The following is a 288358-nucleotide window of genomic DNA, read 5'->3' on the forward strand; positions in this document are numbered from 1 at the left end:
TTTATGATGTGAGACAAAATATTGCTGGCTCAGCTATACTTGCTAAATGCTAAAACATTTTAATCAAGTGGACTAATTGAGTAAAATTGAGATGCAGGGGAAATGAGATGAGTTATAATTGGTATATTTGTTATACTAGAAGAACTAGAAAGCCAAATCCTGTTTTATTGAAGGGAGAAAAAGACAGGGAGGGAGGGAGTGAAAATCACCCTGCATCTCCCTCCTTTAAAAGGCCCAAGGATTCCTAGTAAAAGTCTGATGCTCATCTGATGTCAAGGAGTGAACTCTGGCTTGAAGTTTCACCTAGAATTTGTAACCTCTGATCTCAGCACCTGTAACTATGGGCAATGAAACCAGTTGTATCCTTCATTTTACCAAATACACCTTTATTATATTTTACTCAGAAAACCTGCCTGGCCATAGAGAACAAACTGACCCTGTGTAATTTGAATGTATTTTCTACTCTGCTGCAGGTGTGAAGTGGGTAGGGGGGAAAGGTGGAGAGGACCTGCATCCTGGTGGACAGAGGTGGCATGAGGCTTTCTCTGTGAAGTGTGCTTCCAGTTTACAAAAGGTCTGGGATTTCTGCTGTTAGTGGGGAATTTCTCTCTAGCATGCACGAGTGTGTATCTCTCCTGGAAAAAGTAGAAACAAGCCCAGTATTTGGGCAAACCTCTTGGTGCATTAAGATTAACAGACTACATATGATAGTGGCTTTATAAACATAAAGCCATCCATGGATATAGAACCAAACCAAAACTGCCTCTTTTTTTTGTGTGAAATATCAGGTGTTTTTTCTTGTCCTCCTACAAAGATAAGTATTTTAATAATAAGTCACCAGTCACCATCACTTACTATCAAAAGTCAAGGCTTAGGTTTCATTTTCTTAGCATGTTCCAGTTTGAGTCAGGGCTTCAGTCATTTTCACAGTGTTTAAATTTAACATCAAATTTATTTTTTTATTTACCTTCACACATTTTTTTCAATTTCTGAATGTACATTTCTAAGACTGTTATGCTAGATTTCTAAGAAATTTACTGCTTTGTTGCATTAAAGCAGGGGAAACCAATACAAGACAAAACTGGACAAAAGTATTTAAATTCTTTAACCTGAGATTCTCATATATTTATGTTTTCTTAATTTTGAGATAACTCTGCTTGAGGTGGGCTTATGGAAATCCACTAGACCTGGAATTCAAATGATATATTTTGAACCCTCAAAGTAAATGGGCGGCATTCATACAATTCCATTTTCAAATTAACGCAGTGTTTGTGAAATTAGCAAATACTCTGCAATGAATAGAGTTGATTTAATGTACACAAATATAAACAAACCCAGACATTTTACAGAAAGTGCAGTGCTGTATTACAAGTCAGATGGTTTCCCACGAGCAGCTGGTGCAAGTAAATGGTGTGTGTTACATTCATTGCTCTAAATTTTTATTTGCATTTTGATTTCATTTTGATCTTTAGTTTTCTTAAATGAAATATAAGCCAAGTAATCCTGCAATTCCATTAGAAATTTCTGACCACGTTTTCCCCAACATCTCATGAACCAGAAACATCTATTCATTGCTGATAATTATTAAAGCACACTGAAATCAATTTACACTATTAGAGCATGGCTGAATTTTGTCGTACATCATTAATTACGCTGCTTGAGAGCGAAGTCAGTAAAACATTCATTGAATTTTGTGCTTTTTGCCATAAAACCTACTTCCTAAAGCCAAGGGCTGAGCGGAATTTGTCGCAGGAGATCAGCGTGTTTCTCTGCTGCCATCTTCTGGCATAAGAGACAGTTCTACAGTTTCCCAATTGTTTTTTAAACACTTAATAGCTTTTTCTCTTGAACAGCATTTTTGTTCTTTTTGGCCTTACATAATTTATCTGTAAGTTTTGCAATGTTCTGTCTCTTAGCCACTTATAATTTATCTGCACGAAAAAGATTTTAGGAGATTTGAGAATATACAGATTAGTATTATAAAACAAATGTCCTTTGTATTACTAAACATTGTATTTCTACAAAAGATAATACATATATTATTAAATTTAGCTGTTTAATAAATATTTTTGCCAATATTTACGCTTTTCATACTTTACTTTCAGACAACAAATGAACTGTCCAGATCCAGGCCTGATTCTGTCTTTAAGTTCTTATTTACTACATCTTCCCATTTCATATTTTAACAAATAGAATAAAATATTTTCATTATTTTTTAAGCTCCTACATTTGTGGTCAAATAACCCAGTGACATTCTCTTGACGATCCTTCATCACTAAATAAACAGTATTTGAAACCTACATAAAAAAATCTTCCTTTTTCTCCTGAAACTCTGGCTCATAGCACTAAAGTCCATGGAGGCTGAGGTACCCCAATATCCATCTGAGCACATTTTGAACACTCTTGGACCCAATCAGTGCTGCAGATTAAGAGAAGACAGCTGTTCCAGGAGGCAGAAGTGGTGTTGGGTCCTCTGTGGGCAGCAGAAGTCCAAGGCAAGACTTGACCCATGATTTACTATCTTCAAAGTAAGGATAATATGGCAGGATTTATGGAAAACATGAAATCTGTTTAAACATCCTGCTTAAATTCAGCTATTAGGTGAGTTCACTGATGTACTAATATGCCTAAAGTTACCAAACACTTGTAAGGCCTTGGGTCTTGCAACCTTGGGAGTACACAGCCACCATGAGATCGTGCTGCAAGCTAGTAACCTTCCTAAATGAAAACACTATTAGCTGAGAACAGCAGCAGGAGAGGAGGAAAAGATGGTTGCAGAGCAAAAGCCATGCCTGAATATCACATTCTTTCCTTAAAGTTGTTTGTAGCTTCCAAGCCACTGAGCTGAGGCTTCCCTTGAGACAGGCGCAGGGGCTCCTGTGGCTCGTCTGACACAACCACTTCAGAGTCTCTAATACATATATTTTTGCCCCCTCCCCTGGGAAATCAGACAGTGGTCAATCTGATTTTTTTTTTTTATTTTACTCTCTTTTGCAAAGAGTACTCCCATTCACTGATCCATCCTTGACTGAGTATCTGTGTCAGAGGGAATGGTAGCCAAGTATTCCTGAGGTCTGGAGTGAGTCCAGAGAAAGGGAGTGGAGCTGGGAAGGGATCCGTGTGATGAGGAGAAGCTGAGGGAGCTACGGGTGTTTGGAGAAAAGGAGGCTCAGGGGTGACCTTATTGCTCTATATAACTCCCTGACAGGAGGGCATAGCCAGGTGCGAATCCACCTCTTCTCCCAAGCAACTACTGACAGATCAAGAGGAAGGTCTTCAGCTGCGTCATGGGAGCTTTAGGCTGGACATCGGGAGGAATTTCTCCACAGAAAGGGTGATTCCACACTGGAACGGCTGCCACTGGAACAGAGCCGTGGTGGAGTCACCGTCCCTGGAGGTGCTCAAGCAAAGACTGGACGTAGCACTTATCGCCGTGGTCTACTTGACAAGGTAGCGTTCGCTCACAGGTCGGACCCGATTCCAACTTAATTCGCTCTGCGATTCTTCCCGCAACACCAAGCAGAGCCCCAGACTGCTCCTTACGAGAGCGGGCAGAGCGTGAGCCACTCCTACCCCTCACAGCCCGTCACGGACCGCCTTCCCCTGCACCACCCCAGGGCGGGCCCGAACAGCCCCACGGCCCGCTCGGCTCCGCTGTCGGCGCTGCGGTCGCCCCGGTTGCATCAGCCGCGGGCCGAGCGGCGCCTGCGCCGGGCCGCGCCCGCCCCTTCCCGGGCGGCTCCGCGCGGCCATGGCGGGCACTGACAGCCAGGTGGGCCCGCGGCGCCGCAGCCCTGTCAGGGGCCGGGGGGAGCTCGGCCTCTTCCCGAGGATTCCCCCAGCTCCGGGGGGCGTTGGGATGTGCCCCAGGGAAAAGGAGGAGGGAGGTGGGGGTGCGTAGGCTTTGCGGGACGAGGCGATCGGGTCTTTTCCGCGGTGTATGGAGCCAAGGGGAAGGCAAAGTGCCTTAGGTGTGAGGGACTGCTGGAACATGACTGAATGGTGCTCGCCCTCCGCAGGTGGGCCCTGGAGAAGAGAAGAAAACAGACTGCGGGAAGAAGAAGATGAAGGAAGGGGCTGGCGATGGAGGGCGGTCGGAGGTGAGCAGCCCCTCGGCCGCGGGGGGAAGAGGATGCGGAGGCCTCGTTGCTGCCCTGCGCTCTGCTGGCATTGCTACAGTTTGTCTTTCCGAAGTATTTTATCAGGCGTTACAGTTACGCCTCCGATGGTGTGCCTTGAAGTGCCATTGTTTTGTTTTTTTACATTAAGTTGCATGGGTATAATAGAACAGGTCAGATTCCCATAGCTGGGCTAGGTGATGCTATTCCCTGTGCCTCTTTGCAGCGGGAAGCAGGCAGCAGATCTCTGAGGGGAAGAAAGCCTGTTTAAGGTGCTCTGGTCGTTTTCGTCTTCGTGGTGGGTGAGCACAGGTCCCTCTGACCCCACGGAGGGCCAGCTGCTAGTCAGCAGTGGTCCTGAGCCAAGTGCCTGGCTGTGCCCAGGCGGATAGTCCTGACGTCATTACACGTGTTTAAACTGGAGCCAGTTCCTGTCTGGGTGGCTCAGACTAGACTGTTCCCTCCGTTTTTTGACCTAATAAGAAGTATCTTGTTTTACAAGATACTTCTTGTAAAGTATCTTGTAACTTCGAACTTACACAGTCTTTTCTAGCTGGCTTTTGTCCGTGTATAGTTTATTAGGTGGTGTAGCTGTTTGGTAATATATGTGGTTTAGTGAACAGGTATACAGTGGTACAGATTTCATTAAGCTGTAGCCTTGTGGTATTATGGCATAATTAATAATACATAAACTGAAACAATGGTGATTATTTGTTACATATAATATAGATATTATCACATAGCTACTTATGAAAAGTATATCCGTTGCATTAGCATTCTTGACATGATGTGCTATCAGATTAATAATCAGATGAATCATTTTCCTTTGTCTTTATTATATCCAGCTGAATCCCTGGCCTGCATTTATCAATGAGCGTTTAGAGATGTACAATAAACTTAAGGCTGAACACGATGCACTCCTTGCAGAAAGAGCTGCAAATGACAGTAAACCCATTAAAGTTACATTACCTGATGGCAAGCAGGTTGATGCTGAATCTTGGAAGACTACTCCTTATCAAATCGCTTGTGGGATCAGGTATGTTTGTATTCTGTGATAGTACACACTCCTTTTCAGACAATGAGTTCAAGGGGATGAGTAATGTATAATTTCTTTGTCATTTATCTCAGGTCTTCTCAAAGTATCTTGTATACAATAAACTGAAGGTAACCTGTAGGGTTTTAGTTTGGGTGTGCAATTTTCTTTTGCCTTGTAAAGATGCAGCTTCTAAAATTAAATAATTATAAAACTGAGGTATTTTACACACATTCTAACAGCGTGTTTTTCCATCCAAGTACTGCTGTTGCATTAAGAACTGGTTTGCTAATAAACTACCTAATGGAATGTTAGCACTGCAAACCAATTTACACTGACCTGAGGAAGATGACTTTTGGGTGATGTTTCAATTGATTACAGAGAAATTTAACAGTATGAGTATTCTTCACTTTTATTTGCATGGGAGATATCTGTTAAAAGGAGTGTTACACATCTCCAGAATACACAGTGAACACCCTGACAGCTAAAATTGCCAAGATTGGGTGATTCCTAAAGGTGAAAAATATGGGGTTTTGGGGTTTTTTTTGTCTGTTTTTTTCATTGCTTTTTTTGGTTTGTTTGTTTGTCTAATTTTTTTATTTATTTTTTTTCTTCCTGTCCATAATAAGGTGCCATATCATCAAAACCTTCTTTGCTTCTGTGATTTGGCATCATGAAAAGGGTATTTTGTCTAGTGGGTACAAACAGTAAAGCTAGTATATCAAAAAGGGTATTTGATAACTTTTATGAAAGTGGTATTGCAGTAGGGTTGTGAAGTCAGGTTTATACTTGGAGGACACTGTTTCTAAGTCAAATGTGGGTGAAGGTTAAGCACAGTTTTCTTCCCATATGTGTAGAATATAAGTGGGATTTTTAATGAATGTTCAGGCTAAACTGGTTCTTTATTTAGAATTTATTCATGACATTATGTTCACTCTGAGGACTTCTAAAGTCTTATTCAAACTGGAGGGCAAACAGGAACTTCTGCTTGCTGATTTCAAAATACAATATCCCTTCTTATAATTGTACTTCTGTGTTTATTCTGTAGTCAGGGATTAGCTGACAACACGGTTATTGCCAAAGTGAACAAGGTGGTTTGGGATCTGGACCGTCCTTTGGAAGAGGACTGTTCCTTGGAGCTGCTTAAATTTGAAGATGAAGAGGCTCAAGCAGTGAGTATCTTTCACCAAAACGATTTTTGTGTCAGGTTTACATTTAACTCAGGCTCTTGGAGTTATTTAAATATTTACTGTGTTCAGAAAATTAAGAGAATGAGTTTGTGTTTTAGGTACATCTGCATTTTCTCTTAGTTCCTTACCAGAGGGGTTGTGGTACTATAGATAATGTACATTCTGCTGTGTACTTGTAGGCAAGTCTGCTTGCTGTTGCTGTAGTTCTTGTTAAAAATTTGTATTTTCAGCCTTCATATTAAAGTAAAGTAGGTCTTTTGAACTGACATCTTCAGCACTGATTTTGGGGACAAAACAGAGTACATAAATGCTTTCTATGGAGAACCATAAAAGTATTTAGTAGACTGCTCTTTTTCTTTGTGTATGCAAAAGCAATTACTTTCTTATTTTGGCTACTCAATCAGATAAATGTGCACAGCCAGTAAATTTGTGAATAGTCTCTGGAGAAAAAAAAAAATCAGTTGGTAGAAGAAGTTGTCAGTCAAACTTAACACAGAAGTCTTACATTCAAACTTAGGGTTTTCCTAAATAAATTGGACAGCTTCCAATTTATGATTTCAATTTGTGCTAACCAAGACAGACTTAACTTCTTGAAGTTAAGAGATTTGGTTTTGTCAAAACCTCAGATGTTCTACAAGATGGAGTGTGGAGGATTTCTCATGCATAAGATTCCAAGATTAGAACAACAGCCTTATGTTGAAGCACATCTTTTGATCATTATGCAGATCTAATTGATTAAAGTTTGTAGAAATAAAGGTTTCTGAATTTAGCTTCTTGACAATAGTTACATAATGTTAGCAATAGTTGAAAGTATTGTTTGCTACCAGAATATAAGTTTTTCATTTCCAGTTTTCTGGTGGAAATGCTGCTTTTTGGAAACATTGATGCTGAGGATGAGAGTGCTGCTGGGCAGGTCACTCCTGTTCTGCACACTGCTCTAATGTGGGACATGCTTCAAACATCCTTGGAAGCAAGTGTTTCAGAAAAGGTTTTAAATAAAAAAATCGGAAATGTATTGTGTGTATTCAGACTGATCCCTTCTTTTTTTACATCTGTTAGGTCTACTGGCACTCAAGTGCTCACATAATGGGTGAAGCTATGGAACGAATCTATGGTGGCTGTTTGTGCTATGGCCCACCAATAGAAAATGGATTTTATTATGACATGTTTCTCGAGGAAGGGTAGGTTTTGTATTTTTCTTTATTTAGGAGCTGGGAGTGGGTGGCAGTCACAGCAAAATTTCTGCTGTGTGCTTGTTCCTAGAACAAAGTCATATGTGCTGCTGCAGATGGCTTTGGTTTTTTGCAGGATGTCCCAACCACAAGTTTGTGCATTGCACCTGGATCACAAATTGCAAATGAAAGCAAAAATTACTCACTTCTCTGTGTGTGTTTATTTTAGGGGTGTATCAAGCAATGACTTCTCTGCTTTGGAAACATTATGCAAAAAGATAATGAAGGAAAAGCAAGCCTTTGAAAGACTGGAAGTTAAGAAGGAAACACTGCTTGAAATGTTTAAGGTGGGCTGTTACTAAAGGTTGTTTCTACCGTCAGGCAATCAGTCTTTTAAGTATTTGTAATTTCAGGGCATGTTTTTTTAGTGGTAGAAGAAAGTGTATCAAATTAAATTTTTAAGATTATTAAATTTATAGATAAATATATAAATTTATAAATATATCTAAATTTTTAAGATTATATGTGAATATATATTAAGAAACTCACTTGTGATATTTAAAAAGAAAAAGAAAAAGGAAGTAGTTCGTAGGTTCTTGGAAGTAGGCATTCTGATTTTCTAAAACTGTGAGAATGCTCATTCTTCCCTGGGGTGATCTAACTAAGTTCTGTGAAGCCATATTCTTTATTTACTTCCCAGAAATGTAAATCTGCAGCATATTGTGTATGCAGTTATGTTGGGTTATCTTGTCTGTGGTGATACTGGGACTGCATATGTTACTGCTGCATTCAGAAAGCTTCATAAAGCAATTTTTAGAATAAGGACTTCTATTCTACGAGAGGCCAAGCAACACTAAAACCTAACCCTTTCTCTCTAGTATCTAACTGCAAGTAATTATTTGGCATTCCCAAGATACACGTCTATGAGTTTTCACTATTAGGACATCCAGAGAATCATAGCATCATTCAGGTTGGAAGGTGCCTCCATAGGTTTCCAGTCCAGACCCCAGGAGATGGGGTCAGACATGGAGACACTGAGGTCAGACCAGGTTTCCTGTGTTTGTCCAGTTGGGCCTTCAAAACCTGTGAGGACAGAGAGGGCACAGCCTGCTCTCTGGGCACCTTGCTTCACTACTGTCTGCCCTCCTGTCAGTCTCTTTCACAGGCCTGTTCTGATGCAACATGGCATCATGTTTGCAAATAATTTAAACTGTTGGCCACTTCCCTTTTTTTAACAAGGAATTAACAAGTACATGTGCTGCTTTTCTTCTCAGTATAATAAATTCAAGTGTCGCATTCTGAATGAGAAGGTCAATACCCCAACTACTACAGTATACAGGTAATTATGTATGGATCATAATATTGCTGGATTTATGGTTCTAGGATTAAATATACCAAATAAATGCTTTCCTTTTCTTAGGTGTGGTCCCCTGATAGATTTATGCAGAGGTCCTCATGTCAGACATACTGGCAAGATAAAGACCATAAAAATTCATAAGGTAAGTGCTGCCTTAGAGAAATGTTTTCACTGCCACACTTCAGCTGCTTTGCAGTCTTTGGGCTTAGTCAGGAATGTACTGTGAAGTGGGTAACCTGGCCAAAAACTTGGTGTTACAGACTGAAAATGTTGTATGCTACAATGGTACTCACATGTGAAGCCCATTTAGGTGTCCAGGACCTGCACAGGAGTGTGAGTTCTGTTTAAGGTTTGCCTGAACTGTGTCAATTAGAGTTGATAGTTTTTGCTAAGCTGATGGTTACAGCTATTAGTGAATAAACAGTTGGAACAGGGTAGCTACAAGGCAGATAGGCTTTTAAAAAAGACAAGACCTGAAACCATTTCTACTTACTGTATTTACCTTTAAGGATTTTTCCAGTTTGTGCTCTGAATTTCACATTAAATTTCTCCTCATGCCTTCGTTGTTCCACAGTAATGATTTATTAGTAATTGCATGCCTTTTCATGGCCAGTAGAAATAGTAAAATGTGGAGGCTTCTCCCTTTCTTCAATGTTTCATTTCTTTTTGCATGCAGAATTCTTCTACCTATTGGGAAGGCAAGGCTGATATGGAATCCCTCCAGAGGATCTATGGAATTTCATTTCCAGATACAAAAATGCTGAAGGAGTGGGAAAAATTCCAGGAGGAGGCTAAAAGCAGAGATCACAGAAAAATTGGGCGGGTGAGACAGCTTTTCTGGTAGTGTATTTCAGAAACACTGTATGAATATTAAATTGAAAGCATCTTAAAGACATCCTATACTTGCTGCCACAACCAAGGTGTGACACAATTTTATTTTCAATTGGATTGTGAAGTCAACTGCTTTTCTCACAATTATCAAAGTCCTAAAATAAATAACTTTTTAATGCTGTAAACACAGTGACCACCTTATTGTACACATTGGTCAGAACAGAATATAAAGACTTCAGTCTGCAGCCCATGAACCCTCCAGTCCGGAATGCTCATTCCTACAGTTTGCTGCAGCCTGTTCATGCAGTTATTTCCTTCTGCATGACTTCAGAATCTGCAGTATACAGCTGTGTTTTTCAGTTGGCTGGTTTTTGGATTTGTTTTTTCAGATGGAAACCCCTGTCAGATAAGTAACTGGTAGTTCTGGATAGGGTTAAAGTGCGGGTCGTACATCATGACAAAATACTGAAGAATTCCCCGTATGAAGACCTTAGGTGTGTGCACAGTTTGTAACAACATTAACCAGCTGTAGTTCACACATTCAGTTCAAGTGCAGATAATTAGAGAGCTGTAGAAGCAGAACAAAACATTTTCTTGTCAGTGTGCAGAGGGAGCTGTGGGGGCACAGTTAGGAGTTTAGTGCAGAGTTTTGGGACATCAGTAATGATTTCCTTCTCCTGTAACTGCTGACAGACATAAAAATACTAGTGAAAATGCATCTGGAGTATTGGATATTGCTTTTTTCCCATGTTTTTCTTTTTGAAACTCTGATTAGTGATGCCCAGTCAGTAGCAATTCATTTGAGAATGTTAAGTGAAAAAGTTAGGGTGCAAAGACTATGTTTTTAAAGTAATATTTTCCTGCAGGACCAAGAACTGTTTTTCTTCCATGAGCTCAGCCCTGGTAGCTGTTTTTTCATGCCGAAAGGAGCTTATATTTATAACACATTAATTGAATTTATACGGGTAAGTGATATCTTTTGGAAATTTTGTAGGAGAAATTGGGTAATTTAAAAAAAAATACTTAACAGCATGCTACATTTAACAGTATTAACAGCCCTTCATTATAAGTCATTTTCTAGTTGTGTCAGCCATGGAACTAAAGAAATGTTTCTTTGTTTCTTTGAGTTGGTCTTATCACAATCTCTGCAAAATTATGTTTTATCAGTACTTTATACCTGTAGTTAAAGTTGTGATAAAGGTGCTTTGTCACAGGAATTCTTTAGTACCTAATAGCAGGGCTAAGCTCACACCACTGCTGTTCCATTGATTCATATTGATTTGTTTTAATAAATATACATAATTTGATGTTGTAGACCTATTTGTTTTGAAAATACACACAGGAAAATAATTCTGATCTTCCTGTGGTAATATTTGAAGTCTCATTATTTGAAGTGTCATTACTGTATATTTGGGTTGCAGTGTAACACATCAAGGATCCTTGAGTAATTAGAGACTGCTGCATTGCTTGCAGGGAGGAGACTTGTTCTTGGAAGAAACTGTTTGGGGGAAGGGTGGTGGAAGGGGATGTATGCTGGCACACCCAATTTGAAGTTTTGTCTTCCTTTCTCCCTTTCATATGGCATCATTTTTATATTTCTATGGTAGTAGATCAGAGCCTGTGCTTACCTTTGCTTTCTTTATTACTTATTTTATGTACTGTGCCCACTTCTAGAGTGAGTATCGAAAACGTGGATTCCAGGAAGTTGTCACTCCAAATGTTTTCAACAGCAAACTGTGGATGACTTCAGGGCACTGGCAGCATTACAGTGAGAATATGTTTTCCTTTGAAGTGGAGAAAGAAATCTTTGCTCTGAAGCCTATGAACTGCCCAGGACACTGGTAAATAGATAGCAAATTCAGTTTACCAGAGATTGTGCTAACTGAAAAAAAACAAAAAAACCAAACAAATCCACTCTGCTTCCTCTGCCTGTGTAAATATAAAGAAGGCTATCTTCAGCCTTATTCATTTTGTCAGGAATGATGTAATTACATGTCTTGCTGTCTACATGCTTTCTTCACTTGAGACACTGAGTGACCCCATCATTACAGGGGCATTGCCAGTTTTGTGGCAGTTCAAGCATTCAGGTACTAATGCTCAGTTTTGGGAGTTGTTTAACTCCTCTCTATGAGGAGGGGAAGGCCCTCCAGCTGTATCCAGCTGTATCCCAGCTGTAAAGTGAGATTGTTTTCCTGACAAATGTAGATAAGACTGAAGGCTCTGTCAGTCAGATTACACTGACTGCCTTAGGGGCATGTGCTTCATCACTGGCTGCTTCTCCCTGGCTATTCTTTGCAAATTTTAAGTTCTCAATGAGCTTTAAGTAACAAACTTTTCTTTCAGCCTTATGTTTGACCACCGCCCGAGGTCGTGGCGTGAGCTGCCTTTGCGGTTGGCAGATTTTGGTGTCCTGCATCGCAACGAACTGTCGGGAGCTCTCACAGGACTCACCCGAGTACGCCGGTTCCAGCAGGACGATGCTCACATCTTCTGTGCTATGGAGCAGGTGGGGGCTGCTGATAAATGAAACTGGGTATTATAATCAAGTAAACTGAAATTTCAGTATTTGAGACATGATTTCTATTGTCATCAAGATTGAAGAGGAGATAAAAAGCTGTCTGGAGTTCTTGCGTACTGTGTATGATGTCTTTGGATTTTCATTTAAACTGAATCTCTCCACTCGTCCTGAAAAGTACCTGGGAGATATTGAAGTGTGGAATCAAGCTGAAAAGGTAAAACAATAGTCTTGTTCTTTTCAATGATGTAAGGCTGTCTCTTCTGTAAGAACTTACTGCCTTCTGGGAGGTATAGTGAAGTTGGGCTGGGCATGAGCAATGTTGCTTGGATAACTGCCTTCAGTTCACTCTAGCTGCTATAAATAGTTTGCTCTCAGTATAGAGGCAGTCTCCATGTAGGCATCAAATTAAATCTTTCTCCCTGTCTCCTTTCGATAATTAAAAAGGAGGAACAGAATAAAATCTGGCAGCCCCTGTAATAGACTTAAAGCCATCTTCCAAAAGTGAGGCTGAAAGGGATGGAGTTGGTTACTGCAGGTGTAGTGCTGGGGAGAAGATAGGGCAGGAATAGATATTTGGTGTATCAGGGGAGATTTCGTCTCAGCATTAACTACAAACTTTGAATTTTGTTTAAAAAGTTCTTGTATCTCGGCTGGTGCTTGTTTGGCCTCTTCCAAAATGAGTGCGTTAATTTTGTGTGTTTAAATTTGGACACAATTTTTTTGTTTGTTTTTTGCTGGTCCTCTTCCAGAAGGTCTTTGGTGGTTCCTCTTCCCTTTTTCAAAAAATAAATGTGTTTCAGCAGTAATTGAGAAGTAGTGGGAATTTGGAATCACCTATTTGTAGTAGCTGGCTGTCCTGAAACTATAATGTGTAATGAAATACTGCGTGTGTCCTTTATCTCCAGCAACTTGAAAACAGCCTCAATGCCTTTGGTGAGAAGTGGGAGTTAAACCCTGGTGATGGAGCTTTCTATGGACCTAAGGTTAGTGTGGGTTGCTAACCCCTAGCTGGATTTGGCTTTCAATTCTGTTTGCAAGGCAAAAGGCTGGGAAGAGGAAGAAATGAATTTTGTTGTTGTTGTCCCATTTTAATATGCTGTCTGACTGAAATTCTAGGTTTTTCCAGATACGTAAACTCTAACATACTTGAGAGAGAAATAATCTTCTGTGATCCTGGTTTCCACATAGTTTTAACTGTTTTAACACTCTTTTAGTTAATTTAACATGAATAAAATATTTGACTACTGCTTAAACAGCTGGCTGGTTTAGTGGGTGTAATGAACACAAGGTGGCACTGTAAGACCTGTTCTAGCAGAGCAACTTCTGCTTTGGAAATAATCCTTCCACCAGTAACTGAATTCTAAGTCGGGAGAAAACCAAAAGTAAACTGATTGGTTAAACAAATTTTTATTCTTTTACACGGTTCCAAGTTGCATTGAGTTTTACTGGTGGGTTTTGGAAATTCAAAAATCTCCATGCATTGATTGTGAAAATTTGTTCGGTTTCCTAAGAACAGTCTCCTCAGTTTGGACAGATTAAGTAGGGCTTTTTAGAAATGTCATTGTTATCTTTGCATGCAAGGACACAGAGCATTATGAAGTGGCTTTTAAATCTTTCCCTAATACACCTACGTTACATTTATATTTGTGTTCTCATCTAGTAAAAGTTCACCTCATTTGTGTTACCATCTAGTAAGCTGGTTCTGATTTCTCTATTTGTATGCCACTTGAATCAGTTTTGGTTTGTGTCTTGTAGGTTAAATGTGTTATAGCAGGTGGTATTTAGTAATTTCTGTATTTGATTGAATGAAGACAAATATACAGGATCCTTTATTAACATTAATCTTACACTTACTCTTCATACAGTCTGGATTTGAAATTAAGTTGTAAATAATTTATTTTTATTAGCAGCTCTTTGGTGACAAGCTGAATTCCAATTAAGTGAATTCTGGATGCAAGATTAAAAGACATCTAGATCTTGAGTTGTTAAAACACTGATCTGTTTGTTTATTAAATAAATTAAAGTAAGGTATACTGCCTCAATATATAGCCTGATATATGCTGGTAAAATGATAAGTAAGTGAGCAACTTAAGGTCAGGAGCAAAAAATAAGGTCAGGACACTATAAGTCTGTTCTTTTTTATAAGCCTTCTCTGTCTAAGTTGTATCACAAGTGTACTAGGGATTTAAGTGTTAGATACAAAAGAAAAGGCTTGACTTGTAGGTCAGAGCAAGTGTTACTGATCCATAGGAGTTCCTGCTGGTAAGTGGGCTGTTTAACAGATTCTTGTCCCATGTTCATGCCCTGACTTTCTAACACAAACTACAAAGTCTTCAAATATTGCATCATAAAGAAATGTAAATTTTCCACTTTGAGGCTGAAGAAATTGCATTTGTGGGGAGGCATGTTCAGTCCTGCATTTACCTTCTGCTGTATTCACTCAGTGAAAAGGCTCATACAAGTTCCAGACTGAAACTCACGAAATATAGTCTGAGACATTAAATGTAGTTGTCCCCTGATATATTATCTCTCTAGTTACTCATCCTGTTTTAGCTCTAGCATCTTTTGCATCGGAACCTGCAAATCACTTAAACCCTAATGAAGACTGAAGTAAAACTATGATGTTTAAAATTGCATAGAATTCCTCTGCATTGAGTGAAACTTTCCATCTCAAAACAATGAATTTGCTTTCAGAGACAATGAATTTTCTTGTCCCTTAACTGTAAAAGTTTTATGTCTTTTTGTTCCTCAGATTGACATTCAGATTAAGGATGCCATTGGCCGCTACCACCAATGTGCTACAATTCAGCTTGACTTCCAGTTGCCAGTCAGATTTAACCTCACCTTTGTCAGGTAAGCATCAGGGCTGGGAGTTTCAGTTTCTGTGTAATCTAACTTCAGTGGCACTTATAGGCATAAGAAAAAGAAACAAGAAAAAAAACTTTACAGAAGTTTTTCTTTACAGCCACGATGGCAATGACAAGACAAGACCAGTTATCATTCACCGGGCTATCTTGGGATCTGTGGAGAGAATGATTGCCATTCTAACTGAGAACTATGGAGGCAAATGGTAATGTTGAAAAGTTATTATTCCAGTTCAAGCAAATTCTTCATGTAGGAGAGAAATTATCCCCAAGTATTGGAGAGTCATTGTGGTTTGTTTGTTCCCTGTGTTTGCTAGGGTGACATGCCTGGGAACAGCACAGGGCAATTTTTTCTTAACTGCCTTCCTTACAGATGAAATTATTCAAGATATGGTAGATTGTACATCCATACTGCCAATGCAGGTGCAGTAGGATAACTTTTGCAGCAGGACGGTGTTGTAAAGTCATTTATGTAGATGATCTACTTTACTTGTGTTAATAACTCAGTGGGAGTGACCCCTCTGATTATGACAAGACTCAAAAGTAAAGGTTTTCCTGTACTTAGTTAGGAATGAGCTCAATCAATTAGGCTCTGTTACTGTCATAAAACACAGCAGCAGTCTTCAGTCAGCAAGTGCTCATGCCCACACTGCAATCCTTTTAGACACTAAGTTCTTTTGGGGAAATATTGTAATGAATATAGGGCTCTCATCACCACTGAACCCAATCTGTGCAGCTGGCTTAAAGAGTCTCTTGTGTAGATTTTATTCCTCTCTGTAAATAGCATTTTTTGCACTGAAAAAATACTGAAAGGTGTATAAACTTGTTTTGTTTGTTGAAGGCCACTCTGGCTGTCCCCACAGCAAGTAATGGTGGTACCAGTAGGACCAGCGTGTGATGAGTATGCCCAAAAGGTGATGTATATGATTTCAGGGCTTCTTTTTCAGTATATTGTACTGATCTGAAATACTTAGTTACTAATGATTAATAGTATTTATTTCAGAGACATATTCCAAGTCTTTGCATATTACATTGAGTAATTTTTTGTATCACAGTGATATAAAATTAGCTGCCAAAGTTGTAGTTCTCTTAAAGATGACCTGAGTTATATTTTGGATATGTGAATAACAAATGTTGATCTTTGTGAGACTTTTATTTTTTGAAAACTTAGTTTTTCTCTTGCTTAAATCTGTCCTACCCTTCATGTTCTAATCCCCCATGGCCATGTGCCTCTTGCAGAGCATTAACAAAGATGAAAATGAGTCTTTGCATATTTAGCATCCAGTAAACCTTTGCCTGTAGTTCTTTAAAGCACATTATATATAAATAAAATAGTCTGCAAAATGAAAAAAAAAAAAAAATTATCTCTTACAATCAGTAAGCTCCACCATCCTGTTGCCTTTTACAATATCAAATCACTACTCAGCCCAACATTAGATGTTCACATCACTGCTTACTTGTTTATTGTGTAAATAGCTGCATGATAGCCAATGTATTTTAGTTTCATGAACTGGGCTCATCTCCAATACTGAACCCATGACAATGCCTTTGTTTTAGGGTTCAGGTAATCTGAAATGGTTTAAATCTACAAGTCATGAGTAGTTCATGGTCATGAATATCCAGTACTGACAGTTTAAATATTTTTTTCCTTAGGTCAGGCAGCAGTTTCATGATGCTGGATTTATGGCAGATGTTGATGTAGATCCTGGGTGCACACTGAACAAGAAGATCAGAAACGCTCAGCTTGCACAGTATAACTTTATTCTGGGTAATGTATTGGTTTCCTTGTACTGGGCAGACCCTTTTGTTACAGGATTTGATCATTCTGTGAGCAAGGCAGAGAGTTGTAATCACTGGTTTAGGTCAATTTGTTCCTAAGAGCCTCCGCTGCAGAGAACCCCTCCTGCTGACATCATAGGCATTCCTGGCTTGTATAACTGTCCCTGAAGGGAGATCACTGTGATCCAAGGCTTTATTAATACTTTTTGCTGTGTTCTGGTCAGCGGTATGGGGATAGATATGAAGTCTCTCGTCCTTTATCAGTCAGATTTTAAGTGATTTTCCATCCTCCCAATAATTTATGCTCTTGCTTCTGCTTTATCAAAAGAAATGTGTTTTCATTGGATTCAGCTGTGGTACACTTCTGAATTTGGCATGCATGCATAAGAGAAGCCTATTTCAGAGTAAGAAATAGAGCAGGAAAAATTAGAAACTCATCCTGAAGTACATGATTTGAAGCGGCATGTTAGTCCTGTTGTGTGAATTGGGGATCCAGCATTGGCCTTAAAACCATCTGGGATCCATTAAGAGTAGAAGGCCCTTTGATAGAGAAACTCTGCTCTCCAAGTAACTGACAGAATTGGGAAAAAAAAGTTAATTCCTTTGCCTCTTGATTGTTTCTAGTTGTTGGGGAAAAGGAGAAGGCAGGGGGAACAGTGAACATCCGCACCCGAGACAACAAAGTGCACGGGGAAAGAACCATTGCAGACACGGTGGAGAGGCTGCTGCAGCTGAAATGCTCTCGTTCCAGACAAGCTGAAGAAGAATTTTAACACCATCTGCTCTACCTGGCATACAGAGAATTTGTAGTTTTCCTAATTTAGTTAACCAGAGTTTTTGTTCTGAGCCAGATTTGAAGTATATTTCACATTTGGACCTCTTGCTTATTTTAATGGGGATCTTTCTCTAGTCAAAAATGCCTCTTTTTATATAAAAAAAATCAAGTTTTTCAAAAAACTCTGAAGTAAAGTTTCCTGGCTTCTAACCAATGAGATGTGAAGCGAGATGAAATTACTTTCTGTGACTGCAAGGGAATATTGAAACATTAATTAAGGGTATCTATAACATTCTAACTGCCCTGTTAAGAATAACATACACTTTGATAACAAATACTTTTCATGCCAGTTTAACAATAGACCTCAGGCTTAGGAACCAGCATAGTAGCTGTGTGCTGCAGCAGCAGCTTCTGGAGTGTCTCCATGAGAGAAGAAAATTATACCTTACTATCCTGTCTCATGGTCTATTACCACTTGTTATTGACTCTCAGAGCTCCCAGTCACATGAACAGGGAGATGAGCAGAGGCCTCCAGCTTCCATTGTGGTTGTTACCTCTGGCAGTGCCTCAGCTCCCAGAGTGTGAGCCATTCCTGACTCCACAGTGGGGCCTTCTGCCACAGAGCACAGGGCTGCTAACCAAAGCCTACCATGCCCCTTTCCAAAGGCAGTCTCTGAAATGTGCTGGCTCTGCAGGTGAGGTCCTCAGAGCTGTAGAAAGGGGATAACACTGTCTGGAAAAAGCAGGGCACAGTAGGGCCAAAGAAGCAGCTGAGGAAACATTAGCATTAGGAACAAAGGGTATTTCTGTTCCTGTCTGAGCTGTCATTACAGCACCTGTCACACAGAAACAAGAATGTACTGAAAAAAACAGGTAGTGATTATTTCTTTAATACAAATGCTACTTTTCACTTTAATAGGTACAGTCCTATCCATGGCACACTTCCTTCCCAAGCCTCTAGTCTAAGGCATTACATAATTAGCAGCCCTTCCTATCTTAATGCTGAGGGATCTCATCTATTAATTCTGGGTTTGGTTTGGGATTTTTCTCTGCATCTGGCTAACAAGGGGCAAATGTCTGTCACTGACAAAAAATAAAATCTCAGTCTGAAGTGTTTTTGCATCTTTATAACTTTATTAACCAACTTGAACAGCTTCAAAAGGTGGTTGATAACAGTTCATTTAAAAAGAAAAAAAAAAGCTATTCCTACAGCCAAAGCAAAGATCAGACAAGTCTGAGTACAGGTTTGAACTCTCACCTTTTGAGAACTTCCATGTCTTTCCTTTTCCATTATTGTCTGGGCAGAAGCATTTCATCCTGCCTTTTCTCACCTATTTTACTCAGGGGTGATGGTCACATTTTATCAGCATTTGATCCCTTAGTGAATTCAGACTCGGCAGACTGTAACCCCAGCAATTTTCAGCAAAATCTATTTCATCCTCCTTTGATTCATGGAGATTAAAGGTTCCATCTAACTGCTGGGGGGAAGAGGGGGAAATTGATTTTCACTGTCTTGCTGCCTTCAGAGTTACTTCTGTGAGGGCTATTATTTTCTGTATTTTGCACCTGCTTTACTTTGCTGAAAAGTGACTGTTGCCCATGCAGTCACTGCAGTGGAAGCAGATGTTGGGTACCCCTGGGGCAAAAGGACTTACACAACTGGTGAAGCAAACCCAGTGTAGATAGCAGTGGCCCAGGGTAAAGGAGACACTAGCTCTGTTCCTGTAGGAATAGTGCTTCGTACTGCCTTTCCACTGGTGTATTTGTTGATTTTCAGAGAGCTCTCCTTTCCTTTTTCTGGGGATCCCTGCACACACCAGTATTAAACTGCCCAGAAACTTCCCAGGATGTGTAATGAGAAGCTGGTGCTGTGCAGCAGAAGCTGCTGCTGTTTATGGCACAGCAGGTGTCAGTTTTGGAGAGGCTGACCCTCTACAGCCTCTCATTTTCTGAGGTTCTGCTCTTGAATACCAGTAGAACAATGGGTGTGTACTATGTGCATGCATCTCTAGAAACCACCCACGGTGCAGTTCAGCACAGCACAGAGCCCCTGCAGGGTGGTGGCAGGAGTGAGGTGCCTGCCTCCAGATCAGGTCAGCGCAGTTCAGCTGTGGACATGCACAAGTAGAGCTGCCTCTGAGGCTGTGCTTCCCCCAGCCCTTTCCCTGCTCGAGTAGCAGCCTTCAGCAGTGCTCCTGCTGGCTGCATCTGGCTTACAGACACCACCACAGGAGTTAAGGGCCATAAATCTTCCTCAGCAGCTGGGGGCTGGTTGAGCACATGCCAACTCGAGATATGTCTGGTATGCAAATATTACTGTGAATCGTCTTATTCTATAAATAGTTGACAGCTGAGGGCCTGTTGGGCTCTGCTTTATGACAATGGGCTTCATGCCAGCATGTCCCCTTGAGTAAGGATTCTGCTCAAGGGTAATCCTTGAGGTTGGGAGAATCCTTGCCACAACAGAGTCTCAGCAAATGATTAACAGCATGCTAAACTTTGAAATATTGGCTAAGTGCTTCAAAGGATGGACTGTGCACATGTAATCCTTTAGGCAGAACCTGTTCACTGAGTCTAGGACTAAACCTGGATCCATCTGCACTTAGACTCCCCTCAGAAAGGAACTTTGAATTCATGGGGATCCTCCCTGAACCTCATGACTCAATGGCAAGTAGGGTCTCTTCAACAATTTTGCCTGATCCCATTCTCTATGCAGTGAAAATCAAGTAAACCTTGCCACTGAATCTTGTTGAAAAATCTACACATCAAACCTCATTAAATCACTATTTTACATTGATAAATATAATGCTATTTCTTGGTTACAAGTGAAGGGCAGTACTTATCTGTAGCAAACACACTGGACAGGCGCAAACATCACATTCTCTCCCTTGGTTGAACCAGAAATCCTCTGAACAGTGGCTTTGGTCACTGCTTATCATCCTTAGTAGGATAAGCTCCCATCAAAGTACTGTGTGTGTCTCCTAAGGTAGGATAATGCAGCTTTGGTGTCACAGATTGATGATGGGACCACTTATCAAGCAGGAGAGAAGCTTTTATGTAATTCACTCCCGGGTTTGGGAAGGCTGAAGGCCACCTCTCCAGTTTGGCAGCACTTGCTGTAATTACCAGCATTAGGTAAGAGAAATTCAAGTCCTTTGCAATTTGCTTTTCAGTCTGCATTTCCCTAGGCAAGTTTTCATGGGCATTTCCTGTGGGGTATCTGGTAAGGTACATCTCCAACTTGGCTTTACTTCACAGCAAATTTAGTCCATACACAGGACCACTGAGTATGCTGAGTTGAAAGGGACCCACATGAATCATAAAGTCCAGCTCCAGGCCCTGTATAGGACCATCCCCAAAAGTGCCACTTGAGAGGAGCATTGCCAAACGCTTCTTGAGCTCTGTCAGGCTTGCTGCTGTGGCCACTTCTCTGTGGAGCCTGTTGCAGTGCCCAGCGACCCTTTGGATGAAGAACCTTTTCCTGATATCCAGACTAAACCTCCCCTGACATAACTTCAGGCCATTCCCATTGGTCCTGTCAAAGTCACCACAGTGAGGAGATCAGTACCTGCCCCTCCTCTTCCCCTCATGAGGGAGTTGTAACCACAGTGAGGTGTCCCATCAGTCTCCTCTTGTCCAGGCTGAACAAAGAAAGTGACCTTGGCCACCCCTTGTATGGCTTTCTATCCAGACCCTTCACCATCCTCACTGCCCTCCTTTGGACACTCTGTAATGGTTTAACACCTTTCTTGCACTGTGGCACCCCAAACTGCCCCCAGCACTTGAGGTGAGGCTGGCCCAGCCCAGAGCAGAGCAGGACAATCCCCTCCCTTGCCTGGCTGGTGATGCTGTCCCTGATGCCCCCAGGACAGCCCTGGCCCTCCTGGCTGCCAGGGCACTGCTGGCTCCTGTTCAACTTGCCATGGACCCACAGCCCCAGATCCTTTTCCATGGCACTGCCCTCCAGCATCTCCTTCCCCAGTCTGTCTGTACATCCAGGGTTGTCCCATCCCAGGTTCAGAGTTCAGTTTTTCCCTTTTTGAGTTTCATGCAGTTGGTGATTTCCCAGGCCTCTCATTTGCTGAGGTCTCTCTCCGGGGCCTCTCTGCCTTCAAGGGAGCCAACAGCTCCTCCCAGTTTTGTATCATCTCTGAACTTGCATCTGTTCCAGTTCTGTTTCCCGGTAATTTATTAAGATGTTGAAGAGCAGAGGGCTGAGGATGGAGCCCTGTGGAACCCACCAGTGACAGCTCACCAGCCTGATGCCACCCCAGTCACTGTAACCCTTTGTGCCCCCCCCATCAGCCAGCTGTTCACACATCACAGAAAGTGTTTGTCCAGCTGTGGGCTGGACATTTTGTCCAGAAGCATCCTGTGAGAGACAGTACCTAAAGCTTTGCTGAAATGCAAAAAGTGAGGAGGCACATGGAATGACAGGGAAGATACCTTATTTATAGATCATCCAACTATATACAAATAATGTATGGCAGTAATTTCTGTATCTGTCAGGAATCACTGTGCCAGGATTCAGTGTTCTGTGTAGCTCCTCAGTTCTGCAAACTTCCCTGAAAGAGTTTCCCCTGGATCAGAGCCACTTGGATGCTGCTACTATGAAGAGTAATTCCACTGAGGTGCTTCCTGTCACATCTTGGGATGATAAACTTACTCCATTACACCACTGGGTCAGTCTGATGCACTTCCAGTATTGAGATTCAGTCAGGTATGAATTCCTCCAGAAGCAGTGCAGCATCAGCTTTGGGGAGAACCCAGCTGTGAGATAAACTGTGAATTGCTGTAGGCACCGTTACTTAGTCAGTCTTGCTTTACTACATTTTTCCCACTGCTTCCAAACCCAGTCCATACATGCTCCTTGATAAAAAGGAATTGTTTCATTAAGTCTAACTTTTCCCTGGTGAGACAAGACCAAGATTAAGTGGTCTTTGAAAACTCATTTGAGGTCTTCAGCTCACGTCCTGTGTAATTTCATGATTGCCTTCTCCATCATTTCTGAATTGCACAGTCATCTCTGGCAAAAATCTAAGCAGTTCACCCTCAAATTTGACAATGATAAACTGATGTGATGAAATTAAGAATTGCTAAAGGCTACACTTATTTTAAAAGCACAGAATTTAGGGATTGGTGCTTAAAGAGTATTTATAAAATCATTCAGCCTTTCTACACACTAGTCCCTTCCATCTGCCTTGGACAGGAATATTTTTTCACAGTTGTCTGGATGCAGCTGATGCCTTGTTAGCCACTGTGATTGAGCATGCTCATACAGAATGAGATACATTTGGACTTGAACCAAAAGTTTTCTGTTTAATTTTTTTCATGTAGTCCCTGGAGTAAGGCATGCATTAACAGCTTCTGATAAATCACTGCAAGAACATGTGCTCAGATAAACCAGGGCAGCCAGGGACATTTTGTAGTGTTCTCAGTCATTGAGGGTAAATCATCTGTGCTACATGTTTGGTTTCAGTACATCAAGTATCTGTATCCCTCTGAAAACTTCAGCCTTCAAACTGGATCACAAAGCTCTTCCACAAACAAAAAAAGGCTCTGAGTTGCACAGAAGGTGGCTGTGAAAACTGGGAAAAATACTACCAACCAAACCCAAAGTGTTCAGCATCCCAAAAGGAAAAAAATAATATAATAATTTAAAAATCCCAAAGAAACACAAAAAACTACAAACAAAAAACCCTCAATCAAACAAAAAACAAGAAAACTATATCTATCTATCTATCTATCTATCTATCTATCTATCTATCTATCTATCTATCTATCTATCTATCTATCTATCTATCTCTGTATTAACCATGACAGAGATACATCATGAGACAGCCTCGTCTTCCCCAGAGTCTTTGGAATTGCCTCCCTGAGATCCCCACAGGGACAAGGAGAAACTGGAAGGAAGCAGAGATGAGACAAGAAATATGAACAAAGATATTCCATGCTCTCCCTGTTGACATCCAGATGCAAAGTACAATTAAGCTCCTTGGAGTCAGAACATCCCACCCTGTGAAAGGTTTATCTCACAGATTAGAAGAGAGTATGTTCACTGCGTGCCATTTTGGGGCTGACACTTAAAACACCTTTTGCTATCCATCACGAAAAGAAGTAGGCTTTTAAACCAGACTTTAATTGATTTCATTGCATTCCTGACACGTGACTCTTCATTTTTTAAATACTCAGAAATTACCCTTGGACACTGAGTGTGTATGGCAACATCAGCACAGGTTAACTTAACACTCTGCAAGAGCTTAGATTCAGAATGACAATCTTATGTTTGATGTGTGGCTTTCCAATTGCATGCTTCAGGGACTGACTGTAACCTGTCTAAAGCACATTGCAATAAAAGGAAAATTTCTCTGTGTTTTTTCCTTTACTGGGATATAGTCACATAAAGGATGTGAAATCTCTCTCTCTGAGTATCTGCAAGGATGTCAGGCTGCACACTGGAACAGCTTTGAATATGATTTTTGGAAAAGACACCTTTTGTTGGTGCAGTCATTGAAATACCAAAATGGGTTGAATTGCTGAGCATACCTTTCCAAGAAGCCATTGCCATCTGAGATTAAATAATCACACAATGACATTTCTTAATATGCCCTGTATTTAGCTACAGGAAATGAGTTAAGATGTAAATATTCTGAGTTCTGCTCCTCACATCAGGATAGGTGGTGTCAGAAGACAGATCAGGTGGAGTCTAAACCACATTCAGATCATAGTAATAGCACACAGAGACCAAATACAGGTTTATTTAGGGAAAAAAAACCATTTCTTTCTTTAGGATTTTTAAACCATTTTATGTCTTTGAACAGATAATCCCGGAACTGACTATACATTCACTTTATCAATTTCCTCCTCTCTGACTCTAACTCCTCAGCATCAGCAGGCTGAGCTATTTGTATATTTTCCTGCCAGACATTTTTCTGAGATTGTTCACAGGGTGGAAATAAGAATTATTTCAGAATATTTGGGATTTATGTTCCAATGACAATGACAAGTTAGTTTTGATTGTTTTCAGTATCACACTTTTTCCACAGAAAAGGCTTTCAAGCTCTGACTAGAAACAACCATCAAACAACAAACCTTCATTTCCTCATATGATACATGAACTTGTATCATCCTGGATTTGCAGGTGGGAATTCTGCAACCAGCTGCAGCTTGGCCCTGAAGTACCTAAATTGCAGAGATATTGTCTTACTCTTCTTGACGCTTTCTGCTTGTCATACTCCGAGTCCCTGTCCCAGATGTGCCATTCCTTCATTCAGCTCCCTCCTCTGCCTGAAGGGGCTCAGACCCAAATCCCCAACATCCAAAGAAGAGCAAAGAAGAGTTTAGGGTATCTCCTATGTAGAAAAAGACAGGAGAAAAGTGAAGACAGTAAGGAAACAGACAAAACAGGGCCTGGGCTACCAAACGAATCTGGGACTCTTATTGGGGATTTCAAATACTTTAATACTTTATAGGACAGAGATGCTCTCTTCTCACCACCAACTTTATATATACTTTATATATAAAGTATAAAGCTAGAGTTTTTCTATTTCTGTTTCAATGAATCTTGAACTCTCAGCAGCTAGATCCTGTGTTTTCAAGATGCTCTGCGCAGATCTGGCAAAGCAAAACACACATACTTCGTTTTATGGCTTTTGTTCCTGACAGCATGCTTTGCAAAGCAGTGCCCTGTTTACAGGATAGTCTGTTGTCCTGTAATTAGCAAACTCATCAGAACCAGTATCATAAATCACTGATAAAATGGTTTCAATCATCTTTATGTATGGGAGATAATGCAGGGGGACTACATGGCAAGCTGTCACTCTGACTATCAGTGTTTCCAAGTGAAGGGAAGAGAGTAGCAGCTCTAGCTTGTGACATCAGTTTGCTCATGAATTAAGATACACCAAATAATGCTATTTGGCTTTCTGGTCATTGAAGAAAAGCAAGTATTGCTTTGCTAAGAAATAGTGCTATCCATGAAACTTTAAATGGAGAGAGGTATCAGTATGTATATAATATTTCATTTTCAGCATGCCTCTTCACAGTAAGTGAAGAACCTGCTGGAGGTCAAAACACTGACAGCATTCTTGTCCCGTTTTGCTGTAACCAGGATAAAGCACTGCCACTGCTGGGAAACTGTGAGGGAGCACATTTCAGCTTTTCTGAACAGCAAACAGGAGACAATTTGGCTTGTGCTGAAGTGAGAGAAGGAAAAAGATACAGGAATTGTGTGAGAGAAGGACAGGAAAAGGAGGAGACAGCAGAGTAAACAAGGGAGTGCTTTTAAACTCAGACCTGGAATGGAGAAGGAGGGCTGTTACCTGCCTGTTTACACCTCTGCACCACTTTGCAGCCAGCACAAGGCAAGGCTCCAGGCAGAGGCAAAGCCAAGCTCTCAGAAGCCTCTATTTGCATGGTTTACTTTCCTCTTCACTTTCCCTTTCACAAATGGGCTTTGTCAAACTGCTGCAGGAATTATACCTGAAACAACCAAGGTGCAAGTGAGGATAACCCAGGGAGGCTCTTCCTCAACTCAGAGCCTAGTGAGAAACTTCTGAAAATCAATTTTCCTATCCAGTTTTTACCCAGAGTCCCTGGCTAATGGAGAACCTCCTCTACAACATCACCTCTACTACCAAAAAGGATATGTCAGGAATTGCATCTCCAAGGCCAAAACTCTCTTTTCCCATCGCTCAAGTGAAGACAGCATGCCCTTTAATATAGCACAGACAACATCTATGGCATGTCTGGCTGCAAAGGACAAACATTTGGGAAGATTTTAAAATGTTCTTGAAACACTTGCTCAGATCCCCATGTGCCAGGTAAGAGGAGGCAGGTAAGGAAGGGTCCAGCTGTACCAACCTTTCCCAGTTCAGGAGAAGGCACAGCTCTGAGGACAGATTCCAAACTTTTCCACAGCGATGAGGTGCTACTGATGTTATTAAACTGCTCTTAACTCACACTCAGGCTGCATTCTGACAGCTGTGTGCTCCAGCTGCCTCCCTGGCCATGCCCAGCTGTGCTCAGAGCAGGGGCCAGTGCTGGGCTGTGCTGAAGAATATTCCAACCTCCAGTTACTGCAGAGTTATGGACCAGAGCCCCAAACAACAGGCTGATCTTGGTGAAATTACCACACACCCACAGCTAATCCATCTCGCTTGCTCAGACTAGTGTTTATGGGCTTGCTGTACTGGGGGCTGCTAGGAAGGCACAGACACCTGTGCCAGGGCTCAGGGGGTGGTGAGGGTTTGCTCTCCCCACTCTCCTAGCACAGATGCCATCGTAGATAACAGAGGAAGTGACAGTATGGAGCTGTGTGTGTCAACCCAAAACAGGGGCAGTGACACCTCTGCTTGCATATGTGTAATGAGCTGCTAAATAGGTCCTCTCTGCAGCTCCTTCCTCTTCCCCAGCACAGCTGGACAGCCAGTTCATGCTCAGCTTCAAGCACTTGTGACAATACCATTTGGTTATGGACTGTCATTTATATCCTCTTTATGTAGACACCTTTTGAACATGACAATATGAACCTAATTCAATTATCTCTATCAGAGACACAAAATGCATCACAATAGTACCAGAGCAATCTCAAGAGAATTTCTGAAAATCTTCGTTCCCTGATAGCTGACCTGTGCAAGCCAGGGGTTTATGCCAGCAGAAAGAATAAATGTCCAACTCAGAACTATAACAGAAAACCAGATTAAAGTTTCAATTTCCCATCCTCTGCTCTTTCCCTTCATCACAGGGTCAGCTTTCTTAAGAATTGTCCTGCTGATACGGCAGTAAATCTTATAATATGTTTAATAAAATAGTATTAATGTGGTGCCAAGGAACCCCAACAAGATCAAAACCTCATTGTTCAAATCTGTACAGAAGCAGGCTCTGCTCTGAAGTGATGGTGATCTAATTACGTGGGGGCACCAGGAGTGCACAGCACTGCACTGACTTAATCCCTGTCACCCTGCCCAGCCCTGGAAGAGCTGGACCTTGGGGCTTGGCAAACAGGGCTCTGCTCCCTACACTGCACCACCTCTTCTGTTTGCTCTGCCACGCGGTGTTTTTTATGAGTTCCCTTTTGTCAGAAGAACGAGAGCCACGCCTGTGTGTGAGCAGAGGTGAGAGTCTGTCTGCAGCACTGCAAACAGCCACAGCACACTGGGATTGCTTTTCTTGCACCACACACTCTCACCAGCTGACAGTATGCCCTGACCCAGTTTTTCACATCAGAACAGCAAGGATCAGCCACAGAAAGAGAGGAGAGACATGGTCATAACTTTTTTGCGTTTTGAAAATGATGGAGCTTCTCAGCTGTTTAAATTGCAGTCATGATCAGCCCTTGTCCAAGTCACTGCATAGTTTTATTTACCTCTTGAGACAGTGACTCCCTGTTTTCTGTGTCATCACTGGCACATCAGCTCTCTTCCTCCACACTTCAGGTGCTGGTTTGACCCAAAAGCTGCCCACCATTTGTAGAGAGGAGTCCTGGGAGCCCAGAGAGGTGCTGCTTCAAAAGTTGCAAAAGCTAAAATCAGTCAATAAATCTGTCCTTCTCTGGTTTACCCTCACTTACGGTATGTCAGGCCCATCATTGATTCAGTGCTCAAAATACCAACAGTGCCCTTAAACTGCTTTGATCAATAGAAGGTATTCAGTTCTCCAGGAGACGACTATCTTCAGAAACTGTAATGGATAAATAAGTCTGGAAAAAACAAAATCTAACCTGCTGATTACTTTTCCCCCACTAGACCAGGTTGCTCAGAGCAACATCCTGCCTGGCACTGAACATCTCCAGGACCGGGGAATCCACAGATTCTCTAAGCAATCTGTTCCAGTGCCTTAACACCTTCTCAGCAAAGATTTTCTTCCTAATATCTAATCTAAATCCGCCCTCTGTCAGTTTGAAGCCATTCCACTTTGTCCTGTTGCTCCAAATTCTTCTAAAAGTCTCTCTTCATTGATCTTGTAGGTTTCCTTTAGCTACTGTAATGACTCAACTGGTTCACCCCAAAGTCTTTTCTTCTCCAGTCCCAATTAACTCAGCCTGCTGTGCATGGTGCTTTGGACTCAGCATCACTTTTTCTCCTTTTGATTTTATTCTGTTATGTAAGAGCAACTTCAAAAATTGGGTGAGCAAAGAAGATGTTGCTATGTGGTTCTGGAGTGTGCAGAAAGATCCATATAATCCTCTTGAAAAGGACAAAAATAGCAATTTACTTTTTCCCTTCCTCCCTCAAATGGCTTTAGGTCTTCATGGTGGAGGTGGAGAGATGTTTCTCTCCACAGGTTTTAATTATGGTTGGATTTTTGCAGGACTATAAAAAGAGGCATTTATACTTGACAGGAACCATTGTTTCTCAAGAGAAGGGAAGAGCTGGTGGAGGGGAGGTGCTGGGCAAGGGTGGCAGCATCACCTCCCTCAGCAAGGATTAAGGGGTGCAATAGCAGCATCCAGGAATTCCATAAAAATTAATCTCATTAAAGAAACTGCAGCCCAATAGTTTCCATCCTCAGACATGACTCAATGCAAGATAGGCTGGTTTTCTTTTCCATCCCAGCTGCAAAAAACATTTGGCTCACAGTTACCCTTCAGTAAATGCAGAATGAGAAGACTGAGGACTGAATTATGACACGACATTTTTTGTTTCACACTCTGAAAAGGGCTGAACTTGCTGGGTATGTTTCTAGTCCATTCTTGCTTTTGACAACCTTTTACTTTTGAGTTGCAGCTGTGGGGACTGTCAGCAAAGAGATTTTTGTGAATACAATTTTAACTCCTCTGTCTGAGGAGCTGAACATCTGAACACCCACCTGAATACCTACCTGGAGTCTGTCTCAGCTTTAGCAGGGCTTTTGCTCCTGTCTTCTGTAGCACCATTACTGACAAACTGGTGAAGCATGGGCTGGGTAAGTGGGTGTGGGAGGTGTCTGAAATAAAAGGGCTGTGATTAACAGCAAAGAGCAGTGGCTGGTGATGTGCCCTGAGGCTAACACTGGGACCAGTCCTGTTCAACGTCTTCATCAGTGATGTGGATGATGAGACAGTGCACTCCCAGCACGTTCACACTGTGAAGAGTGGCTCAACACCAGGGGTTTGTGCCACCGTTCAAGGGGTCCTCAATGGGCTGGAGAAATGGGCTGACAGGAACCTCAGGCACCTGGATAAAGGGAAATGCAAATTCCTGCACTCCCTGTACCAGCATGGGCTGGAGTCCAATCGACTGGAAAGCAGAGAAGGAGCTGGGTTCACAAGGTGAACCTGAGCCAGCAATGGGCCTGGGCAGCAAAGGCCATCCTGGGCTCCATTGGGCAGGGCACTGCCAGCAGGTCAGGGGAGAAGCTCCTTCCTCTCTGCTCAGCCTGGTGAGACACATCTGGAGTGCTGCACAATGTGGTGGGCTCCCCAGCAGAAATAGCACAGAGGTACTGGAGGGAGCACCATCAAGGGTCACAAAGATGATGAAGGAAGTCTGTTAGGAAGAAATGATACATGCTACTTCAGATGTGATGGAAATAGAAGAGCAGCATAACAGCAGAAATAATAGCAACAGGTGGCTAAAGGACTTCAGCTGGAGACTGGAAAGGATACACATGCAGACACCTGTTCACTAAAAACCTGTGCACTCTTATCAGAACAGTTTTCAGCTTGGGTACTTACAGTCATAAACATTTCATCCAAGGTGTATTTAGCTCAACACCTGAAACTTCATTCAAAATTATCCAAAGCTTTGCAAAGTTGGTTTTTTACATGAACAGAGATGGAATTTCAAGAAAAGAAATGTTTTAAAGCAATTGTAAGTTCATTTCTCATTTAAAAAATGGGGAAAAGGAAAGCACCTCACTGTTGAAAAATGTATGAATTGCTGTTCAGTTTTATTCAGTTTCTTTTTCAAAGGAGCAGAACTTAGTACTTGAAGTTGAGATCATGTTCAGCACATCATTTTAGGACTGTCTTCAGATGTCACAGATAGCAATTTCATATGAATCATGGTTTGAATTGCATGTGTTAATAAATAACATCCACTGCCATGTAACACATAGCATATAGAAGCAATTCAACAGCAAAGAGCAATAGTGAATGACAGCACAGCTCATCAGTTACCACGCAGTACCCCTCCAGTATTTGGAGGGCAAATGTAGGCGCAGAAAGGAAATTAGACAGGATATCAGAGTTAACACCATAATTTCAGAAACAGGTTAAGTGTTATTTCTCAGTAGTTGCTAGGGCTGCACATGGGATCAAACAAATAGACACAGGCCAAGGTTTTAATTGCTTATCAGCTTTCCAGTAGTAACTACAAATTTGCTACATCTTTTCTATGAAAGGAAAACAATAGCTATGATACCATATTTTTTATCTAATAAGATGTCACTCATTCTATAATACACATTTTTAAAATGAATTCTGATCTTCTCAGAGTTGAACGAAGTATCTTCAGTGAAGTATCTTTTTACTCAATAAAAAGCTCCTGAACTGCTAGTTTTGAACTGCCTAGACATTCTGAGTTCAACTTTTTTATAAGCTAAGTACCACTGACTTTTGAAATAGTGTGTTATTTTGTATAGAAAAAGGCATTTTGGTCATAAATGGCTCAGAGCCTTGATCATCAAAGGTAAGTGTTCCAAAAGTAGTCAACTCAGAGTCAAATTATTCCTTATCCACAAGCTCAAACTGTGGTAGCACAAAGGAAAGTGACAAGTCCTTCACTGACACAATGAAATTCTTTTTCTTATGAAAACTGCACATATTTTGACTTCAATTTATCAGTCACCAGTGACAACCACTGCTTTGGAGCTTTCCATGGATATTTTGCCTGACCTTAAGCCTATGGCTATGCTTTTGGGATCCACCTGGAGGGATCACCAGCTTAGCACTACACAGGCAAGCAGATCCAAAGAGCACCTGGATTCATAACAAGATCTGTGTTACCTGGAACCTCTCACTACTTTCCAGAACTCCAAGTTGCTTTGTTTTGCACCAAACTAGCTGCAAATAAAACAAAATACTTCCCTTTCTACGCTGTTTCTGAGGTAGAAGAGATCAAAAGCAGCTCTGTTCCTGCTTTCAGCTGTACAGGTATTTGGGATTACTTGCTCAGTTACTGCAGTGATAAGGACAGCCAGCTCCCTTGCCAGTTTTCCTTCCTTCCTCAATTTGGTTTTACTTTGTAGGAGCCATGGCCAGCTAATGGTCCCTGGGGAACAGCAGGAAAGCTCTGGATTAATGCTCATGTGCACCAAGGTAGCATGGTGGGGTTGGGATGCACCTTTTCCAACATGACCCTGGAGTACCCCATCTTCTGTTGCTGATCAAATCTTCAGGCACATGGAAGTATTGGCTCAAGAAGACCTTCAAACCCAGGATCACATCACAAGCCCTTATTTCATAGCAAGGCCTCACTCAGTTGTAAGCACTGGGCCTGCAAGTTCCTGGCAGACAGCTTAGGGGATGTCATAAGAACATTTATATTTGTAAGCTGAAGCTTTACAGGCAGCCTACCAGCCATTACTGTGAAGAAAAGCCAGATATTTTCTCTGCTGTAGCAAATTTTAGGAGTCTTGATTCTCAGAGTGGAGTTCCTGATGGAACATCCTGGTGGATGGAACAGCAGCTGCTTAAGTTTTCACAATTCCTGTTTCCAAATGCATAGATAGAGGTGTCAAAAGGCAACAGAAAAGCATGTCCTGCAATAGATCTCTATGAATCTTTTATTTTATTTCCTTCCCAGTTTGGATATTTAAGACAGAAACCATCCATCTGATTCAAAGGTGCCTCAGTGGTTATGCTAAAATAAATCTGACATTAAAGACATTTCAAAGCTGTTGTTGAGCATGTTTTGAGTGTGCCTTGAGGTTGAAACTTCAGTAAGACAAAGGTTAGGGCTGTGATTTATGCTAGCTTGATTCTCCAACCTAGCACAATCACAGTCCTCATACAGCTTCCCTCTAGCAGACAAGCTGGGTTAAATGAGGCAAAAGACATCTAAGAAAAAATTTGATTTGCCCCGTGCGATATTTTGATCGCAAAAACTATCACTAAGTCAAACACAAACACATTCAGAATTCATCATAAAAATAAAAGGGGAATGTCAACCGAACCTTTTACTTTTGTAGAAAGATATTCCTGCCATTAAACATCTTTGTTGGTGATCTGGAAGAAAACAGAAAATCAATGCAGAGCATATTTTCCAATGAGACAAAAATTGGCAAGACAGTAAATGAGGAAGATTGGTTTGATAGGGTGAGCTGGGTCACTTGCTGAAGTTGGTGGAATTCAAAAATCCACTTACATAAAGAAAGGAAAAGGAAAGATGAGAGGTCATATACAAAGTGGGGCTGTATGCTGAAGTTCATGACACTGGGAAATAGCATCATAGTAATCAAAAACTACCATCTGATTTTGTGTTTATAATGTAATGGAAAAGGTGTAATAACTAAAATTTGAGGCTGAAAAAGTAACAGAATACCAATGTTCTGTGCAGTGAAAAATTCAGTTTTGCAAGTTTATGCATCTGCACTTCAAAATTATATTTTTAAGCATTCAACAAGAGCAGAAAAAATTGAAGCCCATGGAATAAGCCTGAAGAAGCTCGATGTATTTATCTCATTTAAGGGAAGAGAGAGGAGATTTGAACAAAGTTTGCAAGCACTCCACTGTGAAATAGATTTCTAATGGAAGCTGTACCTATTCCTGGCCTGAAAAGAAAGAGCACAGTCCTGAGTTTGGAAGAAAGCACAAAAATGGCAGCTAGCAAAAAACAGAAGTCTTGAAAAATCAGTCATAGAATGGTGATTCAGTCACAGAATGGTTTGGGTTAGAAGAAACTTAATCATCTTATTTCAACACCCTGCCATGGTTAGGGACACTTTCCACTAGACCAGATTACTCAGAGTCCCATCCAGTCTGACTTTGACAGGTGCTCCATCCCTCTGATCACCTTGGTGGCCTCCTCTGTGCTGGCTCCAGCAGGTCCCTGTCCCTCCTGTGCAGGGACCCCAGCTCTGGATGCTCCAGCTGGGTCTCAGCAGAGCAGAGCAGAGGGGCAGAATCCCCTCCCTCCCCTGCTGCCCACGGGGCTCTGGATGCAGCCCAGGACACGTTTGGCTCTCTGGGCTGTGAGTGCCATGGCTGGGGCATGTCCAGCCTCTCACCCACAGCACCCCCAGGTCCTTCTGGGCAGGGCTGCTCTGGGTCTGTTCATGCCCAGCCTGTGCTGATACCGGGGGCTGCTCTCACCCAGGTGCAGCACCAGCACTTGGCCTTGTTCAACCTCATGATGTTCCCATAGGCTGCTCCTCAAGCTTGTCCAGGTCCCTCTGGATGGCTTCCTGTCCTCCAGGTGTGTCCTCATGCCTCAGCTTGGTGTCACCTGCAAACCTGGTGAGGGTTCACCTGATCCCTTTTCTGTGTCATTAATGAAGATACAACACTGGTTCCAGTAAGGACCTCTGGGGGTCCCACTTGTCACTGATGGGTCAAAGGTGTTGATCTCTACCCTCTGGATGCTACTATCCAACCACTTCAATATCCATCTAACAGACCACTCGTCAAATCCATCTCTCTCCCTAAACGTAATGTCATCTGAGCAGCCCAGCCCATGAGCATGCAAAATGTGTTGCTTCCAGCAGGACACAACCTCCACATAGATCAAACTAAGAACATTGTTTTCCTTTGAGCAGAGCAAAGTCAGATCAAGAACAAAATCAGTACTGTTAAGGACACAAGAGTCCTCTTACCAGCAACCTTAATTCACTAATCAAGGGTTAAATATTTACAGTCATTCTCTGAATAAATAAAGATAATGAAAGAGAAGGAAAAAACCTGTCATCCTTGTAGTTCTAATTTACAGTGAGTTTGGCACTCCATATCCTGCATATCTTCATCTCAGCAGGCAGCTCTCCTTCGAGAGGGACAGGTGTCATGGGCTGTTACAGAGAACACACAATGTTCTTCCTTCAGAGATTTATTTTATTACTTTCTCTATAAAAGGTCTTCTGGCTCAAGCACCTAAGAGCTTTGTGTGTGTGCACAAACAGTGTCAGTCAGACACACCCTCTAAATATGTTTGGGGTACTTGGTAACTACAAAGCCAATTCAGCACCAGCTTCTCACAGCTGTTGGCCAGTAAAATACATCCAGGGTAACCATCAGCTTTCAGTTCTGAGCTCAGCAGATTTCCTGTATGAAACCAGCACAACATATCTGGCCACCAGAAAATAAATTGCTTTTCTGCATAGTTCTTTCTTCCACAGTAGATTGATTATGTTTGACCAAAAATCCCACACAGGTAATCTACGGTCAAGACATTATGCTGTTTGTGCTGTCCTAATTGTCACTATATGCTGGAAAGCTCTGTTAAGAGGAAATACAGGAAAGGGTCCCCTCCAGCATCCTGCACAAAACTGCAATGAAGACACTCATCCAAATGTGAACTCCAAGGGAGTAGCAGCTGGCAGACAAATTACCCAACAGTTTCTGTCCTGTGAAGAGCACTGATCAACACCCCTCAAAAAAGAACATTTCCTTTCAGAAATATGGGAACTGTCAGTTTTGCCATTGTTCATGGTTACTCACAAAACCTGCATTAATGAAAAAATAATACACTCCAATACTCTACTCTTCAGAAACTAAACTTCCTAGCATAGTTTATTCCCACTTCTGCTTCACGTTTACACAAACGAACGCATTATTGGATGGAAAATTTCAACTCCAGTTTTGGTTATCTTTCTGCAGTTTCAGACCTAATAAAGGTCATGGCCATGTCACTCACAACATCAGAATAAAAGCTCTCTGAACAAAGTTTCCAATGTATTAGTGGCACTTTTTACCTCCTCACATGCTTGCTGCAACAGCAGTCAGTGAACCCTGAGACATGGGTTGCTCAAACGATTTGTTGAGCTCGGCAGATAACGTTTTTGTGCTCTCCATCTCACAACTCTTTGGGATACCACGAGTCCAACAAGGCATGAAAGACATATTTCCCATTTGGAGGGTGACTGCAGGTCAGGCATGATGCTGGGTCCCAGTGGGTGTTGGAAAGGCAGAGGAGCCAAGGCAGAGGAGCAGATCCAAAGCCTCAGCACCCTCACACAGGCCAGCGCTGCCTTCTCCCAGCAGGGTCCTCACAAAAACAGGGTACCCTGGTCAATCAGACCACCCTTGAGGGAGGGCAGAGGGTGCCAGCAAGAAGCTTCAGCCAAAATCTGAAGTTTGTCGACCATCTAACAACAATAATTACCAAGACACATTCTTGCTCCCATTAACTGTAGCAGGATCTGGCAGCTGCCACCTCTGCCTCCTTGCCTAAACACAAACTTGGAAGAAAGGCAAGAACAGAAATGAAGTGGCCTGGGAGCAACAGGGAGCTGTCAGCTTCCAGGTGGCACACAGGGAGCACTTGCTGACAAGAGGGATATATAAATGCAAACTCCTGCCTCATGCTGGAGCCTGTGGGTGCTCATGACCTCCCCTCAGTTTAGGTGCAAAGCAAAACTTCCACTTTACAGGGCTGTGAAGCTGAGACCAGCTGGGCTCAACATCTCATCAGATGGGCAGGATGATAAAATCAGTCACTTCTATGTCCACAGCTGCTAGGGGGAAAAGAATCTCATTTGTCTTCCAGTGTGTGTGGTAATCCAGTGATTTGCAATGACTGCCAGGGCCAGGGTGTGTCCCATGAGGGCTGGGACAAGTGACAAAGTCACATAGAAAAGAATTTGGAAAAGACTACCATTCATTAGCTTTCAGATAGGCATTGCAGCACAGGACAGTAATTTTATCAGCCAGCACTGTTTGTTATGAGTCTGATTCATGCTCCCATATGTTATAACCCAACAATATTTTTACTTCCAGAGACAAACAACAAGGAAATATACCTCCAAGTGAACACAGTGATAATTAAATGTCAAGCTTCTTTAGTTCAGCTCTTGTATGAAACAGATAAAAGATATAGGAGAATAAACAGAAAACATAATATTTCCATGACTGCCATCTGTATAAATAACCATGTGGGGAGCTTGAAGGTTCACTGCACTTCTGTTCACAGTGATTCCTGATGGGCTTGCAGTAAAACATTCACTCTCTGATAGTTCACTGATCAGCTTCCCTCACCCTGGAGTTTTCCTTATGGCATTTTCCCATTAATGCCATATTTACCATCACTCAAGTACACCAGGGTTGCAAGTGGGAGCTTTCCTTAACACCAGCACCACAGTAAACTGCAGTGGCCTTTACCCAGACTGGTGGGTGAGAGGCTGGACATGCCCCAGCCATGGCACTCACAGCCCAGAGAGCCAAACGTGTCCTGGGCTGCATCCAGAGCCCCGTGGGCAGCAGGGGAGGGAGGGGATTCTGCCCCTCTGCTCTGCTCTGCTGAGACCCAGCTGGAGCATCCAGAGCTGGGGTCCCTGCACAGGAGGGACAGGGACCTGCTGGAGCCAGCACAGAGGAGGGCACCAAGTTGTTTAGAACAGGAGCACCTTGGCTGTGAGGGAAGGCTGAGAAAGCTGAGATTGTTCAGCCTGGACAAGAAAAGGATTTGGGGTGACCTAACTGTGGCCTTCCAGTACCTGAGAGGAGCTGACAAGATCAATGAAGAGAGATTATTTGTAAAAGCATCTTGTGACAGGAGAAGGGGAAATGGCTTCAAACTGATAAAGGGTAGGTTTAGAATAGATACTAGGAAGAAATTCTTCCCTGTGAGGGTGGTGAGGCACTGGCACAGATTGCCCAGAGATGACATGGATGCCCCATCCCTGGAAGTGTTCAAGTCTGCATAAGGCTTTGAGCACCCTGGTCTAGTGAAAGGTGTCCCTGACCACAGCAGGGTTTTGAAATGAGATCATCTTTTCGGTTTCTTCCAACCCAAACTATCCTGAGATTTTAAAATTCATTCTCTGATGGCTCAGGCCCCAGTTAAAGCCACTGAACCACTGAATACAAACCATCTTACCTGCTTGTAACATGGCAGAGACAGAGGTAACTCCAGAGATCTAGCAAAAGACTGCCTTCCAAAACATCCAATCTCTCCAGGAAATTACTTTCCTCTGTCCCAAATCTTTAACTTTGATCTAGCAAACAATAACTGGATGACTCATAATGGTAACAGTGAATTAGGAGAAGCCTTCAATAATCTTGATATTTTCTTTTTTATTAGTTTGTGATACCAAGTTGGCATTGAGTGATGCTCAGGTTATTTATCAGCTCCTTGGTTTCCAGAGATTCCTTTAAAAACACTGACACCACAGCTTACAGACTGTGGTTGGCCACTCTGAGGGTCTTGTGTTTATTTCTCATTCCCTGGGTCTTAGTGCTGGTTAAGACCTGGTTAAATAGCACCTGCTAATACAGGTAATCACTGCATCTGTAGGAGAAACTTCTTCTCCTTGGTTGACACATCCCAGGTTTTGTTCCTGTGAGTGTGCTGGAGGTATCTGCATTTGTTCACTAAGAGAAAAGAGGAGGTTGGCATCAATCAGTGACAGAAATAAGTGGTATCCTTATGTGGGCTCCCCATATTTTACTGACAGAATAAGGGCTAGGGAGGCTGCAGTGCTGGGCAGCAGCAATAATCCAAGTTTCTTATTAGTCATCATTCTGAAAAACAGTCGGATCAGCCAGTCCAAGGAAGGGAAAGGGGTCTGGCACTAATTCCTGTTCTCCAGGGAATATGAGAACCCTCTGAAAACAAGGATAGGACATTCAGCAGAGCTGAAATTTCTCTTAAGTCTGCAACATATTGTGTTTCTATATCCACAAAATTAAACTATCAGTTCTGCTGTATCAAGTACCTCTGTCTGGAACATCCCACCTGAAATCACTTTCTCTTACCTCATCCTGTCACCACAGTTTTAATTTCAGCTGATGTTGGCAGCCAACAGGCAGTTCCTTCGGTGGGTGTTTGTGGCAGGACATCTACCCCCGCTCCTATCACAGATAGGACATAAAGAGATAATTTGGGCTGAAAGGCTCAGCAAGGCAGCGTCTCTGGTGCCAAAGGAGCACAGGCCTCAGCTAAGGATCAACCTCTTAGTCTGGGGAGAAGCTGTGGGAAGAGATAGAAGAGATATTCTTGACTGACTCTTGTTTTACAAACTGTAAAAGACACATGAGTTATCACCAAGGCAGAAACCTTCTACATACACACACACCCTCAAAGTGTTGAAGACCTTTCCCCAGAGTCTGAACACAGGTTCTGTGGTTGCTTCCCTGGGGACTGAGGGAAAGGATCTCCATGTGCACTCCACCAACAACTGGATGGTAAGAGATATTGAATCCTAAGTTATATTATTTCTTCAATGATCTGTAACATTAATAGGTATTTTTAACCTCATGCTGTATTTACCTACTAGTAGTCTCTTTTTGTCCTTATTCCTGTGTATGTCCTTATTCATTAAAGTCTTATGTCTGTTAGTTTTCTGTCTATTAAATAAGTAATTCATTCTGTAATAGACTGAATCAGTAACTAATAAAGAATTTGCAAACGAGCGTGGGTTTTGGGGTGCTAGCCACCTCAATAAAGCTACTGCCTGCTGCCAGAGGCTTGTGCAAAAGCCAAGGACTTATCTAAGCCCCCACATCCATTGGTAACATGCTTGGCTGAGCCAAGGGGGTACACAGTGCAGCAAGCACAGGATCTGCTCCAAGCTGTGTTGAGCAGTGGGTCATCCAGGAATGCCTAATGGGATTGGCAAAGTAGCGTGAGCTTCCACTCACTTCTCAGATCAGTTCAATCCTCTCTCTTAGTGCACCTGTGCAGGGTTCTGCCCCTGTGGGCTGGACTTTACAAAGTGAGACAGAGCAATTTCCTGTGGCTTCCACGGGGTGTTGTGAGGCTGAGCCCATGCAAGGATGCACGGGGATGTCTGGGGACAGAGCAAGAGCTGATGGTGCTCTCTGCCCAAGCCTAACTCTGCTCCTGGGCAGCATGAAAGGATCAGGGCTCCTCTGATCAAGTTTCTGGGCATAAGCACCAGCAGGACTGGTGGTGAGAAGACTCAGGGTGGGGGGCCAGGGGCATGATAATATCATATATAACCCTTCAATAGACACAACACACACACTTGCTGCCAATAAATTAAGACATACCTGCCTAGACTAGAAGTGGTAAGATTTCCTCTGTTTCACAGGAAGTAATGAAGCCTTTTAGTGTATATTTCTACTTAGCACCAAGTCCTATTCTTCTACTTTTTCCCCTCACCCATTTTAATGATCTCTTTTATGCTGGAGTATCAAGCACCAAAACAACTCGGTGATGGGGATCCCTGGCATATAAAAAATAGTTTTAAAACTTTTGTTTTTTTCCTGGAAATTTCACTGCAAATCTTGCACTGGAAACACAAAATACCAGAGACATCAAACATATGCAATGCCATTTATTGAAGCTTGAAACAAATATGTCATCATAGTTTGCTTTTTAAACCTTGAAATGTTAGAACAAGCTGTGAATGTGACAAATACACATCTTTTCCTGAGCAATCTGTTGAAGCTGATGTGTCTTGGGCTAATACAATAACATAACATTAATACACCTCTGCAGTTAGTATTCAATTCAGTTTTGAGACTAATGACCATCTGGGTTTAGATTATAAATCCACCTTCACTTAAGAACAGTTGTGCCATAACAGCAGTGGCACTGCTCTGTTAAAAAGGTTTCTTTTGTCACAGTATTTTCCCTAAAGTTTTGAGCTGAGAAACAGTAATGACTGTATTTCCCTGGGTAGAAAGATTATTCTGACTAATGTCCATAATATCATTTATTCACTTTTTATTCATTTCAAATGAAATAATAGCTCCCTGAAGAAAACAATGAAGGCAGAATTGGTTTAACTCTATACTAGCTCTAAGGAGCACAGGAAAGGACAACTCTTGCAGGCATTTTCCTCCAACCTGCACCATATCCACTCAGTCAGCTCTTTTCTCATTAGCCCACATACCTGGTGGCCTCCTTCTGCTGACCTCTGGATAAAGTGTTATGCAGGTAACTCTACACAGAGTAATCTGACACAGAACTTTGTCCTGCCCAAATCCTATGGAATTCTTCTGGGAATGTGAGGAGCACCTGCACTGCCCACCAGTCCAGGTTGTTTGGCTGTCAGGGAACTGCATAATGCAGGAATGCAGCCCGAGCCCAAGCCCTGCCCAAATTCTTCCTGAATCAGGCGGGACACTTCTACTCCTGCACATGATTCAGTATTTCTGTGCCCAGAGGAGTAAGAACCGCACAGATTTCTATTGCTCAAAGGGTCCCCAGAAGGAGAGAAGCAAACTGTGAAACTTAAAAGCATCATGTCTGGCATTGGCCAGCAACACCACAGACACAGACTATTGTAAGAGTGTGTGCATACACGCACGTGCACCACTGCAAGTCATCCCCATGTCTGTTAACCTAGCACCACATTTTAAACAGTGGATTTTATCAGCACCTAAAACTGGGGTTATATTGCCATCACAGAGGTTAATAAATCTAACCTTACCATGCTGCATATTTTGAACTCCCAGAGACTTCAAGTGAAGAAGTAAGTCCTTAGCCAAAGGACACAAACCTTTAAAAAATGATAATTCAACTCGTAGCCATCATTAGGTTAATTACATTATAGCCAGGCTGAAATACTTCTATTAACTTTCATAAAGGCCTGCCTAGAAAAAAAAAGCTACTGCTAGTCATAGTTCTATAACCACAGTGACACTTGGATTCATGACCATGTGTCTCACCATATACTACATAAAATGTGCATTTACCTGTACTACAGTCTGAAATTGTAAGGTAGGGTAAAGTAGGGTGAAAATCTGAGATTTTTCAAAAAAAGCCAGAAGAACGAAGGTGTCCAAATCCTACTGAATTCCAAAGGAATCTAAATGTCTTCTCTTGTCCAGCTCTCTTCAAAATACCCAGCTTTGTTCAAAGGGTCCAGTCCTGGTTCCCTGAAGTTTGTTTCGGCAATTTCTTCACTAGCAAAACAGATATGCTATTTGGCTTGTGGTGCCCTTATGCCTGAGGCCTGAGCTATGCAGATACTATTCTGGGCCTCAGATTACTGTTCCAGCAGCCCTCAGCTCCACTGTGATTATGGATTTACACTGCAGGAAAAATCCGCTGTAACTGAGGTGGTAGAGTGCTCTTGTGAATGTGGGTTTATCTCTCTGTTGGGAGATATTGGAAGAAACAATAGCTTTATCACTGAATATCTGTGTGAATTACAGAGTTTCCAGTTGCTAGCTGGCCTTTATTCTGATGGTGTAAAATTGATTTGAAAATGTAGCATGAGACATTTCCACCTGAAATGCATGCATGCCATATCTGAAGCTGCAGACAAGGTCTGTAAAATTGAATTCTATCATGTAAGTTAACATGAAATTAGAAAAACTGTTTATCTGGGCTACCTCATTCCTCCTTCCTTTATCATTTGTCAAAGAACAGAAAGATTTTCTAAATGCAAAAGACCCAACTTCCAATTCTCCTTACCTACATCAGCTTAGAAGTCTTTTGCTTTCTCACTATGTGACCCCTTTACTCTTTGGGCTGTAAAAAGTGGAAACCATTACAGTGAAGCTTCCTGATTCCTCTGGTCAGTATCTGTAACATTCTTGAACTAAATGGAGCTGACCACTGACATGAAACTGGTAGAAGTGAGAAGTCAAGAGAGGAAGAACACCACCCTTTCCAAAGGGTAAGTATTGAGGTTAATTTTTTGTTGCAGAATTAGCTGGTGCAACCACTATGCTCCGTCAATTTCCAGACAGCTTTTTGTGCCCTGCTGACATGTACCATTTGTATCTGAATACCTGCAGCTATAGAGACTGGACATAGTTTTGACTTGGTTGTCTTATCTAATCTCAAATGGCCTTGGATAGTTGGTTTTAAATGGAGAGGAACTATAGATGATACTTAAGAATATTACTGTCTGTTTAGCAAAAGATCTGCAAAACCCACTTTTCCTTTATACTGAAATTATTCTATCAGATGGAATGTATAAAACTGTCTAAAAGATATTGCTGGTTTCTCCCCTAAATATGTAAAAAAGATGAGTAGATATGGCACTTAGGGGTGTGGTTTAGTGGTGGACTTGGCAGCGCTGGGTTTGAAGTTGGACTTGTTGATCTTAAAGGTCTTTTCCAACCTAAATGATTTTATGACTATTAAGGTGGTAGATGCAAACAACTTGGATTTTGTGCTACCAAGAAATGCTGCTTAAAACATATTTGGGAACTTAATCCCATATGTTATGGGATTTTCAATTTACAGCAAGACATTTGTAGCAGAAGAAAACTGTTAAGAACAGGTTATGGCTGAGGTATCCTTTAGAGGTTCAGTCAAGTACTGAGCTAAGATTTTTTTTTTTCTTCCTGAAAAAAAACAGTATTTCAATTAATCCTGCCTATCACAAGCAGTTTTTACAAAACTCTGCTTTTAAATTTATGAAGTGAGCAATGAATTTAGAGAAAAACTGCCGCTTCACCTTTATTCCTAAAAAAGAAAGGCAAGTGAGCATTAAGAGAACTAGCCCGTGGCACAGGTATGTCTGTTGCCCCAAGGGCCACCTTCACTAAGCACTCTTGAATAAGCAGGGCTGGTGTTTCAAGTAGGTTTTGGAAAAGAGTTGGAAGAACAAGTTAAGCACTCATTACAAAAAATCAGAAAATTCTTGCAAGCCTGTTTCTAGTGCCTATGCATGCCTAAGAAGTACTAGCTTCTGGTACATGGAAAATTCTGTTACAATTTTAGGAGTATTACAGAGAAAAACTGAAGCAGTAAATTATGACTGATAACCCTAGGCAATGTATTTTCCCAGTTTTGATCACAGATTTCCATTTATGCTGGATGGTTCAGAAAAATGTAAGGAACGCAAAACCTGTAAACAGAAGCTCTATTCAAGGAAACAAGAAAAGAAACAGCTAGTGCCAAGCTGCTTGGTTGTTGTTTCCTTGGTTTTGAGGTGGTTTTCTTCTAGATTTAGTGTAATTTTGCTGTTTGAAGCCTCGCTGATCTCCATGCCTTGCTTTGCTTCGAATTCGGGGCTGACTACATGTGAAGCAGCACTGAGTCTGTATTGATGGCAGCAAGCATTTGCCAATGCCTTTCAGCCTCTGGCAGAAGTGAACTGACAGCTGGTCTTTGCTGCAGGGCAGCCCTGTGGGGAAGAAGATGATAAGAATTAGCTGTAATTTGCTGACACACTCCCTGTATTTCTAGAATTTTTATTTGTGCCAGACAGTCATGTCTATTAAGGGTCTTTCTTATGGTGGCTTTCTCTTCCCTGTATTATGGGTCAGCTTGACCTCCCTCTGAAATTCTAGGATCTTTTAGTGAACACAAGACCTTCTGTTTTGAAAAACACAGCACTCATGACTGTTCAGTGAGTCTACTTTTGTGCCAGATACAGCTGATCTATGTTTTCCACTTTGACTTTTCTGCTGGTAAGGACTGCCAGAGAAAGTCTGGCAACAATGATTTGAGTTTGGTACTTTTGCATTCTTGTAACTGCCCCTAAGACAACTAGCATGGGCTGTCAGAGTGCTGCACAGCCAGTCAGGGCAGGCAGGAGAGCACAGACAATGCACATGCATGTTCAGCTTGGCTATGCTTTAATTCCTGCAGCATCAGAGTGCTGCTGTCTGACAGGTCTGTGGAAGCTCTAATGAACTGAGATGGGCCAGATTTAGACAGGTATCAGAAACTGAAGGTCCTCAGCTGTGAGAAGACAAGTTGTGCAAAAGAAGGAAGATGGTATATTAGCAAGGCTGTTCTCCAGCAAATCCCTCAACACTGCAATCGGAGAAACTCAGTGAAAACTTGTATAAAGGTAGTTTAAAACAGATGAAAGCAGGTTTTTTTTCACACCAAGCTGTGAACCTCTAGAATAGCTGTCCTCAGGATATCCAGCCCCCAGAGCTGGAAGTTAGGGATAGGCAGCAGAACAAAGCTTCCATAAATCAGGAGGAGATGGTTAGGGACATGTTTTGCCAATTGAGAGACTCACAAGTCTACAGCCCCAGATGAGACTCATCCCAGAGTAATGAGGAAACCAGTGTGAGAAAACTTGCCAAACCACTCTCAGTCACCTGCCAGCAGTCCTGGTTAACCTTCCAGCTGACTGGAAACTAGCAAATTTAATGCCTATCTACAGGAGGGTCAGAAGGATGATCCAGGGGATTACAGGCCTGTACAGCCACCTGAAAGGAGTTTGTAGTGAGGTGGGGATCAGCCTGCCTTGCCACACCTACAGTGAGAGGATGAGAGGAATGGCCTTAAGCTGAGACAGGGGAGGTTCAGAATAGCTTTAGAAAAAATTCTTTTCACTGTTAGGGTGGTCAGGCATTGAATAGGCTGCTTGGGGAGGTGGTGGAGTCACCATCCCTGGAGGTGTACAAGGTGTCCGGATCTGGCACTGGGTGATGTGCTTTAGTGGTTCAGGGGGTTACAGGGGCACTGCTGGGTGCGTGGTTGCACTGCAGCGTCTCTTCCAACCTTGACGATTCCATGATTCTCTGAAGTTGCTGCCCTGAGAGGGTGGAAGCAGACAGCATCACAGCATCAAAAAGAGTTTGCAACATATTAATGGAAGTTTAAATAAAAATGCACTACATGGAGAACTCTTAATAGTCCTAATATATGTCAGTTGGGAATGCTGGAGGACTATCATGGAAATGAATCTCAGGAAAACACCAAGCTCCTGCATTCCTACTAAGCAGCATTTTTTAATGCCATTGTTGGAGACATAAGGGTGGGCTGCACAGACCAGTGCTTACCCAGCAGGGCACTTCTTATGTTTTACAGGCTGCTTGAGCTTTTATTCACAGAAAGAACTATTACTAATATGTGTAGGCGATATTTATCTGACTCTGTCTTGCTGAACATGGGAGGGACAGGAAACAAGCAGACCAATCCACCCCAGGGAAAAAAATGTGCTAAAACTCTTTGAAAAGCAGCAGGACTGATGCATCACTCTCAAGAGCATGTCAGATCTGCACTACCCTCAAGATTCAAACCACTGTCTCACTGTCAGATTAGACCCTTAGCACTGACTAATAGGGAAGATCATGCTCCAAAAGGCTTCTGAAAGTTTTTCTACAACTTTTTCTAAAACTTTGGAAGTTTTTCTAGAACTGTGAGCCATTGCTGTCCTTAGAGGGGACCTGCTGGATACAGCAGTACACAGACTGCACATAAAGATGTGTATCCTTCCATAAGCTTCCCCCTTCCCCTGATGCCTTTTTTTTCTGGGCTATAAACCATGTACACAGCTGGTCTCCTTTGAAGGTACAGGACACCCTCACAAGTACTCACAAGAGTGCTTCTCTCCACCTCTTGATTTTGGACAGTCTCACCCAGTGGGACACTGTTTTATTTAAAGTATCTGTTAGAATTTTCTTGCTTGCACTCCCAGTCCAGAACTTACAGCTTCCATAGAGCAATCTATCTTAAGAAATGGCATCTGTTTGGACTCACTGTGTGTCCTTCCACAGCCCTCATTGCAGCATGAGGTACCTAAAACAGGCCAGCACAAGCAGACCTACTAATTCAGCTGTGCCATCATAAATTAGGGATGCATGCTCAGAGGCTGCAGTCCCCACCATGGCAGCACAAGGCCAGAAGTGCTGGAAGAGACAACAGAGTGGTTCTGCCAACAGAGCAGCTGAGCAGTAGCAGGCCATGGTGACCTGTAATTACTGAGCCCACACTACTCAGGAGAAGTTGACAGATTGAGTCAGCTCTCACTTTTTGCAGAATCTCAGCACAAACGGAGAAAGCTGTTCCATGCAGGTGTATTACTTTACCTGTATTTTTCCTGCAGTCTTGCAGATTACATTTCTGATGTTTTGTGGGCTTGGGTTTGTCCATGCACATACTCTCATCTTCAGTTTCATTAGTTTCTGTATTCATGCATCCCACAGTTCTTTGCTGAATTCCCCCTCCACAAGAAACAGAACACTGAAAAATTTTAACATACATAATTTTTTTTTGCATGGAAATTTTGTAATATGGCAATATTTGAGCTGTGATGTGACAGGAAGCTAAAACTGCCATGTGATCTAGAAGCAATGGCATTACAGTATTCTGTGTACTGTATGCTCCAACCAGACACCCCCACGGTGCATTGTGGTCAGATTTGGCAGGATACAGTAGAGGGTAAATAGTACAAATACAGCATCTTGGAATGTGTAAATAGGGGAAGAAGACTGTTTTCTACAGAGGAGGAAAAGGATTACTTTGCAGTGTCAGTTCAACAATGTAAGAGACTCATAAACCAAATTCATACAAATAAGGATGGTTTTTGCTTCCTGTGTTTTCTGAATATCTAAGTTAAACATGAATAACCAATTGTAATGTTAGATCTATAAATGACCAAGCTAAGATTTTTAAAAAAGTCCCAAAAGGTTTTGTTTCTTTCCTGGCTTTTAAACAGAGGTTACCCTTTTTTTATGATCATAAAAGAACTGCCAGATGCTTGTTCTGGCTGCACACAGAAGGCCATAAAACACAAACACTTTTAAAATATCTTCCTGTACCATTCTGTAAATGTACTTAACTCTTGTGACTTCCCACAGCGTCTGAGAATCCTGATTAGTTTTAATTTTTTTTCTGTACAGATAAATAATGCCAGCAGATAAATTAGATAAAGAATTCAGCAGATAGAGAATGTCAGTTAATGAAGCACAAGAGATGAAGACAGGAGTGGAACTTCTGCCATTTTTCTGCAAATTATCCCCTCTCTAATATGTATCACTGTACATGAAGCATAACAGTGTTGGCATGAGGTACACAGAAATACCTTAAGTATTCTTGCAAAAACTTTATATTGATGTTTAAAGTATTTTTATAAAGTGAAATCATTAATGAATACATTGATATGGGATTAATAAGTAAAATAGTTGGTATAATGTTGGTATTCTGTTGCTAATTTTATGTGCTTCACTTCCATATGTAAGTGTTACACTAACTCTACATTACATAATAGTCATGTCTCATCTCATGGCCTGTGTCAAAAGCAACTAATTGAATTTTCTGTCTTAAATGAGATTCCAGTGTTTCCTGATTTGTGGCTCCTGCTTTTAGCATTCCTTCAGTCTCCCATTCTGCTGTGAGGAGCTCTTGTAATGTATGCAATGTTTATTAAGGAAACTGGAGAGAAAGGTTTATTAGAAATACTAGTTTCCTTATAGATAAATATATATAGCAGATACTGGAAGGTTCCCCAAAGATATACCTCACATTTGTCAATAAAATTTCCAGGTACTAAGTAGGAGACAATTGGTGAAAATTCAGAATTTCTCTTTGTGTAGGCAAGCACAGTATTCCCCAAAGTTGTTTTGAGGATCACCCAATCCCCTCAATAGCTTCAAACAGTGGAAAATTTCAAACAGACAGTGGAAGAATGTTACTGGTAAAATTCCTTTGTTCTTAGACAAGATAAAAAATCCCAGACTTCCAATGACATCTAATAAAGCAACAAAAAGTAGAAGCTACAATATCTGTCACCTGAAGGAACATGGGCTGGCTATGAAATGTGCAGTAATGTTTTCAGAAGTTCTTCTCCTGCAGCTTCAGTTGTGCATAAAAAACTCTACTTGCCACAGGCGCTGATGTTGAGAGACAAGGGGATAATATGACCAAATATGGCCAACTCATGACAAAAAGTAAAACAGAAATAAACTGAATCCTACCGGGCTCCAGGCCTGGGGAGTCCACTGTGTGCAAGGCTGCCTGTTACACGACACTGTGGTGTCAGGTCTTTGGCTCCAGTCACAGTGCCCTTCCCGTGGGCAGGAGATGTGCCGCTCCTGCTGGCCACCACCACACGTCCTCGAACACTGGCAAAAGAGGGGCACAGTCAGAGAGAGCCAGGAAAGGATGAGAAACCAGAAACAGATCACAAAGATGGCTGGACATGTTCATTCAGAAATGTGGGGCCACAGATAACAAGAACCCAGGGTCACAGGCCCATGGGTTTAGAAAGATGTACAGGGTAGCTGGCACATCCAGTCCTGAAGTCCAGGCATGAAGAAAAGCTCTGCACTGAGACACTTATTGCATGTGCTCGGAAGAAGACTGAGAAAAATGACACCTGGGGAAAATCTGCTCCTGGCACATAATACTGGAAGGACTAAAGGGCAGAGTAGAAGTGGCAACACAGAACAGGCAGCACAGAACTGCTCATCAGCATCACCAACACCAGTAGCATATCAATTAGAAATCTTTCTAATTCAAAAAAGAATTAGAAGTCATATGTCTGCAGGATTAATCTGTAATATTAAATGAAGAAAGAACAAGTTCATAAAATGCAGCATCTCATTTTTATGAATTGGTTGGGGACATTAAAATTCAATCCATACAACAACTGAACAACTTTGGTAGTAAAAGTGTCATGCAAAGATATTAACCCAGGTTATTTTTTAAACATTCTTCTGTCTACACCCTAGAATTACTTAGCCACTGATTTCTTATTATTTTTTCACTAAGTCTGTAGTAGGGTCTGCTTGAAATACACAAAGTATTTCATACTCTGATATGAAATAAGGTATCAAATATACTTTGAATAATGTATTGTTACTGTCCTACAAGGAATTGTATGGACAGAACAATATATATGACATGTGATAAATGAACCTTTTCAATCCATATCTATCCAGTATCCTTAGCATGAGGACAACTGCCAGGGTTTGACTAGTGTTTTTATAAATTATTTTAAGTGGCAATCAAATGCAATCATTTGGCTATTTTTATTTTTCCAATCCCTGCTTATTGTGCTGACAGCATACCCTGGTCTCCTCCAGATGTGATTTGCTGGTACCCTGTAAAGAAAATGTGAGCACCTCCCTTAAAATCCCAAAGCACTAGGTACACAGGGTTGCAAACATCAAGACACTTTCTCCAGAGCTGCTTTCAGTGGAGCTAAATCCTAAAATATAATCAGACCATGTGCTTTAGCTGACATAAATATGTGCCTGGCTGCCTCTGAGTTTGTTGGCACAGATTTATATTACAAAGGGACCCAAAAGTCAGATTTATATTATGTCTGGTGTAAGCCTTTGCTCCATAAAATTTCAGTCCAAAAGTGTAATGGAAAATTCTAAATTTGCAATAATGAGAAGGCAACATTAAAACAGCAGCAAAAAGGATTCATATAAATGAACCACATTTACTGATCCAACAGGATAGCTGGAATACATTTTCTTCCAGGCCATCTGCTTCTCCCTTTCAAGATATGGTAATTTACAGCTCCAGCTGTAAATCACACACAATCCTAAGAATGATTCTGTGAAGCCTTATGAACACCTGTGCTAATTTTTGCTGTAGCCATACACAAGAGCTCACAGGCTGTGTGTCTTCCTTGGAGCAGAATTTTACCTGACAGCACGGCTTCCAACAGCTGCTGTTACCTGAAGGGAAACTGCTGATTCACAAAGCTTCTTTTAAAGAACAGTACCTCACTCCAGGACTCCACATGCCATTGCAAGCAAGGTTCTGTGTTACAACTAGTGTTGAACTGTGGTTTATAGCCGAGTAGCTGGCAATGGAAAGGCCTGAGCAGCCGCTTCTCCCGAACATCAATGCAGTGAACGTCTCGGGTCTTGAAGCCTCCGCTGCAATTCACAGAGCACTGTACACAAAACAGAGAGGGGCACATGATGATCTGCTGAGGGACTGCACCTTCCCCAGACACAGAGCAGGAGGACAGCCTGAGCTTTCAGCATCCTGAACAGAAGGAATTTCCAGTTTACTGTAACACCAATCTGTTGTGAGGCTCAAACACTGGTTTTCCTCACAGCAGCTTAGAACATGCCATGTAAGTACTTTCCCTGCTATGGCCATGAATAATATGGGTACATATCTAATCAGGAAATCTTGCCAGCTGTTTCCAAAAATGTCACAGAGAAAGAGTCATAATGCAATAAATATAAAAAATGGATTCTACATGCAGGGATATTGTCAGTTCCTTAGTTGCCTCAGTGAGATGAGAGGAGTGAGCAGCAGTTTCCCACCCTCACCTTCCTTGCCATGGCATGGCACCAGGAGATTCCATACCCCAAGAGCAGCCCCAGTTTGAGAGGGTGGGAGGGAAGGGAGAGGCTCCCTGAGCCTCACTCACAGCCTGTGAAATCAATGCTCAGCTTAGAGCTCTGCTGAGGAGCCATGTGAACCCTTCCAGCCTCCTTTTTCTAGGCACAGCTTCTTCCAAGCCTCATGCAGCATCATCAGATCCTGTCTCCAGGCACCAAAATTCAGGATATTTCCTGCTCTTGAGGAAGAGCTGAAGTTGCCACCCAGGTGAAGAGGTGCACTTTAGCAGATTCCTGTGAGCAACCTGCGCTTTTGGGGCCCGGCACACGCTTGCTAAAATTGCTGACAGAGCAGACAAAGACATTCTTTTATACATTCTTTTGCAGAGAATTCTGAGCCTTAACTGAGCCTTGAAGGAAGTCCAGGGACAAAGATGAAACTGGGTTGAGGGAACAGGGTTAAATATTGGGAAAAGGGGTGGATCTGAGGGTCAAGGGTCAATAGGAACAGGTAGAAGTGGTGCAGAGGAGGGGCAGCCAACTAGGGGAACCAGCAGGACAACAGGGGTGGAACAATGCAGCAAATCAGGGCCAAAAGGGATCAGAAAACAGAGAACATTCTAGGGAACTTACAAATAAGGTGAAGAGGGGCTGAACAGGGATGGTCTCAACTCTATGTACTAACAGAACTTAAAACATTAACGTGTGTCTGCAGAGGTCTATGGGAGGGAGGCTCTTCTCGCCCTAATCTTAGACAGGTGTCTCTCTGTTTATTTTTGCCCCTCTAGGGTTGAGGTATCACTGCCCCACTGGCAGGCCTTTGAGCCTCCACACCCAGGAATAAGAAAAAATACATGTTTTGTCTTCAAGCAGAATTAAAGCTAATTCCAACTGCAGCACTGAAAGCTTCTAACATCACTTTTCACCTTTACCAGTATGATGCAATAGCAATTGATGCTGTTCTCCTTTGCACAAATGAGCATCCTTTAGTTGAGCCAGGAACCTGAATGTAAAACTTGCCCTAGGAGATGAAGAATGGATGGAAAGGGAATCCCTTCTCTTGTCCACAGGACATATTTCTGACTGGATAGAAACAATGAACAGAAGTAATTGCATAAGAAACTGAGTACAGCAGTCTCAAAATATATGCAAATTATATCTGGCATCAAAGACAGATTTTAAGATTTAGTCTGAAGCACCTTTATCTTAGGGGAAGGGAAAAATTAAATGAGAGTAGAAGAAGAGAAAAAGCTCTACAGCACTAGCAGGGAACCCAGACGTCATGTGTGGCGACATTTCTTAAAAATGTTTGAAATGAGTAACAAAAAACAATTGCCACCTGTAAAGCAAAATATAACCATTTTTATATATGAAACTGTGATTAGGTTTGTATAGTTCACTTGGTGGAAAATAAGGAGGGTAACACAAATCTGATAGGAGAAGCCTCTTGCCTCAAACTTGTTTCATAACTGGCCTGACATTTTAAAATATTTGCTTCCTGTTATATTTTATCATTAAACCTGATTGCTAGCTGTTTTTTGTGACATGACCATCATTCACTTGTTGCAAGAGCAATGACATTTATGAAGAAAAAGTGAAGGTGAAATTGCCCTACTGCAGCTGGGAGGGCAGGATGTCTATGTATCTTTCAAAATTAATTTCAAGGGCTTAAATGTAGTTATGTAAAGCCTTGGCCTTTCCTGAACTTTCTAAAGAGGCATGTAATTCCTGTACAAATCAATTTTATGTCTAAGAGCTCAATAATAACACAGGTTTTTTTAGCTATAACCTTATATTTGTATCAACCTGCCCTCTAGCCCAATGGCAACAACTGTGGCCAATTGTCCACAAAAATGGTCTGTACTGGAGAACTTTGAGACACCTACCTTCTTCCTTATTCAATCAACAATATTTAAAACAGAATTTTGTACATTATCTCTTTTCAGTCTTGAAAAATTACCTGTGGTTTGAAACTCGATTTTCAGACTGCATGAAGACAAAATGTAATAAGCTTCAAAAAGTCACCAAAGTCCTTCCAGGTGTTCCTTCACACAGCTTAAAATACCAAAATGGGACTCAAGCACAATTCTTTGGGTTCCACTTAGCACCCTGGACACTCTTCTGTCCCTTGACCATGGCTACAAAACTAGGATTAAGCAGAATCCTACAAACAGCAGGCATTCTGTCTAGTACAATTTGCCTTTCTTTTCTTTCCTTTTTTATATATTTTTTTAATGTAAAACCTAGAGGTTACATGAATGGTGAACAGACCATGTCATGTAAGAAAGAGATAGTACATGATGACAAGAGTGAATAGGAACACAACTCCCTCTCCCAAATTCCCAAATTGCTTCTTCAAATTAGGATATGCCCCTGAAGGCAGAGATTAAAAAGATGCCACAAGCAACTATGTACAGCTTTTCCCTGTCATCTCTATAGAACATGAGCAGTAAGTCCTGCTTTGGCTCTAGATGCAAGAGTTAATGAGCACAACCCACCACAGGAAGAACAAAATTCACAGCAGATGTGTTTCCAGATATAACTTGGTCAGGAAATTAGTAAATTAGTGCTGAATGGTCAACTGGGAATCATGTATGCATTCACTGAGTAAATAATTGTTTTAAAAATGAAGTATTTAGAATTTCATACTCACTGAAATTTGCAAGCTTACTGTTCACACACAGCTCTGAATGAAGTTACCTTGCTCCAATTTCCTGTTTTCCAGCTAGCACATGGGCGGAGATAACACCTCCTTGCAGGATCAGGCTTTTTTATGTCCTGACAGTGAGATGTGTTCCTGCTGCTGCACTCCACATGTCTCCAGAAAGCGCCCATTCCACAGGTCGTAGAGCACTGCACAAGGGCAAGAGGGCCAGGGACAAACTCAACACCAGTACATCATTCTGGAAACAATCCTGGAACCTAAATACAAATATCTAGAGCCATTTTAGATGACATATGTTACTGGAGATACCCAAAAAAATATTTCAAATTCACCTAAATTTCACTTAACATTCTGAAGGAGGGCTTTTTTTGGTTTCTTAAGACAATACCAATCCTGATTTATACTACACACTTCTTTTCTTTGGCAAACCCCTGCTTACCAAGACATTCTAAATCTGTACCAGCTGTTTCACTGTTTTCTTCTGTTATCTTTGGGGATCCAAACTAAAATATAATTGCATCAAATCTTCAGCATTGTTCCCGCTCTGCCACTAATACTGCTGATGAGATAGTCAGCTAATTGAGTGCATGATTGAAAATCATACATAAATATCTGAGAATCTTAGGAAAACTGTACAGGAAAATGTTTCTCTAAATAGTTAATTCAGGAAGTGGCTTAGTGTTTTCAACATTTGGGAGGATTTCTGTGTCTGAGGAAAGAGAACATTGATTATTCCAGTCCATATCCCAAGAGTGCACACTCCTCACAAAAAACCCCAAATATTGTCATTGTATTCTGAAGCAGAGGAGTTGAAAAGTGCTTGGAGACACCTTTTTTTACCTTTTTCTGTCTTAGAAAGGGTGGGTCAGTGAACTATACATGTAGAACCTAATTCTACACACACTAATCAGCCTGTAGCTGGCATGAGAAACAGCAAAAATAACCTTGAGTTAGATCAGCAAAATGATGAAGAATGAAAATGCCAAATGTGTGGTTTGAACTCCCTGTGAGGAAGCAGGAAAGTTAAATATGGAACACTGAGTAAGTGTCCTTGGAAAAATAAGGAAACTCCAGCTGAAGCCAAGGCCGGGAAAAAAATCAACAGTGGAGATTTTTTATCTCATGGTGATTCCTGGGATGCGTGTCCAAGTGGCCACAAAGGTCCTGTTAAAGGAATATTCAGTTTTTCCTAGTGACACACATATCCAAGACAACTTTTCTGACTGAGAGGACGGACTGCCCTTGTCCTGCTTTCTGTTGGCTTGATGCCTTCCCCAGCTTTGCTACACCAGTCTGACAACACCAAGACTTTACTGAAGGGATGCTTAGTCTTTGACTAAAGCCCCATTCTGAGCACACATGAGGAGAGCAAAGATGTCTCCACGGATGATGCTGTGCAGATCACACTGAGGAAGATGTATGTTTTTGTCTGAGGAAGGTGAAACAGCAGGATTCTTTCAAACCTTGTTTACTGCAGGCATGGGGTCAGGAGAGAAAGGCATGATACTCTAAATTGTTCCAGGATCAAGCCTTAAGTTTCTTTACTGTTGTTTGATGCTAAGTTTCTGAAGACATACTGCTTTTCCCTTTGTCATTTGGGAATCAAGACTTCCTCTTGGCACAGTAGATGTCTGTCACAGAGGGAGAAAGTGCAGACTTTACATGACCAATTGCAAAGGTTAGAATGAGCTGGTCTGGTAGGAATGGAGTATCTTCGCTAGCAGAATGCTCTTATAAAGGGAAAAGTGATAGCCCAGAATGGCCCAGGAAAGAAGTAGGAAAGGAAGTAAAAGTTACAGACAAGCACCGGTAGAACTGGATGTAGGGCACTGTTTTGCCCTACTCAAATTAGTGCCTTCCCTTGAAGGGGCAAGTGCCAGCCCTGTTATGGGACATGTCACACCTTTCCAACAGTGACTATCACTGTTCTTGGCACTATTTATTTACCAGTATGGACATCTCCTACAGAGCAAAGCAATGTCAAAATACTGGCAGCTACTAAAAGAGAAAGAGCACAGCAAGATATTCATCAGGATAGGTGCAGTGGTCTTGAAATGCCAATGCCTTGGAGAGATGTCATCTAAAAACAGATTAAAAGTTTTACTAAGGATGGGCAAACAGGAAGAGCAAAAATAAAGTCAGAAAACTGTAGATTGAAAATTAAATAAATGTAATGAAAAAAAAATAAAAGGTTCTGTGAATGTCAGACTCAAGGTGTGTATGTGAAATAAATAACATTTATTTAATGAGAAAGAGAATACCTGACTTTATTAACAGAACTATGGAATGGTTGAAATTGGAAACAATCTTTGCTCAAGTAGGGCCACCTAGAGGCATTTGCCCAGAACCATGTCCAGATGGCTTCAGAATATCTCCAAAAATGGAGACTACTTAAATTCTTTTTGATGACTTCTTCAAATTTGAAAACTGAAGTTCAATGTGGCACACTTCCCATAAAGTTTATTTTAACAAGAAAAAACAGCTTGAATGAGAGTAGCAAAAGATTACTTAATTATTAAAGAATAACAAAGTTAGATGCATTAAGTATCCTCAAACTGACTTCATTAGTTCTGTGAAACCAAATGTATTAACCTTATCTCTAAATTCATTCAAATGTTCCTTCAATAATCCTTGTGCTGTTGGGAATTTTTATAATAGACTGGAAAAGTCCCAGAGGATTAGACAAGAACATCTTCCAATTTATCTCTAGGAAAATAAAAAATCCTATCTGTGGTCTAATGGAATGCTTAACCCAAGCTGACTTCACAAGAAGATAAAAACCAAGTTATTAAACAATAAAGATCAAAATGGCAAATACTGATTAAGATGATAAAGCAATATAAAAGCCCACATGGACCTATCTAGAAGAAATAATTCAATTGAGTCTAATATCCTTTTCTGACAGGGGAACATGGCTTAATGGAAATAAGAAACTGGCTGGTGTGATGCATTTTTACGTGACTGTGTGAAGCATTCTTTTAGCAAATGGAAATACAGTTTAGGTATTATTAATTACAAGACTGGTGTTCAACTAACTGAAAAACTGCAATAAAGTGCTTCTCAGTGGTTCAATGTCAAAATGAACAGACTGTTCAAAAATGGTTCTGCAGGGCTCTGTCCAAAGCCAGGCTCTCCTCAGCATCTTCATTAACTAACTGAATGAGGAAGACAGCATGTATTTGAGATATTTGAAGATGATGAGAAGCTGGGAGAGTAAGCAGGAATGTTGAAATTTGAATCCAATGACACCTCAGCACAATAAAAACTGTAAGAAATCAGTAGTCTGAAATAAAAAATAGATGCAAAATACTACATTTAGGGAAAAATTTTATGCATACATTCACACAACACACATAGTTCCCAAATGTAATTGAGAATTTCTGCTGATCTAGAAATACTGTAGTAGGGATCCAGGGTTTACAATGGACCACAAATTGAATACATCAAAGCAAGATGGTTACAAAACAAGACAAATCTCATTTCTGCATTCATAAAGAGGGTAATAAATAAAATGATAGTAATTATTCGATTTTATATGTCGTGTGTCCACTGGGGCCACAATGAACATCACTGATAAAAAATGTGTGATGAAACTGAAGCAAGACCAGACAAGAACAATGGAGTCCCCAGATATTTAGAGAACACAAGGAAAATCTCAAAATAATTTAGATGTCAGACCCCAAAAGAGTTATTAAGAAGATAATTTTCCTCCACAGTCTGCATATAAAAAATAGAAACTCCTCATTTTCAGTACAGAAGATGTTGGTTATGTATAAGGAAAATATTTCAAGGTGGATAATGAATGAATAGGACAGACTGCAGAATCTCTGCATGACAGGCCTTTGCTCGGGCTGTGGGGGCCTGGGCCCATGTTCCCTTGATGTTCCTTGTAAAAGCAGATCTAAAAGCAGGTCTTCTCTTACAGGGGTATGTGCAGAAGGGAATGCTTCACCAGTCCCTCTAGAACATGGAAAGGAAGCTAAGGCCATTCTCACCTGGCCACAGGAAGGCACAAGTTGAAAGTTCAAACTGCTATCAGGAGTGCATACCCTGAACAAGTACTGGGGACAGAGCAGAGGTCTCACCACTGTCTGCATCCAACACGATCTCAGGGCTCTAGATATTCCTCCACTGACATAGGATACAATTAGTCATCTTATGCCATCCTTTCTGGCCCTGAATTTCTGCATTTCTATGATTGTGAATTGCTCCCAGCAGACCAAGAGCAAACAGGCACAAAGAAACAGATCTTTGATAACATTCTCCATCAATACTGAGACACAGAGGCAGATCAGCACTAGGAGGTTTCCAGTCCTGACCCTCTTTAGCTTGGTAAAAAAGGCCATCAAAAATGAGATGATTAGTTCAGACACCAACATCTCTCACTTTAGGCATCATGGGTTCAAGAATATAAAATCCATTAGCATAAAAGGAACTCCGTTTATATAAAAATAAATCTTTACAGTGGGTAGGGTACTAAGTAAAACTTTGTAAAATACGGCCAGGATTTGTGATGACTATATTAATTCACTGTAAGCAACCTAATCCTAGATATCCCAAGCTATGACTAATTTTGTGATAAATATTTCATATGCATGATACTGATTTCAGAAAACTGTGACAAACTAAGAATCTTCATTTCCTCAGGAGTGTTTCAGACAGTTGTTCACACTCTCCACTTCTTATGAACAAAAAATAACTTACCTCACTCCAGTTCCCTACTATCCAGTAGGCATCACTGGGCAAACTGTCGGATGTTATTACGTGTCTGTTGTCTGTGACATTCATTAGAACACCCTCAGATGCTGCACTTTGGTTGCTCAGAGCATGCTTGGGAGCTGAGGATTGTGTGCTGGTAGTTATGGTGTCAGGCAGCTTTATTTCTTCTCTGCTCTCAGTCTGGTCTCTTGGTGGGTGACCAAGCTCTGTGGGCATTTCTGTAACCAGTGCTTGTGGGGTAGTTACCTCTACAACAGGAGCATCAACTTGCAGGCTGACATAGTGTGCTGCTGTTGGAAAAGGCAGCCCTTGTGCTGCTCTGCTAACAGGAGCAGGCACAGAAGGGTGATGAGATGCTGGTGGGGACTGAGAAGTCACACTCCCATTCTGAGTGACAGGAGAGGCAGTGTCCAAGGTTGTGCTTCTGGTCCTTATTTCAGGATTGAGTTCTGTGCTGTAAAAGAGATCAACTGTTTTCTTGCTGGCTCCAAGTGGCCAATCAGTGCTGTCAGATTCCTCAGTTAAGTAGTCATAGCTGGAAGTTATTTCTGGATTACTGGTAAAAGAGGAAACAGGAGTCTCCTCACTTCTTTGCATCTCACTTTCTGCAGTAGAAACTGGCTCACTTCTAGAAGTGTTTTCAGCATGCCTTATAATTTCAGTACTTAAGCTGTTATGAAAAGGCCATGAAGTACTATTTTGATATGAGCTATTTTCAGTAGAAACAATCGGATAATTGTAAACATCACTCGATTCAGCAGAATTATTTTGTAATGTCCTGTTGGCTGCTCCCTCTTTTCCTGAGACATTGACCAAACCAGAGGATGTAGGCAGACAGGGAGTTACACTTTCATGCTTGGGTGTTTCTGTTGTTGTATGGAACCTGGGGTTTGGTCTGGGTATTCTGCGAGGAAGACTCCGTTCAGGATCAGCAGTTGTTTTTCTGATTATGATCTTGCCTCTTCTGGGTGCCTGTGGAGGAATCAGAAATCTTCCAGCAGAAGGGCATTGCTGAAGACCACACAGGGCCTTAGAGTTTGGTCTCTTGGAACTATCACATGGCTCATCATTATTTTTGGCACAAGTGACACTACGAGTCCTTATTCCACCACCACAAGTGACTGTGCACTGCAAATGAAACAGAATTAATGCATCTCCCTTCTTCACTCTGCTGCACAGAAGTATCAGACAACCTTTGTTTATAATAAAGAAGCATCATGACAAATAATCAATTACAAAGCTTTTCCTGAAGAACAAGCCTTTCATTCTAGTGATGTTCTGCTACCATGGACCTCTTTATAAATTTTTTGGCAGTAAATCTCACACTGGGGAAAGAGCAGTGAAAAAAGCCTACATGATAAAGACAAAATATCAAAGTAATACAATAGAATTTGATTTCTTCATTGACTCGCAAAGTCATCTAGCCAATACTTTTTCCACCAGATTTGTAAAAACACAGACTAAAACCTGGAATCATGCCCACACCTGACTGGCTCAGTGCTGCTCACAGTGCCACAGACCAGCTCTGTGATCCAGGCAGCTCACAGACCCTCGCTGACTTTATTAAATGGATTTTTCATTCAGTCCTAGTACAACCATGAACTGCTGCCAGAGCTACTGGCATGTCACTTCCTACTGAAAGTAATTGGCTTCTATTTAAATGAGAGCAGTTGTGCATAAAGGGTGCTGGGAGCTAAGATGACCCAGCCTTTCTGTCATGTTTTTCACCCTCTGGCCCACAGGTACTGACATGACTTCAACAGCTGTCACTCCACTAAGGATTTTGTAAAATCACACTTCTCTGGTTTGAGATACTAAGGTTGTCTGGTTGAGTAGGAATGGAGATGTTACAAAAAACCTACTGGAAGAATTCTTCATAGGATGCAAGGAAGCCTAAGCAGCCTAACCTCAACATGAAGTGATGAACTCTCCTTTTCCCAGGACTTTATTGCCCCTGCCACATTTGAGAGCTAGACTGGATCACGGGGCAGTAGAAACACTTTGACTTTGTGTTGCTGGGGCACTCTGTTGTTTCCAGCTGTAAAGTAACATCAGCTCTGTAGCAACAGGAGCAGTAAAGCAACCAGAGTAGCCTCACAGCAGATAGGTTCATCAGCTCCTATAATTTGTGCAGGTGAAATAGCCTGTGCTACACTATCTCTCCAGTTTCTGCAGGTGCAAAAATGTATTTTTGCCAGGAAGTTGTAACTATAATCCAAGAGCACATGAGCACTGGCAGTGCACATTTCTATATAATTGTTTTGCTAGTCACGTAAGCTCAATCTATTTTTTCATAGGTACTTAAAACATGGGGGTTACTCAATTCATAAAACAACATTCTGTGATGATGGTGTGTGAGCAGCATAAAGCAATCCAATATTTTTACAAGATTAACAAGATTTTTTTAGTTCGGTATGTGACTTTTCTCATAGCAGCGAGTCTAATGTAAAAAAAGACTGAGGAGAAAGATGAGAGAGGAGTTTTCAAAAGAGAAGGGAAGACAGTATTTACAGCTGGAAGGGATCCTCAAAAATCATCTACTCCAACTGCCTGATCACTTCATGCTTGACCAAAAGTCAAAGCATGCTGCTAAGGGCATTGTCCAAATGCTCTCTTAAACAGTGACAGGCTTGGGACATCAAACACTCTCTAGGCAGCCTGTTGCAGTGTTTGACCACCCTCCCAGCAGGGAAATGCTCCCCAGTGTCCAACCTGAACCTCTCTTGGTGCAGCTTTGGATAATTCCCATATGTTCCCAAAGCTATGGGGAAAAAGACAGAGTCTTGGATGCAAGAGATATTAATGTAAATATCTGTATATTTGTTCACCTACAGAGATGACAGTAGTCATCACCCCAGTCTGGCCCACAGCAGCAATTGCCCTCACACAGACTATTTAGCACTAAGCACACTCTGTGCTGCAGTCCCAAAAGCTCAGCAAGTTAACATGCAACACTTCCCAAAGCCTTTAGACAGCAGGGCTGCTTTTTCTTTTTTTCTGCACAAAGGATTTGTGGACACATTAAACAACAAAAAAGTATTTTAGAAGTTTAAAAAGCCAAAACAGCAGGTCATTGGTTGTCTCTGTTGACTATAATAGGTCATTTTGAGATAAAGTTCAGTGTTTCTGCTGACATGAATTTACCTCAGTCCAGTTGCTCACAGTCCAGTCAGATGGGCACAAGATATCTCTGTTGCATGACAGATGGGTCTTTGGTTTAAGCAGGTGCTGGCACTCCATGGCATCCAGTGCCTGCTCATCAGATCCCACTGTCTGGATGCAAAGTACAGTTCTCTTCTTCTGGCCTGTTGGGCCACACGTGGTTGAACATTTCTGCCATTCCCCTGCCCACCACCTGAAAACCAGCAGCAAATCAATGAAAATGTCTGAGACTGTAAGAAAAAGAGCTAGTAATTTAAAATCTGGGCTCAGATATTGCTTTTCACATTAAGTTCAGCTCACTCAAGCTCTCCCATCCACCCTGTGCTCTAGTACCAGCCAGTCAAAGATAGAAGACAGAATTAGGCAGGATTTCCAGACAGAAGTAGGCACTAAGCATTATGCTTCAATAAAATACAGAAATCTACTGAGTAGGTAGTCCTTCAAATCCAAATTTGAGGAACTGCTAGCAAATCTACTTAAGAAAGTAATCTATTTGCTCTATTCTATTGTTTTTCTGTTTACTGCTCCCTCAGTACAGAAGAGTTAACAAATGAGAATCATTTGGGGAGTCTATAACAAGAGCACAGAAGTGGAAGAGGTCCCTGTACCCATGTCCAAGCAGTCAGTACTGCACCAGTACCCAAACTGGCTCTCCATAAGGGTTATCTTCACATGGCCTGCTCCCACTGGGGGAAGCAGTGTGGTACACAGCCCCAAAAACAGGTTACTCAGAGCTATTCTGTGTGGGATCAGTGCCTCGCAGTACTGTCCCTCTTGGCATGGGGTCCAGGTCTGCACCAGACTTTTCTGTACTTCATTCCTTCAAGAAGTAGAAATGAGCCCCTTATGTGTCTCTGTCATGATTAAAGTCAGTCTTCCATACTGTGGTATGAAATTTTCCACCAAACTAAGGGAAACTCTTTCCTCTAGAACAGTATTTTCCAATGCAAATCACCTTGCCAACAAGAGCTGTTCCCTTTACATTTGGTTCACCTTAGCATTTCTCCAGCATCATCCAACTATTTTTTCTCATGCTGACCCAGAGCAGACTGTACTCCTGCATATCTGCCTCCCATTATATGAAAGGAGAGCAGAAATTTCTGGGTTTCTACCGTTTGAGAAGCATTGGCATCAACTGTGACATTTACCGAAAGGTTTTTCTTTAAAGTTGAAAAAAAGAAGGAACAAAATCAAACCATAAAAAGCCTTTTTCCTTCAGTTAAGCATGCCCTAAGGAAGCACACAACTTCAAGGTGCTGCATAAAAAATCTGGCCCAGCTCTATAAACTGTAAGCCACAAAAGCTCCTAAACAACATTGCTTGCTCTGGAGTTTTCAAGGAGGTCACAGCAAAGCCTTATAATGAAAACAAAGTAGAAATATCACAAAATCACTAGGTTGGAAGAGACCTTCAAGATCACTGAGTCTAAAAAGGTGTTAAAAAACATCTTTCTAGGAAAAAAGGCAACAAAAAATTGCTTTTGGCTTATGACCAACAGCATTCTATTGGTTTGGTTTTTGTTTTTTTCCTTTTAAGGTCCATGAACTTGGAGACAAAATAATCATATTCTGATCAACACATCAAAGCTCAGCATCCAGATTTATAACAGTTTTTATGCTTTGTCTTTGCTGATAATCTCTCTCCCCTCCCCACTGTAAGTTTTCATGTTCCTTAATTCATTTTTACTTCCACTGCAAATGAGCTGCCACTGATGTGGAAGGCACTGGTATCTATTCCTAATAATTGAAGAAAAAACAACCCAAACAACCTAGACTCAGAGGCATCAATCTACAATAAAGCTTATTTGTGCAGCCATCTTGTCCTCTCTGTGGTACATACACGTATCTTCTTCCTGTTTGGTAATCTATATATACAGCATTTCCCTTTAAAAGCCCCAAAACCCTTTGTGGCACTGACTGCTTTGCTCCAGAATGCAATCCACTGCCACCACAGCCCAGTGGTAAGATCTCTGGACCAAATTAAACTTAAAAAAACCCCAAAATATCTTCTTCCTCCTCATCTGCCTTCTTTCAGATTGTTTCTTGTTCTTCCAGGTCTGCAAACAACAAAGGAACTCTAACAAGTAAATAGAAAAAGTAAGTACACCTCAGCAGAAGACAGCAATAAAAAAAAAATAAAAAATTAGCACCACCTGAATCAAGCCACTTCAGGGTTGTTATCATCTCTTGCATCTTCTTTACAATTTTATCTCTTCTATAATCTTGTAAATTGCTGGCATTTCAGCACAAATGGAACATAAATATGTGAATTGCTCTATTAATTTTAATGGGACCGGATTTCATTTTTCAAGGTACAGATATGCTAAACTGACACCTCTTCCCCCTCAACATTTTCAAATGGCTGTGACTGAGGGTTTAACAATTGGCATGTTGAAATACCAAACTCCAAGCAATAAATTATCAGAGCTTACCACAGAACCTGCATTCAGCAGCAGTAATGGTATATGATTAACTGTTGCACACAAAAAGCTTTTAAAAGCTGTGTAAGTAGTCAAAAAAGTCAGGTGCTCCACAGTTAGAAAATCCCAGAATTAAGATTCTATCCTATTCCATTTTCCCATCTTCATGATAAAAAAAAACCCAACAGTCAGACGGGTAGTTTTTTCTGTAGACTTCTTCCTCACTCAGTGCAGGTAACTTCAAAAAAAACTTGCTCTAACTGGAAGTTTACTCCCGTCAGTAACTGGAACTTTTGATGTTGTGTTTTCCTATTTCATCTTGGGGTACATGTATATGCCTTAAACATCCAAGGGTCAGAAAGCTGACCTGGATTCACCTGTGCTCCTGTCTCTTTGTGGTTTCTGCTTGAGGACCTGAACTGTGGCATCTCAGCCAAAAGGGAATAAAGGCAAACAAAGATGGCAAAAGAGCCAACATCCATTTGTCTGTTCTGGTACAGGATTCCCCAGAGCAGGCTCTGGACCACAGAGAAGAGAGCAGCACGTGAGTGACTGCTTTTCTAAACTCTGCTTATCTCAGAGCTTTTGCTGTCTCCTCACACTGCAGAGGCATAACCAAAACTGGCCATGACTGCTGAACTCACATCCAGAACTAACACAGCAATCCAAGCTCCAACTATGAAACTTCTGAGATGAAATGACCAAGCTGTTGGATCTCCCAGCCAAGCTAAAGACTGTGGTGAGAGACTGGGACAACCTGGTGGAAACTAAAGCCTCATGGAATTCACCACCCAATACTTCTTCCTACCTTTGGTTTCTGATTCTACCTTTGGCATTTACTGCAACAGCAAGTGAGTGGTTCTTAAGTATTAATGCATCAATATACCCCTGCAAATGTGAAATGACTGTCTTATCTCCACAGGCAGGCATGGCATGGAAAGATTGTGGTAGCAAACAAACAAGCAAAATGCACGATTTTATTAATTAATTAATTTGCATAAGCACTAGTTTTCCTCAGACTGTCAAAATAGAGAACAGCCTGTCTGGTGAAAACATAACCTCAGGTAGTTTTGAGCTGCAGGAGTCAGTGCTCAGCTCTTCTGCCATCAAGCCTGGGGCAGAGATAGGAAGGAAATCTCATTCTTTCAGGTGGCATTCAGCTGCCTTAAATGAGACTTATCTTTTCATTACAAACTGGATTTCTAATTTTTGCAACAAATTACAAGTTTACAAGTTTTAGATATGATCCTATGACATAGTCCTAATCTACACTTAGGAGATGTGTGGTGAATGATGTGTGAATCCTGTTGAAAAAGCAGTAGCATGGGATTTTGGGGCTAAGGGGCTGAATGTTCCTTCCTTCCCATCATGGAATGTCACACCTAAAGACATACTGTTGGCTTTCATTATGTATTTTTCCAGCATCAGGCACAGCAAATACCAACAGATTCTCACCCTGTGCATTGGAATAGGGACCAAGAATTTCTATTCTTATTATGAAGAATTATCTAAGAATTTCTATTCTTATTATGCTGTTGGAGGTGTACTAAGAAGTCTGGAAGCAGGACAACACAATAACAACAGATAAAAAGCAGGAGATTCCAAGTACTTGTAAAATAATCTATTTATGGTTACTCTGTTCAAGTGGGTAGTCAAGTTAAAAAGGCTCCAGACAATTTCTTCTACAAGGGAAACCAAAACTTTATTCACAATGCTATAAGTAGTTAAAATGTCACTCTTTTTCAAGTAGTATCCATTGATTTTAAAATTAACACCTATGGGACTAAATACCTGCTTAACAACTGAACTGGAAACCATACTCCATAGCATAATTTTGTAAAAAAACATGCATTTACACTACAGTCCCAATGTACTGCCCCTAAGCAATATCACTGAAGTAGTGCTTGAGTGGCTGCATGACACTTAAACTCTCAGCTGTCCAGCCACCTTTCTTTTGCTCTGAATCAAAACACGTCATACATGTATTATGATATTTTTAATATTTTTAAAATTTTCCTCTGAATTATTTAAGGAGAAAGTAAGTGTAATAATAAGCATAAAATAAATACAGAGCAAATCAGCTGACAAATAAGAATGTTAAGGCTTAGATGTCTGCAATTTAAATGACTTCCTGAAATAGACTAATGAGATAAAATCAGTTTGTGAGAGCCACAACCATTTTATCCTTCATCTGTAGCTTCTTTTTGATAAATTATCTATTTCTTATTTAGTGGTCTGACAGCATTTTTTTCATCAGTGTGATTTAGCAAGGAGCAACCAGCATTTTCTGGATAGAATGTACTATAAAACACCTGGTTCACTGTTGAGAAGTACAAGGTCATCCAGAGATTTCAGTTCTGTAGGCTGCATCACTAAACCAAGGTCTCCTGCAGTGTTGTGTTTAACAGCACTGTCCTCACCTGCAGCACAGAATTTAGCCACCTCTCTACGGAACACTTTGTCCTCAGCAGCTTCACGTGGACTCTAAGTTATCCCATATAATGCCACGTGGGACAGTCACACCAGCCTCCAACACTCAGACTTTCTTTAGGACCAACAGACTGCACTAAGCTGTCTTGGGTTTCAAAGGAAGATTAGTGACCATCTGTCTGGATTAGGGGTGCCACATCTGCCGTGGAAAGGTGAACGCCAACTCACCCCAGCCTGGAACAGAGAGCAGATTGGAAAAGGAAGGGCTTGGGAAGAGTGAGCAATAATCTGTTCTTTGCTGACATCTCTTCTGACACAAAAACTCAGGGCCACCAACAGAAGATCATGAGAGCCAGGTTCAAAACAGTTAAAATGTGGTGGCATCTCACACAGGCACTAGAACCATGGCACTTTTTGCAAAGTAAGTTGTATACAATAGAAGTTTTCAAGGCTGCAGAGGGAGACTGGATGAGTGAGGTTCATTGGAGGTTACTGATTAGACAAGCCATAAAAACCTCTGGAAATGCCTTGAATTAAAACCAGTTGGAAGCTGGAAGAGCATTACAAAGAAATCTGATTTATGTTTGACTTACTCCTTAGTCATGTAGGCCCTGCTGAGAGCCAGAACAGGGACTCAGACCCTTGGTCAAGCTCCTACAGTCACTTTTGTGTTACTAAGAAAAATAAATATGCAACATGACTCTTGAATTAAATACATATGGTTTTCCTGCACTGCACTTTGTTGTGATTTTGCTGTCCTCAGAAGGACTTGTGATTTCCCCTGCAGCACAGAATGAGCTCAAGAAGCATCACAGGTTGTCAGCACATGAGTGCTTCTCTGCCAGGTCTGCAGATGAGTTTGGTTTATATAATTCTGCAATCTGCTCAACAAGGGACAAATTCCCCTCCCTTTCAAAAGGAGGTCTGAATAATCCTGTCACTTAGAACAAATGGCATAAATTGAGTAAATTAGGAATTTTTAAACGGATAGTACAGTTTATATGTGCCATAAAAAACACCTCAGTGTGTATGGGTAGTCTCAGCTCTTAACTAGTCAAGTAATTAAAAAGTTTGGTCTACTGTCAATTGATTTCCTGTAAATCTACAAAGAATTACGAAATGCTGGTAGTCTATGCTACAAGCACAAAGATGTAACTCCCACAGAAGCATCATATACTGTTGTGAAGATACTTGGAAACAACTAATAAAACCAACAACCATGCAGAACTTTTAACATCAAAGTTTCATGAAATTCACTGCTGGGAAATGCAACACAATGAACTCCAAAGACTCATTGCTTTGATTTTATTCTGACTGAACTAGTGTTACTAGGGAAAGACTAGTTTACCTTTGTGAACACCATGAAAAACAACTTTCAAAGACAACAGAAGACAAAACCAAAGTACCAAAGCATGAAACAAAACCCAATATTGATCTCTTTCAGAAAATCTGTACCTGTTGTACAAGCCCACAGTTCTGCAGGCACCTGAAATGTTTAATCTTCCTTACTGTACTCACTAAAATGGTAGCACAGAAAAAAGAGATGAATGTAAATTAAGATAATGTTGTGAGAAAGGAAAGAATTATTCCCATGTGATCTCAGAATGAAGAAAACTGCACTTCACCCAAAGTTAAAAGTAAGAGGGTACATAACAAAAAATGCCAAATACTGTGTTATAAAGAAAGTGCAAAAATTAGTTTTAGAAGTAGGCATTTCCACTCAACACCTCTCATAAAAACACAAAGGTGTATCAAAAAATACTGAAAAACAATGTCTAAAGGCTCTGCTAACTGTTTTTGGTACACACAGCAATTCTTCTCAGCCCACTTGAGCTAAGCCAAGAATACAGTTTTTAAATAAGTACCTATAAGGTCTTCAGGCACACCTGCACCCAAACTGAATGAAAACAGTATCTACATACATGAGAGAACAACCTCTGCCATTTTCAGCACAGACTGCTCAGTAACTTGCCTTAGAAACCTCTCAGGATGTCTCTCACTTCTGATTTTGTTTATTATGGGGTTTCTGGCACCTTGCTCTGCAACGTGTGGCAGCCCTCACCATGGCCCCATGGAAGGCTGTGGATGTTCTGGCCTGGCATCAGGAATACCCCACTTTGAGTAAGGATGCTATCTGCCACCCCCAGAGCCCCCCAGAAGCTGTTACCTGGGCGGGCAGTCCTGTTGGTGGCACTTCTTCTGCCGCCCGTTGGGCTGCGTTGCTGGGTCACAGAAGGAGTTCTTGATGGCTCCGCTGCCCCTCCACACGCAGTGGGCGATCTGCCGCCGCACGCCTTCCAGAGAGACACACACACACACACAGACACACAGACACAAAAAATGGAGCAGGAATCCCCACAGGCTGGGGAGAACTGCACATATCCCCAGACTGGTGCATCCTTCAGCCAAGCTGGAAAGGTTAAGCAGAGCTCTTCTGGATCAGATCAGAGCTCAAGTGACAAATTAGAAAACACTTTGCTTAATGTGTTTGTTGGCCTCAGAAATGGCTCCTGCAGACCCTCGAGCAGGTATAAATGGCTATAAAGGGTTCTTGAGTTACCCACAGACAAGAGGAAACACAGCAGCATCAGGCTATTCACAGCAAGCCTGGTTTTGCTGACCTTTTGTTTGTTCATTTGGAAGGCTGTTTAAGCAGAACATAAACCAGAGTCACAGAATAACCCTGCGACTTAATGTGAATTCAACTTTTAAGAAGTTTTGGTACATATTTTGACTGAAAATGATGATGAAAAAGGTCTTCTATTTTCTAAGTAAGTAGTATATAATACAGTAATACACAGCATAAGAGGCAAAGCACAGTGATGAAGAGACACAGAGAAACAATCCATACACACAATCTGGGTTATTTCCTAACATTCCCATTTATACAAAATCCCACTTATTTAACAGAAAGAAACATGAATCAAAATACTACATCACCCTAATTTGAATCTACAGAAAGCCATTTTCCAGGGGCCTGCTTCCCTACAGGTTCGCAATAATTTGAGGCAGATCTCATGCCTCCAATTCAACGCAAACAAAAGTATTGCAATAGTACAGTTTGAAAAGTAGCAATGAGTCTGATATGGAGGCATTAAAACAGTACAAGCAAATCTTAAGTATTAAGACTGGAAAAGTATTTATTAACTCTCATTAAATTAACTGTGCAATTAATTCACAGCAATTAATACACACATGGTAGATCACTGCATCTCTAGGACTTTTATCCTTCTCCTGGGATGCACAGGGCCTAACAGCACTGTTATCATTGCATCAAGGATAAGTGTCAGGCTATTTTGCATTATGCTTAGGAAATAATTTTTTCCTTTCCTCAGGCCTCCTAATAAGCAATGCGGAAAACTGTGTGGAAGAACATCAATCCATAGAAAAGAATTGGAAAATACTAATATATTCCCCTGCAACATATAGACACATAGGATCATAAAAATGTTGAGGTTGGAAAAGCCCTATAGGATCAATAAATCCAATCATTAATCCTGTACTGGCTCAACAACACAGAAAAGAGTTTTGGATGCATATTTGCATCATTTCATAGAAACCAATGGAAACCTATGTCCCCTTTTTTACCACCTGAGAACATCAGGTGTGTGAGGAAATGCTTTCACTCTTTGATTACTTTCAGACTTCTGACAGAGACATATAAAACAACTGCTGAATCCAGCACAAGATTTGATGACTGACTTTCCTCCAGTCAGAAACGAAGGCTGATCCTCTAGAACAGTGATCAGTGTCCCCTGTAAGGGAAGATTAAGAGACTGAGCCATTCAAGCTCCAGGGTCCATGGTGTGGAAGCTGCTGCAAGACTGAAGTAAGTTTGGACATGGTGATCTCTTATTTGTAGGTGAACTGAAGCAGGAGAAAGCTTTTTGGCTCAGTGTAGGACTCCAAGGGAGCAGTGCTCTCTTTTATGCTCTGGTATAAATATGGCTAGAAAATTCAGCAATCTTTCTGCTAACTGTAAACAAAGCAGTTCCCAGAAATGTATCTATCCCTTTCAAAATCATGATATGTTGCTGTTCCAAATACAAACAACAAGAAATCTTTTGCTTTGATAAATTTTTAGTGTCATTTCAGCTGCTGCAATTCACTTTAAAGCCCCTATAAACCTTTGCGCAAGTTTTGCTTTGAAGCTGTACATTCTCATAAAATGATCAGCTGACATCAACGAACTATTTTATTCTAACAAACAACTTATTTATGAAAGTTATGTGAACTCCCACTGTACTTTCAAAATGTCTGGTAGTTCAGCTCCACAGCTGGAAAGAATCCTATACACATATATCCATACACACATATAAATGTATGTTTACATGTTATGACATAACAGAACAGTTGTTTTTATTAGCTTGAACAAGTTAAAATAGAAAACACTGCAGAAGTAGACAGCTAGTCACTACTCACCCAGCCCTAGTAAGTATTTACACAGTTATATAACTTAAGTGGGTAGTATCCTATTTAAGCCACAGATTAAAAACTCTAAATATACTGAAACCTCATTTAATAAACCTAAACTTTATTTCTAAAGGGTTTTGAGAGGTAGCTGTTTTCCTCCCTTCACTTCACAGAAGGCTTTTACTTCTCTCTGACCTTAATGCTGACTGGTTCACCGGATGTGGACTATATCAACTCTGTGAAAAAACACAGACTTTTGGGAAAGACAGGAGAAACATAGAAAGATAATCATCAGATCAGAGAATAATCTTCATTTCACTAAATCTGCTAAGAGATTCCTTCTACTTCTCTGTGACACTTCATCCCTAATGCATGACTCTTTAGATGTGAGGCTGACCCACACGATGTTGATTTCTCACTTGGTTTGCAAAGAAAGGTACCAGTTCAAAGTCATCTGGGTGTGAAAGGCTTTTGAAAGAGAGATTAGAAATCTTGATGCTGCAGAGCCCTCAGTTTGGGCTGTAAACAACAGAAATGAAGGATCATAAGCAAATGTATAAAAGATGTTTGAGAAAAAAACGTATTTGATTTTAGAGCTCATTTGAACATGTAATTGAGTTGTGCACTTAGATACTCTGCAAGGAGTTCACTTTGTATTTGAATGAACAAATTATATTCTGTTCATGCACAAGTTATGCACAGAATACAAGTGGCAATCTTTACATTAGCTACACATACTCAGTGCTATAAAACTCAGACCCACAGCAGTGAATGGAAACAGAGCAGCCTTTGTATTTAAAATCAGTTCTAAACTGCAAGTTTAGGAACACTTGGAGACAATTTTGCAAAGCATCCTTTATGAAGGTTGTGAAGGATTTAGAGGGCACATAACAGTTAACCCCCCAAAAATCTCCAAGTTAAGTCCTTTTGCAGAGCTTTGAAAATCTGCCAATTACTGATGCTATCTATGGAGAAATAATTTTTTTAATATTGGCTACTATTCTCCCTTAGTTGTGGCTGTCCTGTTCTATTCTTTTTCTTACATTTAATGCCACTAAAAGCTGGTTCTAAGAAACAAGATTAAAGCCTTTTAGAGAAAGAGGAAAGATTTATACTTGTAATTCCAACTTTACTCATTCTTGATTATTTAAAGAAGGATTAATAGGTAGATGGTCTAAAAAAGAAACTCAGTGACACATTGAATTTAGTCTGCATGTAAAAAAGCTTTTTTTATTCTTAATTTAAAAGGCTCTACCTGTTGTCTTGAGAGCAGACTCTGGTGGGACAGCTCTTGTCTAGAGGGTGCAGCAGTTTGCAGGACACCAGTGTGCACACATTCTGACTGCGAAGCAATTCCTTTCATAAAGCATAAAGCAAATGGCAGGAAGAGATTCAACCTGTCCTGCACTGAGGACAGAGAAAGGGTTATGACTTTTGCTACAATTTATCCCCTCTTGGCACTTGTTTGCCATGAGCTGGATACCAATGTAATTACTTATTTTCTACATTGCAAATGAGTATCAGGTATTGCAATGTGTTCTCCTTTTCCCTGTATGCAGTATTAAGCATACTTGCCACAGAAAAAAATTGTTTTTTCAGTGAGTATTTTTTTCCCCTGCAGTGTACAATAGACTGACCAGAGCCTTCTTTGACACTACAATAGATGGGAACACATGAAGGAACATGAGAACACATGAAAAGATTTGAATCTTCTGTATCTCCACTGCAGTGGAGCTGGAGAAGGATATGCATCAGGGCAAAGCATGGTGCTACCTTGAGGCCAATAATCTGGGGAAAAATATGTCCAGGGAACTGCCCTGAGTTCATTCTGAAGAGAATGTCTCTTCTGAATGAAGAGACAGCTTTACTCTACAAAGTCTTTATTCATCACTGGAACTTCTTCCAGATAGATTTCTCATGGATAAGGAGCTGCACCATAGGGCTAAAATCATGGTTTTTCTCTTAGGACTGATGAAGCTTTCCTGTATCAGTCTATTGCCCAGTCTGCAGCCCCATTTATTATTCCCTAATGTAAATGTTCTCTCTTGGCTCCAGAAAGCATTTGTTTGTATTGTCCCAATTTCTGTGGCTACCAAAGGCTGATCTACCCTTGGAATTGCTGTTGTGGTTTTGACCAGTGGCGATGAAAAGAACCTATGTTGGTTTTTGGCAGGTCCACGTTTGCCAAGGGAACACAAGTCTAAGTAAGGATCAATTTCTCCCACTAGGTGAGGCTGTCAAAGTTCAACAGTTCATCTTCCTTGGTCCTTCTTTTTTATCCTAAAAATATTGGTTTATTGTTCACATAATTGTAATAATCCTTAAAAGGTATTTATCACAAACATTAAGCTAAATAAATACAGCTTTTCTTATTTATCTCTCTGTAGGCTTGTCTTCAATAACACTTGTGCAGCACACGCATAGCAGAAGATTATCTTGTCTACTTCAGTGCACTTTTATGTTATAAACTTTCCAGAATACTTCAAATGACAGTGATTTGGTACAACAAGTGTGTTCCAGCCAACACTGGTAAGTTCTGAATCTAAAGAGAGTGAACATTCACATAAAATCAATCACATTGTTCATAGCCAGAAGGAAATTTTGTGGAAGTCAGTTGGACATCAGGGAGAATTTCTTCACTGAACAGGTTGTCAAGCACTGGAACAGGGTGCCCAGGGAAGTGGTGCAGTCACCATCCCTGGGAGTGTTCCAGAAACAATTGGATGTGGCACCTGGGGCCATGGTTTCATTGACAAGGTTGTGTTTGGACAAAGCTTAGACTCCATGATCTTGCAGGTGTTTTCCAAACTCAATGCTATGAACAGTGATGCTGGTCCACATCCCAACGGCCCAGAGCACAACCAAATAAAACATGTACCTGCAGGGAACTGCAGGCAGATTGGCATATCAGATTTCCCTGCTCCAAGTGTTGCCTTGGAGCTCTGTGCCAGGATTTCTCTGTTTTAATGGGCAGGGAGTGAGAGACAATACCCTGACTGCATCACTGCATTAGTTAACTATGTCCTTCTTTAGACCTGTCCAGTTACTTTTCTAAACATCTGTATCTCAGAGGAAAGAGGGCTAGATGTTGATTTGTTTCTTTTCTTCTGTCCATGAAGGAACACAGAGAACTGGTGAGGTGTCTGTGCCCTTCCTAACAGGGCTCCACCTCTCAGTTCCCCTCCCAACTGATTCCACCAAATCCATAATCTTCTCTGAAACACATTATTTATTTCTGCTTATACAAAGGAAATAAGCTCAAAAAACATTTATGAAAAGCACAAATGCAGCAAACAGAAGAAGTCAATTAGTAAATAAAAACTGAAAAACCTCACGTACCAGAGCTCTCTACCTAAGGAACCCATGAGGCAGTTAAAAATCAAAGCCCTATCATACAGCTTGTTATGCAGAAGAGAGTACACAGGACTACAATTTACCTAGTGAGAAACAGTTCTGGGAAAACTGCACCTAATGTAAAAAGAACCTCAAAACAGCATAATAAACAGTCTACTAACACATTTCCCTCCTCTCCCCTTTTTATCACAACCATTTTTACATTAAACACGACTCACAAGTAGGCAGGTATCAGGACTAAAACCTACAGCACACAATTAAGTAAAACACTTGTTTTGTGCAGCTATTTAAAGAAACTGGTGGGTGTTTCCCTATCAGAAAACACACAGAGTTTCGTGCTGAGAGACTCTTCTTAAAGCAAAAAGTCAAGAAAACAAATCACATCATCTGTCTACTCAAGCATAGATACATATGAATGAACACACATTTCTATACTACATTGATTATATATACAAAAGTATTTTTTAAATAATATGTTGATGTTATTCGGATGGAGTATTTTACACTAGGCTTCTAAAAGTTCTTCTTGTAACCTCATAAAATTAGGCCATAAAATGCCTTTTGTCCAAACCACTTTAGTGCATTACTTTAGTGTCTTCCCTGACTGAAGAGATGTAAAGTTGTTACTCCTGCAGTCATCAGTACTTTTAGAATCACAAGTGGATTTCTTAAAATACTTGTTTGTCCTTATTCTTTCCTTTCACAAAGCAGTTAAAAAAGCAGTAATTACCAAAACCCACTAACAATACTCTAGCATTAGAGAAGGCCTTTCTCATATTATTGATCTGTTTGTAACACTGATCTTCTACTCCTCTGTACAGTTTTTTGACTGTACAGAATGGTCAAAGAACAAGGTTATGGTTTTATTTCCAGAAATTTTTCACTGTCCTGTGAAAATCAAGAGCTAATTCAGAAGGCTACAATTCCTTTCCTCCAAGTTCAGACTTCCCTTCATATTCAAACTTTTCCATTTTCAAAATTATTTCTGCAATAGATGGATTAAAAAAAAAATTACTAATGTGAAGATTTGGTCTCTTTATCCTTATTGTTAATTTACTACAAATATTGACTTTATCTCATTCATGTTAGCTGCTTTAGAGGAAGTTCACCTTCTAGTATTCTGTGTGAGTTACCAGAAGCCAACTTCTAGACCTGTTCTTAAATCCTACTTTACAGGCACCATTCTGCTTGTCTGCTTTAACGTGCTCCACAGAACTGCAATATAACTGCAGTGGTATCCAAGCCACTGCCAAACTGGCAAAGACATGGAAGTTCTCAAGACTAATTACAATTAAGTAATTACTGAGAAATGCACGAAAAAGAGTTGTTAGTTGTCAAGTGATGAAATGAAGAATATTTTTTATAGTTATTATATTGAAAAAACTTAATAGGGAAACAATAGTAGGTCATAAATTTGTATTGCTGGAAAGAAGAACTATGGTGAAGAATATTGACAAAAAATTTTGAGGGAAAGGAAGCTGTACCTTCTTATTGTGGTTCACAGAAGCTGAGAATTTCAGGGCAGGTGTTTTAGAAACCTGACTTACATAATTATAAAAATTTTTATTTAGAAGTCAACATGCATTACTCAGAAAATCACAGAATAGCTGGGGTTGGAAGGGACCTCTGGAGATTATGTAGTCCAACCCCCCTGCTAAAGCAGGGTCAGCTGGAGCAAGCTGCACAGGATCACAACCAGGCAGACTTTGAATGTCTCAGAGAAGGAGACTCCACAGCCTCTCTGGGCAGCCTGTTCCAATGCTCTGCCACCCTCAAAGTAAACAAGTTATTCCTCACATTATTTTTATAACCACATGACCTGATTTCCCACCAAATACAGATTAAATAACATTACCTCTTTGAGGACTACATCTGTAATGAAGGCAAACAGTAGGAGAAAAAGGAAGTGAGGAATTACCTCTTCCACAGGTAACACTGCAGGCTGTCCACTCTCCATATTGCCAAAAATACTCTGGCTCTCCAATCTCATTCTCATTACTTTCTTCTTTACGTACAGTGTACTCATACTCGATTCCAGGGTTAGTTTCTTGAAAAAGCAGCTAGAGAGAGTGGGGTTTATTAATTGTTTAATTAATAATCTACCAGTCAAAGGCTTGCAAAGTGTGGAACTGCAGGAATTAAAACTGCCCATCCTGGAGTCTGCTACCAGTTCAGAGAAGCAGACTTTCAGAATTCCCACCTCTGAGTCGACAGTGGCATACGTGAATCTTTCAAAGACACAGCTGTTTACTGTGCACTTCTGCAAATACAGGTGGGAATAAATGGGTCACCATAATTGGTATTCTATTGACTATAAGAAAAGATAATGCAAAGTCCATCCAAAGCATCCCTATGCTGCTGATTAAGAGCTATTGCCTATCCCCATTATAAATTATAATTTTCCTACCTTCTGAAATAGCTGTTACAAAACAACCATTAAGTCAGAAAATTACAGATGCTATTCAGACACTGCTTTAATATTATTTTTCAGTGTTTCTGAATTAGGAAGAAAAATTCCAGCTGAGAAGAGGCACTCAAGAAATTTACTTGAGAGGGAGAAAGTAAACATCATCAAGGGATAAAAGACTTCAGCCATGAAATTTTACTCTTCTTCCCAATTGTACTAGAAGTGAAGTCTGAGCACTAATTAGTTATGTCTTCTCACCAGCCATTCAAAGGAAGAAAGTGGTATCCCATCACACCCCTAATACTTGTGTTAATTGCATGGTGGATACATGTGCAAGCAAGCCATGAGAGATACTTTCAAAGATCAAAGGCCAATTCCAAATTATTTTTTCAGAACTGACAGAAGCTGCTTATGTTTAAGTCAGAATCCATAAAGCAACATGAAAGAAACAAAAGAAAGCAGCCTCTGTGGATGTTAAATGGGTCAGTTTCACTTACCATAAGCTATTAACCCATTTATGTAATGTTTTTCTTGCTCTGTGTAAGCTGTCACCGCTGTCAGCCATCCCTAGCTCTCACTGTTCACAGCCTGACATCAGCTCCCTTTTTCTGACAACTTATTTTTCATCTGGATCTGGTTCACATCACAGTGTTGGAAAAATTTGGTACAAGAGACAAGAAAGTTTTGCAAGGGACTGTCCAACTATAGCTGTCAGGATCCCTGTTCTAGTGGCAGCACAGGATTACACCAGCCTTTAACAAATACTGGAGTATGATACAGGACGTGTTTTTAGGCAGGATGAACAACCCTCAAAAGCAAGGTGCTTATTTCTCTCCAAAACAGCTCAATTATTTTTTTTCAAGACAGTACATTAATAGTGGTTTATATGTACACCAACATATATATTTTCCCAGCCCCACTTCCAGGGCCCCAGCACATTCTGCTTCCATCCAAATGATTAGGTTCTGCTTGTGATCTCCTCTTTACCTGAATCCATATTGATTCATTGGTGGGTCCTGGAGCAGTCAGATTTTCTAGATCTCCTGTTCTGTCATACTGAAATATTGTGCCTGCCACTTTGTATTCACCGTTCCACTGGATGATAAAGCCTCCATTCAGGTAGTATTTTCCTGGGTCTTTGCTTCGCACAGCGAGGAAATTTCCAGATTCTGTAACTTCCATGACTTTGATTCCCCTTGCACCTTTTGGAATTAGCCCAATGTCAACATATCCTAAGAGACAAGAAAAATTGATGGAGGTGAACAACAGAAATGTCACTGCATTTTATTTGTTTGTAAAATGATTAAAACAACAGCTTTGCTGGAAAAAATAAACAAATGTCCTGTCACAGAGCTTGTATTTCACGCTGTTAATAGTGTGATTTCCAAGTCAGGGTTTCTAATATATAGTGTTTAGGCAATGCCAGTGGCATTTAGAAGGGATGCAGAGGTGAATGATTTTCAGAGCTGTGCCAGGGGAAGTCTACTCCACACATAAACATCAACCTTTCCATAACCATGCCCAAGGGCTCTGGCATACTGCAATCTGGAGAAATGCCAGGGAGTTCCAGCAAGTTAACAGCCTGTAGTGGGATAGATTTTTTCCAATTTTCAAAGAATATTTTCATCTGTACCCAATGTAGAGGTATGTACAGAATTTTACTTCAATGTAACTTCTCTATGAAGTTACAACAACAACAAAAAAAAGGATGTTATTCAAATGTGTCAAATTACTACTATAAACTGATCATATTTTTGTAAATTGCCTATTTTCATAACAAAGTTCAAGGGTTCTTCATGGGTAGTTATCTGTTTAGAGATTTCTGGTCTGTGTGTTAAGAATGACCCAAAGCATCTATTACAGAATTTTGTTCACATCACAGGCAATGTGTGACATCAGACTCTGTGCTTCTCACCTTACAGGAAGCTCTATTGTTGTTGCTACTAAATTGTAAAAATAGGAAGTTCACATAGATTCTTGAACACAAACACAGGTAGCTTTCTTGTTATTGCCCCTAGCTGAGCCCTAGGAATAAGATGGATGAAGTTGCTACAAGCTGGTGCATTGGGAATGTGAGCTGCCTTTGTGCTGGTTTACTTCAAGACGGGAACATGAGTTCCCTGTTTTCATCACACCCTTCTGAGGTCATGAATTAAATTCTGAGACTCACATCCTGTTCATCTTTCTTGTGAAATCAGCTTATCACCTTTGATTACTCACTCACATGAGTGAGATAAACCACACTGGGCAGGCTAAGCTATCTTCAGTATCAATGTTCTTCACCTACCAGAAGTATTTCTGTGCTGCACAACAACCTGCTGCTGAAAGTAAGTGCCCAAGAATCTTTAACATCTGAATTTTCTTTGCAGCTCTTTTGTGCTGAAATAAATATTGGTTAAAATGTCATATGCTGAGTATGGTACAAAACAGAATCTGTCCACTTCAGGTCGTTACATATATGAATTTCCAGCGACTGATGTTTAAGAAGGAGCATTTTCTTCATGTTACTCTTTTCAAGTCTTCTAGACTGACTTTGGAATTCCAAACTCTTTTTTTTAAGTGCATCAGTTTTTTCTAAGTGAATGAAGTAACAAAATCTGGAAGCCCACTGAATGACTTTTATTATTCAGTATATCAGTGCTCTAGGTCTATTGTAAGTAACTAGACCTAATGATTCTCCCAAATGTTCTATTCATTCTGTGAAGAGAAGACACATTATGAAGAGTGTGTGATTATATAACTAAAGGCTTGATTAGAAGGCATACTTACAACCAGGACAAATGAACACAGCATGGAAAATCTTAATTATGTCACATCCTGACAGCTTGGCTTTGCAATGCTGGTGTCCTTTTACAGTAGGGTTGGGTTGGGGTGATATTTTTCAGTTAAACTAGAATAACTTTTGTTTAAAACACAAAGCATAAAAACTATAAAACAATTTTTGTTCTGTTGCAACACAAAAACCTGTATATCCTTTCAAGATTTTGCATAGTTATTTTTGCCTGAATCACCTACTGCTGCTCATAAACCTTATTTTAAATGTATTGCAACTGTCCGGTAAGGGAAGTTACCATTTATTCAGTGTATCACACTTCCTTCTCCCTGCCCCTCCCCATCAACTAAATTACTTCCTTATTTCCCAGAGCCTCTTGCTGATTCCCAGTAAACATTATCTAATTTTGAAAGGAAAGCTAATCAGCAGCAAGCTTTTGAGTTTGTCACTCAACATAATGAATTTTTGTTTAAAAATTCTGTGGATGCTGTTTATGTAATTGCTCCTGGTTATGTGATTTCATTTGATAAGGATCTAGAGATCCAAGATTCAATAAAAGTCAAATTGTCAGCTGTCTTACCTACACACAGCTCATTAAATCGTGGAGCAAACCTATTGTGGGTGCTTCTGCACACCTGTGAATTGGCAACCCTCAGATTAATCCTTCCCTTTTTAATTAAAATTAAATCTATATGCTCCCAAAACAGACATGATCAAATTAATGAAACCCTTGCTGTACACACAGCTCTACAAGAACTGGAAAACTTGTTTCTCCTTCCTCACTTCTGTGACAAAAGAGTAGTTTTACTCAGGCCATTAGCACAGCATTGCAGTTCAAATGATGACCAGATCTTACTGTTTCTCCTTATCATAACAGTTCACTTTCTACTCTCCAGCCTGTTGTATTTGCAAGCCTCTCTTAAAAATACACATTCCTGAGGCACAACCTTCCTCTATGCCAAGCTCTAGACACTACCATGATTTCTCCACCCAGGCTTGACCTTCTTGCTTTTCCATGCCCACCTCATGCTGTAACCTTTCTGCCCACAAAGCTCAGCAGAGGCAACTTAAATGATTTTCATCAAACAAACCCCCTGAAAACAAGGTGGTGAATATTAGTGTCAACAGCTGAGACACTGTGTTCACATTAGACTTCTGGTTTGTTTTCCTCCACAAAACTCCAACAGAAGCCATTACCAAGATGATGCAGCCATGCCTGTGGCTCTGTTGGATGACCCTGGATTGCTATTCCTGTTTTTCATCCATGACAAAAACAAAGACTTTTAGAGAAAATGCAAGTAATAATACAGATTTCAATACTTTCCTTTTTGACCATGAGGCAGTATGACTTCTAAGAAGACTTCTTCAGGTAAAACTGATCACCTTGCCCAGCCTTTCACCTTCAGTGAAAAGCTGAATTATTAAAACTCTTCCCTAGCATTTCTTTAGTTAAACATGGCAACTCAGTCAAATCAGTCAGAGAACAGAAACTGCTGCAGCTGCTAGACCAAGAAGGGCCCTGCTGGACTGAGGTTCTGAACAAAGATTTAAATCAGAATATAATAGCTTTGGCTTTGTATTTTTCTGTGCCACTGGACACAAAAAAACTTTTCAAATCTTCTTTGCCAGTGACTGGAAGCATGCCTTGGTACAGTTTTGTTACCTATACTGAATTAATGAGCCTGAAGTTTTCATGTTCACATAATCTTTTCAGCAACCACTCTGCTATAAAATCTGACAAAACACTCACAACACATCTGTCAGACACAGAAAGAAAACAGATATTGTAAACAAAGCCTTTTTCCATTTCCCAGTTTAACACCTGTGCAGTGAGAACCACATGTCCTGAAGAGCCCACCAACCTCTGCCTTGCCTGACATTTTTCTTTTTATTCTGCAATGGAGTAAATTTATATGGAAGGGAGAGAATATGCAGAATCAATACATTTTTTACTGAATCTAAAGAAAGCTTTTTTCTTAACACTCAGTATCCCTCACATCTGTCAGTGAGGCTGACTGAATCTTGGGGCAAGGAAAAGGTAAGTGAATATAAAACACAAAACGAATTTCAATAAAATAAAAGGCACTTATGCTTTCATAAGTTACAGTACTGGAACTTTAATGTAAAATTGTTACTCAAAAATAAAGTTCACATCTTCAACCTAGGAAAACTCCCACACAGTCAAAGGCGGAGTGAATTTTAAATTTGCAGAAGCAAAACATTTGAGGCTGAAGGATTACTGTGGTATTGGAAGAAGTCTCACATACATATGAAACCTGAACTGCTTCAGGATTGCAGCTGTCTTCACAGTTTATCTTTGTGACACAGAGAGAAGGAAAGCAACTCAAGTACAGAAAAACCACCTGAAATATTACAGAAGCTTTTACCCCAAAGTCTGGAGAAAATGATCAAACTAGCTCTAAATCAGTAGCACAAATCATATTTGCACAAGGCAGGACTATTTTATTTGAAAAACCCCACAAACCCAAAGCTGAAGGCACTTCAACTTCCTCCTCCTCACTACAATGGTACCAGTTATTGATCTTGAGACTTCTCATCTCTGCATCAGCCTCTTTCTTTAGCTGCAGACCTTACTCCAAGCACAACTCTCCAGTTATTCTGGAGATATAATTCTATTATATTGTCTTCTCACCTCTCCCCCTCCTGTCCTGGTTTTCCACGGAAAGCTGTTCAACCCGGCCACCTCTTCACCTCCAGCCTGCTGCTATATTTAATCAGTTTTAGTCCCACTCCTGCTTCCAGACTCTCTAGCTCCCATTCATCCCACACAAGTCAATTTAAAGCCTGAATGTCTTGCTACCATCAGTAAAGACAGGCTCAGTCCTCCAAGTGCTTATTCAGACCACTTCAGCTCTGCAGGGAGTTACTCTTCTCCCCTTTATGATGCTTAGAAATAAATCCCCAAGCCAGTTACTCCAGCATTTGCTTGATGCTTTCCACTTTACAGAGATTAGGTCCACATTTTTCAAGATGGCCATTACATTCACTTTGTAAATGCACTTGCTATTTTGGATTTTGTTGTTAACTGCACAACTTGCATAGAACCTCTTGGGTCTCTGACAAGTTTTAAAACCCAGGTGTACTTAAAAAGCACAGAGTATGCATTTTTTTCTGGCAGAAGCATGATTCACTGAAACACCCATTTGCAATTTCCCACGCAGATGATCACTCGGTTTTCAATGAAAAGCACTTTAATCATTTTTACGTAGAGAAATGACTTCACCAATGGAAGAATTTAAAGGAAGAACCCATATTACCAAATCCTTCACTCTGATTAAACATCATCTTCACTGTACGACAAGCAGAGCCATCTCCCAGGCAAACTCCACACTGGTCTTCTGTTGCATTGGAATTTATCTCATAATCACAGCCGACAGCCTAGAAGGAAAAACAGTGTCAGAATAAATGCAGCCTCCACAATGAAGTACTGAGAGCTCATCTATCACTGCACTTCTGAGGAGGGGAGTAGTATATATCCTGCATAGTGTATTCCACCAAGATGAAAAACAAACTAACAAACAATAACCATCGCCATGTCACAAAACATGCAGTAGTGACCAGTCACTCGAGACAGAAATGTGACACATGAATGGCATCATTGTCTGGGACTGGCCACTACAGCCAGGATTTGTGTCTGCTTTCTTATGTCATAGAGCCATCCACAGGTTCCTGGAAATACAGTGCAGTAACAGAACTGCAATCTCTGCCAGCTTTTTGTGGCCATCTCACAGCACAGAACCCCTACTATGGTCAACCACGCTGGCAAAGCGAAACTCTTCAGCGGGCATCATTTTACTTCAATGACTCTCAGCTTGCGAGCACAGGGACATGGGTCAAGATAAAGTGGGTCAAGTTCTAGTAAAGACTGATTTTTCCAGCTTATGAGAGAAGAGTTTATTCATCCTGAGTCAGGAAAAAACTTCTTCCTTGCCCAACCCAAAAATTCTGTACTCTAATGTCTTTAAATTTCAACAGAATTTTCATTTGGTTTCGGGACTTTTTTTCTGCCTCTCTTCAAAAAAAAAGAAAGATTGCAGAACACAACATAATGTCCAGCACTTAATGGTTGTTAATAGTATCTAAGATATCTGGAAGCCTGTGATATAGATGAATAGCCAGAAGTCTGGTAATATGTAAAGGTTTTGTCTCAAAAGAGATTGAGATGGGGGATATAGCATCATAAAGTCACCCCAAGACAGGTTTTCTCAGTTGATTTTTCTCAAAATAAGCTTTCAGGTGTTATACCTGCCAACATGTCTAACATCCTCTTGATATATGAAAATCTTATGTATGAAATTAGATGTAATGTATGTAATAAACCTCTTTTGATATTGATCTTGTTTTACCTTCAGTACATCAGCTACTGTAATTTTCTGCAAGCTTCCGACAGGAAAATCCATCTATTAGACTAACCTAGGTATACAGGCTCCTGCATTCTCTAGTATTTTTCTATAATTTTCAGTTTAAGAAACACCAGAACATTTGTCTAAGTGCCAATGATTTGATCAACAATTAGAGAAACTGTGAAAAACAGAAGTAAGGAAAGGCCTCAAGCTACAGATGGTACCAAACTACATCACTTTAAAGAAGATTCAAAAAAAGATGCATCCACCACTTACTGACAATTCTTTGTCAGCATCTTTCACACCAGCCCTGAAAAGTCACAGCTGTGTCAAAGATTTCTGCAGCAGCCTTAGCCTCACCCTCCTTTCACTGAAGGACACTTTCAAAAAATGAAAGGTTTGTAATGTCTTGCACATAGACAGATCCTGGCACCAAGGACCACTGAAAGGACCACACTTATGAGCAGTACAGAAGGTTACAGAGATAAGGATATGTTAGCAAGGTGACTAACTTTTTGCCTCCAAGAATGTAGCTATCTGACCAAGGATGGATTTAATCAACTATTCAGAATACACAGACGCCACTGCTACATGAACAGGATGTTTCTTAATCTTTCCAGGAGTTCAGATCTGTCCCTTCACCAGTTTAACACTTCCTAATAACTTAGAGAGGCTGTAGTGTTACTGTTTTCTCAGTGATGCATTCCATAGTACATCTACTGTGCTATTAATACATCTGTTAATCATCTGCAAACAGTAAAGTCATAGTTATCTAGTTTATTATTAGACCAGAGAAATAATAAGACACTCTGGAGAATCATGGAAGTTTAGGTTTATTTTCTATACTATGCACACAAAACACTTGAACAGAAAGTGAGGAAAGTCTGAAGATAGAACTCTTGTGCCTTGTGCTTTGCTATTAGAAATGATGATTAATGACTTCTAGGAGCTTCTTTTTTTGAAAGTCTCTAAAAATCACTTGTCTTCAAATTGTGTAATTTTTGCCAAATTATCATTTTCTGGTAGAAAATGTGTGTTTTGGAAAAGGTTTCTGTCCATCTTTATTTAACTGTGCATTCTGTTTGAGAGGCTGCACACGGAATTAATTTAACTAGTTCACACCGTTAATCAGATACTCTGAAATGAACATCACTGAGCCTATTTCCCTTCCAAGTACTGTGTGGTGTAAAAATCCCCAAAGATTTAACTAATCAGTTCTGATTAGAACTGCTGCAGCTCTGGCTGTAGCTGAGATGGCAGCACCACAGTATCATCACTTCTTTGCCTTTGGGGTGGCACTCAGTGCTTCTGCATGGGCTTTACTCTATCAGCTCAGTCACAATCAGCTCAGCTCTTTCCCACTTGACCATTTCCTTTAGCAACAGGTCTATAGCACCAAAATACGGCATTGCTGCAATATGACGGGAATCCCTTTGTCCCTTCCGATAATAACAGCAGAAGTTTTTATTTCAATGTTCTTTTGATACTTGTGGCAGTTTGTATCTGAGCAGATGTGAGCCTTATCTATAAATGCAACATTCCTGTACATTTCTGGGGTTTTGGAATACTCAAGAATGAGGCAGGGTAGTTTATTCTGCTGCAGTAAAAGAAGTCTTTGTTTTATTCCCCGGCCCTGCGGTGCTGCTGGTGCTGCCATGACCCTCATCAAACAGCAGGGCTTCATCTTACAAAGCCATTAAAACCATCACAAAGCAATATTCTCATGTGTCAAAATAAACAGCATTCACTTACTCTAGATACATTTCCATGAACTTTAACTTCCAGACCATGTTTTCCTCTATCTCTCCAGTGAATCCTACACTATTTTTGCCATCCATCAGAATAATTTCAAGATACTTCATCCTTCTTCTTACTTGCTTTCCTCATTATTCTTATTCTTGTGGATGCACTTTCTGCATTTTCTAAACGTGCCTCAAACTTTTCAGAAGGTCAATATGACCCATTAATGTGCACTTGCAGTCCAGAACTAGATGATATTTAAAGTCTATTCCAACCTGAACCATGCTGTGACTCTATGATGAATTTCTGACAAAGAGTTGCTAAAGGGGTTCTGGAGACTAATGCAGGTTATAAAGCAGGAAAGAATATCAGCAGCAATTAGGCTCTGATTGTTTTACACACCTGTGTTCTTGTGCACCCTCTGTCCATGAACCATGCTGTGTTAGAGGAATCACTCTGTGCCATGGCACGGGCAGCACAACTCAGCATCCCTCCTTGCAGCCCTTTGCCATCATCCCACTCACCAAGGGCCATTTTTTAATGCATCTGAGACCAGCTTTGTTTCTGGTCACAGCACACAGTGCAGAGACAGATATAATGACCTGAACTGCCTGGCTGAATTACAGGAAGGAGAAACAATTTATTTCCTGCTGATCAGTGACTAAATGGAAAACAGCCAGAGATATTGCCCTTTTTCCATTTCCAGAGGGAGAGGCTTTCGTGTCAGATTGGGAGTGGGGGCAGATACAAAAAGTCCTTGCTACCACTGTAGGCTATGGCCTGGATGTACTGCCTGAATATCCATTAAGTGAATGCTATGTTTAACTTTAAGGTCTTCCTTATTTTGTCTTCCCCACTAAGTCTTCAAATGAAGAAATCATGAATAAATGTGTCCTGATGTCAGTAATTTGTCTGCATGGATCTGAATCAAATGTCTTGTTGGACTAGCAGTGGGAGGAGGAAGCTGAACCATAGTGAGAAGCAGTGAAGCTACTGCATAAAAATCCAAGTGATGTAATCTGCTTTTCAGTAACAGAAAAAAAATGGTTCCTTCCCTAGTACTACACAGCAGTGTAATTCTCCAGTACAATGTTAGTCTCTCAAAATCACAATTGTGAATTACCACAGAGAGCAGGCCACAGATTTGAATGATTGAAGGTCACCTAAGCCTATCAAAACACTGCAGGAGATGACTGGCTGCTAGAAACATCAGAGATGCCAGATCCTCTACCCTCAGTATCTGCACACTCCAGTGCGAAGAACATGTAAGCCTTCACTTTCAGATGATGTGATAGCTTGTCCTTAATCAAAAATCCCCGTTATCTATGTATCAGTGCTAAACAACCATTCTCTGGTGGCAATATCTTCACTCATTAACACCAGGGGAACAACTAGTATAGGGAACAACCTAGTAATAATTAGGAGTGCAGTAGCGATGTATAATTTAAGCACAGGAATACATAAAGCACATAGATTTGTGCTTTAAAGATCTTTTAAATAAAAGGTGGAAAATGACAATGGAAAAATGAGTTAAAAAACAAAGTAGTCATACTATAGCTTGATGATTTGAGATTAAATTATTGACAGATCTTGTCAGATCTCCTGATACAACTCTTCTTCTGTGTAAGATCAACATTGGTAGGACCCAGCTATTTTATAGGTCAGGCATTCAAATGAGTTAACAATTTTAGCTTGTTTTTGAATTGACAAGTTCCAAAGGATTACTATCATGCTAACAACGCCTCACTGTAAGCCTTCCTTCAGCACTGTTGCATGGGCAGCACTTCTAAAAAATTAGGAGATATTGGATAAATTAAAAGGATCAAGTCAATCAGTGGTTGGTCTGTACTTCTCACTTGAAGATGCACATTGTGGCTTTGTCAGGCCATCTAGGAAAGTAACCAGTGTATAACAGGTAGCTAAAATGAAGTATCTCAATCCACATTTAGCCATCAAAGTAAGACCAGTTTCTCTGACTGCGCTGAACAATTCATGACAAACTGCAAAATCAGACTGAAATCAGATGAATTTAGAAGATGAAATTCTTTATTGCATCTATTTATCTTGTTTTGATATACCCAGGGAAAATCCTGAACTCGCTTGGTAAAAAATAACTACTCTACACACCAATCACATGTGAGCAATTTAGACAGTGGGTCTAATATCTTACTAATTTAATTTTTTTCTCCATTTCAGACCAAAGTGAAGTGTTATTTTAGTACTCAGGACAAATGTGAAGTGCTCTTGTGAGATACAGTTCTGAAAATCAGAACAGCACATTAACAGCTGTAAATGTCTTTTCTATATCATTAGCAACATGTTGCAATCAAACTGCAAGAATGATGTACCAGACTAATTATATTAAATGCGTTTCCAGATCTATTCTCCATGACTTGTAGCATTTCTATTGTGTTTAGCTAGCTGGATTCAAATACTAGTAAATTAGATGAAGATTATGAAAAAGCTCCTCCTCAGGTGCTGTGCTGGGTACCTATTTCAGATGAAAGCATGCTATCTTTCAATACTGTGAGCTGTTTGGGTTACCTATTCATCATTTGGTCTCAATTTGCATGGCTATATTGTTCATTCTGTGATCCTGACTTCAAATTAACCCGTTTGCCAGGAGATGTGAAGCAGCAGTCACCATGTGCAACACTGACAGCACCTTGGAGGGAATTTCTCACAAGTGCTTTGGGTCCACGGAACTGTTAATGCTGAAGTGTATCTGGGCTCTACAAACTCCAATTAGACTAGCTTCCCTTTCACCTCTGATCTCTCATTTTGGATTAAGTCTTGCTATCTGTAAAATAGGTATAAATCTGAACTGCCACAGGCAAGTTTTCAATACAGAAAGCATATACAAATTGAAACTATTCATAGTAATCCCAGTCCAGTGGGGCTGGAAATCAGAAAATTAATGTTTCAGAAGGACAGTCTTTCTGAATTTAGTAATTGGACTCTTCTACATGAAGTTTAAAAGCACTGCTATAGTATACAACATCTACTGTATGTTTCAATATGATAAAATATGAGTCATTCTGGCTTGAACCATTCAAAGCCATCATAATTCAAAGGCCCATGCTGGCTCTCAACAAAGTTAGGCAGGATCTCTTCACTGTGAGCTTGAGCAGGGTCTTGGTAACTCCCTTTCATTAACGCAAGTCTTGCAAGGAAAGCTAAAACTCACCTGTTATTACTGGTCTATGAGGCACTGTCATTCTAATGAAATAAAAAGCTTAAAAAGGATGTACCAATCACCTATTAAAAATGTAAAGTTTTCACCACTGGAAGTCTTTAAGAAAATAATGCAAAAAATGTCAAAAAAGGAATACAATTTGTAAAGGGATGAAACAGACAACTTCTTGAAGTGCCTTCTGGTTGCATTTTAATATGATTAAGTGGCTTGGGGCATACAACCCCCATACTGGATAACCTAATATAGTTTCCGCAAGTCACCAAGTCCTGCTTTTGTTTCCAAAGATGCTAAAAGCAAAAAAGTTATCAGGTTTCAAGGAGGAACAGGACACAAACCTTCAATTTGAAGAGATAAATCACAGATGCAAAGATATCCTCTGTAAGAAAAATACTCGTTTTATCTATAAGAAATTGACTAAAAGCAATGCTAAGGCCGTGGAAGTTACAGAATTTACAGAACATTCCTTCAAATGCCCTACAGACACACACATGATCCTAGAAATCTGCTGCCAATACACAGAATATGCAGAGACCATTATTTTTCAATACACAACATTATTGAGCCATATACTCTGTGTTTACCCATTAGCTCACTGTACAACATTATTCAATTCAATGTTGTAGACTAAAATAATTTTTACTACCCTCAGCTGCAAAGTCTGATCCTATTAAAAGACAGCTCAGAGCAGCTACATGTGTATGGTTAAACTTCATTTTCATAAAAAGCCCACAGACAGTGGTGACACCATTACAACTTTAAAGCTACAATACTTTGTGAATACCTCTCATCAGAAACAGATCTTCTTGAACTGATGTTTTAAAATAATGGGAAAACCCAGAGGATTTAAAAGGCACCAAAAGTAATCAGCAGTCAGTCCAATAGACCCATTAAAAAGTGTGGAAATTACTCTGATGTCCACTTGGAAAGCTTTTGCTATAAACATGCTATAAAAATCCAATAAGGTGGAGTACTTGGTCTTGATCCTACAAAAAAAAAAATGTTAAGCATTTTCCCATAACTTTTTAAAATTAAATTGTAGAGAAAGAAACATGCAAACATACCCAATACCTTACACATGCCATTAATACAGATATCTCGGCTGTGTCTTCCTTCAAAGCAAGGAGTACCATCAGTGACTGCATCAAGCATCTTCTCTGAAAAATGGCCATCTACTGGGCGACAGTGGAGCTCACAGGGGTTTGCTGAAAGGAAAACAAGCACCCTCAGACCATATGTCAGCAGGACAGTGAAGTCCTGCACAGGGTCTTTGCAGAACCATTTGCTCAGTTTCCCTGCCATTTGTGAGAACTGGCAGAATTAGAAGAATTTAGCAGATCCAGGGTGACACAGGCCTGATAAACAGCACTTGTGGATTTGTGGGAAGCAGCTGGAGGCTGGTGCCCTCACACCTGCGTGCTCTCCATCGCTGCTGGTACATCAGCAGCCCCTGCAGACTGAGGCTGCATCAAACCCATTGATGTGATGGAGAAAGGGATGAGAAACCAGCAAATCCAGTTGTCATTACTGAAGGAGTGGGATTGCCAAGGACACTGACAAGAAAGTTTTCCACCAGCTGGTGACTGACTAATTTCAGAGGTAATTCAAACTTTTCATCACTGCCATGTGCCTCTCTAGGAGAGCAGTCAGCTGCTTGCTTCTGATCTTCTGCATTGTTAACCATTTTCAACTACCTGTTGGCACTGCCACAGGCAAGGTTTCAATACAGAAAGCATATACAAATTGAATTCTTTTTTTTCCTGATTGACAACTTATGAAATAGGGATAATATTGCAACTCTCACAGACTCAGGCTATTTTCAGATACATGTCCCACAGAAGCAACAGGGAAAAGTTGTACCAAGAGCAACTTGAGAGCAACAGAGAGTGGCCTCTGAAACAAGATTTTCTGTAATGGATCAGGGCCTTAATCTATTCCATCTATGGAGTAAGAAGAGCCAAAGGGCACAAGTTTGATAAATAAATTGTGTGCATGGATGATGAGTTAGAGCTCAAATTAGGCTCAAAGCAGAGATAGACATAATCCCTGCCTTTGTAACACCCTCTGAAAACTCTCCAGTGGAACTAGAACTATCTGACTGAATTAAAAATCATCCACTATCATATTAATGAAGGACATCAACAGATGATTTGTCTTCAGGTTTTGGTCTATTCAAAGACCTCATACTCACCCAGCACTAAAGTGATTTGTTCATACTCAGCAACCTGAAGTGCTTTACTGAGAAAAGCAGTGGGCCTTAAACCCACCACTCAATGGTGACTTCAAGGCACCATTTTTGAATCCTTTTAAAACTATCTCCCTTTGTGCTGCAGAGGTGCTGATGCTAAGTGAGTTTTATTCTGTGCCTGACAGAGCTGACAGAAGCTGCTCCCTTGGTCTCAGAGGGATGCAGTGCAACTATGTCTTCCACATCCTGGTTGATGAATTTATTTTTATCTTTTCCTCCTTCGTTGGCTTTGTTTGTGTCATAGAAAGAACTGTGTTTAAATAAATAAACTAATTAATTTCAAACAAAAGGATTTATCCTTTTGAAGGAGGAAAGTTTTCTCTCATTACTCTGGTTTGTACAGCACCAACATACACAGAACACCACACAGTACACAAAGGTGACTACAGCTCCTCCCCTCAAAGTTCCCACAGCTTAAAAACTGAATCCTCCACAGCCTGAGCTTTGGTACTGTGAATGTCATTAATGTAAACAGAAACACTGCAGAATTGGGAACAAAAACAAATTTTTAAAAAAAACAAAACAGCAGTAAAGGAAATTCAAAACCTTAATGAAGGCTTTTTTTTCCCCCTCTTGTCAGTAGAGAAAAAATGGCATCTTAAGTCTGTCACCAATGTTGTGCTTCTTGCTTCTCAAAGGAAAACACCTTCATAAAGTGCAGTGGTTATGAGACCCAGAGCACATGCATGGGCCCTGGTTATACAACTGGTGGAATTCCAGCTGATGTGAATTGTGCTCAAGAATATCAGTAGAGATGGAGCTAAAAAATATTTTCAGGCAAGAACATAAAGTTTTTAATCATCACCAATCCTCAGCCCCTCTGTGAAATCTGCCAGCCATAACACCCATCAGTTGTTTTGATAAGAGCTATCACAGTAAGTACACAAGTGATTTTATTTCTGTCTGCAGAATTCTTTTTCTGGCCATGTAATTAAATTTATTACTTTAGTGTTCTAAATTTTGCTTCACCTTGCCTGCTTTCCCAACATAGCATTTTGCTATACAAAGCCCAATATGACAAGGAGAATCCTACAATTCCAGGTACTCTGTTACATGCTCAGAATTGCCCTGATAGACACAGATTTTATGGAAAGCCATTTCAGCTTTGCATTGTTTCTAATGAAATATGTAGAACAGAATTTAGATATCTGTACCTCCTTCTAGTTGTATGTTGACAAAACAAGCAATTTCATTTCAGAAATCACTGAAAAAGAAGAAGCAGACAGTGCTGACATACTCCTGGCCAACCTATGATGCTGTAAATCTCAGAATCAGTTTGTCAAGAAAAATAATTCCCTAAGTCAAAAGAAAAAAAACACAAACAAACCATGTAAACTTTCATATATGCAAATACTTTCTATGTATGAAATCTTTTCTGTTTTTCCTGATTGTGTTAACTGATCTAAAATTAGACCCTACCCACAGATTTTTACTGCTTTTCTTTCTATATGTTTTCTATGAAGCCCTTCTGGAAATTACAGGGTATTTATTTTTCCACCCATAGCTCAATTCTATCTGAGATTTATTTGATTTTTCATCTGAAGAAAGGCTGGTTAGGTTAGGCCACCACTGAGGAAATTATACTACCACTGTATTTGGCATTCACTATCTAAAATTATTAATTTATTTATCTATCATTATTATTTATTATGGTTGAGCTCAGGGCCCTTGGCTCTGTGTTTCTAGGACTGTAAATAAACTGTGTCAGAATCAGCCAATGACCTCCAAAAGTCTAATATTTTAAACACAGACCAGATACTAAACTCACACACAAGGAAAACAAATACATTTCCTGAAATTGTGGAAGACTTGTACTGAGTTCAGCCTTTTTTCTTATTTCAGACCCAAAAATCTAAAAAATATGTAACTCAGATGAATAGGAACACTTGGATTGTTCAGAAGGAGCTCATTAAAACATCTAGTTCACTTTCAGTTACTTCAGCAAATTTGATTAAATCATGATGCAATTTTAACAATGAGGCTGTCATGTTTGTAACTTTTAGGCCAAAATATACAAAAATTCCTGCCATCCAGCATGTGCATGAAATACTAGGCCCAATCTGTGAGCACTCAGTAATGACCATGTGTCTCTACTAGATCTACACATGCTGAACACCCCTTAAATGTTCCATTGAGTAGCTGACATTTAACTCACTCCTTGTTTTCCCTTCTGGAGCAAAACTTGCTTTTCTCAATCTTTGTTTTTCGAATCACAGAATTATAGAATGTTTTGGACTGAAAGAAATCTAAAGGATCATCCAACCCCCCTGCCATGGGCAGTGACGTCTTCCATTAGACCACAGTGCCCAAAGCCCTGTCCAACCTGGTCTTGAAAACTTCCAGGGATGGGGCACCCACCACTTCTCTGGGCAATGTGTTCCAGTGCCTCACCACCCTCACAGTAATGATTTTTTTCCGTATATCTAATCTAAGCCTGCCTTCTGACAATTTAAAGCCATTCTGTATGTCTTATCTCTACCAGCCCTTGTAAAAAGTCCCTCTCAGTGACTTTCTGACTTCCATGTTGCTCTCCTGTAAACCTTCTTCAGTCTGGCTGCATCCTTCCTGACAGTGCCTTGCTCCCAGCTGGACATAACATTTTTGCTGAAGTGCCACCAACACTCAGCAGCCCAGAAAAATTACAACCTGCTTTTTTATGCAGTGTCCACATCTTACACCTGCTGCTGATTTGACCAGAGACATGATCAATCCCCTAATACACAGAGGAAACATAGATGTAATGGAATCCCAAGCCACAGAGCTCCCTGAAAGGGCACAGTGACTTAACTGTAATCAGAATGGGACAGAAGAAGTAAATCAGCAAAGCCGAGTGAAAATCCTGAAATCTGGGCATATGATATTTTTCTCCTCTGTATATTAAGAAAAAGTTCAGATTCACCAAGTGTAAACAGAACAACATGAAGATAAGTAGAAAGGAACATATTTCCTTCCCAATTTAAATTTGTTTACCTCACAGTTGATTCCCATGAGTTCACATGCAGGAGGGATCCAGCTTACCCTGACTAAGAAGGACGTGATTAAGGTGTCTGTCAGAAGAAGATAAGGCTTCAATATCTTTCCTAACTTCACAAGGAAGAAAAGAGGTGGGCCTCTTCTCTTCAACCCCTCATATCTGTAAGAACTCAGAATTGGCTGAGGAAATCCCAAACAAAGAAAATTAGAAAAGACAATTACCAAACAGGCAAAATAGGAAAAAAAGCTGAGGTGAAGCTACTCATCACTTTAACCATGCCTGGAGCTCCAAAATGAAGTTTAATTTTTAAACAGGGGCAGAAGAAACATTATTTCATCCTGTTAGCTCAGCCCCTGTGACTGTACCAGAACATATCTTATTTGGTACACAGAAATATTTTGAAAGAAATATGAAGTTTCAAACATTTTTAACACAACCCCTATCTGACTGTACACTAAGTGATCTTGGCACTGATACAGAAAATAAAGGTAATTATATGAGTTAATGTAGGACTTATAGATGAAAGTTAAGCCCTGAGAAGCTATCAGTCTTACAGAAATGGAATTTATCAAATGGTATGAAATAAATAAACATGGGGTCAGTCTGATGGAAAGAGAAGTGGATACATACTGAAGTCTGACAAAAGTGCCAAAATAGGGGCCTGGGTCATGAGAAAAATTCAGAAAATATCCTGCTGAGGCTGCTGGATAGTTTATCACCCTTGAACTTGGAGGTCTCCATCATTTTAAGGTTCCCAGGGGTATTCTGATGCTTCAGCTTGAGACCTTTCTGAGGTCCAGAGCAATTCTTTAACAGGACCATGTATTTTCCCCAACAGGCATAAAGCCACGTGAACCAGAAAATTCTCAATTGAAACCTCAAACATAGGTAGGCTAGGAAACAGCAAGATGTGACTTACTGCTTTTCTGTGAGACTGGTTGCTAAAGCTGGTTGTTTTATTAAATCATAAGTTATTTAAAAATGCCTTTCATCTCTTGTGAAGTTAAAATTTACACAACAGAAAAGACTCTAGGTACATTGCTTTATGCAAGCTACAAAATTAAACCCAGGAAGGGCATTGTGACCATTCGGATATTCTACACTTTTTTTCCAGTTGTATGAAAGAACAGAGAATGTTTAAAATGTCACAGAATGACTGGCTCACAAATCCATTTCCTCAGCTAGACACTTCCACATAAAAGCTGTATGTGCATTCAGGGTTTCTATGGTTTTTTTCCCTTTTATATCCCAAGTGCAGCATGAGAGGACCCAAAATGCCTGATACCAAAACAAGAGCTGTACTGGGTTTGTGTGGCCAGGCTTTGGCAGCAGGGGCACTACAGGGGTAGCTCTGTGAGAGGCTGCCTGAAGTTTCCTCCAGTACTGACACAGCCCAGACCAGACAGATCCAAGAAGGACCTGCTGCCACCAAGAGAGTGGCAAAGACCAAACCACCAGTGACGCCTGTAGGATAATGTTTTTAAGAAAGGGAAAAATCCTGCACAACTCAGCTGGAAGAGAGGAGTGAGAATGTGTGAGAGAAGCAGCTCTGCAGACACAAGGTCAGTGAAGGAGCAGGGGCAGGAGCTGCTCCAGGTACCAGAGCACAGATTCCCCTGCAGCCTGAGGTGCAGCCCATGGGGAGGCAGCTGTGCCCAGCAGTCCCTGGAGATCCAGGGGGGAGCAGAGATCCACCTGCAGCCCCGGAAGAACCCACACCAGAGCAGGGGGATGCCCAAAGGAGGCTGTGATCCCATGGGAAGCACATCCTGGAGCAGGCTCCTGGCAGGACCCATGGACCAGGGATCCATGCTGGAGCAGCCTGTTTCTTGAAGGATTGCAGCCTGTGGAAAGGATCCATGCTGGAGCAGCTCAGGAAGAACTGCATGGAAGGACTTGCATTGGAAAGGGTCAAGGAATATTGTCTCCCATGACTACTCTACTCTGATTTAATTTCTAATAAATTGGAAATTTCTCCAAGTCCAGTCTGTCTTGCCCACAATGATTAACAGCGAGTGATCTCTCCCTGCCCTTACCTCGACTCTCAAGCCTTTTATTACATTCTCTCTCCCTTACCCAGCTGAGGAAGGGAGCAGCAGGGTGGCTTTGGATCCAGGCAGGATTAACTACAAATGCCAAAGCCACCCTGGCAGCAAGACAATGTAGTAACAGAATGATGTGAAAAATCCTTGAAACTGGGTTGCACAAGTTAAGAGAACAAGTAAGGGAAGTGACAAAGGTTGGTGTACATATAGAGGACATTGTGTGTAAGTCTCCAGAGTACTGAAACATCAGGTCATTTTTGTGGGGGGTTTACAAGACACTGTTGGTTTGTTTTTGTTTAAAGTCTTGGTTTGTTTGGACACACACATACAAGGAAGGCTCAAACTGCTGTGCCTCTCAGAGTCAGCACTGTTTCATGACCTTATTTGCAGTTATTTTACCCAGGACATCCTTAGCCACTGATAGAAGGTGAAAAAATATTTGAAACTGAGATGGGAAGAAAACTCTCAGATGTATTTTAGGTAATGCTGGCTGGACAAAACTGGAAGCAGTGTGCCCATGAGAGCCTTCCACCCTCAGTCATACAATGATGTCAGATGAAGAATCAGCATAGGATTTGGCCAGCTCTCTGCTTATTTGAGTGTTACCAGGAGAGCCTGCCTATCTGAGGAAGTCAATTTTACTTAAAGTTATGAGTTTAGCAGCAAGAAAACACTTTAAAGCTAGTATATAAATATAGTGGAATGTAAGAACAAAAGTGAAAACATTAAGGGCCTCCAAGGAAATGGGGAAGACATGGATATCTATGCTGAAATTCTGGCTGCTGAGAAAATGAGTGAAAACAGTCAAAAAGATTTCAAGCAACAGAAAAGAAATCTCCTTGATATTTGAAGGATTTTGCAAATAATTTTCTATATGAAGTATTTCAGTCTCAGCAGCACGGTGTTTTAAATAGAACTGGTTTGTGTGTACAGTTCCCAACAGTTCTATTTGAAGTACGGCATGGGCAGAGCACAGCCCGGCCTTCCAGCCTGCAGTAAGCACTTGACTCATGATCCTCAATGTCCTTTAAAGACAGACCTTCTGTAACAAATGCACATGCAGAACTACCAGTTCTATTGCATTGTCACAGAGAGAACATGAACAGAATGAATGCTGTACCCTGCAGTAGTACGCCCTGAGTAACAAAGGTCTGGAATCTCCATTTCAATGACAGGTGACAGCAGAAAATGTTTTATGAGTTTGGTTTAGGCCTAAACATTAAGCTGTTAGCATTTATCATGGCTTTACTGGGATTTCTTCCAGAAAAATCTCTATCAACCATATTTTCTTTCATCAGAAATTTTCCTTTTAGTCTGCCTGCTCTAGTTTCATCTTCAATGGTGTATTTGTTAGATGAAATGGAAACAGTAGCTGAAATTTAGGAAATCAATTCAGAACTGCCAATAACTGAAAAAGCAATTAACATGCTGAAAAATACTACTAGCAAATGAAACTGGAAGTTTAATCCTGATCTTCCCTATCCTGTCTAATTTTTTCATTAAAAAATACATTGCTAGCAAGTTTGCTGCTGCTATGGAACTGTGGAGACCAGACGATCCACCTGAAGGTTGTGCTGCCATTCAATGGGACTTTGACAGGGGGGAGAGTTGAGCAGGGAGAAACTTAATGGGGTCCAAAAAGGGCCCTGCTGGGGAGGAATAACCCCAAGCACCAGCACAGATGGGTCTGACCTGCTGGAGTCAGCTCTGCTGAGGACTAGGGAGTTTTGGTGGGTGATAGGTTGTCCATGAGCCAGCAGTGTTCCCTGGCAGCCAGAAGGGCCAACGGGCTCCTGAGGTGCATTGGGAAGATTTGGCAGTTCTGGGTTCCTCAGGACAAGAAAAGCAAGGAGCTACTGGAGAAGGTCCAGTAGAGGTCACAAAGATGATTAAAGGCCTCTCTGTTGTCAGGAGGGACTGTGGGGGCTGGGCCTGCTCCATCTGGAGAGGAGCAGATCGAGAATGGGTCTTACCAATGCATATAAATACCTCAAAGTCAGTGCCAAGGGGATGGTGCCAGACTCCCTTCAGTGGTGACCAGTGACAGGACAAGGAGTAGTGGCCATAAACTAAAACACAGGAAATGCTACCTCAACATGTGGAAGAACTTTTCTACATAGAGAGGGTGGGAGGGCACTGTAACAGCTGCCCAAGGAGTTGGTGGAGTTTGCCTCTCTGGAGACATTCAAACCCATCTGGATGTGTTCCTGTGTCCCTGGATCCAGGTGACCCTGCCTTGTCCAGGGTGTTGGACTGGATGATCTCCAGAGATTCCTTCCAACCCTAACTATTGTGTGATTCTATTGGATAATCTACACCCTACATTTATGCACAACCCAAGAATCAAACTACACACTACTAATGATTTTCCTTGTATTTAATAACTAGCTGTTCCAGAGCAAGTCACAAAGCAGAGCCTTTGATTCCGCCTCTACAATACAGGGCAACACGATACTGAACCAGTTCAGATATTATTTCTTCACTGTAATGCCAAGAACACCTACCATGCAGATCTTGGTTTGGAAGTAGTATTTCTTCCAAAAAGATGTGCAAGGAAGCACATTTGTCCAGTGGAAGAGCTCTGCTCACTGTGTGCAGTGATACCTCCTGGCTCTATGCCACACTACCCTACTTCTTGTTCTGTGGCTGACATAGGAAAAGATGGTTTAGATTATTCTAAGCTAGTAGTACAGACATGACTTCAACAGCTTTTCTTAGTGCAATATCTTTTCAGGAACTGAACTAGTTACAGTCACATCCATTATCACAGCAGGTGAAAAAATGCCTAGGTGTAGAGAAGACACTGCCTTTTTGTGCACACAAAAGGCACATCAGCATATGGGAGCACACCAGATTTTTCTCTCTAATTCATTATAAAACAGTTTGGTGACTTCTCACCCTCACAGAAGTTTCTCATAGGAGTGTAACTTTAACTTTTTATACAAGATATTAAGAAAATTTGTAGCTTCATACCTGTGTTATAAACGGGAACCCAGTGGTAGAATTCGTTCTGGTAGGGAACTGTATCAAATTCACTGCACTGCATCTGACGGAAGGTTGGCAAGTCCTTGTGGCAGGGGCTGATGTTACACATGCGATAGCGTTTCCTTTCTCCGGTGCAGTAGTCTCCTCCAAACTGGGGTCTAGAAAAGGAACATTGAGACTGGGACATGAGACGGTGGGTAGAAAAGATAGTTACAAACTAACAACGTATTTCAGGTCCCAGTAGCACAACAAGGTGACTGAATCCTTGACAGGGTGGAGATACTGTTCATATCACATGTTTGAGTACTCAAACATGTCAGTACAAAGCACAGAAATCTAGACAACTCCTCTATCCCATAAAAGTGCTTGGCATTACCTGGCTGGCTGAGCTGAGCTCACAAACAACTAACCTATCAAATGGACTTCTTTAAATCCCATACTTGCAGTGCATTTGACAGTCCTCTCTAAAAAGACAAATGATTCCTGCTGTTAGTGATTTGTGAAAATGAGATGTGGACTCTTCATGAACTCTAGATATGTAATAGGGAATTCTGCCTTTTATGTTCTGTACCTGAAAATTCATGTGTCTGAAGCTCAAACAAAGCTGATGACTAGAACAAAACATGAAAGGTGAGTCCTCAGGATCAGATTGCCAGAAACTAATCTTACCTGGTGTTTAAGGACATTTCTTTACTCGTTGCAGTATTAATAAAGCAATATTTACACTATTTCTGCAAAGCCTAAATGTTAAATATGTTTGGTTTTTTTTATTGATTTTGTGTGAAAATAGGCTCTGTGGAGAGCAAGAAACACAGAACAAGATGACTGCTGTAAAAGATAAGCCAGCTGAATTTCACACAGGTATATCTAACTGGGAAGAGAGGTGTCAGTATCTGTGACATGTATTGATGTGGCTTGACCTGCTGGTAACAGTCTGATATAAAAGAGTTTCCAATGTTCTAAGAACCTCAAAAATCTTAAACAGAAGGTAGGGAAAGAGTGCACTCAACTTACTCTGGATTATCACATGGCCGCTCTGCGCTTTGAACTCCTGCCCCACATGTCCTTGTGCAATGGGACCAGGACGACCAAAGGCCCCACTCGCCATGGATTGCTTCGGGAGTCTTCCCTACTGTAATGCACTCACCAGAGAAGCACCACTGAGGAGAGAAGAGAAAGCACAAAGAGATTCAGATCATTCTCACAGGGAAATATTTCTGTGAACTACTTGTTATTTCAGATTACGAGGGTTGAACACTTAAGTGGAAATGTAAATGGAGATGTCACAGGATGACCCTCCTTCACATTCAACAATGGCAGAGCTACTCATAGCTCCTATCTGCACTTTGGCAGGCAGCACAGCTTGCAAACAGAGTGGCTCACAGTCACCTTGTTTTCTCCACACCGAGTGCCATCTGCAGCTGCATCCAGTTTGGAGCGGCAGGAGCCTTTCACTGAGCACCAGAGTGTCTGGCAAAGGTTCTGAAAAAGAAAGAAAACTTCAGCAGTCTGAGGCAGGGCTGAACTCCCATGGCAAAGATTTTCAAAAGCTTCCCACAGTTTTGTACAGCCACTTAAAACACCTTGTAAGGGCTGTATTTCCAGAGGGATCAGGGTTTTTCATAAGATAGGAACCACCAAGGGTCCAAATTCAGGTACTCATCATTACTGTGCAAAAAGGGACTATTGGAAAAATAAAAAATGGTAAATACTATCAAGTGAATTCCTTGTACTGTGTGACTTCAAATATTCTCCAGTTTGGCTGCTCAGCTCCCAGATAAATACAAGAAAAATGGCATAACAAACTTTGGTCAATACTTTTTGCAGATAAGGTGAACAGAAAATTGAACAACTTTCATTTGAAGAGTACTAACCAATACAGTCTCCAATTTTGCATTCCTGTCTGCCTGAAAACATACAGTGAACTCAAAGAAGGCTATGGAAACCAGGCAAATACAAACAACATTGTGTCTCCAACAGTATTAATGGAGGCCCCAAAACTAGATGAGGAAAAAGTGATCAGATCTCTTAAAACATTAGCTTGGCAGATGGCAAGGAAATGATCTGAAAAAAAAAAAAAGCAGTCAGCTAGTTGGCTGAAAAAAAAGCATAGTGGGCTGGGAAGAGTGAAGGCTCTGGTTAGCAAATGTTTGCATATTAAGCAACTCAGAAACTGGTGCCAGTTTAATGCAGTAGGTTGCCAATAAAACACAGCATTCCAGCTGCTGCTCCATGTGCAGTGGCTAAACTCCACAGAAAAGACACAAACTCCTGAGAGGCAACAAAGAAAGCAGGGCAAGAAACATTCCGGCTACCTTTTACCAAATCCACTTCACTCATTCAGAATTATTTTCTAGAAAGGGAGGACAGAGCTGGAGGCCACCTCTACCTCTTCACTTCCCATGCATACCAGCTTTTCTTTGGCATACAGGAACCCTGCATGCTGGGAACTCCTGACTGATCAGGGCTTTGCACAAAACACCACTCCCAAGGTGGGGAAAGCAGGGCTCTCAGAGGGACTGGACACTGCCAATGGGAACAGCAGAAGCAAAAGCCCAAGTCTTGACTCAGGCTGTTTGGATGCCATAGTTCAGCTCTGGAAAAGGGAACAGAGCTGGCAGCATCAGCCTGTGAAGAAGAGACAGCTCCAAGTGTCATCAGAGAAAGGAGTTGATAAGAAGAATCCCACTAGCAGCTCCCACTGGGATTCTGAGAGTAAGCCACATCCCAGATTTGGAAGCCAACACATAAACTGCAACACTTCCAAAAACACAGCCCCAGTGAGCAAGCAGCAATGTTCATCCAAGTAGGAAATGCAGAGTTTGGCTGCTCATTTCTGACCTGCTTCTGTTTAAAATGGCTAAGCTTTTTGTGCTAATGGGCACAAGCTTTGAGAGAGTTCCCTTTTAGTTACTTTCTCCATTGTGTGTTTAGCTTTGTTTATCAACAAGAGCACCAGAAAAAAGGTGATGGCGGGAAACACCTCAAAGCAGTCCAGCACTCCAGCTGGAATACAATGTCTGGACCTCTGCATCTTGGTTCACTGCTTCTGGGCAATGTACACTAGACAAACATCGTTCTGCAGATCTCTGTTTATAGTGCAAGGGTAGCATTCCTTATGAAGGCCTTGTGAAGCCATCATTGACAGGTTCTTAAGGGAGAGCTACCCAAGTGCTCTAGCTGATTAATTTTCTCTCTTTATGAAAGTCATCCTTTATTTTTACTCTTGTACATAGAATATATTTTGTGGTTTTAGTCTATAAAGTGTACTCTTGCGCCATACCTCAGATGTCAGAGAAACCGGCACAGAAAACAAACACAGCTTTTCATTGGCAGTTCATTTTTTTTTAATTAGGTGCACCCGTAGATTTCAAAGTCAAGGATTCACAGAGGGAATTCCTTGGCTTTGCAAGGATTTTTCCATATTGATCTCCATGTCCCAGAACTGTTTTCCCTCTCTAGGAATACTGAAACAACAGCAGTATGCGAGGATGCAGTATGTACTGCATGCCCTTGGAGGTAAAGTGCAGAAATTCTTGACTCTGCTATGGACTTGCTGCAAAGGAAATGGGTTTTCTTTTCATCAGCAGTATGATATACACTTTCCACCCAACAGATGAGAATAGGGTCTGTGCCTTGAAGAAAGTTGAATCCACAAAAACTCAGTTTCATTGAAGCCAGTGGAAAGGGAGTAAGATGAGTGCTCTGATCTCCTACAGGCTGTTCTGTAGGAAGCTATGGGTCTAACTATGACTTGGAAAACTCCTCCATCTAATACATATTTTGCTTTTCTTTACCTTATTAGAGGGAAAATATTTATATACTTCACAGGACACTTGCTGCCTAAGTGCTTCATGGAATTTGCTATTTGAACTATAATTATCCATTTTTGCTAAGTGTAATCACTGAACCCCAGGGTATCTTCAGCTAAATGCAGATTGTTCTCTCAAAAAGGATCTGTGGATCAAATTCAGTCAGACATTAAAATGTACAAAACAAAAGCAGCTTGTCAGTGTGCAAGGTTAAGTAAACGGAGGAAAGACAAAAAAGAGTCAGACCTCTTAGACAAAATGACAAAAAGACTGAAGATTCAACATTCCAGGTTGACTCTGCTGTTCACAATTCCATCTCCTGCCTGTGCAACTACCAACAAAATACAGGCCTTTCAGTAAAATGCAAAATGAGACGATACCAATTAATTTTCTGACATATGTCTAGCTGTGAAATTGGTTAATCAGGAGATGCAAATGTAAAGGCCTATTAGGTTAAAACTCAAGGAGAGACAGACTGAGCCAATACTGGGAAATTACATCCTAATTTTCTATCTGTACCAACAGACAAATTACAGTAACTAAGGAAACTGTATCAGCAGGTAATGAAAGCAATCTTTCAATACCTTCTTCAGATTCAGCAGTTGTAGTTCAGCGCTGGTAATCATATTATCTATTAAGGTTGAGAAGATTAATGAGAAATAATTTATCTAAGAGAAGGGTAGATGGAGATACACACAATTATCTGAATGGAATAAACAGTCAACATCAGAGTGCCCAGTCCACAGCTGTGTTCATACCAGCACTGCCAGTAGCCAAAACACATCTGTGTTTGACAGGGCCAGTGGGCTGGGTGCTGTCTCCAGTATCTACTGAACACTGCTGCTCAAAAGATAGGATTGATCACTTAGCTGGGTTAGCACTTGGAAGCACTGTTTCTGAGCTGTTCTATGTATAAAAATGCTGTACAGACCCAAAGAGCTCAGAACATTCTAGGTACCAGTAAAATACCATACCAAATGTACTTTAGCTAACACGACCTGTTACTCTGCAGGGCTCCATGATCTTGTGAGGGTTGTTGTGACTACACTGCTCCCTTGCATCTCCCCACAATACTGTTTTGCTGTGCTGTGAGACAGACACAGGGTACTCTATGAATTATCCCCTTCTGCATAAATATCTAATGTTCCACGCAAAAACATTGGGTTTTCAAAATAATTACTTTCCATAGGGACTGAAATATTATTTTGTTTGTTAGATCATAAAGAGTGGGAAAAATCAGGATGTATGGGAAGAGAACACAACCCTAATTTCTTCAGCAAACTTCCTGGAACTGAAGATTAGTTCCCAGAATGATTTGAACAATTGAAAGCATAAGGCTGAAGAATATTTTAACATTTGACTTATGTTGCATTAATCGTTTACCTAAGAATTAGTATTTTAAGTTTTAAACCAAAATGACTCCATTGCTGAAGGACAGGCACCTAATCATAGATATAGTTAAGATCCAGCAAAGATCTTGTGAAATACAAGGTAAACAGTGTAACCAACTTGCTTCCAGAATATGCAGAATTAAGTGTGTTAGGCACTGCACATCTAGCCTATGAGACTCTAAACCTGCACTTGTAAATGAGGTGCACTGAATACATTTCCATGCTGCTCAAGAACTTGGAATTCTTACTAGGAGAATAAAGAAAAACATTCAGCACTTACATCCACATCTTCACAGAATGTAGCATTGGAACCATACTGAAGCTGGCATTGGTGGTGCACATCATAAATCACACCAGGAGCAATGACTGGGGACTTCAGAACTTCTTTTTGAGGGATGTCATCCAGACAGAATCCCCAGCCGCGACTAAAAGACAAAAATTTCTGTATTTAAGAAAACTCCCTACCACCACAGGTTTTTTTTTACATTTCTATACAGATTTTAGTATCTGTTTCTTAATCATAATTTTGATTATAGCCCATGTAAATAATACTTCTAGATTCCAGCCAAATTATGCTGAAATGCTACAAACAAAGTAGTTTCTCTGTCAAGCAAGAGACAGCTTTAAAATGGCAAAACACAGCTTGTCAAAGCAAAAGTATCATGAGCTCAGTATGGTTTGCAGAGTGGCTTCAAGAGGCCCCAAAGTCTCTGATTACTGCTCCTAAAATGAATGGAACAGGTTTGAACTATAGTCACTGAAGCCAAACACATGGCACTGTGGCCAAAGGCAAAGTCTATGAAGTTCTATCAGTGACCTTGATGGAAAGACTTCTTTCCTCCTGGAAACTACAAAAAGCTGCAGATTGCACCAAAGCCAAGCCAATATGACAAGACTTGAGTTCACTTCCAGACTACAAAACTATACAGAGCTTTTCCCAAATAAGTAAGCAACAGGACAGTGGTATGTCCCCCGCCCCGGAAATTAACTCAAGCACAGTAAAACCCCCTGCAATTATCAGAACTATAATAGAAGATGTACTTTAAACTCCAGCACAGTTGTGCTCAATTTAGGCAAATGCTACAAGCTGATCACTCACTCGAGGAACCGTGTGATGTACTCCTTGCTGCACTGTGACCAGGTGAGTGGAGTGGGATCATACTGCAACTGTTGGGACATAATATATGGGCGCTTTCCAGCAGGCTCACAGTCGTTCTCCTTTCCATCATGCTGGATTCCAAAACTGGATATAAAAAACAACATCTAAAATTTCCAGCTGGTTCTCTGTACCACAACACCTATCTACAGGTTCCACTCTGCTTAAAGACACTTACATTGCATCCTCCCCTGCATAGCTGTTATATTTTTGCTAAAAGAAAATGCACACATAGAACATATGACCCCAAATCTATGAAAAATATACAACCCCACAGGATTTCAAACATGTCTGTTATGCATAGCAATATTGCCCTGCACAAAATAAAGAACAGACTGTCATAGACTATATTTGTGTACTTTTAAGGAAGTCCAAACACTAGTGCATAGTTGGGGCAGAAGTCACAGTTTAAACCTAAAAGTTATGTTACAGCTGTTACATCTGAGACTGCTTCCCAACTCTTAAAACCAAACTTAACGCCACTTTAACTAAAATGAGGCTTTGTTACATTCTGTCTTAGACTCTCTTATAATTATGTCTCTACTGCTTTTTTATTTATAGAACTTTTGATAGACTGCACCAGAGATATGGTTTACAAAATTACTGAATGTTCAGTGAATGTGCCTCCAACCTCTATTTTTTCATCGTATTTAATTTTATCAATTTATGCAAACAGATCTCTATAGCAGGTTCTCTCCAGCATCCCTGACTTGCTGAGAAATTTTTTTATTCAACAGCTTGCAGAAGTCATAAACACAAAAGTTTGGATGGGATTCAACTGAATAAATTCACATGCCTCTTCATCACCTCAGTGTAAGGATTATCTGAAATAATAACATACAAAGTTACTGATATATGAAGATGTTGACACCTACATTGTTAACATCTGAAGATGTTAAGATGTAAGTCCTAAGAGCAGTGAGAGCTTACTCAGGTCATGATTCAGTCACGAATCAGATAACGTGTGTTCAAATTAATTAAGACTATGTTTCTCAAAAATGTAATCATATCATGACTCAAAAGTTCTAAAAGTGGAGCTAATTTCAGTCAGAATCAATTCCAGTAATGAGTCAGAAGCATAAATGCAAGGGTCTCCGCTTTCTGACAGGCTCTTTCCCACAAAGAGAATTTGTTGAATCCTAAGGCTGCAAACATCTGGAGGGACAGTGCAGGGAAGAGCTGACTTTTGGCATTCATCTAAGGCATAGGAGCATGTCTGTCTTCTTATTTTTTGTTTATCTGTTCTTACAAACTTATCTATACCTGAACTTCTCAATGTGTGTACACTAACCTGGCTTGAGGTTAACAGGGTGACAACAAACCCTAGAGTATACAACATTCCTTATGGAGACAGTCCTTAAGGAAAGGCCCTGCACCACTCCTGCAAGGGCAAGTACAGCAGTTCTGAGCCTCACAGCACCCAAAGGTCCCAGAGTCACCAGCCAGCCAGGCTAGACGAGGAGAAGGTCACACATGGATCAATCTATGGGGAAGAAGTCTCTTCAGATCATTAGTGTGAATGAAAGCAGCTCCCTGCCAGCAACAGGCTATGGGGACCAAAATACTTAAAGCCACAGCACCCAGATCCAATCATAGTGATTTCAGCATTTACTTATATACCTATACTTCCTTTCTGGAAATGGAGAGGTTGAATAAAGAGTGGCCAATTAATGGGCAACAGGCTTATTGCCATCATCATCATCATCATCATCATCATCATCATCATCATCATCATTATATCCTATCAGGAAATAGAGACTCCATCCTGATTGGTAGCTGGGTGCACAGTGAAATTAATGTGATTAATTAATGACATAAAACAATGAACATGTGCCTTAGGCAAGCAACACAGTCCAGTTGAAAATTGCAGGCATTACAGTCAAACCGGAGTATCCATGAGATAATGCTCTGCCCTGAGGAGAAGCGATGTGCCAAAACAGTTTCAAAAACCATTTTTTTAAATCAAGTTAATAAACCATCTAACCAACCAAAACACTTCCAAAAATCTAAAGTTCTGACAAATTTCATTCAAACAAAAATACCAAATTATTAAAAAAATAACAAAAAATTAACCATGTCTAAAACTAAATATCCAGGAACTTTATTTACCTTGACTTAAGGGTACCCACAATAGCAGTATTATACAGAAAATACCACTTACTAAGAATGCTCTAAAAAGATTTTACTGGTTCATATAAATAAATAAATACATACATACATACATACATACATACAATCTATTATAAGATTAATTTATGTTTTTCTCTATGAGTTTCACTGTGTGAGTTAAAAATGTTTTCTAGCTAATCTGCACTACTGAAATGCCAAGACATAATGAGACAGGTTTGTTTTCTGTAAATGTTCTGTAAATCTCCAGGATTGACCTGGAGTTTATCTAAAGTAATTGCACAGAAATGTAGCGCATGTTAGGAAAAATTAGCACGATTGTGTGATGCTTCTTTGTAGCTTAATTTTTCCATCCTGACATACTGAATAGTTGTATGTAAAACACAGGTCAAAGGCTTAGGAATTTATTTCTTATTTCTTTGCTTTGAATTAAGTTTTGATTTTAATAGCAGAAACATTAACTCACTTTTGGTTTTGTTTCTGTCTCACAATTTGAGTATTAACATGCAAGTAACAAATCAGAGTCAGACAAGTTCCCCCCTCCCCTCTACCTGTGTCCAAGTTCATGAGCAATAGTGAAAGCCAAGGGGAGGCCAGAGTCCTCGTTGATGTTGCAGCTCCTGTGAGGCTGACACATGCCTGACAGGTGAGACAGGCCCAAGGTTTCACAGGGACGGTTCATGCCAGCACAAATGTCCTTTCTGGAATCACAAAAGAGATGTGCCATTTAAAGCCCTTAAAACCAACTGCAGAGTGCCACTGACACTGGTTAGCAAGCTTCCATCTTAAAATGTGCTCATTTGCATTTTAAATAAATCATAGGGGTAAGTCTTTTACAAACATGTACAGAACAACATGCACTACTATCATTATACTGCCATAATTTGTAGCCAGTATATATGTGGCTGTAGTGCCTAGATATATACACTTATTGCCAACTCACACAAGTCAAAGTTTTAGAACCTCCACATCTGACAGCATTTTAAAGCATGGTTTATCAAAGTCACCATAGCTCAGCTTCATTCAAGTGAACTGAGTGCTTTATATTTGACAAGTTAAATCTCACATCATTGTCAGACTTCACATTCTTACTTTAACATTTTTGACTGAGAAAACCTTGAGAAGGTGGGGAATGGTCAAAGGTTGCACTCAATAATCTTGGAGGTCTTTTCCAACCTAATGACTCTGTGACTCTTTTTTTGCTGAGCCCCTTGAGGGGTGTTTTAGGTTGGTTTTTATTTTTGCCTGACAGACTTCAGCCGAGGACTGGGTTTTTTAGATCATAGACCCAATATTTTCTGCCACCTGTGTGAAGACTGAATCAATTTTTACAGACCTGCAGAAGTCCCATTTCATGCCATGACATAAATTCCCTCCATAGCCTCAGACAACCTCACTTTCAACTTTTCCGTTCCTCCCTTGCTTGGATGTTAAAAATATTTTGTGTCTCCTTACATAAGGAGATATTTTAAAATCGTATGTTTTAAAGCTTAAAAATGAATGGCACCATGTTTGCACAATGCTCTTCCTTTCTGAGCTGCCCCTGCACATTTCTTCAGGAGCTGTTCATCTACATGCTACCTTGTTTTGGTGTATTGTCTCAAAGAAGAATAGAGCAATCACCCAGCACAAAATGAGACAGGATCAAGTGGGAAAAATGACCTGAGCTGCAGAAATTGCTCATCTCTCGGGACCCAAAAATCTCTATTTTGTGACTAAGATGCATCTCTAACCCCTGTGCACACATAGTGTCATAAATACTTTGACCATGTTTCTGAACTGTGTGCAGGATGAATTAAGCGATGGCATGAGCCTATAAAGGAAATATCATCACCAAAGAAATGCAACTGAACAACAGTCAGTCACTGCTGTCATACCTGGTAAGAAGGACAGCCACATCATGGTGTGTGGGGTTGACATCACTCTTGGGATTGACACTCTTCTGCCACTTGCAGAAGCTGGCTAATGTCTTATCAGCATGGTGCACTATCTTCAAGCCTTGCTAATGGGAAATGAAGGAATATATTACTGTAAAGACCACACTGCATTGCAGTAACACTTCACTGAAGTCAGTTGTGAAAATGGGTAATCTAAATGTAATCGATTATGCTTTTGCCTAAAGCTAAAGCCACCATTAGGAGCAATGACACCTATTTATCTAACATTGAATATTAAGTTAAAATGCTGACATTTCTGTAATTGGTCCAGCTAAAGGAAAAATTACAAAATGCAGAACTATACATACATTTTGATAAATGAGCTTCATAAGACCCAACACTAAACTGAAACTTTAAAACATTTTATATTCTCTTGAAATCAAATTTTCTGCTGAAGAGAAGGTGAAGATTACTTATTCTGGGACTTTGTGATCAAATTTGTTTTCCAATGTTATGTGAACACTGTCATACTCAGACAACAATTATGCTTCTAACCGAGTATTTATTTCACAATATTTTTCAATTCCAAAGAGAAACAATGCAGTCATAAATGTTTCTTCCTCAACTTATTATTATATGGTTTACATGCAAATTACTGAAAAACTTAAATAAAAAGTATGCAAAATAAATTCATCCAAAATTGAATTTTCTAATTTCTGGTCTTGGACACTCACTTTATCTTGCCTCAGTTTGCTTCATTTTTAACAAGCATCGAAGTATGGGATTAACTGTTACCAGACAGTAATTTCTGGGGAACTTAAAAACAAATTTCGAAAGGTATTTAACACTGTTACTTCCAACATTGCTACTCCTCCACTGAACAGGAATCCATGTTTTTTATCCAAACAGCCACAGAAGTTTAGCAAATACAGTTAACTGGAGGTCACACTGGATCTCAGGTACTAATTGTCCTGCTTAGGTGCAAGCTCAAGCTTTTGTCCCACTTATACTTACACTGAGAGCTATTTGGGCAGACTCTATCCCAACAAATATTTCTGAAGACATAGCCTTGAGGTTTGGTGTAGTGCCTTCAATAGCACTGGAACCATCTGGCTTGTGGTTATGAATTTTAAGCCACTGAGAAAATCCCTTTAAAGTGTTTCTGGTCAGAGCTAGCTATATCATGCACAGCATTTAAAAAATAACCATAAAATCATGACAATCAGCGTGTATTTAAGCACACAGTAACATATTTGTGAAACAGAGACATTGGAAACTACCACTATACAGCTAATTACAGCAATTAACATTTACTTTGTCCTCATTTTTCTTTGTTTCAGAAGAGATTTTAAAATAAAAATATGTGTTTGAACTGCACATTAAGTGATTTACCTCTTCAGAGAACTGCAAACAGCATAGTGCTACAGCTCATAATACATGTCAGACAATATTAGAAAATTAAATCCTGAATGTTGATGTGTAGTTTCTGTTTCTCATCTAGTCTTCTTTGGCATCCCATGTTCTTCTGACACGGGGGGAGATTCCATTTCCCCATTCTTAACCTGCCTGTTTTAATTACATTTTCCTATGTAATTTTATGCAGAAATACTTGAAGTCATCAGCTAAAATACTTTGCTATCTGGGGCAGCATTTAGTCTAAAACTAGACATGTTAAAGGTTAATAACAGAGTAAGTTTAAAACATGATTCTAAGCAAATAAGATTACAGCTCAATGCATTGAACCCAAAAGATTTGTGATATTTGGAGGTCAATAAAAACCTTACCTCCACCTCCTCAAAGAGGATGAGCCGGACCAGCACAATGTGAATTGCATTGCCAATGCTTGGATCATGGAACAGCCCTGTCACCTATGCCAGAACCAGGAGACGTGAGATTAACTGATTCCTCTATAGCAGAACACAATTTCAAAGAGAAAATACATTTACTTCTAGCACAATGTTGATCTGAGTTTTGTTGTGATTATTTTAAATTCTTGAATCATTGAAGGTTTACTGAAATGCAATAAATATTACAGCTACCTAACACTGCCAAATGAATGATGATACAGCACTTGGCAAAAGTTACTAAGCTAAAGAGAAAAAGCCCAAACGTGAAGAGAAAAGCCAAAAATGTTACATTATTTGCCTTTAAAATTTTCTGAGTTCATAAAAACACTAGCAGAAAAGAACACAACATCTACAGTCATACAGCACTGATGGAGAGGTCCACTCAGGGTGCAAATAAACCAGCATATCAAATCATCCTGTTTTAAATGAACAGGATTCTGTTGCAAAAAAGCAAAATTTAGTTAGTACTAAGCAAAGAGAAATTAGTTGAATGATGGCTACTCTTGTGTTTTCAGAGTACAGGAGAGGATGATAAGAACAAAAGCAAAGATAATGACTCCATTCAAAAAAGACTCCACATAAAAAGAACAAGAACTGAACTCTGCAAATATGTGACCCAGTTGTTATAAACATCATCACAATGCTGAATTAGACAGGAGGAAAAGGAATCAGAGCAGAAGATAATCACAACCTATCTATACATATCTATATATGTGACCTATGCCATCTATCACAGGAAATATAAATGAACAAAATGGATTGCCTTCAGGTCAAAACTGTAATGGAGAAGACCACTAAAGGAGAAAATACCAAAATGAAGTAGATATTGTGTTTACAGAGGTCTGATTTGGGTATGGATCTTTTTCCAGGTACTCTACTGAAAATTGAAACATTTTAAGTAACCATAATATCTAAGGTCAGACTGCAGAGAAAATGTCGAGTCTTGTTTGTTCCTGAACCTGATAACGACTGGGTTTTATTCCAAGCATTTTCCCCTGTGTGGATAAAACCTCACGTGCTTGAACAACCTTTGTACCTGTTTACTCAGGCCCATTGCCTCAGCAGGAAGTCAGACTGCTTGGGGCACAGCTGGGAATGCACTGTAGAGACAGACCAGTCACCATGGATAGAATTACACCCTGATTACTTCCACATACATTGTATATTTTCATGATAACCATGCAGAACACATCCTCAATATACTCTCAAGCTCAGTATCTACCATGACACACATAATATTGATAACAGGTATCAATAACAGAAGACATATCTATGGGCAGATGCTATGGCTTTTCCCAGAACAGCTTATATTTTGAAACTTGCCAGAAGTTCAATTTTTCTTTATCCCAGTGTGAACTTTGCACTCCAAGAATACTTACCTGGAAAAACAGTTGTATTGCCTTCAACTGGGACAGTTGACTTGATTCATAATAACTCATACATTGCTGTTTGGATTTGTGACCAAAACAGTAACAAGCTGTTAGTTGTTTTTTTAGCTTTTGCAAAGGTACTACGATTTCCAGAAGGCTCCTGTGTGCCTTTCTCATCCACAAATGTGTGAAAGAATTCATATGCATAAAACCTGTAGAATTTCTCTCTGCCATAGCCAAAAATCTGAAATCACCACTGAGCAAAAGGTTGCAAGGGAGACAGAGAATTTCAGTGGAAAAAAAACTAGTGCTAGAATTTATAGCTATGGGACTTCTCTCACATAAATCCAGAGAAAAATTGTGCCTATATAAAATACGAGGTAAAAAATACTTAAAAATGCAGAGTTTCAGTTCATATATATTAATGATACTACATTTTTCTCCATGAGCAATGCTGCAGACCTGTCAGAAGAACAGCAGCATAATCAAATTCAGACTTACTTCATTCATCTATCTAAAAAACCTGAAATATTGTACATACCATATTCATTATTGTGAGGATATATGACTCCACATGGTCACTTCCATGATATTCAACCATTTTACTGTCTGCAACCACAAGCGTCTCCACCCATCGCTCCTTGCTGACAGAGCGCCGAGAAACCCTTCTGGCAGCTGCATGGTTTTGTTCCCATCTCTCCCTCCGATGCTGCTGCTGTTTGAAAAAGCTCTGGGTGTCTGGAAGAGTAAAAAGAAATGCTGTCTTGAACACATTTTCAGGCTTGAACTGTATGGCTGTAACATTTACAAGGACGATATTAGCTGGAAGTGACTCTTCTGGCTGCCACCCAGCAGACCCACTGCAGGGGTAACTCCAAAGTGACACCAGATTGCTAAGGGCCCTGTCCAGTGAAGTTCTGAATTTCCTGAGATGGATTAAACACGCATCAAAAAGTCACCCCACTCAAACACAAGGGATTACATTGTGAGACAGAACCAAGCTTAAAAAAATTGAATTGGGGATGCCCTTTTCAAGGAGTTTCTCTCCTGTTGTTTGGCTCTAACCTCCCTAATGACACCAGATGATAGTTTAAGGGACATGCTTTCTTCACAGGCAGCTCATTTTCTCATCAAGACGGCACATTTAGTCCAGTGGTGTGGCTCATCCAAGAATGCCTTGTTCTGTGCATGGAGAATATCCCTGACAAATGGGGACACTTGACCAGCAGGTGTCATCTAAATACCAGCAGGGCAGCCATCCTGCCTGATGACAGGACAGACACTGCTTCTACTGTAATTTTGGGATCTGTAGCTTTTTAGGAAGAAGTCTTTGCTCTGCAGGGCTGCTAGCAACCTTGTACTGTGTTCAGTGGGGCTAATGCATCTCCACTCACTCTAGCTTTGAATGCCAGCTGTACATGTTACCAGGGAAATACCAGAGACTTAAATAATGCAGGGCCTGAAAAGCAGATGAGATGCCAGTTTGACAGCAACTGATGGCATTTTTCCAAACCATAACCTGAGAAATGCTTCTAGAGTGGTGGCATTTCTCAAGTCCTACCAAGGCTCAGGAGCACTCATTTCTGTTTCATGTATTGCAGTAGTCCCTTGTCTTCTCACTCATGAAAGAGGATGTCCTAATTCCAGATGGGACACATCTGTAGGCCAGAAAGACACTCCAAGTGCTTGCAGCCTTTCCAGCATCACCTCCATGGCTGTGTGGCAGGGGACAGGTATCCAGCATTACCTCCACATCCTGCAGTACCCAGGGCTGAGGAGCAGTTACCCAGACACTCTGCCCTTGAAGAATGGACAACCTGGCAGCTGGGTCCCAAGCCTTGTGTTCACACCAGCTACACCTTTGTCATGAATGAGCTGTTTGCCCTTTAGACCCAAGGGCAGACAGAATAATCATGGTATCTTGTGTACCTAACAAAATGTGGCACCACCACCGGATGTGTGTATCTCTTGGTGTAAAAGATGGTAAGTATCTTGGTTCATATATTCAGGTTTTCAGAAGTGCGTTCTCTGACGTCAGCCTGAAAGATGCCTCAATCCTGGTAACACATAATGTGTACAATTGAAATATGCCACATTAATAAACAGAATAGGACCAGCCACATTTAGAACTGAGCCACCACGCACAAGTGTGCTATACACAACAGCAATGAGCTATCACTGCTATCACCTGTACCCTAACCCTGCTAACCCACACAGCAGCACCACTCCAGCTGTCTCCCTCAATCTTTGTTCAGTTCCAGCAACTCAACGAGGGGCTATTTATGAGCTGGTATTCATTAACCTCCCTTGCACATTTCCACGGTTTTCAGCATTCTTATTTCTATGAAGCACAGTTCTCATTATCTAAATTTTTAAGGGTTTTGTGCTGAGAAAAACCTTTCCCACAGCTATCTGAACAAAAAACTCCATTCAGACTGCTGGTTAAGTGCTTTGTTTATGGCCAAATAAAACCTCAGGCCAGCTGTCAGGTTTTCTGTTTACAGCTAGCAAAAAGTATTGCTAGTTGTCTGGGCAGCTGATAGCACTGGAGGTAAAAATGTTTAAAGTCATAGAGACTGCAGTGGTGAACAACCCTCAGGGAAAAGTCTGGAGTTCTGGTTAAGCATGAGGCTCTGTAATGTATGAAAATCTGAGAAAAGGTGAAAATGAAGGCAAGATAGCCAAAGGATTCTGCAGAAAAACTCTCCTTAGTGATGGACAACTTCCTGTACAGGGTACATCACCTGGACAGGTAACATCTAAGGACTGGATCCCCACTGTGTGAAGTCTCCTGACAGCTTCTTTAGTTAGACAAAACAGAGATGGATAACTTCTTGGAGCCACATAATACAGGCTAAATACAGGCTAAAATACAGGCAGCCACAAAGTACAGTTCTGCTTTTATGTCTCTCCAAATTTCAACTGTCTCTTTTAACCATCTAACTGTGAAGTTACATAACCTTACCTTGCTTTTACCTTCAGTGAGTAAAACGCTACTAGTGATTTCAGATTTACTGATAAACACAAGCACCCTGTCGTCCAGGCATGATTTGACTTGACTTGATTGGGAGCCTACCAGTTCAGGATTATCCAAGAAGTGAGGAATGACTTGAGACTAGGAACACAGGCTGAGCAAAGCCTCTCTTCCATCATAACTGCTGAGCACAGCTCATTCCACAAGGAACTGAAGAGAGAAAGGGGTAGTCCTACTCTGAGGGCTTCCATGCATTTCTGAAGAAGAGGGATAACACAGATAGGAATAATGCTGGAGTCCTTAGGAACAAAAAAGGAATGTAGTGCTGAGAGAGTAGCCAGGACAGTCTAAGACTAAATGAATAGTGCCCATCTCAAATACTGTCAAGTCCACAGATGGAACTTGCCGTAAGACAAATCACCACAGTGAGAACTTGAGCTAAGCACAGAAGGGAGGAATTTGCAACAGGAAGGTGCTGTTCCAGGCCTGGCAGCAGGATCTGGTTAGCACATCCTGGTTAACACATACGGACAAAAACTTCTCCTGTGGCAAATGGTGGAAAAGGAAGCACCTGCTCATCCATGTATCACCCCAAGTTATGGGAACACCATCTGTGACCATTTCGTGGCTCCTTGGAACTTGAGCTGTATGGAAGTGGTTCTCCAGGACACCACGTGAATAAGGAGCAATGGGATGGTCCATAGGTTGATGCATAGGTATTGACTGTCTTCTGCTTGATCTCAACCTCCTCCATCCTCCCCCTTCTACTTCTATTTCTCTACCTCACATTCATTGTTAAATAAAATCTGTACTGTTAACTTCAGCATATGGTCTTGTCTGCACCTTAATTTGGGCAGAGGCATCTCTCACAAATCAGATCTTAACATATGCCCAGCACTGTTTTGCCTGCTTATGCTCCCCCATGCAGAATCACAAATTTAAGTGGATTTAAGGGCCTCTACCAGGTCCCCAAGACCCAACCTGTGCACCACAGGAACTCCTCAATGGCTCACCATTTCCCTTCAAGTTAATAAAGAAGAATCAGCCATTTGCATCTCTCTGTGCTTGCAAATGATCGGTACAGAGCCAGCTGGGACCAGCTGCTCCTGCCTCCTCTCCAGCAGGGATAGGAAGGAAGTCAGAGGCAAACACACACAGGCAGCACAGCACAGCTGGGAGATGCTACCACTGCTGTGGTTACCCAGACTGCTGAGTGGTCCCAGAAGGTGCAGCCTCCCTCCACACCGAGACTCTGCTCCAGCTCATAGCTTCACCCTCACAAAAGCTGAATCTCAACAGTTTGGTTAGAAACTGTGTGTGAAAGACACAGCTAATGAACTAAAGATATTTCACATCATCCCACTACTGAGCTGCTCCTTGTCCTGATCTTACAGCATTCTTCTGCACCTCCTTCCCTAACTGCACCTCTTCCCTCCCCAAAACATCAAACTCCCCTCACTGAATACTCGGCAAGGTTCCAGCTCAGCTGTGACCCCCAGGAGCCCAGACATCTGAGCCCCTCACACCATTTTCAGGCCAACTCTCTCTCTCAGATGTCAGCACTCTCTGCCCTGACACCTCCACTGTGCTCAGACTCATTCTGGGTCAAAGACAGCTCAGAAAGTGCTGTTCAGCTCATCCCCCAGGAAACTCCAAACAGCTCTAAGAGTCAAAAACAGCAAGCAGACAGCTGTGCCTGTCAGACCTGCTGTGACAGTGTGAACGTTCATGGCAGAGGCACAGCCCAGCCATTCCTCCCAGCAGTCAGGATCTGGCCACTCTGAGTGAGAGACAGAAAATTTAATGTATGCTAAAGAGTGCTGTGTGCTACTTGGCAGCCATGCCAAAGAATACTGGAGTATTTCACTGATTAGCACAAATATGATCTCATTGTGTGGGAATAGTGGTGAACATGAATATCCACAGTGTTTCACAATGAGAACAAATGCCAGCTCAGCATTTACCTTACATATTAAAAGTTACATGGTGAACCAGAATGTATATTGTAGAGAATACCAGAGGCAACTTTTAAATAAAATTCCTCAGGCAAAGTTATTAAAGATGATCTCTTTATGTTCACCATATAAACTGTCCAGTTTTGCAGCTATTCTGTATGTTTACCATGTCAGGTTTCTGCTACACATTCTGGCATTGGATTGGTATTTTCTGGGTATTTTATCATTCAGTTATTCAAATATGCTCACATTTATAAGAAATAATAGTTTCTAGTTCAGCCTTCAAAAAGTACTGCTTTGATGATATTTCAAACAATCTCTTTCCAGATGTCAACAGACAGGTTACTGAATATGCATATGCAAAGGAATTAGGAAGCCTAGTTGAAACTATCCCTACTGTTATCCCCTTATGTTTTTGGCACTTGCACCACAAAAACATTGGGTAGATTTCAAGAAGACAGACTTATCTACTCTAACCCCCTCAGATGTGAAAGTAATTCAAGAATTCAGATTAAAACACATGGATTTGAGAGAGTTCTCCAGTTATAACATGGTAGTCCAGTTATGAAGCCCTAAATAGAAACAGATCATTTCAAGTCTAAGCATAAAGCAGATAAAATTGATTTGTTCTTTAAAAAATGGTTACAGATGGAAGCTTGTCTTTGTACCTTTGCAGAACTGACTGGTTAAGAAATAATCTGACCTCAGTTCCTAAATATTTCAATAAAAATGTGTGAGGATGCATTTTCTTATACAAATTAACAAAGCATCCTTTAAAATGTATATGGGGTTATTTCACTGAGCACTGGCAATGAGAATTTCCTGGGCTTACAATCAATAGTTTAAAAATTGTCAGCTGCCTTGAAATTCTGACTTATAACACGAAAGGGCAGGAGAATGTTAAAAAAATCATCTAGATTAAACTTTCCCCTTTTTTCAATGTCTTAGCTAAAGTCCATTAACATAGAAAACAGAACCCTGCTTTTTCCAGAACTTACCAGAACTTACCTCTATGTCAGCTGCAGAAACACGAATGGTACATCAAAGAAAATATATCATACAATTCATCAGCAAAACACATAGAGGGACAAGAAGGTGGAAGAAATGTATTCTAAAGCCAAATATAAAGCATTTACACTACTCCCCATAACTTTTAAACAAAACTTTTTCAATCATCCAAGTAGCTGAACAGAAGGTCCATTAGGGTCCCTGTACAAATTGCCAGATTTTATTTTAGTGCTGCATTTCAACATTTTATTTAGCTTATGGGTATAAACACGTTCCTTTTCACATTTGTTTTCTCAAAATTTTTTTTTCAGTTAATGGGTAGCATGCACTAAAAGGACTTGAGAGTGATTTTAAAAGCTAGGAAGCAAGACAGTAATCAGTGCTTTACAAATGCTGTGAAACTTGTGGGAAAAACAGGTGTCCTTGGATTTTAGTGAAGCGAAGATGAGATTTGGTGCTTACATTAGCTTTTTTATGTGTTACTGACATTCTCAGGATTTCTCCAACAATCCCATTCCACAAACTGCACCTGCCTATTAATTCACAAAAGCTAAGTTTATACAGGACAAACTAGAATGTGTTGTAGCACAGTGGACATGGTGCAGGAGACAGAAATTGAAACACAACAGAATTTTGGTCACAATGCCAGTTCCATGTGAGAACCAAGGAAAAATAGCCTTTTCTGAGACTCCCATATTGCCAGAGCTATCTTAGCTGTCTCCCTACAGCCTTCAACCACAGCAACTTTTGCACCCCCACTGCAACCCTCTCTACAGGCAGGATGCTCAGCTCTCCCCTCTCTTTTCTTCATGCCAAGCAGCAAGACAGTAGCTAACTGCAAGCTCAGAAAGTTCTGCAGATCTAGAAGAAACAGCAACCTCCATGCTGAGGAGGGCATATAAAACATACTGGACCAAATAGTGTGATTAGACAGCAAATAAAGCTGCAATTCAATGCAAAGGGTAATCCAGCACTGTCAGGCAAACACATTTTATCTGACAGCTATGTCTGCGTCACCCTGCCCAGTCTGTCACTGTCACTGTCTGCTTTCACCTCAGGATTTAGAAACAGGGCAGTACCAAAGCAATTTCTGTAGCAAGACCCAAGCCTATAAGAAAAGCAACTCTTACCGTTTCACCCACTACCACTGAGTTTTGCTACGTAAAAACCTCAAAAATTACAAATCAGTCTGAAGATGCCTACTGACAGTAATATTCAGAAATTGTTTACCTGAACTAACAAAGCAAACAAATAAGTAATGCCATTTATTTTATAACAGAACTAATTAGCTGTTCTAATGGACTGCAAAAGCCCCTAGGTTTGATTTGTAACATTACATGTACAGGACTTTTATTTCAACTGCTTTTTTTCCCTTGCTTTTTTCTGAAATTATGAAGAAAACAGCACTTTTTCCAGACATCACTCAAAGCTATCATGATTTATTTTCATTATGAAAGGACTGTGAGGAGCAAGATGAGCATGAGCCATTTTGTGTAAACAAGGGTGAAGGCTGGAGAGAAAGGCTGGATCCTTGCCATCAGCCAGCCTTAGAAACACCCAAAATAAATACACATTTCCATAAAATACTGTAGGCTGTTCAGTCCTCTTGGTACTGTCACGTGAGATGAAATTTAAAAGGAAGATGGAGAAAGGGATAGCACTGACTGGCAGGTGTCAACTTAGTGAAATTCTGTGCTCCATTTTCTCCGTTTCTCAATCCTTTTGCACCTATCTGAAGATCTCCATGCTCAAGGTATGCTGCAGACACAGAGGCCACGTTCTCAAGAAAGCACCTCATCAAGAAACATTCCCTGCACTGAAGTTCATTACTCATGAAAAACAGCAACTGTAATTCCTGAAACTTGACATCTCACTCTTAAATGTTCAAACCACAGCTCAAGAAGTATAAAGTACCCCAACTAAATTAATGTATAATGTCTATGATGTGAAAGAGAAACAGTTCTAGAAAGACCAACAGAATAGTTAAATAATGGCTTTTAGTTAGTTTGGTTTTGGTTTAGATTACTAAGGAAAATAAGAGAAAGGCAGTCTGGAATTAATCTTGAACCAAAATGCTGTTCCTTCAAGGTTTCATATGATATCATTAACACTGCATATGCTATAACCTTCTTATCTCTGGACTTACACAACAGAGTTTATTTGGCTTCTCTCTGGACCAGCTGTTGTTTTTTCCATTCCATTTCTCCACTGTATTTAAAACACCACTCACACTAGTATGCCCAAAAAAAGAAAGCACATACTAGCATTTTGAGGGGCCTCCTTGTCCCTGGCTGAGGCCAAACAACCTGCATATCAGATGATGTTACTAAGCAATAGAGCCTTCAACGACTCAGGCTCAGCCTCAACCCTGCTGTGCTTCTGCCACAAAGATTAGCACTTAAAGCACAGCTCTTACAGATGAGAACTACCCCCCTGAAGAAGGGAAGGGGTTGGTCAGTCACCAGAATGAATTATGCTAATATGACATCTTGAAAATTTTAGACACATCCTTAGAAGCAAGTCCTGATAACAACATTTTCCAGCTTCACAACATTTTGAGAGATGACTGTTGAGGCTCTCCTGCTCTAACTTGGCACACAAGATTTCATTCCCCTGACTGAGCCACTGAAGAGGTCCCCATACACAGACAACAGATACTGAAGCAGCAGAGCAGGGGCTTGGTGCTGCAGCTGGGGAGAGTTGATAGAGGCATCTGTACACTCCTGGAAAGAACAAGGGGAGGAACAGCATAAATCACATCATCTCAGGGGAGGCAGCCAACAGCACCTCTGAGGTGAGAGGTTAATAACTCCTGCATGAACTATCCTGCTGGGACAACATCAGCTTCAGGTGAGCCGTGTCACACTCAGCAATTTGTGAATACCACTACAGGGCTAAGGGATATTTCCAGTTTTAGCCAGAGCTTTGAGGGCGATTATTTTCTTTTGATTCCAGTGTCCTATTAGACAGTGATTGCCAGAGGCACTATAACCTGTTGGATATTATAAGCTCATTAATTTATTAGCATTTCTGTCAGGCATGGACTGGAGGTTCACCAGTAACACCAGGTTTAATTAACTGAACTCCCTGTGGTCACTACCCACAGAAAACAATGCCAGAATCCTTCAGAGACAAGAGCAATTGAGGCTTTCACACTAAAATGCCAAGAAGTTTGAAAGTGTTTGCTGAGAACTGGGTTTGAACTTTGAAATTTTCACTTCTGTGGAAAGAGAATCAAACAAAGCCCTGTCAACCAACTGGGCCTTTGTTTTTCTCTAAGTTACAATTTCAGTTTTTATTTGCAAAGATTCCCTGGCTCCTATTCTCTCCAGGAAGCTTTAAGATGATAAAGCTATGTAAATGCATTGGACCAGAAAGAGGGAAAAATGCAGGTTTTGCTGAAAGAAACATCCAGTTCACATTTATCATAAAACAGTATGATTAATTATAGTTCAAGGATAGAAAAAACATCCAAAAATATATATAATGATGAACAAAACCAAGTTACAACCCTAAGCTGAGGAAGAGGTTATTTAGTTATTCATTCTCCAATATAAAGGTTATTTTTGTTTGGATAATTTTCAGCTGCCTGTAAACGTCACCAGCCCAGGCTTTGCAGGAAACTCTCTTCTTTTACTGCTCTCCTTTCCTGTGACCTCCCTGATAGATGAAATTTCAACTCTCTCATCATCTTCCATTTACTCTGAGGAAGACCTGACTGACAGAAGCACCTCACCATGGGCAATAGATGCAAGTGGGATGCTGAAAAGAAAATGCCATAAAGCAGAGAGTGGTTCAGTGAATATTTTATCTGGAGAATGTCAGGCAAATAATGTCAGGCAAATAATGTCAGGCAAATCACGCAGAAAATGACAGGAATGATCCCTTTTTAAAACCAAAGTATTTGAAAGAAGAGTTTGATTGAAATCCAAACCTCTATGGAGCTTGAAGGAACCCAGACTAGAGTCTCAACAGACAACAGTACAGATCAGAGAGGAAGGAACTTGATTCAGCTTGTTTTAAAGTTTGAGCAGGAAAGAAACTTGCTGCTAATTTCAACTTTGGCAGAACGGGGGACAGGCTGACGTTGTGTTTTAACTGGCTCTAAAAAGTATTTAAAATATAAAAAATGTGTCTTTCTGTAGCTTCAACTCAAAAGTTGTTCTTCAGACGAGCAAAATATTAGACCAAGATTTATTTATTAGACCAACTTTTTACAAGAAAGATTAATAATGGACATAAAGGTTTTGGACTTTTTCATTTGAACAAACATTACTTTTGGGACAGTGTTCCTTGAAATTGATTAGAACAGCTTAGAAGAGGCATTCTGTGGCAGTCTAATTTATGTGTACAAAGACTTCATCACTGCTGTTTAAACAGCACAGGAACATCTACTTTTTTACTCAGCTAAGACACCTTATTACATGATGTTTGCTGAAGTAAGTTTAAATTGAGTATTTGCAAGAGAAAAATGTGGTAACTCTAAATGAGATCAGGGGAGAGGGGTGGAAAAATCAATATTCTCTCCTATGCTCTTTCATAGAGAAACCTGGACATGCAAGAAAACAGTTCCACAAAATCTTCAAATAAGTGCAGTACTTAAGGGCAACAAATAAAAACATTTCCTATACCTTTTAGCACGGCAATCTTCCATCCACCTTTTTTTGCATATAGATGGATGTCTATTTCTTTGGGATAATTTCATTTTTTGGGAAAAAAAGGGTGTAATCTGTATGATCTTTCTGTAAATGGTGTCTTTCCAGTCTGTTATTTACATATACTTTACTTCAGGACAGTACAGAAATAGCACAGGGGTGCAGAATATCTGTGATGACCAAACAATTGTACATGTTGTGGAATAAATGCACATGGGGCCATCACTTGTCCCTAAAGAAGGAGGGAGCATACAAGTTAACTGAAGTAGTAGTGGATAGAAAAAATAACCTTCCTAGTTATGCAGTTCCCCTCATTTCCAACTAACCATAAAGCTAATATTTATGCTTAGAGGAATATTATGAATGCCTTTAAAGTACAATTGATCCAAAAGTGTCTCCCCAGGCTCAAGAAAATGGATCCAAGTTCAGGCAGCTGCTGGGACACAAAGAGTGGAAAACACAGACTCAAGCAAGGAGTGGGCAAGCTACAAGGACATATTGTTTCATGCAGAAAAACTGAACTTAGACACCTATTTAAAGTAGGCCACCCACAACAGACAGCTCATCATATCTATCCAACTCCAGAGAAATGAATTTTGGACACTGAGCCCATATCAGTTCACCAGCCCCACAGAATGAGTCCAGCACTTCTAAGAAGAACTGGAAATCTGTGATCTGCCTTGAAATAATAAGGTAATTGTAGTTTTTATTAGAAGGTTCCCAGGGAGCTCAGTATGACTGAGAAATCAGGCCCTAACCAGACTGAAGGCTGAACATCTCTGCCAATACTACTCCATTAATGGATCCAGTGTTCTGAGCAAATTTTCAAACTCCTGCATCAGAAGTGTTTTACCAAATGCAACTTAGCTTTCTGGGTTTTCTATTTCTCCTGTGAAAATGTGGTTTACAATTATACAAGGCTATTGTTATTCTACAAAAGAAAAAAGGGATGGATGTGGTACATAACAGTTTAATTTTAAAGTGTACTCTGTACACTTTGAAAGTACAAATTGCTCTCCATACCGATAGCAGCAATTGAACATTTACATTACCAAGGCATTTGTTTACCAAATCAATTGCTAAACTCAAGAAGTGCAATAGCATCAGACACAGTTTGATAAAGAAAGCAATAGGTGCAGAGCAAAAGCACAATATATTCCTCTAAACCAGTACTCAGTTAGCCATGCTGAATTAAGTTAGCCTAGATGCAGACTGAGACTCCTCAGTCTGATGAGCAGTTAAGCAAATTTTCAATGAAGACACAGAAGAGATCACAGACTACCCTCAAAACTACAGGAAATCAAGTACAGTAAGCAAGCATGGTGTAGTAAGCACTATTTCTTTCCAGTGGCACAGTTACTGAGCAGAAAGACTGGAGAATCATAATGAAGACAAACTTTTCCCTCCTTATAGGTTTGATTCATATTATTTGGAAAATGGTTTGTCACAAAACTTTAAAGTTTATTCAGTCTTTGAGTGAGGTAGCGTGTATGACGCCTTTGGCAACAAGTGACAATTATGACCTTGTAACAACAATCCTGTGTTACCACATTTTCTCCCTCCTCTTGCATAATACAAGCACTCAGGGAATTCACCTTGCTTCAGTTAATAGGAGCAAATGAAATAATAAAAGTAAAATTCCATCAGAAAAGAAAATGATAAATAATCAGGGACTGGGAAAGCATTTCCAGCATTGAGCCATCTCAGGCGCTTGCTCAGCATAAACTTTGATCCATTTGGGTAAACCTCTAGTTTTGACTCCTCACTTATTTAACAGGAGAGGAAGAATGACAGAAAATACAGTATTTTATTCCCTTCTCCTCTACCTGTACTGAGAGCAACTAAAAAACCTCCAATGTATTCCTGAAAACCAAAAGGAAGTTAGAATCTTTTGGTTTCATTCCACGAGGTTGACTGGGGAGGGAGGAAGTGTTTTGATACCAGTTAGCAGCAATTGTCTCATTGACTGATATGATAAACCAATTTTCATGTCTTTATTCCCCAGGTGCCCCACCTCTGAAATGCTAAATATTGCTGTCCACACAAGGAGGCACTCACTTTTTTCAGTTCAGTGCAAACTGTTTAGAGATGAGAGATACTCTGTGTTCTTCTGCAAGCTGCTTGATTCATTGTTCCAGCTTTAAAATAGAGGTCATTCTGACTGAATGTCCCTATTTGTTCTTTTTTTCATGACAAGCATCTCACGAACAGCTCAGACAAGCCAGTTGTAGGAAGAAAAGCCATGCAGGGAGGAAGGTGCTCCTCTCTAAACTGAGGCTGAATTAACCTCAGTTACTAAATTTCAATGTGCCAACTTACCATCGTATGAATAACAGTCTCCGTGTCCTGGAGAAACCAAGCTAACTAAGCTGAATTATAACCAATGTGCTTAAATACAGGATAAACAAATACTGGGAAATTACCATCAACTCTCTTTAAAAGCAACAGAAGTGACAGAGTCTCTACCAGGAGTTCTGAGCTTACAACCAGGAGCCCAAGCCAAGCTGTTTACACCACAATGTCCTTCTAAAATAAAAGAAGGTAGGTTATCACTTGAGAATAAACCATTGCCCTGGTTTATTTTCCTTCTCCTTCTTCAAGTGATTAAAGGAAGGATTTCAGGGTCAAAACCTAGTATTAGTAGTTCATCCTGTACCCTTGCAAGCATAAAAACTGAAGAGAAGCTTTTGATAGTATCAAGTTAATCATCAAAAAGCAAGACCAAGACTGAAAAAAGTCCTCTAGTCAGACAGGATGTACAAAAGGTAGTCACTATCTGAAACAGCTTAATGGCAGTCTAAACTTCTGTTAAATTAATTATGCCATCATCACGCAAATATACTTAAATCAAAATACTTTAAAAACAGTTTTGCACAGACAATGTGAAAAGAAGCTCTGTTTCTTAATTCCCTCTCCCCTCCTCATCATTTTACACAGCAGCCAGCCTCTTCTCTCCATTCTTCCACCCCAGCTTTATTCCATCACAGTTCCAATTTTGGAGCAAAACTGCTCCAAATGCAAAAAATCAGTTTTAAGATGTGTAACTTCTCTGCAGACAAGGAGTTGGAGACCCATGTCAAATCCAAACTAATCCAAACTTCTAATCTATCAAATACTTCAATGCCAAAATGAGGGTAAAAATACATGGCAATTTTTTTTTACTCCTAAAGCTCCAACTAAATATTCTTAGTGATCTATTTTAATATCCTAAACCTTTCACTCCTTAGTTATATATCACAGCCTTCTGCAGCAATCACTAAGCTGCAATCTGAATACACTTAACTGCCCTCACCCTCTGAACAGCAGCAGCCTGTCCTTCCCTCCAGCCCAAGAAAAATAAATTCATCTTATTGAAGCAGTCAAATCAGTTGTATCAGTCCCCTCTTAGTAGCATTTAAGAAGAGTTTCATTACATCATAGCATTTTCACTCACAAACTTCACAAAATCTCTCTTATTTTGAAGGTCACAAAGAAAAACAATACCTTGTGTCAGGCTGAATTGTATGAAACAATGGAAACAAACAGAAGAAATGGGAGATCACCTCTTTTTCTGCAGAAGATAGGATAATTTCTTTTCCCTCACATTATATCTCAGAGCACTGTCAAGTTTTTAAAATAACCTATTTAGAAAAATAAAACAAATTCCTGGATCTTCTGTTTCCTCTCCTGTGGGTACAAAGGATTAGAGAGGGTTTTTTTATAAGGGATAGGGATACTTTTCATTTATCTTTTCTGCTATTTCTCACACATATTTCAAACAGTACAGTAAGACAGTACTAGCAGTGTCCAGTACTGTTATGCTGCTTTCAAGATTAGTAGATTAGTTTTCATGCAGCTAATGACTGAGTCAGTTGGCATTTGCCTGAGCAGCAATGGCAGTGTGCAGAACAAACTTAAGTTCTAATTTATGCAATTTACTGCGATGATTTTTCTCCAAGTATCTGAAAATGTTAAAGGTAATGCCAATTATAAAGTAATTAATGTAATCATTGCAAGACTACAGGACAGTCACTGATTCTAAAGCATTATTGCATGTAGGCGAGACCAGTAACAAGCAGGTTGAACCCTGGATATTCACGCAGTTGTTGCCACAGTAAAAGTTGTTGTTGCACAAGGCTTCTTCCAAGAGACACAAATCTCGCACTAAAAAAAATCAAACCTAGAAAAAGACTGTACTGGAGATCTGCATCCTCTCCCTATTCCCTCCCTTAGTAATTCCTTTACTTTGATGTTGTCAGTATAACATACATAACAAGTATAAGTCTTTATATTCCTTGCTGACAGACAGGTTAGTTTCTGACTAAAAGATCTGTATTATCACCACTCAACTCTGTGCACTGTGCATGACTTGTGAACATCCAGGTGATTCAACTTGTTCAAGCAAAAATCATCACTACACTTTAACTGAATACACACCTAGAGTAAGTCACAGAAATAACTCAACCGTCATAGTTCAATTTAAAAAAGCTTAACAAACTCAGAGCTCAAATAAACAATTGCAGGCACTCTGCATGATGAGTCTCAGCCCACAAGGTAAAAATACCTGAACACTAGCTTCTGTAAGACATACAGCAGGCAACTCTTCATCAGCTAAGCACTAGCTCAGTGGCTGCTCAGGGTTGAAAAAAACAAAATTGAGTTTAACCTATAAAATAGAATTGGTTTTAACAATTAACTGTGAACTGCAACTTGAAAATGCTTTGCCTTGAAGTGATCCCAAAAGGCATTATTCTAAGCTGTCAGTGATGTCATGTGGATGTACAACCTTTCTCGCACCACCCTCAAAAGTGTGAAATACATGAAACCCCGAAAAGATGGTAGAGTCAACTTACTACCTTTAAAATTTATTTATGCAAAAGTATTTACCAAAGACAAAGCAGTGAATACATTTGGCACAGAAAACAATAATTGTATCACTTTCCATTTTTGTTCTGTATTTCACTTCTAACAAGAGCAACTGCTCTGACAATGCGCAGTATCAATAGAAGATGACACTGAATTTTTTCTTCTATCCCTGTTGAAAAGCTGGCTACTCAGAAATGACATAACAAAACACAGAATGGCTTGGTTTGGAAGGGACCTAAAAGATCATCTACTTTTAATCCCCTGCCATGGGGAGGGACATAATCCACTAGACAAAGTTGCTCAGAGCTCCATGTAGCCTGGCCTTGAACACTTCCAGGGAAGGCACATTCACAACTTCTCTGGGCAACCTGTTCCAGAGCTTCATCACCCTCGAGATAAAGAATTTTTTGCTAATATCTCATCTAAATATACTCTCTCAGTTTAAAGTAATTCCCCCTTGTACTATCACTCCAAGCCCTTGTAAAAAGTCTTTTTCCATCCTTCTTGCAGGCTCCCTTCCGGTACTGAAAGATCACAGTTAGTTCACTCCAAAGACTTTTTTTCTCCAGGATGAAAAATGCTCCACCCCTCATCCTGATGTTCCTCCTCTGTGCTGGCTCCAGCAGGTCCCTGTCCCTCCTGTGCAGGGACCCCAGCTCTGGATGCTCCAGCTGGGTCTCAGCAGAGCAGAGCAGAGGGGCAGAATCCCCTCCCTCCCCTGCTGCCCACGGGGCTCTGGATGCAGCCCAGGACACATAGCACGAAGACATTAAGGCGTTTTGAGGAATCTGTAATGGTTATAGGCTGTCACACAAAGGGCAAAATATAATGAAGGAAATGGTTTTACCCCCATGCACTTTTTCACACCGATTCTTTGACTTTCATGATAGCCAAGATTACTATTTGATCAAAAGCAAATATTACCGCTAAAGGCTGACTGGCTCAGTTAAAAATAGAAATATAAATTATAGCTTACTACTTTGTTGGTTCAAAACCAACCTTTGTTTGCCCGCAATATCATGAACATGCTATCACCAGAAATTCATTCACTTTTGAATGAATGACATCAGACAGAGAGTTTATACTGACAAGCCTATTAGAGCAGACTTAGATAATCTAAGTGATGCAGGGAAGTTATGCTCTTTTTCTGGAGTGTCCAGGTACAGCCAATATTCTTCTGTCTCATTCTGCATGACTTTGAAGAAAGACACAAGAGGCAAAAAGTGAGAGGTAGAAAGAAAATAAGAAGACCATAGTACACAGCATGTTCCCAAGGATCTCCTATCTTCTCTCCACACTTAAAATTACTGCATTTTTTAAATAATTATCTCATTTCATCCATAAAAGAAACCTGGAAGACAGTAGGCAAGAACAACTTCCTCATTCTTCACAGGTAAATCTAAAGTAATATCTCTTGTCTAGACCAGCAGTCATCAGAAGTAATGAAAATTCAGGGGGCTATTTGAAACTGACACCAATATAAATATTACCTTTAGACACTCCTGGTTTTTCAAATCCAGGGTTATTTTCTGTTAAGTAGATATATTTTTACTTGATGAATAACAAAATGGAGCAGCATTCATATTAATTTTTGTGGCTTCTCATTAACTTTACTTTCCTGGTATCACAGAAGATTGAGTAACTCTCCCCACCACCTTTCTCGTGTTTTTCCCATTACCATTTTGCACTACCTTGGGCCAGAAAGCAAGAATTGCAATTCAGGTCTGTGACCAGAAATACAGGGGGGTCAAGCTGTTCTTTGCTTCTTTAATTTACCAATCCATATTACACAGCAGTAAAACTTCACCAGCAGTCATGATTGGGGATTAAAAATTCCTACATTCCTCCTTTCATTTCCTATTCCTGGAAAGGAACCAACTTCTCTTAAACCACTGACCTGTGAAAGACAGAAACACATTCCTGTGTCTTCTGCATCTCTACTTGTATGCAACTCAGGCCTTAGGTCAAGTAGGTAATCACTGATTCATCCCTACCAATACTATGCCTGTCTAAATTTTGGTGCAGACTCAGATTCAAGGCCTCAAACATCAGAGAAGCAATACAAAATCTGTATATTTTTGGTGTGAAATAAATCAAATAAATTATTTTACTAAATAGCAGAACTAATTTTGTAATTATGAGATGCCCTCATATATCTACCCTCTAGATATACTCTTCCCTTCCAGCATAGTGTATTAGTTTGTTTTCACAAAAGACATGATCCCGAGTATTACTGCACCAACATCTAAGCTATTTTTACTTCTACAAAAAAAAAACCTTGCTGTTGATGACCTGTACTTCACTTTCAGAATAACTAAATAAAATTCTTTAAATAATCTGCTAACAATCACAGAAAATCTAGAAATCCTAAATTCAAACCATGGATTAGAGGGGAGATATTTTATGCTGAAAATAGAATTCACATGGAAAGAGAACATTTTATTAAAAATAATGCTGACTGCAAATCTTATCCCAAAACTCCTCAAGGATTCAAGTTGCAGCCTCACTGAACAGTTATGGCTGGAGAAAAATTAAGGGGTAGAAAGGATCAATGGTGTCAAAAACATATCCCAGTAGTCATAAGGAGTATTTAACTTTTCAGAAAGGAACTCAGATGGGTGGCTCCTGTGGTGTTTTGATTGAGATGCTCTCATTTTGCATAATCTGTTCTTACAGAATTTTAAAAAGCCTAGCAGAAGGAAAGGCACACACCACTGGAAAATATCTGCTTAAAAAGATTCAGAAAGCAAATAGGCAGAAATCCAGCAAAATTAGTACCATTCAGTCCACATGCTTGTTCCTTTTCCATCGGGATGGCTCGTCTTCTCCTTAAAGCATTTTGAAGGTTATTTGCACCATAAATAATATGAGGATGGGATGTTCCCTCCTTGTGTGGATGCTTTTTAATGGGTTCAATGAAGTAATCCCCATGGGGCAGATGGAAATATCCAGTCTGAAAATAAACACAAAAGAGTTAATCTCTTCTGTTCAGTACTAGAAGTCAAAAATATACTCTTCATACCACTAATCCCAAGTTTTCCTCATATGCCAGTGATTACACTGGAGAAATATGAACACAACAGGTTTTCAGTATTTATTTTGCTGCATACATCTAGGCTGTTTCATACCTCACAGCCATTACAACCCAACGGGAAACAGAAAAAATATCTCCTTCCTAATAACCTGAAACTGAGGCAAAGACTCTCATATTTTTACAAAGCCACTAAAAGGTCAAAAGTTGATTTGCCAAACATGATGCATGAGGAAGAGCTGCATCTTGTTCTTCTGGTGTTTTGCATCCATTCCCCAGAGATCAAGACCAGAATAGAAGCTGTTTCATAAGCGCAAATCGAAATTCTGCTCCCAGCTGCAGTCCCACAATCAATTACCTAACCCATCACACAGGCTAGACTGTGTTTGACTCAGACTATAAACCCTCACTGGAGCCCAGGCCAACACTACAGTGGAAGAAATAAGAAGTTTTCTTGTGAATTAGCAAGCCATTAAGAACATCCAGTAGATCAGCTAACAAAGGCTGCAACACTTCACATGCTGAAATTTTTGTTTCAGCCTCCCTGCTTTGCCTAAGCGACAGGGCCCTTGATACCCATCTGGGCTGTACAGGCTCCTTTTACTGGATCACTCTGCCATGATCACACACTTCCAACCAGGCATGGCCTTGGCCCACTGTGTCTCAGCATTTCGGCAGGGACTGCAAACACTGCAAAACCACTGTATTGCCCTTCCACATCAAGATATATGGAGCAGTATTAAATCTAAAAGCAAAGGATCTACCAACAACCCAGACCACATTGAGGATGTGACAGAGGCTGGGGTATTCCAGTCTCATGGCTTTGTTTCCTCTTCACTTTCTTGCTGTGGTCAGTGCACCCCTCTTAGCCTGTTCTGGAAGAGGGAAAAAAATGCAGCAACACTCTGTTCCTGCAGCTGCTGTATTCAAACACAGAATGACAGACAAATTTTAAAATCTTTTTAAATACTCCAAAGCATTAGGGTTTCTCTGGATGGTTGGGAAAGTCAGCATGAGGCTAAGGACATGTGAATGAAAGAAAACCACTCCTATAAAGCTATAAAATAACCATGGGCTTACAATGAGACAAGGGGCAGCTCAGTGAGATACCTTCTACCTCCACACTGATTGCCACAGGCCCAATACATCCCACAGCAAACTTGTACAAATAAATAACTGTGACTGTCATTTTGCAGTTTACCCAACAGTTCAGAAGATCAGAAATGTTTTCTTTCCAATGGATGACAAAGTTTTGAAGCCAGAGGTTAGTGTTGGTTTGAAGCTGTGTTTATATCCCTAAAGCATCAAAAGTTCAGGACTCATAGTCCCATGTGTTTGTTCATCTGGGATAAGAGCTACTACCTGTATGGGTTTTGTTTTATTTTTGAGAAAAAAGAGACTGAGACTCCTGATTACTAAACAACATACAAAGGTGTTTATGTTTCTCTTTAAATCATAAATTAAGGCATATAAGCAGAGTCACACTACAGAAGCAGCAGTTTTATCCATGTTCACATTGGATAAAACTGTTAGGAAGAGTGAATCCATACAGCAAGAATGCATCTACAGTGGTCAGACCATGAAATCTGTGATCTGGATTTCCTCATCCTGCTCAGGGAATCAATGCACCTTCACAATCCTTGCCCATTCCTTTTCATTCCACAGGATTCAATCTTTGCTGGACATTTGTGATTTGTGACTGGATTATTTGATTATTTTGTGGGGTTTTAAGCCAGTTGGGACCAGGAAGAACTAGCCATCTTCACTTGAAGACCCTGATTTTTTAAAGCAAGTGTCAATAGTCACTGGATTATTGTGTCAAGGTCTATCTGCAACTAAAAAGGCCAGATAATCCTATAAAAGGTGAAGCAATCCTATCAGTGGTAAACTCAAGCTCTCTCATCAATGCTTGCATGTTAAAATTCAGCTGTCTATCCAAGCTGTATGGAGCAGGGAAAAGAGCAAAACTTCATTACATGAATGTGACTGTAAAAGCCCATTTCCAGCATACAGGGGCTCTCCAAAAGCTTCCAGAGACTTCCAGCACTTACTGAACTCTTGTTTTGCATTTGCACTTTAACCCTGCACAGGCTATCCACCAAGAAATTAAATGCTGACACTGAGACCAAAGAAAAAAAAAGACCAATCTTCACATTAAACTTACTTCAAAGCACTGAGGATTGGCAAAATTCCCTTTGCTGATTAAATACATCTTTAGTTTTGCTCTTCATAGCTTTTCTTTTCTGAACTCACAAATATAACAGTAAGAATTTTTCATTTAAAGTCCAACAGATTTCAAGCTATGCAAGTACAATATAATTTTTTTCTGAGGAGTTTGTAGCTTCACCTGCTTTTGACTGCATTCACACAGCTTCAAAACACACAAAGGAGGGCAGTTATGAGAGCCTCATCAGAAAAAAGCTATTCATATTTACATTTATAAAAGGGTTTAGTTATCACCACAGAAAAAAATGACTGCAGAGAAGTTTTCCACGTTTGAACTTCCTTATGAAAAGCTACTATGTAATACAGCAACAGAAATGGTCAGAAAATAGGGGTGGGTGGTGTGTGTTTGTTTGGGGGGGTATGTGTTTCTCTGAAAGCCTACAGGGGAAAATCTACAAATCCATCACAGTAGTTTTTGTAAACTGTTGTTCTCCCCTCTTTCAAATATCACTCTCTGCCCTCAGATTCTGACATGCTGTGGCTGCAAATGTTTAGCATACTGTATTTGGGAGTGCTGCTAGATCATTTAATGGGATTTTTAATTCATGTGCCTCATTATTTTGACACAAACAGCTCCCTGAACACATCACATCTCCTACATTGCGTGTCACTCGCCAAAAGGATAATGATGATCCTAGGACACTTCTGACTTAAAGTTTTCAACCAACTGTTTTGATTTCACTAGAATCTACATTTTCCAGTGGAAAGCACATATTTTTCACATATTTCTTTTGGTCAAAAGCTTGGGGATTTATCAAAATACATTTTCTGGCATATTTTTTTCCAATCAGTTCCATGTGGGAAGCTGAAGCTGAGTCCTGTGGGAAAGGAAAGAGCAGCTTTACCCTTGGCTATGGTTTTGAAATTCTAATACTACCCCAGACATGAGAGCCTGGAATTAGTGGGTGTCAGTATAAAAAGGGAGGGGAAAATCACAATCTGTGGTCTACAGTTACAATAACTGAATCTGTTGATAATAACGAAGAAAAAAAAAATCTGTAGTGAGAACAGTGGAGTTCTCAAGGAGGACAAGTTTTCAACTCCTTGAAACCATACAATATTTCTGACAACAAATTTCATACAATATTTTTGAAAACAGGACAGTGACAGAATCTGAAAATACAGTGAGTTTTAGAAGCAACATGAAACAAAAAGAAGAGGGCAAGATCCTGGTTTTACCTTTAGGTACTTTGTTCCAGATGTTTATTATAACTGAAATACATGGTAAGACAAATTAGGTTTGAATACAAGAATTAAAGAAAAAATTGTGGCATATGAAACATGCATTACCAGAGAAGTGCAGCTGCAAATAATCTAAACTGAGCTGGTGAAGTAAATGATCTGTTAGCATTACACACACTAAATTTATTTTAGCTAATCACTTAGTTCCTTTCTGTATGTCCCTTTTTTCCCCAGGGATCTTCCTTTTTGAATTTCTCATCTGTTCCTATTTCAGCCAAAAGAAAAACCTAGCATCCAGATGAGATTTTTCACTACATCCTCAGACAGAGCTAGAAAAAAAAATACACCTGCCATGATGTCACTCAGAACAGAAAGAGGCTGGGGTTTTTAGGTACTGAGTAATTTGATTAGATTTTTATGAACACAACCCACAGAAGAGGAGAGCACTCTTACACACTTGTACAGAAAAAAACTATGCTTTTAGCACTACTTAGCAAAGAAGGTGTTGTGATGGTGAAACACAGCCTTGTGGTTTAACACAGCTTTGGTCTGAAACTAAAATAGTTTAATTTTAGGACAAAGTAATTAGAAGAACAGAATACTATCATTCCATGAGATTTTACTTTCTTTTGTCACACTTGCTATAATATTTTAGGAACTGCCAGAAAACTGGCCAGAGGTGCAGAGTTAAGCCCTAAACAATGCGGACTCAGAAAGTTCAGATACAGAGGACAGAGAGGAAAACAGTCAAATTTACAGCAAGATGGACTTTTTTAGAAGAAAATAAGGTATCTGGAGAGGAAGGATTTTCTGACATCCTCCAGTTCCCAGGTTCCTAAGAGACAGACATCAGTTCAGGACACTTCAGAGAGATGGGTCTTTCTGGCTGGGGTCATATCCCTCAGCAAAGGAGAGAAATCAAGTCTCTAGTGCCATGCCTATCAGCTACCATACAACTACTTAAAATACACAATCACTCAGCTGAGAGTCTTGGCAGAGAATCAATACTCTGGGTTATAGCACCAGCTTGACGGTGACCACACTCAACTTCATTTCTTTTTTTCACACTTCCTGGATGTAAGTTATCTAGGGTAAGTCTTAAGAAGCTAAGGCATTAAAAACCCCCAGCTTTTGTAAAAACATGTAAGAGAAGCAAACAGTTCAAAATATGTCTTAATTTGTCCCTCAGCTGTGCCACAGATACAGTTCATTAAATAATTTTGAACTGTGTGTCACTTCTGTGGACCTTGAACTCAATGCAAGCTTTGCATCTCACACAGAATCTGAAGCAGCCTAGGTACACTAATTTCTACTGAAGGAAATTCTCTGTGAAATTAATCTTCTGTAGGGACTGCAGCATGCTCACTTGAAAATGTACAACTTGGAACACACCATTTTAAAAGACATCTTTGTTCATGCTTCATTCAGATCCTGGCATCCTCCACTACCATCTTTATTGTCCATCCTAAAAACATCCATTATTTCTTGTGTTTTGTGACTTTCCTTAAGAATAAACAGTCCACTTGTGAGTTCCCTGTTGCTGCAGCTTTCTACAATATTTGCACTGTAGAAATATCACATCTCCTTTTCTCACTGCAGATCCACAAATGATGATAATTGCCTGGCCATGAAGTTTCTTTGAGCCTTGTTAGGTAGCATCTCTGCAGCTTTGAAATCCAGCAGTTCATGAAGAACATGAAGCTCCTGTTTCTGTAACTGTGCCCAGCAGCAGTCACTTCATGTTGTCCAGCTCCTTTCCACATTCTCACTATACTTTTTGAAGTCCCATTGGATCCACACAAGCCAAAACTGTCCTTCTTTGCTACACTTAAAGCTCAGACTATTAAATTCCAACAGAGTAGAATTTTTTTGTCCACTAGAGTACTAGCAACAGGACATTTTTATGGTCTTGAAATAGAGCAAAGATAATATTAAATAAATTTTACTCAGCTCTCAATGCTGGTTATAGTAAGCTGAAACAAGGTGTGTTTGCCAAATGCTGAGCATCCAGCAGGTAGATGGCATGGCAATTACTGATTAATAATTCATTAACTCAATCTTCTTCTATTTACTAGTGTGATTCTCACACTGCTGCTGAGACAGATCACCAAGGACTGCCTGAAGTTCAGACTCTGAAGGTCTGAGGGTCCTTCTGTCAGTACTGCCTTGTTGCTCAGTTGCTGCTGAGTCCCCTGGGTCTTTGAGGAAGACAAGGTCACAGTTCTTTGGGCTGCCTGATCTGGTGACACCTCTGGGTGAGGTGACAGCCCACCAGCACAGCCCAGGTGCATGGTCCCTCACCAGTGCTCTGAGCCACACAGCAAGTTATATCAGTTGAAGATGTTACCTTGAAAATTAAATATGCCCAGATGAGTTTCCTCCTGCAAAAGTCAGCTAGGTCACACTGGCACTGCATCAAGCGAGGACTATGAAAAAGTAATAAGGTCTCAAGCTCTACCTCAGGCTGAATATAATAGCAAGCTAAATATAACTCTGAAAATCAATCAGCTTTGCTATCCAGCTTTAAGGATGCTCTTTGGTGAACAATAATGTATCTTTTATGAGACTTTTTTCTATTCCTCATATTTATGCCTTCCCCTTTCCCCTCCTCCCCTGTTTTTATATTGGAAGCTTTAATGGCAACTACTGGGGAAAAAAGTAACAAAAACCCCACTGCTTTACCACGAACAAGAGGCTTACTCTGACTTTAGTCCCAGGAGAGTGAGATTATCAAGTTTTTATTTCATTTGGGATCAAAAAACAACTCAGGCAAGTATTACTGTTCTGAGACAAAACAAAGAGTTTGCCCAATTCCTCCAAAGACAGTTTGGGAGAGTAAGAAAAAACAACAGCTGTTTTCTTCATGGAAAATACTCTTGGAATATCTCACTCTAATTTTTCTAATCAAATTTGTTCAGAAACACTGTATCCGAGGGCTTATGCTGTACAAACTGGGGATTTTTATCTCATTAATATGAAAACTGCCTTTTATGAAAATGCAAATTAACTACATAAAAATAGTTTGTTCTTCTCAGTATTTGAAATCCCCTCTGACACTTTGAATGAGAAGTTTTGAGGCTTTGATTTGAAACCCAATGCATTTCCACAGTTTGCAAAACAGGTTACAATTGATGAGTTAAAGCCTACCTAATGCTGAAGAGTAAAGATTTAACACCAGATTGTTAAGAGGTTTTGTGCCTAAGCAGTGCTTTCTATTAAGAATGAAAAGACAGGCAAGAGGATTCACAAAGCAGACATGATCTCTAATCACAAAGACAGAAAGCACCATGGCTGTTTTGGCTTCCTGCTCACTTACATTCTAAAACTAATTTCAAGCCAGTGAGCATGACAGTGTTAATACCGCGGAGTTCAAACTTTATTAGAGAATAACTAAATGCAAACATTTGATCAAACGACAAGTGACTTTGTTTCTACTGACAAGTATTGTTTGTATTACTGTGACCTACAGGACCCCCAGTCAACAGCTAGCAAGCAGAGATACAAATGATGACAGCTGCCACAACATGTGCGGATTGATGGAAGAAACCACAATTATCCCATTTTCCAGTGGATGAAAGTCTGTCAGGAACTTTACTTCTCTCAACAGTAGAGCAAGGGAAGGTCACAGCCAAACTTCTTCCTCCCCACAGAAATTATTTTTCTTGATGAAAAAGAAGTCTGTGAGGAAATCAACATCAGACTGACCCATCTGTTGATGCTCTTCTCCTCCTTTCACTCTGTTCAACCCAAAACCAAGAAGTGCTGTTAGAAGCAGACAGTCTATTTTAGGTCTGCACATCATAGGTGTGTTGGGAGAGGAGGATTCTGCCTCTTCTTCCTCCAAATTCAGAAGCTTCACAGCACAGACAAGACAGAGGAATGAATTTCAGCATGCCATGGAAGGGTCATGCCATCACTTATCATCAGTGTCATTTCAAGGTGACTTTAAAGGCAGTCCATAATGATGCCCTTAGCCTCTTCTTTAATTACTACCCGTGTTTCCAATGCCTTTCCAGAAGGAGACTTTCCAGTAGCAAAGGAGCAGCACTGTGACATGGGAGAATCTTCTGATGAATCCATGAGGAGTCATGGATTCTGCTCAACAACTGCAGCTTGAGAGGCACTGCCCTTGTTTCCAGGGCGGTGTGCGCAAGCAGCTGCTCCATTTGCTCTGCACAGCCTTGTGACAGCCTGAGCCATGCTCAAGCTGCAGCTTGTTGTGCTATCTCTGGGGATGAATGAAGGGGGAGGGAGCTTATCAAAACCAAACACCATACAAAACAGGAAAATTCAGTCCTGGCTGAGGGCAGCTGCAGAGGGCAGCTGCAGCAAGTGAGTGACACATTACAGCAAAAAGGTTATTCTGCACCACAAACTAGACTCTGTTTAGGAAAGGACTGAAAGTCGGAACTGAGATATGGAAGGAGAGGGGAGAAGAAATTAAATCAAACTATAAAAACAAGATTCAAACTGAGATCCAGGACGAAGTGTAGTCTCTAGTGCACAGCTCATGCTCAGCATGTGCCACTCTGGGAACCAGCATGATGGTAACTGGCAATCACAGTGTGATGTGCTAAACTCCTTCTGGCCTGGGATAAAGCACATACCAAACACTTGACTTTCCTGGTTATTTCTGTCAGCCTGAGTATGGAGAACGATTCATGTTTTCATGACTGGCATCTGGCATACCACCAAGAATGTTTTTACAAATCTAGTATGAATCCCAGCTCCCTCTCATACATAACAAAGCTGGAGGCTGACCTGATTCAGCACTGGATTCAGGTCAGTTTAAAAGCAAGAACCATTTGCGTTAGCTCTGAATGTAATGTGAATCCTCCTTGAAGCCTGAATTCTGACTGAGACTCATCCCCATTAATATGAGAGGTACAGTGCATGCACTGATATATCATCAAATTTACCTGTGCACACAAGACACTACAGCTCATAGGCAGAAAATCAACTTCTCTCTCAGAGCTGCAGAGAGATGACCTGTACTGTGAAATATAAGTTGTGCAAAAAGCCCACAGTAAAAGAAAAAGCCTTCAAGACAGACAAATACTCTTTAATCTACTAACAATCAAGTTTCTGCTCAAAACTTGGCAGGACATTCTCAATAAAAACCAAATCAAATTTGATACAAAACCAGTAACTCAGTAAGCTACTTAGACAAAGACTAGCTTAAAAACTCTGGTAATTTCAAGGACTCTTCTGCTAGGAGAGTGATCTGATGAAATGTCAAGGGTCTCTGAGGTGATGAATACTTTAAAGTGCTTCTGAAGCTGGTGGGAAATCAACAAGTTCAACACTTTCCAGAGAAAGGCTGTGTATAATAAGCACCTAAAAAGGCTGGAAAACAGACAACGTGGGGAAGCAGCAAGTGGCACAGACAATCCAGAGAGCTCCTGCCTCTTTGTTCTAGCAAAAAAGGTAGGGAGCTTCACAACAAGCTGGGAAGAAACAAAACATTTTTTCACCCAAATCAGGAGGTTCACATACCTCTTATGTTGGGACCCCAGCTCTGGATGCAGTGATCCAGATGGGTCACACCAGAGCAGAGCAGAGCAGAGCAGAGCAGAGCAGAGCAGAGCAGAGCAGAGCAGAGCGGCAGAATCCCCTCCCTCCCCTGCTGCCCATGGGCTTCTGGACAAAACAGTTGGGTTCTGGGCCAAACATTTGGTCTCTCCTGTTTAGAAACAAGGATGTCATGTGGCACAGTGTCAAATGCTTTTCTCAAGTCCTGTTAGATGCCACAAAAAACTGGAAATCAGAAGTGTTTTAGAGACATACCAGAAATGGCTGGATAAATCTATGTAGGAAAGATTATCCCCTCATTTTTGAATAGAAAAATACCAGCTGCAGCTCAGAAACAGACTATATGTCAAGGAGATATTCCTACTTTCCAGCCTTCTTTTATGCCTCTTGCCAGGAATCTGCTATTGATCATGATCTCCTTCTGAAAGTCAGTCATATACTCAACAAAGCCAAGGGTCTGGAAAATTAAAACCCTCCACCAAGAAGGAAATCTCAGTCTGCTGCTGAGATGCTGTCACTGCAGGAGCTTTTTTAGTAGAAAAAAAGGCTTTCTTGGTTGAGTGCCTCTTCACTGTTTTTGCAGTCCAAAGGGCTTGTTCCTATTGTACCTTTCGTGCTCCAGATTTCTATTTCCTTGAAGCTGAGACATCAGCATGAGATACCCTCCAGGGACATCAGAGCAGAACATGCCTGTACCTCTCTCATGTCAGACTAATCCTTCTTGTCCCAAACTAACCATGGGCAGGCTGGGCTTTCGGGCTGACCTTGTACTCCCATAGGTCCTAGACCCTCATGCAAGCAGCAACCACTTCTTTTAGAAGTGTCCACTGTACAAACCATTTTTGGGAAATACTCTTTTGTCTGCCTGTAAAAAGAAAATATCTTAGTTGTAGAATTCACCCATGAGTTCAGAGGATCAAAGGATATGGTTTCAGTCAAAAAATTATTCATTTAAGATTTCCATTTCACACTGTTCTGGTATGAGTGGGTTTTTTATTTGTAAACTACTTCTGTAAAATAAACTATTTTTGATGGTTGAAAAAAATTACTGGTTTTATTTCAAACTGACAAGAATTATACCTTCCATCAAATCATTCTTTTATCTGCAAAGAGATTGGTTTCACTGTTTTGGAAATACAACACTTTTTGCAATAAAAGCATTTCATTTTGTCTTAAAAGCAGCAGTCAGCCTTTCATGTTTGAATGCTGTATGCTGTAGCACTGGAAAAAAAAAAAAAAAAAAGGCCAAGATAGAAAAGAATTGAGCTATTTATCAGAGAAAAAATTGCAGTAAGACATTCTTTGGAACCAAGCAGGTGAGGAAAATTATTTTGCTATAATAATAAACAGATTAATTTTCTTTCTGTTAAAGTTCCTTTGCCTTCTTTTGCTCACAGGATGTGAAAGTTTTCTCTCTAAAACTGCCATGTTTTGAAATCCTCATGATGCACCTCCCATGAATTCAGAAACCATGAACACCCCTTTAAACATAAAAAAAAAGCACAGATGTTCAGCTTTTCTAAGAATTCAGCTGTTTTTTCCCTTAGGACTTTCAATACTTTTTATATGACACTGATACAGTGATATGTAGAGAAACACACAGAAGAGTAAGAAAATATTTTTTGTACAGATACAAGAGATGTTGTCTGCAAATGACACATGTTCCCCAAGACATGCTCATGGTTCTGCACAATAAAATGTTTTACTAAAGAAGTTTACATAAACATAAAATATAAGAAACATCTTCAGCTACTACTCAGTATGACTCTTATAAATTGAGAAATACTAAAAATTCAAAAGCATGATAACATTGGGAAGAAATAGAAGATTATAAATTATATATTCATTATTATTTATTATTAAGTATTAATTATATATTATATATTAATTCATAAGCAGTCGTGACAGAACTCCAATGGACTTAAGAGTTCTCTAAAAGATAGGTATATTTGACTCATAAACCTCTAATAGGCTTTTGTGTAGCCAGAGGACTGTTTAGAAACAAATTTATGAAGGAATTCAGGACTTAATCATTGATATTTCACAATTTACCTCTCAAACTTGAACTTAGAAAAACAGTGCATACAATAAGAAATTCATTCTGCTCTTACAATCAGCTGGAGTTGCACAGATAAATACCAGAGTTTTACTAGAGAAATCTTTTAAACTGAGACATGAGACCATGACCTTTTGAAAGACATATTCTCAAATGAGTTTTTTTTCTACAGGATGATGCCAAATCCTGGATCCTGACAATGCCATTGAAGCATCAGTAATAGGAATTCTATCACTGAAAAACAATAATTTTGCACAAGGGAAGGGAAAGCCCCCCTTTCCTTTTCTTTTTTTTTTGGGGGGGGGCGGTGGCTGTGTTCCTATTCAAAACAATTTTCTCAGGTTGCTGTGTTTTTTTGTCAGCCTTTTTTATTTCTCTTCTATGACAATGAAAACCAGAAAATAAACAAAGACATCCCTGGCTCTCAACCTCATTGATTTATTTGCAGCTGGAACGGACCTGACAGCCTACATCACACAATTATATGTGGATTCCAAAGGCAATGAATAATCACCTCTAGGCTCAGATGAAAACACATGCATTGCTCCTATCCCTTCCTTTGTCACTTTAAGACATGTTTGAGCATACTCTATGCTCAATACTCAAAACGCAGCAGCACTTAGAGGTTCCAAATTCAAATTTTGCATGAGGAGACATTCAAGACAGATTCTGCCAGAGCAGAGCCAGAATCACAGAGCTGGTTTAGTGCAACTGGCAGTTAAAAATCACTTTTGGGAGGCTTCTTTCCCCAGTGCTGCTGGCTGTTTTCCAATAGCTACACCACTTAATCCTAGACCAGCATACACTTTCTTTAGCCCTTCCAAAGCCAAAAATAGTTGCTGGGCAGGAGATCTCTGGATTCTGCCTGATTTTCTTCAGTAAACAAGACTCACACTAATCTTTTTACAGTTTCAACAGGTCTGCCCAGTGCTGCTGAGAGGACAACAGCCACCCTCCCACTGTGCCTTCTCAGACACTTCTCAGGTACCTCCTCCTTTGGCTCTAGACTTTCCTGTGTACTTACTGCCCAAACTATCCAAAACCCCATGTCTGTCTTCCTCTCATAATGTGATCCCATTAATTTAGCAGTTTTTGATTACCTTTCACTGAGAAGCATTAGAAAAATACATAAAAATAAGATGCTTTTATCTTCGGTCTTCCTAGTTCTTAGTCTTTTCTGGTGTCTTTTTCCATAGTTCAAGTCTCAGACTTTAATGGGGCTCCAGGGAAGCTGTTGGGATTTGATTGTCAAATGTCCTCAAACAATAATCCTGCTAATTCAGGAAGACTGTAACAGCTGCAGAAGTGAAAGATTAGTTCTAGCTCCAGCATTTGAAACCATGCTCAGCTCTCAGCCACAGCAAGGTGTAGTGGAGAAAGCAGACAAATGAGCAAAAGATACAGTTAAACACACACACACACATTAAATTCAAAAACACACAAAATGCTGGAAGTACAACAGGCATCTCAGTAGGATCCCTACAATTACAGATGATTTGAGCAACTGTGTTGCATTTGAGCAACCGAGCAACTAGCTACACTAGAAATGACCTCAGCACAATCAATCCTCAACCTGCAACAAACCTTCTGACCTTTGCCTCATTCTACTGGCAACACATAAACACAAGTAAGTTGGTTGAGCTGAATTTGCAGTCCTTCAGATGGAAAATATGTATATATAGCAGCCCTTTTCAAACTGTAGAGAAATTATTTTCCTGTACTGCCATAGATCTTTTAGAAATATCACACTCCTGCTTGCATGTGTACCTGTATATGAAAAAGGGACAGAGAGGATCAGCCAGTATTACTGATCCACTAATACAGATTCTTCAGACATAAGGAATCCACATGTATTTTTGGACAACAGAGTGAAACCCACAACCCCAAACTACCTGTAAGAACTAACAGTCAACAAACAAAAGATGCTAACACTAACATTAGTGACACTAATACTCAATAGCAAACACAGTCTCCTTGGTGACACACACCATCCGCACATTTTAGGGCCACACACAGAGTTGCCACATTTGCAATGGCTTTCTGAACTGAAAGGCCCAACAAACTCTCAAAATCAAACAGAAAACTTAATTCCTTTTGCTAAGAGGAAAAGTTAGAATAGCAAAATGTATGTCTAACATAACATCTTTCAAAGAAAAACATCCCTTTTCAGTCTGCACTCCTCCTACTGCCTTTTATTCTACACTCACAGTCTCACAGCAGTTTTTGGTGATATTTACACAGAACCTACCACAATGCCTGTGACTCAGGCACACAGCACTACTGCCATATGAAGTATTATGCCTTATAACAGTAACAGAAAAAATGAGTAATACCCCACATGAGGAAGGTTTATTTAATCGTTCGGGTTCCCTATAGAGATATAGCTTGAAAAACAATCCAATAAACAATACCATGTATACTCATTTGCCAAAATAGGATGCATATGTGGGTTTAGAGACCTCCCTATGAGTCTCAGAAACAAAAAAAACCCATGTTACAGCCAAAGCTACAAGATGTTATGGACCACATTTTACCTCTTGAGGAATCCAGCAAACTCTCTGTGTGGTAGCCAAGGCAGAGTTCATCAGAAAAACATGCCTCCTATGACTCTATGACTGGCCACCAATTAAGTTCTTGGGTTTTTTTTTTTAAATGCCTGCCAGAGTCCAGGAACTGTTATACATATACATATACACAGTATTGAGATGCATCAGAACCACATCAGAAAGCCAGTCTACAAATGAGACCATTTTCTGTGTATTAAAGTTTGTCTGCCTGTACTTCCACAGATACACTGATCGAGGTCACTTCTGACCCTCCAGAACAGCAATCTATTCCCAATAATCTCCTCCCAAACTGTAACAAAGTCTGGGGTAAACCTTTTCATTCTTATTTTTCAACATTTACTTATTTTCAAAAACAGTATCATATTTATTCCCAGAAACATTTCACAATCCCTGTGCTGCAAACAAAACACAATCTTTTCCTGTATAATTAACACCAGGCATCCCTGCAAGGAGTGAAAGAATAAGAGTTTCATCACAGTCCCCTGTTCCAAGAGGGCTTCCAAGGGGACTTCTAATAGGAAAGCCCATGGACTGATTTCTAATAGGAAATCCAAGACAGAAAAAGAATCTGCAAGCATGATACTGAAATGCATGTAAGAAGTACATCTGGATTAATTCCTATTAGATTTCTATCCAAGTTCAGACCTATCCACTTAGATCACAGCATCCTTCTACCAACAGCTGGGATTTCAAAAACACATCCATTTAATAAATGGCACTTTTTGTAATTCACCATCAAAGAAGAACATAGTTTTACAACATTTGGAGGAGCACACAGAAATTTATTATGTTCAGAGGTCCTGTTGAAAAACACCCACAGTATTTTTACTCTGTGTCCAGGTGTGACTGCCTCCTCATGGCATAATTATCCTTCTGACAGCCCTTTCACCTGCACTGGATGTCTCGTCTGTCCATCTGGACATGACTAACCAAGTGAAAAGGTTGGGGAAGTCAGTGATGTTGCCATCATGTTTTGTTTTCATGGGTTATAGGCAGGAATCAAGTACCAAAGTTTGTGCTTCTGCTCAATTCACTTTGAAGTTTGCTGTGGCAGAATTCTACCTGTGTCTGCCATCCAAGAACTACTTAAAAACCATCTGCTGAGCTAAATCTCAGTCATATATTTTGGAAGGACAAGGACTGATTCTGAGGGCTGATAGCCTGATGTCATGAAGTTGTGAAACCTTTCACAAAAAAAAAAGAAGAGTTGTAGGCATCAGAGTGATTTAAGGTACTGTTCAGGCAGGTCACCTCATGCCAAGTGTCTAATGGTGGAGATCTGGACTCTGGTGGGATGGACTTCATGACAGAGGCTATGTTGTTCTGTCCAAGCAGATATTCCAGGCACCCTTTTATCTCTGGTGTATTTCCCAAATGCTTCTGGGATCATTGCTCTATGTGGGATTTCAGACTGAATTGTTGTGGGGTGGTAAACAGTGAGTCAAGCCGGAGATAAGCCAGAAACTTCCTAACTTTCTGAAATAGTAATGTTTAAATCGTGTTGGTGCAAGAAATAACCTTAAAGTCTTCCTTCCTTCACGCTTACTTTGCTCCTTCTTACACTGAAGGTTGCTGAATGATATGCCAGGCTTAGTAGAACTCAGGCCTTTCCTCACTGAGACACCAAAGCATCTTTGAAAATTCAGAGACTGGAAGGGATATGAATGGTCAAGCCCACAGAGAGGGCTGGGGAGCAGAACAAGCTACTACACTCTAGTACACATGAGCTCATGTGAAGTTCTGCTGCTGGTTCCCAGAAGAAAACCCAGTGAGGGAAAATCTGGAGTGAACAAAGCCCATGGTTTCCATATAATTGTGTGGCACTGGAGGACAGCAGAATGTTTTGTCAGGAAGGTCTTTTGAAAAAGGTGTTTTTCTGACCTTTTGAGAAACTACTGATCCTCACAAGCAGAATGTCCTCAAACTTTCAAATTTGAGAGAACGATTTAAGAGACAGACTAAGACCCAGTGATGACTCCAGACTAAACAATTTAGCTTGATAGAAAAAGTTCCCTCAAGATTTTTTTGTTTGTTTTTAATAATGGATTCAGTCAATAGCCAGGAGGAAAAATAGTTTCAAAACCTCTCATGGTAGTTCAATGCACCAAAACCCACTTGTGCTTGCACCTATGGGAAGTACTAAATCACCACGGTTCAAGAAACAGACTGCCTTTTTCTTCTAGAACTAGAAAGAAAGAGCTTTCCTCACCAGACAATGACTGCCTGTGGGCAGTTCAGTTAAAGATCTCTGATCTTCTGGCATTGACTAGTCATGTTCGCCCATCCCTATTCCTCACTGACAAATCCTTTGTTACCATCATGATCAGAAGCACCTGCTGTCTGAGGTAAGGATATTAATTTCTTTTAATCTGCAACACACAGAATGTAATTCTGGAAGTGCCTTTTTTTTATTCTGACTTATACAAGTCTAACTTGCATTCTGATGCAATACATGTGATAATGAATAACAGACAGAGTTAAAATAAATCAATTGCTCTTATGTGACATTACCAAGCTTCCAGCAGTGGCATGAAACAAAAAGGAGTTCAAAAACACCATGGGGAGTCACAATGTGTAGCACTACAGCAGGAGAAGGAAATATATTCCCTGGCTGCAGCTGGCCACCAGCTCAAATCCTGACCAAACACACTTAAGCAGTTATTGTGCAATAATGACCTTGTTTATGCTCTGATTCTTTTCTAAGCTATGCTATACAGTAAATTGAGGGAGTTCACTGTAACTCTTGTTGAGTAAATTCACATCAGTGGGAACTGGACTCTGGTGAATGGACTCATGACTACACTCCAAGGGTCAGTGATCCCAAGCTGAGACACAAGTCAGAAGTGTAAGTTTGAAAGGGAAGAGAGATTACTGGTTGTGAAACGAAAGGAACACATTTCACCATCAGCCCATATTATGCAGCAAAGTGACTGCAAAGTCTTCAGCAGCAGCTCTTATGTAACTCAGAAGATGCTCTACAGGAGAACCAAGGAGCACTACTGATTTTGTGGCTATGTGCTAGATGATTACAGAACAACTATCAACTATCAAACTATTGCTTTAATCATGTAAACCAGTGTCCTGCATTAGAAAAGAGGCCACATGCTGACTGCTTTTAGGAAGGCTTTTTGTTGTTGATTTTATCCCTTTGGATTCTCTCCCTGTCCCTGCAGTGTCCTGTCTCTGGCAGAGCTGGTAAAAATTAATACTAGATGTTAAATTTATTCTTACAAGTTGAAACACACAAAAAAATAATTACTGTCCTAATACTGGGCCAACTGGGGCCATTCAGCTCCACCCATAATTTAGTATTTTTTAGTATTTCAGTATTGACCTTGGCCAATATCAAACTTTAGATGTGCCACTCTGTAAATATATACCCTTAAGCTTGTGCCCTCAGAATCTCTTTCACCATCACTGAAGAGCATGCAAATTAATCTGGTCTGAACTATCAGTCTTAGGATGAGTTAAACTGCACACAAACAAGTGTCCTCTTCACTGATCCTGTAGGTCTGGAGAAGCTGAGAAGGGGACAGAGTCATATTCCACCCTATACATCTCATTCACAGTGACCTGGGATACCATTGCAGTATTCTGTGTTCCACTGCAGCCTTCTCTCTGCCACACTGGTGAATACCACCTCTACTCAGCTGTAAAAACCTGAGTATTGCCAAGTGTGTATTGCTGTGTGAAGTTCAGACACTGGGGAAAAACATCTTCATTTAACTTATGTAAAATTTGTCAAGTGTACATAACACTGCAGCCCTACAAGTAGTAGTGAGAATATATTGTATAGAGATGTTCTAATCACCACATGAGGAATGGATGTAGATTCTGGAATATGTTTAATTTCTAAATTATGATCATTTGCAGTAACTCCTCAGATATCAAACTAATTTTAAACCATAAAAGACATTTAAAACATTTAAAATCATAAAGCCCTGGAAGCAAAATATAGAAAGAATTTAATTGAGGAAAAACATATCTAATATTCTCATTAATTTATGTAACTGAATGTCTTTGTGGATTTTTTTTCTTCACAGCTTTCTGGTATTTTTTGCTTTTAATCTAAATTTTATGAATTTATTATTTTCATTTATTTTCTTTTGTTGACCATTTCATAATACTGAAGCTAGAGCAGTAATACCGGTGAATAAAATACTGGACCAGACAGTTCACCCTTTTTGTGGTTCTTAGGCCTCTGTGTAAATTTTTGCTGCTGTGAATAATGCTACTCAAAGAATACTACCTCCCTGTATGTATTTACCCCTACATCACACAAAGCAGTCCTGTAAGATATTTAATTCTATTCCATTCCAACACAGCTGAATTACAGTGCACATTTTCATCAGCCAATTGTACCTAAAATGAAATAAAAACAAAACAAAGCGGGTTTTTTTTAAACGACACCGCATAAACACTATAAACAATGTAATTTAATCTGTATTAACTAATTCATATGCTTATTGTATGTGCCCTCTTGGTACAATTTAGAGCACATAGTGCTATGTATAGTATGTCAATTCTCAAAGCATGAGGTGTGGGACCCCATAAAGCACATAAAGTCAGGAAACTTCAGACTATTCAGTTCCTTAAAGCTAGATTGTTAACATAAGAGATGTGCAAGACTATGGAAGCACAGTCAGAGTCTGTATGAATCTTTCATTTGTCTGAGATTGCTGGAAGACTAAAACATGAAATCTGAGATCTGTCTGCTTCTGTTTTCCAACACTGTTATCTCAGGTGCCAAGAAGAATACAATGCCTGTATGAAAACAGACCTTCTTCAAAGACTGCACGGATGAAGGGGAATTCAGTCACAGAGAACTCTGACAGTGCTTTTCAGTGCAAGGACAGCCTGTGCTTGGAACAAGGTTTAAAGAGTACAGTCTTGTCAACTGGGTGCAGGACAATTCCATTAAAAAGGGGAGGCAATTCTTAGTGTCATGTCAGTGGAAAACACAAACACGTTCTTCGTGCAAAGTGTAACAGCAATAAAGCTGTTACGTACTATGCAGTGTGGCAGGTAAAAATCATTCTTCTCTCATATTCTGGCTTCTGCAGTGCTACAAAAATACTTTGGACTTAAACACCATTTCCTCAAAACATTCTTTGCAGATCCTTATTGTCCTGCAGAATCCTTTCCTAGACAGTTGCAACAGCAGCCAGAACCTAATGTTTGTTTATCCCTTTCAAACCCTCTTCCCTTGCTCCTTGCTAAGGCTCCCTACCAGCTTTCCAGTAATTGCAAACTGCAGTCAGCAAAGGGCAGCTAAACTGGGATTAATGCAGTGTCCCACACAGCCCATGCTTGCCTTGAATTTCTGGCTGTTCCTGGAGCAAAAATTAGAAAAATTTAGATTAGACAAATGGGGTCTTTCCTAGCTATTTAGGAACTCTAATTGGTTTTAAAACAGCAATATGGGTAAAACCATTCACAGGCTTAGTGACAAGGTCTTCACCACCAGTTACATGCCACAGACTTACATCTTCCCCTAATTCAGTAACACCATTAGTCAAAATTAAAAGCTTTCACCTGAGAACAGCATTACTTTTTAGTCCAAATTGTGTCAGCTTTGCTTTCCCAGGGCAGTAACTTCACAGGCTGCTGATGAAAGATACTGAGAGAGTTAGAAAATCCATTAATATGAAGTGTAGTTTCCCCAAACAATTAAGTGCAAAATAACAACCAGAATGGCATTTTTGTTTAAATGGCATTTATTTGGCTAATAACCCTGTTCATATTACAAATTCCAGTCGCCAGCTGTAATCATTCCAACAAAGTTGCAGCTTATTGCAGCTATACCTAATATGGCATTGAGTTCCAGACTTTGGAGCACTGCACTGTGCTTATAGCCTATTTCTGAATAAAATCCTCCTCATCAGCCAAGTTATAAAATGAACAGAAAAAGCAGGGGCACATTCCACTTCAGTTTATTGCACTAACTCCATTTTCCCCCAATACAATCAACAGTTTCTCAAGACCTTTGCAAGTACTTAATTAACATTTCTTTAAACATCAACATACAAATCATGGGCACATCACTAACATAAAGCCTCATAAGGAAGCCCTGATAACATATCCGGTTTTTGGTTCCTTGTTTTTATATCAAAACTGCAATGGAAGCTGAAAGGAACCAAACAGCCAAAAATTTACAATTTTATGTTTTAAGGGAAAGAATAAATGAACTCTCTGATGCATTATACTAAATGTTTTAAAGCACTGAGCACATCTGATTTTCATCTCTCTGTATTCAGTTAGTATATATAAAATGGGATACTACTACCACGTTAGCCTATTTAGGTTTGTGAAAAATCCATGAATTTTTGTGTGTCACACTCATGAGCATAGAAAAACTTGAATTACCAAAGTCTGTTCAGAAAAAAAATTAAAAAAACAACAAACAAACGTATTTTCATCAAACAAAACAGAGTAAGCAATGAGAAACTGCTGAATTAGCAACAATTAGGTGTCATTATGAACACTTGAAAGAAACAATACAGAAAACATTATGACCAAGTGTTTGAAAGATATACCACGTGCACCCTTGATTCAATACTACTTGTAACAGAAACATTGCAGCAGGCATTTCTCAACCTTAAAGCTGTTAAGGTGGATTTCTTCAAGAAAACCTTTTCTTTTTTTTTTTAATTTTGCATTCTTCCCACACATTGTCATCTTTTGCAGGAGTGATATATTTGACAAATACACTATTCTTCCTGCTCCAAAGCATCTTCCATCAATAAAAAGGCCATACAGCAGAATGAAATTACTATGTGGAATGAGTGGCAGCTATTAAAAAAGTAGAATCAAAACCAGAAAGAAAACAAAGTACACACAACCCACCAAGAACAGTGCTTTAACATAACTGTTCTAATTCTCAGTGACAGAATTACAGCATGGTTAAAAAGACCATACATATGGCTTTCCAGTACCTACTACTCACAAACACATGAAATCAGCAAAATCCTACTTCTGAAAGTTCAAAAGGATGCAGGACACTGAGTCTGCTTCCTACAGACTGAGTGTTCTACTTTGAATGAACATCCAGACATAATTACACATTCATCATCTCAAACTTCCAGATACAATAATCCTTTTTTTTTGCATGCAATCAGCATCCTATTCCTGGAACCTGAGGAGAGTTTTTCTAGGGCACTTAACAGCTTTCCATAAAATTTCTCCTAAGGAAGAAGATTAAGCAGTTCTTCTCATGAGGTTCACCTACATTTCTTTAACTCAATTTACTTCAACACAATCAGAACCAGGGAGTCCTAAATAAGAGTTTCCAGGAAGCAAAAAGCTGATTGAAAAGAAACATATTCACCCACTGTTGCGCTCATGTGGCTCATGTAATTTTCCACATTTTTCCTTTGTGCACACCTTTTCCAGTGGTCAGACTGTACCACCCAACCACACACAGCCTCTACACCTTGGTTCTAGAAACCTTTCTCCTCTCCAGGGAACCCAAAAACTGCCTGTGAGGGACACTTCTGTACAAATTTACCATGTGTGGGAAGGACAGGGCTTCTCAATCTCACCAAAGAAGAACTTTAAAGAACAAACAGCAATGATGGATGAGGTGTCCTTAGTGACAGAAATAGAATATCCGAATAACTTCAGGTCTCAGGTGCAATTCTAAACTCCAACCAGTTTTCTCTAGCTGCTGACATTTGGGATGAGTCAGATGCAAATGCATTCCAGCTAAAGGACTGTAAAAAAACACTAGTGGGTAATACCTTTCAGAAACACCCTAATCAAAATTTTAGCTGCACATGGTTGTGGAAGATTTCCTAGAGAAACTGCCTTCAATGAAAATTTGACTTTGGAAAAGAAACACTCAAGTTCAGAATGAAAAAACACATCTGGGACATGGATGGAATACCAGCACAGCAGGAATACCTGCACAGAACTGACACCTTGCACCTACAATGCAGTTGTAGGTTGCAATTGCAACAATGAAGTTGAAGAGGCCACTGACAATAAAGGACATTACTCATTTCTAATGGTCTTTCTAAAGAAGAAATGGTTACATTTTGCATCAGTGGAGATTTCTTATCAATCTTAACCAGAGGAAAGGAAAAGGTAAGTTTCAATAAGCAGCACAGTCATCCAACAGATCGCTACAACCAGCTACCACACACCCACAAACCCCACATTTCCCAGGGAGATGACACACTTTTGGTCTCTCCTGTTGTAAGGCCACCATATTTGGGATTGCAATCTGAGTATCTTCCTAGAAATAACAAAACTCTGAAGAGAGACTGAAAGAACTTGAATACAATCTGTGCCACTAAGTGTTATCTTTAGAGATCCAACTGAAGCAGTGAAGATGAAACTAACCTGCATCTGTGGGATTAGAATGGATCTTCCTCACATCAAACTGTCCATGAATCTCTGAAAGGAACCAACACCACTTTCTGCAACACAGCAAACTTACAAGAATCATCTGGATATGCCAAACAATTTCCTGCACTTGTGGGACTCCAGGTACTTAATGCGTCCTTGGTCTCCCTTCTGCACCAGCAGCACATGGACATTTCACTTCCTAATGTTAAACACTGTCAAAACATGTCTAAATGGGTGAAATTCAAAGTAAGAGTCTGATACCTAAATTCAAGTAGGTTGTATTATCTCTGTAGGCCACATTAATCAACTGGTATCACTTTGAGCCAAAAAGAAAAACAAACAAATACAAAAAGTCCTTCCCCCTCCCTCCCCCTGCCATCTTCCCTAGCACTTCAGTAAATAATTCCACAGCACATTGCATGCATGAGTTTGAAAACAATAATTCTGAAATTGCCAAACCTGAAACAGTAGGTCAGATTCATCCATTTAGGACCTAAACTCAGTTTCAACCCTTCCATTTAATTTTTGCTACTCAGGCAGGCAGCCTACTAGAGGGACACTAGGGACTACCCAGTTTTCATGACTTTACAATGCACGCTCACAAATTCAAAAAATACAGCCAAGGTATAATGACTGACTCCTGTAAAAAGAAATTTAGTCAACTTAACGAAAGAACTCAGAAAAAAAGTCAAGTCCATCTGCTTACCTCGCTTGCACTTTAGTGTTCTTTTAGAAGTAATGCTCAGATGTGATTTGGTGAACAATACAACCCACAAATTCAAACATAATACATTGAAATTCAAACAAAACATGAAGCTCACATCTACGCTAGTTAGTTTAAAAAGCTTCAGAGAGGAGAAAAAAAAAAAAAACACAAATAAGGGTTTTCTCAATAATACACATAAATCACTGTGTACAACACCAACAAGTTTATCAAATGATAGAAAAGTAAGACTTTAAATTAAAGTCTCCATTGATCCATTGACCCAAAACTGGGTAGTACAAAAGTACTCTTGCCTATACCAGAAAAGACAAATATGTAAATATATATCAGACCGACCAGCATGGTATTAAATGACATTAAGTCTCCAGTACAGCCTGGACAGATTTTCAGTAAGAGCCACACCAGCTAGGATTGTAAGGTGTTTGTTTTCAGATGGCATTTTGACCCACCTCTGTTATTTACGAACATCACAAATCTTTCTCAGGTCTAGCACACTGGGTAATTAAAGCATTAAGAAAAAATACAAGAAGCTGCACATCATCCATTTTGGCTTTATTACTGTACTGTCTCACACTGCTTCTCCTCAGCATGCACAGCACCAGCTACTTTTGGTCAGATTTTTTTTATTGTTGGTTTTGGTTTGATTTTCTTTGTAGGGTTTGGGGCAGGGTTTTTAAATGGCTATGCCTCCCTCTTCATTTCCATAGAGAGAACAGGTACCTTCCCCTAAAAAGAGCAGGAACTGAACTATGTACATGCAGATAAAAGAAAGAACAAAACTTTATTGATCATTTCCCTGCTCTGGCTCCCCAACAACTGCATTTTTAAGAGTTGGGGACCACACATTCTAAAGAAATCTACAGTCAAAACCAGAAAAACAGTCTCATTTTCCAATCTGATTACATCTGTATAGCTGCTGATGTTGGATGTTCAGATAAAAGCTGGAGTTGAAGGCTAAAAAATAAAGTTCTCTATCTTTAGGATGTTTACATTCTGAAAGCTTGGAGATCTTCCTTTGAAAAGCAAATGAAGAAAGCAAACGTTAAGATTCATGTGGTCTATGTTAGGGAAGGGCTATACAATTATGTCCTTCTTTCAGCTCAGTGGCTTTGAATACTTCAGATAGAATCAATTTAGTCACCTATTTAGGCAAACACACCACAGATTTGAGCACTTAATTACAGATGGTAGAGATCCAAGGCTAAAGTAAGTCCTGCGTTTTCTGGATGTGCCAGGGAGAAATGAAAGCCTCCTGAATTAAGCCTTGACATGGCTCACCTACTTACTGAGCACAATATTCTCCCAAGAAGATGAACGTTATTTCCTAAAACCATCGCCATGACTACAATTAACCTTACCTTGCCTTCACTAGAATCCACATCTACAGCCAAGCTGCAGATGAGATGTTGGTGTGTAGGAGCTGTCAGGGTAAGATAGATCCATAAAGCCTGAATACTTTTGTGGGACTGTGCCAGGATTTTACACAGCTGCCTTAACAACTGAATAGGATTCAGAATCTTATCTTCATCTATCTGGTCTCCCTTTTTTTTCTCTTCAGCAGGACTGAATGAAAATACATACTGCAGTAACTTCTGTTATTGAACACAATAGGTTTTTCAGCAAATATCACTTTGAAAAGTAGGTAATGTCTTGAACCCACAGAATTACTAGTATCCATTTCACTGAGAATTCTAGACACTTTTGAAATAAAATTTCTTACCTCCATCTGCCACTAATGTGGCCCTATCAATGCACAGAAGTGAGTGCTGTCCAAATTTCTTTATTAGTCACTTGTCATTAATTCATCATACAACAGAATTATACAGGTATTATAGAGAATAAGAGTGTATCAAACAGAGGGTGACCATGCCCCACCAAACATATGCATTTTTCAAATACTACTTTCACAGGAGAAAGGAGTGACTGAGATTGGAGCTGCAGCACCAAAGGAAGGGAAATTCAATCACTGACAACTGCAGGGACAGTCTAGGCTCCTGCAACTCTGCAAGGAGAATATATTTGAAAACTCAGATCTGACAGGCTTCAAAAAAAAAGAAAAAAAAAGAAAAAAAAAGAAAAAAAAAGAAGGCTGTAATGAGTTTCAAGCATGCTTCAGCTGGAAAATGTATCCTTCTCATACATCCCCTCTCTGTGCAAGCTAAAGAGCATTCATCAGTTTTCCTAAGTTCAGCACGTACAATAAGGGGATATGACAAGGGTAAAAACCCAAACCAATAACTATGAGATGCAGTCTATAAAAATGATTGGGAGATTAGGATTTATCTAGGTTAATGTGTACCTCTTCTTTGACCACAAGAAAAATAATAAAGAAGAGCTTATTTGAAGACAATATGAAGGAAGGTCATCTGTGTCAGTCACGCACATCCCTCCACTTTCTCTAAAAAGATGAGTTATTATTTCAAAGACATTCCTATATATCACCAGGTATGAAAAGCCTTATAGCCCAGAGCCACATGGAAAAAGGCACTTCAATTTCATTTATTACTTTCACATAGCAGAGGTGCAAAGCAGGCAAAAGCACAGAGAGAACACTCTGGACTTTATTAAGTTTTTCAACAGAAATGTTTATTCAAGGCAGAACTGAAGTTCCACACTATCTTTAAAGTTCAGCTAAGTGGTAGGACTCAAGCAACCAATGTCATCAGATGGTAACTTAGCAGCTGTTGATAACAAGAATGAACCTGGATACCTGATTATTTAATATATTTCTAGATTTCAATAAACTGCCTCTCATTTAAGACTTAAAATAAGGCCTGTATTTATTTACAGCACAAGACAGCAATGGGGTAAAACACAACAGCTGGTGTTGAATTCACCTTATCCAGGACAGAAGAGTTGTATCTGGGCTGCTGTCAGGAGGTGGAGTTTGGTGGAACTGGGCCTTCCTGGTACCTGAGGTCATCCAATCCTTGCTCATGCACATTGATACTCACATAGTGCAGATGAGGTGAGCTGCTACACAGTCTCTGTGATACTCTCCTTCAATTACCCAACGATTCACAGAAGGCCACTAAGCCCTCTTGTCCATCTGAGTAGCAGCTAAACAGCCTGACTGCCTCTCAGCCCTGTCCAGCTCTTCACTCTTGCAGTATCATTACAGAGTCTGTTCCCTTCGTTACAACTACCTGAGAAGAAATAATTCTTGAACATAGCAGACCTACATGTTATATCAAGAGCAAAAACTGGCCCTCAGATATGAAACCCAGTGCTTTCTACTATACATTTACAGACAGTTCACTCTGTATTAAAAAAAAAACAACAAACAACTCATACCATAGAAGCAGTTTTTAAAATATAAAAGCATTTATAAACAGAGCAGGAAATCACACTTCTATTTATTTGACATCCTTCTATTCTTGCATCTATGGATATCTCCGTAGCATACATATTTCACACCTATAGGAGACATTGATGGAAAGATCAATATGCCGAAAAAACCAAAAAAAAACCACAGTGTCTGCTTCTAATAATTTAATTTAAGATAAGGAATAATAGGTTCATTTAGCATTTTACTGGATAACAGAGGGAAGTGAGAGACAAGAGTATTCCAAAATTAACTCTCATTTTTGTTGTTAGCTATTGATGACTTTGATTGTCATGCATTATTAACTAGTTCCTCAACCAAATCAAAAGCAGTAAGAAATAAAATGAGAAAAAACAACCCTGGGGCTATACTTGAAATGAGAAGAATGCACATATTTTTAACCAGATGGTTTTCCCTCTGAGTTACAAGTTTATAGTATCAAATCATTACTCCATCATATTAAGTATTGGTACTGTCTTGCTCGCACATGTTTTTAAATTCTAAGAAATCCTAACTGCTGTATCACCTGCAGCAGAGACTTCCAGGGAATGTTACGAGACTGAACATTAATCTTCCCAGTGTCAATCTGTTTATTGCACCCCAGAGTAGAAAACCCCATCAGCTCTGCTATGGTCTCAAGCATACTCAGTGAGATCAAATATTTGTCAAGATAATTTGTTTTGGCTGGAATGGAGAAAGTAAAGGGAAAAGACACAAAAAGGCAAAAATACACCATTTTGTTGAGAGCTGATGTTAAATTATAGAGCCTTGACTAGACAAAATATCTCATTAAATCAGTCAAAGAGTAGGGATTTAGAGTATACCTTTAGGAGCCTCCAGGTATGACATAAACCTAGAGTAAAACCAAATTAGCCAACGCAAAAATCCTGGCTGTAGTAACTTCATTCCTTTCTGAATGTGCAGGCTTAACCCCTGCTTAAGTCAGGGATAACATCGTAGATTCCCTCCATATAATTTTATGTGCTTGAAGTACCTATGGAAGTTTTTAATGAAAAATAAACATGACCTGTGATAGATAAAGCTGTGAAGCACCAATAACCTCAGTTCAGAGATCAGCTGCTGAAGGACACTCTCAGAGGCCTTCATAAGGATGACCCTTACGAAGGCTGGAACCCCATCCCATGCAAACACACTCCCGCCTCAAAATCCAAAAGCATCTAAAATAAACCCATAAAAATGTCTGAAATAAACCCTTAAGAATCCTGTTCTAAGAGCACTTGTTTAAATCATCAAAACCCCCTAAAACTGGTCCATAGCTCTCTCTGGATGTACATAGTTTTGCTCAGCCTCTCTTTAAAACACTGCAACCAAACCAGCAGTACAGTAACAATCAGAGAGTTACCCATCCCACTCAGAAATCCTCACGAAAGCCCAGTTAACATCTGTGGCTCGATTTTTTCAAAACAGAGACAGGACATCAGGCCTCATCAAAATGCTGCATCATGGTGTTTCATGCCCTCCTGAGAACCGGTTTCTCAGAAACAAGGGAGCACAAATGTTTGGCCTTCTAATTCACAGCAAAGAATTATTTTACAAGACATTTCAGTAAATGAGGGAAGCATATCAAATACCATCTCTAAAAAGAGCAAGAGCAAGTTGCTATGTATTTTTCAGCAATAATTAACTGACCATCAACCCTGCAAATGCCACTTACTTCCTTTCCTATGACTACTGTTTTACCTCTTGTTTCAATATGCAACAGCCTGACAGACACAATGGCAAACAACTTTACGGATCATTGTTCCTGGACTCACATACAAGCTGTATTAATGTTCTTTTCCCCAGTGTTAAATGTTTTTGATAGCTAAGAGAAAGGCTCCATAGTGTAAGAGTTAGTTGCTGGATGAGGGCATCCCACTGTGGGCTGTATTTGGCACTTCTTTCCTATAATGTGAAAGCATGACACCCATTAGTATAATTGAGATTTACAAGCCTGCACAATGAAGCAAAACTTATAAAAGACCCAAGAGAGTGAACATAAGCTATCATCAACAGGGGAGAATTTGACGCATAAACCATAATGCCATTACTAGAGCGTTTCTGCCTTTCCTGAAAAACAAAATTTTTGGTAATGTTTTGTACTCACATAGTTCATCTATTTTGTATTTTTATCTCATATCAGTTTTTGAAACTAAAAGTGAAAAGCCAAACAAATAAAGCCATCCTAAAACATGACACAGCCACACAGTAATAAAATTTTAAATCTTTGAAAAGAAGAAATTCATGTAATCAGGGAGACAAATGTTCAGGTCTTAATTTCTTCAGCTTTTTTATTAGGTATTTTAAAGGATCAAGCTTATGCAGATGGCACAATTTGAATAACCTCATTTTCTCTGAAGAACTGTCATGAAACCACTATTTTAAAAAGAGTCTGTTTCTTTTGATGCTGCTAAAATTGCAATCAAAACCTGGTAAATCGAAGCTATGGTTCTGAATTTGTCCACTAGAGCTTTTTTCAAGTCCAAACTAAGTTTAAACACAATGGCTTATCAGCCCACACGCTGCTGTGTTATTTTAATTGATGCAGTCCTTGCAATATCACATTAATAAACAAAACCTACCTACTTCCACTGACATCATGAACAAGTCATGCTACCTGGCTCAGAAACAAGGACTGGTATTTACAAATTTCCCCAGCAGTGTGTCAGGCAAAATGAACAGATTCCTAGGTCAGCAGAGAGGGAGAATTAAAAAACTGAACTGCTGTAGGATCTACCTTGTCTACACTCTTTCTACCTCAGGGTACACTGATTACACAGCAGTGAAACACAAATATAAAATACCTGTTCGTATTGAAATGAAATTACAATAAAAAATTAAAAATGACAAATATAACCTCTGTTGTGAAATTAAAATGAGCGAACTGTTGACACACAGAACAAAACAAAACAAAACAGAATTGTTTTCAGTGTTCATGTTTTGTAGATGGGATGTAGCATTGTCCTGCAATGTAGTCATACTATTCCTACTTTGAAAATTACTAAAAAAAGCGTTAAAGAGTGAAGCTTGTTCCCTAAATCTTTATATTTCTAGGGACAGGAAATTTTGGTAACTTGTATCCAAGAGTTGTAAAGGAAAGGTCAAGAACACCTGGGAACTTAAGGTGGTGGGTGCTCAATGAAGAACAAGAAGAATTTTTCCAAGAACTCAGAAGAGTCAGTGTTTGCATAGCATGTACTGGAGGCACACAACACATCACAGAACATCACAGTCATGTCAGCGTGACATGATTCAGGGTGGGCAGGAAGGGAAAGAAGGAAGGACAGCTGATATTAGCCAGACTGGTAAAGAATTAACAGCAGGAAGTATGGCCAAAGCCAACAGATCCTATCTAATGAGATTACATTTTTTACATTTTCTAATCACATTTCCTAATTAGATTGCAAGTTTGACCAGAAAACATATGTCTATGACACATTTAGGTTTTCTAAGGCATTTGTCTTGGCACATTTTTATGAAGAATGGTGTTTGTTTTTTTTTAGAGCAATGCTATGTTCATTCCTCTTGATTCAAAATCTGATAACTGAGAGAGCTGAAGTTATCATTATAAATGAGGAGCCATTATCAAGCAGGTACATTTCTAACTCTCTGGAGCTATCAATTTTATCCCTTCTGGCATTGAACAGTCATACAAAGATCTGAAAATCAACATGAAAATGTTCCTGGTCCCATCTGTAGACAGCACAAACAGTGCAGGAACACATCTTTCTCAGGAAGACAGGTGATAAGACACACACCCACCACTGTCATTTGTAATCTGAGCTCCAGGAAACAGTCCAAATTTCTACATGTTCAAACAAAAATTCACACAGAAGAGAAACTATGCTTCTGGAAACTAGGCTTTTATCTGCAGAGCAGAAACTCTGAGAGTCTTGGTTTCATCTTAGGATGGCTGAAAACTGTCCTTAACAAATGTCTGCAGTCAAAAGGGTTAACTTTTGACTGGGAGGTAGACTCCTAGGAGATGCACAACAGATCTGTGAATCTCTCCTGGCACTACCATCTCTTGTTGCAAGTGCTCCTTTACCCCTCTTCTGATGGCAAAGTCACCTCTGCTTTGACTAAGCACTACATTTACTCATTTTCACCAACATCCAGGCTTTTCCCAGCACAGAATAGCTTTCCTAGAAAGCAAATACCAGACTAGACTTGTTTGCTTTCTTCAGAGATGCCATAACAAATTACAAGAAAAGGTATTCACGTCAAAATTACGCATTTGCTGTCTACCTACCACATAGTATTTTGTATTTTTCTCCATGGTCCTCCTGTCTGTACAGTAAAAGCTTGATTTACTCAAGAGATACTTACTGCCACCCTGTTATTCTTTCATCTGTCAGTGTTGATTTACTCACATGAGCAGACTCATGTTTCCTCAGAAACACACTTTTCTCTGTGGTACAGTGACTGCCACTGCTTTGCTCCTCTTCAATCTTTCTATTTTGGCAAATCCAATGCCGCACTTAACTTTCTTTGAAAGGCACACACAGCTCCTGAAAATCAATGGTCTGACCTGTCTAAACCTGTCCCCATTATCAGCCCTTCAATTACGACTCTCTGATGTGTGTTTCTGCAGTGACACACACAAGATGCTTTTACGACAGAGTGCAAAGGAGAAGGAAGGGATGTGTGGCAGCAAAGAATACCCTATGGGTTTTAAACCAGGCTCAAGTCCGTCTTATCCTAAGGACATGAACTTTCTATTTTTCCCAGTAAGCTTGAAAGCATTACCATGCAAGCAGGAACAACACAAAAAAATACAACTGCTTGAAAATTAGCTTTGTTTATATTCCCAGGGGATTCTTCCCAACTACCTCCTCTCTTTCCTATGAGCTTGTTATTTCAATAAGTACCATCTGCAGCCTGCTGTAGTTCTCTGTATGCAATGAGATTGTTTTCTAGTTTAAAATTAAAATACATTTGATTAATAAAAACAAACAAAAATGAAATAAAATAGCAAAAACAATAACAAAACACCCCAAACAAAACAAAACAAAAAACCACACATACAAGAAAACACTAAACAAAAAACCTCAAGCAAACAAACAAACAAACAATAAAAAAAAAATCCCAACCAGTGTGGATACGTGCAAGCTGTTCTGATAACAGAAGTACAGAAACTGGGAGTGTGCTGATCTTGCATCCTCATGTCAGACATCCAATTTCCACAGCTGTTTATACTTCATGAGACACAGCAATACAAAGCAGTCTGAACTGCAGCAAGCAGACTTCTAGCTCTCACAGGCATCCCTTCAGTGGTAACCTGCATCCCTCACTTCTGCCCACAGACAAAGATGATATTCCCAAACATCCCACTGTCTGTTCCTTTCCATCCTTTGCCTCTCATGCCTGGCTTTTCCAACTCTTTACAAACTTTATCAGACATGACTCCAGCATTTCTTTCATAGATTTGAAAACTTTCCTGTAACCTTACTTCTACCACTAGTAGTTACAGAGACAAGTAGCTCACTTCAAACCTTCTACTAAGCAACACATCCATTTTTAAATGGCACTGAACTGTATTTAATAAAGCCCACTAGATAGCAACAGTACTTCTATACAAAGTTCTTGACAAAACCACACAAGTAACATGAGCTACACTGAAGATGCTGACATTAAAACAGATTCAGTAAAACAGATTATAGATCCCACTCTTATGTGACCATCATGTACACTAATAATCCTACAAAAATGGTAACATTATTTAAAGGAACTACCTTCTTACTTCATTATATGCAAGGAAATCTGCATCAACATACTTAAAGATCTAAAATCCTCTGAGCATACAAAAACATTCAACATCACATTGATGTTTACCCTTTTCTTGGCTACACAAGAGCAGAACTTGGCCTTAACTGTGACCAACTTTTGCAAATAATCTTATTTTTTATTGCTCAAAAAATGTTTTGCTTAGAACAAAAATCCCCGCTCTTCTCATACTCCAAAAGCCCCATGAGATACTCTGCCAAACTGCTGCTATACTATTAGACCTCTTACAGTAAATTCACATGCAAAACTAAATCCTCTCCATTTAAATACTCTCTCTAATTTTCATTTCACAACTGGGCTGGGCAAGCAGCCACTCAGCTGGGCAGAGGAGCCAGCTGGCCAAGCTGGCCAGTTCAGGAAGGAACCTGTCAGAGACTGCCCACAGAGGCAGCCAAGAAAACACAGCAGGGTCTCCAGCAGCTCCCATGTGCCCTTTGTGGACACCCACCACACTGACACACCCTGCTGCCCAGCTCTATCACTCTTCCCACCCCAGTCCTGTCCCCTCTTCTCATCTCTAGTTGGAGCAGTTCTACCCATTTCCTAGATTTAAAAAATCTGGCACAACTGATGAGTAAAAACCAATGCATTTTATAACCTGGAACTATTTCCTTTTTACCAACTGTACCCACAGAAAGAAAATACCCCTCTGGGTAACCTCTGCTCTGATTACACATAACTGTGTCACACAGAACTGTGTCACAAGTCAGCCATTAAGTTTACACTGCTGCAGAACACAGGCAGCACATTTCATACTTCAGCATTAGAGTAAAACAGAAGAGCTGGTCTCCACCTCAGCCTCCATACAAGGCAGATTTGGAGTTACTAGGGTGTTTTTTCTGTGACGTTAACACCTATGCTGAGTCAAACAATTAGAATTTCTTCTTGTTCACATCAGGTTCAACGCTGTTAATAAAACAGCTGCAGGACAAAAAAGAAGCCCAGAAAAGAAAAAAAAAAAAAAAAGCAGAGACTACAGAGTAAGCACCATGTCTGCTGTCTGACTAAAACCAGTGCAAGTCCATGCAGAAAAGAATCCAAGCCAGAAAGTAAATAGTTTGCTGCCTCACATACTTGGTCACTAACTTCTTAAAGTGAAAGATGACCCCCAGAAGCCTTTCCAGCCATGGCAAACTGCTCAGAAAATTATTTTCTGAAGAGTTAATCTGGCTCTTACACTGCAGAATTTAGCATGCAAGCACAGAATGCCCAGGCTTCTCTCTCTGCAACTCCAGTGCACTGTGATCATGTAACAAACCAATGTAAGATACATTATCTTTACTTCAGCAACAGAAAGCAAAGAATTTGAATCCTTCATGAAACCGACACCAAAAAGATACACGATAGTCTTAGAAACTGTAGCACTATTAAGCCTTTTGTACAAAGGGTTAGTGAGCTCCAGGGCACTCTGGGCAGCACCTCCAGTCACTCCCAGGTTTCCCCACTCTTGCTGACAAGCAAGAATACGGCCCCGGGAGACACCAACAAAAGATGAAAAGCAGTAATTGGAGCCTATCTAACTGCAAAAATCAGAGGCAGTATTTAGACTAACTTGTACCCCCGTCATCCCCACATTCCCTCAGAGCACGGGACTTCTGCTCTCAAACAGCCTTCTCCTGCAATCAAGTATTTCTGGTACTGCCCAAAGGCCCCACAGCACTTTGCTGAAGAGACTGTGCGGGGTAAAGGGGTGCCCAGACTACATCCAAATCCAATGCCGTCCTTGTTTTTGCACTGGAGAGGTCATGCAGGCAGCTGGTCTCACCTGCAAGCAGGGGTCAGAAGGAGCAACAAAAGCCAGAGCAAGGGAAGAACAGAAGAGGGCTGAGCCACACCACACAGGGCAGAGTGAGAAGTCACACCCAGCTGCTATTACATGGAAGAGTTGCACTCACAAAGCAATGCAGCATTCAGTGTATCAACTACGAAGTGACCAAAGGGGTCTTAAGATTATGTGAAGACAGAAAAGTTAACTTGCTTCAGACAGCATACACTCTAGCATATACAAAATACCACAGGAACCCCAGTAGGATCAAAGCAGAAGAAAATTTTAAGAGAAATTATTTTCCTGTTACGTACTGTAAAACAGGAAAACAATTTAAAAACAATTATGATAGACTTGTTTTCTTTAGTGCATCAAGCCTAAGTGATGCAGCAACCCTCACTGGTCTCAGATATTCTTTTTAAATGAAGACTGGCCAAGACGTACTACAATCACTGCTCCTCTGGGTTCACTGTTTACAGTGGTCAGGTAGGAAATGTATTTGCATCAGCAGGTTGATCTCAGAATGGGACAAAGAAAGATGCTATAAAAACATCCTAAGTCCTGCTTGCACCTCATGCTTGTCTCCTTTTTACTGTATCAAATGCCAAAGAGCTTGCTGTTGTGGGCACAACACACTTCTCATACCAATGTACTGAAGTGCACTCCCCTGCTTTTCTGAGCTAAACCACCCAGTAACCTTTCTTGCTTCCTCACAAGGAAAGAGATTGGGCAAAAGTCTGATGAGGGAAGGATGATACTGGATGGGTCCAGAGTACAGTACACATACAAACCCTGTTAACAGGATCCACTTCATTTTCTCTTCACTTTCTCTTGCTGTATACCTGTGGTGAAGAGTAGAGAAACAAATAATACTAAGGAGCAGAAATGCCTCAGATGGAAAGGCAGATGGGACACCCTGAAATAAACCCTTTGTAAATGTGCCTTTTGCCCAGAACAACTTTCTCTGCCATAAACAGCATGTGCCAGATTCCCCAGCTGCAAAGCTGAGTTACACCACAGCAAAACTCCCCTTGATGCAAGCCCTGCAGGAATATTACCATGCTCACTCCTCCGGGTGTACACACTCTGCTGCCTCAGCTTCCGTGCATAACACTTCCCAGACAACTGAACTTTATGGCTGCCAAGATCTTTCCTCTGCAATCAACTGCATGAACAACGCCCTGTCCTTCTTCTTATTTTCCCCTTAAAGTTCTGTCTCTACTTCTTGTCTCCCTTGCCTTCCTGCATCACCCACAAGTGTGTTAATTTACCTCACTTGGTTCAGAAGCCTTTGGGTAACCAGAGGGCTGTATTTGGGAAAGGTGTTGGTTTTATTATTTATATCAATCACATTATGTAGACCTATACAAATACAGGTACACTGAACACTGGAGTATTATCTCAGTCTTTATATCCTTAGAAGAAAAGTAAGGTTGAAGTGAACAAAGACCACAAGATGTTTAACAATCAGATTTCACAACAGTGCTGAAAGGTGATGTCTTGACTTCCTGAAATCTCACCTTCATGTAGGGCCAAGTATGTCTAAATCATCTCCCACTGTTACCTTATTTGTTATGCCCCAATTTAAAACTTTATGTTTTCTTAGTTTTCCAGGTCTTCCCAAGGATGCCAGCCCGCTTATTTCAAGAAGAGACTGTGAATCCTCACAAATCACTGTGGTCTCAGTGTTCAAAACAGAACTCAGGCAGCTAGAAACAAGACAAGGGAAACCCTAAATCTACAAATCCAGTTGCTAGTTCTCCCTTATAAAAACTGTATCTCACATAAAGAGGACAGGACTGTCTCAGACCAACATCTCTTACCCCCATCCTATTTCTCAAAACTGCTGAAAGCAAACACCTGGGGAATAGTAAAATAAGACGTGGTACTTCCCACAGGTTCAAATGGTGTGATGAGAAATGCCTGCTGTATCTGGAATGAATCTTCAGACAGACAAATTTTCCCACATTTTTCTAATCTCTGCTCAAATCCTAGGATTTTTTTTTCCCCTCCAAGGTAACATCCTTCTACTAACAAATCTTCTGCAAAGTATAAAGCAAATATATCTAAGTCTCAGCTTCACACTTCTAACAGATGAGCTTTTAAGGTAGAAATGTCTATCATTTGCTATGTCTGTCATTCTGGACTCTACACTACAACACTTGAATTTTCCCCTCTTCAACTTTCTGTCTACCATTTCCTGATTTATAACACAACATCCTGGTCCTTCCCCATACTAATGATACTTTCTAGATCTGCATCCTGAGCAAAGTTCATTACATATTATTGATTCTTGTCCCGTAACTATCAATGAAAATTTTAAATAAAAGCAGCCCCAGAACAGAGAGTTAAAGGACCGCATGAACAGCCTTTTTTCTCCCAATAATACCATGGAACTGAAATGTGTCACCCCAAGTGAATGAAATGCAGAGCTATCGGCACCTTTGATTCATCCCAAATATGCAAGAGTAAATGCTGCACACAAATAAACACATACTCACCTTGCCATTGCTGCCACTAGCCTAGTTACTGGGATGCAGGCAGGTGGGAAGGGAGGATGATGGGCAGTTCCCAAATGCCTCCCAGGACTTCAGTTGCCCATGTCACAGTGGCACTCCACCAATGGTAGATGTACCATGCAACTATAAATTAGTGACCTGATTTAATTCTACAGTGGAAGAACAAATGACAGTGAAAAAGACTACTCTATTCCATGTGGCATTGCTGCAGACCCTAAACAGACAGGCAGGTCAATCTACTGCCATGTTCAGGTTAAACTCTAGAGACTTCGTCTTGTAATCATGTTGAAAAAATTAAGAAGAAAGTCCTTAAGAACCCTGGTTGAAGCTTAAGGGTTTGGGTGGATGGGGATGGGTTAGTGGAGGTTTTTTGCTTTGAGTTTTTGGTTTTATTTTTAATTTAGATCATTCTGATCTCCTGGCTAGTACATAAAAATAGCTTGTGTGAAGGCTAAGAATGCCAGTGGCAGGTGGACAACTCACAAATTCCTACACTTCACAGAAATTCATTCTCACACTGTGAGAATCTGAGCTATTATGCCTAAAGCATTTTTCTCATTTGGGCTTCTAATTCACACAGCATTTCTGCACTTAGACTTTTGTACATAACTTCATCTTTTGCATTTTGAGTCTTCACACTGGACTGTCTGGATGAATAATGGCTTTTAATTCAATTGTTACATAGGACTTTATAGTTTAAAGAACAAAAGTTCTTTGTAATGGGGAAACAGAGCATTTGTCAAATGATGAAAAAATGCAACTCAATTCAGCTAGCTCCAGTCTCTATAAAGAAGCTTGACATAAACAAACTTGGCTTGTTTATATTTTAAAATATCTAACTGTCATTCAGTCCTTTAGAGAACACATTTCTTGAGAAGTTGTTATGATAATCAACTTAACTAGAAATAGTACCATATAAAGCAACATTCATAGCCATAACATGAAGAGACTATGCCAAAAGCTGCTCTGCTGCTCTGCCAGAAGATGATGTGTCTTAATTATAAGAAAATGGCCAAAAAGATAACAAAACTGGGCTGGAAATAATACTTCTTTCTAATGACCAAAGCAATTCAGAGCACTAGTGCAAAATAAATTTAATAGCCCAAAACCCCACCTGGGTAAATAACTGTAGCTGATGATCTGGTATAACATTTAATGAATTTAACGTTATCTCTATTTTATCTTAATAAAATAGTAATATTAAATTTTATATTATTTCAATAGACAGTTAGCAATTTCCTGGTAGGCAGTGATTGCTACTGCAGGCAGGGGCTTTGTGGTTAGTCATAGCTAATTTACACTCTCCAATTTCATTCCCTCCTTAGAGTTGGATTGCTTTCACAGGTGCAGTAATGGTCATTTAGCTTCATAACTCTCCGTGGAATTTCTCTCCTGAACTGCTACTCTTAGACTTTTGATCTCTTTTCCAAAGCCAAGTGAAATATGTTTCCTGATTTGAAGGAGAACACTTAATTGGATAAATAAGTGGCATGTTGTCTCTGTAGCTTAGCTAGCAATGAAATAAGAAACATACAGTTCTCTGAGTAAGGAGAAACCTGTACATTTCTAATTTATCCCTTTTTCTGACAGCTGGGACTGGGGTCCTGCTTCTAAGAAGCAACAGTAGCTTGTGCTGTGCATTTTGTTGAAAAAAGGATTATAACACACCTGTTGTTTTCAGACAAGCATCTGCCACTAGCTGTGATTTAATTACATTATATAAAGATACATCAAAAAATCTCAGAAAGTACTTAGCCACTCTGAACTGACATAATGTTATAAGAAATACAGTTTCTCCTTTTGATTATAAGTTTGATTATAGGTTATTTAGAAAAAGACAACAACTGTTGTAAAATATGCAGGCAATGCAGTTCTAACACTTGGGTGTTGTCTTTAGACATGGCAAAAAGAGTTTAATAAACATTAAGATCTACTGAGGATCTTTGAGCACAAGGATCCTACAAAGGACATCTGCACTCCATATAAAAAATACAGCCAGAAAGAACCTGTATTTAAAAGGTAAACAGATATGGCAAAAATACTCTGGGCTGGGGAAAACCTGCTATACCCTGTGCCATAAGAACACAGCAATGGCCAGAATGGATTAAAATAAAGTCCTTCCAACTCAGTAGCCTTCATCAGCAGACAAAGCAGGTTTTTATGGAAAGGCTGCAAGAACAGAGCAAAGATAAAAGAACACAATCACTGACCTCCAGATGTTCTGGAAACCTTCCAGTGTGGGATGTCTTGAGTTAAAGGCTACTTTCTCATCACTTTGCTGGAGTTATTCCCCATCACTTGCTCATTTTATCCATTTACTTTCCTGCCATTCAAGAACCTCATTGTCTACAAAACCAATCTTCTACAGAGTGAAGTGAAATGATAGATTCGATCTCACAGTTAGCAATTCAGCAATTTTATATCAATTCAATTGGAAAAGAAACTTAACATTTTTTGTGTGTGTTTTTTTTTACTAATGAAGCTTCTTGGCTATGGCTTTCCTTGCCTTAACAACTGGATCAAAAATTAATTTACAATCTGTTACACAGAATATTAGAAAACTCTAAGAAGCTATTAAAGAGAGTAAGGACCAAGGACAACCAATGAATGTCAGAAAACTCCTGAGAGTGAACAGCTGGACAAGAAAGAAAAAAAATGTAATTAATAGATGAATGAAAATTGATACAGCATTGTACATTGAAGAGAGAAAGGGAGCTTATGGACTCTGATCTACCTGCTACTGTGTGGAAAGAACCTGGTAAGAACCTGAGCTGCTGTTTTCATGAGGAAAAACTGGAACTATATAATAAACTAATCTTAACATCTGTCCAACAAAGCTCTCAACTGTTTGGAATTAGTAAGAAACAAAAAAAGTAATTAGGAATACACTATGTCACTTGAGTAAATAATCTCAAGCACTCTGCTCAGTGTTTAACTGTTCACTGTGTCCTCCATGACAACTCCAGGAAGCATCAAATGAAACTGATAGAAAAAGCTAGTGAAAAACAAATGAATATACATCTAAATAATTTTTTCAATGTTATAATTCATATGTAAAGGTTCATATTTCAAACACTGAGTAAAGGGATGCCCAGATAATGTATGAAATACTAAAATTCATTAATAGGTTTTCCTCCAAAAATTTCATCTGAGTTGAAAACAGAAGCACAGATGACCAAACGGGAGATGTCCAACTGCCATGTTCTTATACTTGTATATTTACTTAGTCATTGCTGGACAGAGGATGCTGGATAAAACAGACATTCACCCTATTCACAGTCTCCCTTTTTTATGGTTTTGACAAGATTTGGTCCGTGACTGTTCTAGATAAGAAAACAGCTAGAATTAACACTGCATATAAATTAGCAGATATTCAAGTCTGGACTGATCATTTAAAATTGTCTTTGTTTCAAAAATAAACATTTCAAAAGTGGGTGGGAGGGAGGAGTGAAACTTGAAAAAAGAAATCTTCAAACCCAAAGTTACATCTGTGTGAGCCATTACTGTGAGTTCCAACCAGACAAATTCAGATCTACTCTTGGGCTTTCCATGCATCAACAAGAAGTTTGTTAGGGATATGCTGTTTGCCAGGAGAACTGGAACACACCATGAATGAGTTTAATCACAGCCACTGGTTAACCAAGACTACCAGCTTTTTCATGACTAATTACTATTTTTTAATGCTGGTCCTTCTCCAGAAAATGCCTGAGGACAGTGTGTATATAAAGCACCTAAATATTTCAAACTAAATCACTAAACACTTAAATTCTGCTGCAATTGACAAAAGAGTTGAAAGTCCATTGTTAAGCACTGGATTCTTGAAAAAAAAAAAAAATCACAATTTTTTTGGCCACTGGCTGGTAACAAGCAATACATACAACAGGACAAAAGCCTTCTCAGCACACCAAACAGATCTGAACCCAAGAGCTTTAGCTTCACTGAAGCTGTTCTGCAGTGACAGAGCAATATGTATGTATACAGATTTGCATGTGTGTGTCTGATGTTTATGTAAATAAAACCAAGTTGTGATGTGCCCTAACACTCTACAGAGACTGCAGCTGCTCCTCTCTGACAAAGAGAATTGAAAAGGCCACAATGAAAATGGAGTAAAGAAAAAAAATCATTCTATGAACAGCAGAACTCTCAAAGCCTTGTTTCCCCACAGATTTGCTTTTCACATGTGCTCCATTTTCCCAGTCAAAGAAATTTCCTCCAATGTCTCCTGAACTCTCAGTGCTCCTCACCATCAGCAGGGACATGGGTAGCGCTGCACCTCACTCAGTAACAACTTACAGCTGTGCTGACCCACTGGCCAAGCTGAGCATGCATATCCACCATTTCAACAAACAAAAGTTCCCACATTTACCCACAAAATTCTTAAGAACTTAATGGCTTTGATACCTCCATTTCTCTTTCAGAGAATGAGCCCAAAATTTCCAAAGATAATAGAAGATATTAAAAGAAATGAAGAACAGACCATTTTACAAACTTTATGTTATTAAGAATCAAAGCAAAACAGATCCTACACATATTTTTCACTTCTGCATCCTGAACCTGAAGTCACAATCTCACAAGTTTCTCTCAGTAAATATAAACATTTTATTAAAAAAACACCAAAGTAATGAATTTACTGACATAGTAGATTGATTACAAAAACTCATGGAAACTGGAAATATGATTTACAGCTCTGCACATGAACATTATTCCTAAATCATAACCAAATACATAGATACATTTCAAACAAGAGATTAAGATTGCTTAAAACTACTTTATAAGAGTCTTTCTTTCTTTCATATTCTCAAAAAAAAATCATTATCTTAAAGAAGTATTCTAAATCTGGGTACTCCATCCAAACCTGGTCATAAAGACTAATCCTTATTTTAACCTACTGCATCAATGACTCCTCCACTGTAATATAACCACAATGTTATAAAAGCTCCAGTCAGACCCAGCTTCTGGTCTCACACCTTCATATTTATAACAGGTGATAGGGTCAAAAGCAGGAGCTAGATTCTCATGTATTGAGACCACTGATGAGAGTCGTTTGACCTGTCAATTAGAGTATTTTTGCAGACAAAAGACTGGGGGAAAGGAGCTGGCAGATGGATAGTTGAAGCTCAAACACAAAGAAAAGGGATGGATATTAAGGTACTGCAGCAAATACTAAAGAAAGTTTGAATGATTGGGGGATGGGGGTAGACCACCACAGACCACCACAAACCCTACCTTTGGATTATCTTCAAAAAGAAAAACAAATCTATGCAATGCAACCACATAACAGAACCATACATAACACAACTGTAAGTCAGCCAAGAATACCCAGATATTTATTACTATAATGGAGAAATAAGGCAAACCAAGCACAACAAAGAACAGATGGATAGCAAAAACTGCATTTATTTTCAGGGCATATTTTTCTACTTGCAGTATTTTCCATACTACTGCATGTGAGAAGAGATGTACAGGACCTCCATAACCAGGTTAGCTGGCAGGTCTTTCCTTCTTTAAGATTGCCAGAACAAGCCAAATTGCAATAATCAGACTGTGGAAGCTCCATAGTATCCAGCCACAGAGCAATTCCCATGCCTGACAAAAAGGCTGGCAGCTTAACTTCACTCCTGCCACTCTCCAAACACCACATTCCTACATGTTGGTTCCACCAGATTATCCCTTGACACACAAACCACGAGGCTGCGGTGGAGACGCCACTGACACCTAAGTAAGAAGACACAACTGGCAGACAGGCAGATACAGCCATACTTCCAAACACAAGCAGAACCATCCAGTACCATCCCTCAGTGGAAAGAAAAAGAAACAGGCAAGAGACTGTCACAGAGTAAGAAGAAGAGATGTGAGAAGAGCAGGAGACTGCTGCAGAACTTCTCGTTTTGTCTCCCAGAAGCCTTGTTCACAGAGTGGAGTTTGTGTATCTCAGGAAGCACTACTTCTACTACACAGAAGACATTCCAATTCAACTCTTAAAACTAAAACATCCATCTAAACAGCACATGTTCTCAAATGTGTTCTGGGGATGTCCAGTCACAGGTCAGCGATCAGCGCTGAGTCCAGTTTCAGCAAGTGAGGAAACATGCCCCTTTTCCTTAACTGTCTTTCTCATTGCCACATGTTTTGCCACTTTTAATAATCAAAAGACAGTTCCATTGGAAGAGGAACAATTCTACTAGCTGCATGTGTACTACAAGGGAATAAAAAGACAGGGATATTTTTCTGGGCCTTTGGAGTGAATTATGTATACTTTACCTTTGCTAAACCCTGGTAACAACCTTTAACAACAGACTAACGGTCAGTAATCAAACAAGCTCAAATGCTGGGAGATAGAGAAGAAGATAAAAGCATGTATTAAAAGCTTATCAAGACATTTTATTCTTCCATTACTTTAGAACAAATATTATAAAACTGTTTTAAAAATTCTTTTATTCCTAAACTTCATCTAAGGAAAACACCAAGTCCAATATGTTGAAGGATGTTTTTTTTATAGGAGAGGAAAGTCCAAACAGCAGTATTAGACCACTGTCATAGGCCCCACTATTACTAAAATACTGTTATGATACCTGCACAGAACTGTTCAACTTCAGACAGATTGTAAAACAGCAACACGTGAGTCAACATAAAAAAAAAATCTCAAAATCATCTCACACTAATTAGAAAAGTTTATTGGCATGTTGCAGGAGAACAGAGATCATGCTGAATTCCCTCAAACTGATGCAAGTCTGCAAAAGATAAAATGCTGCTGGTAGATTTTAGCTACACTGAGGAGAGAGGTGGAACTGTATGAGTACTGGAGCTCATTCTGGGCTTCATACAAAGGTGATATCCTGCAAGAAAGAGAACAGTTACATTCAAGCAGAATTCAGCCAACATTCCACTTCAGCTTGTCACAGGTGTCAGGATAGACAAATATGTGTCCAGAGAAGTCCCACTTGGAGCATCTCCTACCAGCTGCTACACAAACAGTCAGTCACACAGCCTCCAATTAAAGGTCCACAAAGGACTGCCCTGACTGTAGCTCAGCACAGACGGAAGAATGAAGTGGGGGGGGAAACTTTTAAAAAATATTTTCAAAGGCACCCAGCACTTAAAAGCACTTAAAAACAGCAATGCCCACCAGAACAGAGGCAACCCTCTGACTAGCTGGAGACAGCCAATGCAGAATCTGCCCACAGGTCCTGTAGGGCCAGGAGCATACCAGATACTCATGCACAGATTTCCACACCAATGCCCTTCCACTCTCCTCCCTTTTCCATGCTAAAGCTTGCACTGCCTTTGAAGATAATGCATCCCCCAACAAGCAACTGTTGATTGACAGCTCTTCTCTGTAAACTAGTGTCAAGGAAACAAAGCCTTAATGATGCTCTGTCATCTAAGAATACCATAAACAATGTCTGTGTTACTGACAGATAAAAGAGAGCCTTGTTCCTAATGAAGAGGATAGACTATCAGAGGAAAACTCACTTCTCAGCTCCGTAGGACTCAGTTCATATAAGCCTGGGGTATTCATTCAACTTCACTGGGCTTTGCTTGCTCCCAGCCCTACTGCGAGGACAAGCTGACACCACTGCTCCAACACAAGGAATTCTCAGGACTAGCAAACAAATGACAATTAAGGCATTGGTACTGGGAAAGTTCATTGTAGCCTTCTGTGGAAAGGCACTGGAAAACTCAAAGCATTATTAGAAGAGTGTCCTAAATAGTCTGCCAAGACAGCCAATTCAAACATTATTTTCAAAGATATAAAAATTAACTATTTTCTCCCTTTACTTCATCTTGGAAATGTTCCTGTATCTAAGTGATTCCATGTCTACTCCCCTTCCAAGTGCCACAGTTTGATGCTTCTTGTGTTCTAGTAGTGATTTCCCCTCTGGGATTCCGCATCCAAGTGTGACCCAAAATAAACAGTGAGGTCTGTCCCACTCTTCCCATGTTAACACATGCATTATTCAAAAAGGCTCAGAATTGCAAAACATTAGAAACAACTGACCCACAGAACAAAAGATAGAGATTACAGCATCATGTTCTTCAGCCTGCTAAGAAGGTCATGATCTATTGAGCTCAAAAGGAAAACTAAGATTTCACAAGGTGTAAGAACGAAATGCATTTGGAAATTACATCTTATTTCCTCCAGATCTCTGCTAATTATCTGCTGTATCCTCCTGTCCAACTCTGACCAAATTCCTTTATGAATCATTTTTTCCCATGTATACTCCTGAAAACAGAGACACAGTTACATTTTTTTAAAAAAGAACACCACACAATGACTCTGTCACCCATTCTTATATCTCACACCTATCACTCTGTTACTTCCCTTGCAGGCCATTTTAGGAACATAAAAAATACATCAGCAATGCCTGTGTAATGCCAAGGAAAGTAGGAATACATTTTAAAGTGAAAATTAAAGGGAGATGAAAACACAGTTCCAGATTTTCTATGTTTTCAGTGCAGTATGTGAGTGATTCTTATGACAAACACAAACCTACAGCACACATCTTTGTTTGGTTCAATATTGCTATTGTCCTGGAAATTAAGAAACTGTCAAATACAAACCAAACAGAAGAAATGAGAAGCAGTCATTCCAGAAAGAAGACTAGAACTAGGATTCCCCCTCCACAGGCATCTCTAGGATTTTATTTTGCTCCAATTCAGGACACCATTTGTAAAATGGGGGCAGATATATTCTTAAGCAATTGACTTGAGCAACATTACAAAATAATAATGTAAGCATTTGACACTAAAAATGACAATCAAAAGGATATTCCATAAAACATATTTATTTAATCAAATCAGTATTTTTCAGCATTGTATTTTTGTTTACCAACTCCAATAACTAAGAAAGCAAAAAATTTGAAGTTTAGGGGTCACAGAGTTTCCTACCATTCATTACCATCGTAAATTGGTGCTTCACTGAGCTTATTAAAAAATGCCTCAGCAACAAAAGCACAGTAGGTGACATTTGATGATGAACCTGAAGACAAAACAGCATCAGGGAAGGAGCATCACTAACATTCCTGCTCCCAGAATTTGAAAGCTAAGACACTGGTTTTCACCAGCCCTTGGGTTATGAGGCTTGAGCATATCAGCACAGTTTTATGACAGTAAACAAGCTATCCATTTCTCCTCATGTCATAGGTTACTTTAGTATCTAAAATAAATACCTCTAATTCCATGGTGTTTACTTATTCTAAGTTCTCCTTTATTCTCCTCCACTCCTTCACAACAGTGAATGGAAAAAAAATATTTTCAATAGAAAAGCACAATTCATCCCAGAAAGAAAAAAGAAGACAGCAAAAAACTTAATGCTGAAGAGCAAATAAATTGGGACCACCAGGATGAAAACAAATCAACACTACAGCTCAGAAATGTGGAGACAACCACAAAAAAAAAGTTCCAGAAATGTTAGGTTTTTATTATGAAAATCAGATTTCATTTCTCATAGCTGACAAAATTATTCATCAATAGATGTCTTCATATGACACTAGATCTTTTGGAAAACTTTCAGGGCAAAGGCAAGCTAAATCACCTTTCCCCAGCCTGTGGCAACCAGGGAAATCAAGATACTGACTCAACTCTTACTGAAGCCTCTTCAGAGCACCAACTTCCAGACTTCAAAAATCATCACATCAAAATTATCATGTTCTTACCCAGAGGCAAAACTCATTTATTCAATCTGAATTAATTTATGATTATATATTTTCAAAGTTTCATTTTGGGGCAGGATGGGAAACACAAAATCACAAGAATGATTTTTCTGATACAAGTGTTTTCTCAAAACCTTCAAGTGAAAATAAAAGTAAAATGTGGTGTTGCACTAAGCTAGTTGTTATGTTTGCACTAAAGCTTGCACTAAAGCTGCAAACTCCCTGTTGCCCCCCTGCCCAGGTCTGTGGTGTGCTGGATCCTTCACCTTGCCCCCCCTCTTGGCTGTAGCCTGCTTTCCTCCTCCCCTTTTCCCCCAGTTTAAAAGTCCCCGCAGTTTCTCCCTCAGTCTCTTTTTTTCCCTGGGGTTCATTCTGAGAATAAACTGGGACAGTATCCTGGAATGAAGAGCCTCCTTTGTCTTTTACCTTTGTCCATCATCAAACCTCCTCCCCCCAGTACACAAGGAGCTAGCTGAGTGACCCCTGGGGCTGGGAGAAGAGGATTGCGACAGCTGGCGCCCAACGTGGGGCTTTCCAGGAGAATGGAAGACCCCACGCAGCAGCCGGAAATTCATGTGTGGATTGTACAAGCATTGGATCGTCAGTCACTCGCAGCAGCAAGTTGCTTTTTATGCAGCTACGCGTATGAGGGTAGAATCAGCAGCTTTTCCTAAGCCTTGGAAAGTTAGTTCCAGGATAAAGCCTTCCTACACAGCCCTGAGCCAGCTGACATCCCTGTCACTGGAAGGGGTGAGTGTGTTCACTGCCAGCAATGCAGTGTGGCAAAAAAGCTGCATGTTTGTGGCTCTGGTGCATGCAGGAACTGCAGTTTTTCAGTCTGCAGCACGGCAAGAGCACACGGGCAGGCACGAGCGCACGGCAAGCTTGTGGGAGGGTGAGGGGCATCAGTGGCTCTGGTTACATGGGTTTTGGTGATTCAGCTTTGCATGGCAGTGGGGGAGCAGCACTGTTCCCAAGTGGCTGCCAGCTGAGTTTTAAAAGAAAAAAAAAAAATAAAACATGTTTTTTCTGCCAGGCAGGTTTGCTTCTTACGGGGGAAGAACCGTGAAAAAGCGTCCCAGAGCTAGCTGTGAAGTTTTTGCTGTAAAGGAAGGTAGATTGCTATGCAGATAGCTTTTAACATCAGGATGGACTTACAGCTCTCTGTGCAAGAAAGGAGATTGTTTTCCCAAGTTCATTAAAATGTAGGTGGTGGAAATGTTAAAATTTCTAGAACTCGGTTGAACAGCTTGTTCGCTGGCTGTCTCTCCAGTTTCCCCAGTTCACCCTGCAAGATGTGGATTCTGTCTCTTCCTGAGACAGGATCGGAAACTTATCAACTCTTAAAGTAGAACAGGGAGACAAAGTTGCTTCTAACTTTCTTCCGTTATTTCTTTTAATTCAGAAAGAACTGGTTAAAAGGGATGTGAAGAGACAGTCACAGCAGATTCCCTCCCCCTTCTCCCAAACCCTCTGCCCCTGAGCTGAAGGGGACACATGAAGCAGCCTGAGAAATGCAGGACAACCACCTCAGCTGCTGCTGTCCTGGCTCCCTGCCTCCCATTCAGCACCCTGTCTTTGGTGGCTGTGCACAGACTGGCAGAGATCTTTCCCTGCTTTCCTTGAACCTGGTGGTTACTCCTCAGTTAAAACATTCTTGTTAGCTTTAAATGTGGTAACTCCTCCATCCCCACATGGTCGAAGATGGCCACATGGTGTAACCTCCATCTTACCCTCCTTCTCCTTCCCACAACCCCTTTTACCCACCTGTCCCCGTCCACAACCCCCTCCTTCCCTCGGACATCCCTCCCCCCTCCACCATGTTCCCACTCTGCATGACATCACCCTTAGCCCTGCCCCCAAGTGCTGCAACCCTGGTTCCCACGACCCCCCACCCTGATCCCATGGTGGGCAGGGGTGTGGGTCCGTCCCCTGTTCCCACAGTGGGGAGGGAGGGTATCCCCACCCTGTTCCCATAGTAGCAGGGTTGGGGGGTGAATCCCTGCCCGGCTCCCATGGCAGTAGAGCTGGGTCCCTCCCCAGACCTGGTGAGGGACAGGACAGCCCGGCACCCTTGGGGATGGGGGGGTTGAGCCCCTGCCCAGTACCCGTGGAGGGCGGGGGGGGGGGGGAGGGGGGGTCCAGGGGGTGAAGCCCCTGGGGATCAAGAAGAAGAAGAAGCTGTACCCTCAGCTGCTCCTGTCATATATATTGGTAAATGGTTTCTCTTACCAAAACATAAAAGAAATCTGTAAAGCCCAAAGGGAGTTTTGCAGAAATAGTGAGATCTTTAAGGGAATGGTGAGAGCTACTTTAACATCTAATTAATTAGTTCTGGACGATCTCTGAGATCTCTTCTGGTGTCTCCTAACCCCTTGAGTTTATCTTTGGGAAAGCATGTGGAAGACATCTTTAAAAGGGCTCATGGTTGAACTCATGCAAAGCACCCAGGATGCAAAAGATGCGGATGATAATGAGATCACATATGAACATCTATGCGGCAAAGGGGTGTGGGCTAAACCCGAGGACCAAGCTCGGGTGTTAACAAAATCCATTTTAGCTAAGATCTATGGCGTGGCAGAAAAGGTTTCTAACCAATTACCAATGATTGAAACCCAGGACAGCTACGTTAATGTTAAACAGTATCCCTCAGAAAGTTTTTTGCAGTTTGTCCACCAGCTTGGCGCACAAATAGAGAGGCAATTAAGAGGACCAGTGGCATAGGCAGAGCTGATTAGGGAGATGGCTCAGAGGAATGTCAATGAAACCTGCTGCAGGGTGATCCTGGGACTGCCCATTGATCCTCCCCCCACTATAGCGCAGATGGCAGAAGCGTGTACCAAGAAAGCAGAGCTGTGGGGTGCACAAGACAGAAAACTGGGACTGGCAAACCCAAAGACTGCAGCAGTGGTAACACCAGGAATGAAGAAGCCACAGATGTCATCAGAACAGCTCCAACACATCATCTGCTTCCAGTGCAAAAGGCCAGGACACTTTACCAAAGACTGTCCTCAAAGCCAAAACCAAAAGAATACCAAAAGGAAGCGGCAACCAATCAACAAAAAAAAAACTGGGAATAGAGCGCAGTCCCACCCAGTGCAATGATATAAATGTAGCAGGCCCCAATGTGGGAAAAGCCTCTCTTGTAACAAAAAATGGGGAGGAAGGGAAGTGGAGTGTGGGACTGTGGAAAAATAATCTTGGGGAACTTGTGTCTAACAAGGTTTGGCAGCCTCACAAGCCTCACAAGTGATCAAACTGCCAAAGCTTTTCTTTTCAGATCTACTCAGTGGACAGTCATTGGAGTGGACCTGCCAGACAATTCATGAGATATGGCAGGACTGGACAGTGAGTATTTTGTTACTGGGGACACAGCACACACACCCATGGAAATAGAGGTGGCTCCCATGACAATCAAGGGAGATTTAACACACCTCACTCTTCTGGTGCATTGCCCTCAGCCACCCTTCCATTTTGCCAAGGGCAATTCATCACCCATATAATATTCCTATTCCAGCACAGGTCCCAGTAGATGAAAAAGCACCTGGCGTCTACTGGGCAGAAGTGACTGGTGAGGACAAACCCATCATGGGATGCAACCTAACCCATGAATCAGATCATCTCCATGTGGAAGGCTTGACTGACACAGGGGCAGATGTGACGATCACACCTGAAAGGGTGTGGCCGTCACACTGGGACTTGCAACCCGTGGCTGGCAAAATCCAAGGTGTAGGAGGAGTAAAACTGGAAAAAGTCTCTAAGAGCATCGTTCAAATTGAGGGGTCGGATGGAAAATTGGCCAGTGTTAGTCCGTTTGTTACTGTCTACAAGTGCCCCCCGTGGGGAAGAGACACTATGTCCCAGTGGAGAGTCAAATTAGTTATCCTTGAGACTCCCCAGGATTTTTAGAAGCAGGCAATGTGGAGCACCCTACCCAAAAGTTAACATGGCTGGATGACAATCCAGTCTTGGTAAGTCAGTGGCCACTTAGTAAGGATAAGCTCAAGGCGCTCGAAGAGCTCATGGAGGGACAATTGACCGAAGGCCACACAGAGGAAACAACCTTGGAAATCCCCGGTCTTTGTAATAAAGACATCAGGGAAGGATAAGTAGCACATCCTTCAGGATCTGAGGGAGATAAACAAAGTAACTGAGGACATAGGGTCACTCCAACCTGGGATGCTCTCCCCAACAACGCTCCCACAAAATTGGCAACTAGTGGTCCTAGACATGTTTCTTCCAAATTCCCCTACAACCAGCAGATGAGCCTCAGTTTGCTTTCTCGGTTCCTACAATCAACCAGAAGGCCCCAGTGAAACGGTACCACTGGAAAGTTTTGCCTCAGGGAATGAAGTGCATCCTCCATCTGCCAGTAATATGTGGCTTCATTGCTGTCCCCAGTGCACGCCAAAAAAAAGGGAAGCCATCATCCTACACTACATGGATGATGTGTTCATGTGCACCCCCGACGACACTATACTCCAACACACACTTGACGTAGTGGTTAAAGTTTTAACCTCTGCTGGATTCCAAATGCAGGAAGCCAAAGTTCAAAGGATGCCACTTTGGAAGTACCTGGGCTTGGAGATCACTGCATGGACTGTTGTCCACAGAAACTGGAAACTGTTAGTGATCCTAAAACCCTAGCAGATCTCTATTCCCCATGCGGGTCTTTGAACTGGGTCAGACCCTGGCTGGGTCCTTGAAATGAGGACCTGGATCCCCTGCTCAATTTATTGAAGGGGGAGAGAGCTGCTTTCTCCCAGAGAGCTGATCCCAGAGGCAAAAACCACAGTTGAAAAAGGAAAAAGGGCTTTTTGCCCAAAAAGAGACAGGCTCATCGTTATAAGCGTGAGCTGCCTTTCAAATTCATTGTCCTGGAGAAACTACCACACTTACATGGGTTGATATTCCAATGGGTCGAAGGGCAGAGAGATTCACTCTTAACTGTAGAGTGGGTCTTCCTCTCCCACCAATGATCCAAAACCATCATCAAGCCACAAGAGCTGATGGGTCAGCTGCTCTGAAAGGCCAGGGTGAGGCTGTGGGAACTGGCTGGTTGTGACTTTATGTGTATTCACATCCCAGTCAAACTTTCTGAGGAGGGAAAGCACTCTTCTGAGAAGCTGACCAAGATGTTTGAGCACCTGCTCTAGAGCTCTAGAGCAACACTAACCTCCACTTGGCTCTGGACAGCTACAGTGGACAAATATCAGTCCACACTCCATCACACAAGTTGTTTCATGAGGAATTCCACCTCATTCCTCGTGAGAAAAGGAGGTGTAGGCCGCTCAAAGTTCTTACAGTGTTCACTGATGCAACTGGGGAGTCCTACAAGTCAGTGATGACTTGGAGAGATCCTCAGACTCAGCACTGGGAAGCTCATTATTGAGTTTGTGGGGGGCGTCACCCCAGGTAGCCAAACTGCCTGCAGCCATGAGAGCCATTGAGAAGTTCTCAGAGCCAATCAACTTGGTCACCAACTCAGCCTACATGGTGGGGCTAGTGTCCAGGGCAGAGCAGGCAGTTCTCAAAGACATTGAGAACGAACATCTCTTTAGGTTGCTTTCAAAACTAATTTATTCAGTTTCAACTTGAGAGCATCCCTTCTATGAGATGCATGTGAGGTCACATACTGATTTGCCAGGCGAAATCACAGAAGGGAACTGCAAAGCTGATTCCCTTGACGCCCCAGCTGAATGGGTACGTCTTCCAGACGTCTTCCAGCAGGCTAAGCTGAGCTACCAGCAATACCATCAGATTGTGCCAGGACTGATCCATCAGTTCCAACTAACACGGAGTCAGGCTCAAGCCATTGTGGCCAGCTGTCCCAGTTGCCAGCTCCAGGCCATGCCATCGCTGGGTATCGGGGTTAACCCCCGAGGCCTTTGGAGCTGCGAAGTGTGGCAACAGACGTCACACACATTCCCAGTTTTGGTCGCCTTAAATATGTACATGTGAGCATTGACACATACTGAGGTGTGGTTTATGCCTCAGCCCACGCAGGGAAAAGGTTGTGCATGCCAAACAACACCTGACGCAGGCCTTTTCAGTGCTGGGGATCCCTAGGGAAATTAAAACTGACAATGGCCCGGCGTATAAAGGAGTTGCTAGAATTTGTCCAGCAGTGGGGGGTGGAACATAAGACTGGCATCCCCCACTCCCCCACAGGTCAAGCTGTGGTTGGGCATACCCACCAGATGCTGAAACAAGTCCTAGCCAGGCAAAGTAGTGGAACAGGGTGGATGTCTTCACAGCAAAAGCTCTGCAAAGCTATGTTTACCATCAATTTCCTGAACTGTTCATTTGATGAGTCCCCCAGTGGTTCGGCATTTTAACAGTGGTGATCAATTTAAGTTGACACAGCGTCCACCAGTCTTAATCAGGGACCCAGAAACCTGGCAGACCAAGGGGCCCTATGAACTTGTTACCCTGGGGGTGTGGCTATGTGTGTATGTCCACCCCTGAGGGCCCGCACTGGATACCCTAAAAGTGGGTAAAGCCTTTCGTTCCCAAAAACTCAGCTCCAGCAGAAAGGGATGAAAAACATGCAGCAGTCACTTCCAAAAGAAGATGCCGATGGAAAAAAGGAGAGGAAACCTTCCTGACACCCGGTTACTCACCGGCAGACACACACTAACTGTCAACATCCTTTAAAAACATTTGGTTTTTCCATTTAGAGAGAACCTACCTCCCACTCAACCTCATGATGAGCCCTATCCCAGTTGGTATCCTGTTCACGCTGAGCAGTCTGACAGCTGCATGGATTGTCCCTCAGCCATGACAGAACATCTGGGTGACCCTGGCACAGATGTTCCAGCAAGAAAATATATGCCTGTCCACTGCAGCAGCAAAGGACGCTATGTCCACCTGCCTGATAGGGATTCCACTGCAGGCTGGAGAATTTCCAGCCAGCTTTGACACTCCTATGCCTAACACAGGTCCCAAATTACACAGCATCTGACTATGTGAAAATCGTAGCTGGCGGGCTGTAATGATTAGGAACCCTGTAAAAGAATGGTTTTCAAAACTGCCCAAAGCAGATAAGGAACCCCAGGAATTAGAACTATTGGATTCCTCCCTGGCACCTTACTGTATTCACTTTACTTACAACTCATTATCTGACACTAGAGCCTTTAACAACATATTAAAATTTTGAGAAGAATTCACTGCAAAAAATAGTGTAATATTCTAAGTCATGTTAAAGCAGACAAACCATTACACTTACATCCAAAAAATCTCTCTAAGGGCTTGTTCCTAATTTGCAGAGATAGGGCATGGGCAGTTATTCCATCTCAGCTTTTAGGAGGGCCATGTACCATAGGGCGGTTGTCCCTGTTAGCACCCAACCAAACCCAAATTACCAAATGGGTTCAGAAAAACAATTTGACCAACAACGGTCATAAAAGAAACACTGACAGTTTGGACCCAAACCGTGATTCTGAAATTTGTCATTGGGACAAATCAAAAAGAATTGCTGCATCCATATTTCTTCCATGGGTCGCAGCTGCCAAAGCTCTAGGTGAGTTAGGACACCTAGAGAGCTGGGTAGTCAGACAGGCAAACTTAACATCCACCACCCTCAGCCCCCTCCTATAAGACAAGAAAATCAGCAGGCAAGCCACTCTTCAAAACTAAGCTGCCATAGACTTCCTCCTGCTGCTGCATGGACATGAATGCCAGGAATCTGAAGGATTTTGTTGCCTAAACCTAACCTGAAAAGCTCCCAACATCCACACAGCCCTTCCAGAGATGAAGAGTTTGACTGGACAAGTGAAGCAAGAATCCGAGGACTGGTTTAGTGAATTGTTCAAAGGCTGGGGACTCACAGGGTGATGGACTTCAACAGTTAAAACAATCCTGTTGTTTTTTGTTGTTTTGTTCCTAATAGTGTTGGCGTTCGGGATTATACACTGCTTGATTTTAAAAGCCCTTGGCAATTTAATCCCTGCCACCTCAGAGGTCAACCACATAGAACTAACAGATCAAGAAAAATCTAATGGGCCCACCAATCATGAGTGGTGGTCAAATTCATGTTCTGCATCAGAATCAGCCCAATGCCCTTCTTTTAACTTGATATAATTAAAACAAGGGAGAGATGTGGTGTTGCACTAAGCTAGTTGTTATGTTTGCACTGAAGTGGTCACCCCAGGACAATTGGTTTCTCCCTGCTGCCCCCCTCCCTGAGTCTGTGGTGTGTTGGATCCTTCCCCTTGCCCCTCCTCTTCAGTTTCACCCCATTGGCTGTTGCCTGCTTTCCCCCAGTTTAAAAGTCCCCACGGTTTCTCCCTCAGTCTGTTTTTTCCCTGGAGTTTGTTCCAAGAATAAACTGGGATGGTGTCCCGTAATGAAGAGCCTCCTTTGTCTTTTACCTTTGTCCATTGTTGTACCTCCTCCCTCCAATACACAAGGAGCTAGCTGAGTGACCCCTGGGGCTGGGACAATCAAAAAGTTTGTAACACAAATGAAAGGATAACTTTAAAGGATATTATCAAGCTGGATTTAAAATGCAAATTGAGGTTTTTTTAGTTCTTGTTGCAGACTAAATACTTCCAAAGACATAATGAATATCTAGCACCTCATTTTCAAGTTCTCATCCTAATGAAAAATAGCAAAGACATTCTAATAAAGCACAGGACAAAACAACCAAGGAAACTATTTGTATCATTATATCTCCATTTACTTACTGACCCTGTATGACCAAAACATGTTTCAGGGAAATTTTGATAAGTTGGTCCGCACTGGAAATGTAACTTAGAAAATAAAATCCCTGATTGTCATACCTGTGGGACTGAAACTTCTGGCCTCAAGCAATGGCTTGTTTCTCCAGGCAACATGCCAAAGGTTTTATCAGCACTTTTGTAAACTCCAGAGTTTCCTATTTCATATATACCAGCGCTGTCTTCATGTTGCTTCTCACACACTGCCAGAAGACTTTCCATAATTTTTGAAAGCTTCATACAGCATGGAACACACTTTGATACTGATCACAAGGGAAAGGTTACACTTTACTCACCGTGGTGTTCAGGCTCAGAAATTAGGCATCAGTACCCAGCCTGCTTTAGACTTGAGATGTGCTAGCCAAAAGGCATCAGTCCCCTGCTTCATAGGCTCTCAAACACCATCATTTGCCACTCCAGGATCAAGGCATGAGAGCATCATTTCATCATCACCTCTGCCTGCACACTCCACAAGCACTTTGGGTTCTGCCTTTCAAGAATCACATGTGCTGTTTTCACACCTCCCTACATCCCCTTCACACTTAGGCAGTTTGTTTCTTCTTCCCCTCCAGAAAGGCACACCCAGCCTCATGCTCTAGCACAAACAGGAACCTAAGCTGTTGTGTCCAGAGAAGCTACAGTTACCAGGAACCAGCATGGGACTCCAGCGAGACAGGCTTATGTTCATGGAATCATTTATTCAGCATGGGAACAAACTCAGATCCAGAGACAGAGAGCAGGATGATGGGTTTTGAGGGACAGAACCAGGGTAGAGTTCAGGGTCAGGGACCACTAGGAACACAGCAAGGGTGAAACCCCAGGGGCTCAAACCCAATCAGAACTCCTGGGCTGCCACTCCACGAGGGCTCTGGGGTGCGGCAACTCTTCCAGGGCTCACAGGGCCCAGGCCCCAAAGCAGAAGTTCAGAATTCACACAGCCGGGCTTTACAGCCACACCTCTCACTTTAACAATGCTTATCTGAAATTAAAGCTTTGCCTCCCTGAGGCACCTCACACTAAGCTATGGACATGATTAAAAACATCAAAGCATGGGGAAAAAATGGTTTCTATCTCCTTGTCTCAGTGTGAACTACAGGATACTGAGAAATGTTCAACTTCAAGCTTCAGCCTTAGGAGTGCTCTTTGACATGAGAGATGTGTAGCAGTGGTTGACACTTGAATTCAAAGCTCTGGCTAAGGTTGCATCTAACCTATCACTGATATCTGAAGCTGCAGTGCAGTTCATAAGGAAACAATTGCGTTTCCCTAGCTAACTATCCATGGCTGTGATTCACAGAGCAATTTCAGTGTACTTGAGCTACATTCCTTTTAGAGGAAAACAGAACAGAAGCTCCAGATGCATTGGAAAGGCAATCCAACTACTAATGGAATCAAAGCAATGACTCGATATTTGGCTGGCTTCAAGCTGTAGGACTGATAGAAACCTTCATTCCAGATCACAAAAAAAAACCAAAAAACCTAGCCAAAAGTAAATGCCAAGCTTTATGGGCCTCAGCATTACCTTTTGACTTCCTGAGTCTTCAAAAAAATCCAAACAACACCCATAGGATTAAACCTTTTTTTCTGAGTCAGGTATCAGACTGGGTCATCCAGTTTCTTAGCAGACATATTTGTACCAGCTCATTTCTAATGACACCAGAAATAGCCCATAACACCAGTAAAGGCTGCACCACTTACCAGGCCACTGCAAGTGCTGATTGCTGCTGTCCCACTGCCAGAGCCAGGCTGCCACACCGTGCCAAGGAAGTGGCAAGGAACTCCTGAGCGAGTTGAAATCTTCGCTTTGGTGTGGTTGCCACGTCTCCTTTCTACTATGTAGTTATGGGAAAGAAATCCCATGTGGACAGTCAAGTTAAAAAACAGATCCTTCTCCTCATGATTAATTTTGTAATATACCACATTTTCACTTTTTCCAAGATGTCTCTTCTTCCTTGGGCTTGAGATGTGATGGTGTAGATTAAAAGAAAGAAAATGCCCACTTGCATCTACTCTTGCTGGATGAACCACATGGTAATCTGGCACTGTCTTCACAAATTGCTCTGAGAGAAAGGGGAAAAAAAAATAAAAGAAACAAAACTAGAATGAGTGAGTCTGTTCAGATCTCACATAATTTAAAGGAAAAGTCAAAAGTGAGAGCAATTCACCCCAACATCCGATTGACACAAAGGGAGGCAGTGCACAAACTACCATGGAATACACTCCTCATTTGGGCTTTCTATTCTCCCATTGTAACACCCAGTTTAGAAACCAAACATTCTTCTTTTCAAACATTTTGTCACCACTCATACAAAAGACTGACTGTCACACACATCCCCCCTTCCCAATCCCACAAGGGCTGGGAACCATCCATGTCCTAGGTCTCCAGCACATGACTTATCTAGGAGTGTGATCTTCACACATTGAAAAAACTGAACACCTGAAATTGGACACAGAGCCTTGCAAACACACAAAGGTGAAGAGAACACAAATTGGCTTGATTATTTTTAGTAACAGCATCTCAGTAGCATAGGCTTTGGCAGCTGTTGCAGCTGCAGCTTCCAAATTTCAAAGAAGGATTTCAAGAGACTGAAGTAACTGTGCTCTTTTGTATCAGGAGTTCCAAGCAGGGTAGGATTGGAAATCTTACCACTTGTCAGAATCTAGAAGAGGAAGAGAGCATTACTGACATTGTCCCCTGCTACAACAGGGGAAGCATATATAAGAAGAAGATACAAAAGAAACACCACCTGTACCAAGTTTTATTTATTTTAAGTTACTGTGAAATGCAAAAACCCCATGCAAATAACACAAATCCATGTAAACTACAATCCATAAGAACTCATGCCCTAAGGGCCAGATCTGAGGAATTCTACCCAAGAAATGACAGTCTGAGTATTTTTAATTAAAAAGAAGTTATGATGACACACATTAATCCAGTTCTTCTTTACCCAGAGTTGCTCTTCATACCCAAAGTCCCAGCCACTTACACATGAAGTGACTACACCTCATTCATTAACTAAGCTGCTTAACAAAGCAATTAGGCTGTTCCAGCTGCTTCCAGGCTAGGTCTGGTTAGGCAATCCTTTTAGAAGCACTTCTCCCTCCACTGCCTGTTCCTTCAAAATCACAGAGGAAAAATCCTGCCTAAGCAGGCAGCTGTCTAGATTCATCCCCTTCTGGAAGGAACACATCTCAGCTGTCCTCATTAGTTTAAGATATGGCTGCTTGAGTTTCCTCAGGCCACGGACCCCTGAGACACGTGCACTGAAACCCTTCCAATTGAAATGAAAGCAAAACAAAACACACAAAACCCCCGGCCTCCCAGCATATACACAACTACATCAGAAATCTGGCCTAGTGTCAGAAGCACCTTTACTTCAAAAGCAAGCTTATTCACTCACACAACAGATTTCTTTGTAGAGAAGCCTTCCCACCAGCTTGCAGTGACTTGGAGCCTTTGCAGGACAAGCCACAGAAGTGGGGTTTTGGGCCTTCACAAAGCCAGGTCTTGGCAACATGGACACTAATGCCTACCACAGGTTCTGAGAGACATCTGCCCTTGTCCACGTTAGGGGACTGAGACATTGACACTCAGTGCACACCTTCATGCCTGCAGTTTGCACAGCCTGTGGACAGCACAAAAGATGCAAGATGCCTGATAATTCAGCAACTGAAGCTAAACCATGGTTCCCCCTACTCACACTCCACAGTGAAGCAGAAAAATAAAAAAATAAAAAAAAAAAAGGCAGGTGGAAGAGATGAGAAACACTCAAAAATAAAGCTTATTTGCAGATGTTAAATTGTGAGACTTCTGGGAAGTCCCACATCCCATATTGTGCTAGCAAAGTCAGACTAACATAGAATGCTGAAAGACCAGGCCCCCATTTCTACGGTTTTCAGCGCAACACATTAAATAATCAAATTAAATTCCTAAAAGAAAACTTATTCATTTGCTGTCACTGTGCTGTTGCCCGATGTCTTTGAACATAATTTGTTCTGGCTTAACTGCTGAACTCCATGCAGGACAAATACTTACGGTTTTGGATTTAAGACTATGCAAGGAATTGTTTTACTTCACATTACAGCACTTAAATGCATAGAGGTTAAAGAAAAGTAGACCATCAGCGTCAGTAAGATGGAAAATAATGCTGAAGCATTGTATTATCAAAGCAGAGAAACTGAACTTCTTCCACATGCTTGTTAAATACTTGTTTAGTCACTGGAGAGGGGAATTATGCTGCAATAATAATGAACTGTAATACAACTGCAGAAATGAATTATTAAAAAGCCTTCAAAAGACCAGAGGGAATAAGACTACAACACAAAAGTCTAACAGGATGAGGCTAATGATATTTCTGCAAGAAATCACTATCAGTACAGTTTTGTCTAGACTGTTGGGTAAAAGGCAATCCTAACTATAACAAAGACGGGAGGTACAATTTTGGTGATCCCTTTCTGCCCTTCTAGGAAAGAACAACTAAATACATGCAACCCAGACTGCTCAAAATTAAATTAAGGGCCACGTCCTTCAACACCAAATGCCTCTATTTTCATACAGTTACATGAATTCTTGTTAAAACACCACACGTTCCTATAAAACTTAGCAGCAGCAAACACAAATGGAGATAATGAAAGCCACTGATAAGCCATGGCACTGGCATGTCACAGCATCTCCCTTGGACACCCAGCATACTCTTCACTCCAGGGGAGTCCTGCCTGTCCAGTGGGCACTGCTCAGGATTTACAGGACAGGAAAGGTGGCTGTATAGCTACAGAAAGTGTTTTGCCTTTGCAAAACCACAGCCTGGGCATGCTGGCTTGCGTTGGTGCTGTGAACAAGACCAAAGCACGGTAATGGGCAGCACACATTCAAGTCAGGGCTTTGCTCTGCAATCACAGAATCTGCTCAGGCCCTCTGGGAACACAGGACTGGCAATGTTCAAGCCCTTCACACTTGTTTGAGGAGCACAAGCATTGTTTAAGTTGTCAGAGAAATCTTCCCTGAAGACCTTCCCAATTCTGCATCATTGAAAACATCTGATAATATTCAAAACCCCTCCCGTGTGTTCTGCTCCTCTGTGGATTCAAATTCGCCACACACGGCAGAGAACTGCCTTATTAAGAATAGCTGTACACAACGTGAATAAACTAGGATAAAGAGAAAAACATACATGATCTATCACACATGACAGGAAAACCACAATTTACTTTAAATGCATAACATGTTCCCTGACAAAATTTGTTTAAAATGTGACACATCATCATTTGCCATTGTTTCATCTCCATCTTTGTAGTTTGAGTACATCTGCCCCTCACACCCTCTGGCTTCTTTTCAAACCATTCCCTGGGATAGGAAACAGTGTGGTTCATCTTTGAGGAAGCATCATACCCAGGAAATGGAGCAAGCCTTCAGCACACAGGAAGGGCAATCCCAGCTGTCCCATCTACCACATTTAGGGATGTAGAGAGAGCAGAACACTTCAGCTGTACCACATACAAATTTCAGTCCATACCTCACACTGTAAGGAAACCTTACTTTGTAGAAAATTAGCCACATTTTTAACTGCCCCTTTACTCAATGCTACTTGCAAACTCTTGGGAAAGACTGTTTTCCATGCTTAGAAAGTTAAATTAATTCTGCATTCATCTCCAAATGCCTGAAAATCAGCCACTACATGCTAACACAACCATCCTGTTCTGTCCCATGTGGCATCACAGAGATGTAATTATTGCTAGCATCCACTTTCAATTAATCCAAAAGGAACCAACTTCAGGAGACATGCAAATTTACGTTTCAGGCACCTTACTGAAACACTTTTCCATGTTCTCTGAGGGGTACAGAAGATTTTCTCTTTTGTGTTCAAGCTCTCCTGAAAGCACCACAGCTTCTGATTGCATCAGGAAGTAAAACTTCCTCACATACTTTTGGGTCTTCTACCACCAGGCAGAGTCTTCCAACTACTCATAATTTTCTCCCCCTTGGGAGCCACGATTTTTCTTAAATAGGCAAAAACTAAAATAAAAAAGAGAATTCCTGAGTTGCACTCCCCACGGCAAAATAACCAACTGTGAGGGCAGCCTCAAAGAAACCCCTCCCGCGGATGAAGTCTGATTTGTAATTTACCATCCTCACTGAATGTCAGAAACTCACAGCGGGTGTTGAACCCTGATAACACCAATCCTTCTGCAGCGCCTGCTGCTTTGGTACAGAAGCAATCGCTTGTTTAAAAATAAATAATCAGGACAGGAAACTTCTTCGGTTTAGTAGCATTGATTCTGGCATTTAGAGAGCTGCCTCTAAACGGGGAAGACCTGCAAAAGGCAATATCTTCATCCCTACACAGTCAACCTCGATGCCTGCCCAGGAGCGGCAGGAAGGCGCAGCCGGAGCGCTGTGCCCCGGGAGCGGAGCAGCGCGTCCCGGCAGCGCCGAGGGGAGCACCGGGGGCCCACACGGCCCGTCCCTCCCGCCTCAGCAGCGTCCCGGGGCCCGCTGCACCCTCGGCAGGGCCCGCTCCCCGCCGCGCCCCGCCCGCCGCCACTGACCTTGCCCGCCGTCGGGGAACGGGGAGCTGCCGGCCGGCGGGGCCCTGCCCAGGCAGGGCGCTTGGGCGTGGAGGACGAGGAGCCAGAGGGAGACCATGCGTGCCGCCCGGCTCCGCGGGACACATGGCATGGTGCGGGCGGGGAGCTGCGAGCGGGGCGCCTATCGGGGCCGCGGCATGGCCGGGCCGCTCCGGCGCCGCCGGACACAGGCGCCGCTCCGCACAAGGGCTGCGCGGGGCCGTCCCGGTGTCTGGTTTCTGCCGGCGGAGGAAGGAGGGCTGTGGGGAGGGAGCAGCTCCCGGGAGCCTCCGCCTCGGAGCCGCCGGGGTTAACGCGGCCGGACGAACCGGGCCGGGCCGGCGGAGAGGGAGGAGAGGCGAGGCCGCCAACAGGGGCTGCCGCCCCTCTCCGCCCTCCACGGCGGCCGGAGCCCTTGGGGAGGGCCGCCCGCACACGGCAGCATCGCTTCCCGGGTCTGACGCCGGTGGTCTCCGCTGAGGGGCCGGGGCAAGGCGCCTCGCAGCCCGGCACACGCCCTGGCAGAGGCTCCCCAGCCGCGGGAGAAAGTGTTGGAGGCACGCCGGAGTTTGACCCGTTTTCCACCACTTTCTGACGCGGGCGGAGGGGATGGCGGGGGTTTCCCCGGCTGAAGCACCCCGTACTCCATGGAACCTCGGACCCAGCAGCCAGAGCCCAGTTTCCAGGCTGCCTCACAGAGTCGTAGTCAGCTAGGCTGGAAAAGACCTCTGCCATCATTGAGTAAAGCCTGTGACTGAATAATAAAATGTCAACTAGACCATGGTACTAAGAGCCACATCCAGTGCTTTCTTAAACCCCTCCGGGGATGCTGACTTCACCACCTCCCCGGGCAGTCCATGCCAAAGTCTAATCATCCTTCCTTGTTAAGGAATTCTTCTAATGTCAAGCCTAAAACTCCGCTGATGCAGCTTGAGACTCCTCAAGGTGCTGAGACCATTCTGTGTTTTAGCAGTGTGCTAGCACATCAGGGTTACTTCTGAGTGTCCTCTCTTTGAACACAAAGCTCCCAAATAGATAGCCTTGGCATCTACATTTTTAAGTACATGCCATGTGCTCTCTGCCAAGAGTCTCCTTATGTTGCATCTGCTGTGATTACTGCCTGGCAAAGGCTCCACAGGTGGGTGCACATTTTGATGCTGTCCTGTCTTTGAGACCTGGACTGGGTTCCTCATCTGCTTTGATAGTGTCCCACTTAAAGGTGACTCCACCATGGGCTTCTAGTTTACTTTCATAGTAATCTGTGCTTAATTATGCTTGTTTCTCTGCTCAGTTTTCTCAAGATGAATGGCTGCCTTAGCTGTGAGAACTGTGAGCTCCAGACTCAAGAGCACAAAAATGCTAAAAACAGTTAAAGGTCCAAGGTTTTCTAAATCAGAAAAAAAACATGGTTTCCCCCAGGACTCAGACAGGTAACTCTGGAAACAGACCATATTTATAAGAATGTTAATTGATTTAGGAATTATTCTATGCTCTCTTCTAGACAACCAAAGGACACAGATCATGAAAAAGACATGAGATATTTGATATCCAACAGCACTTGCTAAGAGAAGATTTGTTAATTGTGAGGTATTTATTTCAATATGTATGCCCATATATTCTGCACATGACTAATATTATCTCATCTGTTACAGTGACAAGTTTCCTGGTGCTCTTGCCATTAGGATTCTTAGTCTAGTCACACAGTGGGCAAGAAGCTGTTTTGTGAGACTGGGTATTATAGCCTGCTTAGCTCTTTATCAGTATTTCCCTGAAATTAATTTAAAGATAAGTGTGACCTGGAATTGATATTATATATATAATATTTAACATCTAAAAAGCACATTACAATTGTTGCGTAGAAAAAGCCACACAATTTGACATTAATATTTTAAGATAATTCAGTGGGCAAATAAGGAAGTAACTACACCAAATGAAATAAAAAGGAAAAATACTGTAAAATGAGGAGAACAGGCTAGGAGCAGTGGAAAGAAGGTATGACAGTTCAAGGGATGGGCATATGTTTACAAAGTACTGGTTTGACATACTTCTTAAAGACCATCAGAAAAATAGCTCTTCTGTGACATTTGCTTCTACTTTCAGTCATCTCTTTAGGTAGGTGTTCACTGGTAGGTGAATCTGATGGGAGGCAACTAGTATTTTATGCAGGATTCCATCTTCCTCAGGTTTCTTCCTCAGCAGGAAACCTTAATTCCTGTTGACTGTAATTCTCTCCAGCCCTGGAAGTGATGGAGAACTAAAAGCTTCAGGAACTCAAGCGAACTTGTGGGAACGAGTTTTGTTTTGATTTGATGATTTTTTTATTTTTTTTTTTTTTTTAAATGACAAAAATTTGTAGATTGAAAAGTTGTACAGAGTGGAGAAAGAGAGCTGTGGGAATCTGGTCTGACATCTATAACTCCCTCGGCTTTGTTCCAGCATGCACATACACAGGAAAAATGATTCACTGGGTGTAGTGTCCGAAAATACCCTGGGGGACAGTAGGGTTCCTTCTTCAGTGATGCTGTGGCTGTGGCTGACACAGTGTCCAAAACACAGCACTCTACCAGCTACTAAGGAGAAAACTACGTCTGAACCAACTGAAAACCGTCAAATTGTGAAGCAATGGCACAAGTAGAAAGCGCTCTCCTGATGTGAATACATACTGAGGCCAGCTATTCTAAGTGAACAGAATTTATGGCACTGCATCTTCCCAATGGTTTCCTGTTCCAAAGAGGTGCAACCTGAGGTTTTGGAGTCTTTTTTGAAAGAAAGTGAGAGGTTTTTTTGCTAACTCAACCTCAGTTATAAAAAGAAAAAGAATACAGCACCACATCATCTGTGTTCTTGTGGCAACAGAGTTATTGCTGTTCAGTAGGTGCAGCTCCTCACAGAATAGCCTGTGCATTTATTGAAAGGTCACAATCAGGAGACACAATCAATAGTGGACTGACAAACCAGAAACAATTCTGGACTCTTTCAAATTTAAGCAGACTTCCAGGACAGCCATAAAATAATTATATATTGCAATTTATATGTATGTAGAAATGTTTACAGAGAGACAGAAAGGCAGAGGTTCTGAGCAGTGAGGAACTAAAACACAAATTATATGATTTGGCATGGAGGAGTTGCTACAAAATAAAGTCCATGTGAAGACAGTTAGGAAATTTTACTAGGAATGTGAGTCTCCTCAAAATTTAAAGATGTAAAATTATATAATACACAGTTCCTCTGCTTCTGCGGTCGGTCAACAGGGAGAAGAGATACCTCTGGAGTACAACACATCCTTGTCTGTCACATCCAAGGTGAAACACTGTCCAGACCTGACTATCAGCTATCCAGACAGCTTACAGTTTGTTTAGACTAGACATGGTAAGAAGATGTATCACACATGATGTGGTGGGCTTAGACTGTTCTGTGATTCTGTGACTATTGGCAGGGAAATGAGCTGAGAGTGACTCTGAGTCCCAAGGACCCTGTGGAACTTGCTGGGTAATTGCCACTGTTGATGTATTATTTCTCTACCAGATTTATACAGAAGTTTGCGAGTACACTTTTTTAAATGTATCTTTTTCTAATCTTTAGTCTCATTCCCTATTTCTCATTAGAGATGCAGCCTCTTAACACAGCTAACTATTGGAAATTGAGCCAGAGGCACTGTTGGATCTCTCAACTTAGATTTCATTAAAGTCTGTACAGAGTTTTGGAACTTCATGAGTTATTCTTGCAAGAAAAAAAATGTATTTGCTGACATTCCACTTCTGGTATGTCCGTGGGCAGATTTAAGTTAGAGAATGAAACAAACTCTAAAGTAGTCAATGATTCTTTAACATGAAGGTTTTTTTGTATGCTCACACTCAGATTTCTAGTCAGTCTTCAGTTGTGGATTGTTTTTTATAACTGGTGAGCTAATTTAAAAAATATAATTTCATGCTTGCACTATGTGAGCTTATAAGCTCATTGGTCATACTATCTATATCAAACAAATCAAAGCATGTTTCTGGAGCAACAGATCACTTTGAATTATCTTTTATGAAAGTTAGTGCTTGAAAAATATATTCTCAATAGTCTAGAAAGAAAATGATGAAAGCATTTGCCTGGAAAGCAAATGCTGAGAGGATGATGAAAATAATCAAAGTCTTTGGGGGATTATTTGTTTCATTTTGGGGGGTTTGGTTTTGTTTTGTTTTGTTTTATTAAAACCTATTTCTCTGTCAAAATAATACTTTCTGGAGAATATGTCTGTGGTCCTGGAATCAAGGTATGACCATTGTATTATCTGAGATTTTGTAATGAAAGCCTGTATCCACTTTTAAGAGAATTGCCAATCTTCCAGTGGTGGACACACATCATGTCACCCAAGTTCACTCTCAGGGTGGGGAATGTTGAGTTGTGAAATTCAGTTGAAAATGTACCTGTTAACAGTTACTGTCTGAATTTGGTCAGAAGGATGAGATTGTAGGCCTTAGCTCGTACAAAAACAAGACCCCATTGGTTCCAGAAAATAGAACAGAAAAACGAAATAAAAAATATTTAATATAATAAACATGAAATATCCCTTTCCTGTTTTCTAGTTTCCTTCTCCTGATCCAGAATTTTGTTTGAGAGAAGATGCCATAAAAATAATTACTCATAAAACAGAACTCAGTTGCAAGAATGCAACATTTAAGTAATGTAGAGCCCATTTAAATCACACACACTAGTAAATATTTTTAATAAAATATTTTTTAGAACTTTACTATTGCTACTTTTTGCCTCAGTGTGTCAAATACAAAAAAAAAACAAATAAAATCTCTTACTGCTACAAAAATATCCTGAGAAATTGTCCCATGCTTCTGCATTTAGTGATGCATTCAGTATTTTAAAAATCTGCTTTAAGCTATAAAAATGCCTTTCATATTGAAAACAGAACACCATCTCCCTTGCCAAAATATTTCAGAGGAGCATACAGCTGGTTCAGTCACTGTTGTAATTATAATAAATATTTTGTTTGTGTTTGAGGTCTGTAAAGGGAGTGAAAAATTATAGGAATTCTTTGGGGTAAATTGTAGGAAAATTACCATTTTCAGGAAATGTTTATTTGGCATATATGACTAAAAAAAATTTTATGCTATTTGAGAAACACTTGCAGGACAGTGACACAATAAAGTCAAAACCAATGGGCAGTTTCTGTTGGTGGTCTGAACAAGTGAAAACCTTTTTAAGTCTCCTGCAATGATTGGTGCTGTCTGCAGGCAAACTAGCAATCTCAGCCCCATGGATTATTTTAGCATGGTAATGTGTATATGCAAAAAAAGCCTCAGCCTGATTTGTTTGAGATTAACAAAATACACAAAACAGCCATTTTTTCACCATTATCACCAGAGTGCATCATGGAAGCCTATGCCTGTCAAATTTATTAGAGTTTTGAGGAAGTTTGAGTAAGTAACACCAATTACACTGACACTTGGATAAAAAGAAGACTCTGGAAAGTTACACGCAGCTTTGGCAGTATGGGTGAAATGAATAGGGAGTAAACAGATGACAATGTCTTCCAGAACAATAACCCTTGTGACTGCATCTGAGGAGTTTTGCAATACTTTTTGAAAGTAGCTGATGGCTTTTTTTAAACATTTTTTTCAGCTATGGTAGTGTTCTGGCAGTGTGTTAAATAAATTATTCAGCAAATATTTCTTTTATTATTCATCTAAGTGTTGCAAGTTCCCTTACCTGCCTCTAAAACTTCTCTGAAATGAAGATTGACAAAAGAAAAAGCCACCCAAGACTAAAAAGGAATTTTTCTGGGGGTAAAAACATGAGCAAAAACCTTGAACAATCATTTCACACTTGCAGACCTGAGTTCAAAATTCACTACCAATGTTCCCAGGAGGTAACTCAGTTCACACTCTGTTGCTTTCTCCGGGTGACTAAAAGAAAATGCAGTATAAGGTTGGACATTATTTCCCTCCTCTTCCCCTTTCTGAATCATTACTACTGTTCAGTCTCAGCAATATATCAATAAGACGTGCCAAACAGAAGAAATGGTAGCAGAAATTATTCTATGCAACACATGTTTGCTGCATGTTTTCCAGTGACATATTTAAAATTGGGTGTGAAGATAGCAATATGATGAGAATAGATATCATCACTGAGAATTGATTTTCTAGAACTTCTAGAATTCAATCTAGAAAAAAATCCACTTCTGCACTACCATTCTCACTAATAATTTACCAAGTGAACCTGTCATAGTCTCTGCATGGCTTGATTACAGATTGTTTTTACCTTGGGGGCTAATAGTAGCAGGACTAAGTGGAGGGAAAATTGAACAAGAACTTGCTTATTTAAAATATTTTACTAACCTTGATTTTGGCTAAGTGCTGACTCTAGTGCTAAGGCAGTCATTGCTGCAGTGGGCTGGGGAGCACCTCACCCTGTGCACTGTTTTCAGAAGCTCTGCAGGTCAGGTTGAAACTCAGCATTTCCATGTTGCTTGTTTATATGATGATTCTTCTGCTGGTTTTAGGGGATCAGTGGCTTTCTCTTCTGCATGTACTGTTTTACAGTCAACTGTGGAACACTGAATGGACTAATGGGGTTGTTAAATTTCACTGCAAGGATGATTTCCTCTGGTTGAAAGAATTTGAAAAACTGTTGCCATTCAGCAGGCTGAGAGATGCAACTTAATGCTGTGTATTGAAAATGCCACCCAGATGCAACCCTAGTCGGTGATTAAGAGGTACGGAAACCTAGGACCAAAATCTGTGATTTGGAAAAATTGTGAAGATGTGCTGGATTTGGTTGGGGTGAAGTAAGTTTTCTTCAATGTGGCTGGTGTGGAGCTATGTTTTGGGTTTGTACTGAACACATTGATGGTAACACAGAGATGTTTTAGTTACTGCTGAGCAGAGCTTACAGAGTCCTGCTTCTCACACTGCCACGCTGGCAGGGAAGCTGGGGGTGCTTGGCAGACCGGGAGGAGACACAGCCAGGAGAGGTGACCCCAAGTGACCAAAGGGCCATTCCAGACCATGTGACATCTTGTTCAGGATATAAAGTGCAGGGAAGAAGAGGGAAGGGGACATGTTTGGCGTGATGACATTTGTCTTCCCAAGTGACACTTGTATGTGATGGGCACTGCTCTCCTGGGGATGGCTGAACTACCTTACCCTTCCAACTCTCTGCCCAGTTCTGTTGGTGGGAGAGTGAATGAGTGGGGTTAAACTACGACAGGAAAAAACGCCAGGGGTCCATTTGTTGAGGCTTGATGTGGTCAGTGTTCTGATGGTCCATTTTTTTTTTTCATTTTCATTTTCTTTTTTCTTTTTTTTTCATTTTAGTACCAAGCTATTTATTATAGTAAGCAATCTACAGACTAAACCTTCCCAGAGCCTTGCATTGCTAATTACAGTAAATTGCATCCTTATTATAAGTAATATGAGTGATGTATAAAACTTCCTAATTACTTTTGCTCCCCTTTAACACTCCCATACTATGATCTGGCTGATACTTTTACAGGGTCCCTGCAGATACAAATCAAAGTGATGATAACAAATAGCACACATGACTATGTCTTTGCAGGAAGTTCAGTGAGATAAATCAATGGAGAAATAATATACTTGTTAAATGTTCCATAAATCTCCCCCAGATGACTGATTCACAGTGCTTTACTTAGGTATATTCAGAATCTATTTGGGTTTCAAAATGCGCAGTTATCTTGATTTATTTAAAAGCGGAACAGCAGAAGGAAAGCCTCAGTTCCTATTCCCATCGGTTGCTCTCCGTTTCTGCGGCAGACTCGGTGGGGAAGGGTTTTCTGGCCCCGCGCAAGGCAGGGGGGCCCCCTGCGGGCGGGATCCCTCTGCCTCCGGGGAAGCGGTGGCTGCTGCCTCGCCTTCGCCCAAGCGCTGCCCCGAGAGCTGGGCTTTACATCTTGATGTCCGTGCCGTTCGCTTTAAAATGAGGGAGAGACACCGTCTCCCGAAGCCCCAAGAGCAGGAGAGGCGTTCGTGGGTCCCTGTCCGGAGTGCGGTCTTTCGGGGGAGGGCGAAGCGCGGTCCGGCTCGGTGCCGAGGTTTCTCAAGCGAAAAGCGCGGGTGGTTTCCCCGTCACCCGGCGGCTCGGCGAAGGTGCGACATTCCCAAAACTTGTCCCCACGCAGAAGGGGAATGGTTTTGTGAGAGCTGATCCTCGGGGACCGTTTCGGGGACGGGAATCCTATCGGGACTGGAGAAAATCACATCGGGGAGAAAGTGGGAATCGCATCGGGAGATGGGGGATCATATCGGGGGAGAGAGCGTGATCGCAGGGAGCGGGGAGAGGGCATCGCCCCTGGCCGGGCTCTTGCCGCACTGAGTCCCCGGGAGCGCCGGGCTGATTCACACGCGGGGCCAGGTGTGCGGGAGGCGAAGGGACGGGACGGGACAGAACGGAACAGAACGGAACGGGACTGGACGAGACAATACGAGACGGGGGCGATCCGCGGGAGCAGCCGTGAGGGCAGCGGGGCGCGCTCAGCACCCGGGAGAGCTCCGCGCCCACCGCGCATGCCCCGCCCCGCCGGCGCGGATAAAAGCGCGGCGCGGAGCCGAGCGGCGCCAGCCGTGCCAGCGCACTGCCGGCAACGCGCGCTCCCCAACCCTGCCGCCGCTGATCAGCCCCTGGGGGAAAAGCTCCCGCGGACCCGTCTCCCACCCTAGCATGGGATGGGCGAGCCCTGCGAGCGCGGTGCCTGCTCCCCAGCCGCTGGCATAAAGGAAGGAGCGGACGCGGAGTCCTGGGACACGCCGCTGGGTTTCCTGGAGAGCGCTCAGATGGACAACGGGAGCAACGTGTCCTTCTTGCAGTTCAAGACGATCAACCTGGAGCGAGCCGACGGGATGCAGGGGGACAGTTCCGACGTGGTGCGGATTGTCATCTCCCTGGTGTACTCCGTGGTGTGTGCCCTGGGACTGGTGGGCAACCTGCTGGTGCTCTACCTGATGAAAAGCAAGCAAGGCTGGAGGAAATCCTCCATCAACCTCTTTGTCACCAGCCTGGCAGTGACTGACTTCCAGTTTGTGCTGACCTTGCCATTCTGGGCAGTGGAGAACGCGCTGGACTTCAACTGGCTCTTTGGGAAGGCAATGTGTAAGATCGTCTCCTATGTGACAGCAATGAATATGTATGCCAGTGTATTCTTTCTCACTGCTATGAGTGTGGCTCGATACCGCTCTGTAGCTTCAGCCTTGAAAAATCAGCGTCGAGGTGACCCACTGGGTGGCTGCTGCTCTGCCAAGTGGCTTTGTGCGCTCATCTGGCTGTCAGCTGTCCTGGCTTCTCTGCCCCATGCCATTTTTTCCACCACTGCCACTGTATTTGATGATGTTCTCTGTCTTGTCAAGTTCCCAGAGGGCCGAGGCAGCAATGCCCAGTTCTGGCTGGGTCTGTACCACATCCAGAAGGTGCTGCTGGGCTTTGTGGTGCCGCTAGTCATCATTTGTCTCTGCTACTTGCTCCTGGTGCGCTTCATCAGTGACAAGCATGTGGGCAGCACCTGCAGCGGCTCCAGAATCAAGCGCCGCTCAAAAGTGACTAGGTCAGTGTCCATCGTGGTGCTGTCTTTCTTCTTGTGCTGGCTGCCTAACCAAGCACTTACAACATGGGGGATACTCATCAAGCTCAATATAGTGCCCTTCAGTAACGAGTACTTTCTCTCCCAAGTGTACATCTTCCCCATCAGCGTGTGCCTGGCACACTCCAACAGCTGCCTCAATCCCATCCTCTACTGCCTCATGCGCAGGGAGTTCCGCAAGGCACTGAAGAGCCTCCTCTGGAGGATCACCTCACCTTCCCTCACCACCATGCGCCCTTTCACTGACACCACCAAGCCTGAGAAGGAGGAGCAAGCCCTGCATGCCGTGATGCCTGTCCACCCTGCCCCTGCTGCTGCCCGTGCTGCAGCTGTCCAGGCAGAGGTGGCCTATTACCCCCCCGGGGTGGTGATGTACAACAGCCGCTACGACCTGCTGCCTGTTGGCTCCATGGAGCATCACTGCTGAGATGGCAGGGGGCTCTGGGGGGGTGGGACAGTGCCAGATGTGGCCTGGGGATATTGAATGCCTGGTCAGGACAAGGGGAGGAGGGATGAGTAAAGGAGGACTTCTGTGTGAGAGATGCTCTTTTGCTGTTTTGTCTGCCCTTGGAGACACTTGAAGGACCTTGTCTGGAAGATACACCCTGAGCTGGAGAGCAGCTAGGTGGGGTGTCCTTATGAGATGCATTTTAGTGCTTGTACCTGTGCTGGGGAACAAGAACTAATGAGGATGATGGGACTCCTGCTGGGAATGATGCAGGATGCACAAAGCACCACAGGGGCTAGTTAGGGTGGACAGAGGTTGGAAGGCTGAAACCACATCCCCTCAAGCTGGAGTTGCAAGCAGCCCTCCCACCGTGGCAGGGAGAGGGAGCTGAGCTGCCTTGTCCTTGCTGCAGGACCCTGTAAATGGTGCAGGCCTGACTGGTTACTGCTCCCTGGGCTCCATTGAGGGCACAGGGATCAGACAGCCTCTCTTCTATTTCAAACTTGCCCATGGGGGAACAGCCAGGACAAGAGGGTAACAAAGCTCCTGCTTGTTCAGGCTTTGTGCCTTTCCCCTCTTCTAGGGACTTAGGAAAGAGCAGGAACAAGGAATACCGTGCTCCCCTCCAGGTCAGTGCAGGATCTGTTTTTCTAGCTACCCCCATCTCAGCTGCTGCCAGAGTATAGAGCAGACAGCCAAGGAGAAGCCCAAGGACAGAGTTTGCAGCTTCATGGGGTGTTCCTTTGCCTGGGTTTGGAGGGAGGGTGTGAGCTCCCGAATACTCCCATGTTCCAGTGTTACCCAGCTTCTCTCCAGGCCACTGAGCGGAAAGGCAACCTTACATCCCCAGACCATGTGTAGCAAGACAGCATCTCTCCCAGAGCACTGAGGTTGCAGGCTTAATTTTTGCTGCACTTCAGACTGTTCATATTTCACTTCAGGAAATCAGCACAACTGTAAATAAAATTTAAAAAAAAACCGAACAACCAAACAACAAAAAAACAAGGGGAAAAAGAAACAATCCTAGCTACTTCAAATCACCTGCTCTGGGATACTTCTGGGTTCACTTAAGACCAAGCACAAAGGCTTTAGTTCTACTGAGGGTTTGCACTGACTCTTGCCAGTGTTTCAGTGAAGTGAAGTTCCTGTAGTCTGAGCAGCCCTAAGGCCTACAGTGCTTATGTAGCCTAGAGAATATCAGGGACTGGCCTTTTCCAGCCTCTGTTCTGGGAAATAATTTGAGGCTTATCTGAATCAAACTTTCAGGGGGATTAAAAAAGTGTATTTTTAAGCTGTGAAAGTTTTTGTGATAAGGCTATATATCTACTTCTTTAAAATATTTTTAATTATGAGAAAAATTTTGAAATCAAAATATGAAAATACTTGTTTTAAACTATAGAAAAATGTGTTTCTGGTTTTGTTTTCAGAAAAGAAGTTCATTAATCCCTAGTAGTTCATATAAGATGATTATTTAAATACAATTTTGAAAGCTGTTTTCTATTTCCAATCCCTTTCCTTGCAGTCTAACTCCAACAGCTGCCCAATTCTGCTGAAAAGGTATTTATGCAGAGGGTTGTTTGTCACCTCTAAATACTGAAATAGAGCAAACTTGCTATTTGTGTCCAGAGAAAACTGCAACACCACAGTGGCAATTACACTTTTCAGACTCTGTTAGGTATACTGCATGTGTTGGTAACTCCTGTTGTAAAATTTGTGTTTGGTCTGAAAGCAGCTGGTTCTGCTACTTGCAAGGAGAAGTTGTTATCTTTTTTTCAGGGCAGGTAAGACTTCTCCAGCCTCGGGCATTTGCTAATTGGGAAGATATTGATTTACAAGTGGTCTGAAGAGGAACAGCAAAAGTGAGCTGGCGGCTGATGGGCATACTTACACAGATGCAAAGACTCCGAAGACATCAGACGTATTCACAGAAGAACTTGAGCATCTAAGTACTGTACAACTGCCTCTCTAACCTCCTAAATCCTGACTTGGTTGACCAGTGAAGTTTGTAGGTACTTAAGTTTTTTCTAGTGAAATTTTTGTGCCTAGAAATCTGTTCCTGAGCATGCCTGAATCTGCTTAATTCTGTAGCACTTATTTCTGTGCTTTATGGGGATATCTCTGTTGTGACTGGCCACAGTGTGTATCCTGTGAGGGAAGCAACTCTGCATCCCAACATAGAAGACCCTGTGCCAGGCCACATTAAGTCAGAAGCGGCTGTGAACTCAACTCATTCCCCCCATCCCTTTGAATCTGTGCCTAGATGTGCTGCTTCTGTCCCAGCTTCAGTGTAAGTGTGGATTACGCTCCTTCCTATTCCCTTATGAAATGCTAAATTAGTGGGCACAGCTATCCCCCACAGCTTGAGAGATTCAGTTTCCCCTTTCCCACATCCCAAGGGAATGGTTGAATCTCTAGTCCTCTTTGTGAGTGTAAACTGGCTTGAAACAGTTCCTTGTTGCCTGAGTTGCTCTCTGTTGCTGGATCATAGGGGCAGTGAAGGCCCTCGAACTCTGCTTGGCAGCACAGTGGCTAGAGTGTAATCTCCAAAGAGGAATTGTGGAGATTTTTTTATTTTTTTTTTCACTGCAAATACAGAATAGAAATTGGATCCAGATCTGGGTTCTAGGTCTCCCCTTCCCAAGAATAGTGGTTAACTTGCTCCCAGGTCCTGGTTCAATTAGAATTCCAGTATGCTATCCAGGAACCTGACGTCTTTCTAGATCTGCAGGTAAAACAGCTTAATGTGCTCAAGGATTTGCAAAAAGCTGCATTTCTGTTCTAGGAGAAAGCCCTAATATCTGTGTTGCAGGTGAAGAAAGTTGCACAGATGTATGAGAAAAGGATAGCATGAGCTCTTAAGTCTAGAGTTCAGAGAGAGATAATTGTGTTTCTGTAGACCAGGAAAAGTATCTAAATTAAGGACATAGGAGGAATCTCACAGATGCTCTTCTTACTGTTTGCTTTTGAACAGCGTGATTTCTTGCTTAACTTGCTGGAAATTTTTTCCCTATCTAATGTTTAACTATTCTTGTGCATTTAATAAAGAGCTGAACAAGTGTCTAAAGTGTAACTATGAATTTCAGTAGATAGCAAGCTGCCTGAAAGACAGCCTCTCTGGTGTTCAGCATGGCAAAACCTATGTGCTTTTGTGGATGTCAGTGTAGACATAATTTTGTGCCAGGAAAACAACATAGTAAAACAGGTTCACAGTATGAACAACACGTAGTTAGCCCAGAGTACCAGTGTACCATTCTCAGAGGAAACCCCAGGTGTCTGATCACTTGAGACATAAAGACCTCCCATTTGGCAAATCACCCAAACATGAAAATACCTTGAGAGTGTGTAGGGACTGGACAGTGAAATTAGTGGGCAGCTCTTTCACATGCCACTGATCCACCAGGCATAAGTCATGGATCTGCTGTTTGAAAGAGGCACAACACATCCACACTTGGCCAAATGTTGATTTAGGCCAGACCAGCAGCCCAGGCTGTGCAGGTCAGTGTGTGTCCAGCACAGCCAAAGAGCACTGCTCTAGCAACGCATGAGCAGAGAGAAATTCTGCTTCACCTGTGTCGTGAGTCCCAGCTAACAGCATGAAATCTGTGCTCCGTGTTGCACGGGCAGGGGCACCAGCCTGGGTCTTGGCAGAGGGTGCAGTTGCTCTGTGTGCATAGGGTGTGTGGCTTCAGCATGAGGATCATTACAGCTGAACAGCAACAAATTCTGAGTATCCCGGGGTTTCATAAGTAATGAGTACAACATGTTTCAAAACACTGTTTCCTACAAATGTTCGTATCTTCATTTGTAACAATCCTCTTTTCATGTATTAAAATAAACATTGCTGAAGGATACAAAACAATGCTTCCTGAATTCTTGATAAGATTTTTGTGCTTGATCTCCTTCTGTTACAGATTCCTGGTGGGGTGCTGGTGGAGAGGTGCACTTGGTTATAGAAGGGTAGGGACCCGAAGGTGCAGGCTGACATCTAGTGACAAACTGAGAGAACCTTTAAAGACCGGATATTCTCATCAGGCAAAGACTTTGATTCTTTAGGGATGCTTAAGTATCTCATCTCCTTAAATAACTAACCAAGGTCTTAATGTAATAACGATCTCCAATTGCATTTCCAGGTTTCCCTTTGAAATGCCTCTTCGGTGGAAATGCTGTTTCACTTTCACAGTGAGTTATTCTGGCACTCACTTTAGCAGTAAAAAAAAGTCCAGTCCCCTTCATTCCCATTCACGACTGTCTGCTCTAAAACTTGATTATTCAATTGAGTGCGTGCACAGAAACTCTGATCTAATTCATATCCCTGAGCTAGAGCAGGAATACATATGGGTGTGGTGCAGCTCAAGTACATTACACTGAGAGCTTGGATCTTCTTTTTTTTTAGTGAGGGCTATATCTCAAAAGAGAATTCATATTTTCCAATTTAAAGGGGCTTACAGAAAATATATTTTTATCATGATGAGAGCAGTTAAAAGAATCTCCTCTAGGTATAATCCCAGTAGCTGTTGGTGCCATGACTAGCCACTCAACTCATTCCTGTGCTAAAGTGCAGCTGATAATACACATCAGCAGGTTTCTCTGCCTATGTCTGTGCATAGCCTCATAGTCCTTCCCAAAATCTTATCTGTAAAATATAAACTCACAGGCTGAGAATATTAGGCCAAAAGATCAGCTGCAGACAGAAGTGATTTCTTTAGTTAACAATTTTTTGGAAACATTGACTTTCTGGTTTGGAAAGGACTGATTACTATTCAATGTGGAAAGTAACAAAATAAAGATGTCTTACTCAGATACCAGCTCTCTCCCTTACTCACCTATTTCTTGGGACGAGATATTGTTTCTCCTCAGACTTGTTTTTTTCCTTCAGATCAGCTGAATGATTATGGTCAGTTGTACAATGATCAAATTAACTGTTCAACACTGACCTCTAAAATCATTGTTCAATGAACCCTTCCACTTTCACTCACCTGAACCTCACACTGGATAAAACTGGAATCTTGTGGAAAATCACTTGTGTCTGCATTTGTGAAGAAGTAATGTTGCCACCAGGACCGGTGGCTCCCACACCAGGGGTCTGTGCCACCGTTCAAGGGGTCCTCAATGGGCTGGAGAAATGGGCTGACAGGAACCTCAGGCACCTGGATAAAGGGAAAGGCAAATTCCTGCACCCCCTGTACCAGCATGGGCTGGAGTCCAATCGACTGGAAAGCAGAGAAGGAGCTGAGCCAGCAAGGGCCCGTGCAGCAAAGGCCATCCTGGGCTCCATTGGGCAGGGCACTGCCAGCAGGTCAGGGGAGAAGCTCCTTCCTCTCTGCTCAGCCTGGTGAGACACATCTGGAGTGCGATGTCCAGTCCTGGTTACCCAGTTCTGGATTATTTACCAGGAAGGCTGCAGTGTGATGGAGGGCTTGGAGCATTTGCCATGTGAGCGGAGGCTGACAGAGCTGGAGGTGTTCAGCCTGGACCTGAGAAGGCTTGGGGACTTTATCAATGTGTGTAAATATCTAATGTGGGTGGGGATCAAAGAAGATGAAATCAAACACTTCCCAGTATTGTCCAGGGAATGGGAGAGAGGCAATAGGCAAAAACTGAAATTCCATCATTTAAATTTAAGGGGAAAAAAAACCCCTTTTGAATGGTGTGGTCAAGCATTGGAACAGGTTGCCTGGCGAGACTGTAGAGTTTCCAGCTTTGGTGATACTCACCCTGATTTTACTGCTTTAGCAACACTGTACTGAGCAGGGGGCTTGGATTGGGTCATCTTCAGAGGCAACCCCAACTATTCTGTGCTTTTTCTGCAATAGCAGATAGATTGCTCTGGATATGCCTTTGTTCCAATACAGTAGAATTAGCATTAGTGCTTGATGTTTATTCAAAAGACCTCTAAAAATTTTATGCCCTCAAATCCTTTACTATGATGTATTTCAAATCACCTATTAAATATTTTTTTTTAAATGTTGTAATTGCTTTTAATTGCTGCTGAAATGATGGAAGGGGCTCAGAGGAAATATAGTCTTCCTCTTGCCCATCGCTTCTTGCTGAAATCCAGTCCCTAGTTCATAGGCCAATCCAGTGATGGATACAGAGGTATAGAGAGCAAACCATGAGCTCCTGAACTGAAGGTAAAAGAGGTCCTACAGCAGTAGTACATTAGTACAGTAGTACTGGTCAGCGGATCATCTCAGTGCACAGTGATCATAAATAGGGAAAAGAAGAATCTGGTTTAAATTTCAGATCTGGGATTACATTTTCAGAGATGTAAACTGAAATCCTGAATTTTGAGCACCTTTGATATAAAGTAATTCCAAGGAAAATATTCCAAAATGCAAAATCCCTGTGCCGAAAAGACCACCACCCTTTGATAAGGAACCATCTTCCTCTCAGAGAGAATCATAGTTCCAAAAATTGTTTTATTGCCATGCTTTGCAATGTTATAATAATCTAACAATCTAACAATATTTGGGATACGTTTCTTAAAGGCCTGCTTGTTGGGATTAGGTGTTTTGTTGAAACTGCAGCACTTACTAAAGAAAGAAGTGCTTCAGCCCTCAAAATCTGTGGAAACCAAATAACATGAAAATTGCATTGCAAGCTAACATTAATTTTTTTCTAAATCAGATCTGAATGTAAAAAAAAACCCCAAATCATCTGAGATACATTTGCACCTATATACTGATCTGCCAGCCATGCAACCCCAGTATAAACCAGACTCCAGCAAAAGACATCTCTATCAGAAACGTTTCCTTCTCCTCTTGTCATTCCTTAGGCTCCACAAATCTGCTGTTCGTCACATTTCCTTCTCAGCATCTAATGAGCAGAGAGGCTTTGGAAACAGGTGTCCAAGACCCTGATGCTGCCCCCTCTGTGCTGGGACCAAAGTCCCCCCGGTCCCTGATGAGCGTTTCCTGCTGTGAGACAGTGCAGCAAAACCTCATCTGCCAAACAAGCAGGGAAGGGCTGCACTACAGGATTGACTCGGCCTCAGCACTGAAGGCTTCCGAGGCCAGATTCTGCCATGAGTTTGATGCTCCAAAACGTGTCCATGGGGGGCTCCTACCACCACATGTCCATGGGGCAGCGTCTGCAATGCATTAGGCAGCCGGGCTACAGCTGGCAACACGCAGCGTTCCTTGGTTGTCCGAGCACAAAAGACAGAGAGAAGCGGACGGCAGCAGGGCCCCGCGCTGAGGAAGGCGCGGAGCTGGCGGAGGGGGCCGGGGCTGCGGTGCCGGCACTGAGCGCCAGGGGGCAGCCGAGCCCCCGGCTCCGCGGGGAGCGGGCCGGGCCTCGCCTGTGGGCCCCGCGGCCTGGAAACCTCGCCCCACACGGCCCGGAAACCTCGCCCCACACGGCCCAGAAACCTCGCCCCACACGCCCAGAAACCTCGCCCCACACGGCCCAGAAACCTCGCCCCACACGGCCTGCAAAGACAGGGCTCAGTCTGCTGCGCCATCCAGGTTGGAAAGCACTGACTTTTCCTACTGCTGCAAGTGCTTACCCCCCGGGAACAGTCTCCAGTTTGACGGCTCTGCGAGATGTGAAGTCACTATCCTTAATACACAGGTAAAATACTAATACACGGGAGGTAAAATGTTCGTTTCCAATTAAAAAAAAAATAAAAAATTAGGAGACGCAGCTGCTTAACACATTTTGCGTATCTGTAGGAGCAATGCATGAAACAGATTATAGAAGGCAAGAGTCACAGAGTGGGTCAGGTAGGAGGGGATCAGAGTTCATCTGTTCTAGCCTTCCTGCTCAAGCACGGTTATCCTAGAACACAAGGCACAGGATTGTATCCAGAAAGTTCTTGAATAACTCCAGTGAGGGAAATGCCACAGCCTCTCTGGGAAATCTGTTCCAGTGCTCCATCTCTCTAAAAGTAAAATTCTTCAGATTCAGGTGAGGCTTCCTGTGCATGTTTCTGCTCATTGTCACTTGTCCTGTTGCTCAGCACCACCAAGCAGAGTGTGGTCCATCCTCTGACCCCACCCTGCAGACACAGACATTGATGAAGTCCCCTCTCAGTCATCTCTTCTTGGCATTAAAAAAGCCCAGCCCCTTAGCTGTCCTTGTAAGGGAGATGTTCCAGTCCCTTGATCACCTTTGTAGCTCTCCACTGGACCCGCTCCAGGAGCCCCACGGGGTTTTTTATACTGAGGAGCCCAGAACTGGGCACAGCACTCCAGATGAGGCCTCACCTGGGCTGAGCAGAGGGGCAGGATCACCTCCCTAACCTGCTGCAATTCTCTTCCTAATGCACCCCAGGACACCTTTGGCCCTCCAGGCCACCAGGGCACTGCTGGCTCATGGACAGCTTGTCCACCAGGACCCCCAGGTCCTTGTCCTTCTGCTTTCCAGCAGGCTGGCCCCGGCCTGCAGCAGGGGTTGTTGCTCCCCAGGGGCAGGACGCTGCACTTGCCTTTGTTGAACTTGAGAAAATTCTTCTCTGCCCATCTCTCCAGCCTGTTGAGGTCTCTCTGAGGGGCTGCAGAGGCCTCTGGGGTATTGGCCACTCCTCCCAGCTTTGTGTCATCAGTGAATCCTGAGGAAACCTCTGCCTCTTCCAAGGATTGAGGTGAGACTGGCTGGCTCCAGTTCCCTGTGTCCTCCTTCTTGCCTCTTTTGAAGACCAGAGTGACATTTGCTTTCTTCCAGACCTCAGGCACCTCTCCTGATCTCCATGACCTTTCAAAGATGATCTTGAGCCTCTGGCTATGATGTCTGCCAGCTCCCTCAGCACTCGTGGATGCATCACGTCAGGGCTCATAAAAATTACAAATCACTTTTCACAATTTAGTCTTGAACAAGTGACCCTGAACATTTGCCTCTTAAATAAACAAGATGGAGCAGCTAGAGAATGGAAATGAATGCTGGAAACTTAGACTAGAAAATTTTGGTTTATAGCTCATTTTTTATAGCTTTATCATGCCAAAAGTAAAAGACATTTTACAGCAGATACTTCCACCCAATCCTTCTACAGTTCAAAAATATCAAATGTCACCATTGCCACATTCACTTACACCATCTTTTGACATACTGCAGGGACTTGTTGTGATTCATAGGCTCCAGTGTGAAAGCTGTGAGTTCTCCCAAGGCAAAGAGATCTGTGATTCATGCTGACTTGTGTAGCCTTTCCGGAAAAAATGGTTTATCTGCCACAAGCCATCTCTTTCTTTGACTTGCTTGTTTTCAAGCAAGTCAAAGAAACTTAATGAGAACACAATGAAACACAAAATGAACACTAGGGAAAAAAACATCAGAATACTTGTGACCTTACTAAGGCTTGAAGTCCTCTAAACAAGAGAACCAGAAGTTCCTTTAAGGGTTTGCTTGCATCACATGCCTACTTTTTAAAGGGGAGTAAGTGGCAGATATTTGTAAGAGAAAGAAGAAGAGAAGTGCCTTGAAGATAAGGTGACAGACTTGTCTCTCCTGCCTTGTTTTGTTCAACCATGACTATTTTTGGGAGGGAGGGAGGGAGGGAGGGTTGTGGCGGGACATCTCGACTTTGAGAGGGTTCAGAGGAGGGATATAAGGATGATTAAGGGACAGGAGCATCACTCTTATGAGGAAAGGCTGAGGGAGCTGGGCTTGTTCAGCCTCCAGAAGAGGTGACTGAGAGGGTGTGGAGTCTCCTTCTCTCCAGAGACGTTTGAGAACTGTCTGGACACAATCCTGTGCCCTGTGGTCTGGGATGGCCCTGCTTGAGCAGGGAGGTTGGACCAGATGACCCACAGTGGGCCCTTCCAACCTGACCTGTTCTGGGATCCTGTGTGATTTGTCTAAGTGTATCATCTGCACAAACATGATACAGAGATGATCTTTATTTATTTGATTTTATGTATATGGAAATAAAACCAGATGAGAAAGATCAGGCACAGGGTGCTTTTAACTTTATACTCACATCATTGCTATAAAAATTGATGTTAAGTACAGTAAATGATCATATTGATCGCTCAAGTCCAGAACTAGTGTAAAAGCACAGAAAAGGTGTAACTCTTTAAATTAATAGCATTACAGTACAATCCTTCAATATCTTCAATATTTTTAACATTTTAGCACTTTTGCTGAAATAAATATTTTATCCCCTTTCACATATTAGTAATATATTAGTAACATACATTACATTAGTACATTTCTATTACTAAAAGAAATACTTGCTTTATCCCCTTTTATGAGTTAGTAACATTTAATATTGTTTTCAGTAACACTTGAGATACATTTTCAACTTCAGAATGAGCACCATCATAATTTATATTTTTTTGTTTAGACACTATTTTCCAAATTGTATATACTTTTATATACTTTTTTGCTATTTCTAACAAAGACTCATAAAGATACTGTTTTGAAGTCCTGGGAACAATATAGGATATTTTTATGGAGATTTCCAGAGAAAAGATGACTTAAATGTTTCTGTCTTCTGTAGCACACAGTGGGTTCTAAAGGGAAAGATCATGAGATCACAAGAAATAATAATGAGTTCCTGAAATTATTTTCTCTGAATAAATCTGTAAATAAAAGCACTGATATTCATGATGGGCTCATCTGTCTTCTGTCTGCAGATTCAGAACCCTTCTCACATTGCCACAGATCTGTGGTCCCTTTGTTGGCCTGAATCAATGCCAGCATCCTCTTTGTGTAACAGAGCAGGGATAACATTGACCATTTCAATGTTAATGTTCTAACAGTGTTAAACCTCAAAAAAAATATTGACAAAGACATAGGTAAACATTGCAAAATTTCTTTCACAGCCTCACAGTGGAATCAGAGCTTTATGATCTCAGCTCTGGTGCACAGGTTTACATGATGCAGTCCTATAAAACCAGATCACCTCCTTCTTTATCTGTTTTTATGGCTTCAGAGATGCCTTCCTCTTTCCTTGAAAATTTCTCCTCCCAGGAGATACAGATTTAATGGAAGTTAGTGAGTTAATGATGGCATAAAGCTAATTGGGAAGACAACAATCCTTTATTTTCTGGCTTCCTCCTGTTTGTCCTGGTTGAGACCCTCGTGATCCAGCTGTCTCAGTGCCTGCAAACTGTTTCAAACATTGTCCTCCCAGGTTTTCTCTTTCATGGGTGTGAAATGAAGAGCCACAAACCAAAAGAAACCATAAAACGTGTTTCCTTCAAAAGGCAGGATGTAGATGCTGTAGTGAGGTTTGCCACGCACTGAGCCTCCTTTGGAGCCTACAGTGGAGACACAGACATTATCAAGAAAAGATATCTGAAGCTCCCACAGACTTGTTAAAATTGATAAGAATTTACCTAGGGGAAAATTGGTTTTCCTGAGAGTATGTGACTCACTCTACTCTTGAAAACATAGAGAAAGGATGAAGCTGATGATCTCTGCAGAGGCACTTGATGCTCAAATATAGCTGTTTATTTTTGGTGTTGTCAATTCATGTCTTGCAGAGCTTCTAAGAGTTCATAAACTCAACACTGCATTTCTCTGAACAGTGTTGATGATACATGTGCAGCATTAAGAACAAAAAGAACCATAACACCATAGTCTCTCAATGTTCATTAACAGTGTTGCATCAGCAGATGGCTTCATGTGGCTTAATATATAACATGGTCGATGGATATGACAATTTTCAGGACAGAGTAAGGACAGCATAAATACAGTATATCGCTTTCACAAACGGGTTTTCAAAACTCTGGCAGTATTAAAAAAATAAGAATGAAGCTTCATATGCAATTAAATACAAATAACTGGTGCTTATGTATTTACTGTACAATAATTCCTGGCAGTGCTTTGCGGAACTGTATTTATTTACACTACTCTGTAGAGAGCAAATGCCATTTCAGTCAAAGCACGAAAGAAAACAGAGAAAAGAGAGATGCTTCTTCAAGGTAAACACTGTCATATCCAATGTCAAGATTTATGTGGTCAACAAGCCATCAAATTCTTACATTGGCCAAGTTTATTTTTTAAATTTCAACATCACAACTGAGAGGCTACTTTTTAAAGAAGGAAGAAATGGCAGTTGTTTCCCATAGACAGATTTTTAGGTACCTACACATGGAGTTGCAAAGCAGCCCTAGGCAGATTTTCCTGACAAGCTCAGTCAATACTTTCACTTCATTTATACAGAAGCAGCAGGATCCAGAACAAAATAATTACTTTACAGCAATGCTTTTAAACAATAGGCTTCAATCTTTTTTATAATCTGGTCATTTTTCACACTCTTTTCTGCTTCTGACAGCAGCTGGTAATTAACTGATCCCATTTAGCAGTACCACTAATAACAGAACTGCACCTTGCATGGCCTCTGACACCTGTTTGAATCTACTGGAGGGAACAGCTCCCAACCTAAGACACTTGAAATACAAGATAAATAAAGATTTTTCTTCCTAGCTCTGTCCTTTTATATTACTTCAATTTATCACAATCTTCGTCTGTTAACTTTCACAAATTGGTAATGACGAGTTTCATAATGACTCCCAGTGCAGAGCATCAAAATACTATGGCCACACACACACCATCACATGTCACAGCATGTGAACACACTGTGTGTTTGTGTGTTTGTGTGAGAGAGGCATTAGGCAACCAGTTTTATCAAGTCTCCATTTCATAAAGCTCTGGAATTGCAACCGATCCAAGGAGGTAAGAGAGGATGACGTGCCAGCAGCGTCAGTACAGCAACAGCACCAGTGCTACTGACCCAGAAAGGAAACGCTCCCCTGGGGAGATTTCTTCCAAATGCTTCTTGCAGTCCTAGTCCACGTAGCGAACGCAGAAAGCCACGAAGCAGCAGCCGATCAGCGCCACTGTGGATGCTGAAATCACGGTGACGGTGCTGCCAGCAACGCTAACCAGGAGCCCCAGGCCCACGCCAAGAATGATCTGGGCCAGCTGGACCATGCAGGTCAGAGCAGCACAGTCGATGCCCTTCCCTCGCCCATGCTCCCCTGCTTTTTCCCCTTCCTGCAGCTTCAGGCTCTGCAAAGAAGCACAGAACAAACCCCAGAAAAGGGACAGTGTCAGCAACATGCAGCTCTTGGCCAAGACATTGTGACACCCCCCAGGGGCAGCAGGACAGGTCAATAGCTGCTCCCTTTCTTGTACCACAGAGGCTACAGAGGTTACCACAGAGATTTTACAAGTAACAGTGAGTTTTCCAAGCTGCCACCAAATTGTCCAGTTTTTCTCATCAGCAATTTTCCCCTCTATCCCTTCTCTTACAGAAGTAATTGAAAATTGACCAGGAAAATTGTACATTTTTTTCAAGTTCAGGTCAATTTGAGCTCTGTTAAACTGACATTTAACAGTACAGGTCATCCTGTAATGGATAATTTAGCTCTGACTCATGTCTGAAGGAGCCATACTATCATATTATCAAAGAATCATCACAGTCACAGAATGGTTTATGTTGTAAGGAACCTTAAAAATCATCTTGTTCCAATGCCCTTGTTGTGAGCAGGGACACTTTCCATTAAACCAAGGTGCTCAAAGGTACATCCAACCTGGCCTTAAACACTTCCAGGGATGGGGCATCCAAAACTTCTCTGGGCAACCTCACCCAGTGTCTCACCACCCACACAATAAAAAATATTTTCATGATATCTAACCTAAATTTACTCTTTCTAACTTTCAAGCCATTCCTGCTTGTCCTATCACTATGTGTCCTTGTGAAAAGTCCATCTCCATCTTTCTTGCAAGCTCCCCTCAAATACTGGAAAGCCACAATCATCTCAATCTGAAGTCTTCTCTTCTCCAGGCTGAACAATCTCAATTCTCTCAGCCTTTCCTCAGAGGAGAGGTGCTCCAGCCCCATGACCATTTTTGTCTCCTCTGTGCTGGCTCCAGCAGGTCCCTGTCCCTCCTGTGCAGGGACCCCAGCTCTGGATGCTCCAGCTGGGTCTCAGCAGAGCAGAGCAGAGGGGCAGAATCCCCTCCCTCCCCTGCTGCCCACGGGGCTCTGGATGCAGCCCAGGACACGTTTGGCTCTCTGGGCTGTGAGTGCCATGGCTGGGGCATGTCCAGCCTCTCACCCACAGCACCCCCAGGTCCTTCTGGGCAGGGCTGCTCTGGGTCTGTTCATGCCCAGCCTGTGCTGATACCGGGGGCTGCTCTCACCCAGGTGCAGCACCAGCACTTGGCCTTGTTCAACTTCATGATGTTCCCATGGGCTGCTCCTCAAGCTTGTCCAGGTCCCTCTGGATGTCTTCCTGTCTTTCAGGTGTGTCCTCATGCCTCACCTGGTGTCATTTGCAAGCTTGGTGAGGGTGCACTCAATCCTCCATCTATGTCACTACAGAAGATACTGAATCACACTGATCCCAATATGGACCCTTGAGGGCACCATTTGTCACTGATCTTCATTTGGATTCTCAGTCATTAATCATGACCCTCTAGATGTGACATCCTACCACTTTCTTATCCATCTAACAGTCCACTCATCAAATCCATCTTTTCAGTTTAGAGAGAAGGATGTTGTGAGGAACATATCCAAAGGCTTTACAGCAGTGCTGATGTACCCCACACTCATACAGGCAGGAACCTGAAGTTACGGCTCAGAGCTCATCAAGGAAATCACTACTAAAATACAAATATAACACTTTTATTGCTGGGGGTGAAAGCAACCTAAAAATAGACATCCAGACTAGGATTCTTCTACACTGCTGAGTACCGCTTTTAATTACTAATCTGTGTATCTGCTATGATATATATATATATATATATAGCAGAGCAAAACTCTTTGTTTATTATGTACAAGTGTCTTGCATGTTAGCACCCTGTGAGGCTGCTGGATCACTGGAACAGGTTAACTAGAGGGGTGATGGAGTCTCCATTCTTGGAATCATTCAAACCAGACCTGGGGCAGCCTGCTTCAGGTTGCCCTTCATGAGCAGCCTCTACATGATCTCTGGGGGTCCCTTCCTCCAGAAAGAAATTACTCTGTTTTATTGGGAAATTATGTGATAATTTACATACTTATTTTCTTCCTGCATAGGCTGTTAAATGGATGTTATGTTCCAACGACAAGAAGTTCCCACACTGTAGGCCAGCGGCACCACTGTGTTCTGGTATCCAAATTCTCTTAGCCATTAAGATGCTTTTTGCTTTTTGCAAACCCTATTATCTTGCCTTTGAGCTACACAAAGCTCACAAGTACTGGAGACAAACAGTCTCTTCCTAATCCAGTAGAAAAAAATTGAATTTGGGTCCTAGGGAACAGTAGCACAGAACAGAAGCTGAAACAGGAGCATTATAAAACACATCACATGATTTTGGTAGAGTGCATAGTGGAGGAAAATATCTGTTCCTTGTTCTGAAATGATGAAGTCCCAATTTTAGACACTTTTTAAAATAAATTATATTTATTTTGCTGGGCTGTTCCCAGTGTTCCTGTGTGGCAGTAGTTCTGACCACAAATACATGAATCTGTAAATGAATTGTGCCTGATGTTTGCTCTTTAATTTTTTCCTATCTTGTACATTATAGAAGATTCAAGCTAAACCCATTAATATAAAATCTAACATAGAATTATATATCATTTGACATCTGTCATAGCTAGTACTATACACCAAACAAGAAACAGCTGGTTGTCTTATAAGTAACACACAAATATGTTGGCCTATTAAGTGTAAAGTTCATGCACACTTTAGCATATTTTATTTCACTTCTGTCTTGGAATGGATACAAATTTTGCATTTACTCCTCCTCTCTGAGTTGGCTGACCTGAGGTTAGAACTGAGATCTCACCCTAACCTGGGCTTATTCCCAGTCTTTTGTTTTGTGTTTATAAAACATCATGATAATTCTCTGTTGGAAGGAGCAAAGAAATTAACTGAAAAATTAAGAAGCATATATATTAAATATTTCATCACTTTGAGACACCCTTCTAGCATTCAGTTGAATAATTAAAGACTTTTGTTGTGTTTGTCATTCAGAGGGAGCTGGTAAAAGCTGTATGGAAGCACCTGGTCTATCCTGATCTATACCTGATCTATGTGCCTCTTTCAACTATGTTTTATGTGGTCTTCCAATGGTTCAACATTGCCTTTATTCATTTCTTCAGATTTCCCAAGATATACTGAGAATTTCTATTTTTTTCCAACTCTGCTTAATCTTTCTTGTTTCCAGCTGTTTGACTGACTTAAGAGAGTTGAGAGAACTTTTCCATTAAAGAACTCAACACTTTACAATACATGGAGATCCTGCTGTGTCCAGTAACATGATACAAGCTGTGCAAGTTTTTCCAGATTTTCCTTGGAAACAGGATTTAAGGCCATGGAGGACAAAAAACCAACCACAGACATTTAGAAAGATAATGAGAATGTTGTATAGGATTAAATACTGAACTATATAAAGTTTCTACTTTAATGTCATTTGTTTATTAACTAAGAGCTTTTGTAACACTTTGCAGTTAACTAAAAGTTCTGACAGCCTTTACAGGCTTGTTATTAACCTCAGGAACTCAGAAGTTAAGTCTTCTGCTAATGTGGCTGGAAGGAAAGATATAAAGAAGGTAGGACTTGAAGGCAACACAAGTGGAGGGAGCCCTGTTACATGCTTACTGCCTGAACTCGTACTGTGATTGGCTTTGTTTCAGATGTGATGATAAATATTTGTTTCATTGAAGGCCTGTTGGGAGAGTTTGGAGCTGGGATGTTAACTCTCTCTGTCAGAAACGTCCCATTCATATGTGTCATTATTAATACTTCAAAATTAAAATTAAAAGCTGCTCACCATTTCTATCCAGTTTACCCCCAAAACAGGTTGAACAGACAGATATAATGCTTCTTGAGATATTGCACTCACCTCTTCTTCCCTGTGATACTCTGCAATGAGGTGGAATGGCACTGTGTACAGTGTGCTGGACATGACTCCAAAGAGTGAACAAAGAGCCAGAGTGGAATACACATTGGGAAACAAGCCAATTAATCCAGTACCCAGTCCAAAAAGTAGGTATCCAATGAAATAAAGTCCCTTTAATCCTATGTATGGCAGAAGGACTTTCTGCAAGTCTGTTAAAAGAAAGCAAAAATGCCAATAAGATTAAACAAAACAGGTCACATTTTATCAAGGGAGCTCCTTTTCAGGGGTTGTATCTTGTAAAATGCAATGAAGGAGATAATCTTAATGATTTTGGAAATTACCTCGAATTATTGTAGGTATAAACTTGCCAAAGAATACTTGCTCACACCACCCAGAGCTCAACCTGCAGCTCACACTGCAGCTGCACCCAGAGATAGTAGTGCTGAATAGGTGTTCATCCACAGAAAGGCCACACAGAAATGCCTGCAGTTAAGGCTCCAAAGGTGAAAACATTTCCCTCAAGCCTCTTTTAGATGCTCAAATCAATCCTCAAAATGCTACTTGTTTGAATTTTTGGATCACAAGTAGTTTTTTTAATCCTTGGGAAGAGTTATGGGGAGCTGGGCAGCTGTGCTAGCATGTTTACATATAATTTTGCAGATCAAGATTCAAGCTTCTGGCAGACCTTCTGCATGGAGCATGCAAATGGGGAGAGGCCACCTTTGAGAGCCTACAGCTACAGCATTGCTAGGTGAAAGAGCACCTAAGAATTTGGTGTGGCAGTTAATTACAGAATGATTTTCAGTGTTTAGGATCAGTTCACATGCAGAACAATGTCCTACTCCCAAAGTGACCCCTCATCATGTGGTCATGAACTGTTTGTACTAAGATATAAATTTCTAACAACGCTGAGAATGTAACATTCCTTAAAGCTTTAACGTAGAAAAGAAGTCCAGGAAATTTGGCATCCCTTTATGCTTTTAAACAATGGCAAACAGCAAACACAGAGTTGGGGGTTCATTCATGGGTACTTACAAGAGTAGACTGATGAAGAAACTGCATTGATGCACAGTCCCCAGCACCCCATCTCTACCCCTGTTTTGTAGGTAAGGTAAAGTGTGGAGTTGTGAGGTGCATAAGGATTCCCGTGGTACACAACCTGAAAGAGACCACAAAAGTCACAGGAGGCAGGGATGGCTGCATGTAGGGAATGTCTCCTCCTTATGGGCACAGGGCCCCATCCCTGGTAGGAGCACCCAAGAAATCTGTTAAGTAGTGTCCTAAACCCCCATGTGTAATTCTCTAGGTTTCACACTCAGGTCTTCTGGACTATCACGTCCCAGGCTTTGCCTCATTTGTTACCCTCTGTCTTTTCCTGGACTGTCTACTTTACATCAACTCATTTGCTCTTTTATCCTTTGGGTGTCTCACTTCCAACTTTCTCTCTCCACTTCTGCCTTCTTGCCTTAGCCTTTCTTTCCCTAATTTATCTACAAATTTTTTCTGTTTTCCCTTTCAGGTTTACCTCAACACATTCATTTTTCTGAACAGTTATTGTCTTATTCAGTTACTTTTCTAGACAAGCAAAACTTTTTTCTTTCAGTTATTCATCTACACTGCAGGGAAAAGAACCCTCCCCCTCGCCTTGCCTACAAAGACAAAAAAAGGCAAGGAAATGGGAATACTGTGTAGAAACCACAGAAAATAAGGGAGTGACAGTGAGAGATTTGTGCCAGGAGCATATTAATTCACTGGAAGAAAGAAGGCACATTCGTATAGGGAAGAATCACTGTCAAAGACATTCAGTCCCTGGGAATGGCACAGAAAAGGTATCACTGGATATTGTGAAGTTGCTGAGAAAAGGGACTCAGGACAGACAAATGCAAGAAGATAAAACTTTCTGCTACCAAGTAGCTCCCTGTGTGCAGAGAGCTGAATGGCCTGAGGCCAGGGAGGCTGCATAGCAGGTGAAGGGCTTTGTGTGGATCCTGCATACACACCAGTACAAGGCCAGCTGCATCTAAGCACTGCCCCAGCTAGAAAACCTGCCCATGTGGGAACAGCTCCCAAGCCAAAGCAGAAAGTGGATGTGGTTGGACCAGCTCTGAGAACTTGCCTTAGAACAGTCACAAATAGCCTTAAAAATACTAAAGGCTTTCCCCAGTGATTTCATGTACAGGCTTGGAACAATGGCCTGACCTTAATTAGCTGGCTTACAAAACTATTGATGAGCCATCCAGACAGAAATGGCTCTGACACCAGCGTCATTTTCCTCAAGATAGTAACACCATTTCATTTCCTTCTGATGGAGCAGGAAATGCTACAAGGAAGGAACAGTGAGAGGATTTTATACTTTACCTGTCCCATGAAATCAGTAAAGAAGAGCATATTGGACAGGAAAGCCATCCATCCAAAGAGGTGGCTCACACACAGACAGCGATAGTGGGATGGCATGCTTAAAAGTGTCTTCAAGAGTGATTTAAGGGTCATCTGTCTTTTTTCCTGAAAGCAAATATGCAGTATTATTGTCCTGAAGGCTAATGAAATAGCTGACAGCAAATGCAGAAGGCCTTAGTCGTATCTTTTAATTGCTAAACTTCCAGTCTTTTCTTTTCTGCTTGGAAGGGTTGCTTGGTACCAAGTTTCCTTCAATTTATAAAATTCACAAAAACTGTAGAAGAGATGGAGTATACCAGTAGGAATGTAGTATTTCTTGCTGTTATAATCAGTAGGACAATTATTTACATGTAGAATCACAGGGAAATTTTCTGCCAAAGCAGACTCAGGGAGTTATAAAAACTCATCAATGAAAAAAAAAAACAATTAACCACCAACAAAAATAAGCGGAAAATAAAGTTATTTATTTAAAGAAGCCATCAGCTTTACACTGAAAATTTAAAGCTGCTGCAGAAAAAAGCTATGCTCAAAATACTCCTGAAAATTAAAATGTGTCAGTTGTGGATTTCTGAGACCTTATTCCCTTTCCATTCTATGTGTTAAATTCCCCAGGAAACTTCTTTTTCTAGAGAAACTTCTAACTCTTCAGGCATATAATGAGATTTCCACTATGCACTGTCCTTGAAGCAGGAAGGAGCTGTGGTTCACCATGGTAGCACACAGAGAATGTGAGCTCCAGCATCTGAGCACCTCATACCATGGGAGAAATAACTCATTTCACAATCAAAACTTAATTGGTGCTGGCTAACAGATCTCACTGATGAGGAAAATAAAATCTTCTCACCATGTTTAATCACCCATATTATCTCCCTCCTCATCTCAGCCCTGTGCCCAAAAACTCTGTTTCTTTTCCAGTCACATTGATCAGATAATTTGTATTACTTTTTTTTTTTTTTTTAAAGTAGTGTAGGTGTGTTTGGTATCAGGTATTTTGACACATAATTCTTCCTGTATTAAAGCTCCTGCATGGTTCACTGCTTTTAAAGAAAAAAAGATACTATTTTAACTGTGCGCAATGGAAACTTCCAATTTCTTTCCTAATGTTTGGAGACAACAGTCTCAGAGAAATGGTAAGGGAAGATGTATGTTATGAAATGTGGAAGAACTGCAAAAGTTATGCTAATTACTGGAAATTCCTGGACTGGATCTTGTAATCAATTTGCTGTAAGATGTCATGCTTTCCCTTCTCTCTTCAGTGCTGTACTTACTTCTCAAAATTCTACTTTCCTTTGAAGTAGGCTATGCTGCAAGCTACTCTATGAATAATCACAACACATAAAGTTGGAAAATACTTTGCTTCAGTGTGAGGTTTTTAATCCTCATAGGAATGCCAAAATTCAAGTTGCTGACTTCCACCTTGGACTGTATATTTTCCAAATCCCTTGGAATTTCTCTTGGCATCACTGTCTCTTTTTAAACAGGGCAAGCTTTATATTCTTCTACAATTATAAAAGGAAAACAAACAAAAAAATTCCAGATGGACTCATTAGTGTTATTTCAAAGATAATTACTATCGTTGGCTTGGCTTAATTTAGTTTGTAATTCTTCCACTCTGCTTTTTAAAATAGCCTTTTCAAGCAAAGCTTTAAGATAAGATCATGGAATTACAAAGGACACTGCAGTGATTACAAACAATAGTTTGACAGCTAAATATAAATGTTTTCTTTCTATTTAGATACTCTAGAGAGTGGAAATGGAAACAAAAAACTGCTTCATGTACACATTCAAAACATGCAGGCACACAAATTACGTGCTAATTTAAATAACGTTCTGAAGTTTAAGCATCTTATTCTTCAAAAGCTCACAATACCAAAGAATCTCTACAAAATCACTACAACTCAGGGCATAAGGTAATAAGAATACAGAGGAAGCAATATGCCTTGGGTTTTACGGCAGTGGAAACTGAAAAACTTGGCACCATTCAAAAGAATACAAGGCTAATTGCTTTGGGTGTCTGTTCATACTATGACAGGTCAAATCTTATTGATAATCATGTTAGCTATTAGTATGTGAGACCATAGGATTAATTTAGAAGAAATACAGCCATGATGCCTTCAATAAAAATTAAAAAAAAGACACAGAAAAACAGGAAGCCAAATCATTTCTTCAAGGAAGTGATTATGGTAATGAATGAACTCAGCAAACATGTGCCACAGGAGACAGATCATTAGAGCAGGGAGTGTCTGGCATTCATACACACAAAGAAACATGAGACTGATCAAAGCACTGGGGGACTCTAACAGGCTGCCCAGCCTAATCAGAGAGGAGGGCAATGGCACAGGCTCACCCACAGTGGACACCACGGCTTCACCTCCAGTGCCAGACATGGAGCTCCACGTTACTCATGTTACTGACTCCATGGAATTATTTCTTGCCAAGGCAGAGCCTGCCCCAAACCACAGTCTGCTCCCCCCACCTTCACTGTATTGCTCTCTCATCTTTACTTGCCTTCTCTTTTTCTTTTCTTTAAGAGCCTACATGGTCCAAGCAATCAATGATGCTCAGCATCTCTAACAATTGGAGGATGCAGAGTGAACAGTGCTGGTGAAGGGTGCTGGCTGCTCAAGTTGCCCTGCAAGTGGGGAAGCTCAGGCAGCACGACAGTGCTCTTGTCAGATTCTCCACACAATTGTTGCCTCACTCTCTGCCCTACTCTGTGTTTGCTTGGCATTCTCATCAGGCAATGCTTATTTCCTATGTCTTGCATCTGGTGTAAGAATATTTTTTTCTGGTTAGAAACACCAAGTGCTATTATAAAACAAATTACAAATAGTGAAAGATCATAAATCCCTTTTATTTATAGATTAAACAAGAGTATTGCTTTCTTACTTATAACCATTTGCACATGCTTAGTATGTTTTACCTGATTTATCAAACCTTTCTATCAGTGTATCAGGGATGGATATAATGCCAAGACATCCAAAGTGAAATTAAAATGAGAAGCAATTGTGTCACCACTATTGTGTTATACTTTGCTTACCTAGGGTAGCATGAGATAGCCATGAGAATTTCTAACACTAAAAGTCATCAATCAAACAGTAAAAATGATCATCTGTTCCCAAAACCATGCTAGAAGTGAGCTCCCCAGATATTTTTCTGGTAGATTCACCTTTTCCTAGGTGCCTTAGGTTGAAGAAATCTCTCATAAAAATGCATCAGAAACAAAGTAACAGTGAGGATTTAAAAGAACTCACTGTTCTCTTGCACCACAAAATTTTGCCAAAGGCACAGCTACAGTATCACTCAGGCTCTGGTAGCAAGGAAGTACTGCTGTTGAAGCATCAGTTTTAAACACATTAATGATCAATGAAATGTTGAGCACCTGAAAACCTAAATGTTTACTAGACATTTCGCAGGTACTATGTAGAAAACTGTGGACTTCGGTGAGAATTAGAGACCTACAGCAAAGATTAATGGTCTGCAGTCTTTGTCCACAATATTATGCTAATTATATCAAGCCTAAAGGACAAAGTAGATCCTATTTACAATATTCACATGAGGAGGATATCAAGAGACTGACATTGAACAGAAAGCTGAGCCATCTCCCTCATCCCTCTTGTGCGCAATACTGTCTGAAGGAAAAAAAAAAAAAAATTAAAAAACCAGGCAGGCTTTCTCCTGTTTCTTCATCCCTGTGCATGTGAAAGGACTCCATTACAAACAATCATCATTAGCAAATTAAGGGGTCTCCAAGGATGCAGATATATCCCGTAAAATCATCTCTGCACTCACCTCTGTGCGTGACACCACCACACATTTCCCTGGCTTGACTGCAGCCTTTATTTCGGAACATGTTGATTTTAAGTAACCGTTCTTGATTTCCTCCTCTGTGGAGTTGTATTTATGGGGTTCAGTCACTTCCAACAAGAACTTTGTCTCTTCATTCTCGTATCTGAGTGGGACTTCAGGAATACTGCACAGATGTACAGTAAGGCAGATTATGAAAACCAAGGCTGCGAAGAAGAAAATCACCTGGAATTCTGATGCCAAGGTATATCCTAGTATAGTTTGACCCCAATCCATAGCACCTGTGAGGTAACCCAGGGCTCCTCCCAAACCTACAATGGTGGGGGAAAAGAAAAGGAAAAAAAAAATGTCTACTGGCATTGATAAAATAAACAAAGAGTACATAATACCCTCAATATGTGATGTCCTCTAGAAATGATGGAATAATCACTCAACAGATACGTATCACAAGAAATAGGAATACTGAGCTAATCACATACATGAGCAGTTACTAAAACATCTCTTGAAAAATCTCCTCAGATCTGTCAGGCAGAGCTCTCCAGAAACTACCGGAACATAAAGCAACATAGGCTCCATCTCTTTTTATGACTCTTTGAAGCTCTACTTTCTTTGAAATGATAAATAATACAAGTAGCACTAAACAAAAGCCTACAAGAATTTATGTGGTTTTCTCTCTTTTTTTTTTATTTTCTCAGAACAAAAATTTTTAAAATTTTTAAAATTATACTGAGAGTATACTTTAGATTGATATATATATATATATATATATATAGATATAGATAGATATAGATAGATATAGATAGATAGATATATCTATACTTTAGAATTTGTAAAATGTATTTTATTTAGCTTAGTCCAAGCAGAAATACTGGCTCCATGTGAAATTTTAAAAAAAGGGAAATACAAAAGCAATGTTAGATATTTATACAAATCCAAGTACCACACCACTTGGAAAAGAAAACAGAAAGGAACAAATATAAATGCATAATCTATTTACTAATTTTCTCAGAAGAGGTAGACTAAAGGGTAAAATGAGAATGCTACCTTGTGCTTTGAAGTAATAAACCCAGTTTTCAGTCAGTTTGGGTTTTTTTACAATTTCTTCTGTTTGTTATAAGTGCACACAGAGGTGCACAGGAACGTGCTCTCTGTTACACTCTGAGCTCTGGTAGGGGTGGCACCTTTGCAGAGTCCTGACCCCTTGTTAACCAGGTGGCTCTGGGGTGATGGATAGTTGGGAGTTCCACAGGATAGGCACCTTCCAAGAACTTGGAAGCATTTTTCTCCTTCTGCTTAGGAGAACTGATAACAGTGTATAGCAAAGCTGCGTGTCTCATAAAAACAGCACCTGCGCTTGCTTCCCAAACAAAACATGGGATTTTGATTTCATTCTGGACTTCTGTACCTTTCTTGCCCTCCTGCATCTGATTATGGCCCTCCTTCATTGTGTCCTATGGCATTTCACAGGGGACTGTATCCTTGATTGTTTTCAGAAAAAAAACATTATGCTATTAGTAACTTTTTAAAGAAAATCTACACTACATGTTTTCAGTGTATGTTTGCAGAGAGAATGTTTAACATTTGAGGATGTCTTTGCATGCTGTTTTGAAAAAAAAGCATCATGATATTGGAATGCAGCCTGAATGTTGAGTTCTTGGATGTGTGCACTCTTTCTTCCACTTGAATAAGTGGCCATGGATTTCATAACTGCAAAGCTATCAAATTTCATGTTCAAACCCTAAACCGAAGGCAAACGGGAGAGTAAAATCTTAGAAATATTAAGTATAAAAGGAAGGAAGGAACTAAAGTGGGAAAAAGAACTAATATCTAAAACAGAAGCTGGAAAAGAAATGGGAAGATTGCATTCAGTGTCTAATAGGAATAAAATGGGGAACTATAAATGTAAACTGTAGAGAATGGATATTAATGTTACAGTTTAGGGAAAACTAACACCAAGGCCAGTGAATTGCTGGAGAAGACTGCCTTGGGAGGCTGTAGAACTCCAGTCAATGCAGGATTTCAACACCAGGCCAGGGAACTTTCAGTTAGGAAGGGTTAAGATATTGATGAACTTGCTGTGGAGAGCACAGGATGCTGGACTAAGTCACGCACTCTGCCCCAGTCTTATTTCGTGTTGTCCCACATCCCTTCTCACATCTGAGTACACGTAGACAGCTAAATCTGTAGCTTCAAACTCGGAGACATCCAAACTAAAACTGCAGCCAGAGTTGTGCTGAATATACATGGACACTCAATACTCTCTCTGTCCAAACAAGTGAGTCTTTAATATTTTATCTGTCTGTTTCTAATGGATAATACAGATTTCATTCCCATGTGGCTTTAAGCTTCCCTTATGATCTGTGTTCCTGGACACAGGTATTTCATGTGTCCAAAATCAGCCAGCTGTCAGTAGCTGCTACACCTCCCTCCTTGAACAGAGTAGCTGCTACTGAGACTACGAATCTCTTCTCCTGGGGAGGGTTCAGTAGCCACAAAAATCTGCTGTAACAAAGATTGCATGACTTCCCATGCAGTCTGCTTTTTGTCTAGTACTTTCATAGGGACTACTCTCAGACATAGCAGGAGGTTCCTCCCAGGTCACTTTACACGTACACAGCCTTGGGTGTCTTCCCTGTGCAGTTCCTCACCACAGGGCTCACACTGCACAGATGATTTCATAGAATCAGTGTTCAGGGGTTGGAATGGACCTCAGGTATCATCCAGTCCCACCCACCCACCCACATCCCACTAGACCAGGATGTTCAAGGCCTTATCCAGCATGGCCTGGAACATTGACAAGGGTTGGCCATCCATAACCTCCCTGGACAACCTATTCCAGTGTCTCACCACTCTCATAGATGGGTTCTTCCTAATATCCAGTCTAAATTTCCACTTATCTTCCTAAAGAAGTGTCCCTCTCCAACTTCCTTGTGGCCCACCTTCAGACACACAACCTTCTTTTCACCAGGCTGAACATCTCCAACTTTCTCAGCCCATCTTCATAGGAGAGGTTCTCTAGTCCCCTAAACAACTTTGTTTCCCTCCTTTGGACTTGTTCCAACAATTTGGTGTCCTTCTGTAACTCGGCAACATTCCAAAAATGTATGAAAGCAAATGAAGCTGTTAATTTCATTTGCAGGAACTTGAACTGAACCACTTGGACCTATTTTGTGGGAGTTGTGAATTTCTGAATTACACAGAACTCCAGTTTCTATACAGCACATACTGGAGTGCTGCTGAAGAATGGAAATCAATCTGTTTGTGCAGCTCCTGTTCTATGTCACATGACGAGTCTAAAATGTTATTTTTATGCGCAATAGCAATGAAACAAGCTACATCCATTCATTTTTGCCTTAGCAAAAATTTTAAATAAACCAAAACAAACTGAACAAACACTACTTCACCTTTTAAAATAACAAACTACTCTTCAATCATGTCTGTGTTGCTGTAATTGTTTGTGCTTGCAACCTTCTTCAGAATTCTTGTAACAGCAATCACAAGTTGCTGCTCTTTGGAGCAGTGAAAACCCAGCAACAAATGTCTCGTGACTGAAGTACAGGATCAGATGATCAGTTCATTCAAGATCAGAAACAGAGTGAGGATAAAATCCATGCAATTAGCTTCCCCTCCTTTGAGAGGTAGGGAGGAAAAGAAGGGATCAGGGTACCTGTAAAGAGGGCGTGGTAATGCAGACCCTTTTCTTTATCCTGATGAGAGCAGACATCAAATAAATATGCTTTGATGGGACCATCAATAAAATCAGCTGCAAAATCAAAAAGTACTACTCCCAGCATGGTAATGACTATTGCCCACGTCCGCTGCTTGTCTCTCTCATCGATGAAAGCTAAAAAAAGAAAAACACCCTCATTCTGACAGCAACAGTGCCATGTTCTACAAAACCATATTCAGTTTTTCCTGATACCTCAAAACCTAAGCAACGACTGTTTATGTGAGAGAGTCCAGCAACACCACAATCTCATCAGAGAAGCAGGAGAGCTGAGTCTGAGTGCACTGAGCTGGGCTAGATTGACTTACTGCCTTGAGTCAGTACACACTCAGAATGCTTCAAGCTCCACAACCAAGTGCATCACTATCCTTAATCTATTCCTTTACACCTTCAAGGCATACTCTGGTAGCCTAACACATGCATTTTGTAATACTTGCAGTTTATTCTCTTTGTCCCTTATACTCTTTTAGATAACCAAGAGTTGACTGCAACATCTCTTTCTGGGTGAGATCAAGTATATTCAACACCAATAATGTTGAGGAAGACAGACTATATAATGCATAAAACGCACACCTCCCCCATCTGCCTAGTCAGCAACGACTTTCTATCTACACTTTAAGCTACATCCCAAGCTAAAATGTAACAATAGGGATGGCACTCAAATTTGATTTTGCATGTTTCAGCTGCAACAGGGTTTCTAAGCAGTTAGGGATTTTTGTTTTTCACCAGCACAACAGCCCTGAGTCAAACCAGTGCTGCAGTAATTAAAGACGAGTATTTTGAATACTAATCCATCTAAAACAGGGATGAACAGGGATTCAACTGGGATTTGTATTACATCACAAAACCAATACTACCATTTAAGTTAACAAGGTAGATCTTAGCTCATAAAAGCTTCTATGGCCTAAGCAAATCTTTACCTGTAGGAGCTTATCAGGCAACCAAACCAATTTCCAGCAACTGCAGTCACATGCACAGAGTACAGAACACAATGCACAGGGTACATAACATGCAGTGTTAGGACTGAATGCACACAAAGATTACAGTGCTTCCCAGCTCCTTCAGTGCACCTGAGTCACATAACACCAAATTTTAACAGTGCATTTTAGGAAAGAAAGGGGGAATCCCTCTCTTTTTTCTGATTCAAAAGGCTAGGATGAGTTTTGTCTGTTAGCATAGCGCATGCCCCTCACTCACCTGAGATCATCACGTCCCCATTGAGGTACAAAGCCATGCCTAACAGCATTATGATGCCCAGACCCAGAATGTAAGGTCGCCTCCTGCCCCAGCTACAGGTGCAGTGATCACTGGCTGAACCTACCACGGGCTGCAGCACGAAGCCCAGGATAGGGCTGATGAGCCACACGAGGCTGTAGAGGTTCTTGGGCAGCCCTACACTGAGCAGCACTGGCGTGACAAAGGCGGCCTCCACGGCATAGCAGAACTCCCGGCCGAACATGGCCATGCTGTGCATGACCAGCCTTCGCACCGCTCGCCTCCTCGGCACCGCTGCTCCACTCCTCATCACTGACTGCCTCGGAGCTTCCTCCTTCTCCCTGCTGCCATCCATGTCGGCCTTGGCCACTCCAGAGATGGGCAGAAGAGCCCCGTGGAAGCTCTCTTTCGTTAAGGTCATAGCTCCGGCTGCGAGCAGTGCCGTGGCGAGCTGGTGCTGCCTGCTCTGGCTGACATGGGGCCCAGATCATATGCCGGTGGGATCGGTCTGCGCTGGGGGAGGGACTCACATACTTTCATGGCTCTGCGATCACAAGTTATGCCAGGAAGGGGGCGGGGAAGTGTGTGCTCACATTAGCAGAACTGAGCTTTTGGGCGTCTGCACTGCCCCCGACTATCCACAACTGAGGAATTACTGTTCATGCATGAAGCACACATATAACGGGAACATACATCACATGGTCTGGGCACAGGATTATCCTGACACAAAGCTGCTCCTCTTGTTGTAAGATCTTGCTGTAAGACGGCAGTGGCACCAGGAACCTAGTCCTCATCCTTCCATTCAGCAAACATGAGCATCAGACCATTCCCTGCTGACTAACCTGGGAGGAAAAATCTGTATCTACCTGGAAAAGGATTTCAATGCACTTCATAAGGATGAGTAAGTGAACCTATCCATTGCCCTTGAGCATTAGAGCCAGATACAATGCTTGGCAGAAGTCTGTCAAGCAGCAACTGTTGAGTACTTTTTTGTATATGCTGTGTATTGCCCTCAAAAGAACTGATTATTTCACAAAGAATATAAGAATTGCTTAGAGGTGGGTTTCTTAAACAGTCTTACTTGCCAGGGGAAGGCCTTAAAAGAAACCTGTAGTGACCTTACTCAAACTGTACTTTTCAGGTTAGCCACTTGAGTGAGGCAGCTTATCCAACCTATCCTGAAGCAGCAAGAGGTTTTAAATTGACATCAGTAATTTTGGTCTCAAAACTTATCCATGATGGACATCCCATTTGACACCACTGGTTCTTCTCCAACATGATCAGATATATCTGGGACTAAGCAACTTGTCAAGTCCTACAGCAATAGCCTATAATATTCAATTACTTACACTAGACTGATTATCAGCTGGAAACTTCAGGTGCTTTTGCTGATGATTTAGACAACCTGCCAGGACCTAAGAGATAATTCTTGCTTCCAGGCTGGAGTTTATGTAGTAGAATATAAAAGGTTTGTTTATGGTAATAATGTTGACATTTTTGCCAGAACACACGTAAAATGAGCTAAAGTATACCTCAGCTTTGGAAGCCTTTGTAACTAACAAACCAATCTTAAGCAAAACACAGACAAAATTATCAAAACCCTTCATGTCTTAATTCCTCATACATTGGACTAGACAATACTGTATTAATTCCATATAACTAATTCTTTTTAAAGCAAATTTTCTTTTGCCTTGATAGACATAATTTCAAATGACAGTTCAAGTTTGAATGAAATGAAAACCAATATGGAATAACCATTGTTTAAAACCTGTGCAGCAAAGTTTCCTATAATTTTTCCATAAGGAGAGGAAAGGATTATTAGCTGGCAGATGCTTTAAAAATAAAAAAAAAAATTATTTTGAATTTAGTTTCTAGCCAAGCTGATATTCCAAATGTAATATAATAAGACTGCATTGAGAAAATATAGTCAGGCTGTTAAACAGATTAACTTTAGATAATAGCTCTGCAGCAGCACATAAGAGAATAGCTTAGTTAGACCATAGTTTCAGCATAATAAAGCAAATTAATATAAAAAATAGATGAAAAAAATTCCTTCTAATTCATGAATAAACACCACAGTCACTCATTTAAGAATAATATAACTATATTTTATTAAAAGAATTGCTTTCAGGTAATTACAACATGTATTACAAATCAGTGGTATAACCAAGAATTAAAATAATCAAGCCAAAGGACACAATATTTAAACAAACATTCTGAGAGTTTACAGGTGCTTCACAAGTAAACTGTGTGTATCTTCAGAATGCAATTAGAGTATCATTCTACACAACAGATCATCCCAGTACACAAGTACATATGTCCCACTGTTTTCAAATTAAAGATGTCAATAATTGAAAAATATAAATTATTTAAAAGCAGTATTATGCAAACAATTTATTTGTCATATAGTTAAATTTTGAAGTATAAAAGCTTGCAGTATCAGCCTGTAATTTATCTGATATGCATAGTCAGAAATTATAAATTAGCTTTCAGGTTATTGGATTCTATTGCTTTATCAGAATAAAGTTTAGCAATTTCTTGCTTAGTGAAACCATATTCTAGAAGTATCTCTTCTGTGTGCTCTCCTATAAAAGGATCTCTTTTACATGATGGAACAGCAGGAGTCCTTGATAGAACAGGAGCTGGTCTAGGACTTATCTCTCCCTGATCATTTTTGATAAAAGAACTTCTTTCTTTGTTATGCTGATGTGAGGCAGCATCATTGATGGATAAAACGGGGGTCACACAGGCATCAGTGCCATCAAATATGCTGCACCACTCAGCCTGTGTCTTCTGTGCAAATATGGATGCAAATTTTTTCTTCATTTCAGGCCAGTCAGAGAAACTCATCTGAGCAGGGAGTTCATCAAAATTTAGCCCAAGACCTGAAAGGAGAAAAGCAAAGTTCAACTGTAGTACAGTTTAGATAATTTACTAAGTGCTTCCCACAACTAAGTATATTCTTCAAGAAGGTAGTATTTTGCAGGCAATACTAAAGTCACTTTGAACTTTATTTGAGTATCTGTGAAGGGCAGGGAGCAGAGGAATAAAATGTTCTATGATACTTGCAATTAGATTAAAACTGCATCATCTACAGCCTTTTAAGTACGTGCCTATAATAAACACTCATTTGTATGAACACTTCATAGAAGCAGCAGCTGCCTCAAGGTAATAATGTCATGAGAAAAGCTTGTAGAGCAGGTATCATACTCTTCCTGGAAGTAGCAACACAGAAATCTGCTGATTGGACTACAGCAATACACTTATCTCTCAGGCGCCAGCACATCTCTCAGAGCTGGACATTCAGCAGGCTACAGTGTTTGAAGTTCAACATCATGGGGTTATTTCTATGCCACAGAGGAGAAGATGGTGTGGATGGATGTGCCCAGCTTGATCTGCATGTGGCAGCTCAGCTGCAGGTGCCTGCAGGCTGACTGACCTGCTTCTTCACTCCACTGCCCAAAGAGGCTCCCACAGTATCTCCTGCTCCCTCTGCTCCAGCAGAGCTCCCAGGTTCCAATTCCCACAGCCCTTTCTCTCACTAACTGCTCAATAACCCTGCTCGCCATCTCAGTTCCAAGGACCATCCAAGTACGCACTAAGCACATCCCTTCTGAGACAGCAGAGCAAAGCATGGGCACGTAGGCCTTGTAGTGACAATTTCCTGAACTAGGCAAGTCCTAGGTCTCTCCCTGAACTAAGTGTCACAACCCTTCTCACTGTGGAGCTTACACCCGTTTGTGCTGCCAGTTTCCAAGATCTGTTTCTGTCCTCATGGATTCTGCTCTCTGCAGTTCCTGCTCTTTCATTCTGCTACTTCAAGAAGATGCAAGAATTTTCATCACTTCTTGTAGAGATTGTCTCAAAAAGGAGGTAGAAACAAGAAAGAGAGAAGGCAATTGAACTACACTTACGAAATTGAGATAGTACAGTAGTACTAGTAGAGGTATAAGAGTATATGATATCAAATAGAAATCAGAGGTGATACATTGAAGGCTTTTTTAACAGCCCACTTTGAAATTCAGGAGCATGAACACAGCAGGAAAAATTCAGAAAAAGCAGGGATATGAAAGAAATTAATTTGAGAAATCAGAAAGACCAGGAAACAACTATCATAATGCTTCACAAGTAACAAAACAAATAAGCTTCTTAGAAAACAGCAGCTCCCTGTTAAATGCAAAGAAAATGTAGAGCTCTACAAAACTGAATTTTGAGCATTCTTTTTTATATCTTTGGTTATCTGGTATCAGATTGATAACTAGACAAACAACTGTTATGGGCTTGGGTAATAGCTAAAATGTCTTTCTATGGCTTCTTACCACAGAGCAGGGTAAACATATTGCTGCTGAAACACATAGGGGAGAATAAAGGGAGATAATGCCTTTTCTTCTGCTCATTAAGTTCTTTCTCTCCATTCCCAATCTGTACAATATGTATTTCAGTACCCCCCCCAAGTTTAACACAGTATTTAAGAATTTCACCGTTGATCACAAGATTATTAAACATAGTTTAGAAAATGAATACACGCTTTGAAATTGTACTTTGGCACTTCAAAGGAAAACACAGAAGCTGCCAGTCTCCAGACTCAGAAACACAGCCTTGCAGTTGTTCACTCTCAGAAGAAATTCATCAAAGTCAAAGATGAAATAAGTATTTTCACATCTTATTAGAAATGCCTGTGGATACCAGGGAAGAAGATACTACAAATGATCAGTCCTTGCGGTTTTATCAAGGCTTGTGCACCTTAAATCACTGACCTTACACTCCTGTGTCCATAACCATTCATGTCATCCTAAAAATGAGATCAGCTGAAGGCAACTCACACTGGTTGAATATCATGATCAAATAAAAGCTTGCAGTATCTTCAAAATTAATTTGATTATTGATTTTCAAAGTCTTCCACTAGAGACAAAGAGTGCAGTATAGTTTACTTGTGAACTATGACATGAGACAAATTTACCTTCCACAAAAGTGTATGTTCACTACCTGGGCTTCTGTCTCAAAGCAAGCAAACTTGTCAAGTGGAAACTTTGTTTCACAGTACTCATTTTCTTACTATGGTTTGGTTTCTAGCAGCCAGTCCAACATGAGCAGAGCTCTACTATTATCCCATTACACAATTATTTTTGATGATTGTGGCAGATGGGCAGTTGGCTGAGTCTCACAGCACATACTCTGGCAAACTGGAACAATATGCAGAACCTGGAATTTAATATTACATGCTCATTTTCTGCTTACCACTGAAGATTTCAACTTTAAACAGGATGAACTGAAAGCATTTAAGCACTACAACTTCTCATTTTCCAGCTTGTGCTTACCATTTGTGGTGCAGATGAGCAGTATCAGAGCAGGAGTGACTGACTCAACAAGGAAACTATTACATGGCACAGAATTGTCTGGGATACCGCAGGAGCACAGACTACACTCAATGTAATCAAAAGCAAAGTATCTTTTACACAGAGTATCTTATAAAGCAATCACAACTTAGTTCCAAGTTCCAAATCATCTAGGATTTTTGTATGGAAAAGCCCAGTCAACCTACTCTAATACAGTTTTGAAATTATTTTTGAAAACCAAAAAAACTGTCTCCTTATAATGATGTAGCTTTAAATCTCCTTCAAATGCTATAGCTTTATTGACATATATCCCCACATTTGACGCAGCAAACTGAAATTTCTACTTAGAAATAGAACTTCTTAGACAAACTCTAGTAAAATCAGGCACCAATTTCAAGAGAGAGAAACCAGCAACATTCATAAGTTAAATCAGCAAAGCTGCTTTGGTATGTCAGAAATTGAAAGAGATTTTTATATTACTTCAGTCATACTATTTTAAAAACAGAGTTTTGTTCAGGATCTTCTTGGTTTAACTTGCTAATTTTCTCTTCAAAAATGTATGGTCATAGCAGAGTAATTTTGAAATTACGTTGTCATAACATGACTGAATACAATCAGCTAGTATGGGAAACCTTAATTTGGCCCAAACAACAGCTGCAAGGTGAAGGCCATTGTGCTTTTTCTGACTAAATAGAATTTGTTCTCAGGGTGAGTGGGAATTGTATTTCCAAATATTCCAACAGAGTAGTGAATTTTCATTCAACTAGCTATGTAAAATTATTTTCTCTGCTCAACGTTTCTGAAGCTTAAGGATTTTTTACAAAGTGACTATTGATCAGGCTCACATTACTACCAGGCCTCACTGCAAATGCATCCATAGCCATACTCCAAGTTGACATAGTTAATTACCACTATTTCAAATGTTCTGATGCAGTAAGAACCTGGCTCTCTTAAATATATGTACAATGTTTAAGGCTAATGATAGTAAGTAAATGAAAATAAAACATAGCATTAGATATAAACAGTCATAACTGTTTATTCATGTTGCATGTCTCAGTGACAATGTGGTATTGCATTCAGTGTATAGCAGATTTTTAACACAATACACAGTACTTCACAATCACAAAATGGAGAGTCCCATAGAAATCCTTCATAATGATGTAAACTATGTTTTTTAATTGCTTCCTATTTTTTTCCTAATTTTTTCAACAGAAAGAATGTAATGTAGGAGTACTAAAGTAGTATGAAAGGGGTACTATGGGGAACAAAGTGAAGTTCAGGACTTCAGTGACTGTCAGTGCTTTCCACATCAATCCAAGTGGACACTAAGATCAGCTTGTGTTGCCGACTTTACACCATACAACTCGGAATCAAACCTTTACTCTCACCTACTCCACAGTATTTACTGTGTTTTTCATGCCCCTTGCAGCCTGGCTGCAGCAAGACTAAGTACCTATTGCTAAAAAACAGAACAAACCTGCAGAAACAATTCACAGGTCAGGAGAAAGACATTTTTTCTCCTGAATAGTAAGCCCAAAATACTTCTTTATTGCATCTATTTTACATAGCTTCAGTTTCTCATAAAGCCTTTTAAAAATTTATTTAATTAATAAATTTCTGGCAAGCATAAACACAATTGTCCCTGCTGAGCACAATCTACAAAGCCAACAATCTTCTCAAACTAATATGCTCTATTTTCTGGTATTTAGTTTCCCTCTGCAGCCTCCATAAAAATTTCCCTCACCATGTCATGAACTGCTCAGGTTCAGCAATGGGTACCTGCAGGAACTCTTCAGGGAAACACTGAAGTGAACCAAAACCACAAGGAAATCAGTTTTTCTTTGGCTAAGTAGAATTCTGTGAGCAGAGACAAATGGTTTAGAAATCACACTCCTTTGGCAATTCTGCAGTCCTTAAATCTCCAACTGACATCTGCAACACTCATATCCTTGTTACTCTCATTCTATGGGAGAGGCAAAACTAATCCACCCTCTGAATATGGACAGAGAGACATCAAGTCTATGCATATTTTATCTGGAACAGCACCAATTGTTCACCAGCAGAACTGACCAGAAATATGGAGAAAAGCTACGAGATGAAATTATGGAAAGTGTAACTGGAACACACCATTTTAAACCCACTTCAAAGCTGGAGTTAATGCCTGGAATAGACAACTCAGCATAAGTCAAAGATCCTCAGGTTTGTGAAAGAGCAATACAACTCTCACAGGCACCTTTCTCTTTCCTATAATATTCAAAGGCTTAAATTCTGAATTTAATTTCTGTGATAGGTATCCCAGAAAGGAAATAATCCCTAAGTTACAAGAAGGTTGTACTGTCCTAATTTAGTACACTATTGCTTCAAAAAGACTAAAACCCTAAGTACTGAAAAAAATAAATATTTCCTGTGTGAAAATCTGAACAGATCATGATATGCACTTCAAGCACAATAACAAAAGACTAGTTACTTTAAATTCAATATAGTGAGAAAATCCTGAGTTTGGTCATTTAATTTAAACAATGCATTTTTACGAAACAAATAAAGAAAACTCACTGAGCATAAACAAGCAAAGATAATGATACAATCAAAGGCAAAACACAAAATATCCTCAAAGATTGCAGCACATAAGTTGTTTTTTTAAAATATGGCAGAATCAGACTGAAACAAGTGCAACAATGATTGCAGTTGTGCACTTACAAGTGGATAGACACCCGTTCTTTATTGCTGGAATAACTAATTTTGAAACCTCAGCTGTTAAAACAAGCAACTTCTCTGCACTTAAAGCATAATGAGTACTTTCAAACATGAAAATAAAGTTGTCCAGTGTGGGTGCCCAACATAAGCACATGAATTCAAAGTTCATCTTCTTCTCTAAGTTTATGCTCTAAATTTTTGAGAAACAACTAAAAGAAAAGCAGAATTTTAGCATTTTCCTCAGTAAAGAGTTATCTAAAGAAGACAGAGACAACGTTGTATCACCTGGCCACTAGTTTCATCCATCAGAGGCTTCTCTCTAGATAAACTGGCTGAGAGAGAAAAGCCCAAGTCTCGCCCTGGAACAATGACCAATAAAAAAAAGCAGGAAAACATTCACAGTTCAGAAAAAGTTCACAAAGTGTCACAAACAGAACCACAGTCCATTGCAGATTTTTTGTGCTTTTTGAACGAGTACAGATTCTAACCCAGTTCTGTAGGTTAAGTGTGATTCAACTTAGTCTCCAAAGAACAAAATACTGCAGGCCCTGAATACTGCAGGCCAGTGTTTGATCACTTAAGCCAATCATATGGGAATTTGAGTATTCAGCCGTATTTTTTTCTCATTTGCTTTGTATTTAATACAAGCACTCTCCCTGAAGATATTACTGGAATTCCAAATTACCTGACTCCCAGTGCAGGGGCCTGCATTTTACTTTGATACAATTTTATATTATATTATTATATTTACTTTTGTTCTCCAACTCCTATGCAAGCAAGAAAATCTCATGGGATTGGATGAGAAAAACATTTCCAAGAACTGCAAATAATTAATGTGGAATGATCAACTATACTTTCAAGATCAGGTTGCTTACAAATTAAGTCTACAAACAAGTTATTCTCAGGACAATTAGAGACAAAAAGCACCATCCTCTTCAGCTAAGAATATGGCATTTCCAAAGGCAGACATTTGATCTGTCCAACATAATGCTGGACGTGTCCCTGAGTCACTCCAGGAGCTTTCCTCACATATTTCACAAAGCAGCATATACCAATTTAGATATTCCACACAATAGCATAGATTCTTTTAAGCTACAAAAGAATTCACAGCTACAGCTGTGCAAGAATTTGGGGAGCATCATAGGCTGCAAGAGAACAAAGCCAAAGCATAAAGAACAAGCTCTCTCTTTGGGATCCTGCTCACCAAAGGGATACCCCACCTTACAACCCTGTAACACAAGAAAGACAAGAGCTGCAGATGAAAACAGTTGCTCATCCTCAACTGTCCAATGCTCAGCCTGTCCCTGAGCAGTGACCACCCACCAACCTCTCCTCTGGTTTTACTGCTGAGCACCACATCCTATGGTACAGAATATCCCTGTGGTCAGCAGGGCTCAGTTGTCCTGGCTGTGATCCCTTCCCATTTCATGTGCACCCCCAGCCCTCCCGCTGGTGCAGTGGGGTGAGGAGGAGAAAACTCCTCAGTGCTGTGCAAAAGCTGCTTACCAGTAACAGAAACACCCCTGTGTAACAGCACTGCTTCCAGCACAAACCCAAATCACAGCAAGAAGAAATTCAGCTCTATCCCAGACAAAGCCAGTACAAATTGTAGAATGGATACAATTCAATGAATGCTGCAATTCAAGGAATAATCAGTGGGAAAGAGACTGGGCAAGAGTAAGGAACTACTCTCCTGACATGCAAGACTGGTCGTGTGTGAGCTGTGCACAGACAAACATGCTTCACAAAACACTGGGTACATCCACTTCCACTTTAGGAATTCTTTGCTGACATTCCTTGGACTCATTCCTTGAGCCAAAACTAAAATTAAATTGAGAACTGCTTATAGTCTTCATATCCTGTGCAACAAAAAAATAAATACTAAATTCTTTCATGAAATTTTTATATTTTTATATATTTTGTATGGAAAGCATGGCAATCTATCAGAGAAGCACGACAGAAAAAAAAGAATTAACTAATGAGAAGCTAAGAGTCCATGTGATAAAAGGGTTGAAGCACATGAGTTCAGAAGTGAAGATACACCTGAAAATTCATTTTGATTTCATCCAGTTAAATATTTTGCATAACCCACTGTAATTTACTGAAGAGATAAATCATGATTAATGGTTGTATTCAAAGAGTCATAGTCAAATATAAATATGATATCAATATATATACCAATATATATTATATCAATATATATACCAATTTTAGCCAGACACTATAAGCACTCTGAAACTGTATGGTGGAAATTAATTATTTAAGCAGAATTTGCTCCCACAAATTTTTTTTCTATCAAGAAATACTATGAACTGCTTCCAGTGGATATTGCTTTCTGAAACAATTTAAATAGGTTTTATGTTTAATTATAGTACAAATAATAAAAATTGCTTGAAATTCTATTTCCAGTTCCAAAGAATTAGGTGTTTTTAAAGTATATTCACAATCATTTGAAAAAAGTGATTTCCAGAAATAGTTGTTTAGTATTCAGTCACATCACAGACTACCTTTACAATAACTCCAAAAGAAAACCTGCAATTTAAGTGTAGCTGCTAAGGGTAAAAAGGAAATAAATCAATGGCTAGAAAAAGAAAGTCAATTAAACTGTGACACAACTACACAACTAGTTTCCAGAAGTGTTTGGCTTTTACAAAGAAATCACATATCCCATTTTTTAGGAAAAAGTTTTTTACTGAATGTTAAGTGTCTTTTTATTCCTTCTCACCTATAGAATTTTCTCTATTAGTTTCAAAGAAACCTGACTGCTAGTACTTATTGGGTACTTGAGAAGACAGGAAGTTTAGCTAGCCCCAGGGGGAAAGGGGGCAAATAAAAATGAGAGCAGAAGCAGCTACTAGCTGTCTCATTTCTTCAGCTTCAGAGAAGGACACAGTCAGAGCTGTTATTACTTACAGAAAAGAATTCACCATAACACAAATAGAGCTACTTTTTCTTCCTCTTCTGTGGACCCCTGCACCCCCTGTCCTGCCAGGCTGTACTGCAGTCCCAGGCTGTCACGGGGTCCCTGGTTCTGTTTTCTTGCTAATGCTGCAGTTATTGTTGTTTGTTTGCCTTGTTATAAGTACTAGTAAAGAACTGTTATTCCTATCCACAGATCTCTGCCTGAGAGCCCCTTGATTTCAAATTTATAATAATTCAGAGAAAAGGAGTTTACATTTTTTATTCCAAGAGAGGCTCCCGTGAACCATGCATCATGAATCAAAACCAACTGTGAAAGAATTCACTCAATAATACTCTTCTGTTACAAAACAATTGCTCCAACACACTCACCTTTTATTAACTGTTTATAAAATACAGGCTCAATGGCACCAACAGCCATGAATTTTCCATCAGAGGTCCTGTAGATTTCATAAAAAGGCGCACCACTATCCAGCAGGTTTTCACCTTGAGGCTGGCTCCAAAGACCCAAACTTTGCGATTTCCACAGGAAAGAACTTAGGTATGCAGCTCCTTCTACCTTGAAGATTTAGAGAAAAAAAAATAAAAGTTTCAGTAAATTAGTTGGAATGCTACCCAAATTCTGTACAAAACAAAACAACGAAAAGCTACTACCTGTACTGCCCTTTGCTAATATTTTAATAAAAGAATCTCTGGTAAGAAGTTTCATTTCTTAAAATTTTCAATTACCGTTCAATTACTGCATATGGGAAATCATCTAGAATTAGAGAATAAGAAAGGGCATAAATGTATTGAGGCAGCTTCAGATGGATAACACACTTTTAACACACAAAGCTTCCTCATTTAGCAAGTTTAGAGTCATTAGATGTTCACAATGAGTGAGTAATTTCAAGTGATGGGACAAGCTTCTTGGCTCTATACAACATTAAGCATCTGACAGCTATCAACACCTTCTAAACCTCTGGAAAACAAGATACCTGTACCAGCCTGTACCATAAATACCAAGTTTTTATCTCCTTTAAATATATTGATTATAGGAAGATTGCTGTTTTTAGAAAAAATTTTAAAGGAAATCAAATAAAACCTCCAACACTAAATTTAAACAAAAACCATTCTCCTACTGTCATCACTGGCAGCCACACACAGGTAGCAAAGGAATCTCTACATAGACAAGAGTCTGATGAATACAGTGTTAGAAAACATGGGTAATCCCATTCCAAATTGTTCCTCAAAATTTTGTCTATGTGGAGTACGCCTAGATGAAAATTCGGTTTGTTCAGTCTTTCAGTGAATACCAGGGTTGTGCCAGTCTTTCAAGAAAAATCACATCCTACAGTTTTCCTCATCAGCACAATTGATTTTCTTTCAACTGCATTGGAAGTACTGTAAGGAAAGATAAGCCAGTTACTAGTGTATGGCCAGAAACATTCCAGTTGAACAGATTAAAAGCTGAGCTGTTTTATCCTGAGTTTCACGTGATTCATGCATTTTCAGCTGCATGAGCATAATATTGTCTTTAGAGAAAAGCACAGATACTGTACCATAAAAAAGGCTACCAAATTTTCATGTAGAAAGATCTATTAGTTTATACCTTTCTATGCAACAATTTAGAACATGCAAATTGCAGTCAAGAGAGCTTCTTCATTTAATGAGTGTTACTTCGGCTCCTCTCTAGTACTGCTTCAAGGACAGGAATACTTCTAGCCTCACTGTCACATGAAGTCAATTAAAGTACTTTCCTATGAGAAAATACTGCATACCTTCATCTGCATATCTGCAAAATTATTGCAAGGATGTTAAAATAAAGTAAAGTTTGTTTTACAAATTATCTGGCATTGCTCATAATAACAAAAAGTAATATTTCACAAAAAGCACTGAAAGTAAGGATTATAAAAGACAGGGAAAATATTAGAATAAGCCCTAACTGAAAATTAGATTTTGGTGCTGACAAAACTCTTAGTCAGCACCTGCACAATACCTGTATGCTACTTACCCTGGAAACACTTAAGTAAAAATAAGCACATCTGGTTTTGACTGGTATAGTGACTTTAGCAATATCTCTGTCTGGCAACTAGACAGCTAGATTATGCCTGAGGCCCACTGCAATTCAGAGACAAGTAAAAAAAATGCCTTAACATCTGCACCAGACCTCCAAAGGCATGTAAAAATAACACCACACATTTGCTAATGTGGTCACCTTCTTTTACAACATGAAAAGGATAACATGGAGAGACTCCACTTAAGTCTAATTGCAGAATAATTATAGTAGTTTCATGTGTTTCATGTCTCCCTCACATTAAGAACATCTGCAGTCTCTTAAGTAGGCACAGGAATCCAGAGGCATCACCCCAATGGATGACCTGGCTGCTCCACAAGTCTTCTATTCTTTCCACAGATTGAAAACAGCTTAAAGAGAAGTGGGAATGAAACCATACCAACCTAAACTAGCCTCGTGACTGGTGGAAGCTTCTAGGATGTGGGAGTTTTGGTTTTGAGTACCTCCAGGCTGAGAGAAACCTGGAACCTCAGTCGTCTGTTGGACTGCTAAATGCTCCTGCCATGAGACTGTTATGCAAGCGATCACTACTGGTATGTTTTCCTGTGGCTGTCTTTTCACAAAGAGTGAGTTATGCTCAGTCAGATGCCTACCATCAGCAGAAGGTTCTGTGGCTGAAACTAGTGAACTCAAACTGTGGCCCTGACTCACATGCCTCTGTTCCAGTGTGGTGCAAGAATGCAGAGGTACAATTGTGCGTACTGTGTCACATCAATGTCCACTCCACGTGGGCAACAATCTGGCTTCCTGTAAGACAGCCATGATCCCTACAGAGTCAATGAGAAGAGACAGCAACCAGCAGGAATCAATTCAGGCCAGGAACTTAATTCTTCTGAGACAGACAGATGAAAAGCAGGACCCGGTGTATACTTTTTGCACAGTGCAGTTTCTACTGTAGAGAATTCTACCATGTGTCTGAGTCATTAACATATTCAGGCTACCTAAATTGTACAACAACTGAAGTAAAGGGTCTCTCAAACAAAAAATAGTGTTACAACAAGACAGCTGAAATGCTACAGTATTGTAATTTTTAAAATAGTTTCTTCCACAAAAAAAAAAAAACTTAGGTGTAAAAACAGGTTCATCCACCAGCCAATTTACTGCAGTCTTTTCTGCTAAAGATTCACGTAAGATTTTCATCAACTCTGTCACTGAAAGTCTGTTCAAGAAATAAAGAATACAGTCAAATGCCAGGTAAAGTACATCTTATGACACTGGACAATATTCCACCCACTTTACAGGTCACCAGGCACATCAGCAGGAAACTGTAAATTCCACAATTATGATGAGACAAGAAAAAATTGGAAGGGACAATTTTTAAGGGCTTAAAAAAAGCCCACAACAGTCCACTACAAATGAGCTACAAATTTCATTAGAACATTAGCAGACTTACCTGATTCTTCTAAAAAATTCATTTAATTCTCTGGAGTATGACAAGGAAAATTTGGTAATACTACAAACTACAAGAGGTATCTTTTTTCAGTATTTGAAGACTTGTCACAATTCTCCACAGTTTTTCTTTCACATATACACAATCTCATTCAATTCTTCTTTTAGATCATGTTTTTAGAGTCATATTTTTTGTTGTGCTACTTGGACTACCTCAAATTAGCAACTTTGAAAGATAATGGTCAGCATCCGAAACATTATTTTCCTGAGACTTCATAAACATTGAATAGGTTAGAATAATTACTTCAGAAACTTTGCTGGCTCTATTTCCTGTTTATACATCCTAATACAGTATGTATGTGTTTTGTAATAGCATGATACTGTTGACTCATGTTCAGCTTGTGACTACTACAAACCCCCAGGATTGTACTTTAGCCAATTGTTCTCTTACTGCATTTGTGCAGCAAATTGTTTCCGCCTACAGAGGACTACAGAGTAGCAATGTCCATGAATGGCAGCCAGTTTTTTCAGGTCATTCTCCAATTTGAAAAGGTCATTTTAATTTCTAATCCAAGTCCAACATACTTGTAGTCCTTCACATATGTGTATCCTCTGTAAATTTACTAAATACAATTGCTCATCCGTCATTCAGCTTATTGAGAAAACACAAAAAAACCCCAACAAAAATCTATAGAACTACACTTGTTAGGTTTTTCATTTTGACAATCAACTACTAAAACTTTTGTTGCAGTAAAAACATTAGTCCTGTTTTGCACTGTTTCTGCAAAATTTACATCTAGACCATAATGCCATGGACTGCTTCTGACATCATCATGTGAATTTGTCAAAAACTTAGTGTAGTCAAGAAATCCAACATCTCTTGTTGTTCTACTCTCTTCAACACCACTTCAACAGATGGATTTGTTTCAATTAATGGGGTTTTTTTTCAATTTATATTTATGGCTTAGTCTTAAACCTTAGTCTTCACTGTACAATGCCTCAGAGGTCAAATTTTAACTGCAACATTCTTTAAAAAGAGAGCAGGAGAACAAGAGAGAAACAATACTTGCAGATAACATAAATTTCCAGGATAAATGCAAGTAATATTTTTCCTTTGCATGTAAGTGGGTAGCCTTCCAGTGAAAAAAATCATAGTATTCATTATTAAGCTAATTTAGCCTTTCATTTCTTTTACAGCACATTCACAAAGTGTTTAACTTCTTGGCAATGATCAATGGCCACTGTAACTATCCCAGGAAACAGTGCTTCTAAATAAGATATAACCTGTGACAAATTCATTAAAAGATGTATCTTGAATAAAGCTAATGCAATTTTTATTCCAACAGTATTGTCATTTTTGCTGTCACACAGTAAGCTAATCATTTATTATACACCCTATCTCCATACACCACACTTACTCTTCATATACAGCTAATATTTTGTGAAGGAGGAAGGCAGACAGGCAAAAGTAGAGAGAGAGGAGAGGCTGCAGTATGTGTTCCTTGTCATAAGGATGTTGTGGCAGCAGTGATTCATGAAAATTGCTTGCATGTGAAGAAATAACCATTTTATGAGATCCGTTACTTTCCCTAATTCTCAATTTTAAACCTTACAATCTCCTCCCTTTCTCAGATTTAGAGTAGAACATCCAAGAAAGCCAAGGAAACCCCAACTTCCTTGAGAAAAAGCTTACCATACTTGCATCGATGACCTGCCCTCTGCCAGATCTGGCACGTTCAAAGAGGGCTATAACAATGCCCAATGCACACATGACACCTCCACCAGCAAAATCGGCCAGAAGGTTTGCAGGTGGATAAGGATTTTCATTCTTTCTACCCAGCTTTGACAGCACACCTGACAAAAGAGAAAAAAAAGCAAAGATAAGCATAAATTATAAACATTCCTTACTACAGTAAAAGTTTCATTTTTTTCTATCTATGCAAATAAATAAGGTATAAAACAATCTTCTAATGTTTTCTATTTCTGCATTGCTGACTCTTCAATTCACAAGAGTAAAAATATATAAAATCACATTAGTGAAGAGGTAATTAATTAAAGAGGTCAACAAAACTCTCACAGATAAACATTGACATTTTGACTATATAGGGAACAAAAATTTATTTCAAAAATCCAACCCTGTGTGCAGTAATTCTATATTAGTACTTGGCACATGCATTGAATCTCACGTGTAAGAGGCATTATGAATGTGTCTCAAAGACACTTTGATAAACTTCACTTCTTTGAGCATTTTGAAGTAAAAATGCAGATGTATACTCTTATGTGCTCCTAACAAATGAACTAATAATCATAAAAAAGGATCTCACACTGTCAACTGTGCTTCTGTCCTCCCTCTCCAACTACCTTTGGGGGAAAAAAGGTAACATAAGAACAGGTGACTAGCACAGGAAGGTTATCTCTGATTGCATGCAGTGTTAACACTGGGAGCCTATGTTTATGCCAACAATTATGCAGAGACTAAAGGAATTAGAGCAAAGGCTAAGCCAGTTTACTTCAGTCAGAGCTTTTAATTTGTTAGCATTTCTCTGCCATCCTGATAACCTCTTTACTGTGACCTTACTCTTTGTAGTTGCCTCATAGTGATTCCCTCTGGGCAAGCAAGAAACAGCAGTGTGATCATTCCTCTCCTATGTCTGCAGCCTGAGGTCTGAGACTTGCAGAACACATAGTCAGAATTTCCTGAGAATTGTATGATTCTGAGTTTGGTTAACTGATGGTTTAATGCACTTCCTACAGGCAAGCAATAGAGTGCATTGTATAAAGGGTTTCCAAATTCTGTAGTGCAGGACTAAAACCCCTGCTGCTGCCTAAAACTTTCCTTTTAATAGTCTAAAAGGTTGTCACCCCAGGACACACAGGCACCAGAAAGTTAATATACTGACTTCCTAGGAGTCCCTAACACAAACTGTTTTTTAGTTAAGGAAAGCCAACACTCATTAGGAAAATACTCAGAATATGACATTTCATTTTTAAGGACTTATACCTCTGAAACACCTTGTTCTATCTCCTTTTATTAGGCAAAAAAAACCTTCATCTGTGAAATTTCAAGCAAATTTATTTTAGGAAGGTATCACTAACCAAAACATTACTGATTAAATCAGCTCCAGTTAAAAAAAAAAAAAAAAAATCACTCTATTTGCAAACCAGAAAATACTACAAACTAACATAGGGACAGACCATGTTGTTTCTGGACTAACTTTCCCTCCACTAATAACAGATAAAAATATCCTAATACTTTGAAATCATCTTAACATGAAGTTAAAAGTGTTTCAAACAAGACATCTTTTCTTTAATCTTTTCTACTCTCTAACAGATTTCCATGAGGGAAGGCCGAATCCATCCCTAAAGAAATTTAATTCCACAACACTATGAGTCTTCATAATAGGTGATACCACATCACCAGGTTTGCATTGCCTCTGCTCTGCCCCTTCCCTAGGGCTAAAAGAACTACTCTATCCAGTGGGAAACCAAGACCTTTTAGGCCACTTTCTCTGTTCCTTCACAGGCTCAGAGATGCATCAGTGACAGAAGCAGTGTGAGGAGCAGGAGGAAGGGCCGTGCATGGACGGGCAGCACCAGAGGTGCGTAATTTTGTTTCCGTTTGCTACTGCATTCTTGTAAAATCTTACTGCTTAAAACTAGCATAATGTCCACAACACCTTAATGAAATGTAGCATTTCCACTTTATTTGAAGCCTGCTTCCCTTCAGTTGGTATCAGAGGAGACATATTTGCAAGAAGAAAAGCACAAGAGCTCAATTGTCTTGTGCTACCTATGTTTTCTTTGCTCAAAAAAATCCACTCACAAGCACATAAAATAATCTGAAGCCCTTTCATGATTATAAGTATACAGATTTTCTAGGAGAGGGGCCCTGAAGAAAATATTCAGTTCTCTCTTCAGATAAACATTTGCATCCTTTGTTCAGATAGAATAGCACAAAGGAAGGAAAGCAGTGTACAGCCTGGGAAGACATGCTGATCCAGCCTGTAACAGCTCGCTGCTGCTGGCAAAACAGACTACCTGCCCAGTACATGTTTCCTGCTTTCTTGTGCAGACTGGTTGGTTAGATCCCTCAATGGACTGCTTCACCTTAATAACCTGGCAGAGAACATCCTCATTTCTTCTGACCAATTTTTGACTTGTGAGGAAGTTTACAGAGGGGCTAAGCAAGTGCCAGCCAGAGTGACTGAAAGCATCAGGGAAAAGCACAGTGAAAGGAAAGCCCCATTTCACTGACAGAGACACTTGAAATCAGGTGTTTCATCAAACTGCACGCACCTCAGAAAAATTTTGAGCTATCTGTTTTCAACAAGTTCTTGAGTCTTGATCAAAGAGAGGAAAGAAACTTTATTTAACAGGGAATTTTGCATCCTACCTGATAAAGCCAAGTAATTGATGTCATGACCTGCAGACTTGGCATATTTTCCTGTCTGGCCAAACCCAGTAAGTCGAGCATAGATGAGTCTGGGATTCTCCTGTAGAAGGACCTCTGGGCCAAGCCCAAGTCTTTCCATGACACCTTAAAAAGACATAAGCAAGGAATTCTAATTTACGTTTAATTTTAGTAATACTCAAAACATAATGGCTCAAAGTTAGATTATACAGCAGCAGAATTCAACTGTGCTTATTGAAGTAGCACATTCTACTTCAGTGTCCATGTTACAACATAAACATTATAAATTACCAACTATTTTTAAAACCAAGTGGAAATTAGGCTTTAGGGGTCTTTTTTTTTTAACTTTTTCTTCCTGTTTTACTTCTCCAAAAGACTGACAGAAAACCATGCACTACTGTATGAGAGAGAAAGGTACCAAAGGCTTATAAAACAAGGAAAAAAGAGAAGAGAAAACTCTTACATTTTCTGTATTAAAATCACTTGAAATTTCATCTGTATTTCACTGGAATATACTCTCCTCACCATTTCTCAGAACCTCATGTTCCTGTGTGTTCTAACTCACTGATGTGCATGGACCATGCCAACATTCCAGAGATGATCTCCAGGAACCCCACACAAGTAAATATGTTCTTTTGCAATGCAGGGAAATAAGGACCTTTTAGAATCAGTGGCACATAAATTGAATCAGAATGGATTTACAAAAATTAAGGCTAAAATTTTAATCTTGCACTCATAAAACAGAGAAGAAATCTGAATTGTAAATAAATTATACTTTCTGATTGGTACAGTGCAGCTTGGTCAGACTTTTACCTGTGATCTATATATATATATATATATATATATGTGTGTGTGTGTGTGATCTATATATATATGATCTATATTATATATCTATATATCTATATATCTATGTATGTGTTGTGCAGGGCAACACATTTTGGAATGGAAAGAATAATGTAGCTTCAATGCCTGTTCCACCCCAGAATCTATTACTCCAGCTTGTTTCACAAAACTAATCCATACTGTCACTACACTGCCAATTTAATGAAAATCCATTTCTAGTACATTAATTACTGGGCAGTGGTAAGTGATTACTGCCAAGAAGAAAGCGGTGAAATTTGGCAAAGTGCATGATTTTCAAATGCACAAGTGGAAACAGGGTAACAAATAACCCCTCTGGTCTCACGAAGTCATTGCTGTAAGGTCATACATGCTTCGAAAGAAACTGTTCAGCCACTTGGGTCCTCTCACCTTCTCACTGTTTTCTACCAGTCCCATGAAGAGTCACTGATATGCCTAGTTCACTTACAGGCCCTTAAAATCTAGTATCTAGTTACAAAATTGCTTGCACTTCCAACTCTGCAAAAAACCCACCAAGTGCCTATAAAACCAAAGAAAACAAAGAAAATTTCATAAGGAAAAACCAGGAGATCAGCTACAAGGAAGAAATGGAATTTACCTTCTTATTTTTTTTTTTTTCCTCAGCTTCTGGGGAGTAGAACAAACAATTTTAAGGCAAGAATAAATCCATTTTCCAAAATAAAAGAATTACTTGTGACACACAATCTGTCTATGATGTGCAAGGTCTAACTGATAAAGTCTCCTATTTCTGACCTATCTGTAAAATCCTCAAAACATTTCAGCTAGCTCCTCAATGAAGCATGATCACGGAATGGTGTGGGTTGGAAGGAACCTGTAAAGGTCACCTAGTCCAATCCCCCGGGAACACAGACATCTTCAATTAGATTTGTGTACACAGAGCCCTGTCCAGCCTGACCTTGATGGCACTTTTCCTAACAGAACAGCTTCCTCAAGGAGCACTGGGGCACACTGACATAACCATCAGTTACATACCTGTGTATAATTAATACATACCTGTGTATACTTGTTATAAATGGAGGGCACACAGCCAACCTGAAAAGTCTATTGATCTTAAAACGACATTAATTTTGCAACTTGAAAATCAGATGTTAAGCACCGAAAAGTGGTAAACTAATAAATATGCGTATTGTAATTTAAAAATGAACCAAAAGTTCTCTTTAAAAGACAGTTTTGAAAAACTGAAAAATTCTGTAAAAGAGTATTTGAAGAATTTGTCTTAATTTTAACCTGATGTTAAAAATGCAAAGTACCTGCAAAAACACAAGGAAGGTTTTCATAAAGTAGATTTAAAACTGGCAGGAAGTGATTCGTTCATGGTAAAAAACTTCCTAAAATAAAATTTTATGTTTGAAGATGAAGACTGTAGTTCACAACCTGGACTTGATCCTGAATCAGAATAACCCTGTATAACAGAATCATACTACTCTATTTAGCACACACTCTCATATTCATCCCCCTGGGATAAGTGCTTTGTAAATGTGTAACCATAACGTCAGATCTGTTGTTTTCAGAGGAACTGTAAGCTCGAACGCTGACCTGCACGGCAACCGTAATATGAGCTGGACTTTGGCAGCAGGCCTGTACATCACACAGGATGGTTCCCGCAGCTCGGTGTGACCCCCGGCTCGGACACTCCTCCGGAGCCCGGCAGGGGTGGCACGGCTCTGTCTCGGCGCTCTCGCCGGCCCTTCCCTGCGGCTGCACTGCACAAATCCGCCACACAGCACACAACCCCAGTCACAGGAAATACACCTCTAAAGCCGTTCCCTGCCCACTTCCCACTCAGCACAGCAGACGCAACAAAGTGGCGGGAGACCCCCAGCGCCGCACCCCGCGGCCCAGCAGCTCCAACCTCCCGCTCGCCCCACACAGCCCGGCCCGGGCTGCCGCGGTAGCAGAGCCGCCCCGGCGCGGTTCCCTGCCGCCCGCGGCCCCTCACCGTGGCGGAAGGGCTCGATGAGCACGTCGGCCCCGCCGCACAGCCGCCTCAGCGCCGCGGCGCCCTGCGGCCGCTTCAGGTCGAGCGCCAAGGAGCGCTTCCCGCGGGCCTGCACGTCTGAGTGCTCAAAGGCCGCGCCGGAGCGGGACGGGCGGTTCACTCGCACCACCTGCGCCCCGAAGTCGGAGAGGATCATCCCGCAGAGCGGCGCGGGCGCCAGTCCGGCGAGCTCCAGCACCCGCACCCCGCTCAGCGCCATCGCCGCCGCTGTCGAGCGCCCTCACATCGATCTCGGACGCGGCCTGGGGCCACCCCGCCGCCCTCCAGCGGCCCCGGCGCCCGAGGCAGGCTCCAGCCGCCGCTCGCCCAGGAGAACGCCTGCCGCGTCCCGTTTATTCACCCCGAGCCCGTGATAGCCCGCGGGCGGCTCCACTGCCCTCCGCCCCGGCTCGCAGCGAGGAGGAGTGGGCAGTCTCCTCCTTTCTCTTGGGAAAGCTCCTGAGCGATATAGAGGTCCCCTTGTCTCGAACATCCGTGAGCCAGCCACCCTGGCCCTCAGACTCCCACCACCTGAGCCCAGGTGCCCTTGGCAGCTGCACAGCCCCCCACACTCGCAGTCACCAGCTCTCCCATAGCAGTGGCTCGGAGAACCAAATCCTTAAAATAATTTAACCTTGATATACCAATAACCAAATAACAAAAAATGTCAGAACAGTCTGCTGCCTCCATGTAGGGATCCATGGAAACAGTGAACAAAGGAAACCGTGGGGTTTTACACCCGTACAGCCTAAGGCGGGGAAAGTCACAGAATCACAGAACCATTCCGGAAGGAAAAGACCTCCAACATGGTCAGGTCCAACCTTTGAAGTCTGAGGCTGGGTGTCCTCGGTCAGTCCCCCGTTAGGGTTGTGCCCGTTGTTAGTGTTATAAATGCAAAGGCAAATTCGTGATACGAATTAAAAAAAGAAAGATTTATTAATAAACAACAAAGAGCAACAACGATAAAATACCACAATAAAATAGTCAGCGCAGCGCTGGGTGGACAGGGTCTACACCAAAGGTATAGGATTCCCAAATCCACGCTTGAGGGTTTCCAAGCCTCGGTTTTTATAGGGATTTTATGTCCTCGGGCAAAAATTCCAAGCAGGTTCCATTCACCAAGTGTCTCTGATCGTCCAGTGAATGGATTTCCTGGCATGGAATAATAGAGTTAACTAGTGTCTGGACAGAATCTCCTCATATGCAAAGGAGATTCTATATGTATTTCAACTTGTGTCATCAGAGCAGAGTAGTGGAATCCGGGCTGGTGCAGATGGGTATCTCGGCCGTGCTTTCCCCTTTGTCCTTCTTGATTGCTTTTTCCAACACTGGTTCGACAGGTGGGGTGTTCAGGTCTGGCGATGATTATCTTTTTGGAGTTTGTCTTTTTGTCAACCTGATTGTTCCCCACAAAAATCTGTAGGGCGTTGTTCAAGTCCGGAGGTAGATATCTTCTCCGAGCCAGTTCCATTGTTGTTCTGATGGCCCTTGTCCTGTCTATTTGAGTTGATGGGTCTGCCTGAGTTCGTTATCTTGGGTGTTGGTTGCAATCTGTTGCTCTCCAAAGGGGGTCTCGACCAGACCCGGAGAGGGGTTTTTTCACATTTTATATTTTACATCATTACAAACACATTTATCTTATTTATAGCTTTCCGAATTTTTAATACATACAATAATTTATTACATTAGGAAAAGGGGGAGCGGTTCTTAGTTTGAGGGTCCAGCTATGCCTGGGGCACCTGGATGAGCCAAAACCCACACCACCAGCACCCCCAGTTCACACGCTGGGAATTAACAGGACACGTGGTTAAAACTTGGGGTTTCTTTTCACCAGATGTTTCTTTAAAGAGGGCTGTCTGGCCCTGTTAGTCTTACAGCATCAACTGCTTACAGGGAACAGACATAAATGCAGAAAGGGTAATGAAGCCTTTGGCATTATATTGACTCAGCTTCTCAAACTTACACCCTGCTCCTGGTATTTCAGGTTACCAGGAAGCAGAGCAAAAAAACCTTAATATCAATCCCATGCTCATTTTATACATTTCTTAAAATTGGTTAGACTACAAAAATGTGTAAAGGCTGCTAATATGAATGCAGAATTTTTTCTCATTCAACAATAACAGGTCTGTCACCAGACTACCCTTCATTTTCTACGCAGACACCAGGTCCTGTAATGCAGGCACCGATTATGTCTACTACTATGGTGCCACCCACAAGAAATGGCCAGGAGAAAAGTATTTGCTTTTTCATTCAAATTAAGCTGACTAGTTCTGTTTGTTATCCACCTGCCTTAGAGATACTATTCCATAGAAGGGTTTGTTTTCACAGACATTATGATATTACTGTGACAGTTTCTCTGGCTTATTTTCAGTTTAATTTGTCCCCTCACATCTTGGAGTTTGTATTTAATATGAACAAGCAATTTCTGTTGTGTCACCTTCGATTTCACCTGATGCTCTTTATTATACCCTGTCTAAATAACACCATAATCACACACTGGATAATGTCTGGGTTTTGCTATGGTTTAACTGAGCAGTCCTTTGCACCTGCTGTTTAGTTGTCATCAGAATTACAGTGGCAGAAGCATTTAAGTCAGAACCCTATTAAGTTATTTCAGTTTCAGGGAGGTGAGGGCAGCATTTTATGAGCATTAATTCCAGTTTGTAAAATTGGATTTTACCAAACCAAAAAATAAATAGGCATGAGAGAGAAAAAAATATTCTAATTAACCATAAGATGAAGGCTAGTGATTTGAGTTCAGCAAACTCTTCTGAAGCAGCGAGTTGGTCAGCAGACCAACTTGTTAAAAAGAAGGAGACCTTCTCTACCATGGGCTTGCAGTAAAAACAGTGTGATGTTCATCTATGTGATGCCGTTTAATATTGCTTATTAATAAGCAGCAGCAATCAGGAAGGCATATGAATTCATCATTGCAGAGGTAGTGGGTATAGGAAAGGAGTTGTTTTGGGATTGAATCCACACTGTGTTGGAGTGCTTTTGTGTGTTTTATTGTATTACGTGAGTAATCAATACTGAGTACATGTACTCAATGATGTGTACAAATCACAGTGAGCTGCTGTGTCATTCTGTGAAATGCATATTTCACAGTCAGTGTTAAAAGACTAAAATTATCTTTACTGTGAATTATATCAACATTTCTTGCAGAGATGCAGGCACTTTTTCAATACAGACTGCATGCCAGTCTTTTGGTCTCAGATTTGTTGGTTGCAATTACCCATACATTTCAGTCCTTTGGAAAAATACTAAGGCAGCAAAGTGAAGTTACAGCTGTACACAAACTCTGGATTCTCCTCTTTCACATGTGTATTGTTTACGATATAGTCCGTCTTAATGCACGGCTAAAGAGATACTGATCTCTGTACAGTTTATATTGTTTTTGTTAAATGAGAAAGCAAAAATTACAATTGTTATAATATTTCAAATCTTGCCTGAAAATGTAGTAGCAGGTGGAATTTCTCTAGTAAATTGAAAGATACCTGCATTAAACTGAAATGTAGAACTTTAAAGATTCTCATGGATTTTGTGATGGTAGTTCTGTGTCCCAAGCTTGTCAAAGCTTTCAAACTCTTGCTTTATTCCAAAGCTCACATTTATGCCTTGTCTGAATAAAAGCTGTGCTCCAGTCATAACACTTCTCGATACCCACAAAGACAGTGTGGGTGATAACTCCACGTTTCTAACCTCGTATCTTGTGCTGTTGTGACAGACACACTGTCCCTTGTACAATGTTCTTGCCAAATGCAGCCCCTGAATCCATGCCATTTCAATAGGTTCATTAGTTTGGAGCATCACTTTGTCTTTCTCTGTTTCTGTGCTTCTGTGTGAGTGTGGATTTGTGCACTGCTGCTCTCCCATGTGTACCTCCCACCACTCAGTGGCAAAAATCTCTATCCTGAGATCATTATACTCTTTTAAAGCAGCTGTGAATTCATGGTACTTGAAAATCTGGCTATGTCTGTCTGAGATAATGAATTATAGATGTAGAAATAAAAGGTCTGTCTCATTCACAGAAGGTAATTGTATAAGCTGCCCTGTTCACTAAAATAGACATATTCATGAAAAACTGCAGTTTGCAAGTTTTTTTAGTCCAGTCAGTCACTGAGGTAGTGATTTGTCCCAGCTGTACTAAAGAGGCTTTGCCTTTAACTTTCACATTGTCAGAAATTTACCCCCTGGTACTCTGGGAAGTAGGAAAACAAATTACCAATGCCTGTGATGATAGTTTCTGTACTTTGGACCTCAACCCTTGTACCTGAAGCAAAATATTTTTTTTCCTTTGGGACACAGCTTATGGTGTTACTGTGCTTTCATGATTTAGATGAAGAAAATGGCAAGAAACATTATATAGCTAAACTTTATTTTTGGTAATCAGGAGAAAATAAATCCCTGTGAGTTTATTATTAACTGCTGGAGGCTGGAAATTCTAGACTGGGATTATTTCCACATTTTATTTTCCTGAATACTGAGCTTGAGGTCTATGCTGGACATCACATGAACTACTGTTTAACCACCCTGCCCTAAACTTACCTCCAGTGAGCCATTCCTGCCAGATAGCGCTGTCTGCCACATTCACTAGAGATAATTTCTCCTGCATTGTTAGGGCAATGGATTGAGAAACTTTATTTTTATGAACTGTTTCATTCATTTTACCCATGAGCCATTTATTTTGCATCTTATGATATAACTAATACATGTTACTTATTTTGTGAGTCTTTAATGATTTGACAGCATTCTGTGGAGCAGGTAGTCTTGGAGGAAGGAAAATGTTGACCTGAAGTCATGCAGTATCTGAAAAATTTTCCTTAAAACACCCATACTTCTACTATGTTCTAGTTAAAAAATGAACAGGAGACAAGTTAAATTCCATCCAGCACTTCCAGCTGCAGACCAGAACTTGCACATGGCAGAACTGCACAATCTCTGAATTCCAATTTCCAGGCCTGAAATTCTAGTCTTTGCAGATTCCCTTGACTTTCATCATCTTTACTACGCTGTAAGAGCCTGGAGCATTTTTCTGTCAAAACGCTGCCAGGATTAAAAAAAAACCCAAAAACAAACAAACAAACAAACAAACAAAAACCCACACACACACAAAAGAAATCCCTCAGAAACTATTCTAAAATTAAGGTAGCTGCAGTTAATTTAGTTCTGCCGGTCTTACTTAGAATTAGTGTGCACTATTTTCTACAGTAAAGTCACTTTGTGAACTGTGTATTTGGATGGAGTTACTGGATGAAGATGTTCTGTGTGTTCATTTATTCCTATCACATTCCAGTATATGAGCAGGTCCTTATTCAGCAAGCATATTATACTTCCTGCTGGACAAGGCCAAGAAATAGCATGTGACTAGATGATGGGAGGAACACACCATGAGACAGATTCACAGGAAACAGAAGCTGAGATGTCAGAGATAGCTTAAACATGGGTGTTTCCACTCAAAGTTCTAGCAATGTGATTTTTTTAAAACACTTATTTATGAGGAATTTTTTTTCATGTCTGATGGACTGTTTCCAGAAAAGCAGCAGAATAGCCCTCTATTTGTGCAATTTTTCACCAATTAATACAAGGAGTCTCTTTGCTTTATATAACCTTGCCCTACATGGGTTTTATTATTCTGTGAATGTGTTCATGGAGAATAGTTTGCTCCATTCCAAATGCAGATGCACAAAACTGAGCCTCCCCAGCTGTCATCCTTAAGTCTTCATGTCAACATCTGTGCATAAACTGGACTGAGTTTATCAGTCCAGTGGCAGAAGACTAGAAATTAAAGGGGGTCTGCAGATGCTCTAATTCCTTTTAAAACTGTGTGGTTTGGCCCAAGAACTAAAGGAGCTCTCGCCCTTTGGTGTAAGAGGGAACCTGGTCATATTAGGAAGTGCACCTTCTATTGAGTTCTTTTAATTTATGAGGATAGTCTAGAGTTTGTGACTTTCTTCACTGGTATCTGAGCATGACAGCCTTTCGTTGCCTCAGATTTTTAAATCTGAACTGATCACCCAGGTTGTATTTTCTTTGTTCTTAGTTAGAACTAACTACAAAATAGAGGAACTTTGCAATTGATTCTCCAAAATTAAGAACTATGGGTCTCTTCACACACCACTCAACGACACCCTGCATGTTTTGTCCCTGTGGGATTTTCTTTTTTTTTGTTCTGAGCACAAAAGAATAAATTTAATAACCTGAACAGAAGGAGGTAAAAAAAATTTTAATTCAAAACCACCTTTATTAAAAACTGCTTCAGGAAACAGCAGGTTGTAATGTAGGAAGTTCAGTGAAAGAGAGGGGAAGACGAAAGATCTGAATGTAAAGCTTGTTCTTTTTTCTCTCTTTAGAAAAATACTACTTTATTTAAAGATTTTCCTTTGGCATACAGGCTTTTCAGTAAGGTTGAGACTGCAAACTGTTGTCAGTCTAAACTGCTCTTCAGTCAATCGTGCCATGGACTAACTTGAAAGTAAAACCATGAAATTCTTTATTTTCTCACAGAGTTCTAATTAAGACTATTTCTTCTTCCTTTAAACTTGTGAAACTGGGACCCAGACCTGTAACATTTTCCCCCCAGTTTGGTTTTGTTCTAGTTCGTGTTTGTCTTGCATGGAAGTTGTGTTTTACCCCTGCCAAGGGGGTGCACCCAGAACCAGAGTCACACACGGCCCTGTTTTGCACAATGCAGAAATTAATGCTCATGACAGAGCTGGAGATGAGAGTTGCTGCCTTGCAAAGACGTCACAGGCAAGGACAGCAGTCCCTGGGACTCTGGAGGAAGGTGGGGCTAGGATTTGGGGGTGGTGTTTCACACAGAGTAGAGCTCAACTTGGCAGTGTGTTGAGAAGCATTTTCTGCTGCCAGGATGCCTGTGCCTACCACAGAGGTCGAATATCACCTACTACTCATTGCAGGCAGGGACTTGTGGTTCTGGCCAAGTTTTGGTTAAATCTGGGAGCTCAGGGAGGGAGAGAGGTACAGACTCATCTTAGCAATGATAAGAAGATAAGAAGCCTTTAAGTGTACTCCAAATTACAGCTTTGCAGTTTCCATGGAGTTTTTCTGTTGTAACACAAATGACAAGATTCCATGTATTTTATAACAGAGGATGAAAGTCTCTGACAGAAGATATTTGTCTTGAGCATCTGTTAAGCAAGAGTTTTTCAATTATCAGCAACAATGGAAAGATGACTAATCTTCATGAACATTTCTGAGAAAAAAGATCTTGTACTTCACATGACTTAGTGAATATAAAGCTTGTTGATTTTAAAGAAGAAGAACACACATAGACACCCACACACACACCAGCTGCTGTATTTCGAAGGATTTGCCTTCTTCTTTTGAAGGAAATTAATATGTAAGTTAACTATTTATTTGTAAAGTATTATGACACTCAATCAGCAGAGATTGCAGTAATTTGCAGAGAAAAGACTGCTGAGATTTCAGTCAAAACCTAGAAAATTTTAATCTTGATATAAAAATTTATTTAGCTTTAACTTTGGAACAGCTCTTTGTTTTTCAGAGAGGCTTTTGTGGTAATTCTTTGTCACTTAGTCCCATACTAGCAGGCCAAATTCAGCAAAACTCATGAAAACAGCACAAAATGGGTATGACAAAACATTGCTTCCTTTTATATTATGGCCATTACAGTAGATAATAAGATAATAAAGAGCTTAAAATTAGAGTATGCCATGCACTTTCTAAGTGCTTCATTCTGGCCAAAATGGCTTAAAATGGCCATGTCACAAAGGAAGAGTAAGACCCCAAAGGAAACCTTACAGATTTAAAATTTAAAATTTGTGTGTGTGTGTGTATATACACATATATATATGTGTATGTGTGTATGTATGTATGTATATGTATGTATATGTGTATGTATATGCATATGCATATGCATATGCATATGCATATGTATATGTATATGTATATATACATGTGCAGAATAAATATATTTAGTTAGCCTTAGTGCTGGCTTTCTTTCATTCAGCAGCAAAACAATGTTTAGGAAAAGCATATTAAAAATAGTGTCTCTCTATTATCTCCAAATGGTAATGTCCTTGATAAATATAGGTATGAACAAACCAGTATAGCTTTGTAACCATTAATCTTTATTGGATAAATGTACGTTTTACAAAGTAAGCTTAACAAAATAACGTGGTCTCAGGTTTTGAAAACCTATGTGGTGCAGACCTGACCCAAGTTCAAAAAGAAATAATAAAAACTCATCAGACAACAGTTTCATTAAAGCTAATATTTTCAGTGGTTGATGCATAAAACTAAAAAATCACATCGTAATCATCAAGTATCAACATGCATTTTTCTTCATAAGATGTGGTTACATACACTAGGAATGTGTACAAGGACATACAAATTCATAGGGCTGATTTTGATTCATTTGTTCTATTTTTGTGCTACTGATACCTGTATTCAGTATAAAATAATTTCAAATAAATATTTTCCTAGCCTCACCTTCTTTTCATACATTAATGGCAGGTAATATTTGATTAAAATATAATGTCTGTAGAAAGGAATTCATATTTCATTAGCTTTTATGTGGAGAGCCAGAACAAAGTTACATTCAAACTTCAGAATTGATTTTGGTGCTTTTTCAACTGAAAATAGCAAGGCAGAATTTCAGGTACCCAAATTTTGAAAAGCCAGTGACATGAATGCTGAAGAGTGGCCCAGTGTATTGGGACCAGAACTACTAAGCCAGCTAACATTTGCTTTCACCGGTTTAAATACTGAACTGGCTTAGCTGCTGCTTTGCAATGGCTTTTCCTGAAATACTGATTCTTGGAAGGCTGCTTGGAAAACTGTTTCAACAACTTCACTGTTGAGTAAATACACAGCATTATAAGGTACATCCTTCTGAAGGAGCTCCAAACACCACAAAGTCTCTGTGTCTCTGTGCTGTTGGTGTATATCCTGATTTCTCTAGCATATATGCCTTTGCTTTGATACCCGGCATTGGGTTACATCAGTTTTTAAAAATTCTAAGGCTAGGGGGAAACATTACAGTTCCCCTGCCTGATCCCCTTCACACTGCAAACTAAATTACCTTAGCTTCAAGCTGCTACTAAGGCAAGAACTACTGACACTCTTCTAAGAGTGAGAGACTAAGCATAAATATGTGCTAAAAATCTGTGGAAAATGACACCAGATACATCTTCAGAGGTTTGAAATGGGAATGCAATAAACCTGAATCCTTGACATCTATATTTTCACATTTTTTCTTCTATTTGAGCTCATCCAAATCCAGTACAAACTTCTTCCTTTAGATCTGGTCTCACCTGAGCCTGCTTGTTATACATTCAGGCCTGTTTCCATGATGCAAACTTAAATGAACATGTAAGAAGAACTGAATAAATGATCCAATAATTTTCCAACAGTTGTTCAGTTCCTTACATATATTTAACTAACGTATATTTAGAGATTAAATTGACTTTATGTAAACTGCTCTTTAAATTCTTTAAACTCATTTTCCTTTATTTTTCATTCACTTTTGGGGAAGAGAACAATAGCAACATTTAATGATTAAGTAGGTGCAACCCAGATGACAATACATACTCTGTGAATCTGTGTCAGCTACCCAATGTATTCATCTCTGATACACAAGTAGCAGCACATTGCATCAAAACTAGGCTTCTTCATCCTCCGATGTTATAATGTTATTTCACGGTCCAGTGAAAAATACCAGTTCCAAAAAAGATGTTTCTTCAGATAAACATCTATTGGGTTGTTTCCTCTTTTTACTTAGTTTCAAAAAGAAGAAACCCAGCAAAGGTGGAGAAGCGCTGATGGTCCCCATGGAGGGCTCCATTTCCCATTCGTAGCCAAACTTCATCTCCCTTGGCGAGTTTTAGGACTGCACTGTTTCCTGAAGTATCTGCTTTCCCTTTGGATTCATAGCTATAGATGAATATTTTAACAAGTCAGCTTTTTGTTTCTCAACAATGACCAAAACACAACTTTAAAAAAAAACATTCCAAGAAGTACATTGTTATCCTGAGCAAAACTTTCTTGAAAGACTTGCCAACATTTTTTCAGCTTTATAAGGAAATTTTGGCAACTTTCTGCATTTGATCTCCTGATCAAATTTTGCACCTTAACTTACTGCATTATTTCATTCCTTTTTGAAGTTCTGGAAAAAAAGTTTGTTGTTGTTTTTTTTTTTTCTCCAGGACACAGGAACAAATTGAAAAAATGAAATGCTGCTCATTGATCAAAATACTTCAGATTTTCTGTGATGCTTTTCTTCCCTTGAATTCATCCCAGCTAAATTTAAATGCCTCCAGGCCAGGAGGCCGATGTGAGCTGAGCCCCCGTGCTCCCAGCACAGGCAGGGAGCAGAGACAGGCAGCTCACTCCATACTGAGCCTTTCATTGGAACATGGGTGCATTCGACATGGGGCTAACCTCATGGCTTTCCCTGAGTGTTGGTCCCCTTTCTTCTGCCTCTTGCCTTTTTGGACATCAGTGCTTCAGGGGAAATAGAAATGAAACACTTTTTCTTTTGCAGAAAAGATCTATTTGGGATGAAGCAGCCTGTGGTGGTGTGCTAATGATAAAAAGGACAGTAAATGTCACTCATCCTTACACTCAGTAAATGTTACTTATCCTTACTACTGCAACTTAAACACTTTCCAACTTTAAAGTAAATTTCTCTGTCCTCATGTTAACAAGACTGTAACTAGTCACTGAACACTTTATTATTTCCATTCTCTTACAAGCAAAATGAAGATAAAGGTATCTTTAACAGAGTGACAGCATGATACCACTGAACTCCAGCCCTGACTTGCAGTGCTAAATCCTTTCCCTTGAGTTTGAGGAAATGGTGATCAAGGCTGAATTTTAGGTCCAGCATCTATGATGTGTATAGTCCAAATATGCAAGCTGAGGATGGCAAAATAAAATAGTTTTTCTTGTTGGTTATTTTATCCTAGAGAATTTCTTCCAAAAAATCAACAATTTTATGTTTCTTGAAATATGAGCAAGCTATCCTATCCATACAAATGGTTTTTTGCATTAAGATGGCCTCGTCCTTACCTGTATAAGCTGAACACTGTATTACCATTATGCATCAAGTACACGTACACTTCCTCCACATCTTCATGTTTCATCATATTGAAAGTAAAGAAATACACACCTGAAAAGGTTATAAAACACAACTTGTTTGCTTCATAGAAAGAAGAAATCATGCTGCAGATTTGTGCTTCTTGCTTAGAAAACAACAGCTGTGGACAAAACTGCCTTCCAATTGTCTGCAGATATTTTCCTTCTGCTTATAGTGTTCCAAAATCTGATTAATTTTAATTCTGCATATGGCAGGGGTTGTTCTTCCTGCATCACAGCTGCGTAAGAGGGAGGATTGATGCAGCTGAAAAATAACCCATGAAGAACTGTAATGCCTCATTTCCAGCCACACATCTGTTGGAGGTCAGCTCACAGCTGAACTGGCTTGGGGTAAAATGGGGATGAAGAGATTGACAGGAGGGAGGAGGTGGAGGAGACAACTGTGAATCTGCTGCTGCTTGCTACATCAAGGCCATGGTTCTGTCATCACAGTGGCTGAAAGGCTAAGAGTCCCAACAAAGCAGACAGTCCCGCTCCCTCCCCAGCCCAGGCCATGCCTCTTCCTCCTGCCTTTGTGTCAACACTAATCTCACTGGCCGGCAAGACCTCTCTTGGCTTGCTCAGTTTTCAATTCATTTTTCTGGAAAGTAGGTAGCAAGAGCTATGCAGAGCGAGTGCAAAGGCAGTTAAATAGTGCCTTGTCCTTATTGACTACACTTCTCCCTATAGCTACAATAATTGCATTACTTTGTTCTGCAAATGCTCACCATTCACTGGAGCACCAAATCTTCCAGTCATGACATCAAAAAAATTCCCAACATTGGTTTCAACGCTACTGAAGATAATCCCACTGTTCTGGTTGCTGAAGTGAGTAGCCATTGAAGCCATGAACGCAACCTGCAAAAATCCAGTTCTTATTCAGGCAGTTGTTCACAGAAAGCACATGTGTAGAGCAATCAGGTACAGATTTTTTCTTGTATTTGCAGTCTGTTTATTTTCCTGACAGAGATGTTCCTCTAGGGCTTGCTCCAAGGCCAATAAACTCCAGTTAACAAAACTCCCATTGAATGAAACTGGAAGACCAGGGTTCTCATATTCAATTGGACTATTCATGACTGTAACATAAATGTATGGTGTTTGCAGTTCAGAACCTTAATTTCAGATTTTATTTACTTTTAAGTCTCCCTAGAATGATGCAACAGCAACATAGTATTGAATGGATGGTATTTCTGAGAAAAGGGTTTTATAAAGTCTTTGTGTATTCCCCAATGCATTTAAACTGGATATTGCTTTTAACTGCATATGCGAAAATAAACAATGCTTGGTAAAATCCATGATTTTACCAAGAGATTAGTGTTTCTTGCTTAGAGATATATGAAGCACTTTCATTAGAGGTCCTTTGGAAGTGCAGCACCTGGGACTCAATATTCAATGCGTTTTCTATCTTGTCAGTTGTTCTCAGTCTTGAAAACAGAGGGTAGTGGAGACCAAGAGGGGAAAATAAGAAAATTAAAACTGTGCTTCCACTGCATGCTTCACTTCTTGCCATGGAAATGTTTCATAGGATGCAGTGCAAAACATCCCACACCAATTTAAATTACCCTCAGCAAAATACCAGGGAATGACCCTGCTAGCTGGCCTGGTCAGGGAAGGGAGTGACCTTTTCTGTAAGTCTATCATTCCCCCTCATCCATTATGTGAGTAAATGGGACAGCATCAGAATTGCTGCACCTCATTGCCAGAAGGTTACATAGAGACTTGGCTTTTTATTTCTATCTCAGCTTCTTAAATGACAAGTTCAATTGCAGCTGTTACTGGCCATCACAAAAATGACATTTTTTCTGAGATTCCAGCTATGCTGGTATTTTAAAAATATTAAAAACCAGCCCAAACTCCTTTTGATTTCAGATCCAAACCAGAACAAAACCAAAACAGACAATCAAATGCAAGTCTGGATCCAACAACGGAAATCGTTAGCCATCTGTTCAGAAATTTAAGGAGTTCCAGATGTGAGCTGAAAGCTTGGGCTGATTTTCCTTAACCCTGCATGGATGCATTTTCTATGACGGCAAATTGTTAATATCTTGCTTCTCAGCCAGGATCACATCAAAGTTCATCATGTGTTAAAGGAAAGCAGCTGCAGTGGCAGATTGATGGAATTTATTGCTTTTGTCTAGATCCCATTTCACAGTCTCTTTGACCCTGAGCTACTTTCTGTGGGCTGATCAGAACAGCAGAAAAACATGTCTTTTCTCCTTAGGTCTCATTATGAAGTAGCAGGTCAACATGGATACACAAAGTTTTTTAAATAATACTTGTACTTAGAATAGTATTGCATTCAAAAGTGTTTTCTTCTATACCACCACTGACTTGAAAATTTTTAAGTATGATGGTAAGAAATAATATGCTATACTGTTAACATTTTAAAGCATATCTGTTAAAAGAAGTAGTAGAAATAGTTGGAAATAGGTATTACAATATGTGGTTTTGTTGCTCATCTTCTTTCATCACTTGTATTTCATTATATTACTACCATAGTCTTTATGTAAGAAAATAAACAGTGGTAGTTCATTTAAAAATTGTGGAAGGACATATGTTGAATGTAATTAAAGATATGTTTATAAGATATTCAAGTACACTGTGAGTATATATTATATAGATATATACATGCATATTCTATATGTATATGCATGTATATGAATATATGTATTTGTGTGTATGTATATATGTGTATATATATATATGTGTGTATATATATATATATATTTATTTATTTATTTATATATATTTTTATATATATATATACACACACATGAGCTCTCTGCCAGATTACTGGGATTTGAAGAAGCTTTAATGCAAAAGCTGTGAGATTGTGCCAATATAAGAGTTGAGCTCAGCAGCTCAGGCTTAAGCCCATATTTAAATGCTCATCTGGCTTTTGAGTTATTCATTCACAGGCAGAAACTACATGGCCCCAAACATATTTAAAGTATCTAGACATAGAACTATACAGATAACTATTGAGGGGTATTTTTTGAAACTACAGGACTGTTACTGCACTCAAAAATTTTGAGCCCATACTTTGAGGAGCTGGATTCATGTACTTCTGAGAATCTCACAAAGCCTGGCTGCCCTGAGAAACATGACTCCTTTACTCTTTGTATGCTGTGGGAAGTGCAATTATTTATGTGATACAGCTTGGTAAGAAAATGATAGTCCCTGCTAGTCTCCTTCAATAACCCAGATTCTGGCTTTTTGCCCTCAAAGGGAAACATATATGATTCTTCCTGCCTCTTACTCAGCTGGATTCTGAGTAAAGCTTTTCTTTTCAAGAAAGATCTGGCAGAGCACATTTTTCAGTAAGGACAAAGGCTATATATGCCTGTTACAGCATTCATTTACAATGAGATTTGCTTCTTAAGTATCTTACAGCAATAAGATGCTATTTTTTCAGTGAAGAAAAACATAAGCTGGTATTTGCTGTAGCTAATATGACCCAGAGATGTTGTACCTGTAGCTCTGGGGGAATCCCAGGGTAACCCTTCTCGCCTTTGGGTCCATGATGGCCACGCTCTCCTCTTGGTCCCATATCTCCTTTGTCTCCTTTCTCACCTTTGGCTCCTTCCTGGCCAGTTGCTCCATTATTTCCATTGTTTCCATGATTTCCTGAAGGGAAACAAGGCTTTCTGTTTTATTTAAATAATTTATTGTATTTTACTCTCCAGTGCCATAAACCCCAAGCTGAGCTGTAATGGGTAAGAAACTGCTCTTTGGTCAGGTTGATGGTCTTGGTGAGCAAGTTTCCAAAAGGACATAGATCTTGGGAGTTAACCCTCATGTTGCCTTGGTTTTGCTGTATAAAATGGTGGTGTTTCAAGTCATTCCTTTGTTGGGGAGATGCGCAATAAGACCTCAGCAGACAGAAGGCTCAAGAAAAGCAAAAGGCACTTTCTAGTGTCACCTTCTGTGACAGGTACTAGGTAGCCTGCAGAAGTAGTCTTGCTTTTGTATAGAAGTAGTCTTTGCTTTAGTATAAAAAAAGCAATTTCCTGGTAAATTAAGTCAGTCATGAAAGGGTAAGATAATTTTGAATAAGATTTTGCTATCTTTGAACCACATCCACACAAATGATGAATGGCTGTAGCATTAAGGTTGCTAAAATCTGTGCTAAAAACAGGACAGTGTGCATTCACAGGGTGCTGGTTAGGGGTCGTTTGATTGCATATTCCTAGATTAAAAGAGAGACAAAAAATTTATAATTAAGCTTTTTTGAGATGGCTTACTATGAGTAAATGAGTAAAAAGACTCATTACAAAACACACTCATGCATTTGCAGTATTACTTACTTCCTGGTGTTTACTGACTAAATTACTGAGCAAATAGCTATGCAGCTGACAGGATTTTAAAGTTGGCTAGAATCACTGAGCAATTATTTGCCTCCTGCAGCAAAAGCCTGATCTTTCAGCTCAGGGGATTAATTAAAGTCATCATTGTTCTAATTCTACCTGAAATGAAATTTGGTTATTTGCCACTCTTCTTGTTCTTTGATCATTCTCTCTGGTTACAAATTTACAAGAAGAATAGTGTTGTTTGAGATCAAATCTGATGATGAAATGATTCTTCAGAGTTTTTCTATTAAGGAAAAAAAAAGACTTCAAAAAAGGAAGCCAAATGGTGGAAGAAATTATGCCCATTTTTATTTGGCTAGAGGAATCTGCAGCTCTTAAAAATAACAAGAATGATCCTTTATATGCAGCCAGAACTGCTCTACCAGTTCAGAACAGAAGCTTGCAAGCAACATTTGATTCAATCAAGGGGAAAAACAACTGCTGCTGTTCCCCTTACAGGCACAACAACATGAAATCCAGCAAATGAAGGAGACAGAAATCCCAGGGTGCAGGAGGCTGCTGCCAGACATACATTTGTGGTTTCCTACAGTGACGGAAGTGGGACTAAGACACAAGGGAAGGGCAAAGCTGTGACTCTGCCATGCCCCAGTATGTCCACTGCAGCCTTTAAAATGTGGGTCTAGTATAACGTTGTATCCTGCTTCTAAGAATCCAGCAATTTATTAATTAGGAATGGATCACTGAATTGCATTTTTATTGTGATAATAGAAGATTTAAGCTTTTAAAGAAGAGACAAGTCTGTCTTTCAGTGACCTGAATGACCTATGTTCATTTATGTTGTACCTCTACTTTAGGAATGGTGATTTGCAAATCCCTGAAGGTAGTTGTTGTAACAAATTTACACCAGCATGCGACCAACACTTTCCCTTCTCTAGGCTCTTCTGTTTCCATATCATATCAATTATCAGATCAAAGTATATACTTTTCTTGTGTATGCTGTTCTTCTCTGCACATTTTTGATGTTTTAAAAGAAAAAGGATTTTTTTATTATGAAAGAAAAGATGAAAGAAAGAAGCGAAGAAAATTTCTGTGAGAGAACAGAAGCATCTGTGTTTCTGTAAAATATTGGCTAGCAGTATGCTAGATGAAGAAAAGCCCTTGAATACAGTACACAGTAACACAGCTGGATATACAAAGGTGATCACAATAATCAGCTCCAGGGAACAAGTTCTTCCAAGTTTATTGGGAACTTCATGCTGTTTTAAGAGACCAATTTTCCCTAGAGATGTAGTTTCATTACTTTCAACATGAATTTGTGAAAGCAGAATTTTAATAACAAATAGGTTTTCAATGGAAAATACCTTAGAATATAACTGAAAATATCTGTCTCCTCTGAAATGATAGAAAAACTTGTTCCTGGATCTGTCCCCAAATACTGGTGTTTGGACCACTCTCTGATATTTCATAGAATAACCTGTAATTTATGGCCTGCAAGTAGGCTGATCAAAAAGTGAATTAAACTTCATCTTTACCTGGCATCCCAGGGGGCCCAGGAGGTCCTGGGGGCCCTTGGTAGAGTCGAACTCCAAAGTCACCTCGGCAGCAGGAACTGCAGTCTGGATTCTGCGGTCCGGGCTGGGGGGGCTAAGTGCACAAAAATAAGCTTTAAGTAGCTCATTCATGGAGGACATCAATCTTATACATGTTGGTTACAGGGTCTTCATTATATATTTCTGTTTATATACTTGGTAAGTTTTCAAAACAGTTCTTATCTGGCATGAAATTCTCACATAGTTAAGTTGTCCCTGAAGATGTTTTTTTTGGAAGATTTAAAGGAATTGCTCTCGAAGCATTCAAGAACCTATATGAATATTAAAGAAAAATTGGAGGTTTTGAAAATAAATTAATACCAAATAATGAAATTCAGATGAATATTTCAATTAGATTCACATCCTGATCCCACATTTCAACTGACCTTTGATGACAAACATGCCTGTGTACAAATGGTAGGACACACGGGACTTGATTTGACCTTCAGCAATGAACTATCCTCCATTAAATATGAATAAAACTGTGTTGGACCACCCAAAGAAGATACTAAAAAAATATCTGTGCAGTATATTCCTCTTCATAATCCCAGACCAGATTTACAGGCTACTAAAGTTGGGGGACCTTAAAAAAGTGCCATGACACAAGACAAAAATTTGAATTTACAATACCACAAGGTGTATGGGGCTTTTGATCATTTGTAGTGGTGAATGTGTAGCTATGAAAACCAATGTGCTAATTAATATAGCAGCATAAATAAAATAATGAGTTTATTATGTACAGCTCAGCTAATATAGCAATCAATTTAATAATGGCTTAGTTTAAGTGGTTTTCTTTTTCATAATATTGTGTTTATACTAATGGAGACTTATTCAATTCTGATTAAATTTCATTACTTAGTAATCATAGATCTTCCAGTGTGTCAGATAAGGCCACGTTCCAGTGTTGGATTTTATTCCTCTACCCCCTCATTTGTTCCCTCTTTATTTCTTTTCCCTTACACTTCTCTCCTGAGATGCATCCTGAGATGCAAAACTGCAGTTCTTAAAATTTGGAGAGGGATAGTTACACCAATCAAATTACTACTCTTTTTTCTTTTTAATTATTCTATTATTTGCCTTCCTTCCCCTTCTTTTCCCTAATCTTTACCATTGCCAAATTACTTGCCCAATGCAGATTTATTGGTTTAGTAGCAGCAAATGAGCCTCTGGCACGATGGGAGCTGTCAAATGAACACACAGATGTGCTGTATTCCTGCCCTTGGTCTCATCAGTGATGTCATCTGAAACTTTCCCTGTGTTTTGGACAATACCAAGTATACCCCCCGAGTTCATTGATTTCAGGAGGCTTAGGAACTTATGGATATAAAAAATCCATCTCATGCCACTGCCAAAATGCTGCAACTCCTCCAATGAGACAGACACAGGTCCTGTCCAGCTGGAACCAGTGATGGTGGAGTTACCATGGGAATAAAGAATGACTTGACAGCTAAACAAATATCCTTCACTTTCAAAGAGTTATGGAAAAGTTAAAACTTGCCAATGGGCACAAGGGCTTCATATTTATGGGGTTTTGTCAAAGTGATGCTTTTTAGATTAATTCTGGACAAGGTCTGTACTTAATGAGAAAAATTCTGCCTGTTGAACTGTCTCTTCCTGGAGAACCTGTTTGTATTTTTCTGGCTGTTTTGTCTCTTCCAGTTGTTAGGCAGGACATAACTGACAATCACCCAATACACTTTTTGTAATTTTCCTAGTATGAGAGAAGGAGTAGCTCTGCTTTCAGTTCATTTTCAGTCCTTGAAAGGGAACCAAGTACAAGAGAACTGGAATTGTGCAAGAATTTTGCACCCCCTAAAAGGATAAGGTTGATTTTTGCATTAAGATTAAAATCTCCATCTTTTTTTAGATAATGCTTCATATTCATGTTAAATAGGAAGGTGAACTATACACACCTGCCAAGAGCAAACAAGTCATATCAGTCTGAAAATAACCAAAGACTTAGAACAGTGTATTGTAACTGAGGGAAGACATGAATCCAGCAAAGTGGACTGCACGTGAGACTCTCTGTGCAGATGCAATTTGTATTTTTCAGACAATGCACTGAAATGTTGAACAACTTTTTTAGAGAGACAGCTATTTTAAAATAAAATAGATACAAGCCATCATCATTACCAAGTGCTATTTGGCATTACCTCAAAAAAAGCTCATCAGGTTCTTACTGTGAAATAAGGCAAGTCCTGCCAGTCTGGTTGTATGCAACAGTTCCACTGATTTCAAAATGGCTGTTTATGCAAGTCATAAAGTAATTAGTTTATTACCTTTACTGATTCTTTCACTAGGAGAAAAAATTATTCATGATCAGCTGCCAAGGACAATGAATATTTAGGATTTTCTTTCGATTTTTGAAAGCAGAGAACTTCCTGAAGAGTACATGTAAAGGAAATATGTGTTCCTAAAGTAAAATTGCACTCAAACGTGACATAGAGATTAGTTGCTATCTACTTGCCAAAGGCATCTTTTGCAGCCATTTGTGCATACATTTTGTCAGTGAATCTTTGGCTTTGCTGCCAGAACGTTAATATAATTTAGGAGCTTGTGAAATGCATCTGCTACATTGATTTCCTAACACTGATAGTAAACTGGAACTATTTCTGAGTTATTTGCTGAATTTCCCATGATTCAGTATATAGGAGAATGATCTAGGCAACAGATGATCTATAAAATTCCCCTGATTTAAAGTTGTGAACGAGTCATAATTGGGGACCCAGCCATTTTTGACTTTGTGGTTAATTTTATGAGTTTCTGTTTTAGTGTCTAAGACAATGCAGAAGACAAGTAATTACCTCCACCATTTTTGGCTTCTGTTCTGAATGCAAAGTAGTCTGTCTCCACTAAGGCCCTCCATGCCCCTTCTCCAAGCAAAGAAACAAACAAAAGTTGCCAAAATTAGGGGTAAAACACTGTTTGTCAAGCAATGTTTAAAGATTTTCAAAGAGGAGCCTGAAATGGAAAAATAGTCTGTTGTCACTCTCTTTAGTCACCAAGAGCTCTTGTTCTTGAGAAATGCATGTTATATTTTACATGAGTTAACAGTTGTGTGGATACTGGCTTTGCACCCAGTGCAGCAAAGACAATGGTAAAGGCAAATACTATAATTTCTTTTCCACAACAGGGAATGGGACCTTGAAAACTTCAGCAAGAGGGTGAAATTCCCCAGCCTAAATTTTCTTTAGCTGGGTAGAGCTATTCCATCTAAAACAACCATGAAAGCAGGAACATAGGAATTGAATAGTTTCCATATAACTCAAGGGAAAGGGAGAGATTTGACATGAATTAAAACATGTCGGCACCACCTTTGTTCTTCCCTCTGCCTAGAAATTCCTGGAGTCTGGAAGTGGAAAACATGTATTGCGTAAGCTACTGTGTGATTGATTATCCCTGTCATGCATCTGCTAGTACTCCATTTCATTTCAGTAAGCCAAAAATTGCATCATTTCCCCAGAAGAGATTGCTTCTTGGAGATGGGTTGGCAGGTAAATCACTGCCATCAGCTGTACTCAGACTGGCTGGGCTCGTTGTTATTGTCACAACCAGTTCCCCCAGCTGGCAGTTCCAGACAAGTTGCATTAAACTCTCAGACGAGAGACACATGCAGCCTGAACACAGTGACACTTTCTGTGAGGGAGAGCTTGAGCCCTAAAAAGTTGTGTTTTTTTCATTATCCTGCATTATCTGAAACTGTGTAATGTTCAAGGGGAATCTTTTGTACCTGGTCTGCAGCACACTGCAGCTGCAGAATTCTCCCTGCAGTAAAGAGGTCTGCACACACTGGCTGGCTCTTTGGGCTCTACATACCTTATGTTTTACACTGCAAGCACAGTTTAACATGCCTACATTTAAATATCTGTTTCACTGGGTGCACTGGAGAAACATTTAACTCCTGCCCAAGAAATACAAAATGCAAAGCACTGTAAAGTTTTAATACAGGGAGTACAGTGGTGTCTTAAACCCATTCCCATATGCATTTTAGTTATTCAAGCCCAGGAAAGGATTAAAATCAAACCTCTCCTCTGCTTATCATAACATAGGTTATTATTCTACACTTATCTGCATGTACTTGATTTTGGCAATTCAAAATATCATATTTTGATCTGAAAAAATTTCTAAACCCTAGATGGTAAAAGGTAAACTATACAGGACTCAAATATTTGTATCAGCTATAGAAAAGAAGTATTCATGTTCTTGCTGTTACTAAAACAAAATCAAAAAACCCCCTTCATTTGAGAGGAGTTTTATTTTGCCTAGTACTAGAAAAAGCTTCATCTTCTGCCCTTCAGATCTTTTTCTTTCAAATTTGGACTGCAATATTTTGTGTATAATCAAGTTATGCCATTTTACCTGTGCTATTAACTAATGACTGTAGTATGTAAAGTGCCAGGAAAGGCATAAAAAGATTCTCAGTTTAAAATGCAGATACTGCAGATGATTTAGATTTTCAATGCAAGCATTTTTTCTTCTTCAACTCTCCACTGATTTATATTATTAAATCTACTCATTACATTACTATCTGGGTTTTTTTTCAAGCTACTCCTTAGAATAACATTTTTGAACATTCAGAATTTCATTGTTTGTCTCAAGCTCAAGAAATATACTTTATATACATCATTTTAAAGTAAAATTATTCTCTGATGATTGAATCTCTCCAAATACCTCTAGAAATGCTGTCATTTCCTTCACATCCAAGTGAGTTAGCAATATTTAAACTTTGATAGAGTAAATAATTAATACCTTGGGATAATTAAGAGACTGCATTTCAGAATATATGATTTCACAAGTTCACAGTTTCAAAAGAACAAAGTACTGCTACCTGTGTCCCCAACCACTGCTGGTTCTACCAGCTCATTAAAAGATCCTATAAATTAGCCCAGCAGGATACAGACCAATACACAACTTGAATAAAAATTATTTCATAAATATATCACTAATAATGTTAGCAAAAAAAAAGATAAAATATCTCATTAGCTTTAAATATATCTTTAGAAGATTAATTCAGAGTACCTGGACTCTATCTGAGGTAGTCAGTTCTACATCATCTACCTCTGGTCTCAGGACTTTATGGTCTGTAGATGTGCTATTATCAACAGTCCACTCTATTAGTTGATTCCGCTGTTTCAATATTTCCCTGCTGCTGGAACCTTTGTGACCAGTCTGGTGGTGACTTTGCAATATTTTGGCCACTGGTTTATAAGATCTTCTGCTCACCTCCATGTATTCATCTTGACACAGGCAAAATGGAAGAAAAAATAAAGCCAGTAGATGCCAACTGATGAAATCCTTCTCTGCCATGTTAATCAAAATAAATTTTCAGGAGTCCAGCAAATGCCTTGCAGGAGGAGAACCTCTTTGCTGCACCAGACGTTATGTGGTCCTTTCAGCTTTTCCACTAGTAAGCCTGGCACTGAGACCAGTACCAGGTTTTATACGCTTGCATGCAATAAATAAAACTAAAAATGCCAAAGTGACAGGATCCTTCATCCAAAATCAGTCATGCTCCTTTAAACAAACCAAGCATTATTCACCACTTCACCACCACAAGGAAAATTGATTTGTATGCTGGAAATGACCACAGCATTTAATGGACTCCTGTGGTTCCTATTTGGGGGCATTAAAAAATGTAGCACCTTTCCTTTGGCATGTTTTTGTTTAAGTGTGAAAAAATGTGTTGGAAATGGGGAACATGTGGCTAATGGTTCACGCTCCTTGATTAGACATGGAAAGGCTGTGAATTCGCACTCTTAAATGTCTTTTGGACACAGTCACCTTTCTTATTTGCCAGGAAATTCACACACACAACTGCGTCAGCCCAGGCTGAAAAATCCTTCCAAAAGCAATTAGGAAACAAAAGCACAAGAGGAGCTTTTGCATATGAACCTGACCCAATGGCTGTTTCTGACTATGCTTTTCATTCACTAGGAGAAAAATATTGAATTTCTGTCAGTTGGCCAACAGTGGAAGGAGACCGGGGAAGTAGCTTTAAAAAACTGGGTTGAATTCAGATTCACAGGGCCCCATTTCTCAGCATTAGTTCAACATACTTGGCCAAGCAATATTTTCTCCCTTGAGGTCCTAATGTTTTCCTAAATGTAATTGCCAAACCAAGTTTTATGTTTTCACTGCTAAGTAAATATAAATTTGCCGGGGGTTTATTCCCAACTAAAAGAATCAAATTATATGTGTATAATAATAATATCCTTATTTTACTTTTTGAACCACCCACTAGTATTCTCTAGAAAGCCGTAACTGCAGGATGCAGCTCTGTACATGCATCCACAAACACACCCAACCTCCCCAAAAGCAAGTCCTGGTCTTTGAGCAAGTCTTCACCAGAACATGTCTGAAGCATTACTGAAGAAGGGTTTAGTCCCAGGAATGATCCCCAGCTCTGCAATGTGGGAAGAAAGCATTTGCATGATAGTGAGAAAGGATTCTCTGTGCCATATTCTGGTTCCTTGTGTGGGAGACCACGGGAGAGACACTGGCTGGAGAGGAGTGAGAGGCGTGAGCCCTTGGCAGCTGGGGGCTGTTTGCTGGTGTCACAAGCACAAGGAGTGTCAGTCTTGGCCAGGACCCCACCACTTGCCATGGTCATTTCCTGGTCAACAGCACACAGAGAGGAGGGTGGACCTGCACCACTTCCCCCAAAGGCAATGGTAGCACCCACGGACACGAGGGGTCTGAGACAGTGCTGCAGCCTACTGGAGGCACCCAAGGGCTGGTCTTCCCTTTTTCCCATTCTCCACCTGCCAAATGTGGCACAGGAGCAGAGCCCTCAGCTCCTGTGGGCTCAGTGCTTGCCCCCAAGAACAAACATAACCAAGTTGTCTCAGTGACACTTATTCTCCACTGCCAGGAACAGAGGTGGTTACAGGTTTTCTCATCCCACAGGAATGCCAGGCAGAACTTCATCTTCTTGTTTTTGTTGTGTTTATTGCTCCTATGTTTAAGATTAAAGGCAGGAATCTTTAATTGAACCTTAATTCAATTGCAGTGAATTTCAATCTTGGATTCCCAAGGCAGATATTCAGAATTATTAAATAACACTTCATAGATTAACTCTTGAGCCTTGTTGCAGTATATAAATATTAATTAACTGAACAATCTTGCAGAAGAGGCTCATTAGCCTATGCTTTATGACCACTGAAAATCCTGATTTTTTAAAAAAATATTCAAATATTCTGGTTATTTCACCAGGCAAACAGAGGTGGAGGGGAATTTTCTGAAGAGTGAAGGAAGACTTCAGAAAACAGTTTCAGATTCTGCAGAAGCAGCTGCCACCAAAGTGGGATTTCTTTCTCAAGTAGAGAGGACTTTCTTGGTAGGAAGGGAGTTGGAAAATCCTGGATTCTGTAAAATTTGGAATGACTAAGAGACAGACATTAATTTATCTTGGTGTTTAATAATTTGATTCAGCAAGTGCTGGGACAGGACTGATATTTTCGGCTGACATTAGGGCTTTCATAGCTTTCCAAAGTCTGATCCAAGAGATTCCTGTGACAAATGTTTCCAATGTGAGTAATGAACTTCCACAGCACCCATGGCCCAGAAGAAGAAGGAATAAAACCAAAGAGGTTTGGGCTTCAAAGCCACCATCTATCATTTCATGCAAAAGCTGAAACAAGCATGTTTCTTGGCAGCTATTAGGAGGAAGAAAGATTCCTTCTCTTCCTTCCTCACTAATGGAGTCCACCTGGTCCCTGCCCATCACTGCTTTTGTGGTTTGATGCTACACACATTTTTAATGTCCAAATTAATAGCAGAGTTTAGACTTTTCTCTTTTATTTCCAATCTTTTGTACAGAATTCTGTATGCAGAAATATTTGCTGCCCATTATTCTGCTCTGTGCCTTCAGCGAGGAATAGTTGTCCCACAAAATCATTGTCTAATGGCAGAAATTTTGGACTCAGAAGTAAAAAAACAAAGGAGGAATTGATCCTCATGCTCTACTCTTGATCTCCAAATGATCAAATACACTCATTCAAACATGTGGCCTGAATCTAAAGTAATAGGACATCAAAATAGCAGAGCTTTGAATTAACTTTCTGCTAGACTATAAAATTGAAAATTCTTCATGCAGAGAAGAACAGATCTTCCTGATCTGGAGATGAGAAAAGAACTGACCTAAAAGGTTTGGATTTGCTTTTAGGTGCAAGGCTGGTGTGGGTTGCAGGTATGCTGACAGAGAAAATAAAATCTGACTCCTTCCCTACTCTTTGCTATGCATTTGCACACCTAACATCACCCTTCCAGCCTTTGTCAGCTGAAGTCACACAGAGCTGCCACTACATTTGTCCTGTTGGTCTCCAGCAGCAGGATATGCCTCAATCTGTTAATTGAGGAATTAATTAAGGAAACTATTAATTTTATTATTTCCTTAATCAATTATTAATTAAAGAATTAATTAAGGAACCTAAGATGAAGTGAAGCACATGGATCTGTTAATGTCAGGTAATGAGATATCAGCTAAAATGCAAAAACTGTTAAATGAAAGCTGCTTCCCACCTTGTCTGCAGGGAAAAACTGCTCCATGAGAGAGAGAGAGGACTGATTCTTATAACCATGTTTTTCATATTGACAAGCAAATTATTGGTGAGGTTAGTATGTGAAATTGAAGACTACTGTTTCAAGAGAGAGACTCGGATCTGTAATTAAACATTTATGGCCCCTTCACTTACAGCTAATCCTGTTTGCAGTGATAATTCCTCCATACCAGACACAGAGATTATCTGCCCCTGCAGTTTCACGAGCAAATCTCCACTGAGGCAGTGAAAGAGACAGACAACAGCTGAAGGGATGAGGGTCACCCTGCCACATGTCACCATGACATTCGGACCAGTGCCAAATTCCCAGCCCATGATAGCTCTCTGGGCTCATTGCTCCCTGGGTACACTCCTTGTGCTGCCCTCATAGGGCTGCCCACCCCCTTGGTCTGGCAGGAACTCCCACCACTCCTGCAGCAGCACAGGGATGAAGTCTCCTCTGTCTGGTACCAAGGAAGAACACCCAGCACTGTGCTGCCCTTTGGCTCACTGCTATAGCAGCCTTGGGCAGAGCCCTCAGACCTCACCCTGGCACCTTTGAAGCCTCTTCCCATGTCTGTACTGACCACTGCAAACTCACAGGGACTAATTAAGTATTTTCATTGAAAACTTCTGTGATCTTCTCCTTTTTCTGTGGCAGTTTTGGTCAGTAACAGGGATCCAGGCAAAACCCACCACCCTCCTCCCCAGGAGAGCCTCCAGAGTGAGCCACCAAGGGGAAGACAGATTCATGGGGCTTACAGTCACTGCCCATGCATCCCCTTCTCCATGGTTAAACATTTTGTTCTCCTGTAACCCACATCCACTGAGCTCTGCAGGCAGTGGTGGTGCAGTGAGTGCTTTGTGCAGTTTGGCTTGTGACACCCAAGCTGTGTGTGGTTTGCAGTCACACCAGCTCCCTGAGGAACATAGCAGAGAAGTGTGTTTTATAGGTGCTTCCCAAACTGGTTATAGGAATCTATCCCACTAGCTGTGGAGAATGAGAGTGGGGCAAATCCTGCTCCATTACATGGCTTCTGCCCTCACCCAGTGCAGATGACTTTCCAGAAAGGTGTGAATTCTCCCTAGCTCTGACTTTTCCATCAGTCAGGAAATCCTCTTGCCTTGCTTGACTCTGAAATTTTCTTTCCAATGTAATATGAGAGGTGGGGCTGAGGTCTCTCAGTCTATTCTCTATCACCTCTTGTATTCCCCAGGATAGTACCCTGAGGTGATATACTCCAGCAGCCCAGGACTAGCACTGCTACCTCATCCCTCCATTTTTACAGCCTAAATACATTTTTCTCACTCTATCCATACACATAAACTGAGGGATCCCCTAAAAGGGCAGAAACTCAGGCCTAAGCTCCCAGCTGCGGTAAGGGTGATCCTCCAAAACACTGCTCAGCCTCTGCCAGCTCATCTGCACAAACCCTTTCTCCAAAATATGTACCAGAGACACTCCATCAATGCCATTTTCATGGGTCTGTGGCAAACTGCCTGGATCAGACAGCTCACAGCCCCAGATGGGATGGCCAGGTGGTTTATCCAAGTCCCTTTCAAACTTGAAGAAATAGATTTCACAGTGGTGATAGGGCTCCAGTGATGGAACAAATAATGCAGCGTGATAAGCTTTTTCCAGTGTGCAATGCATCAGTTATCCGTCTCTAATTGAAGAGCCAGAGCACAGTGACTTCCAAGAAAGCAGGGTGGGGAGAGAACAGACATGGGGCCAAGAGAATAGCCATGGTCAACATTTTGTCAGGGACGGATATCCTAGTTTGGATTAAACAAGATCTAACCCTAATCTTTGGCTTCCTCTTGATTCACCCTTTTTTTCTCCCTCAAGTTTCAAAATATTTAAATTTATTACTTGAAATATGCTCTTCTCTGCAATTCCTTTGCCCTGCCCAGGACCAAAAGTGTACACAGCTAAAATACCACAGAAACAACCACTCGTTATTTTAACCACCCAACTCGCACTAATGAACGTCTGGTGAGAACCCCTGTTCTGACTTCACCCTCAACTCAAACTCTGCACATGCAGGAGGTGTGGTGACTTCAAGTGAGGTGGGCTGGTTTTGGGTGGGAGGCTGAGAAGCATTTTCAGGCCTGCAGGTTTCTTCTGCCCTGCACAATGAAAGGCACAAAGACAAAATGTTCTCAGTGTGCTCTCATATTCAGGAGAGGTTAAGAATAAACTGTAAAATATTTGTCTGGGGACTGTAAGCAGAATTCCAGAGTTTGCATGACCCAGTGTCACACAAATAATTTCTAACAGAGTTACTCAGATTCCAAAGATCTATAAAAGACAATACATCTTTAAGACAGCCAACTATCCAGTGAAAAACGGAGTTTACATTAATGGTCAAACTCTCCCAGTTTTCCCTCCCCTGCTTTGGCCTTGCACGAAAATGAACTGTGGCAGATCCATAATCCACTAACACGGTAAAATCTTGTTACTGGGAGAGTTCTTGACTGTTGTGATTATATATATGGTTCTTCAAGTCTTTGTTTTATTCATATATTGGGGCATGGGACACCATTGTTTAAGGGTGGGGCTGTCAGAGAAGTGGCATCACTCTGGGTTTGGATTTCAACCTTCTGGTGAGCTCTGCTGAGATCATTAGGTGAAAGGTCCAAGCCCTTGCTTGTGAATTCACTGTGTCCAGGCTGCAGTCAAAATAATAAAAACCTGTGTTACCATGCCTGGGTCATGAAAGGGACAAAATAAACCAGACTGTGGTAGGGGGAGGCGTGTCCATCACCACCTACCAACAACACCTACCCAAGTGGGCCAGCTGAAGGGGAGCTAAGAAGCCAGCCATAGGTAGATTGGGAAAAAGGTTGGACTTATCAGAACAACTCAAGCCAACCTGGTGTATAAAGCCAGCAGCTGAAATGTGCTGCAGGCCTAGCTTTTTGCTTTGTTTGTTCTCCTTGTAAAAGGTTTATGATATATACCCCATCCACAACCATCTGTTTACCCTAGAAGAGGGAGAAAATGGACTGGACAGAATGGAGAGGGACATCTGGCACATTCACTTTCATTCATTGCTTGCCTGCTTGAACTAAAAATATTTTTTAAAATTTATGCTGTAATAAGAACTGGGAAAGAGCCACATGGACTGATGACAAGTAAAACTCTCTTAGAGAGCTGGCAGCCCTTGCTGGGTTAAATCCCAGCCAACTAGCACCATTTATAACAGAGAATGAGGCTCCTACAAGGAAAAGCTAAGCTTGTCTCCCTAATTTGGGTTATAAATATTCCTAGGGAGAAGAAAAAAAAAAGGTATTTTGAAAAGGATATTATATCACCATTGTGGGGGATTTATATTTTATTTTTTTTTATGCAATGGCTTTATACACTTGAGGAATTCCTTATTCATCTATAGGAAAGGATAGATGGTCCAGACATTTACAGACCATTTCTAGACCTGTTACCAACCTCATCCAGCCTCTGGTCTTGAGTCTGTCAGCAGTGACTCTGGTTGAGGGGACAGCTCTTGCAACGCTTTCTGAAGTTTCTCCAGATTTTTTCTGCCGCGCTTGTTACCCCAATGGTCATGCCCTTATAACAGCCCCTGGACTAATTTGGAGTGAGTGAAGTGGAAATAAGGGCAAGCTAGACCTAAATGGTTTGGGTGGACAGTTCTCTAGCAGTGCCATAGGCACAGCTACTTCTTCTGCTGCTTCAAGTGTCTGTGTTATTTGGAGTTTTCCCTTTATCAAAGACACAAGAGCAGTCTGCCACATCCTTGCTGCCAGTTAAGGACCTGAGCAACCTATTTATGGCTGTGTATCAAGGGAGTGATGTTTCAACCTGCCAGATCCATCAGGACAGGCTCTTCAGGACAGAGTGGGAAGAGGGAAGAGGTGTTGCAGAGGTCTGAGGGGGCCTCTAGGAGCAGCAATAGCATTTCAGCACTGGTCAGGTGATGAGAAGAGTACCCTTAAGTCCTGGAGAAGCCCTTTCTACTGCTCATAGGCACAGCTGATGCCTTGGAACAGAGGGCAGGCAATATTAGGACAATAAAAGTAGGTATTTATTGAAAGCCTTCAATAGATACAGCTTGGGCAGTCAGAAGCCTCCCCAAAGGGGCTACACCCAAGATGGATGACAGTCACCAGTTTTTCAGACAATTCAGTTTTGGTCTATTTGCATATCAGGGGTTAATCCTCCAATTACAGCTTCAGGTAGTGAAGTCATATACCCCCAGTGTGCTTCCCCCCCAGTTCAGTTTTTGGGGCCTGAGGCAGTAGAGTATCCTTGAGTCACAGGCCTAGAGGGATTTTGTCTGAATAAAATGGGAGAACAGTAGCTGACAGGCTATGGAGTTTTAGAGTTATGCCCTAAACAGTACAGGATTTGAAAGATATAAAAACTAAAATCCTAAGGCATCACAGTGAGACAGTGTCTCCAGCCCATGGTGCACTGCCCTTGGGGAAGATGCATCATGTGAATCAATTTCCGTGAGCACAACCTCACTAGATGAATAAAATGTTCTGTCATGGAGTAAATAAAAAAGACTACAGCTCAGAAGACAGCGTAAAAATTAAGGGCGAAAACAATGCTATTTCAATGCAAAAAGGTATTTGCCCTTTAGGCCTTCAAATGCTGAAGGATTTCCCCAAATTCTTTCTGCTAGCAACACTGGGAGTCATGTCTTTTCATTTTCATGGTAAGACAAATGCTCTGGATAACCCAGAGTGGGTTAGAATTGCCTTTTTGGTGGTGGCCCAGCCTCAGCCAGTGGTGTTTCCATCAGAGATAAACATGGGATTGTAGGTTTGTGGATAAATCCTTCACAGAGCAGATCTGTTCTTCTTCTCCCTGAGCTTTCATAAGCTTTTCAAAGCTGTGAACTTTCTTGAATTGGGTTATTTCTTGTGCTTTGCTTCCATCCCTTATTGCCTGTCTGTTGCTTTTTACAAGGGTTAGATCCACATGGTGGATCATGCCTCTGCACCCAGCACAATTGCTCTGTACCCTGAGGTCAGCAGGAGCCTCTGCTTTGCTATTCCCATGCTGGGGCTTTATCAACAAACAGGACAGCCAAAAATCTTCTCTTTCTGTAGCATTAAACTAAAAGTCACATGGAAGGCTGAGGACCCTGTATGAGTGATTAATACTCCACAGTACAGTGTAAGCCACACACCCCCAAACACAGAGACTGGATGGTGAGACACTGTCACAGCTGCCTCATCACCACTTCCAGATGAAAATAACCCCTGTGAAGGTGCAGGTTTGAGCACACATCCTGAGGTTTTACTCCAAATAATAAGTAAAAAGTCTTACATTCATTTAAGAAATGGATGGGCTCACCTGGTGCTGTTGCTGTCATCTCCTGCCTGAAGGTTCAGTTTCAAAATCACCTTCCTAATATAAAGAAATGCAATGTAATGGCTGTGTTATGGCCACCCACAGCACCACTGTCAATTTACTTTGTTAGGAACATGCTATGGAAAGATATGTTGCTTTTAATTTTAAATAATACTTTATGGAAAGAAAGCATCTCTTTCTACAATCTTTACCAGGCAAAAGCTCACAGAGGTAAGTATTTTGTGCCAATTCAATTGCTGCTAAGGTATTAATTAATTTAATTTCTTGTTATTACTGTTTCTATTTCAGAGAAAAATTGTTTTAATATTTTTAAGAGAAGTCAATCATCTTGGCATATTTGGAAATATAAAAATAAAAAGGTGGGGTCTCTTGTCTGGTGAGATAGAAAATGGTCAGAGGGCTGGAGCACCTCTCTTGTAAAGATAGGCTGAGAGAGATGAGATTGCTAAGTCTGGAGAAGAGAAGACTCCTGAAACCTTCTTGTGGCTTTTCAATGCATATAGGAGGCTTATAAAGGAGATGGAGGCAGATTTTTTAGCAGTGACAGGACAAAGGTCCTTAAAATAAAGGTTTGATTTAAAATTATATGTAAAGACATAGTTTTTTACAAGCAAGGGTGGTGAAACACTAAGATGGGTTGCCCAGGGGGGTGGTACATACTGTAAATGTACCATCCCTGGAAACATTCAAGATCAGGTTGAATTGCGGGGGATTGGAGTAGGTGACCTTTACAGGCCACTTCCAGTCTAATCCATTCTAAGAGTGGAAGTCTGGATGTGTTAATAGGAGGTATTATTTTTTCATATATGGCTCAGATTCATTCAGGCAACACAAGCTTTGGAGAGAAATAAAGAGAGCAGATTTCTCTAGCAGATTTCTAGAAAAACCTCAGAAACCTCAGGACACAGAAGCTGCTCAAGCAGACATTAAATGAATGATCTGATTTTAATGTAGCTCATTAGTTCGTAAGAAAAACAGATGGGATATTGAATTATGGCCAAGAGTTCATCTGCAATGGGACACTTTTGGCTCAGCAAGTTTCACTCCACATCTGTAATTTCTATTAACTTCTTCAGTAATGTCAAATTCAGTTTCTGCTGGGAAAGAAACCTGAGTATTTTTATGAAAGGCTCAGCCACAGGATTGTTAGCAAATCTCTGGAAGAGACACTCCCAAAGCACGAGGCAGCAATCCCAGCCTCCTCCTCCACCTCAGGCTGAGTTATGAGGATGGGGTGCAGGAAAAGCAATGTTATCATTGCCATCAGCTCATTTGTTTTGCCGCACCCTGTGGCCAGCCGTCGGCATGGGTGAAGCAGGCAGCTGCCAAGGTGAGCAAGAGAGAAAAACTCTGCATCCCACAGCAGTCTTTGGACAAATACCTGCTGTTGCAGCAGCAAATCCAGCAGAGCCTGCCTGCCTGCCTGCTGGAAGCTGGTGGACCACAACCCCACTAGGGAGCTTGCATGGCACTGACCAAGATCATCCCCACCAGCTGAGGATGGGCTGGGTGAATTGTGCCTCAGGCAAATTTTACCCACTCTCCCCAGGGCAGCAGTTTTTAGCTCCTCTGAAAACTCAGTTTCACTTGTAGAAATTGCTGCAGGAGACCAGCCACATATTTCCCCTTTAAGTAATTTTTTTTTTTTCCCCCAGAGAAAATGTGCACTTGTCAGGGTGCTGCTGAAAGATGAAACTCAATCCTTTCAAGTAATTTCTAAAAGTGATATCATTACCATGTGCTGCAGCTGAAGGGATTCTCATTCCCATTTCTCTCTGCCTCCCAGAACGTAGCACATGGCACAAATTACCTGTGTCCTAGGAAACAGGAAAGCACACATTTTCCTGAAAACCAGGAAAAATCAATTCCCTTCAGCAGAAGGATGCCAGGAGGTTGCACAGGCAGAGCAAAGAGGAGCATCAAAGACTGAGACTAAAGGTGTTCACCCAACCCAGCAGAAGAGAAGTGCCTATGCAAATCAGAAAAACAGATTTACCATCCCACAGCAGTGAATGTAGCTGGGGCTGGTAAAATCTGAAGTGATCTACTAAAGTTTAAATTCTAGTCAGCCACAAACACTTCACAAGACCCACAGCTTCTGTCAAACACAGCTGTGCCAGCCTGCTTCTCCACAGCAGCCACAGGAGAGAGGGACATCATCTGCCTCCTCTCTAGCAGCAAGCCTGAACTCAGTGAAGGCAGTATGAGCCAGAGACTGCCCACCACATATGCAAATTTATTTTAAAATACACTCTTCTGCTTGCCTTATTTGCAGATCCTACTTTACATTAATTTCTGCATCCAAACAAGTTCATGCTTTGAAGGAGTTTGCTACATGACATGGGATCTGTCTACGATGGACACTGCAGAGAGGAAATATTTCTGGGGAGGGAAAACCCCAAAATGACCAGGATTTCTAATGGTCTGACATTACTATCAAAGTAGGATGCTCCATGTGCAATGAGCAGAGCATCAGGAGCTGCCACAGGAGCTCCCAGCACTGCCCAGTATGGATCCCTGCAGTGGGACACTGGAGCAGACAGGAGGCCAAGAGGGTGAAGAAGAGGAAAGGAACATTTCAGCTGAGGCCAGACCCAGATATCTAAAAATGATTATTTGATACAAACTTCCTCAGCAGAGAGAGGAGGCAGCCCCATTTGTGTCCATGCCCGGAGTGCATTGCGTGCCTGCAGCGTGGTGATGAAGGAGACAGATCCTGCCCAGTGCCACACATCCCTTTTAATTGAGGAAAAGCTGGAACTGAACCTGGTGTGAGACATGGCAATGGGGTCTGCAGGAGGATGTTGCCAGGGAGGCTGGGCCAGCTGGAGTTGCTGCTGGCAAGCACTGCCAGCAGCTGCTCTCCCTGTGCTGGCTCTGTGGTGGTCACAGGGGTGGGCATGGGTGAGTTATATACCCTGTTTTCTCCAGCATAGCAAAAAACTTCCACTTCTGGTCCCACTTGAGGAAAGTTTTCATCTTCCTTTGCTCAGCCAAGAGTTTATGTTTCTTTTCTGGTCTGGGGCTACTTCAGGAGCTGCACTCTGTGCCCAGGAGGAAGGATGCTGGAGGGGCTCAAGAAGCTGCTGCTGGCCCCAAGGACCAGGGAGAATTTGGGAATTCAATACTAAGCTGTATCTCAGAGCTGCTTGTGAAGATCATTCAGAAACTTCCTCAGATAAGTTTCTGAGAGGGAAGGAGCAAGATCAGAAAACACAGACGGATCACTTGTTTAGATAACAAAAACCATAGGTTTAAAATTTGAAATTCCCCTTTACACAGGATATTTCCTGTGCATCAGGATTACTGAGGCTTTGCTTGTCAGCCCTGCTATATTTAGACTGCACAGAAAAAATTGTGTGTAGAAATTGTGTGTATTCTTTGAGAAATCCAGGATAGAAACTTGCTATACACTTTTTATCTCAATTATCCTCTTATGCCAATCCATTTCAAAACAGTGTCTATAATTACTCCAGATACATACTTATGTAACTAACTATTTTGTGCTTATGAAACTTGGTTTTTTTTGCTTCCCACATGCATTACATGGTACAGAGTAGTGAGTAGTACCATCATCCTTGAGCAATCACTAGGGAATTTTGCACTAAGAATATCTTGCTGGCTACAACAGCTCACCTATAGATGTTTGTGTGAGAAACCGTCTGCTTTTAAGCTTGTGGGAGGTGTTGGAAAAGAATACATGACTAGAAATATGGGTTATTTTGTTGTTTTGGTTTTTTTTTTATTTAAAGTTTTTTAAAGTTGGTGTGTATCTGAATAGTTGATTTAAATTGACTAAAATGACATAGCTCATCACAAAAAAAAAAAAAAAAAAGTGACTAGGGAAATAGAGCAATGCTATTGAATAGGGTTATTTCTCTTGGTCGTGCTTGAACAAAGGCAGCACCATCTGTTGCTCTCTGTGCTGTCAATCACAGGAGTTTTTTCCCTGCCCAGAAGATGATTAGGAGAAATGAACCATATGCCAGAGAAATTAAGTTCGGAGGAAAATGTTTATTTTCAAGGTGGACTTAGACTGGAATAATTTAACCTGATCCATTGGACTCCTACGGCTGAATCACAACTGCTTTTTCATTTTACAGAAACAATACCCAATCTATGAATCTTTTTTTAAAACCTGGTGAAAGCAGTTCTGATTTCACATTTCTCTAGCAGTCTTGCAGTGTAGGAATGACCCTCAAGAAGTTATAACCACTGAGAATGGAAAATACATTCAAGGCTTATTCTGATCCCTCAACATCAGGTTGAGTATATTCCTTGGGATGCTTGTTATCCAAGCTGCACCCCCATCATTGTCTGCTTGGCTGGGGGGCTGTATTTCTCTGGATGACTTTCCTGCCACTTGCTCCCAGAAGGGTTAGATGACACTGTGCTGAAAGCCCTGCTTCCAGCTGGAAGCTGTCTGGCAGCCAGGCTCTCACATTGCTGTGGCTAACCCCTGATAGCAATGGTGGAAAATTCCTCTCTGTTTCCCTCAGAGCAGCGTGAGCCAATAAATGAAAGAGTGTCTGGGCTATGGAGCAGACGTGGGCAAACCGTGGAATGCGAACAGGGATCTCCTGGGCTTGTGCTGTTCATCATCCTGCAGTTCACTCTCATAGGTGGAGATCCTTGTCCATAGCTTAGGAGAGGAATGCTGCTGTTTATCGAGGTTTTGCTGCTCTCCCTTAGTGAGAGCTTCCTCTGGGGAACAGGCAGTGCAGATGGCTGGAGCCAGGGCAGGCTGGGCAAACTCTGTGTGCTCACAGACCCAGACTAGGGAGAGTGGGATGTTTTATTTCAACTAGTCTGCTGTAAAGTGTCTTACAGTCTAAGCTATTCAGAAAAACACTTGGCAATTATGATCCTCAGGTTTGGTTGCTACTTGCACAGCGTGGAATGTGCTTCTTGCAGGCTCTGGCGTAACCTGAGTTATTGCAATCCACATGTCTGCAGGAGGACACTCAGGGCAGAAATCTTGCATCAGTGCTGTGTTCTTCAGGGCACAGTGCTTGGTGGCATGTATGGCCACAGGACCTCCAGGGTCCATGCAGAGCAGACCTACCAGGAGCTGCACACCTCCACCCCACTGCAGTCCTTGCCCATTGCTTTGTCCAGCATGAGTGCCAAAAGCTTCCTTTGCCTGAATTTTGAATATGAGGTGAGGAAAACAAATATCACTGCACTGAGGAATTGAAGAAGAGTGTTAAAAGAGCCAGAAGAGACTGGCAGCTGCTGTTCTCCTTCAAATTGTGTTTGGAAAATTGGATATTGGTGTTACAGTCGATACCTTAAGAGTGCCTGATGGAAAATGTTACTTCTTCTAATCCCCTCCTCCTTCCCCACACTCAAGTATTTGGTTTCCTTACATAAAATGTCAGAATAAAACTGACATTTGTTTCACATCAAGTCTCAGTTTTCACTAGAAGTTTTAAAATGTGAAGAGAAATAAGAAAAAAAAATAAAAGGTGGTTTTCTCCTGAACTTTTTGGAATGGTTCTTTCTTTTGTCATTCCACTGTAAAAGTGTGACAATATTAAAAAAAAGGGGGGGGGGGGATAAGTGAAGATTTGAAAAGGCAGAAACAGAGTAAGCTAAATTGCATAAATTTAATTTTCTTTCTTTGTTATCTGCTTTTTAGAACTACATTAGGTTACTTATTTTCACTTTTTATATTGAGATTTTTGTCCAAAATCAAGGATGTTTCAAAGAAATTTTCAACTTCAAAGGCATTACTCATCAGAATTGTTTGAGGATTCCTTCCTGTGCAGACAGAACGTGCGAGGGCTGCCTGGAACTGGAAATACCCATTCAAGATGTCCTTGTCACTTGATGAGCACAGACCAGCACCAGCAGTTGGAGATGAGTACATTTTGTGGCCACACAGGGCACAGCCACAGCTGATAAACACACTCCTTATGCACCCCCATCTATCTTCTATTGATCAGGGAAGCAACTGCAGCTGGAGAAAGAAATAGTAAATGCAAAGTTAGGATATCACTGCCCTCCAGTCAAAAGTGTGTTATGCAGGAACACTAAGATCTGGGAAACTGCAGAAAAAAAATATACATCAGTGCTTGACTTTTGTCTGGTCTGGTCTGGTTTTTATGTTACGAGAAAATAAAAGGAATATCTCAGAGAAAGACAAAAGAAGTTTACAGCAAATATTACAGCTTCCAGTGGTGGTGTCTCAGCTCCACAGCATGGGAGGAGCTGAAGATGCTCTGTCATGGCAGGAAACATTTCCCAAAGAGCAAGTTCAAGGGAGAGTGACACACAGAAAAAGGCACCAG

General features: G+C 40.7%; 7 protein-coding genes across 11 annotated transcripts; 2 read left to right on the forward strand and 5 right to left on the reverse strand.

The window, feature by feature from the left end:
* Window positions 1-3685: 3685 nt before the first annotated feature.
* On the forward strand, window positions 3686-18753 carry TARS1 (threonyl-tRNA synthetase 1). Its single transcript, XM_015615235.3, has 19 exons — window positions 3686-3772; window positions 4020-4100; window positions 4964-5154; window positions 6200-6323; window positions 7401-7522; window positions 7743-7860; window positions 8788-8852; window positions 8934-9012; window positions 9547-9693; window positions 10568-10666; window positions 11376-11542; window positions 12045-12207; window positions 12296-12433; window positions 13125-13202; window positions 14972-15072; window positions 15185-15289; window positions 15925-15997; window positions 16737-16851; window positions 17487-18753. The coding sequence occupies exons 1-19, from the start codon at window positions 3752-3754 to the stop codon at window positions 17633-17635; spliced, it is 2136 nt and encodes a 711-aa protein (XP_015470721.1). The 5' UTR covers window positions 3686-3751; the 3' UTR covers window positions 17636-18753.
* A 21238-nt stretch (window positions 18754-39991) lies between these two features.
* On the reverse strand, window positions 39992-188497 carry ADAMTS12 (ADAM metallopeptidase with thrombospondin type 1 motif 12). Its single transcript, XM_033520470.1, has 25 exons — window positions 188381-188497; window positions 187627-187639; window positions 186678-187039; window positions 130322-130496; window positions 112648-112844; window positions 110674-110757; window positions 108890-109014; window positions 107564-107713; window positions 104829-104972; window positions 104010-104154; window positions 99916-100008; window positions 99541-99686; window positions 98515-98684; window positions 89346-89479; window positions 82256-82376; window positions 77192-77436; window positions 75716-75857; window positions 68198-68324; window positions 61164-61374; window positions 58005-59147; window positions 53336-53488; window positions 50062-50235; window positions 48299-48445; window positions 46412-46565; window positions 39992-43764 (listed from the first exon to the last, which is right to left on the reverse strand). The coding sequence occupies exons 1-25, from the start codon at window positions 188495-188497 to the stop codon at window positions 43529-43531; spliced, it is 4908 nt and encodes a 1635-aa protein (XP_033376361.1). The 3' UTR covers window positions 39992-43528.
* Window positions 188498-191323: 2826 nt separating this feature from the next.
* Window positions 191324-198601, reverse strand: LOC117245613 (skin secretory protein xP2-like). Its single transcript, XM_033520471.1, has 2 exons — window positions 198450-198601; window positions 191324-192230 (listed from the first exon to the last, which is right to left on the reverse strand). Exons 1-2 carry the CDS (start codon window positions 198599-198601, stop codon window positions 191324-191326), a joined length of 1059 nt encoding a protein of 352 aa, XP_033376362.1.
* A 1559-nt stretch (window positions 198602-200160) lies between these two features.
* RXFP3 (relaxin family peptide receptor 3) lies at window positions 200161-205437 on the forward strand. The gene has a single exon (XM_019009160.2). It carries the CDS (start codon window positions 200222-200224, stop codon window positions 201554-201556), a length of 1335 nt encoding a protein of 444 aa, XP_018864705.1. The 5' UTR covers window positions 200161-200221; the 3' UTR covers window positions 201557-205437.
* An 8057-nt stretch (window positions 205438-213494) lies between these two features.
* Window positions 213495-229994, reverse strand: SLC45A2 (solute carrier family 45 member 2). Of its 4 annotated transcripts, none has more exons than XM_015615507.3 (7): window positions 229606-229994; window positions 228225-228401; window positions 224543-224868; window positions 220712-220855; window positions 219389-219512; window positions 218357-218562; window positions 213495-214531 (listed from the first exon to the last, which is right to left on the reverse strand). In XM_015615507.3, the coding sequence occupies exons 1-7, from the start codon at window positions 229988-229990 to the stop codon at window positions 214307-214309; spliced, it is 1587 nt and encodes a 528-aa protein (XP_015470993.1). In that variant the 5' UTR covers window positions 229991-229994; the 3' UTR covers window positions 213495-214306. The 4 variants fall into 4 exon arrangements, with proteins under 4 accessions (XP_015470993.1, XP_015470991.1, XP_015470996.1 ...); XM_015615505.3 differs by having other exon boundaries at window positions 229482-229994; XM_015615510.3 differs by lacking the exon at window positions 228225-228401.
* Window positions 229995-231585: 1591 nt separating this feature from the next.
* On the reverse strand, window positions 231586-251489 carry AMACR (alpha-methylacyl-CoA racemase). The gene is made up of 5 exons (XM_015615285.3): window positions 251126-251489; window positions 248287-248430; window positions 245587-245747; window positions 240821-241007; window positions 231586-232384 (listed from the first exon to the last, which is right to left on the reverse strand). Exons 1-5 carry the CDS (start codon window positions 251382-251384, stop codon window positions 231975-231977), a joined length of 1161 nt encoding a protein of 386 aa, XP_015470771.1. The 5' UTR covers window positions 251385-251489; the 3' UTR covers window positions 231586-231974.
* A 7768-nt stretch (window positions 251490-259257) lies between these two features.
* C1QTNF3 (C1q and TNF related 3) lies at window positions 259258-273699 on the reverse strand. Of its 2 annotated transcripts, none has more exons than XM_015652168.3 (6): window positions 273204-273699; window positions 268128-268239; window positions 265758-265912; window positions 263014-263143; window positions 262220-262319; window positions 259258-261082 (listed from the first exon to the last, which is right to left on the reverse strand). In XM_015652168.3, exons 1-6 carry the CDS (start codon window positions 273489-273491, stop codon window positions 260923-260925), a joined length of 945 nt encoding a protein of 314 aa, XP_015507654.1. In that variant the 5' UTR covers window positions 273492-273699; the 3' UTR covers window positions 259258-260922. The 2 variants fall into 2 exon arrangements, with proteins under 2 accessions (XP_015507654.1, XP_015507655.1); XM_015652169.2 differs by having other exon boundaries at window positions 273408-273694.
* Between the last annotated feature and the right edge of the window lie 14659 nt (window positions 273700-288358).

Source organism: Parus major, chromosome Z (genome assembly GCF_001522545.3).
Source record: "Parus major isolate Abel chromosome Z, Parus_major1.1, whole genome shotgun sequence".
NCBI lineage: Eukaryota > Metazoa > Chordata > Aves > Passeriformes > Paridae > Parus > Parus major.

Coding starts and splice junctions, on each gene's coding strand:
- TARS1 (XM_015615235.3), top strand. CDS start 3,752: ATGGCGGGCACTGACAGCCAG. Junction 4,101..4,963: donor GCGATGGAGGGCGGTCGGAG/GTGAGCAGCCCC, acceptor TATTATATCCAG/CTGAATCCCTGGCCTGCATT. Junction 16,852..17,486: donor ACAGTATAACTTTATTCTGG/GTAATGTATTGG, acceptor GATTGTTTCTAG/TTGTTGGGGAAAAGGAGAAG.
- ADAMTS12 (XM_033520470.1), bottom strand. CDS start 188,497: ATGTTGCCAAGACCTGGCTTTGTGAAGGCCCAAAACCCCACTTCTGTG. Junction 104,155..104,828: donor TACATCACACGGTTCCTCGA/GTGAGTGATCAG, acceptor TTTGTCTTTTAG/TCGCGGCTGGGGATTCTGTC. Junction 46,566..48,298: donor CTCCCCAGGCCTGGAGCCCG/GTAGGATTCAGT, acceptor AAAATTTTTCAG/TGTTCTGTTTCTTGTGGAGG.
- LOC117245613 (XM_033520471.1), bottom strand. CDS start 198,601: ATGTCCCCTTCCCTCTTCTTCCCTGCACTTTATATCCTGAACAAGATG. Junction 192,231..198,449: donor TTCCCTGCCAGCGTGGCAGT/GTGAGAAGCAGG, acceptor TCTGTGAGGCAG/CCTGGAAACTGGGCTCTGGC.
- RXFP3 (XM_019009160.2), top strand. CDS start 200,222: ATGGGCGAGCCCTGCGAGCGCGGTGCCTGCTCCCCAGCCGCTGGCATA.
- SLC45A2 (XM_015615505.3), bottom strand. CDS start 229,920: ATGACCTTAACGAAAGAGAGCTTCCACGGGGCTCTTCTGCCCATCTCT. Junction 228,402..229,481: donor TGGGGACGTGATGATCTCAG/GTGAGTGAGGGG, acceptor TTCTTTTTTTAG/CTTTCATCGATGAGAGAGAC. Junction 220,856..224,542: donor TGGTGGTGTCACGCACAGAG/GTGAGTGCAGAG, acceptor ATTTGCTTTCAG/GAAAAAAGACAGATGACCCT.
- AMACR (XM_015615285.3), bottom strand. CDS start 251,384: ATGGCGCTGAGCGGGGTGCGGGTGCTGGAGCTCGCCGGACTGGCGCCC. Junction 248,431..251,125: donor CATCGAGCCCTTCCGCCACG/GTGAGGGGCCGC, acceptor TGTCTTTTTAAG/GTGTCATGGAAAGACTTGGG. Junction 241,008..245,586: donor AGGTCATCGATGCAAGTATG/GTAAGCTTTTTC, acceptor TAAATCTTCAAG/GTAGAAGGAGCTGCATACCT.
- C1QTNF3 (XM_015652168.3), bottom strand. CDS start 273,491: ATGGCAGAGAAGGATTTCATCAGTTGGCATCTACTGGCTTTATTTTTT. Junction 268,240..273,203: donor CTACCTCAGATAGAGTCCAG/GTACTCTGAATT, acceptor TTGTGCACTTAG/CCCCCCCAGCCCGGACCGCA. Junction 263,144..265,757: donor GGATTCCCCCAGAGCTACAG/GTACAACATCTC, acceptor GGATTTTTGCAG/GTTGCGTTCATGGCTTCAAT.